A 273,731-nucleotide genomic window follows, 5' to 3' on the forward strand; every position below is an offset into this window, starting at 1 on the left:
TTGATGGCGGTTATGATATCGTTTAGTACCTTGAGCGTGGCTGAGGTGCACCCGTGACCAGCTCTGAAACCAGATTGCATAGCGCAGAAGTTATGGTGGGATTTGAAATGGTCAGTGATCTGTTTATTGACTTGGCTTTCAAAGACTTTAGAGAGGCAGGGCAGGATGGATATAGGTCTGTAACAGTTTGAGTCTAGAGTGTCACCCCCTTTGAAGAGGGGGATGACCGTGGCAGCTTTCCAATCTTTAGGGATCTCTAACAATAAAGAGAGTTTGAACAGGCAAGTAATAGGGGTTGCAACAATGGTGGCGGATGATTTTAGAAGGAGAGGGTCCAGATTGTCTAGCCCAACTGATTTGTAGGGGTCCAGGTTTTGCTGCTCTTTCAGAACATCTGCTATCTGGATTTGGGTGAAGGAGAAGCTGGGGAGGCTTGGGCAAGTTGCTGCAGGGGGTGCGGAGCTGTTGGCCGGGATTGGGGTAGCCGTAGAGAAATGCTTATTTAAATTCTCGAATATCATGGATTTATCGGTGGTGACATTGTTACCTAGCCTCAGTGCAGTGGACAGCTGGGAGGAGGTTCTCTTATTCTCCATGGACTTCAGTGTCCCAAATCATTTTGGAGTTGGAGCTACAGGATGCAAATTTCTATTTGAAAAGCTAGCCTTTGCTTTCCTGACTGCCTGTGTGTATTGGTTCCCGACTTCCCTGAAAAGTTGCATATCGCGGGGACTATTCGATGCTAGTGCAGTCCGCCACAGGATGTTTTTGTGCTGGTCGACGGTGGTCAGGTCTGGAGTGAACCAAGGACTATATCTGTTCTTAGTTCTACATTTTTTTGAAAGGGGCATGCTTATTTAAGATGGTGAGGAAGTTACTTTTAAAGAACGACCAGACACCCTCGACTGACAGGATGAGGTCAATGTCCTCCCAGGATACCTGGGCCAGGTCGATTAGAAAGGCCTGTTCACATAAGTGTTTTAGGGAGCGTTTGACAGTGATGAGGGGTGGTCGTTTGACCGCGGACACATATCGGATGAGGCAGTGATCGCTGAGTTCCTGGTTGAAGACAGTGTAGGTGTATTTGGAGGGCAGGTTGGTTAGGATAACATCTATGAGGGTGCCCATGTTCACAGATTTGGGGTTGTACCTGGTGGGTTCCTTGATCATTTGTGAGATTGAGGGCATCTAGTTTAGATTGTAGCATTGCCGGGGTGTTAAGCATGTCCCAGTTTAGGTCACCTAACAGAACGAACTCTGAAGATAGATGGGGGGAAATCAATTCACATGTGGTGTCCAGGGCACAGCTGGGAGCTGAGTGCAGTGAGATACTTATTTGTGGAGAGATTCATTTGTTTAATTAGAAGCTTGAACTGTTTTGGCATAGACCTGGAAAGTATGACAGAACTTTGCAGGCTGTCTCTGCAGTGGATTATAACTCCTCCCCCTTAGACAGTTCTCTCTTGATGGAATATGTTGTAGTTGGGGAGGGAAATCTCCGAAATGTTGGTGGCCTTCCTAAACCAGGATTCAGTCACGGCAAAAACATCAGGGTTGGCAGAGTGTGCTAAAGCAGTGAGTAAAACAAAATTAGGGAGGAGGCTGCTGATGTTAACATGCGTGAAATCAAGGCTTTTTTGGTTACAGAAGTCAACAAATGAGAGCGCCTGGAGACACGCAGGGCCTGGGTTAACCTCCACATCACCCGAGGAACAGAGGAGGTGTAGAATGAGGGTGCAGGTAAAGGCTATTAAAACTGGTCATCTAGTGCAGTGGGGACATAATAAAAGGAGCAGATTTCTGGGTGTGGTAGAATAGGTTCAGGGCATAATGTACAGACGGGTATGGTAGGGTGCGGGTACATGGGAGGTAAACACAGGCAGTGAGTGACGATAAGAGAGGTTTCATCTCTGGACGCAGTATATGCTGGGTGAGGTCACCGCATGTGTGGGAGGTGTGACAAAGGAGTTATCTGAGGTATGTTGAGTGGGACTAGGGGCTCCGTAGTAAACTAAAACAATGATAACTATCCTAAACAACAGTATACAAGGCATATTGACATTTGAGTTACATAAAGCGAGGCATAAAGCAATCACAGGCATTGATTGGGAGAGCTAGCTAAGACAACAACGGGTAAGACCACAGCTAATCAGCTAAGACAACAACAGGTAAAATGGTGATTAATGGGCAGAGCGGGTCAGTTAACTACACACAGGGCCTGAGTTCCTTTTAACACAAGACTTCAATATTCCAAGGTAAGAGGTTTGAGGTTGTAGTTAATATAGTATTTATAGGACTATTTCTCTCTATACCATTTGTATTTCATATACCTTTGACTATTGGATGTTCTTAGAGGCACTTTAGTATTGCCGGTGTAACAGTATAGCTTCTGTCCCTCTCCTCGCCCCTGCCTGGGCTTGAACCAGGAACACATCAACAACAGCCACCCTCAAAGCATCGTTACCCATTGCTCCACGTGCCGCGGCCCTTGCAGAGCAAGGGGAACAACTACTCCAAGTCTCAGAGCGAGTGACGTTTGAAACGCTGTTAGCGCGCACCCCGCTAACTAGCTAGCCATTTCACATCGGTTTCACCAGCCTAATCTCAGGAGTTGATAGGCTTGAAGTCATAAACAGCCCAATGCTGGAAGCACAGGGAAGACCTGCTGGCAAAACGCAGGAAAGTGCTGTTTGAATTAATGCTTACAAGCCTGCTGCTGCCTACCACTGCTCAGTCAGACTGCTCTATCAAATATCAAATAATAGACTTAATTATAACATAATAACACAGAAATACGAGCCTTTGGTCATTAATATGGTCGAATCCGGAAACTATCATCTCGAAAACAAGACGTTTACTATTTCAGTGAAATACGGAACCGTTCGGTATTTTATCTAACGGGTGGCATCCCTAAGTCTAAATAATGCTATTTCACACATTATGTCATGAGGCTGAGAGAATATGGTGCCGTTTTAAAGCTAATTTCCTGCAAATCTGCAAATTTTGACATGAGAGAACATGTTTCAGTTTTAAAGTACTTGTCCAGTGAAAATCTCACTTTTAAAAGTTAATATTCTGTTAACTCTTACTCAAATAATGTTGTTGACTCATCCTATTTGTGGCCAAAGCATAAATTGAAGAAAAAATATTTTAAAAACCTACCTCAAGCTTGCTGTTTCAAAAATGCCTCATGGAGGATGAGCTGGCTATCTACGTGCATGAATATTTTAATGACTGGTATACGCCCACACCATTCTGTTTTTGGGGTATGCCCACTCCAATCCAACACAGAAAAGCTGCTTTTTTTTACATAATTGCAAACTTTTGAAATTAAAACTTTCATTCATATTGTAATTAATTATAGGTCATATTTCATAGAATTCTCGAAACACTGTAAAATGCATCACACCTAGTCATTCTGATGGATTAGTCCCGTTGGAGCATGCCCTCTGTGGATTTGCCTGGCTTTGACTGGAGACTGCAGAAGAGGGGAAGGATTAGCTCACAAGCAAGCTACACAGGCCTTATGCCCTGTTGATGCCTCACTGAGATGATATATGATTCCAAAACAGATTATCTGTAACAAATTATCTGAAATGATTGTGGGCTCCCGAGTGGCGCAGCGGTCTAAGGCACCTCAGTGCAAGAAGCATCACTCTATCAAATTTTATTGGTCACAAACACATGGTTAGCAGATGTCAATGCGAGTGTAGCGAAATGCTTGTCCTTCTAGTTCCGACCATGCAGTAATATCTAACAAGTAATCTAACAGTTTCACAACAACTACCTTTACACACAAGTGTAAAGGAATGAATATGGATGAGCGATGGCCGAACGACAGGCTAGATGGTGTATAGTATGTACATATGAGATGACTAATGTAGGGTATGTAAACATATAAAGTGCCACTGTTTAAAGTGACTTAGTGATACATTTATTACATACAATTCTTAATTATTTAAGTGGCTAGAGATTTGAGTCAGTATGTTGGCAGCGGCCACTGAATGTTAGTGATGGCTGTTTAACAGTCTGATGGCCTTGAGATAGAAGCTGTTTTTCAGTCTCTCTGTCCCTGCTTTGATGCACCTGTACTGACCTCGCCTTCTGGATGGTAGCAGGGTGAACAGGCAGTAGCTCGGGTGGTTGTTGTCCTTGATGATCTTTTTGGCCTTCCTGTGACATCAGGTGGTATAGGTGTCCTGGAGGGCAGGTAATTTGCCTCCGGTGATGCGGTGTGCAGACCTCACTACTAGAGGTAGACCGATTTATGATTTTTCAACGCTGATACCGATTATTGGAGGACCAAAAAAAGCTGATTACGATAAATCAGCCGATTTTTTTTTTGTAATCATGACAATTACAACAATACTGAATGAACACTTATTTTAACTTAATATAATACATAAAATCAATTTAGCCTCAAATAAAATAAAACATGTTGAATTTGGTTTAAATAATGCAAAAACAAAGTGTTGGAGAAGAAAATAAAAGTGCAATATGTGCCATGTAAAAAAGCTAACGTTTAATTAAGTCCCTTGTTCAGAACATGAGAACATATGAAAGCTGGTGGTTCCTTTTAACAGGAGTCTTCAATATTCCCAGGTAAGAAGTTTTAGGTTGTAGTTATTTTAGGAATTATAGGATTATTTCTCTCAATACCATTTGTATTTCATTAACCTTTGACTATTGGATGTTCTTTATAGGCACTTTAGTATTGCCAGTGTAACAATATAGCTTCCGTCCCTCTCCTCGCCCCTACCTGGGCTCGAACCAGGAACACATCGACAACAGCCGCCCTCGAAGCAGCGTTACCCATCGCTCCACAAAAGCTGCGGGGAACAACCACTCCAAGTCTCAGAGCGAGTAACGTTTGAAACGCTATTAACGCTAAATAGCTAACTAGCTAGCTATTTCACATCGTTTACACCAGCCAAATCCCGGGAGTTGATAGGCTTGAAGTCATAAACAGCTCAATGCTTGAAGCACAGCGACGAGCTGCTGGCAAAATGCACGAAAGTGCTGTTTGAATGAATGCTTACGAGCCTGCTGGTGCCTACCATCGCTCAATCAGACTGCTCTATCAAATCATAGACTTAATTATAACATAATAACACACAGAAATACGAGCCTTTGGTCATTAATATGGTCGAATCCGGAAACTATCATCTCGAAAACAAGACGTTTATTCTTTCAGTGAAATATGGAACCGTTCCGTATTTTATCTAACGGGTGGCATCCATAAGTCTAAATATTCCTGTTACATTGCACAACCTTTAATGTTATGTCATAATTAGTCATAATTAGTATAATTAGGTGGCCCAAACTGTTGCATATACACCGACTCTGCGTGCAAGAGAAAGTACACAATTTCACCTGGGTAATATTATCTGCTAACCTGGATTTCTTGTAGCAAAATATGCAGGTTTAAAAATATATACTTCTGTGAATTAATTTTAAGAAAGGCATGGATGTTTATGGTTAGTACACATTGGAGCAAGACAGTCCTTTTTCGCAAATACACACCACATCGATTATATGCAACGCAGGACTCGCTAGATAAACTAGTAATATCATCAACCATGTGTAGTTAACTAGTGATTATGATTGATTGATTGTTTTTTATAAGATAAGTTTAATGCTAGCTAGCAACTTACCTTGGCTTCTTACTGCATTTGCGTAACAGGCAGTCTCCTCGTGGAGTGGAATGTAATCAGGTGGTTAGAGTGTTGGACTAGTTAACTGTAAGGTTGCAAGATTGAATCCCCGAGCTGACAAGGTAAAAATCTGTCATTCTGCCCCTGAACAAACATTCCTAGGCCGTCATTGAAAATAAGAATGTGTTCTTAACTTACTTGCCTAGTTAAATGAAGGATAAATAAAAAAATCTTCCAAATCGGTGTCCAAAAATACCGATTTCCGATTGTTATGAAAACTTGAAATGGCCCTAATTAATAGGCCATTCCGATTAATCGGTCGACCTCTACCTACTCACTTCCCTCTGGAGAGCCTTACGCTTGTGGGTGGAGCAGTTGCCGTACCAGGCAGTGATACAGCCCGACAGGATGCTCTCGAATGTGCATCTGTAAAAGTTTTGAGTGTTTTTGGTGACAAGCCAAATTTCTTCAGCCTCCTGAGGTTGAAGAGGTGCTGTTGCTCCTCCTTCACCATGCTGTGTGGGTGCACCATTTCAGTTTCAGTGATGTGTACGCCGAGGAACTTCAAACTTTCCACTTTCTCCACTACTGTTCCGTCGATGTGGATAAGGGGGTGCTCCCTACATTCCCTGGTTCGATTCCAGGCTGTATCACATCCGGCCGTGATTGGGAGTCCCATAGGGCGGCACACAATTGGCCCAGTGTTGTCCGGGTTTGGCTGGGGTAGGCTGTCATTGTATATAAGAATTTGTTCTTAACTGACTTGCCTAGTTAAACTAATTTTAAATATTTTTTTTGTATTATATAAACATTAACTAAACACTTTTTTAAATCTCTCTTTTACCTTCTTCTTGGCCTCAACTCACTTTTACACAATATAGAACTTTAAAATGCCATCTTTTGTCTGAAGTTCCATGCTGTGAATTCAGCTTTGGCATTTGGCCACAGGTTGACAACCCTGTCAATCTATAACATTATTTTGTTTTTCTGACTGTAAAGATGACCGAAATTTGAGTAGAGAAGTAGAACTGTGGTAGGGGTAGTTGCTGTCCCTTCGTAATAGTGTAAAAGTGGCTAAAGGTGTGACTTGTGGTGTTTAGAGCAGCTAGGGCCATTTGCTGATGAAGACAGCCTATTGGAGAACAGGGGAGGAGGCTGAGGTTAGATGGTGGTGGGGTTGCACTTTTTGCATGCTATTTTATATTTGTTTAACCCCCCTCCCTTCACCAGCAACCCCCTAAGTCACTAAAACATGAAAGAGATTTTAGTGAATTTCAAACAGGGCCCAACAAACACTTCTCTAAAATCCTTCAGTTTCTCCCGCCCTCCTCCCTGCGAACAGGGCCCTAACATGTCAACAAGAGGTTTTTTAAATGGAACCTGTCCGTGTAGCATTGGCTGGACTGAATGACAGAGATAATTGAATAGAATGTTTCCTCTTCCATTTTTGCATTGGTTTTGGGTGGAATTCAATTGGATAACATTTTCTAATTCATTCCAATCTAGAATTCTAAAGCTATTATTTCTCTCTCCTAATTCACGTTCAGTCAGTAGTTAACACAAACTTCCATTATACAGTAGGGCAAAAAAAGTATTTAGTCAGCCACCAATCGTGCAAGTTCTCCCACTTAAAAAGATGAGAGAGGCCTGTAATATTCATCCTAGGTACACTTCAACAATGACAGACAAAATGAGAAGAAAAAAATCCAGAAAATCACATTGTAGGATTTTTTATGAATTTATTTGCAAATTATGGTGGAGAATAAGTATTTGGGTCACCTACAAACAAGCAAGATTTCTGGCTCTCACAGACCTGTAACTTTTTCTTTAAGAGGCTCCTCTGTCCTCCACTCGTTACCTGTATTAATGGCACCTGTTTGAACTTGTTATCAGTATAAAAGAAACCTGTCCACAACCTCAAACAGTCACACTCCAAACTCAACTATGGCCAAGACCAAAGAGCTGTCAAAGGACACCAGAAACAAAATTGTAGACCTGCACCAGGCTGGGAAGACTGAATCTGCAATAGGTAAGCAGCTTGGTTTGAAGAAATCAACTGTGGGAGCAATTATTAGGAAATGGAAGACATACAAGACCACTGATAATCTCCCTCGATCTGGGGCTCCACGCAAGATCTCACCCCGTGGGGTCAAAATGATCACAAGAACGGTGAGCAAAAATCCCAGAACCACATGGGGGAACCTAGTTAATGACCTGCAGAGAGCTGGGACCAAAATAACAAAGCCTACCATCAGTAACACACTACGCCGCCAGGCACTCAAATCCTGCAGTGCCAGATGTGTCCCCCTGCTTAAGCCAGTACATGTCCAGGCCCGACTGAAGTTTGCTAGAGAGCATTTGGATGATCCAGAAGAAGATTGGAAGAATGTCATATGGTCAGATGAAACCAAAATATAACTTTTTGGTAAAAACTCAACTCGTCGTGTTTGGAGAACAAAGAATGCTGAGTTGCATCCAAAGAACACCATACCTACTGGGAAGCATGGGGGTGGAAACATCATGCTTTGGGGCTGTTTTTCTGTAAAGGGACCAGGACGACTGATCCGTGTAAAGGAAAGAATGAATGGGGACATGTATCGTGAGATTTTGAGTGAAAACCTCCTTCCATCAGCAAGGGCATTGAAGATGATACGTGGCTGGGTCTTTCAGCATGACAATTATCCCAAACACACCGCCCGGGCAACGAAGCAGTGGCTTCGTAAGAAGCATTTCAAGGTCCTGGAGTGGCCTAGCCAGTCTCCAGATCTCAACCCCACAGAAAATCTTTGGAGGGAGTTGAAAGTCCGTGTTGCCCAGCAACAGCCCCAAAACATCACTACTCTAGAGGAGATCTGCACGGAGGAATGGGCCAACATACCAGCAACAGTGTGTGAAAACCTTGTGAAGACTTACAGCAAACGTTTGACCTCTGTCATTGCCAACAAAGGGTATATAACAAAGTATTGAGATAAACTTTTTTTATTGACTAAATACTTATTTTCCACCATAATTTGCAAATAAATTCATTAAAAATCCTACAATGTGATTTTCTGGATTTTTTTTTCATTTTGTCTGTCATAGTTACAGGCCTCTCTCATCTTTTTAAGTGGGAGAACTTGCACAATTTGTGGCTGACTAAATACTTTTTTGCCCCACTGTATGTGGTTGTAGCTATACATCGTATGATTTGTTTGGGCCAAATGTATCATACAGCTGTAGACTATATAGTTGTAATTTCTCCCATGACACACCGTAGCCCGTTGGTGAGCAGGAGACAGTTATTAGTTGTGTACAAGGACAGGTGAGGAGGAGTCAGCTTTGGGGTATATTGTTCTGCACGGAGAGTGTAGAAGCAGGTGTGTGTGCATGCATGTCCACTCCTCTCCTCTTTTGACCTCACCCTCTCACCTTCCCCCCCTACTCACAAGGCAGGCAATACGCTCGACCTCATCTTTACTAGATGCTGTTCCTCCACTAACCTCATTGCAACTCCCCTCCAAGTCTCCGACCACTACCTTGTATCCTTTTCCCTCTCGCTCTCATCCAACACTTCCCACACTGCCCCTACTCGGATGGTATCGCGCCGTCCCAACCTTCGCTCTCTCTCCCCCGCTACTCTCTCCTCTTCCATCCTATCATCTCTTCCCTCTGCTCAAACCTTCTCCAACCTATCTCCTGATTCTGCCTCCTCAACCCTCCTCTCCTCCCTTTCTGCATCCTTTGACTCTCTATGTCCCCTATCCTCCAGGCCGGCTCGGTCCTCCCCTCCCGCTCCGTGGCTCGACGACTCATTGCGAGCTCACAGAACAGGGCTCCGGGCAGCCGAGCGGAAATGGAGGAAAACTCGCCTCCCTGCGGACCTGGCATCCTTTCACTCCCTCCTCTCTACATTTTCCTCCTCTGTCTCTGCTGCTAAAGCCACTTTCTACCACGCTAAATTCCAAGCATCTGCCTCTAACCCTAGGAAGCTCTTTGCCACCTTCTCCTCCCTCTTGAATCCTCCTCCCCCTCCCCCCTCCCTCTCTGCAGATGACTTCGTCAACCATTTTGAAAAGAAGGTCGACGACATCCGATCCTCGTTTGCTAAGTCAAACGACACCGCTGGTTCTGCTCACACTGCCCTACCCTGTGCTCTGACCTCTTTCTCCCCTCTCTCTCCAGATGACATCTCGCGTCTTGTGACGGCCGGCCGCCCAACAACCTGCCCGCTTGACCCTATCCCCTCCTCTCTTCTCCAGACCATCTCCGGTGACCTTCCTCCGTACCTCACCTCGCTCATCAACTCATCCCTGACCGCTGGCTACGTCCCTCCTGTCTTCAAGAGAGCGAGAGTTGCACCCCTTCTGAAAAAACCTACACTCGATCCCTCCGATGTCAACAACTACAGACCAGTATCCCTTCTTTCTTTTCTCTCCAAAACTCTTGAACGTGCCGTCCTTGGCCAGCTCTCCCGCTATCTCTCTCAGAATGACCTTCTTGATCAAAATCAGTCAGGTTTCAAGACTAGTCATTCAACTGAGACTGCTCTTCTCTGTATCACGGAGGCGCTCCGCACTACTAAAGCTAACTCTCTCTCCTCTGCTCTCATCCTTCTAGACCTATCGGCTGCCTTCGATACTGTGAACCATCAGATCCTCCTCTCCACCCTCTCCGAGTTGGGCATCTCCGGCGCGGCCCACGCTGGATTGCGTCCTACCTGACAGGTCGCTCCTACCAGGTGGCGTGGCGAGAATCCGTCTCCTCACCACGTGCTCTCACCACTGGTGTCCCCCAGGGCTCTGTTCTAGGCCCTCTCCTATTCTCGCTATACACCAAGTCACTTGGCTCTGTCATAACCTCACATGGTCTCTCCTATCATTGCTATGCAGACGACACACAATTAATCTTCTCCTTTCCCCCTTCTGACGACCAGGTGGCGAATCGCATCTCTGCATGTCTGGCAGACATATCAGTGTGGATGACGGATCATCACCTCAAGCTGAACCTCGGCAAGACGGAGCTGCTCTTCCTCCCGGGGAAGGACTGCCCGTTCCATGATCTCGCCATCACGGTTGACAACTCCATTGTGTCCTCGTCCCAGAGCGCTAAGAACCTTGGCGTGATCCTGGACAACACCCTGTCGTTCTCAAATAACATCAAGGCGGTGGCCCGTTCCTGTAGGTTCATGCTCTACAACATCCGCAGAGTACGACCCTGCCTCACACAGGAAGCGGCGCAGGTCCTAATCCAGGCACTTGTCACCTCCCGTCTGGATTACTGCAACTCGCTGTTGGCTGGGCTCCCTGCCTGTGCCATTAAACCCCTACAACTCATCCAGAACGCCGCAGCCCGTCTGGTGTTCAACCTTCCCAAGTTCTCTCACGTCACCCCGCTCCTCCGCTCTCTCCACTGGCTTCCAGTTGAAGCTCGCATCCGCTACAAGACCATGGTGCTTGCCTACGGAGCTGTGAGGGGAACGGCACCTCAGTACCTCCAGGCTCTGATCAGGCCCTACACCCAAACAAGGGCACTGCGTTCATCCACCTCTGGCCTGCTCGCCTCCCTACCACTGAGGAAGTACAGTTCCCGCTCAGCCCAGTCAAAACTGTTCGCTGCTCTGGCCCCCCAATGGTGGAACAAACTCCCTCACGACGCCAGGACAGCGGAGTCAATCACCACCTTCCGGAGACACCTGAAACCCCACCTCTTTAAGGAATACCTAGGATAGGATAAAGTAATCCTTCTCACCCCCCCCTTAAAAGACCTAGATGCACTATTGTAAAGTGGCTGTTCCACTGGATGTCATAAGGTGAAAGCACCAATTTGTAAGTCGCTCTGGATAAGAGCGTCTGCTAAATGACTTAAATGTAAATGTAATGTAAATGTAAGACCGTGCTACCGAGTGTATTTCAATATGGTCCTTTTGGGAGCTAGTGTGTGAGTGATTTATGAAGGAGCAATCCACAGAGAGTATCAGAAGACTTGAGGGTGCAAAGGTCCCCATTGAATTCCACATAGAAGTACACTGTTCCATCAGAACATGACTAGAGAACAGTTGGAGATGAGTGGGAGGCTCATCTGACAAGACGAATGATATTAACGGTGATGCTCAAATGCAATGAGCTACAGGGAGACTCACTGCCTAAGAGCACTCCTCAGAACAGTTTAAGGAGGAGGCCCTGGATGGGGGATGGTAGAACTTCGTTTTGGAGCCCTGAACTGCTCCAAATATTCATTGTCGCTAACTTTTTATTTACGACTTGGTTTGAGGAATGTATTGCCTTTATAGAAATCCATAGATCATCTATGGTACTTCTAAGGTATACTGATAGTGGAGAACGCCCCTGTTGACTATGTAATGATGTAATAAGTGCTCTTAATTATGATAATCCATATTGACTGAAAATATAGATTGATGTTTCTTTAACTCTTGTCTCATTTACACATTGATTAGCAGTACTAGAGGCAAAGCCAAATTCCGTAGCTACAGTTTCAAGTTTTATCCACTACTATAATCAGTGTTGATCACAATGAGTAAGTCAATGCATAGTGATTCAAGATAATGGTGATTCAATGACAAAAAACACACATTAACATTCATGAACAGCCATTCACTCTGCTTAACAAATCGTTGTGTCGAAAGGAATGGATGAGTGCCTTCAATGTCCTTTCAAGGAAGTCAAATGCTGGAGCCAGTGCTCTGTGTATGTGTCTCTCACAGACACAGGTCTTTGTCCCCTGATGTCTTTGATACCCCTGGAGGTAAGCTCATTGCCGCTGGGTCAAAGAGCACTAATCCAGGAGAGATCACTCAGGGCCACAGGAGGGAGGCCTGGGGGGTTGGTGGGGGTCATCTTCTAATGAACCCAAATCCTCCACAGGTCAAAGGTCAGTCTGTATCCACTTTCCCAACACAAAAATGACCTTTCTTATGCCAACATGAAATCTCTTTTTCATTCAGATTCTTACCGTCATCACCTAATGGGCACCTAATCAGCACAGGAAATAGTTTTTAGTCCTATGTATTGGATACACATGGTATACATTGTCCACCAAAATGCTTACTTGCAGGTTCCTTCTTGACAATGTATCAACAATAAAAACATATCAAATATAACAATACGAACATAAAGTGACTCAGTAGAAATTTGATTCGAATAACATATTTTTAGCATAAGTATAATACAGGAAGGCAATTTATAGTCCAATACTTACACATATTTTGGGAAAGGGGGGAATGGAGGACAAATGTTTAAATTGTGCAAAATTTAGCAATCATAAGTCTGGTAGCAGCAGTTGTGATGTGTGGGTGTGTGCTTGAGTGAGTGCATGTGTGCTAAGGTACGGAGAATCAGAGCATGTGGTCAGTCCAGTTCAAGTGTTCAGCATTCTGATGGCTTGTGGATATAAACTTTCTGAGACGGTTGGTATCAAACCTCATGTTCCGATAGCGTCTGCCCAACGGTAAGGAAATGAACAGCTCATGGCTGGGGTATGTGGGGTCCTTGATGATGCTGTGGGCCTTCCTCATGCACCGTTTCAAGTCCTGGATGGGTGGGAGCAGGGTACCAGTGATGTACTGGGCCGTCTTCACCACCCCGCTGGAGAGCCTTACGGTCATGGACGGACCAATTCCCATCGAAAGGAGGGATGGGAAGCCAGAGGTGGACTGGTCACTGTTACAGATGCATTTAGGAAGAGTCACTGTTGGTAACACTCTTTACATAGTGCTGGGTTAACACAGAGAAGCTGTGTCATAATGTCAGCTTTTGACCGCTGTACTGTTTCCTTCGCAATTTCTTTTTGGTCAGGTTTAAAATGTTACATGGGGGAAAATGATTTCTAAAGGAACACCATACAAAGAAACAGAATGAAGTGAGATTCAAATTCTGATTCCCGATATCACCTCTTATATCAAATTTTTACTTTCTGTCAAAGTTTTCTTATCACAAAACTCATCCAATAACTTTCACACACCCCAAATAGTGTTGTTCAACCACTTTGCTGAGGAAAAGGTATGTTAAAAGTCAACCTTTTCTGTGATCATTTTATACCAATGATAGGTAATACATTAAAGGGGTCTCATACCAGAGCAACTTTATATATTTTTCATAGGTACATAGATTTATATAGAAGCCTATAACAATTTGATCATTTAATCTGAACAAATTGTCCTGTATTTACATCAAAATAGAATGGATAGTGGTACGCACGGTAAATGAATAAATCATAACTTTGTTATCACTGTTATTTCCCTATAGCTATACTGTAAAGGTGTTCATATTGTTGTTTTACTGTAGTGTTAGGAATTGTTATATTTAGGCATTATCTCCAAATGGTTATGGTAAAGGTTTGGGATAAGCTGAAAACAAAAACAACTTTCTATCGCTGGATTCGAACATGCAACCTTTGGTACCAGAGGCAGATATTTACACCCAGCCAACATCCCCCTTTGGTACCAGATGCAAATCCCTGTCCACAACACCCTTGCAATAGCGAAACCTACTTGAATGTAACAGCGCTCATTATTGCCCCTAGTGCCCGGTTTCCACGCCATCTCCCGACGTCCTCAGACATGGAGGAATGTCGAATACTGACTTGTATCACGGGTGACCTGGCTGGCAGATTTACCACATGCACACAAACACGGTCACATACGAACACACACACACTACACAGTAGCCGCCTAAGAGACATTCCAGTTGTATTTGGGGCTGAGGTACAACTGATGCCTATTCTTCAGTGGAGCGGCAGAGTCTTCCAGGAAGGTCATTTGTGAGGGAGGACTGTGTTGTTGGTAGGGCCCCACTCCTGAAGGAATAAGGAATTTAGAGTGGTCGTCTCCCTCACTGTGGGAAGCTGATCCTCTGGGCACACTGTGTGTGGGTCCCCGCCACTGAGATTTCTCCTCCCCGACACAAATTTATGCAAATGTTTAATCGGAGCTGACATTATTTGATTTGGGAACTTCCAAACGAGTAACTTCCCTTGAGAATATCATACTGTGTAGTTGCGTCCACGAATGTAGCTTCAAACCTAAAATGTAGCTAAGGTTTTATCAAAACGTCATGTGACATTGTCTGTGGCTTTCATGAGCTGCAGGTGAGACCCATTTGAACGGTGTAGAACAAAAGACAAATGGGTTTATGGTCTTTCAAAGTGTTTGTTTCGGTTTTGTTGTTCTTGGTAACCATTAAGGGAGGTTGGGTAGGGAAGCAGAGAGAGCTGCTCAGCGGTACACAGATATGCTGGTTGGACCAGTGCCTAGTTGTTGAAAGGCTGCTCAATGCAATGCTTGTACGGAAGCTCACAACTATATTTGTGAGAGGAATTTCCCAGTCAAGTGAACCTTTCAAGTGCCCTGAGTCAGTGAGCAGGAGAAAGTGAAGGCTTTCCCCCCACTAATGTGTTGTGTCAACAAGCAGTCCAGGTTAAAAATACAGGGCTGAAAGTACATCCATCATGCGTTTCCTGTGATTCACCAGGAGAATTTTGCACAAGACTAACGCCCCTTTTAGGTGTCAGTTTGCCAGTAAAGATAAAGAACAAAAGGCGACAATAGACGATCATATAAAATCATGATGCTCTTTATTGATGTGTAATAAGGTGCGTGGGTTGTTGAATGAGTTTGTGTTTATTGGAGGGTGTGTGATTGTTAGGGAGCATGTGCAAGACTGTTTGGTTAGGTGGATGCCTACATTTGTATCAGAAAGTTTTGTTTGAGGATGCGTGTTGGTGTATGGATTGGTAGATACATATGAATGTGAGTGTGTAAGAAATGAAGGTTCTATACTATGTCCATTCGAGCATGTGAGAGTTGCAGAGCATGTGTAGTTGTGCCTGAGTGTGGGCATGAATGTGTGTCCTGCGTAGGGTCTACCTAGCTAATGGTCTGTGACAGCATCAGTCCGCGGTCTGTCAGCTTTACCTGCAGGGGGGCTGAGCAGGCACCGTGGGCTGAATAAAAGATGTCACTGGAATCTCCCTCCCCTTGGGAAATGGACAGACCCAAAACCCCTCGTCCTTAATCCCTTCCACACATAATGAAAGGGTTAAGGTGTGCAAGCGGGGGAGGGGATGTTCTACCCGGCACCCTTTGTTTAAACTAATACAGTAATTGGATGTCATAGATAATAATCATCTGGATAATAATCATGAAATGACTGAAAAGACAGTAATTCAACCATGCAAGACTTCAGTAGTATCCCTGATTTTCTGGCTGCCAACATATTGTTCAAATGAGAATAGGCTTTTGATCATTTAAAAACCAGCTAACGGTTAGACAAGAAAGCATTAATGACATTGCTACAAAGGACATTTCTGTCTGGCTCCATTCAGAAGCAATGTAAAGGGAAGCGATTTAGAAGCATCAATCATAAAGTCTATATGAATGCTTTTAAGTTTAGGAGTTTAGGAAGCGAGTGTGTGTATACGGGAAGCGTACCCGTATGCTGTTTGAAAATGGCACATTTGGGAACTAATAAGTACCAAAATTGGAACGTAGTGGCTATACATGACGTCAGACAAACGTTCTAAACTTGAGCACCAAGTGTGACAAGAAGTTGCCCCCATCCCTCCTGGTAATTAGGCAACTTTTGTAAATGTTTTGTTGTCTGAGTGAGGGAAATGCTGTAAATTTAAGATGACTCGATGTATTTAGAAAGACGAGACGTTGAGGATCATAATAAATATCGCTTTGATGTCATACAAGCAAGCCAATCACCTGGTAAAGTGCACGTTTGGACTCCATTTCCAAATCATATATATGTACATATACAATGTCGAATTTATGATCACTAGGTTCGATGTACAGTTACAAGATGACATGTCGTACACTAGGTTGTTCCGAACAGATGTTTTTTTATTGTGAAGAAAATTTGTGGTACACACACCTGAATGCACACATGACTCCTTTCTATGCGCACGAAAATTACGATCGCTTTTCTCTGAATTGCTTTTTGAAAGCCTAACACTGTACCAATGTACAGTAGAGCTTGTGGCGCTTGACATTTAGAAAGGTTTCCACTCGTAAACGTACAGCATCAGTAGCCAGCTAGCTCAGCTGCAGTCATAAGTTGTTTGATTTTATAACTTAGCTAGTCATGTTGGCAAGCTTCAAATCATGCCCAAATCATGTAAACGACAACAGTAATTGTGTGATGGCAGGGATGCAGAGCTATGTTCCAAATGAAACAATTAGAAGTGTGATTGCTCTAGTTCCTCAACAGAACAGCTAAGAGAGCAAAAACAAAAGTACCTTATAGTTGAAAACTTGTGTCATAAAAGTGCATTGAAATTGCTTAGAAACTGTGCACACTTTGGAGAGGTGTGCGGCCACTTGGAGACAACAGTTAGTTCTCTCACTCAAACCATTGTATTTTCATATCTAATTGTTAACAATATAGCGAAAAGGAAAGTAAATGTCAAATGCACATCAAATCAACAGTGTAATGTTTGGATTTGTTCTTGTGTTGTGTACTCACATTTGGTCTAATAATTTTCCCATTATCTCCAAACGGTTCCCTTTTAATTGCTACAATTATTATGCATTTTCCAATTTCTTCTGTAAGAAACATTTCAATTTAGCCCTATCCATATAGGCCAATTCCCACGAGTGTAAAGGGTTTAAGCTGAAGCCCATAACTAGTTCAGCATGACATCCCTTTGCCGCCTCTGCGACAAACAGAAGAATTAACACAGGAGAAGAACAACAGAGCCACATACAATTCCAGGGACCTGGTTCCTGACAAACCGATGACTGCAGTCCTACGGGCCCTGGCAAAAAGTAGTGCACTATATAAGGTGCCATTCGGAACTTAGCCTCGCAGTCAGTCAGTAGTGTGTGAGTGAGAGGGAAAGGGGGTGGGCTAACTCTCTGACAGCCAACAGTACCGAGTTGACACGTGGACTTGAGGTCTTGTGTTCACAGCATAGTCCTGCAAAACAGAAAAAACAAAGTAGCACTGCTAAGAACCTCCAACTCTCTTTCCCCTACTCATAGCTAGCAATTTAAGCAAAGAGTAGTCTAGATTGCTGCAGTTGTCAGTGTTGTTTTGTGTTCACACAGAATACAGTTTAAACTGCAAATCGGAACAATATCTGTATGACACAGGTAAGGACTTCAGAACATTGACCAACAGCAAGCAAATGCAGTCACTCTCCTTCTATGGATATTCAGTTCCCCACCTTCCAGATGTGTTTATGCTTTGTGTACACTACACACGAGGAGCTCCATAACCAACTTGTTTATGTACATTGTGATGTACATAAATGCCAGGGAGTTGTAGAAGGTTATAAAATAGTGAAACCGCTTCTGACAAGACATTTTAAATTACCTAGACCATCCCCCGTGCTCCACTCATTTATTATCTGGGCCCAGGGTGCTTGTTAAGGACATTCCTTCGCTAAATTGATGCCTTTGGGTCCATCTGAACCACCATATTTAATTAAGGCAGTAACAAGGACAAAGAAGCAGAGGAGTGTGTGTGTGTGTGTGTGTGTGTGTGTGTGTGTGTGTGTGTGTGTGTGTGTGTGTGTGTGTGTGTGTGTGTGTGTGTGTGTCTAAAACTTAACCACAACAGCCTCAACTTCACATACAGTACTTTCTCAGAAAAAGTAACCACTGGATACTTGGAAAGGAATCTTTTTAAAAGACAGAGCAAGGTCATTTGTCTTTTACCAGTCATATTACTTTATAAGGTTGTTTAAAAAGGCAAGTTATGAAATGCTACCAGACAGTAATGTTTCTTAGGTACATCCCAAATGGCACACTGTGGGCCCTGGCCAAAAGTAGTGCACTATATAGGGAATAGGGTGCCATTTGGGACAGAAATGTTATCAGTACATTGAATTTTGGTTCTGCATTAAATCAAATTGTATTGGTCACATATCAGATGTTATTGCGGGTGTTGTGAAATGCTTGTGTTCCTAGCTCCAACAGTGCAGTAGTATCTAACAATTCACAACAATACACACATCTAAAAGTAAAAGAATAGAATTAAGAAATATATCAATATTAGGACGAGCAATGTCGGAGTGGTATTGACTAAAATACAGTAGGATACAGTATATACAGTACATATGAAATGAGTAAAGCAGTATGTAACAATTATTATAGTGACTAGTGTTCCATTATTAAAGTAACCAATGATTCCATGTTTATGTACAGTTGAAGTCGGAAGTTTACACACACCTTAGCCAAAGACATTTACTGCACATACCGTCTCATTCTGTTAAACTCTGTTGTTTTTCTTAATCCCCAGTGCAGACCACGGGTTGTCCCTAGCTACCATTCTGTTCTGTTATGTGACAGCACATCATGAAAATCTATATGATTAATTACTGTAGTCTCAGAAGAGAACTTGATATTTCCCAGAAAATGTATCAGAACAAGCTTTCACAATCATCAATAATAAATTCAGTTTAGTATGGCGACTGTCAACCTAACACCTTAGCCGTTACATCAAGAGATTCGAACCTATTGACAAGGTCACTAGGTGTTGGGTAAGTCGCTACCTTATAATTGCCCATTCTCTAGAAGTCTATTTTCCAAAGGATCAGACCTGCAATGAAGAGTTTGGCCGGAATTTTATCATTGTGTGACAGACTGGGTTTAAACTGGTCGTCTTCGTGCCACAATACTGTTACTAGATGTTTACGGCGCTATATTGAATGTGTTAAACGTGTTGACAGACCCCAGAAGCTGCGTTATGCAGTCAAATATTGATTGATTTGATGTTTGTTTGCATCCTATCTTTCGTAGATACAGACCAGGGGCTCGATTCAATCCGTAATGTCGAAGTTCAGCACTATGGCCCGATTGAAATTTAAAGGCAATGTTCCCGCGTTCATTTAAATTTCAAGCGCGCTTAATTAAGCTCTGAACTTTGGCGATACTGATTGAATCGAGCCAAAGGAGTATTGTTGAATTTTTATGTGATTTGAAGTGCAATTCACTACAATTGTGTTATGGCATTAGTTGAAAAGATAAGATACGACATAAATCCTCCAAAAAGGGACATTTTATTGCATCAGCCAATACAACAATAAATGGGTCTTTCTATAAATAATGGGGCCAATGTGTAACATTGCGATGAACATTTAAAAATGGTTTTAATTTTATTTGATTTTTTTAATGCGGTTCCACGTGTGAATATATGCATATTGACTCATAACTCCACCTATACAACATGACAACACCTATACAACATTAACAATGTTAATCCTTTAAGCAGCGTTCCTACAGACATTGGAAAGTCAAATTCAAGGACTTTTAGGGACTTTTTCAAGCTCTTAATTGTAATTTTCATGGACCTCAATGTTATACAATTGTATAATTTATATAACTGTACATACAGTGCCTTTGGAAAGTATTCAATGTATCGACTTTTTCCACATTTTGTTATGTTAAAGCCTTATTCTAAAATATACTTAAAAAAAAAAAATCCTCAGCAATCTACACACAGTAACCCATAATGACAAAGCGAAAACAGATTTTTAGAAATGTTCGCAAATGTCTTAATCATAAAAAACAGATGCCTTATTTACTTTAAGTATTCAGACCCTTTGCTATGAGACTTGAAATTGAGCTCAGGTGCATCCTGTTTCCATTGATCATCCTTGAGATGTTTCTACAACTTGATTGGAGTCCACCTGTGTTAAATTCAATTGATTGGACATGATCTGGATAGGCACACAACTGTCTGTATAAGGTCCCACAGTTGACAGTGAATGTCAGAGCAAAAACCAAGCCATGGAGTCGAATGAATTGTCCGTAGAGTGTTTGTCTCAAGGCGCAGATCTGGGGAAGGATACCAAAACATTTCTGCAGCACTTAAGGTCCCCAAGAACACAATGGCCTCCATCATTATTATAAATGGAATCATTTAGGCCTTGGTCAGGGAGGTGACCAAAAACCTGATGGTCACACTGACAGAGCTCTAGAGTTCCTCTTTGAAGATGGGCGATCCTTCCAGAAGGACAACCATCTCTGCAGCACTCCACAAATAAGGCCTTTATGATAGAGTGGCCAGACGGAAGCCACTCCACAGTAAAAGGCACATGACAGTTTGCCTTTTTGGAGTTTGCATAAAGGCACCTAAAGACTCTCAGACCATGAGGAACAAGATTCTCTGGTCTGATGAAACCAAGATTGAACATTTTGGCCGAAATGCCAAGCATCACATCTGGAGGAAACCTGGCATGGTGGTGACAGCATCATGCTGTGGGGATGTTTTTCAGCATACGGAAGTGTTTAAAAAGTACACCATCTGCCCAGCAACAGCCCCAACTCATCACTGCTCTAGAGGAGATCCACATGAAGGAATGGGCCAAAATACCAGCAACAGTGTGTGAAAACCTTGTGAAGACTTACAGAAAACGTTTGACCTCTGTCATTGTCAACAAAGGGTATATAACAAAGTATTGAGATAAACTTTTGTTATTGACTTATTTTCCACCATAATTTGCAAATAAATTAATTAAAAATCCTACAATGTGATTTTCTGGATTTTTCTTCTCATTTTGTCTGTCATAGTTGAAGTGTACCTATGATGAAAATTACAGGCCTCTCTCATCTTTTTTAAGTGGGAGAATTTGCACAATTTGTGGCTGACTAAACACTTTTTTGCCCCACTGTATAAGTAACAAGTGATTAAAGAGCAGCAGTAAAATAGCAATAGCAAGACTATATACATTGGGGTACCGGTACAGAGTCAATGTGCTGGGGCACCTGTTAGTTGATGTAATATTTATATGTAGTTAGAGTTATTAGAGTGGCTATGCATAGATTATGAGACTATATACGGGGGGGCATAGGCGTACAGAGGCCCATTATCAGCAATCATCACTCCTGTGTTCCAATGGCACATTGTGTTAGCTAATCCACAAGTTGATCATTTTAAAAGGCTAATTGATCATTAGAAAACCCTTTTGCAATTGTTAGCACAGCTAAAGACTGTTGTCCTGATTTAAAGAAGCAATAAAACTGGCCTTTAGACTACTTGGGTATCTGGAGCATCAGCATTTGTGGGTTCGATTACAGGCTCAAAATGGCCAGAAACAAATAACTTTCTTCTGAAACTCGTCAGGCTATTCAAGGCTGAGAAATGAAGGCTATTCCATGCGAGAAATTGCCAAGAAACTGAAGATCTCTTACAACGCTGTGTACTACTCCCTTCACAGAACAGTGCAAACTGGCTCTAACCAGAATAGAAAGATGAGCGGGAGGCCCCGGTGCACAACTGAGCAAGAGGACAAGTACCTTTGAGTGTCTAGTTTGAGAAACCGAAGTCTCACAAGTCCTCAACTGGCAGCTTCATTAAATAGTACCTGCAAAACACCATTCTCAACATCAACAGTGAAGAGGCGACTCCGGGATGCTGGCCTTCTAGGCAGAGTTGCAAAGAAAAAGCCATATCTCAGACTAGCCAATGAAAAGAAAATATTAAGATGGGCAAAAGAACACAGACACTGGACAGAGGCCAGCATCCCGGAGTCACCTCTTCACTGTTGACTTTGAGACTGGTGTTTTGCAAGTACTATTTAATGAAGGTGCCATTGGAACACAGGAGTGATGGTTGCTGATAATGGGCTACTGCACGCCTATGTAGATATTTTATTAAAAATCAGCCGTTTCCAGCTACAATAGTCATTTACAACATTAACAATGTCTACACTGGACATTTCTAAGTTACCCCAAACTTTTGAACGGTAGTGTAGGTCATTACCGCTTTAAGAAAAATACTTTTTTTAGGCCTTGCATTGATATTCAACTTTATATTAAATTCTAAAATATGTGAGAATAATGTTGACATAACTTGACTAAATAGATTGGATGCATGCATGGCAATTGTTCTGTAAAGTCATGAATAGCAGTAGAATTAATCTCACCTTTAAAATTATTTATAAGTGAAATGTTTTATGAACTGAAACAACTTATTCTCAGTTCTAGCATTTCTGGTAAATCATACCGGATGTGATTCATACAAGTAGAGGTGTCACTTACACATTGTGGTTTCATTTTACCACCTCTAGTATCTTGTAACTGCACTCAGCTACCCTGAGACCATTCATTCACTATCTATGCAGACAGTATTTATAGACGTCAAGTCATACAGAAACTGGCCTTTGGTTTTACAACTCTTAACGGTGCATTTTCCCTCTTCAGCAACGAACCCATGACAGAGTCATTAGAGTAAGAGGAGATGTTCAATGAGAAATTGATTGATAAGATACTACATTTGAGGGGATAATTCATGACAATTGTTAATTTTACAACACAACCTTGTCCTTGAAAGTCTACATCTAAGAGATATGTAGCTGCAGGGTGAAGTTTCCCCTAGGTACAGATCTAGGATTAGCTTCCCCTCCCCGCAATCCTCCAGCATCACTTCAAATTGTGATTTTTCCTTTTCATACAGTATACTCCACTTCACACTTTTCCGTCAGAGCGAGCTAAAAACAACGTAGGGGTTATCCCTGATACAATGGTTGGGCAAAATATACATCTGGTGGAAATATTGTAAAGGAGAGTGATGTCATGAGATGATGCTGCCTGCTGCTGTGAAGCTAGACAGGAAACAGTCATTCTGATCTAAGCACCGGCATAGATTTCACCTTTTAGAATTTCCTCTCAAGCAATATGCAAAAACAAAAAAAAGAGATTGAGCCCTTGTAAATCTTTTGCTTTTGAAATTGAAGAATGTCTTGGTGCACTGATCCCTGTGTGTCAAAACAATTATGAAACTTTTGATTTGTCTACTTTATATTAATGAATACCCTTTTTTTGTTTTTAGACTGGCCACAAGAGTACACCAACATTTTATCCAGTAATTATTTGTTCTGAAGAACCAACATGATATGATGGGTATTCTTACTCAGATACACTCACAACTACACTGAGCTTGTTATGTTTCATAAATGCTGAAAGAACATTGTAGAGCAATACTGTGCAAGAGCAATACTAAATAAGTGGGATTGCTTTTTTTTGCCCGTTTGGTTGTGACATTGCTAGTCTGCTAGTTTTTCCTTGCCTCTATATTTGATTGATAATCTGCCAGGATTGGTTCAGAGGACACTTTGGGAATATCATTAAAATACTCTAAACTGATTTTGAGCACTATAACAAGAACTTGTCACAATCATGACTTCCAAAATCAAACTTCCAAAAACATCATGAGACCAACATTTCACAGGCAGGTATTATTACTGTATGCAACCACTCATCTCCTCCATAGCATTTGGTGGACCTAAAGGAGCCATGATGTTACATGATGGAAATCCCACAGACACAGCCTCTCCCCCTACCCATGGCTCTGTACAGTACCTCACTGCTCTGAGTGTGGTTGGTTTCTCTATGCGACACAGCCACCACGCTCCACTGATTCTCTCCACTGTGGGGTTAGCTAAGGATTTCTCCTTGATGCACCTTCTTGCACCCAATGTGACTCATTTCTGTTTTCTCAAAATGGTGGCTTTGACCTGGAAAGGCGTCTGTCTCCATCTTCAGACCCCCAGATGGGTGTCACGGTTTCATGTATGTGGAAGGGAGAGGTGTGAGAGGCATAGTGGAAAGGGGAAAGTTTCAGGGAGGTCAATATGAGTAGGATGAAGGCATACTAGCATCTCCACAGGGGAGGCGAGATGCAAAACAGGAAACAAAGATGCACGGCTAACGCCACCTGTGTTATGGTGGGGGATGCAGTGACTAAAGTGTTTATTTGCTTGCTTCTTGACTTTTTGTCTTTTTTTTGTGTGTGTCCTGTAATAAATTAAAAAATAATTAACTTTATGCCCATAAAGCTCTATAACTAGTAAAGACACCTGGGTTCAAGAACCCATAAAGGGTTGGAGAATCCTTTTTTCACTCTTTGTACTAAGTTGGCATACCCACACACCACTGTCAGTAGTAGGCATAGTTACCGTACAACCAAAGTCCCCTTTTCCTCTTTTGCGCTTCCCTAAAAGACTATTGTCTTGGACCCCTTACCATACATGTACATTAGTATGCGGTAAATTGCCGCGTGCTCCTCTGGACGCCCAGAATAGCTAGTTTGTGGGTGTGCTGGCAGCATATAGCAGCACGTTCGATTGTGCGTCAATAATTCAGCATAGTAAGTTTGTATGAAGGTCTGGTTATTAAATGGGTAAATAGTTTAATCCACTCTCCATTCCATGAATTTATTCACAGGTAAATAGTAATACACTCTAAACTGCTCTGGTGACAGACTTTGCTGCCCTGTTTCCAATAGTCCACGTGAGAGGACCTATTCAAGTAAGTAAATACATTTTAAAAATGTTTTTAAAAACAATGTATTATTAGCTAACAACAGAGTGCAGGCTAACTCAAATGAGCTGCTAACGTAACTAGCTAGGTATCTAGCCAACTTTACATACTGTATAGCTAGCTAGCTATCTTCATATTAGCTAGCTAATTTGATATATTTATCATTGTACAAAACAAACTCCAAATGCATTTGAAGGTAGCTAGCTAACATCTATGCAGGAGAGTGAAAGGATAGCAACCCCAACTGTCAAAGTGAAAGAGTAGGCTATCTTCGGGATCGATGTCCCTTCCACGGGAAGGTTGAGCAAACGTAGGCTAATGCGATTAGCATGAGGTTGTAAGTAACAATATAATTTCCCAGGACATAGCCATATCTGATATTGGCAGAAAGCTTAAATTCTTGTTAATCTAACTGCGTTGTCCAATTTACAGTAGCTATTACAGTGAAATAATACTATGCTATTGTTTGAGGAGAGTTCACAGTTTCGAACATGAAAAGTTATTAATAAACAAATTAGGCACATTTGTTTGTATTGATACATTTTGAACAGAAATACAATTGTTCATTGGATCAGTCTAAAACTTTGCACATACACTGTTGCCATCTACTGGCCAAAATCTAAATGGCAGCTGGGCTGGAATAATACATTATGGCCTTTCTCTTGCAGTTCAAAGATGGTACAAAAGAACGATTGGTTTATCTTTGTATTATCTCTTACCAGATCTATTGTGTTATATTCTCCTACATTCCTTTCACATTTCCACAAACTTCAGTGTTTCCTTTCAAATGGTACCAAAAATATGCATATTCTTGCTTCAGGGCCTGAGTTACAGGCAGTTAGATTTGGGTATGTCATTTTAGGCAAATATTGAAAAAAAGATCTTCACCTCCTACTTTTTCGAAGAGGGTGCTGGCAACACCATGGACTACGCTATGTACAACCTAAGGCTCTTTTAAGAGCCATCCACATTTTTTTATTTTTTTATTTAACCTTTATTTAACCAGGTAGGCTAGTTGAGAACAAGTTCTCATTTATAACTGCGGCCTGGCCAGTGTGACACAAACAACAACAGATTTACACATGGAATAAACAAACATAGTCAATAACACAATAGAGAAGTGTGTATACAGTGTGTGCAAGTGAGGTAAGGCAATAAATAGGCCATAGTGGCTAAATAATTACAATTTAGCAAATAAACACTGGAGTGATAGATGTGCAGAAGATGAATGTGCAAGTAGAGATACGGGGGTGCAAATGAGCAAAACAAATGAAATAACAGTATGGGGATGAGGTAGTTGGATGAGCTATTTACAGATGGGCTATGTGCAGTGATCTGTGAGCTGCTCTGACAGCTGGTGCTTAAAGTTGGAGAGGGTGATATGAGTCTCCAGCTTCAGTGATTTTTGCAATTCGTTCCAGTCATTGGCAGCAGAGAACTGGAAGGGAAGGCGGCCAAACAACGAATTGGCTTTGGGGAAATATACCTGCTGGAGCGCTTGCTACGGGTGGGTGCTGCTATGGTGACCAGTAAGCTGAGATAAGGCAGGGCTTTACCTAGCAAAGACTTACCGATGACCTGGAACCAGTGGGTTTGCATATGTCAACTGCACTTATTAAATTCCCAGTTTCTCAGCCATTGATTTTTCCACTTCTTAGGTGAGGGTGATGTTTACATAAGGGTGATGTCTGTACAAAAACAAGACAAGCTCTTTTAAGAGTCACAATTAGACACCCTATAACCCACACTTACACTCATGTATCAATCTGATTGATAGATTGTGTAGTAAGCAGGCTCAGGCTCCTTCCACCTTCAAAATAATTGGCAAGTGGACCAACCATGGAGAATAGTAAGACACTTCATTATTAATATAACTATGCTATATTGTTTGTCCTTATGTGTATGGGCATGTTTTTCTTGTATAAAGTTCTTTGCAGCCACTTAGTGTGGACACCAGGCGAGGCAACAGACACAGATTCCTGTTGAACACTTTTGCTTTAACTACCTCATTTTCTCAATAACAGTCTCTCTCCTTCACTTCATCCCTCTTCTCCCTAAATCTTCTAGGTTATATTAGCTGTGTCCGTGAACCCCTCTCACATCTGAACTGGCTACATAGAAGGCACAGCATGATCAGATGTGAGAGGTCACTTGGTTCGGTCAACAGGAAGTATTATTAAAGACATGCTTTACATTGAAATACAGAGAGATGTAGTAGTCCCAGAGTGAATGATCCAAGGTCAGTTTTGCATTTCACCTGATGATTATGATGACTGACAGTATTTTAATTTTAAAAAGCAAGGCTTAATCATGCTCTCTCTTGTCTGCAGGCATGCTTTGATGTGCGAGAGGATGTCAACCCCTTCGCCACCTCACCCGCTCTTAAGATAACCTTTGGGCCAACTTGGGGCCCAAGGCTGGTTAGGAGACACCGCTAGAGACACTATTATGTAATTGTGATGAATTGAGAGAATATTAAGTTTAGTAGCACTGTAATTCATTAGTCATATGCTGTCTTCCCTGCTCCTCTGTTCTTACCACTTTCCCTTTCTGTCTTTTACACTCTCACACCTCTCTCCCCACCTCTTTCTTCCTCTGTTTTTATCATGTACACCAGATGTGCATTGAAGTACAGATTGAACTTGTATTTGTAATATCATATTAGATTATAATATTTTATAATGCATGTATTATGTATTTATAACACTTGGATAATAAACTTCTTTCAATAAAGCGTGTCACATTCTCTACTGGTTGAAATTAAGTCTCATTTGATGAAATACTACACCTATACTTCTATCAGTACAGATGAAGGAAATTAGATATTGAGATGAACCGGTTTTAGAGTCTTTACATGATGCACGGGAAGTGTTGTGTACTGTTTTTAGATTCTGTTTCTGTATATATTAATTACAAATCAGCCTTTAACTAGTTAGATCATGTTTTTAGTCTATTGCATAGTTACAATGTGTAACCATTGATGTCGAAGGGACCAGGATTGGTAAACACTTGAAGTGTATAATTGTAGTACATACATGTAGAAACAGCATCAATCAAAGACTGGAGTTTGATACTCCTGGTATTGAATATGACTGAAAAATAATGTCTCAGACATTCATACCTGAACTGCACCTTTATTTGCCAAGGTAGAGTGCAGAATCAGTGAGTATATTCAATGTACAGGCTACAATGTGGGGATCTCATGCTTCGTAATAACGACTTGCATCCTTGGCACAATAAAGTTATTTTATTTTATATTCTACTCAATTCATATGCTTCATTAATGCCATTCAGACTGTTTTGAAGTCAACACAACTGGCTTTGATGGCTGAGGTTCATAGCTAGGTTCTGAATTAATATTTATACCAAACGTTTTAGGTTCAAACACAGATCGGCTACATAGCTAGCTATACATCCATAGGCGTACAGATATTTTTATCCTCCATTACACAATAAGCAAGAAAATAGTTAGCTAGATACGTAACTTTAGCTGCATTGCATTGCAAATATCAACAAGGCAAGCTTACAAAATTATACATTCAATTTGCAGTAAATTCTTTAGCTAGCTAGATTATTTACATCCGCTGTTTCACAAGACGACAGACTGGTTTGCTGGTTTTCTCAGGAGTCCCGAAAACATTAAACAACACAAATTACGCGGCACCACATGCTAGCGTACACGAAGGGTTCCTGTCAGCTGGCTGAAATGTCCTGAATCACAAAGACTATTCTTTGAGTATCATTGTGACTAACTGCTGAAATGACAAAGACAACATACAACAATAAATCCTTCAGAATGGCTGGATTAGGATTAGGAAAACAACACTGATAGCCAAAGCAAGGTGGTTTCACAAGGGACAATGGCAGTTGAAGGATCTTTCTTTGGATCTTTCTTAACAGCCAAATATAACGTTGCCTGGGAGCTGTTTGCCTACAGACCTGCACAGTTAGGAAGTCTGTTAGGAACATGCTAGACCAGGGTCTCACACTTAAGTCATCACCTCATGTGAACGTTGGAGTTTATCTCCTGGAAAGATAAGATGTTCCTTTCAAAGAACTGGGAATGCTGCAGGCTATTCACACATGCAAATACATTCAAATATTTTACAACGAGAGTAAACTATTGCACAACCCACAAGAATCACAGTTCCTAGGGGAACAAAAATACATTTTTGGGAGATTAAATATTTTGAAAGATGTTATATTGAAATTCTTATGAAAACATTGAGATGTTCCAATGAAAATACTTTACTTATAGACAACAGCTATAATGCAGTATCATGCACATCATAAGATGTGTCATAAATATGCATGACCCTCTTATGTTCTATTATAATCTTATAATGATCCTGACCAAATAATAACCATCTTATATTATTATTTCAATAATAAGACATCATAAAGGCTCATATACACTTACAAGTAAAGAGCAGTAGACATGTTAGCTTTACAATACATGTAACCATATTGCCCATAACAACTGCCAAAATAAGAGACTAAAATATATCTAAGCAGTCCCTATATTTGTCTTCTTATTCCAGGAAAGCCTGGGTTTTTATTTTTACCAGGAGTAGCGTAGCGTATAGCCATGGTTTGTTTGTCTCTTGTACACTGGCCTGCCGCCTGACATTAACTGTGGACACTGTGACGCTAGCTGACCCTCTGACTGAGGTTTCCAGGGAAGGGAATGAGGAGTGAAGTGTGCAGAGGCAGCATGTGTGTCATTGGAGCTGGACAGTGTCACTCTATCCTACAGTATCAGTCCTGGCAGTGGCAGTGTGTCCACTCAGCCCGAGACGATTCTGAGTAAACAACACTATAAAGGGAATAGGGTGCAATTTGGGAAGTAGCCTTAGTGCCAGGTTTACAGGCCCATACAAAGATGCAGTCGTAGCTGTATGGGCCTGTTGTGAAGGCTGAAAGGGACCGTATCATTTTGGTTTCATGTCTGTATTTAAGCCATGCAGTACTCAGACATATTGCTCAATATCCCAGTGGGCATAAGAATGGTCAAACTATTTATTTTGATCTAACCTTTATTTAAGCAGGGTGGAGTCCCATTGAGACAAAGGTCTCTTTTACAAAGGAGCCCTGAAATACACAAAAAATATAAAATAGAATACAAAACACAATCATAAAAATCCTCAACCAACAATCTGAATTGTCCAAAAGGCACTAATGTATCCAACTGTAAGGGTATTCTGAAGATTGTTACATACTGTAAGTAAGGTGCGAAGAAACTAAAAGCTGTTTTACCTAAATTTGTAGTGACAGAAGGAATTTCACAAGTTAGTGTAGATGATGTCGCCACAGTCTACGACTGGTAAACAAACGAGAATGAAATTGGATCACAAAAAAACTTTGGTTGTGGTAATAAAAGTTTAATCATGAGTTGCTTGATACTCAGTCTTCCTCATTTCTGACTCAGTCCAGCAGCCCATAGCCCTCCAAGCCATTTGGTCCATATAATGTGAGTTTAATTTGTTTCTGGTATGTGGTGACTGGGTTACCACATGTGAGGTAGGGGTGGGGGAAACTTGACATAGGGAACACACTGTGAAATGTGCAGGAGAGTGACAGGGGGCAGCTGAGGAGAAGGGAACATAAAATCAACAAAAAAAAAGGCCAATACAAAAGCCTTTCAAGGCCCTACAATATGTGCGTGTGTGTATGCATGTGTATGTGTGCGTACATGTTTGTGTTTGCACATGAGCGCACATACGTTTCTGTCACCATCCTTTTACATGGATGCATTTTTTTTGTTGATTAAGCTGAAAACTTTGTGTGATTCATAAACAGTTGTATTGCATGGCCAAGTAAATGTGATTTCTCATATGGAAATAGGTTTGGGTAGTTTGCACATGACTAATCGTTTAACAAACGGTTTCCAGAGAAGGCTGGTATTCACATAGGATTAAACTCTGCCAATGGAGAACAGGAGATAGATTGAGGTATTTTATTTTAGATAGCAGGGAAAGTTTTTTGTCATGCAATAAAAGGCATTCAAGTAAACATGTCTGTCTGCTTATCTGTCCATCCATCTGTCTGCTTGCTTGCCTGCCTGCCAGCCTGTCTCTGTCGGTTATCTAGGTTGTAATGAGCGCTGACCCGACCAATAACTGCGATAGTAAAAGTTCCTTTTCCTGAAAAAAGGGGCACCGTTTTTTTTTACTGAGATCCCGCACATGAAGCCTGTAATATACTGACTATGCCATCAACAGTGAAAAACAGGAAATTACTCATTTCAAACCACTGAATTCCAACACCTACAATAAGGAAGGACGAATAACTAACTAAAGAACTCCAGTGGGTCTGTGCCCAGTGGTCATCAATGTTTAGTGTAGCCCATGCAGCCTAAGAAATGATAGGAATTCTAGAAGACACACTGCTAAACTTTGTGATAGGATGAGCACCAATTAACCTCTACAGGATCGGTGTGTCCCCCCACCCACCTGAGGTTTCATGAGGTTGTAAGTAACATGAACATTTCCCAGGACATATACGTATCTGATATGGGCAGAAAGCTTATATTCTTGTTAATCTAACTGAACTGTCCAATTAACGGAAGCTATTACAGTGAAAGAATACAATGCTATTGTTTGAGGAGAGTGCACAATTATGAACTTGAACATTTATTAATAAACCAATTAGGCACATTTGCACAGTCTTGATACAACATTTTGAACATATGCAATGTGCAATGGTTCATTGGATCAGTCTAAAACTTTGCACATACACCAACATCTGAATTGCACCTGGGCTGGAAAAATACATTATGGCCTTTCTCTTGTATTTCAAAGATGATGGTACAAAACAAAAACTGCATGTTTTTTCTTTGTATTATCTTTTACCATATCTAATGCGTTATATTCTCCGACATTCATTTTACATTTCCACAAACTTCAAAGTCTTTCCTTTCAAATGCTGTCAAGAATATGCATATCCTTGCTTCAGGTCTTGAGCTACAGGCAGTTAGGTTTGAGGAAGTCATTATAGACGAAAATGGGATTAAAAAGGGGTGGATCCTTATTAACTCGTAATTCAATATCAACAACAGGGCATTCCTGCCTCTCTGTAAGCCTATAAAGCAAAAACATATTGAATGAAAAAGGTGAAGAGGAGAAGAGACCTCACTTGATTGTGCATGTCGATTAATCATAGTAACAGATTGTCTCTGGGTTGAATGAATGATAGTGAATATACACTACACTGGTCTTATTCTGTATTCTTAATAGTAGGCATACATACCATATACCACATTGTGCAGAAGTCACACCATCTTCGGACTGGCTATAGGTGGAAAGGTGAGCATCAATAGGCACTTGCTCTACAGGAGGCTCGGATTAGGAACACAAAGAGTAGAAAGGAGGAGGAAATCTGCCAATCCTCTTAGAAATAAAATGTATTTTGTATCGACTTAGCCAGCCTACTTTCCCTCTCATCATCAAAATGTTATTTATTCCACAAAGTCTTTTCAAGCTGTAACCTCAGTTGACAATAATTACTAATACCGTGTGAGAGAGGAGGCATTGATAACACGTTCTGTAGTCTGTAGGTATTTAAAGCATTATGATGCAGTTATAATGCATTGTAAGAAGTTAGACAGCATTATACCTGCTGACTTTAAGTGTTATTGAGGCATTTTACAATCTGATATATTTCAGAAAATAAGTAGGGGAGCATCACTCCGTCAAGGGAAATATAGTATTATTTCAAAATATGAAACTTACTCATTTCAGGGTTTTTCTTTATTTTTACTATTTTCTACAATGTAGAATAATAGTGAAGAAATCAAAACTATGTAATAACCAAAAAAAGTGTTAAACAAATCCAAATAAATGTTATATTTGAGATTCTTCAAAGTAGCCACCCTTTGAATTGATAACAGCTTTGCACACTCTTGGCATTCTCTCAACCAGCTTCACCTAGAATGCTTTTCCTAAAGTCTTGAAGGAGTTCCCACATATGCTTAGCACATGTTGGCTGCTTTTCCTTCCAAACCATCTCAATACATTGAAAAATCTCAAATATAAAATATATTTTGATTTGTTTAACACTTTCTTGGTTAGTATATGATTCCATATGTGTTATTTCATAGTTTCTACAATGTAGAAAATGGTCAAAATAAAGAAAAACCCTGGAATGAGTAGGTGTGGCCAACCTTTTGACTGATATTGTATTTCAGGATGGTGTGTAATCCCGTGAAATATAATCCACATTTATTTAAAGATGACAGTTTTGAAAACATAGCTTGCCCCAAAAAAGTGGGTATGGGGTAAGTTGAGCCGTGAGTTAAGCCAATTCTGTACTTTATTAAATATAACTACTACCTTTTTAAAACCATTTCAACCATTTCGCTTTTCAGTCTTTTAATAATTTTAAGCATCTTTTAACACAGGCTTAACACCTAACAAACACTTTGTATTTTTTTTAAAAACAATTTCTAACATAGGCCAGGCCCTGTTGTTACCTCATATCCCAGTGATAATGCCTTGCATTACGCCTGGGAAGAAAACATTACAACTTTCTCAACTTGCCATTGGCTCAATGATTGGCTCATTGGTTCAATTTACACCAAAGGCAAACATTTGGACTATATTAGCCCACACAGCTACAATGATGACTTTCATGCTTGGTTTAGGACCTCATATTGAAGCTTATAAACCCCAACTGATGTGTATCTTAAAATTATCTACTTTGGTTTATACAAGCATCATGAAACCTCTAACACAATAAATTATTTTGACTTGATAAATCAGTTTATTCAACCATGTGTTTTTCTCCCTTCAGACTCCATGAATGATGACCTCTTCCTAAAAATGTGGTTAAATTATGAATTTTGTGTATGGTTTCAGAGAAACAAGGGTGGCTACTTGAGCCCACCTCTCCCTTTTTACTCACTTCAAATCACTTTTTCCCCCACTCACTTGAGAGAGAGAGAGCTCATCAATTGTTATGGGATATGTGCTTTCACTCTCTCAATGGACTGAGTGCATGGCGTTAATCAGTGGATTACATTAAAATTTTAGTCATTTAGCAGACACTCTTATCAAGAGTAACTTATATGCTAACCAGACCGCTCGGGCCTGTGCGTCCCCATGCACCATCGCTCGCATGTTGATTTTGTCCACCCACACCAGACGTGATCAAATCAAACCAAATGTATTTATATAGCCCTTCGTACATCAGCTGATATCTCAAAGTGCTGTATAGAAACCCAGCCTAAAACCCCAAACAGCAAGCAATGCAGGTGTTGAAGCACGTTGGCTAGGAAAAACTCCCTAGAAAGGCCAAAACCTAGGAAGAAACATAGAGAGGAACCAGGCTATGAGGGGTGGCCAGTCCTCTTCTGGCTGTGCTGGGTGGAGATTATAACAGAACATGGCCAAGATGTTCAAATGTTCATAAATGACCAGCATGGTCAAATAATAGGTCTGGGACAGAGTCATCATTGCCAGGTAGTCCTGAGGCATGGTCCTAGGGCTCAGGTCCTCCGAGAGAGAGAAAGAAAGAGAGAAAGAGAATTAGAGAGAGCATACTTAAATCACACAGGACACCGGATAAGACAGGAGAAGTACTCCAGATATAACAAACTGACCCTAGCCCCCCGACACATAAAATACTGGAGGCTGAGACAGGAGGGGTCAGGAGACACTGTGGCCCCATCCGATGATACCCCCGGACAGGGCCAAACAGGAAGGATATAACCCCACCCACTTTGCCAAAGCACATCCCCCACACCACTAGAGGGATATCTTCAACCACCAACTTACCATCCTGAGACAAGGCTGAGTATAGCCCACAAAGATCTCCGCCATGGCACAACCCAAGGGGGGGTAGAGGCAGAGAATCCCAGTGGAAAGAGGGGAACCGGCCAGGCAGAGACAGCAAGGGCGGTTCTTTGCTCCAGAGCCTTTCCGTTCACCTTCACACTCCTGGGCCAGACTACACTCAATCATATGACCCACTGAAGAGATGAGTCTTCAGTAAAGACTTAAAGGTTGAGACCGAGTTTGCGTCTCTCATATGGGTAGGCAGACCATTCCATAAAAATGGAGCTCTATAGGAGAAAACCCTGCCTCCAGCTGTTTGCTTAGAAATTCTAGGGACAATTAGGAGGCCTGCGTCTTGTGAGCGTAGCATACGTGTAGGTACAGTGGGGCAAAAAAAGTATTTAGTCAGCCACCAATTGTGCAAGTTCTCCCACTTAAAAAGATGAGAGAGGTCTGTAATTTTCATCATAGGTTAATATCATTCGTCTTGTCAGATGAGCCTCCCACTCATCTCCAACTGTTCTCTAGTCATGTTCTGATGGAACATTGTACTTCTCTGTGGAATTCAATGGGGACCTTTGCACCCTCAAGTCTTCTGATACTCTCTGTGGATTGCTCCTTCATAAATCACTCACACACTAGCTCCCAAAAGGACCATATTGAAATACACTCGGTAGCACGGTCTTCACACATGCATGCACACACACCTGCTTCTACACTCTCCGTGCAGAACAATATACCCCAAAGCTGACTCCTCCTCACCTGTCCTTGATCACAACTCATAACTGTCTCCTGCTCAGTTAAGTTATCATCCCACCAACGGGCTACGGTGTGTCATGGGAGAAATTACAACTATGTAGTCTACAGCTGTATGATACATTTGCCCCAAACAAATCATACGATGTATAGCTACAACCACATACAGTGGGGCAAAAAAGTATTTAGTCAGCCACCAATTGTGCAAGTTCTCCCACTTAAAAAGATGAGAGAGGCCTGTAATTTTCATCATAGGTACACTTCAACTATGACAGACAAAATGAGAAAAAAATCCAGAAAATCACATTGTAGGATTTTTAATGAATTTATTTGCAAATTGTGGTGGAAAATAAGTATTTGGTCAATAACAAAAGTTTATCTCAATACTTAACCTTTGTTGGCAATGACAGAGGTCAAACGTTTTCTGTAAGTCTTCACAAGGTTTTCACACACTGTTGCTGGTATTTTGGCCCATTCCTCCATGCATATCTCCTCTAGAGCAGTGATGTTTTGGGGCTGTTGCTGGGCAACATGGACTTTCAACTCCCTCCAAAGATTTTCTATGGGGTTGAGATCTGGAGACTGGCTAGGCCACTCCAGGACCTTGAAATGCTTCTTACGAAGCCACTCCTTCGTTTCCTGGGCGGTGTGTTTGGGATCATTGTCATGCTGAAAGACCCAGCCACGTTTCATCTTCAATGCCCTTGCTGATTGATGGAAGGAGGTTTTCACTCAAAATCTCACGATACATGGCCCCATTCATTCTTTCCTTTACACGGATCAGTCGTCCTGGTCCCTTTGCAGAAAAACAGCCCCAAAGCATGATGTTTCCACCCCCATGCTTCACAGTAGGTATGGTGTTCTTTGGATGCAACTCAGCATTCTTTGTCCTCCAAACACGACGAGTTGAGTTTTTACCAAAAAGTTATATTTTGTTTTCATCTGACCATATGACATTCTCCCAATCTTCTTCTGGATCATCCAAATGCTCTCTAGCAAACTTCAGATGGGCCTGGACATGTACTGGCTTAAGAGTTTATTCGGAAGATAACAGCTCTATAAATATTATTTTGTGGTGCCCGACTCTCTAGTTAATTACATTTACATGATTAGCTCAATCAGTTAATGTTAATAAATTATTTTATAGAATAGCATGTCATATCACTTAATCCGGCATAGCCAAAGACACGACACTGGTTATGCTATTGGGTCTGACCAACGCTCCAACTGTGTTCCAGGCCCTGGTTAATTACATTCTCCACAACATGTTGAACCGGTTCGTGTTCATCTACCTCGATGACATCCTCGTCTTCTCCCGCTCAGCCCAAGAACACGTGCTCCCCATTCGACAGGTCCTCCAGCACCTCCTTGAGAACCAGTTTTCTGTGAAAGAGGAAAAGTGTGAATTCCATCGCTCCACCATCTCCTTCCTTGGTTACATCATCGCTATGGGTAATGTGCAGATGGATCCCGGAAAGGTGAAAGCGGTGGTGGATTGGCCCCAACCTATATCCAGAGTGCAGCTGCAACGCTTCCTGGGTTTTGCCAATTTCTAACGCTGCTATATCCGGGGTTACAGCACCCTGGATTCCCCCCTTTCTGCACTTACCTCTCCCAAGGTTCCATTCACGTGATCCCCAGCTGCTGACCGAGCGTTCCTGGACCTCAAGCACCGCTTCATCACAGCTCCCATATTAGTCCATCCCGACCCATCTCGTCAGTTCGGGGTGGAGGCCAACGCTTCGGATGTCGGTGTGGGGGCTGTCCTGTCCCAACGTTCTGCCCTGGACCTTAAACTGCATCCCTGTGTCTACTTCTCCCATCGTCTTAACGCCACGGAGAGGAATTACGACGTGGGGAATCGTGAGCTTCTCACTGTGAAGATGGCGTTGGAGGAGTGGAGGCACTGGTTGGAGGGAGCGGAACATCCTTTCACTGTGTGGAAGGATCACAAGAACCTGGAATATCTCCACCACCAAGCGTCTCAATTCCAGGCAAGCTCGGTAGGCCCTGTATTTCACCCGGTTCAACTTCTCCCTCTCCTATCGCCCGGGATCCAAGAATGTCCATTATTCGAACTGTCTGCATATGGGTCTTTTCCTGAGCTGTGATAGTGTTACCTTAGATTGTAAACTGTCATGGTCAAAACATATAGATTCAATGATTGTAGAGATGGGGAGAGGTCTGTTCATAATAAACAGATGCCATGTTTTTTTGACACCACACTCCAAAAAAGCAAGTACTGCAGGCTCTCCGGGTTGGAGCGAGCGGTCGCATCTGCACTCGGTCCGCAGGTAGTATTACATTTCATTACATTTCATTATAGTACAACGGTTTGATTTGTCTAATCTTAGCAATTTTTCTTCTTAGCTAGCTACATAGCCGTCTTTGTATCATAGATAATTGCGTAATTATCGTATTTCGTCGTCCTAACGCAGTCTACACCGCCCTGCAGCTAGCTAGCTAGCTAACGTCTACCGTTAGCTAGTCCACCGTCTACCGATTAGCAGCACAACTTACACTCAACTGAACGACTTGATTAGTGTAGTGTTAGCTAGCTACATAGTTGTCTTTGCTGTCTTCGTATCCAAGATAATTGTGTAGTTTAGAGTGTGTAGTTTTAGAGTGATTATCTTAATTTACCGAGGTTAGCTAGCCAGCTATTTGTCGTCCTTAACGTAACAGAACTTCCGCACTCAACAATCCGGTCGCATTTCGCTTCGCTCCACAGGTAGTATCACATTTTTCATTTCATTACAGTACAACGGCTTGATTTGTTTGATCGTAGCTAGCTACATAGCTAGCTACATAGCCGTCTTTGTATCAAAGATAATTGTGTAGTCTTGAGCGATTTCATAGGTTAGCTAGCCAGCTATTGTCGTTCTTTTAACGCAACGTAACGTAAATCAACACTGCTAGCTAGCCAGCTAGCCCCGAATAGCAGCACAGTAGCACAGTAGAAACCATTACACTCAACGGAACGACTTGATTAGTGTAGTGTCAACAATGCAGACACTGCCAGCTAGCCTACATAGTCAACAACGCAGCCTCTGCCAGCTAGCCTACTTCAGCAGTACTGTATCATTTTAATCATTTTTGTCAATAAGATTCTTGCTACGTAAGCTTAACTTTCTGAACACTTGAGACGTGTAGTCCACTTGTCATTCCAATCTCCTTTGCATTAGCGTAGCCTCTTGTGTAGCCTGTCAACTATGTGTCTGTCTATCCCTGTTATCTCCTCTCTGCACAGACCATACAAACGCTCCACACCGCGTGGCCGCGGCCACCCTAATCTGGTGGTCCCAGCGCGCACGACCCACGTGGAGTTCCAGGTCTCCGGTAGCCTCTGGAACTGCCGATCTGCGGCCAACAAGGCAGAGTTCATCTCAGCCTATGCCTCCCTCCAGTCCCTCGACTTCTTGGCACTGACGGAAACATGGATCACCACAGACAACACTGCTACTCCTACTGCCCTCTCTTCGTCTGCCCACGTGTTCTCGCACACCCCGAGAGCTTCTGGTCAGCGGGGTGGTGGCACCGGGATCCTCATCTCTCCCAAGTGGTCATTCTCTCTTTCTCCCCTTACCCATCTGTCTATCGCCTCCTTTGAATTCCATGCTGTCACAGTTACCAGCCCTTTCAAGCTTAACATCCTTATCATTTATCGCCCTCCAGGTTCCCTCGGAGAGTTCATCAATGAGCTTGATGCCTTGATAAGCTCCTTTCCTGAGGACGGCTCACCTCTCACAGTTCTGGGCGACTTTAACCTCCCCACGTCTACCTTTGACTCATTCCTCTCTGCCTCCTTCTTTCCACTCCTCTCCTCTTTTGACCTCACCCTCTCACCTTCCCCCTACTCACAAGGCAGGAAATACGCTCGACCTCATCTTTACTAGATGCTGTTCTTCCACTAACCTCATTGCAACTCCCCTCCAAGTCTCCGACCACTACCTTGTATCCTTCTCCCTCTCGCTCTCATCCAACACTTCCCACACTGCCCCTACTCGGATGGTATCGCGCCGTCCCAACCTTCGCTCTCTCTCCCCCGCTACTCTCTCCTCTTCCATCCTATCATCTCTTCCCTCTGCTCAAACCTTCTCCAACCTATCTCCTGATTCTGCCTCCTCAACCCTCCTCTCCTCCCTTTCTGCATCCTTTGACTCTCTATGTCCCCTATCCTCCAGGCCGGCTCGGTCCTCCCCTCCCGCTCCGTGGCTCAACGACTCATTGCGAGCTCACAGAACAGGGCTCCAGGCAGCCGAGCGGAAATGGAGGAAAACTCGCCTCCCTGCGGACCTGACATCCTTTCACTCCCTCCTCTCTACATTTTCCTCTTCTCTCTCTGCTGCTAAAGCCACTTTCTACCACTCTAAATTCCAAGCATCTGCCTCTAACCCTAGGAAGCTCTTTGCAACCTTCTCCTCCCTCCTGAATCCTCCTCCCCCCTCCCTCTCTGCAGATGACTTCGTCAACCATTTTGAAAAGAAGGTCGACGACATCCGATCCTCGTTTGCTAAGTCAAACGACACCGCTGGTTCTGCTCACACTGCCCTACCCTGTGCTCTGACCTCTTTCTCCCCCTCTCTCCAGATGAAATCTCGCGTCTTGTGACGGCCGGCCGCCCAACAACCTGCCCGCTTGACCCTATCCCCTCCTCTCTTCTCCAGACCATTTCCGGAGACCTTCTCCCTTACCTCACCTCGCTCATCAACTCATCCCTGACCGCTGGCTACGTCCCTTCCGTCTTCAAGAGAGCGAGAGTTGCACCCCTTCTGAAAAAACCTACACTCGATCCCTCCGATGTCAACAACTACAGACCAGTATCCCTTCTTTCTTTTCTCTCCAAAACTCTTGAACGTGCCGTCCTTGGCCAGCTCTCCCGCTATCTCTCTCAGAATGACCTTCTTGATCCAAATCAGTCAGGTTTCAAGACTAGTCATTCAACTGAGACTGCTCTTCTCTGTATCACGGAGGCCCTCCGCACTGCTAAAGCTAACTCTCTCTCCTCTGCTCTCATCCTTCTAGACCTATCGGCTGCCTTCGATACTGTGAACCATCAGATCCTCCTCTCCACCCTCTCCGAGTTGGGCATCTCCGGCGCGGCCCACGCTTGGATTGCGTCCTACCTGACAGGTCGCTCCTACCAGGTGGCGTGGCGAGAATCCGTCTCCACACCACGTGCTCTCACCACTGGTGTCCCCCAGGGCTCTGTTATAGGCCCTCTCCTATTCTCGCTATACACCAAGTCACTTGGCTCTGTCATAACCTCACATGGTCTCTCCTATCATTGCTATGCAGACGACACACAATTATTCTTCTCCTTTCCCCCTTCTGATGATCAGGTGGCGAATCGCATCTCTGCATGTCTGGCAGACATATCAGTGTGGATGACGGATCACCACCTCAAGCTGAACCTCGGCAAGACGGAGCTGCTCTTCCTCCCGGGGAAGGACTGCCCGTTCCATGATCTCGCCATCACGGTTGACAACTCCATTGTGTCCTCCTCCCAGAGCGCTAAGAACCTTGGCGTGATCCTGGACAACACCCTGTCGTTCTCAACTAACATCAAGGCGGTGGCCCGTTCCTGTAGGTTCATGCTCTACAACATCCGCAGAGTACGACCCTGCCTCACACAGGAAGCGGCGCAGGTCCTAATCCAGGCACTCGTCATCTCCCGTCTGGATTACTGCAACTCGCTGTTGGCTGGGCTCCCTGCCTGTGCCATTAAACCCCTACAACTCATCCAGAACGCCGCAGCCCGTCTGGTGTTCAACCTTCCCAAGTTCTCTCACGTCACCCCGCTCCTCCGCTCTCTCCACTGGCTTCCAGTTGAAGCTCGCATCCGCTACAAGACCATGGTGCTTGCCACGGAGCTGTGAGGGGGAACGGCACCTCAGTACCTCCAGGCTCTGATCAGGCCCTACACCCAAACAAGGGCACTGCGTTCATCCACCTCTGGCCTGCTCGCCTCCCTACCACTGAGGAAGTACAGTTCCCGCTCAGCCCAGTCAAAACTGTTCGCTGCTCTGGCCCCCCAATGGTGGAACAAACTCCCCCACGACGCCAGGACAGCGGAGTCAATCACCACCTTCCGGAGACACCTGAAACCCCACCTCTTTAAGGAATACCTAGGATAGGATAAAGTAATCCCTCTCACCCCCCTTAAAAGATTTAGATGCACTACTGTTCCACTGGATGTCATAAGGTGAATGCACCAATTTGTAAGTCGCTCTGGATAAGAGCGTCTGCTAAATGACTTAAATGTAAATGTAAATGTAATCTTGATTATTGTCTTGTCATGTGGTCACATGCTGCAAATAAAGACCTAGTTAAGCTGCAGGTGTCCCAGAACAGAGTTTCACATCTTGCTCTTCATTGTAATCAGCCTTTCCTGGCTAAAAGTTAATGAGAGACTGACTGCATCACTTATTTTTATAAGAAACATTACTGTGATAAATTCCAAATTGTTTCCATAGTCAACTTACACACAGCACTGACATACCACCTTTTCTCAGTCCCCAAATCCAGAACAAATTCAAGAAAGCATACAATATTATATAGAGCCATTATTGCACGGAACTAACTTCCATCGCACATTGTTTAAATGAACAGCAGACCTGCTTAAAAAAAAAGATAAAGCAACACCTCATGGCAAAACACCTCACCCCTATTTGACATAGATATTTTGTGTGTATGTATTGATATGTAGGCTGTGTGTGCCATTTTTACATTTATGTAGTTCTGTCCTTGAGCTGTTCTTGTCTATTAATATTCTGTATTATTTAATGTTTCATGTTTTGTATGGACCCCAGGAAGAGTAGCTGCTGCTTTCACAACAGCTAATGGGGATCCTAATAAAATACCAAATACCAAAACAGATATGTATGACAATAACTTAAAATAAAAGGTGACATTCTGTACTGTCGCCTCATATGAAATATTTGATCTTAACTATAGAGCCAAATTTGCAAATTGTATTTTCACTGTCCAAATAAATACGGAGGGGAGTGTAGATTCAAAGTCTTGAATAAGGAATTGCATACAAAGTCTCCACAAGGGTTGGGGTCAATTCCATTTTAGGACATTGAAATTAAATGGAATTGAACCCCTCTTGTCTCCCCTCACAAGACTTATGGGAGTCGCAAAGGCACAGGCACGTAAAAGCACATGCTGGGTTGAGGAGGTGATAGGCCAGCCCGGGGGACAGTCAGTGATGTGCTAAATTGCACTACTGTCACTCTAGTCAATGAAGTGAGAGGCTCCTGTAGTAACAAGCACCAGGAGGGAATCCCACCCCTTCATTCACCATCTAAGACAAATGTTTGGACAGCACTCTCCCCCTTCAGATGTTGGCTTCAGTTTTTTTCAGAGCATGCTGTTATTTGTGAGAGCATATGGTTGTTAATGGGTTAATGTGGAGGAGGGGGGTAAGGGGAAGATGGCAGTTTATGTATCACTCTCTGCACTGATTTGTGAGGCATGTGTGAGCTCATGTTCACAACAATAATTTAAGTTACCAGACTGTTATTGGAAATGAAATCATCTATGATATTGAAATCTGAAATTATTGCAGTAACAGGAAGCCAGCAGAACCATTGTAAAAACCTACTGTAATATTTCCTGGCAGCTCCTTGTTTTGGCCAAACAATACACCACGCCCATGGACGTTAGATTCTTCTCCGCAATGAGTCTGAATCTGAGTATCGCCCCAACGATTTCAAGAACGCAAACACATTCTAACCGTTCTGATTGGTCCCAGAAACCTATGTGTTGCGCTAGAGCCAAAACACTCTTGGGTAAAGCAGCGTTTTGAAAATTCGAAATTGGCTTTGACACTCTGATTGGTTAGAGATGATCAAATCGCTGATGACTTTGTTTTGTACAACACCGCTCATTTTGACATCACCACAAACAACTTAATCGTTGGCAGTCTCAGACTGAAGTATGTAGCAAACAGAGCAGCAGAAGAATTCAGTTTGAGCCATCAGGCAAACTGTAATACATTTGGGAAAAGTGGTTATTCAAGAAAACAAGATCAAAATTTCACAATTTAAAGGTGGACTATACAGAAATCGCTCCGCCATTTCCTAGTTACAACAATTTCAGTTTTTGTGACCAAACAAGCATACATTGTGTGGAGAATCATTGTACCACCTAAACCGCTGTGAAATATATTTTCCATAACCAATTTGTTTTTATTTTCAACTATTTGAAGCTGGTGTTCAAAACTGAAAGTAAAAGACGCAAAAATGAAACGGGAAGCATAGAAGTAGCGCACATAGAACAGATCTACCGCTTCTTGCTTTCAATGGAATGAAAGATTTAACACTCACATTTCTATGTGAATTTGGTTGGGTCGCCCAAAAAGTTACATATTGTAGCTTTAAAGTTTAATATCGGCCATTCTAATATGTTAAGAAAATTATTTCAATATATTTCAATGTACAATATTGCAAACTGTGTACAGACATGATGAAAATGTGACTAAACTACCCTGCAACATCATATTAATAGTTTATGCATCTTCAACACATCTTTTATGTGTTTTGTATACATTTCCAGGGGGTTCAATTGTTCAAAAGTTCATCCAATGTATTTAACTTTAAAAGGTCATGTGGACATTTAATGAGCAACTAAGACCGATAATCTACATTCATTTTTCAATAGTCAGACATTACATTTACATTTAACATTTAAGTAATTTAGCAGACGCTCTTATCCAGAGCGACTTACAAATTGGTGCTTTCACCTTATGACATCCAGTGGAACAGCCACTTTACAATAGTGCATCTAGGTCTTTTAAGGGGGGTGAGAAGGATTACTTTATCCTATCCTAGGTATTCCTTAAAGAGGTGGGGTTTCAGGTGTCTCCGGAAGGTGGTGATTGACTCCGCTGTCCTGGCGTCGTGAGGGAGTTTGTTCCACCATTGGGGGGCCAGAGCAGCGAACAGTTTTGACTGGGCTGAGCGGGAACTGTACTTCCTCAGTGGTAGGGAGGCGAGCAGGCCAGAGGTGGATGAACGCAGTGCCCTTGTTTGGGTGTAGGGCCTGATCAGAGCCTGGAGGTACTGAGGTGCCGTTCCCCTCACAGCTCCGTAGGCAAGCACCATGGTCTTGTAGCGGATGCGAGCTTCAACTGGAAGCCAGTGGAGAGAGCGGAGGAGCGGGGTGACGTGAGAGAACTTGGGAAGGTTGAACACCAGACGGGCTGCGGCGTTCTGGATGAGTTGTAGGGGTTTAATGGCACAGGCAGGGAGCCCAGCCAACAGCGAGTTGCAGTAATCCAGACGGGAGATGACAAGTGCCTGGATTAGGACCTGCGCCGCTTCCTGTGTGAGGCAGGGTCGTACTCTGCGGATGTTGTAGAGCATGAACCTACAGGAACGGGCCACCGCCTTGATGTTATTTGAGAACGACAGGGTGTTGTCCAGGATCACGCCAAGGTTCTTAGCGCTCTGGGACGAGGACACAATGGAGTTGTCAACCGTGATGGCGAGATCATGGAACGGGCAGTCCTTCCCCGGGAGGAAGAGCAGCTCCGTCTTGCCGAGGTTCAGCTTGAGGTGATGATCCGTCAGATATAGCGGTGTTGTGGTTTTCTGAGGTGTGTTGATGATGAACACTGCTTCCTGCTCTACTTCCTGTTATTTATGAGGCATTTGATGTATACTTCACATGAATCTCACCTTCATGACCTTGCTCTCTCTCTCTCTCGATGATGATGATGATGATGAAATACTAGACTCTAGTCGTGATTTACAGCTGAGAGAAGTGCAGAGCAAAAACACCTTTGAAAAATTTCTGCTGCGAATGTTCACGGACGTCCAGTTTCAAAGCAACAACTAAACCTCCTAACTGTTAGCAAGTAGCCTAGCGGTTAGAGTGTTAAGCCAGTAACCAAAAGGTTGCTGGTTCAAATACCCAAGCGGACAAGATGAAAAATCTGTCAATGTACCCTTGAGCAAGGCAATTAACCCTAATTTGCTCCGGGGGGGCGTACTACTATGAGTGACCCTGTTCAACAACCCATTTCACTGCACCTATCCAGTGTAACATTGTTATGATTTTTGCATAGCATGGTGGGTTGGGGTGGAAAATCCTTTCCCCCTTTTGGGCCCCATGGACCTTACAGAGGACGCAGGCCGTGAGGCAGATTTTCTAAGAATCCCTATGGATTTACAGAATAGACTGAATGGAATTCCTCCACCAGCTATTTCTCACACACATTCACAGTCTAATCCTTTCATCTTTAAACCACTTTTCAAAGTTTGGGTGCAGTTCATCTGTCATATTCTGAACTTCCTTGAACTTAGAGTTTAGGTAGAGTTTATTGGAGCATGATAGATGGTAGACAGGGGAAAAGTGCAGACATGCTTGTTGTTTGTTGCCCAAACATATGGAGTGACAGCAGCCATGGAAACCTGACCTCACTGTTGTGGCCTGTGGTCCACCCGGCCCGACCTTACTACTCCCACCCAGAACATGAACGTCACTGTAAGTGTAGTCAAACACACAGAGTAGGCCTGTTTAACCTGTCGGCAGTTTCCAGCATGGTTGTCTCAACAATAGCTGAAAAACTTGTGAAAAACAACTTCAAAGTGTCTTGTCACTTTGGGTCTTCACAGTAAACTGCCCAAAAACAACTGACGACTTCTCCAGTTATTTGCTACAATGCCAGTCAATACCATTTATCCTATTATGTAACAACACTCCTAATTGGGCAAATAAAGCATAGTCGGCGTATTTACATTAGAACATACTGAATCAATGGTATTTACTCTTTTGAGTCATTGCGGATATGCTCTTGTAGGGGAGACCAGGGTTGGTTGTCTCATGCCTCATTCACATTAACCATAAGCATTCCGTTACATTGAGCCAAATGTCATTCGTTTGAATGGGGACCGTTCACAATGGAGAGGAATCGCAATGCCCACTTGTGGTTGAAGGTTCAGTTGCGAGACGGACGCTGCACACTTGACATTTTCCAAATTGTGCTTGTTCGTCAGTCCGGACAGAGTCCGTCGAAGAACAGGAAGTTACCAAACCACACAAAAATATGAAAATATGTGTTTTTGACGATGGGTTTACAGGGATAGCTAGCAACTTATAAACAATTACCCATTCCTATAAGTGAGCATTATTTTAATAGTGTGTTAAAAATAATACACATTGGCTGATAAGCTAATTGTCCTTTATGACTGTTGCCTCCTGTTTTAGTTTATTGTTATGTTAATGACTTTTGTTTTTTTTAATGTTAATTATTAGTGGGAGGTCGCTAGCTACAGTATAGGCATAGCCTAGCTTTTAGCTAGCTAGCTGCTCTGTAAGATAGCTTGACTTGCTACTGTAGAAGGTTATAGAAAAAAGTAACTAAACATGTTTTATTAATGACTGAAACAATGTTTCTCTTGTCTTGAATGAAAAGGTCATATATTTTGCAATCTCCCAAAATAAATGTGATCTCTGACGAGAGACTTGGATCTCTTCCATCTTGTCATGCTTTGTGAAACTCTATCCTATGCTCTCCGTCCAGTAGCAGAACGAGATTGCATGAATTTGCCACAATGTAAAAGGGGCATCAGGGGTTGGTTGTCACGATGCTAATTACTCCCTGCCTAGATCAGATTAGTGTTTTTTGTCATAAATCTTGTTCTGGAGGCTGCTCTGCCCCAAAGGCAGAAATTATGTGATTGTTTGACTCTAGGGTGGAGCTTACATTTCAAACAGGCTGCATGCTCTGAGAGGCCATTTCACTAGACTGCTACTGGAATGAGTGAGCATTTCTTTGTGATTTTTGTTGTTGTTGTAATAACTATATTTCTCATTTGATAGCAGTTTCTATACTGAATCCAAAGCAAAATCATTAGCTTAGCTAGCTAGCAGCACTAGCCTAATCGGGAATCCACATTTAACAAAGCTCTGTTTAGCAAGAAAAGGGTAACTATGTTTTTTTAATTTTTTATCTGTAAATTGTAAATTAAACCAGACTATTGATTGCATTGTATAGCTAGCATAAGCTAATGCTTTTCTGTGATAGTATCTTCCCTGGAGGCAGCACAATTCCTACCTTCTGCCCTCGGGGTAGCAAGAACATTGCTTTCTCACCTCCATCTCATCCCCTCTGAGGCCGCAAAGCCAACAGTATCACTCATTTTGCTATAGCTTTCTACAAGGCAGAAAATCATATTATATTACTCACTGTATCCCTGACCTAGCTCGTCATAATATTTCTACTACTCTACATTGTATTTTTGTTACACTGTTTATACACAACTCATATTTATTTATACACTGGCTTCTTGATATAGCTTACTGTAATAACTACTGCTGTACATATAATTCTTATCATGACTCAGGGTGAGACCCAGATACAGACACGTGAGGCAGATGGTTCAAGTCTCAGAGATTTATTGAGTCCACAGGGGTAGGAAGGCCGACAGCGGCGGACGAACATCTGGGCTGCTCAGGGAAGAGTGAGGGCTGATAACCCACAGAGCACTCAAAGGGGGAGAAGCCAGCGGCCGGGCAGGGAAGGCGTGGGAAGGCATACTCCACCCACATGAGTTGCTGGCTCCAGGTGGTGGGGTTGGCGGAGACAATGCACCGAAGAGTCGTCTCCAGGTCCTGATTGGCACGCTCCGACTGGCCGTTAGATTGAGGATGAAACCCGGAGGACAGGCTGTTCTGAATGCGGAGACATCAGAAACCAAAGTGGGCCACCAAAAATGTTGTCGGAGGAAAGCCAAGGCCCGGTGGGAGCCGGGATGGCAGGTTAGATTAGAAGAGTGAACCCATTCTAGGACTGGGAACGAGGCAGAATCCGCGAAGATCAATCGGTTATACAGCGGGCGCATTGGTCAGTCCGAATGGCATAATCAGATACTTGCAGTGGCCTCTAGCTTTGTTAAAGGCTGTCTTCCATTTGTCTCCTTCCCGTATCTGAACCAGATAGTAGGCGTTCCAAAGGTCCAACTTAGAGAATACAGTCGTCCCTTTGAGAGGCCTGATAGCCGAGGAGAGAAGTGGTAGCGGGTAACGGTTCTTTACCGTGATGTCATTAAGGCCCCGGTAGTTGAAACATGGGTGCAGGGTTTTGTCCTTCTCCATAGAGATCCCTGCGCTGGTAGGGGAGGAAGAAGGCTGGCCCCAGAGAGTCCTCAATGTACCCTTCCATGGTCTGAACCAGACAGGGAATAAAGCCAGACAGGGAATAAAGCTGCCCCTGAGGCTGTGTAGTGCCAGGGAGGAGGTCAATGGCGCAGTCATAGGGTCGATGCGGAGGAAGAGATGTGGCGCTGGCCTCATTGAAAACCTCCCAGAGGACCGGATACTCTGCGGGAATGGCTTTACCCAAGCCTACAGGAAGATTCCAGGGGCAGGCTGCGCTGCCTTGAGGCAATGCGTGTGGCAAAACAGGCTCCAACCCATGATTGAACCCGTAGCTCAGTCGATCAGGTGTTGTGCCTCTGGAGCCATGACAACCCCAAAACCACAGGTGCATGAGGATATTCAATGAGTAGAAACTGCATGAACTCACTGTGATTCCCTGACACTCGCATGTTGATAGGAATCGTACTGTGAGTGACCCTGCCAATAGAGCGTCCGTCCAATGCTCTGGAGTCCATGGGAACGGAGAGGAGCTGTGTGGAGATACCCAGCTCCGACACCAGAGTAGTGTCCATCAGCCCAAGAGTCTAGGAGTACCCGGAAAGATTTACACCGGTCGCCCCACAACAGGATAGCATGGAGAGTAGTACAAATAATGTGAGATGGGATACTCCCTGTATGGCCCACCAGCGTACTCATACCTACTGATGAGCCTAGGCTTTTTACTGGACAGGTGGATATATAATGTCCTGAAGTTCCACAATACAGACCGATTTTAGAGCTCAGTCTGCGTAAACAATCCTAAAGGGACAATCTAGCCCTGCCCAGGTGCATGGGTGCCGGAGGAGGCGAGTCGATAGTCCTCGATGATTTCTAAAGAAACTCAGGTGACATTGGATTCTCTTGGGAGTGCTGGCGTCAGAGATTTTCAGGGATCTTCGGAGGTGAGGGGAAAACAGTGGACAGGCATGTGTGCCCAGGAACAGGCCTCCTCTCCCTACTGTGTTCCTGTAGTCGCCTATCAATCCTTATGTTCAAGGCTATGAGAGAGTTGAGGTCCAATGGCAGATCCCGGGCTGCAAACTCGTCCTTAATTCCCTCTGATAATCCATGATGAAACGTGTCAAACAGGGATTCCGGGTTCCAGGCACTCTCGGCGGCTAAAGTGAGAAAGTCGACCGCGTAGTCTGACACACTACGGAAGTCTTGACACAGTTGAAGTAGCTTCTGAGCCGCCTCTCTCCCAGACAAGAATCGAACACCTTCCTTACGCCACAAAATCCTCCAGACTAAGGCAAACGGTGGATTGTTGCTCCCACACCGCTGTAGCCCAGGTGAGGGCCTTCCTGGACATCAGCGTTATAAGATACTCTATCTTTGAACGGTCTGACGGAATTGAAGAGGGCTGCAGCTTGAAAATGAGTGAGCACTGGGAGAGAAACGCCCGGCAGGTTCCGGGATCCCCAACGTGGTGCTCTGGAGGAGGTAAGTGGGGTTCTCGGGAAGCACCACTGATAGCGGGTTACTAAGAGTCTGGGAGGTTTCAGTTGTGGCTTGCTGCCTAATAGATAGTCTGCAAACTAGTTCCAACAATGCACTGACAGAATGGTCATGGTGTTCCGCCAAGGTATGTAATCATTCCATAAGGTTATGTAGTAACTCCTTGTGTCTTCCAACGGTGGCTCCTTGTGAGGAGACAGTGTTGCACAGCTGGTCTGAGTCTGCTGGGTAAGTCATGGCCAGTTCGTACTATCATGACTTAGGGTGAGACCCAGATGCAGGCACGTGAGGCAGATGGTTCAAGTCTCAGAGATGTATTGAATACACAGGGGCAGGCCAAAAACCCTGGTAAATAGTTGGCAGACGTAGACGGTAGGCAGGCTCAGGGTCAGGATAGGCAAAAGGTTGTAACTGGGAAGACTGGAACAAAAACCAGAAAGAGGAAAAAACACGGGGAAAAACACTGGCAAGACTTGACGGGACAAGACGAACTGGCAATAGACAAACAGAAAACACAGGTATGAATACACAGGGGATAATGGGGAAACTGGCAGACACCTGGTGGGGGGTGGAGACAAGACAGGTAAAACAGATCAGGGTGTGACAATTCTTAGCTGATCTTGTGTAAATTCTCCTGGTGTACATACATATCATCTTTACCCCTTCCATGTTAATTGTTTTACTGCATTTTTAGGAGCTAGAAACATAAGCATTTTGCTGCACCCTCTATAACACCTGCTAAACTGTGTACGCAATCAATAAACTTTGATTTTGTTTAATTTATCCTTCCTGGAGGAAGAACAATAAAAAGGCACAGGATGCCTTTCTTTCATAGTATCTTTCCTGGAGGTGCTACCCTGCCCCATTGATTACTCACTTCAACCTTGTATAACTCCTCAAATAGTTTATTCCATTCTAAAACATTGCCTTCCTCAGAGGCAGCAGTGTTTTAAAGGTAGCTTTTCTGCCCTAGTAACGTCTCCTGAGACAGCAATCATTTTAGAACATAACTTTAACCTTATCTTACCTAGAGGCAGGAGAATGAATACCATGGCATTATTCCATAGTACTTTCCCCAGAGGCAGCAACATCTATTGTATATCGCCTGAGATGGTACACCTCACTTCCGCAGAACAAGGGAGAGAACTGTTTGCTGTTTGGAAAGTTTTGAAAGTCTATTGAAAAATTCTTAGTAGCTAGCTACCTTTTGAGTTTGGATCCTGCGACACGGTTGGCATCAGTTACTGGGACTGCTACTATCTGTCCGGTGATCCTGCTGACCAAGGTCTGATGAGCTGTTTGGAGATAGATAACTTCCTATCAAGCTAGCAGGGTTTTCTTGAGGGCTTGAACGCAGCCTGCGATGCGGTCAGCCATTGTGGATTGTCCCGGACTTGTGTCTGTCTAGATCCCTACTGTTTATTGTTGTTTTCAATCTTTTCTGCGACCTGCCCTGTCTGGAAGTGCGTGGAGTAACAGCGTAATCTACATTGCTACCATGACAAAAAACAAAAACAGTGGTGTCGCTCTATCACAGGTGAAGGATCTTTTAAACTAACAAAAAGTGTTCTTTGTACTCATCCAAATGTATTGATCACAATTTTTTGGTTCTAAAGCTGTATACATACCCATTAGATGCAGTGATCACAGTATAGTGTCTATATTTTTTATTTATTTCACCTTTATTTAACCAGGTAGGCTAGTTGAGAACAAGTTATAACTTACAACTGCTACCTGGCCAAGATAAAGCATAGCAGTGTGAACAGACAACAACACAGAGTTACACATGGAGTAAACAATAAACAAGTCAATAACAGTAGAAAAAAAAGGAAGAGTCTATATACATTGTGTGCAAAAGGCATGAGGAGGTAGGCGAATAATTACAATTTAGCAGAAAAGTAAAAGTTCCAAAAGCTGGGTCTAAAAATATATTTTGCTTAGATGATGTTAAAAATATTTGTTGGTCTGATCAAACTAAAATCAAATCAAATTGTATTGGTCACATACACATATTTAGCAGATGTTATTGCGGGTGTAGCGAAATGCTTGTGTTCCTTGCTCCAACAGTGCAGTAGTATCTAACAGTGCAGTAGTATCTAAAAACAATTCACAACAATACACACAAATCTAAAAGTAAAAGAATGGAATTAAGAAATATATAAATATTAGATTGAGCAATGTCGGAGTGGCATTGACTAAAATACAGTAGTACAGAATACAGTATATACATATTAGATTAATAAAGCAGTATGTAAACATTATTTAAACATTATTAAAGTAACTAGTGTTCCATTATTAAAGTAGTCAGTGATTCCAAGTCTATGTTTATAGGGCAGCAGCCTCTAAGGTGTAGGGTTGCGTAACCGGGGGAAACCGGCTAGTGATGGCTATTTAACTGTCTGATGGCCTTGAGATAGAAGCTGTTTTTCAGTTTCTCAGTTCCAGCTTTGATGCACCTGTACTGACCTCGCCTTCTGGATGACAGAGGGGTGAACAGGCTTTGGCTCGGGTGGGTGATGTCCTTATGATCTTTTTGGCCTTCCTGTGACATTGGGTGCTGTAGGTATCCTGGAGGGCAGGTAGATTGCCCCCAGTGATGCGTTGCCTACACACTTGTTGTTTAATTGGCTCATTGTGTCAAAACTCTACACACAAGCCAAATAAGACACACCACTTGGAGAAAACATCTCACTTCTATGTCAAAATGAAACTCTGCAATCAAAACCTAACAATCCTTTTTCAAAATGGCATCTTGCAACAAAATGATACACACATGCACCATTTGAATTACTCTTTCAAAGCAGCAACACACTGATGTACTTAATACAAAACACTGCTGTCTTTAATACTTTGCATACCTTTTACATTTTCTCATACAGGTTCTGTGAAAGATTGTTCCAGTACAGTACATCTACTCACATTTCAATGAACACAAAAATAGAAAGGCTTCAGAAAAAAATATATTAAGCTTACTTTTTTTTGCCATTGCAGGTTTTTACAACAACAACAAAAAATGAAAAGAAAAGTTGAATTACGGTACAGTAATCAATACACTATGCAACTGTAAATTCACAGAAACAAAAATAATTACAGTAAAATTACAGTGCAATGGTAAAAAAAAAAAGTATTGTAAGGGAGGGGGTGGATGGTTTATGGATCCCACCTTCTGTTAGGATCTGGCCACATCACCTCATCCACAGGCAGCAGGGAAAAAATCTCCTTGCATGCCGTATCCAACCCTGGACTGACCCCACCTCAATGTCTCCGTATGCCTCTTCCATTGCTTGCAGAAGAGGCAGGCGGGTGTGTGATTGGCGGTCATACACTTTCCAACGCCAAGTCGAAAATAATTCCTCAATCAGATTGAGAAATGGGGAGTAAGGGGGCAAGTATACAACTGTAAAGTTATTGTGGTTGGTGAACCAGTCCCTGACCAGAGCAGCCCGGTGGAAACTAACATTATTCCAGATGACAACAAACCTGGGCTGCTCTAGTCCGTCCTCTACAACTGCATTATGTAATGCATTCAGAAATATGATTATGTGTGCAGTATTGTAGGGACCTAGGGTGGCATTGTGATAGAGAACTCCTTGCAGACTAATGGCGCCATACAAGGAGACATTTTCCCCGCGCTGCCCAGGAACATTCACAACGGCTCTTTGTCCTATAACATTTTGGCCCCGATGCCTGGTTTTAGCTAGATTGAATCTAGCTTCATCAATGAAAATGAACTCATGAGGCTGTGCAGCTGCATCAAAGTCCAGGACTCTCTATAACAGAAAATGCGTATGGTGTAACTCAAAACACAGGACTACAATGTCTACATTTTCACACAAGGATGGGGTGGGGGGTGGGTTGGGTCAGAAACAATCAGTCAAAACTACAAGCTACAGGCAAGGCAGGTGCCCCCACAGAAAACCCTCCCCCACCCCCGAATGGGGGCACCTGCTTAGGTCACATACTGCTTTGTTTGAATGTATCTATGTAGTGCCAATAGGACACAATCTACTGCCATTACTGTATTACAGTATAGTACAGTGACACTTACTTGCACGTAGTCATAGCGAAGGTGTAACGCTGTTCTTCTCAAATGGAACCCTGTACAGCTGCTTCGTCGTAAGTTGGTGTTGACGCAAGATGCGGCAGAGTGTCGACATACTGACACGGTTGATATTATGGAATGTTATGTGATTTGCGTTTATTTTCTCTCGTAGTTGATGTAGGCGGCTGGTGTTGTTTGCCAACACTAGATTGACAATGGCCAGTTCCTGTTCATGGGGGAACAGACGTTGCCTTCCACCCTCAGGAGGTCGTCTGGCAGTTCTGTAGAAAATGCAAGAATATGATGTTGTTAGGTAATTTTTTACATACTGTACTGTCATACTACTTCACAGCAGTATATCTATTTATTTTTTTCACTGAGGAGCATAGACCTAATATTGTAGGACTACATTGTATTGTACTGTGATGAAGAATTATGTGCAACAATTACATAGGTACAGTCTAGTGTAGAAAGTTGAAGACATACCTGTTCTCCAGTCTAAAATGTCCGTATTAAGGATGCTACTGTGACTCAGGTTGGATTGGACTCTCTACCAGGCCATGATTTATGACATGGTCCACCAAAGTGGACCTAATGTTGTCGGAAATATGTGTCCGTCTATTGCCTGGTCCCCTTCTTTGTTCTTGTCCTCCTCATCCTCCTCTCTCTCTCTCTCTCTCTTCCTCTTCCTCTACCTCTTTCTCTTCCTATTGCTCTCACTGCCTCCATGTTTGCAAAGTTCTCACAAAAGTGGTGAGCTTACCTGAGGTCTATTTGTAGTGCTAAGGCTCAGATTAATTGGTGTTCAATTACTGTGTAAGTGTTTTCATTTGTGTGTGTGGGTGTTGCCAATTTCAGGTATGCTTTGCATTTTGAATAGAAGAGTTTCCCCAATGATCGCAAGACATTTCATTCTTGAACGAAGTGTCTAATGTAAGAAACAGTGTGTAGTGTTTTGCAAGTGCGTTGCAGAATTGCAAACAAAGTGCAAAGCAGAAAATGTGTTTGTACCTTTGGTGCCTTTGTTTAAGGCATGGTTACAAAAGTTAAGGTTTTGATGCTTTTGTCTAAGCATTCACTTTCAGTGGGTAAGCAATCGGCAAAAACTGCAATAAGGAGCATCCAGATGCTGCACTTGATGAATTTATGAAATGTGCTTCTTCCAATTATTGATAAACATGCACCTAAGAAACTGACTGTTAGAACTATTAAGGCTCCATGGATTGATGAGGAATTCAAAACCTGTATGGTTGAAAGAGATGGGGCAAAAGGAGTGACTAATAAGTCTGGCTGCATATTTGACTGGCTGACTTACAGCACATTGTGTAATTGTATGACTAAATTCAACAAAAATAAAAGGAAACAGTATTTTGAAGCCAAGATCGATTATATAAAAATGATGGAAAAAACTTTCAATTAAATTATGGGCAGAAAGATAAATTTAACTCCATCTTTCATTGAATCAGATGGCAGGAAATGCCAACAATGAACAGTGAGCCATCGTAGTCATGCATAAAAAAATCTAATAATGAATGAAAAGCATTGCAAGTTAGCGTGGGAGAGGAGGAAAAATTATTGTTATCGATCAATAATGACAAACCTCCTGGCATTGACAACTTAGATGGAAAGCTTTGAAGATGGTAGCTGACTCTTTACATTTACATTACATTTAAGTCATTTAGCAGACGCTCTTATCCAGAGCGACTTACAAATTGGTGCGTTCACCTTAAGACATCCAGTGGAACAGCCACTTTACAATAGTGCATCTAAATCTTTTAAGGGGGGTGAGAAGGATTACTTTATCCTATCCTAGGTATTCCTGAAAGAGGTGGGGTTTCAGGTGTCTCCGGAAGGTGGTGATTGACTCCGCTGTCCTGGCGTCGTGAGGGAGTTTGTTCCACCATTGGTGGGCCAGAGCAGCGAACAGTTTTGACTGGGCTGCGCGGGAACTGTACTTCCTCAGTGGTAGGGAGGCGAGCAGGCCAGAGGTGGATGAACGCAGTGCCCTTGTTTGGGTGTAGGGCCTGATCAGAGCCTGGAGGTACTGAGGTGCCGTTCCCCTCACAGCTCCGTAGGCAAGCACCATGGTCTTGTAGCGGATGCGAGCTTCAACTGGAAGCCAGTGGAGAGAGCGGAGGAGCGGGGTGACGTGAGAGAACTTGGGAAGGTTGAACACCAGACGGGCAGCGGCGTTCTGGATGAGACTCTGGATGGACTCTTATAGCCACTCAAATCTATCATATCTTTAATCTGAGCCTAGAGGAAAGTCTTTGTCCTCACGCATGGAGGGAAGCTGAAGTCATTCCGTTACCCAAGAAAGCGGCCTTTCTGGTTCTAACAGCAGACCAACTGTACAGTATCAGCTTGCTGCCGCTCTTTCGGCATGTTTATAGAGAAGGGCACTCAACATGTACTGCACTGATACAAATGACTGATTGGTTGAAAGAAATTGATAATAAGAAGATGGTGGGAGCTGTACTGTTAGAGTTCAGTGCAGCCTTTGACATTATTGACCATAACCTGTTGTTGGGGAAAACGTATGTGCTATGGCTTTTCATCTTCTGCCATATTGTGGATTCAGAGCTATCTAATAGAACTCAGAAAACTCAGAAGGTTTTCTTTGATGGAAGCTTCTCTAATGTCAAACATGTTAAGTGTGGTTTACCACAGGGCAGTTCTCTAGGCCCTCTACTCTTTTATATTTTTTTACCAATGACCTGTCACTGGCATTACACAAAACATGTGTGTCCATGTATGCTGACAATTCAAACATATACGCATCAGCAACCACAGCCAATGAAGTCACTAAAAACCTTAACACAGAGTCAGTCTGTTTTGGAATGGGTGGCCAGTAATAAACTGGTCCTGAACATCTCTAAATTTAAAGCATTGTATTTGGTACAAATCATTCCCTAAGTTCTAGACCACAGCTGAATCTGGTAATGAATGGTGTGGCTGTTGAACAGGTTGAGGAGACTAAATTACTCTGTGTTACCTTAGACTGTAAACTGTCGTGGTCAAAACATATACATTACCAGTCAAAGGTTTGAACACACCTACTCATTTTCTTTATTTCTTTATTTGCACACTCTTGGCTTAACCCCAGAGAGATAGAGAGAGATATACCGGTGGCATGCTATGACACCAACATGCATTTCTTTATACAGATGACTACTGTGTCTGTTATATAGATATAGCAGATCAGATTTGATTTGTTAATTTTCAATCCAAATATTTTGTATAAAGATAAACATTATATTGTTAGATTATAGGAGTAACTCGGTAGGCCTGAAACAGTCTTCCTCATCTCAAGTTCAACTGTCGGAGTCAGTTGGAGTTTACTTCCTTCGTATCACAGGCATGCATGCGGTAGCTAAAGCTTAATAATAGCCACACCATACCAAACCTTCACAACGTTTCTAAACTTTGTGAGGGTAATATCAAGAGGAAGTCAAGACATTGTTTATTGGGAAAATACGAGCAGAAGAGCAAATGTAAACCAGGGAAAAAACATACTACCCTCCCCTGTGCCACCCCAAAAACCACACAACCCTCCCCAAAGCAAAAATATACGTTGGCGGCTCCGGACAGACGGGCGGCTCTGGCGGCTTCGGACAGATGGGCGGCTCTGGCGGCTCCGGACAGATGGGCGGCTCTGGCGGCTCCAGACAGGAGGGTGGCTCTGGCGGATCCGGACTGGAGGGGGACTTGGTTCTGGGAGCATGCACAGGACTCACCAGGCTGGGGAGACATACAGACGACCTCTTCCTTGGTCGAGGCACCGGATACACATTGCCATGGAGGCGCACTGGCGGTCTCGACCGCATAGCTGGTCCCCCCTTTCTGGCTGGATGCCAACTTCCACCCAGCAAATGCGGGATGCTGGCACCGAGCACACTGGCCTGTGAATACTCGGCCGAGACACAGTGTGCATCACCCCATAGCACGGGGCCTGACCTGTCACCTGCTTGCCCCAGTAAGCACGGGGAGCGGGCTCAGGTCTCCAACCTGACTACGCCACACTCCCCGTGTGCCCACTCCCAAAAAATATTTGGGGCTGCCTCTCGTGCCAACTCCTCTTAGTGTTGCCGCTCAGCCTCTGCTGCCTCCAATTCCTCCCGTGGACTGCAATACTCCCCAGCCTGTGCCCAGGGTCCCTTGCCTTCCAGTATCTCCTCCCATATCCATTTCTCCAGATAACGCTGCTGCTCCTAACCACGTTGCTTGGTCCATTTGTGGTGGGTAGTTCTGTCATGGCCGTTGGTGGAAGAAGGTGAGGACCAAGGTTCAGCGTGGTACGTATTCATCTTTTATTAGTTGAACTGAACACTGAATAGCAAAACAATAAAGAGAACAACCGAAACAGTTCTGTCTGGTGCAGACACAAAAACAGAAAGCAACTACCCACAAAACCCATGTGGGCAAGAGCTACCTAAGTATGGTTCTCAATCAGAGACAACGACAGACAGCTGTCCCTGATTGAGAACCATACCCGGCCAAAATCAAAGAAATACAAAAACATAGAAAACAGCACATAGAATGCCCACCCTAGTCACACCCTGGCCTAACCAAAGTAGAGAATAAAAAGCCTCTCTATGGCCAGGGCGTGACATTTGAAGTAATCTAGTAAGGTTACTGCTTCCTCAGGGGAGGTTACTATGGTATTATAGCTACCTTGAAAACGCTGCTGCCTCTGAGGAAGTCAAGGTTATAGAATAGAATATACTTTGGATTTTTGTTGCATCAGAGGAAGATTTATTTGAGTAATTAAAAAAAATCTGCCTCAGAGTAATCTATGGCAGAAAGAATTATACGGTTGGCTTTTCTGCGTCAGACAGGATAAGGTTGAAGTGAGTAAGCAATATTCTTGCTATCCCGAGGGCAGATAAGCAGAGAACTGTGCTGCCTTCCAGGGAACATATTATGACAGAAACAAATCTTGGGCCATTATCTCATGCTAGCTATACAATGCAATTAATAGTCTGATTTAATTTACAATTTACAGATTTAAAAAAACAAATATAGTTACCCTTTTCTTGCTAAACAGAGCTTTGTTAAATGTGGATTCCCGATATGGCCTGTGCTGCTGGCTAATTATTTGGCTATGTTAGCACAACGGTTGCTAAATGCAATGGCTAAAACATTTTAGCTAACACTTATTAGGAGAGTTTATAGATTGATGAATCAGAATACAGCAACAATTATTTTTCGCTAATAGCAGATAACAAGGCTATTGAAAATAATTTAGCTAGCTTCCTTACCACTACAAGGTAGCTTGCTAACAGGTTATTTAGTGAACAAAATATTAAAAACTTTATTTGTGAGATTAGCATAGAAACAACTTTCAAATGAGAAATATAGTTATCTACAAAAACATGCATTAAAGCAACAACAAAAAATGCTTGCTCACTATAGCAGACTGGTCAAATATCCTCTCAGATTATGGAGCCCTTTTAAAATGTTAGCTTTGCCCTCACCATTGAGGCAACCAATCACATGTTTTCATGTTTTAAATGTAAGCTCCACCCTAATCATTGAGTCAATCGATCCAGAATAAGATTCATGAAAAATGCTAACCTGCTAATCTAAATGGCGCTGTGTAATAATTTTAAGGTTAAAATATATTAATTCTTTGAAATAACTTATTCACCTAGTCAATTCATGTCAGCATGACAAAATGTTGAGGTGAGGGGAATTTGTGTTTTTCATAGGTGTAAGTAAAAAAAAAAAATTGAATTTTCTTTGTAAATGATAGAATTTTATGATTATCCATGAACAATTATGTTTGTTGAAAAGAGGAAAGGAAGAGCTACATTTCAAACCTGTTTCTGAATTGTACTGTACTTTACTGTACTAAACTCTCATGTACTGTACTGTATTGTACTGAACTATACGGTTGAATAATGTACACAGAGCCGTCAGAAAGTTCACACCCCTTCGCCTTTTCCACATTTTGTCGAGTCACAGCCTGAATTTAAAATGGATTAAATTGATATTTTGTGTTACTGGCCTACACACAATACCCCATAATGTCAAAGTGGAATTATGTTTTTTTTTTTTTTTTTTACAGACATTGAATATCCATTTGTGCATGGTGAAGTTATTAATGACATTAATTACACTATAAAGATACAGGCGTCCTTCCTAATTCAGTTGCCAGAGAGGAAGGAAACCACTCACCAATGGTGACTTTAAAACAATTAGAGTTGAGGATGGATCAACAACATTGTAGTTACTCCATAATACTAACCTAAATGACAGAGTATAAATAAGGAAGCCTGTACATAATACAAATATTCCAAAACATACATCCTGTTTGCAATAAGGCACTATATACAACGCGTTATGTTTGTGTAACAGGGTTATATTGGTGATTCCCCTTGCCACTTTATTGTTAAGCCAATGGGTTTTTGGTTTTATTTTTGTCTTGCCTTCGCCTACTCAACATGGCATCTTATTGGCGGGTTTGCGTAGCTTGCTTACGAGGGAGGATGTTTCAGTTAGAATCGTCCCAGTGAACAAGCACCAAACCAGCGGTAAGTTGTTGGTTGCAAACCACTGTACGTCAAAAGTGATTTTTATACTGCCAAGTAATGATTTAAATGTACAATTTATATCAATTTGTTTGTAAATGTTATTAGAACACCACACATAAGATGTAGCGTTTTTTGGTGAATATTTGTTGTGCATTTTGTTGTGGAGAATTCCAGCTAATACTAGCTAGCAACATACCGTGTCTGGTGGGGGGTTCTTATATTTTGTACAGTGCGTGAGTGCAGAGTTGGATGGTGAGCCGTACATTGCATGACGTGCAATTTTGTGCTGTTTCTATCAGGAACATTGTTCAAAATATTATATTATAATTGCTGGATTATTTTGGTAATCGTTCCAGTGAACAAGCACCAAACCAGCGTGCGTGAGTACAGTTGGATGGTGAGCCGTGCATTTTGTGCTGTTTCTATCAGAATAAATCTCCATGACTGGTGTTACAAGTTGGAGTTTGTGTCGATGATTGATTGTACACAACACAAAAAGAGTACTGTTACATTTGGGGCAATCGAACAGAACACATCACTGAGTACCACTCTTCATATTTTCAAGCATAATGGTAGCTGCATCATGTTTTGGGTATGCTTGTCATCGGCAAGGACAAGGGAGTTTATTTTTTAAATAAACTGAATAAATCTAAGCACAGGCAAAATCCTAGAGGAAAACCTGGTTCAGTCTAATTTCCAACAGACACTGGGAGACAAATTCACCTTTCAGCAGGACAATAACCTTAAACGCAAGGCCAAATATACTCATGAATTGCTTACCGTGATGACATTGAATGTTCCTGAGTGGCATATCTAGTTTTCACTTAAATCGACCTGAAAATCTATGGCAAGACTTGAAAATGGCTGTCTAGCAATGACTAACAAATAATAATGTGCAAATATTGTACAATCCAGGTGCGCAAAGCTCTTAGAGACTTACCCGGAGAGACTCAGCTGTAATTGCTGCCAAAGGTGATTTAACATGTATTGACTCTGGGGTGTGAATACTTAGGTAAGATTTTTTTGTTTCATTTTAAATAAATTTGCAAAAATGTCTAAAAACATGGTTTCACCATTATGGGGTATTATTGTGTGTAGATGGATGAGGGAAAAAAAACATAAAAAGGCAATTGAATACATTTTGAATTCAGGCTGTAAAACAAAATGTGGAATAATTCAAGAGGTATCAATACTTTCTGAAGGCGTCAGTGTGCCTTAATTTAAAACAAAATATAGAGAAGCACTCAGTTGAAGATTATGCACACTGACGCTGCCTTGTCTGCGAACCTCAAAGTGCATGCACGTGCATCTCAGATGGTATTTTTGTGTCTCAAATGCTATGTGTGCGCACAACCTGTAGACGTTTGTTGGTTGCGTCTATTGCAGCAGCTTTGTTCCAAGGCGTCAGTTTGCAACACACATACCAGTCGGCGCACTAGCTCTGGTATAGGGCGTTATGCTAGCTACTGTTGCTTGTGCAGCTAGCTATTACACACTAGCTAGGCTAGCTAGCGAGTACAGACTAGCTAGCTACTGTAGTACACACTAAAATTTTGCTTTACACAATCCAACCCAATGTAACCATATTGTTCAGGGACATTGGAACTGAACAATATTACATTCCAAGTTCCCTTCATTGCCTCCCTCTCACACACATATTTGTTCTGTCACGCACCCACATGTCATATGTTATTATCAAGGCATAAAATGCTGAATTTAGTTAGGAATATTGTTTGATCAAAGAAAGGCTTGGCTATTTCTAAGACTCTGTATTTTATGTATATTGCTTCATTTCCTGTTAATAAGTAATAAGCTACTAGCAAACATTGTGACAACCAACCCCATATTGTGTGTCAACCCACCCCACAATGAGGCTGGATGTCACAAGTGAACAGATTATGTTAAAAGCCATCAAACACAATGTTGGAAAAAGGACAATATGAGGATAAAAAGGGCCCCCATTTCAACCCAAGACCTTGGTATTTCTCCTAAGATTGAAAAGAGTCTTGTAAGATATACTGGTGTTGAGAAACACACACAAGTAAAACGTGGGACAATTCACTTGTTGTTAAGCAGAGCTCCAGCAAATGACCTGATTAAGGAGAGAAGAAACATCCCATGGGAAATGGAGGTTAGCTTTTGACTTGCTTGATTGTATTGTACACAAGACAGGCTGTTATCAGACGAAAACATATATTTTTGGTTCTGAATCTAGATTAGATCCTTGACAGGTGACGTGCAGTTCACTGAGGAGATTCTGAAAAGACAGATGAGGAATGTTGTTGAGGATGTTGGTTCAACTAAAAGGTGGTCCCATTTCCTTTCTAATGCCATTACTCGTCTTCAAAGCCCCTCTCTGCATTCTGGGAATTGAGTTTCAGTTGAGCATGTTGGCAGTGGAGGAGGATAAGCTTCCTGTCCCAGAGCCGAGTGAGGAGGATATCTAATCCAACCCTTATGCAGGGCGATTACCATCCCCAGAAAGTGTCTGTGTTTTGATTCACGTGTCGATTTCACCCCTTCTCTCTGGTAGCGCCACTTGGCCAGATGGCACTGTGACTGTAGGCAGCCGAGCCTAAACTAATGATAGTCTCTTGGAAATTCCCATAGGGATCTCTTCCTCTCTTCCCCATTCACTCATATTCTGTAGGTCAGTGTCCTCCAAACACCTTGCAGGCTTGTAAATGACTGTAAGGTGATACAAAGGACACATGAGTGTGCTTGGCCCACTTTTTTATGACTCTTTGTGACTGTAAACAACACAGAGGAGTTGCACTGAAAAAGGGGGCCATGTTGCCACCTCTCCTGGTGCAATGTGTGATAAGTTACCGATTTGACATTTCATTGCCAGGACACAGGTGTAAGATGGCACACATTTGGAAAGGTGTGTGTGTAACAGGGGGTGTTGTGTGTATATATTGACTTCTGGAGAGAATGCAGAACAGATCAGTATCAACAGTTTATACATTGTAAATTATTACTCCTACACTATTATGGGATTTCCCAAGCTTTATCTCTGAGGCATAAAATCGGTGGTGATGTCAGTTACAGAGCAAGTCCGTACCATGTACTTTCTAACAGCCTCAGATTTCTGAAAACTGGGGGACCCCAGCCAAGTCTATGAGTCTCTACATGTTGCCAAATCTCTCAACCTTTTCTCTCACTGCTCTTTTCTTTCTTTGTCCCTCATGTGAAAAATGTTTTGGCATGAATCACGGTTTCGACTCCCCGGGTCTGAGCAGTGGTTCTGTCCGTGTTCGTGTGTGTGTGTGTGGGGTGTGATTTGGAGGGAGTATGACACGGATCTGGATTGTGTTAACTCCACAGGGAGAGAGGTATCACTTTAAAGGCTTTGGCGTGGGAGGGAGCTGCCCGCCAGTGTCAACACGTCCCACAACCCACTTGGGAACGCCATTTCCATCCCGTACCCACACTGCCACAGTCATGTTCCTCCTGTTACTCAGTGAGTAACCCTGCGATCGCATTTCACCGCTAAAGCTGCCTGTGCTTTCACATACATGCAAACAAACACACGCGTGCACACACACACACACACACACACACACACACACACACACACACACACACACACACACACACACACACACACACACACACACACACACACACACACACACACACACACACACACACACACACACGCAAAATCGCACACACACACAATAAATGCACACATACTGTACACTCACACATACAGTACATTCAGACAGTACAGAGAGAATGCATTTTCTCATGACAGTAAATGTCACGTCCTGACCTTAGGTCATTTTTTATGTCTCTGTTTTAGCTTGGTCAGGGCATGAGTTGGGGTGGGCATTCAATGTTTTTGTTCTATGTTTTGTATTTCTGCTTTTGGCCTGGTATGGTTCCCAATCAGAGGCAGCTGTCAATCGTCTCTGATTGAGAACCATACTTAGGTAGCCTGTGTTCCCACTATGATTTGTGGGTAGTTGTTTTCTGTTTAGTGTATGTCACCTTACAGAACTGTTTCGTTTCTTCCATTCACTTTGTTATTTTGTTTCGTGTGTTCAGTGCTAATAAAGTAACATGGACACTTACCACTCTGCGTATTGGTCCGATCCTTCATACTCGTCGTCAGACGACGAAGAGATCCGTTACAGTAAAATAATATGTACTTGTTATCTGCATCATTTGTTCTTTTGGCAGGATTTCTTGATTATCGGCATGGTTTTGTGCTAAAAATAAAAACACTCCAATATGCATATTTGACGTAAAAGTTTCGGGAAATATTGCATTTACATTTTTATAATCTTCACAACAAAATATTTCTGCAACAGTGTGGCAGCAGTGGTGCTTTATATGATTATTACTGTGTGAGAGTAAGTTAACATGTGAGCGTAATTTATCCTGAACAAAAATATAAACGCAACAATTTCAAAGATTTTACAGTTCATATAAATAAGGAAATCAGTCAATTGAAATAAATCCATTAGGCCCTAATCTATGGATTTCACATGAGTGGGCATAGGCCCACCCACTGGGGAGCCAAGCCCAGCCAATCAGACTGAGTTTTTACTCCAAAAAAAGAGCTTTATTACAGACAGATATACCCCTCAGCTTCATCAGCTGTCCGGGTGGCTGGTCTCAGACGATCCCGCAATTGAAGAAGTTGGACGTGGAAGTCCTGGGCTGGTGTGGTTACACGTGGTCTGTGTTTGTTAGACCGGTTAGACATACTGCCAAATTCTCTAAAACGACATTACGGCTTATGGTAGAGAAATTAACATTCAATTATCTGGAACAACTCTGGTGGACATTCCTGCAGTTAGCATGCCAATTTCACGCTCACTCAAAACTTGAGAAATCTTTGTTGTGTGACAAAACTGCACATTTTAGAGTGCCATTTTACTGTCCCCAGCACAAGGTGTAATGATCATGCTGTTTAATCAGCTTCTTGATATGCCACACCTGTCAGGTGGATGGATTATATTGGCAAAGTAGAAATGCTCAGTAACAGGGATGTAAGCAAATTTGTGGCCAAAATTTGAGATAAATAAAAAATGTATGCGTATGGAAAATGTATGGGATTTTTTATTTCAGCACATGAAACATGGGACCAACACTTTACATGTTGCACATAATTTGCAAATAAATTCATTAAAAATCCTACAATGTGATTTTCTGGATTTTTTTTCCTAATTTTGCCTGTCATAGTTGAAGTGTACCTATGATGAAAATTACAGGCCTCTCTCATCTTTTTAGGTGGGAGAACTTGCACAATTGGTGGCTGACTAAATACTTTTTTTGCCCCACTGTAAGCCTTGGCTGAACTGTATAGGATCCACGCATCCGTCCCATGCTTCTGTGCACTTTGTGACAGACCCCTTCCTAGCAGGCTCTCTCATGTGCCAACATTAATTTCTCCCTGGAGTTGTTTGACTGACACAGTTATTTCCCAACACAGCATGATACATTTTTCCCACTGTAATTCGGTAGGATGAGAAGGCTTGCAGACAATATCTCGGGGTGACTTTTTGTTCTCGTAGAGAGCAGATTTTTTGCCGCTACAGAAGACATGTTGTTGAAGGGCAAGTTGTGATTTAAAGGGTTTTAATTAAATATTAACTAACACTACCAGTTTGTCCTTGTATTGACATACTTATATGCAAATTAATGTGAATTTTATGCATTCATGTTCCTGCAAAAAAAAAAGCCAAGGATACAACAGCTTAACTCAATTCCTTACAGGTTCTGGAACCAAGGCCAGCACCGCATATCCAAACAGATACGTTTTTGTGAGTCAGTCCCCTTGAAATACTTTCACAGTGAGTGACTCAGTCCTGTAGCTTTATGACATTTAGCACTAAAAACACTACAGCCCTCTCTTTGCCCTCAGGTATGATGCCATGAGTCAAGCTGTATGGGAGAACAATGCCCATAAGTCACTATGCTCAATTTAAGACTTTCAGCTCAATACCATTAATCTTCTACACTTAGAGTGTTTGGAGAGAAATATGCTCAGCTAAAGGGGGTTCTTTTTCAGAGGAGTATAAAATCTGATATATTGGCATTGCTCATCATGGTGATTCAAGAGAAAATGTTCTGTCACACGTTTGTCTGTTTTATGTTGAAGTAGAGATCGCCAAGACAGCTGGCTTCTTCGACACAAGACACAAGTCTCCGAAATAGTTGTGACCACATCCTGCAAGAGGAACACAAGCACCTCTTTCATCGTCCTTTGTTCTTTCAAGGAGAATTTCATTTTGTTTCACGTAAACTGCTATTTGAAGTGCATTGAGTGCAACTTTGCTCGACATACTTGTTGACTTTTGATCTGCCAAACTAGAAATATGATTTTGGAGCAACATAGTAATGTTTTAATAAACCAAATTATAATTAAGTGCTTCCTTATCTGCAGACTTGAATCACTTGTTTATCTTTCACATCAGAGGAAACAGAACAAGGTTGCCAAATTGCAGTAAACACACTGCAACTCTAACCTGACCCCATCCAAAGCCATAGAAAGCCATTCACTAGTAGATGGTTGGCTGTGTGTATTTAGCAAGGCTGTAAAAGTTGTGAATTACTGCCAGTAAATCAATCAATCAATCAATCAATCAATCAATCAATCAAATATATTTATAAAGCCCTTTTTACATCAGCAGATGTCAGTGCTATACAGAAACCCAGCCTAAAACCCCAAACAGCAAGCAATGCAGATGTAGAAGCATGGTCCTAGGAAAAATTCCCTAGAAAGGCAGGAACCTAGAAAGAAACCTAAAGAGGAACCGGGCTCTGAGGGGTGGCCAGTCCTCGTCTGGCTGTGACGGGTGGAGATTATAACTTCAAGATGTTCAAACTTTCATAGATGACCAGCAGGGTCAAATAATAATCACAGTGGTTGTAGAGGGTGCAACAGGTCAGTACCTCAGGAGTAAATGTCAGTTGGCTTTTAAATTGCCGAGCATTCAGAGGTCGAGACAGCCGGAACGGTAGAAAGAGAGAGAGAGAGAGTAAAAATAGCAGGTCCAGGACAAGGTAGCACGTCTAGTGAACAGATCAGGGTTCCTTAGCCACAGACAGAATAGTTGAAACTAGGTCAGCCACTGAATAACTCATTGAGGAAATTATTTTATTTTATTTTCACATTATCTAATGGATGCAGTGTCGGGTTTAAGTAGAGAGCACCCTTTTGAGCCTTTTGAAATCCTTATATATTTTCCCACAGGAGTGGGAGAAAGAGGAATTGTGCAACGCCGTTGGAGCCGCCACTTTCTCAACACTGAGTGAGAAAATCCTGCAGGATAGGCTACTGCTGTGTAAACTGTGACTCAGAAATTTTAGGGCGCGGCTTTTTAGAAGTCCTTACATCTCTATTCAAACCTGCCAGAGCTGTCACGCTTGAACTCCCCTGTGCTCAATAGTTCTACATGTCAGGCTGTTCCCTCTCATTGTGGGCACACTCAATACTCGTTACCATCTGTGTCGGGCAGTGCCAGGGTTAATGCGGGCACTCTGTTGAGGGGAGAACAGCTTATAATAATGTCCGGAATGGAGCAACCATGTGTTTCATGTATTTTATACCGTTCCACTGAACCCGCTCCAGTATTTACCACGAGCCCGTTCTCCCCAATTAAGGTGCCACCAACCTCCTGTGTAAGCACGCTCATCTAAATTATATAGTTAGCTGACAGACTCGATTGAGAGAGCCACAGGCCAGAGTGTGGTTAGCAGTAATTGGTGAGATCCCGTGGGAGCAGGCAGCTAGTGGGCTGGGTGCCTGAAGACCTACGCAGTTAGCAGGCTGATTCATGCCTTCAGCATCAGAGAAAGGAACAGCCCTTCAGTCAGTACCACCAGCACAATGCAGACGCAAGTCTCTCACCACCAACATCACTGACCTCCTCCTTAAGGCTGGAATAAACTTACGCAAATACATTACACCTAGTCAACTGCAGAGAAGGTTAGGGGTTAAGTGCTACAGAAGTTGTGCCATTTATTGGCACCTTTTCACTTTTCTTAAATAATTCCCCATTTCTTCTCAAATAAGTACAAAATTAAATCAAGTAATCATTTTGTAAAAGCCATAGCTCTATGGCAAGACGCATCATTCATGAAGTTTAGTCAAAATCTGGCGAGTGGTGTCTGAGATATTGAATGTGACTAATGTACATACTAACGTTCGTATGTATGGAGACAGATCCATAGTCGTCGTCCCCAGATTTCATTGTGGAGGACAATAACAACATCTCATAATGAATGAGATTGCATGGACAGAGGGGACCTGATCATAGATCAAAATTACTCTGAGAAGCTTGATACATATGGGGCCTAGATCATGATCAGAAACATAAGTCAATATGCTATTAATCAGCTAATTATCCTGAAACAATATGTAATTCATAATCATCAGGTTGGTTAGTCATAAGTTATGACTAACTGTAACTTATGACTAACCATATAACATGTAGCCCAAAGACATCTATTAAAAACACCAGCATTATACACTACTGTTCAAAAGTTTGGGGGCACTCAGAAATGTCCTTGTTTTTTGTCCATTAAAACAACATCAAATTGATCAGAAATTCAGTGTAGACATTGTTAATGTTGTAAATGACTATTGTAGCTGGAAACTGCTTGCAGCTTCATTTAATAGTACCCGCAAACACCAGTCTCAACATCAACAGTGAAGAGGCAACTTCGGGATGCTGGCCTTCTAGGCAGAGTTGAAAAGAAAAAGCCATATCTCAGACTGGCCAATAAAAATAAAAGATTAAGATGGGCAAAAGACCAGCATCCCGGAGTCCCCTCTTCACTGTTGAGGTTGAGACTGGTGTTTTGCGGGTACTATTTAATGAAGCTGCCAGTTTAGGACTTGTGAGGCGTCTGTTTCTCAAACTAGACACTCAGATGTACTTGTCCTCTTGCTCACTGGGGCCTCCCGCTCATCTTTCTATTCTGGTTAGAGCCAGTTTGCGCTGTTCTGTGAATGGAGTAGTACACAGCGTTGTACGAGATCTTCAGTTTCCTGGCAATTTCTCGCATGGAATAGCCTTTATTTCTCAGAACAAGAATAGACTGATGGGTTTCAGAAGAAAGTTATTTGTTTCTGGCCATTTTGAGCCTGTAATCAAACCCACAAATGCTGATGCTCCAGATACTCAACTCATCTAAAGAAGGCCAGTTGTATTGCTTCTTTAATCAGAACAACAGTTTTCAGCTGTGCTAACATAATTGCAAAAGGGTTTTCTAATGATAAATTAGCCTTTTAAAATTATAAACTTGGATTAGCTGACACAACGTGCCATTGGAACACAGGAGTGATGGTTGCTGATAATGGGCCTCTGTACTCCTATTTACATATTCCATAAAAAAAATCAGCCGTTTCCAGCAACAATAGTCATTTACAACATTAACAATGTCAACACTGTATTTCCGATCAATTTGATGTTATTTAAATGGACAAAAAATATCCTTTTCTTTCAAAAACAAAGACATTTCTAAGTGACCCCAAACTTTTGAACGGTAGTGTATTACATATGGTCCTATTCCCATAAGAGGCTGGTCAAGTGTTTACCCAAAGTTTTACTGCGTGATATTATGTGGCCTAGGAGCAACATAGTGCTATCTTTTGTAGGTATATGTGTGATAACGTTCTGTTTGATAGGGTGAGTCACTCAACGGCTTAAGGGTTTTCCATTTGCAAGTAGTCTGGTAAACTCTCAGCTGCCAGTGTTTGCATAAGGAGATAAGAGGTACTTATACACCTGCACAGGACAGGTATACAGAAAGCCCTCTGGTCAATGGATATATGGATACACCGGAGGAGAAATACACTTCATCATCTGACCTGGGAAGTGTTGGAATAGTTTAAAAATGCATCCTTCCTTCCTTTCTTCCTTAAAGTAATCACAGATCTGACATGTCCCCGCATTGGTTAAATAAAACCGAGAGACCCTTGCTTTCACATATCCAATCATGTTTGATCTGTGATTGCTCCAATTAGTGGAAAAAGGGAAGGAGGCATTCTAACCGTATTCAAACACAGCCAAGGGTTCAAATACTATTTGTGTTCTTTCAAATATTTGAGTGTTTGATTGAACATTTACATTTACATTTAAGTCATTTAGCAGACGCTCTTATCCAGAGCGACTTACAAATTGGTGCATTCACCTTATGACATCCAGTGGAACAGTAGAACCTGCCAGGTCGAGCCTGATCTAGATTTCCAGATGGGCAAGGGTTGTACTTGTAGAACTATTTAATTGGTTCCATTGTGTAAACAATGCAGACAAGGTGGTTGAAAAATTCTAATCGACACTGCCCTGCCCTATTTCAGAACCAGCCTCTGTCGGGGTTCCCATCCCCCCCTTTTTTACCTCCCTTTTCTCCCAATTTCGTGGTATCCAATTGTTAGTCGTTATTGTCTTATCTCATGGCTACAACTCCCGCACGGACTCGGGAGAGGCGAAGGTCGAGAGCCATGCGTCCTTCGAAACACAACCCAACCAAGCCGCACTGCTTCTTAACACAGCGCGCATCCAACCCGGAAGCCATCTCCCTTTCTGACCCACATAAGGTGATGGTGACCTACGGAAGTCACAACCCATTGAACTGTGATGGATCAGTACTGTTAAGGTGTAGAGCCACGCCTTTGAACTGTGATATAGTACTGTAGAGGCCCCCTCAACCATGTTGATACCTAATCTGGACCAACAGACATGCACCTTATCTCACTGACCTGGCCCAGAGGAGTCAGTCCATTCATGGTGAAAAAACATGAACGCACACAAGTGTTGGATGTGTTAGCCCAGTGTGGACCTGCCGACTTAAGACTCAAACACCATATCACACGTGCAGTTAGTTACACGTCATCATTCATTCATTATTTATGTTACCTGGCTATAGGTTATGTATCATGAGTAGGCTTATACCAGTGGCGGTCAGTGCCGTTTAAGATGTGGGAGGACACTTTTTAATGAGCATGGCCTTATTTCTATTACAGCATATTGGATGAGTGTCATTCATATTCCATTCACCCAGTTCAATGTAACAGTGATAGGTTTAGGCTACTACATGATACTCAAATTGTCCCTATACCCATCATGAGGTGTGCTAGAAGTTTACAACATAGGTGCACACAGGTAAAGAGAAACATTTGAGGTGACAGACAGTGACACAGGGACAGACAGTGACACATTCAATACTGCATTGCACACTCTTGCCTGCATCTGGCTGATGTAGGGTGTAATCATTAGTCCAACAGTTGCAAATTAGACTTTCTATTGGACAAATTCAGGTACGTTTATCCCTGTTTTGTTTGTTTCTGTTTAAGAAATGTTTTTCAACAGAATCAGCGGAATGAATACACCCCTGATCACGTGTTAACACAGTTGACTTTCATAGCAGCCTTCTCGCATTGTATTCCATCTCACATCTACGCACTCTCCTCCTCTCGAAAAAACCTTTCCAAGCCAAAACATATCATAACCTCTACACGGCCTACATCGTTGTCACCATATTAGCTAAAGTAACATCCTAGTCAACGTAGCTAACAGAACTAACGCCTTAGTAAACCGCTACAATCATGCAGTAATGTTACAGTGTAGAGTCAGTAAGCAGTTTTGCACTTACACCGGCAGGCCCTGGTGGCAATAAATTATTACAACCAAAAGCCTTACCTTGACTTAGAAGAGTTCCAGTGTTTTGTTGGATAGACATAGCCAGCTAACTAACACAGCATCTCTCTGTTTGAACAGGATGTTGAGTAGGCTAAACTAGCTAGCTGCATTTGCTAGCTAAGTAAGTGAAACTAAAAAAAAATGACACTCTTGCTTCTCCTTCATTTGTTCAACTACTCACTGCATTTTATGCACCGCAGTGCTAGCTAGCTGTAGTTTATGCTTTCGGTACTAGATTCATTCATTTACCCTTTGATTGGGTGGACAACATGTCAGTTCATGCTGTAAGAGCTCTGATAGCTTGGAGGATGTCCTCCGGAAGTTGTCATAATTACTGTGTAAGTCTATGGAAGGGGATGAGAACCATAAGCCTCCTAGGTCTTTGTATTGAAGTCAATGTACCCAGAGGAGGACAGAAGCTAGCTGTCCTTCAGCTATACCATGGTGCTACCCTACAAAGTGCTGTTGAGGCTACGGTTGACCTTCATTGCAAAATAGTGTGTTTTAATCAATTGTTTGGTCATGTGATTATTTTTAGCATAGTTTTATCCCCAAAAATATAAATGTTCCTGTTAATTTTTATGAATTTCACTGAGTAGGATGGTCCTCCCCTTCATCCTCTGAGGAGCCTCCACTGGCCTATACTATACATCTTCATTCCAGTTTCATCCCTACAGTGAGAAAATCTGCACATACACACATGTGCAAGGGCAAGTTAGATGTGTTATCAATGTATACCCAGCAATGTCTATGTAGTTACACATTATACAACCTACAGTCACTACAAGACATTAACTGCACATAATTACGAGTGCATTATAAACATTGTTAATTTGTGACACTTCTATGATCAAAGGTCTCACCAGATCTGTTTGCTCTGTATCCATAGGAGTTGGTTATACAGCACAAACTGATCTGAGACCAGGACCTCGATGCAGCCAGTATAAGTGTTGCACAATGACACTCTAGTGTATTCAATGGAAAATGATTATGCAACAAGCATGTCATGTCAGCGGAGACACGAGGTGTGGTGAGCCTGCCTGGAGTGACTGTTGTCAGGGAGCCTGATAGGAGTGGAGTTGTGTTTCATCATCCATTGATGGCTGTCCTCTTGACATCTGATATCAGTTGGCTGCCTGCTGACAGGGAACAGTGCCATGGACCCTCGTACTCTCTTGGTGCCCTTCGGACACACATAACAACACGGCAGGGTGACCAGGCAGCAGTGGAACAAACATGAAATGATTGAACTCCCTGACCCTGCGAGCTTTATAGCTCTTGTGTACTAGACTACAGCACAACATCATACCCCCTGACACTTTATTAGCCTTCTTTGTTAGGCACATGCTAATTAGCGTCTGTGGAGGTCGCCTTTTAGGACATCTGGCGTACAGAACATTTCCAGAACTCGCACAGACACGAGTTTGAAAATGTAGTAATGGCTATCTGGTAGTTTGTCATGGGTCTGAGTGATTATTATGGTCGCTCAGACTTATTTATATGGCAGATATTCATCAGAATCCGTTTGATATCATAATTACAGAACATTCAGGGGCAGAAATGACACTTCTATTTGGAACCAAGCCATCTCGCTACTACATTATTGCATTTAGTGTTGCAATGCAATGGGTTGTGCCATAAACGTGCTGTTAAAACGTAACTGTTTGAACTACATAATAAAAAATGGATCTGCTAAGTGCCAGAGAACTTTGTGATTTTATATTTCAAATCCCCCATTCCAAATGTTCAATTTTATTCCACACCTTGCTCACCAACTGGCCCCTGCACACCTAACCGAGATCCGGTGTTGATAAGAGGAGCAGATAATTGTTTTTAAAATCATTTTAAAAAGCTGATGAAAACCCGTAAAAGCTTGTGAACCAGACTAACAATTTAAGACTTGAAGTGATATAAATGGTGAGCACAGCGGTCAGTCTGGTTGGCCAGTTTAGTAAAAACATACAGGCACAACTCGGATTCACCAACGGACAAAATGTGCAGTAGGATCAAGAAGCTACTCCAAGGCTAAGCGGAATGAGGGGGGGGGGGGGTCGAGTGGGTCCACCAACCGCAGTGGTTTGGACCCGTTGGACATGCGCTCTTCTGAAGAAGCGTTAATGATTAACCCCTTGTTTAACTCTGCCGTATCCCACTTCAAACACGCTCGGCTTCTTTGGTTCTACGGAAACGGGAGAATGCCAGTGGTTGGAAATAGAGATTAGAGTGCCCCGTTAGCTGGCATCATGGGGGTGAACAAACACCGTCTGTTCACTTTCCCTGGGGTTCCCAGGTCCAGAGCAAGCAGACCAGGCGCCAAGCGGCCAGAGACACACGGGCGACATCAGAGAGAAAACAGTCAGTAAGCCAGTCATTCTGTTTGCTCTCTCTGATCCATTGCGAGGTCATGTTTGACATAGCCATAATGTGACTCTGCACTGGATTGGGGTTTGAGCTCAGTGAAGAGGATCAAATGAGTTCTGAGGAATTAGATTAGACATCAAAATGACCTGCCCAAACAAACATGGCTAGATATGACTCTTTCTCTCCAATAATACAATTAATGTATGTTATGACTCCTAATGACATGTGTAATGTTAATCTCTTATGTTCAAATACAGTGCCAGTCTGAGTTGAAAGAAAAGCACTGGTACTCCCAATTTAGGAGTACCAGAAAATAGAAGCAAGCCGTTTTCCATGTAGTAATGGAGTAACCATGATGCTAACGAATCACTCGCTGGTTTCTCTAGGGCACTTGGAAACAACGATACAGCAAAACCTTATCATTACAACAATTATTATATGGGAGATTTTTTCATTGTCCCACAGTGCTCTCAAAGTAAAGCTCCTGGTCACACAGCAAAATATTTAGTCTCACTTTAGAGCCCTGCTTTTGCCTGCACTGCACCACTTCTCTTTATACTCCTGTGTGTGTGGGTGTGTGTGTACATACTGCATGTACAGTATGTGTGAGTGTCTCTTCATATGTAAATATGTTCTGTAATGACAGGGCAGTTCTGCCAGGCTCCCTCCTCCTCCTCCTCCTCCTCCTCCACTCGGAAGACCGCCAGCTCAGTCCTGGAGGGCGTCTGAGGTTTCTGACTAAGCTCAGTTTCTGGTAAAGGGCCGCCCTGCTCACAGCATCCCGCGCCCTGGCTGCTGCTGCTTTGGATGTAGCAACCTAGCCGTGCAGCTGTAGTGTCTTCTTAACCCTACACATAAACAAGAACATTAAAGAAGCCATGTAGCAATGGGGAGACAGAGCAGGAGGGAAGGGGAGCGGCCATATGGAGTCTACTGTGTCTCTGTAGTACAGTTAAAGGGACATTACATACCACAAACAAACTATCGTCAGATTTTTTCAGATATATCCAAAGTAGTATTAAGTCAAGATGAGTCCAAAGACCTTGGGAGCTGTTATGCTATTCGGGCGCAGCAGGTATCCTAGTGGTTAGAGCATTGGACCAGTTACCGAAAGGTTGCTAGTTCAAATATCTGAGCCGACAATGTGAACATTCCAGGGGTGCCATAGTACTCTGTAAAACAATACATTTCACTGCACATATCTGGTATATGTGACAATAAAACCTTTTTTTATATATTTTTTTTTACTTCAACCCTAAATGAATGGAGAAGATAAACACAGAAAATCTGGAAAGGACATGGTACTTATCTTTACCATTCATTTTGGATTGTGGCATATAGCTAGATCCAGGGGCATTGCAAGGATTTGAGGATATTTGGGTCTTAGCACAAAGCCTATATTGGGTGCACGCACTTGCACGCAAAAACTTTATGGACCTAATAGTAGACATGTCATTTAACAGTAAAAATGTATTACATTTTAATGTGGCATGAACACAACCAGTCATGATGATTTCATCTTATTGTTAAAAAAATCACTTCAAAAGTAGGCTGCCTGTGCACCTTCAACCACTCCATAATTCCAGCATCAAAACAGTGCACCCACCATTTGATGAATGGAAAGAGACATCTGTTACAAACACCATAAAATGATATTCGGCAATTGTCATTAGGCCTACACAGTGGAATGTATTCATGGATGAGCCAATCTTCCCCCAAAATGTTAACAATAAAGAAAGAAAAACACTCATGAAATAATGTAAATTTCGTGTCTCTCCATGTTTCATAATTTCCCTTCAACTCTCACACTCTTATTCTCTCTCTCTCACACACACACACACACCCTTTTGAATCTGACCTTAAAAATCACACAAAGATATGTCAAATTTCCCTTCAACCCTCACACTCTTATTCTCTCACACACACACACACACACACTTTTGAATCTGACCTTAAAAATCACACAAAGATATGTCAAATTTCCCTTCAACCCTCACACTCTTATTCTCTCTCTCTCTCTCTCTCACACACACACACACACTTTTGAATCTGACCTTAAAAATCACACAAAGATATGTCAAATCAGGTAATGCCAAATCTAAGTATGAATTAAGTATGCTTTCAAGTGATTGAAATGCATTATAGAGGTATTGGAAAATTCAGGAAAGCAGAAGGAAGATCATCAGGCAATTATTGTGTATTTAATCTTTCTTAGAACAGAAAATCACATACAGTGTCTTCAGAAAGTATTCACACCCCTTGACTTTTTCCATTTTTTTGTTGTCTTACAGCCTGAATTTAAATTTGATGAAAGGGGTGTGAATACTTGCTAGAGGCACAGTATATCAGTGGAGCCACTCCAGCTTCACCTATGACTGTCATTCAAAATGACCCATTAGCACTGTCATTTGACCACATTCTGTCTTAGATATGGCTGTGTAGGGAGGTGGAAGGGAAGAGTGGTTTTAGCATTTTTAAATCCGTGAATTTCACTGAAAAGGCCCTTGGGGTTAGAGGGGTGGGGGGTGGTTTATGTTAAGCACTGTCTCTCTTGTTGAGCCCTGAAGGCAACAGCATGAGTGAAGAGAGAGGGGCCTCTGAGGGGCCCACCTTATCCGTGTGTGTGGAGGCCACACCTGGGAGCGCTCACGTGCTGCTCAACTGGTGGGAAAGTGGTGGGAGTGTTGACAGACAGCCCAATGATAAGGAGGAGGGAACGAGAAAGAGAGAATGAGGAGGGGGTGGGAGGAGCGGGAGGGAGGGAAAGACAGTACAACTTGCAGAGTAGGACAGATAGTGATCATGTTGTCATTCGGGGAGGTGTGACTTGGGCTACACATGTGCTTTACACAACAAACTACAACGGACTCTCTTGGGGCTGGTTGAGTTTTGTTTTCTTCATGTCATAGAGTCAGTGCTTCTTTGTTTTTGGGCACATTCTGTTTGAATGTAGAAAACGGAGGGAAACAGTAGCTAAATGACAAAAAGCAAGTAAACTCTCCATTTCGATATCTAGGCGGTTTCTATTTAATTTCACTTTTATTTAACTAGGCAAGTCAGTTAAGAACAAATTCTTATTTTCAATGAGGGTCTAGGAACAGCGGGGTAACTGCCTTGTTCAGGGGCAGAACGACAGATTTGTGGAGAAGGGTCTAAGCATGCAACCATAAACTATAATAGCCGTGTTAATTCAGCAATGATACAGAACAATGTGGAAAACCGTTAATATAACGTCAGTGATTACAATCCACTATAATACAAGTCTGATTAATGACTAAAATGTAACAGTGAATAATAAGTCCATTATCAAATGCCCTGCACAGTAATTTGGCCATTCATAAAATTTAAACAGACCAAATAACGCCAGGAAACCGGAAACGTCTGAGGAGGCAGGAGTTAAAAAATTGCTCTACTCCCGGCTTTGGGGTTCCTGATCTGTTTCTTTCCTTCCCCCACCCGGATCAGAGGAAGAGGGCGCGCTCGGAAGAATGTGTCCCTGGCAGAACTCCATGGATTTGCATAGAGCTGGCGGGAAACAGTTCCTCCCTTTGTCAGAACTGTACAGCAGCCAGGAATTCTCGCCCAGCTGCTAGTTCCCCCAGCGCTGGCCTCCTATTGGCTACAGCTTCGCGGGCTTTCTCCTACCATAAACCGGCACATTAAAGTACAAAAGGTCATTGAGGCCAAGGGGCGTGACCGAACACAACCCTCCTCAATCTTACATTTGAAAACCCTCGCAAGATAACATGAGCACTGGGACAGAAACAAAGAGATACCGGGTCTGGAATTGAACCAAAAAGGCTGGCAGAATAACATCAAAGATTTTTTACAACTAAACCAAGATAGACCACAGCCTGTTGTTTCCAATGGGAAGAAATGAGTCATAGCGGGCAGAACAAGCAAGGAGGTGGGCATTCTAGCATACATCTCCATATTTCTGTGAGGGAACTTCTGCTCTGTGTAGTGCGCTTGTGCAATAACTCAATTCGCCTTTGCACTTCTTCTAAACAACATATTTAAAGGTTTTGCAAAGGGTAAAGTCTGCAAAACGTAGTCCACTCTGTTCATAACATATTTTAGTTATGGGAACAAAAAACTGTATTGAAATCCAATGTTTCATCAATGAGAAAATTGTCAAAATGCATCTCTTTCCATCTTCTCCCACTGCCGGCCAGTGGGCTTTCTCTCACTACCGTATTTGGTAGTGAGTGGAAACGGCAAGTGGATGCTTCACATTTGTGCATCCGGTGAAATATCTGTCTCATTGTTCTATCTGTGATAATATGGTCCTTTCAATGGCCGATTGTTTGCTTTTAACGAATCCTGTCTGACGTGTCTCATTGCTTTTTGGTCCACATTAATAAACGTCATAGGGCTATATGTGTCACGGCCAGGTCATTGACAGTGCTAAGCTGACAGTTACAAAACACCTCCAGACTAACATTATGAGGGCATCTAGCGGCTAAACCAAGACATGACACCAAAACCACAATAATTTATAAACAGACTTTTACTGTGCTTTGTCCACTCTTGTTAGAGTCTCCCTAAAGTCAAAGAAAACAGCCATTTCAAATGGGCACACAATGGAGCCCTCTATGCGGGGGACATGCCAGAATCAATTGCCTCAGGATAAGTAGCGAGTTTTCAGCTTCGTTTCAAAAGGAAGGCACCTCACGTGGCTCGGCGCAACACAAGGTGGCCGGTTACCATGGTGAGGGTGGACAGAAAAGCACAGGGCAGGCAGAGATTTGGCGGGAAGTGCTGCCACAAAGTGCTGCTTTTGTTGACTTTGTTTCTGGACTGGAGGAAGTCAGAACGGTTTCCGTTATATCTGGTTGAGGAGACGTGGCCACGTCAATGATTAGATACCGTAAATCACGTTTATTAAGCCTCAAGTGTTATCCTAGTGCTCATGAAAATGTTTCATCTTGCGTGCCTACGCAATCTTACAGAGAAATAAATTGACAGAGAAAATTTCATGACCTTCTCATTTGTCACACTGGATAAAGTCCAAGACAGAGTATGTATCTCGTTTTTCAAACTGATAGTAAACTCCCTATTAGTCAAACATATCCAACCTGACTCACATATTATATCAGAACAACAAAACATTTGAATATATCAGAACAACAAAACATTTTAAGTTAGAAAACCCCCCAGCAGGGAACAACTTACAGAGAGCCCTCCGTAAATATCGGGACAGTGAATAATCTTTTCTTATTTTGGCTCTGTACACCAGCACTTGGCTATGAAATGATACAATGACTATGAGGTTAAAGTGCAGACTGTCAACTTTAATTTGAGGGTATTTTCATCCATATCGTATGGATAGGGATCAAAAGTATTGAGACAAATTCATAATGTGTATTAAAGTAGTCAAAGGTTTAGCATTTAGCCCCATATTACTAACACTCAATAATTACATCAAGCTTGTGACTCTATAAACTTCTTGGATGCATTTGCTGTTTGTTTCGGTTGTGTTTCAGATAATTTTGTGTCCAATAGAAATGAATGGTAAATAATGTATTGTGTCATTTTGGAGTCCGTTTGAAATAAGAATAGCATATGTCTCTAAACACTCCTACATTAATGTTGATGCTACCATTATTACGTATAGTCCTCAATGAATTGTCAATAACGACGAGTGAGATTACAGATGCACAAATATCATACTGATTAAAATAATAATTTTATTGCCTTAGTACCTAGCTCGAAATGATAAATCATCCCATCAGTGTCATATCACGTACAATATATGGAAACAGCTAGGCAATGGGGACTGTCTAATTGTTGTGATTTTTTTAACAGTATTTCAGACATGCAGAGAATGAAGTTGGGTTACTTTTACATAGCTTTGGGTTACTCCTAAGTCATCTCCAACATTGTGACTTTCTATTACAGTTTTTCTCAATCGTGTACAAGCATTCTTTGGAACTGTGGTTGAACATATCTACAGCACAACGACAATGATCAAATGCTTAAATACATTTGCAGAATGTCTGATCATGTTCTTGCCTTTGTACCTCGATTGCATATCTTAAACACACTTTTGCAAAACGTTAAAGGCAATTGTCAATGAAAACAAATTTCGTTGTAAAGTGTTTTGTTCGCGGAATATTAACACGTGGTTTTCACCAGAAGAGAAAGGGTTGCAAATGTGTTCACCGTTTACAGAAATCAGTAAATAATACTGCACAAAATTGAAAATGGCTTTATTAGTTATAATATAAGGAAAGAGCTAGGCAATGGGGACTGTGTCATTTTAATGTTTTTTTTATATCATTGTGGATATGCAGAGATGCAGAGAAGGAAGTTGAATGACTTCCATTACAGAGCTTTGCTTTAGTGTGGATTGAGGTCTACATTCCATTCATATGAGTTCTGTTCCTCCACTTTTGAACCTGTTTCCTCCAGCATCTTCACAAGGTCCTTTGCTGTTGTTCTGGGATTGAGTTGCACTTTTCACACCAAAGTACGTTCATCTCTAGGAGACAGAACGCATCTCCTTCCTGAGCAGTGTGATGGCTGCATATACTTATACTGCTTATGATGGTGTTTATACTTGCGTACTATTGTTTGTACAGATGAACGTGGTACCTTCAAGCATTTGGAAATTGCTCCCAAGGACGAACCAGACTTGTGGAGGTCTTTATTCTGAGGTCTTGGCTGATTTCTTTTGATTTTCCCATGAGGTCAAGCAAAGAGGCATACAAGTTTGAAGGCAGGCCTTGAAATACATCCACATGTACACCTCTAATTGATTCAAACTATGTAAATTAGCCTATCAGAAGCTTCTAAAGTCATGACATAATTTTCTGGAATTTTACAAGCTGTAAAGGCACAACTTAGCGTATGTAAACTTCTGACCCACTGGAATTGTGATACAGTGAATTATAAGTGAAATAATGTCTGTAAACAATTGTTGTAAAAATCACTTGTGGCAGGCACAAAGTAGATGTCCTAACTGACTTGCCAAAACTATAGTTTGTTAACAAGAAATTTGTGGGGTGGTTGAAAAGCGAGTTTTAATGAATCCAACCTAAGTGTATGTAAACATCCGACTTCAAATGTATGTATTCAGACCCTTTGCTATGAGACTCAAAATGAGCTCAGGTGCATCCTGTTTCCATTGATCATCCTTGAGATGTTTCTACAACTTGATTGGAGTCCACCTGTGATAAAGTCAATTGATTGGACATGATTTAGAAATGCACACACCTGTCTATTTAAGGTCCCACAGTGCATGTCAGAGCAAAAACCAAGCCATGAGGTCGAAGGAATTGACCGTAGAGCTCCGAGACAGGATTGTGGCGAGGCACAGATCTGGGGAAGGGAACCAATAACATTTCTGCAGCATCGAAGGTCCCCAAGAACACAGTGGCCTTAAATGGATGATGTTTGGAACACCAAGACTCTTCCTAGAGCTGACTGCCCGGCAAAAACTGAGCAATCGGGGGAGAAGGGCCTTGGTCAGGGAGGTGACCAAGAACATGATGGTCACTCTGACAGAGCTCTAGAGTTCCTCTGTGGAGATGGGAGAACCATCTAGAAGTATAACCATCTCAGCAGCACTCCACCAATCAGGTCTTTATGGTAGTGGCCAGAAGGAAGACACACTGTAAATGCCACCTGACAGCCCACTTGGAGTTTGCCAAAAGGCACCCAAAAGACTCTCAGACCATGAGAAACAAGATTCTCTGGTCTGATGAAACCAAGATTTAACTCTTTGGCCTGAATGCCAAGTGTCATGTCTGGAGGAAACCTGTCACCATCTCTACTGTGAAGAATGGTGGTGGCAGCATCATGCTGTGGGGATGTTTTTCAATGGCAGGGACTGCAAGACTAGTCAGGATCGAGGGAAAAAATGAACATAGCAAAGTACAGAGATATTTGATGAAAATCTGCTCCAGAGTGCTCAGGAGTTCAGACTGGGTCGAAGGTTATCCTTCCAACAGGACAACGACCCTAAGCACACAGCCAAGACAACGCAGCAGTGGCTTCGGGACAAGTCTCTGAATGTCTTTGAATGGCCCAGCCAGAGCCTGGACTTGAACCCGATCAATGTACACACAATATGGGGTATTTTGTGTAGATTGTCGAGAAAAAAATAAATAATAATCAACTTTAGAATAAGGCTGTAACGTAACAAAATGTGGAAAAAGTCAAGGTGTCGGAATACTTTCCAAAGGCACTGTATGTGTGTAACACTGGAGAAGGGACACTTCATTGAACCCACTTGTGGGAGACGCAATTTTGACACCAGTGAACACTGTGGAACTTTGGCTTAACACCACCATGTTTATGCACCCCTTGGGGGTACTTCTGTCACAATGAGACTCACTCAGTTTAGGCAGTAATATGCATTGCGGTAACCGGCTGGCACCCAGAGCTGAAGCTGATTAAACATCATGATCATTACACAAGTGCACCTTGTGCTGGGGACAATAAAAGGCCACTCTAAAATTGTGCAGTTTTGTCACAACACAATGCCAGAGATGATTCAAGTTTTGAGGGATCGTGCAATTGGTATGCTGACTGCAGGAATGTCCACCAGAGCTGTTGCTAGATAATTTAATGTTAATTTCTCTACCATAAGCCACCTCCAATGTCGTTTTAGAGAATTTGGCAGTACGTCCAACCGGTCTCACAACCACAGACCATGTGTAACCACGCCAGCCCAGGACCTCAGCATTGGTATCTTCACCTGCGGGATCGTCTGAGACCAGCCACCTGGACAGCTGATGAAACTGAGTATTTTTGTATGTAATATAGCCCTTTTGTGGGAAGTTTAGTTTCAATTAATATATTTGTTTTGAGAAGGCAACTACATTTTCAAAATGCATTTATTGTTTCACAAAAGGCTACAGATGTCTGTGTCTTGAACACTGTTGTAAAAACATTGCTCCAAGAAATGTTTGTATGCGATTGAGAAAAACTGTAAAGAGCTTTGCTTTGGTGTGGATTTAGGCCTATACATTAATATCAGTTGTGTTCCTCCACTGTATTCACCTTTCCTTATTTATTTTCTGGAATGTGTTCCTGTGCACCAATGGAAAGTCCCCAAAATTCTGAGCAAACCATCCTTTGTATTCAATACATGGAATTCGATTGTGATACTGATGAATGAATCCTGCTTATTTGTATTTTTATTAACAGGGATATTGCATTTGATGTGTATTACATTGGCGAAATATGCATAAAAAGAGGGTAATAGCACATAACTCTGCACCTTTGGATAGTTGTACTTCCAATTTCGATCATCATGAGTAAATTATGTCAAAGAAAATGTATCAATCTACTGGGATTTTCTTTTGTCTGCATGGACAAAAAAAAACATGGTTGTGTTCATCTTTTTGCAGGCAGTCGTGTTCTTTTATTGAATGTATTTGCAATTTTGACAGTATAATATGAATGTATTTATGTTTTGACAGTATAATATGAATGTATTTATGTTTTGACAGTATAATATGAATGTATTTATGTTTTGAGGAACAACTACATTTTGAAATTACATTTACTGTTTTGGATGTCCACAGATTTCGGTGTCTTGTGGAGTCGGTATTGAAAATGTTGAACTACATTACAATAGACTGTCCCATAAAAAAATCTACCATTAGTGTACTATAGTATATACTGTGGCCTACAAATGAATGCATGTGTACCATGACAATGCAAACAATGGCAATTATTTATCCATATTACTCTACTGTGCAATGACAATCACAAACACAATTTATGTGTTGTACTGTAAATATTTAGCCATTAAAAAATCTGACATATCATGGTGGAAAGCTGGAAATCATACCATGAATAAGATCATTTTATTTATGAAAATAAATCCTGGTTAACACCCTCATACCTACATGAAAACAATACCTACATTTACTTAAGAATACTACAGTACTTACTTTATAGTTATGTAGTGCACTGTATTAAACTGTAGTATACTTTAGAATATTATACAACATACTATATTGATATGCTAATATTTAACTTGCATATTGTATACCCTGCCCATTCCCCGTATCCCAAGAGAAACCTACATGCCAAGTATAGACCAAGGTTTCCTCAAGGAGAAAGCCCCCACTGCTATGTCAAAGTCAATAAAAGAAAAACAATATAGTAAACACTACAGTAATGGCCACAAAGACAGAAACAGTATATTACAGTAAATAATATAGTATATAAATATAGTAATACTACAGTATTTATACAATATAATACTATAGTATTTTTTCATGTGGACTGGGCTCTCTCCGACACCTCTTGCCCTTCCTTTCCCAAAATCTTAACTGATCCAATCTGGGACACAGTCACTCTGTCATCAATTATGTGTTTCACAGTGCGTACCACTGCCAAGGCTTCTTCCAGTAAGAGGGTCAGCTTGCTCATCGGTTCCATCCGATCGGAGGTTGCTAGTGACCGAGCCATGACAAAGACAATGATAACAACAGAAGCAAAAATACTCTCCTTTGCTGCCCCGTCCCAATTAAATTCAGATGAGTTCATTCAAAAGTAAACATTGACTTTACAATCTAACTCGCAATAACATGTGTGTACAGCACATATCACAAACAGGTCTACACAGAGTGATAAGCATGGGTGTGTTCATATTGGACAATAAACAGTCAAAATAGAAGCATTTGACCACTGTAGTTTTCAGGCAGGTAGGGAAAAGGAGTAGTTTAGCCTTTCTGTCTGACTCAATATCATCATAGAAAGCGAGAAAGAGTACACACATACAGCAATATAGACAGAGACAAAGAGAGACAGCGAGAGTGAGTGAGAGTGGCGTTTCACCTCCAGAGGACTTGTTGTGATAAAGACTAACAGGTCAGATGATTCATACAGCAACAATAAAGCAGGAAATGAAGGATTAACGGTCACATCATATATGGTCCTTTGAAAGTCTTGCTGTCAAGATCAAATTGCCATTTTGAAAACAGTGTCAAGGTTTTTAATTGACATCCAAAGCGCTAAAAGAAAGATCACATTTCATGACACTATATTGTTTCCTTTACAAAGGCTGTTAGGTGGGAATACCCCAGTTGAGACAGATGCCTCCATTCATAACTTCATTATGTTCATCTGTGACAGAAATTATGATATTCAATCGTTGACCTAAGATTACACGCTCATATTGTCATTCGGTAATCAGGTTTATCACTCTGATCGTAATCTAAACATGTTCTCATTGTGCTGCACCCCTTCAAAATGTCAAAATGTCAAAAGCTCAAAATACAGCTTGGGTAACTGAAGAAAAAGTATTTATACAGTGGGGCAAAAAAGTATTTAGTCAGCCACCAATTGTGCAAGTTCTCCCACTTAAAAAGATGAGAGGTACACTTCATCTATGACAGACAAAATGAGAGAAAAGAAATCCAGAAAATCACATTGTAGGATTTTTTATGAATTTATTTACAAATTATGGTGGAAAATAAGTATTCTCGATCTGTAGACGTTTGTGAGTGCTTTTGGTGACAAGCCGAATTTCTTCAGCCTCCTGAGGTTGAAGAGGCGCTGCTGCGCCTTCTTCACAACGCTGTCTGTGTGGGTGGACCAATTCAGTTTGTCCGTGATGTGTACGCCTAGGAACTTAAAACTTACTACCCTCTCCACTACTGTCCCATCGATGTGGATAGGGGGGAGGCTCCCTCTGCTGTTTCCTAAAGTCCACAATCATCTCCTTTGTTTTGTTGATGTTGAGTGTGAGGTTATTTTCCTGCCACCACACTCCGAGGGCCCTCACCTCCTCCCTGTAGGCTGTCTCGTCGTTGTTAGTAATCAAGCCTACCACTGTAGTGTCGTCCGCAAACTTGATGATTGAGTTGGAGGCGTGCGTGGCCACGCAGTCATGGGTGAACAGGGAGTACAGGAGAGGGCTCAGAACGCACCCTTGTGGGGCCCCAGTGTTGAGGATCAGCGGGGTGGAGATGTTGTTACCTACCCTCACCACCTGGGTGCGGCCCGTCAGGAAGTCCAGTACCCAGTTGCACAGGACGGGGTCGAGACCCAGGGTCTTGAGCTTGATGACGAGCTTGGAGGGCACTATGGTGTTAAATGCTGAGCTGTAGTCGATGAACAGCATTCTCACATAGGTATTCCTCTTGTCCAGATGGGTTAGGGCAGTGTGCAGTGTGGTTGAGATTGCAGTGGGTCTAGGGTGTCAGGTAAGGCGGAGGTGATATGGTCCTTGACTAGTCTCTCAAAGCACTTCATGATGACGGAAGTGAGTGCTACGGGGCGGTAGTCATTTAGCTCAGTTACCTTAGCTTTCTTGGGAACAGGGACAATGGTGGCCCTCTTGAAGCATGTGGGAACAGCAGAATGGGATAAGGATTGATTGAATATGTCCGTAAACACACCAGCCAGCTGGTCTGTGCATGCTCTGAGGACGTGGCTGGGGAGGCCGTCTGAGCCTGCAGTCTTGCGAGGGTTAACACGTTTAAATGTTTTCCTCATGTCGGCTGCAGTTAAGGAGAGTCCGCAGGTTTTGGTTGCGGGCCGTGTCAGTGGCACTGTATTGACCTCAAAGCGGGCAAAAAAGTTATTTAGTCTGCCTGGGAGCAAGACATCCTGGTCCGTGACAGGGCTGGTTTTTCTTTTTGTAATCCGGGTTTGACTGTAGACCCTGCCACATACCTTTTGTGTCTGAGCCGTTGAATTGTGACTCTACTTTGTCTTTATACTGACGCTTAGCTTGTTTGATTGCCTTGCAGAGGGAATAGCTACACTGTTTGTATTCGGTCATGTTTCCGGTCACCTTTCCCTGGTTAAAAGCAGTGGTTCGCACTTTCAGTTTCACGCGAATGCTGCCATCAATCCACGGTTTCTCGTTTGGGAATGTTTTAATCGTTGCTATGGGAACGACATCATCAATGCACTTTCTAATGAACTCACTCACCGAATCAGCGTATTGGTCAATGTTATTGTTGGACGCAATGCGGAACATATCCCAATCCATGTGATTGAAGCAGTCTTGAAGCGTGGAATCCGATTGGTCGGACCAGCGTTGAACAGACCTGAGCGCGGGAGCTTCTTGTTTTAGTTTCTGTCTGTAGGCAGGAAGCAACAAAATGGAGTCGTGGTCAGCTTTTCCGAAAGGAGGGCTGGGGAGGGCCTTATATGCGTCGCGGAAGTTAGAATAGCAATGATCCAAGGTTTTTCCCGCCCTGGTTGCGCAATCGATATGCTGATACAATTTAGGGAGTCTTGTTTTCAGATTAGCCTTGTTAAAATCCAATGAATGCAACCTCAGGATATGTGGTTTCCAGTTCACATAGAGTCAAATAAAGTTTGTTCAGGGCCATCGATGTGTCTGCTTGGGGGGGAATATATACGGCTGTGATTATAATCGAAGAGAAATCCCTTGGTAGATAATGCGGTCGACATTTGATTGTGAGGAATTCTAAGTCAGGTGAACAGAAGGACTTGAGTTCCTGTATGTTGTTATGATCACACCACGTCTCGTTAATCATAAGGCATACCCCCCGCCCCTCTTCTAACCAGAAAGATGTTTGTTTCTGTCGGCGCGATGCGTGAAGAAACCAGCTGGCTGCACCGATTCCGTTAGCGTCTCTCGAGTGAGCCATGTTTCCGTGAAGCAAAGAACGTTACAGTCTCTGATGTCCCTCTGGAATGCTACCCTTGCTCGGATTTCATCAACCTTGTTGTCAAGAGACTGGACATTGGCGAGTAGTATGCTAGGGAGCGATGCGCGATGTGCCCGTCTCCGGAGCCTGACCAGAAGACCGCTACGTTTCCCTCTTTTATGACGTCTTTATTTTGGGTCGCAGGCTGGGATCCATTCCGTTGTCCTGGGTGGAAGGCAGAACACAGGATCCGCTTCGGGAAAGTCATATTCCTGGTCGTACTGGTGGTGAGTTGACGTTGCTCTTATATTCAGTAGTTCTTCCCGACTGTATGTAATGAAATCTAAGATTACCAGGTAACCTAAGATTACCTGGGGTACCAATATAAGAAATAACACGTAAAAAAACAAAAAACTGCATAGTTTCCTAGGAACGGGAAGTGAGGCGGCCATCTCTGTCGGCCCCGGAAGTATGTTGTAACATACTAGTGTTAAAAACTAATCAAAATATATGAGAGCTTCGCATACTCTTGGCATTCTCAACCAGCTTCACCTGGAATGCTTTTCCAACAGTCTTGAAGGGGATCGCACATATGATGAGCACTTGTTGGCTGCTTTTCCTTCACTCTGCAGTCCAACTCATTCCAAACCGTCTTAATTGGGTTGAGGTCGGGTGATTGTGGAGGCCAGGTCATCTGATGCAGCACTCCATCACTCTCCTTCTTGGTAAAATAGCCCTTACACAGCCTGGGGGTGTTGGTCATTGTCCTGTTGAAAAACAAATGATAGTCCCTCTAAGTGTAAACCAGATGGGATGGCGTATCACTGCAGAATTCTGTGGTAACCATGAGGGTTAAGTGTACCTGGAATTGTAAATAAATCACTGACAGTGTCACCAGCAAAGCACCCCCACACCATCACACCTCCTCATCCATGCTTCATGGTGGGAACCACACATGCAGAGAACATCCGTTCACCCACTCATCTCACAAAGACACGGCGGTTGGAACCAAAAATCTAAAAGGACAGACCAAAGGACAGATTTCCACCGGTCTAATGTCATTTGCTTGTGTTTCTTGGCCCAAGCAAGTCTCTTCTTCTTATTGGTGTCCTTTAGTAGTAGTGCTTTCTTCGCAGCAATTCGAGCATCAAGGCCCAATTCACGCAGTTTCCTCTGAACAGTTGATGTTGAAATGAGTCTGTTACTTGAACTCTGAAGCCTTTATTTGGGCTGCAATTTCTGAGACTGGTAGCTCTAATAAATTTATCCTCTGCAGCAGAGGTAACTCTGGGTCTTCCTTTCCTGTGGCGGTCCTCATGAGACTTGAAGAAACTTCAAAGTTCTTGAAATTTTCCAGATTGACTGAACTTCATGTCTTAAAGTAATGATGGACTGTCATTTCTCTTTGCTTACAGTATTTGAGCTTTTCTTGGCATAATATGGATTTGGTCTTTTACCAAATAGAGCTATATTCTGTATACCACCCTTGTCACAACACAACTGATGCTCAAACGCATTAAGGAAAGAAATTCCACAATTTCTTCTAACTTTTAACAAGGCACACCTGCTAATTGAAATGCATTCCAGATGACTACCTCATGAAGCTGGTTGAGAGAATGCCAAGAGTGTGCAAAGCTGTCATCAAGGCAAAGGGTGGCTACTTTGAAGAATCTCAAATATAAAACATTTTGATTTGTTTAACACTTTTTTGGTTACTACGTCATTCCATGTGTTATTTCCTAGTTTTGATGTCTTCACTATTATTCTACAATGTAGAAAAAAGAAAACCCTTGAATGAGTAGGTGTGTCTCAACATTTGACTGGTACTGTATATTTCGTGATATCCAATTGTAGTTACAGTCTTGTCCCATCGCTGCGGACTTGGGAGAAGAGAAGGTCTGCCGCACTGCTTCTTGACACACTGCTCTCTTAACCCGGAATTCAGCAACACCAATGTGTCAGAGGAAACACTGTCCAACTGGCGACCATGTCAGGGTGCATGCGCCCGGCCCATGAGTCGCTAGAGCGCAATGGGACACGGACATCCCGGCCTGCTAAACCCTCCCTTAACCCAGACGACGCTGGGTCAGTTGTGCGCCGCCTCATGGGTCTCCAGGTTGCGGCCGGCTGTGACACAGCCCGGGATTGTACCCGGACTGTAGCGACGCCTCTAGCACTGCAATGCAGAGCCTTTGACAGCTGCACCACTCTGGAGGCCCCCACTGAGGAAAAGGTTAAGGATTTTAACTCCTTAGGTACAGTACCTTCGGAAAGTATTCAGCCCCTTTAACTTTTTCCACATTTTGTTACGTTACAGCCTTCTTCTAAAATGAAAAAATATATTCAGAAATCTACACACAATACCAAATAATGACAAAGTGAAAAGAGGTTCTTAGAAATGTTTGCAAATGTAATAAAAATGAAAAAATAGGAATACTTTATTTACATAAGTATTCAGACCTTTTGCTATGAGACTCGAAATTGAGCTCAGGTGCATCCTGTTTCCATTGATCATCCTTGAGATGTTTCTACAACTTGATTGGAGTCCACCTGTGATAAATGCAATTGATTAGACATGGTTTGGAAAGGCACACACCTGTCTATATAAGGTCCCACAGTTGACAGTGTATGTCAGAGCAAAAACCAGGCCATGAGGTCGAAGGAATTGTCCGTAGAGCTCCAAGACAGGATTGTGTCAAAGCACAGATCTGGGGAAGGGTTCCAAAAAATTGCTGCAGAATTGAAGGTGCCCAAGAACACAGTGGCCTCCATAATTCTTAAATAGAAAAGGGTTGGAACCATCAAGACTCTTCCTAGTGTTGGCCACCTGGAAAAACTGAGCAATCAGGGGAGAAGGGCCTTGGTCTGGGAGGTGAACAAGAACACGATGGTCACCCTGACAGAGCTCCAGATTTCCTCTGTGGAGATGGGAGAACCTTCATCTCAGCAACACTCCACCAATCAGGCCTTTATGGTAGTGGCCAAACGGAAGCCACTCTTCAGTAAAAGGCACATGGCAGCCCACTTGTAGTTTGCCAAAGGCACCCAAAAGACTCTCAGACAATGAGAAACAAGATTCTCTGGTCTAATGAAACCAAGATCGAACTCTTTGGCCTGAATGCCAAGCGTCACGTCTGTAGGAAACCTGGCACCATCCATACGGTGAAGCATGGTGGTGGCAGCATCATGCTGTGAGGATGTGACAACGCAGGAGTGGCTTCGGGACAAGTCTCTGAATTTCCTTGAGTGGCCCAGCCAGAGCCTGGACTTAAACCCGATCGAATATCTCTGGAGAGACCTGAAAATAGCTGTGCAGCAATGTTCCCCATCCAATCTGACAGAGTTTGAGAGGATCTGCAGAGAAGAATGGAATTAACTCCTCAAATAAGCTTGTAGTCATACCCAAGAATCGCTGCCAAAGGTGCTTCAAGAAAGTACTGAGTCAAGGGTTTGAATACTTATGTAAATGTGATATCAGTTTATTGATTTTTTTAATAAATGAGCTAACATTTCTAAAATCCTGTTTTTGCTTTGTCATTGTGGGGTATTGTGTTCAGATTGATGAGAAAAAATGTGGAAAAAGGCCAAGGGACTGAATATTTTCCTAAGGAACTGTACTTCTCACAGTAGCAAGAGGACTCCGTATGGTGGTGTTGTTCTTCGTAGGGTATTGACGATTAAATGATACTGCCTCGGAGTACGGTTGTCCCCTGCTGAGCGAAGATGGTTGTCCTATTCAAGCCGTGTCGATAAGTGAATCTGTGCCATTTTTAATGAATGCATCTCCATTGAATGAACAAAGGAAGAATAGCCAGTTTCATATATCATCATTTCCACTGATGCTATAAAAAAATACTTGATCGGATGATGGGAAATGTACAATAACGTTGGATAAGTAAGTTAGCTACTGTGAGGATATCCGAGACATCAGCCACAATAGACGAACAGATGCACTGGCCACAAGAAACTCAATATGATGCCAACACAAGGCACGAGCAATGACACGCACACCCACTTATTTAATCATAGCATAATACTGGTGAAGGAATCACAATAGGTTCCATTGACAGGTGCTCCGAGAGTGCTGAATCACGAGTCGAGCTAAATAAAAATTCCCAAAGGATTAGTGCTGTTGGAGTTACACAAATAGGGCTGGGAGGGTGAGAGAGACAGTTCTAGGTTCTGCTGGGGATCTGGAGGAAAGTTCAAGCTTGTATCTTTCTCTGTGTGCTTGTGGTTAGAACAGCAGAGGGACTGGGGAGAGCGTACAGAGCCGAAAGCAGAATTGAGTTGACTCACTCGTTGTTGACATAAACAGGCCCACATCAAGGGAATGACCACACACTGAGTCACCTCCGTTATACAGCAGCTCCAGGAGTAGCAGGCAGCGAGAGAGCACTTAACCCCCACTTATGCTGCAAGGAAAGGGGAATGTGCCTGGTGAGCTATCAGTTATCATCAAACAGAAATGGACTTCTGATTGGAGTTGAGAGGAAGGGAAAGATCTGCAGTAATTTCACTCAGATTTGACAAATTTACACAAAACCATCATTGAGAAAAAATTGTCAGAATGACCAGTCCAGATTTGTTTGAATCAGACATCAGGGAATGGCTGGTATGCATCTTGTTGTTGGTCGACAGGACAAGGTAGAAGTTGTCAGTAACCACTGACAGAGGGATTCAAAAATTCTGTAACGGATTAAAGACATGCTCCAGTACTTTGTCGACTAAGAAAAACTTTTTTTTAAACCTCCCGCTTTGGCATGGATGTGTCAATGTGTACAGTGCCTTCTGAAAGTATTCAGACCCCTTGACTTTTTCCACATTTTGTTATGTTACAGCCTTATTCTAAAATTGAAATCAATCAATCGACACACAATACCTCATAATGGCAAAGCAAAAACCCAGAAATATCCCATTTTCATAAGTATTCAGACCCATACTTTGTTGAAGCACCTTTGGCAGTACCTACAGCCTTGAGTCTACTTGGGTATGACGCTACAAGCTTGGCACACCTGTATTTGGGGAGTTTCTTCCATTCTTCTCTGCAGATCCTCTCAAGCTCTGTCAGGTGGGATGGGGAGTATTGCTCTCCCATCTCCACAGAGGAACTCTGGAGTGCTTTCAGAGTGACCATCCAGTTCTTGGTCACCTCCCTGACCAGAGCTCTTCTCCCCCGATTGTTCAGTTTGGCCAGGCGGCCAACTAAGAAGTTTTGGTGGTTCCAAACTTTTTCCATTTAAGAACGATGGAGGCCAGTGTGTTCTTGGGGACCTACAACGCTGCATATTTTTTTTGGTACCCTTCCTCAGATCTGTGCCTTGACTTAAACCTGTCTCGGAGCTCTACGGACAATTCCTTGTACCTCATGGCTTGGTTTACTTTTTTTGTAGTCAACTGGTGGGACCTTTTATAGACAGATGTGACACTTTCCATGTCCAATAAATTGCATTTACCACAGGTGGACTCCAAACAAGTTGTAGAAAAATCAAGGATGATCAATGGAAACAGGATGCACCGAGCTCAATTTCAAGTCTCATAGAAAAGAATCTGAATACATATGTAAATAAGGTATTTCTATTTGTAATACATTTGGTAAAATTCCCCAAAAACATTTCACTTCCGTATTGTGTGTAGATTGCTGAAGATATATATATATATATATTTTTTTTTAATAAGGCTGTTACATAACATTTGGAAAAAGTGAAGGGATGTAAATATTTTCCAAAGGCACTGCACATGAGGAGATTTACTGTTTAATTAACCTCAATTAGCCACAAAATCCAGTTTGAAAGTGACTTTTCTTGAAGCTGTGCCGTGTCATTTTCCCTACATTTCCCCCCACGTGGGCCAGCCCCCTAACAATTCGAGTTCTAGACAATGAGCTCCAGCCCCTCGCATTTGAGTGACAGCTAGCAAGAGGCCTACCAAGCATTATCCAATGTGGTTGCCCCAAAGGCTCAGTGGAGACAGCAATTTTCAGGGACCCACTTTTGTCTTGTGAGTGCTACTTTCAGAAGTACTGGCTAAAAAGTATACAAAAGTACTGGAACATTTCTTTACGATTAGTATTTGGGGGTAGGGTAATCTGATGCTACATCTGAAGTAGGATGGGTGCAATTTCTACCTGGAGACTCGATTTGTAATGAGTACCGTGCTACTGTACATGCAACAAACACTCAAACTGGACAGTTTAATCTCATCTCTTCATTCAAAGACTCAATCATGGACACTTAGACAGTTGGGGCTGCTTTGCGCAATGAATTGTCTATACCTTCTTTCTCTTTGTCCCGTTGTCTGTGCCCAATAATGTTTGTACCATGTTTTGTGCTGTTACCATGTTGTGTTGTGCTGCTGCCATGTTGGGTTGCTACCATGCTGTGTTGTCACATGTTGCTACGTGCTTCTACACCTGCATTGCTTGCTCTTTGGGGTTTTAGTCTGGGTTTCTGTACAGCACTTTGAGATATCAGCTGATGTACAAAGGGTTATATAAATACATTTGATTTGTCATGTGTTGCTGCCTTGCTAGGTTGTCGTCTCAGGTCTCTCTTTATCTAGTGTTGTGTTGTCTCTAGTCGTGATGTTTGTCATAATTTTTTTAATTCATCCTAGCCCGTCCCCGCATATTTGCCTTTTGGTAGGCCGTCATTGTAAATAAGAATTTGTTCTTAACCGACTTGCCTAGTTAAATAAAGGTTAAATAAATAAAATATGCCAATGGTGGTGTGTGATGCCTTCCAGTGGCCCAGAGTGAGAACACATGTCACATGGTCACGCAGCAGAGCAATAGCTGTGCAATCCCGCCCAACATGAGATCATCCCCCTCTTATAACCTGCCAGTTACCGTGCAGTGCTGTCTGCTTAGTCATGATGCATCTGCTATTATTTGGCACGTTCCTAAGTTTAGAAGTTGCCGACGCCTGACAGCTCTTACAACACATGGATAGGAATTTGAAGTATCAGCTAACCACATGTTATAGCAATTTATCAGTCAATGAAGTGGCACGCACCCATTATCTAGTGTGTGTCAGTGTGTGATTTCTTTTGTCTGTGTACAGTATGAATGAAGTTAGAGGTAGTTTTTGCGAGCCAATGCTAATTAGTGTTATCCCAATAACTGGACGTCTATGGGTATCTCTGTACACAGACATTAAAAATGGTATCCACGAGTTCATCTGACTCTTGGGACGTAGATAAATAGCCTTATTGCCAAAATCCCAGAGTAGCCCTTCAAACATATACAGATTAAGAAAGTCCTCACATAGCTTTGTTTACTAGACTAGATGTAAACAAAACAGGTTACATCACAAAAATGCGTGTTCGACCTTTGTGACAAAAAACAAGACAAGGAGTAACTTTTTGAACGCATTTATATTTTAAAACCCACATTCCTTTTCAGTTAAGGCTTCAGCTTCACTACACAGGTGCATTTGTGACACATAGCAATGGAACGCTTTTACAACGAGAGAAACTATTTACAGAACTGGATCAACACGAGGAGGGCTGGTCAGTTGGAGCTCTATGGGGCAGCTTTGGGGTCAAAATTGTCAGGAAAAGTCCATTTGATATTTTCTAAATGTATTGTCAAAACTCAAAGTCTCAGCTTCTCACACACTGCCGGTGAGTGGCATTGGTAACAGACTAGAGAGCCCGGGTCCCAAATGGCACCCTATTCCCTATATACTGCACTACTTTTGACCAGAACCCATGGGCCAAGGTCAATAACTGGAACATGGCTTTTAGAACAGGGTTTGGCTCTTCAGTTAAGCTGATTAGTGGGGTGGGAGTGGGACTGTAGGCTGGCTGGGCCTGAAAAGGATCATTCAAAAAAATTTTTTTTTTTACATTCATACAAAACTTGTTATCATTTCATCTCCTTAGTCTATACAACTGAATTTGGATTTCCTTCACTCAAACTGAGAGACTTCTCAGTAAAACACAAATCTTATCAGATAACATACAATTAACCCAACAGAGAGAGAGAATGTCCCAGCTCAGCTGCCCCATAATTTGACTATCCACGACCCCTGCTCATTCCGCTAGGGCATTGCCGCTTCATAATTTGGCGTTAGGGAGATATGCGCACTCTAATTACCATTTGCCGTCTAGAACTTAAACTTAAAGCTGTGGATCAAATGCAGCCCGATATTGCTTTAAAGCTGCTTGAGTCAGGAGGTGCGTTGTTGTATAATCCTGTCACAAAGGCCTCTACTACAGAGGCCATTGTAGTTCCTCTGGGAAACAGGCCTTTCTCCCGGGCAACATGAAGAGGCCAGAGGCAAGATGGGAGGGCGCACAATCGCTAAACCGGCCAATGGGGTCATTCCATGCACCCGGCAACAGGTGTGAGGCAGCAACTGGTGTCAGGTAATTGGGCCTCCTACACAAACCGGGAGGTTCAAAAGAAGAAAGAAAAAAGGAGGGATGGGGGGGAATGTGAGACAGAGAAAAGAATAACCCAGCCGGGTGCTAGTCTCCTTTAATGTTGGGGGAGAGGGATATGCACTTAGCGGAGTCGGTATTGTATTATACCTCCCCCCACTCAGGATTTTTGAGGGAGGAGTATCTATGTGTAAAGGCTAGAAGGCCCAAACCCCCACACATTTAAAGTAGTTTGGTTAAGAAGAACACAATGGTAAACAAATTCTAAATGCAATGCCACATCACTTAAGTGCCTTTAATCAAATGATTTCACAACATCCTCCCCCACGCTGTGATTAACAGTTGGGTGGGGCTCACATTCTAGGAACAGCCCAAAACCACTAACCCACAGCAGGACAAACTGTTGTCACCCCACAAACAGCTAGTCTCCTCACATGACTTCTATGGTCTGTAAGTAGTTCCGACAGCTTGATTGGTCCGCAACATCGGTTTTCATATCATTATAAAAATGTATATTATTTCCTAAAATCTTAATTTGGCCAGTGAGTGCATCATGTGTCAGGGGGAAGAGGAGTCAGGGGAGTTCATCTAGGCTGGGATTGGTATGTCACAATGGCACCATACGTTCCTCATAAAAGAGACTGATTACTTTTCAGCCCAACGATCTTACGGTACACATTAAGTCCTGACCCCTGCTATCAAAAGTCCCACAAAGCCCTTTGTTGAACCCGTGACCCCTCTCTGCCCTGCAGTGCAAGCCTCTGATTGGCTTAAACAGTCAAACTCCATCACAAGGGGCCCATTGCCTCCGCCACACAGAAGGTGAAGTGTGTGTGTGTGTGTTGAGAAAAAAAAGTCAACTGAATAAATAGAAAAGCCAGCTCAAAGCATTTCACTGTGGACCTAACAGTACACGAGAGTGATTGAGCTAACTTGATCATCTTGAACGAGATACAGACGAGAAAGCTATATAGGTCTAGTCCTGTGTCCTTGAATCCAGTTCCACTGCTTTTTTTATTTGTTCCCCTCTAATGAACTGATTTAGAGCTGGGACACCAGATGGGTGTAATTCATTATCAGGTACAACAGAAAACCAGCAGGTTCCGGACATCGTAGTGTAAGAGTTTGAATACCCCTGATCCATGACCTCAAATGCTTTTATATAGCCAACACGCAACCTCGTATGTATAAACATCTTAATTACAGAGTGATAAAGAGGGCATATTCACCTACGAGTCCATCTGAGGAAGATTATAATAATCATTTTAAAACACAGTGCTGCTGGACATTTGATTAGAGAGATGGAAGCCTTTTACACCAGACGAAATGTCCAAAAAGGCAACATCCACCCCCACCAAAAAAAAAAGCAAGAAAAACTAAAAGACAAGCAAGAACCGAAAAACAAAACGATGACAACCTACACTGGTAGGGAGGGATTCATTTGAAATGGCTGGGCGGGGGGATGAAGGGGGCAGATCGGTCGTTGGTCAGGGTCCGACGCAGTTTCACTCCCCGGATCATAGTGACCATGTGACCTCCGGCCTCCGAGGGCTCCTCCGCATCCTGCTCCTGGGCGGCAGGGGGCTGCTGGGGGGGCAGGCAGTGCCCGCTCTCCACCAGCTGGTTGGCAGTGCCAGAAGTATTGTGCTGTTGTTGGAGATGAGACTGCTGCTGAATCGGTTGCTGCTGTTGTTGTATGAGCTGCTGTTGCTGAAGCTGCTTCTGATGTTGGAGCTTCTGTTGCTGCTGCTGCTGGAGCTGCTGTTGGTACAGTTGTTGCTGCTGTAGCTGTTGTTGCTGGAAACGTTGCTGTAATTGAAACGTTTGCTGCGGTTGTTGTGTCTGGGCTGTTGGTTGCACCTGATGTGGCTGGGGCTGCTGTTGATACTGCAGGTGCTGCTGCTGGTACTGCTTTTGCTGCTGCTGGTGCAGGGCGTACTGCTGCTGCTTGCTCAGCTGGTACAGCTGCTCCGAGCTACCCATGGGAACTGGCGCCTGGCCCGGGATCAGCGAGTAGTACGGTGATGTGGACGAAGAATGGTGCAAGGGCATGGCGCTCAGGCTCTGGGTCGATGTGCACAGGCTGTGCTTGGTGTGGACCAGCCCGTGGTCCACCTTCCAGCTCATGCCCATCCCGCCCTCTGGTGGCCCCATGTTCTCATTGCTCCCGCTGTTCACCCCTCCGCCGCAGTTGCCTCCCCCTCCTTCTACGCCCAGGGCTTTGAGGGGCACTTGGGGGGTGCAGATGGGGATAGGCACGCCGCCGCTGATGGTGCCGCGGCGGTAGGCAGGCTTGGAGGAGGGCTTGCGGCGGATGGTGGCAGTGTGCGATTGGCACAGGCCCAGCAGCTCGGGCTCGGCCAGCAAGCTGACTGTGGAGGCGGGTCGCTTGCTCTGGAACATCTTGCGGTACTGCAGGCTGAGGTCACTGTTGCGCGGGATGGTGGAGGACTTGTCAAAGTCAGGTGGGCCGTGATGCTCCTCCTCACCCCGGCGCAGGCAGATGTAGTCGTAGTCTGGTAGGTGGAGAAGGAGGGAGAGAGGGATGAGGGAGAGATGGATAAATGAAGGGGTGAGGAGGAGGAACGAGAGTAAACCTGTGGTTACTTAGAGTGGAGGAACACACAATGCATTTATTTCCTAACTGGAAAATAACATGGAAAGAAAGCAGACGCTTTGGACTGGGGTGGAAAATCTGACCTGATGCATTCCGTTATAAACCAAAGACTTTCTTGCACAAAGCTCTTCTACACTAAAGTACGTGAGACTCCATTGAAGACCAGAAATATTCGGTGGAGTCAGACATGTAAAATGTATTAGAGAACCACAGAAACTCAATGAGGCTAGATTTGCCCCAAACATTATAACCGAATGATGTCTGCATCCCAAATTGCACACAGTTCTCTATTTAGTGATCACCTTCTGACATAGGGCTTTGAATCACTGGCCAGTTTGTGACCGGAAGTTTAAAAAAAGAAGAGAAAAAAAAAGAAGAAAAAAAGCCGTATCTGAAGAGGAAGAAATTAGGGGGCGGAGGGGGTGTATATATGATAAAGGGTGAGTCACCACAAAGCGATGACCTGTTACCAGGCGATGATGGTAAACACACTAACACAATTTCCGGACAGTACCACATACGCAAACACGTGCATACGCCCAATCACTCACATAAGAACTCCGCTCATCCTCTTAAGCAAAGGTTTTGTCTCTCCTTCACGTCACACACACCAAATGTTCTACGCTAATGCTCTTCTTTCACTAGCAAAAGGTCATTTGATGTGATGACAACTCACACTAAATCACTGTGGATGATCTTGCCATTTCACTTGTAAGGAACAGAGAGGGACAAATCTAAACAGTAATGGACAAGAAACCTACCATAAAGAGGCAGCTCTTTACAGCTGAAAAATAATATAGAATTGCGTTGAACCACATTTTGTTACGTTACAGCCTCATTTGAAAATTGATTAAATAAATCTACACACAATACCCCATAATGACAACAAAAAAATATTTTTTTGTGTGCAAATGTATTAAAAATAAAAAACAGAAAAAGTACCAAGTATTCAGACCCTTTGCTATGAGACTCAAAATTGAGCTCAGGTGCATCCTGTTTCCATTCACCATCCTTGCAAGGACCTATGTAAGGTCCAACAGTTGACAGTGCATGAGTGCATGTCAGAGAAAAAAAACAAGCCATGAGGTTGAATGAATTCTCCGTAGAGCTTCGAGACAGGATTGTGTCGAAGCACAGATCTGGGGAAGGGTACTAAAAAAAATTCTGCAGCATTGAAGGTCTTCTATACTCCTCAGTAGAAGGCACATGACAGCCGGCTTGGTGTTAGCCAAAAGGCACTAACCTGGCACCATCCCTACAGTGAAGCACAGTGGTGGCATCATCATGCTGTGGGGATGTTTTTCAGCGGCAGGGACTGGGAGACTAGTCAGGATCGAGGAAAAGATGAATGGAGCAAAGTACAGAGAGATCCTTGATAAAAACCTGCTCCAGCGTGCTCAGGACATCAAACTAGGGCGAAGGTTCACCTTCCAACAGGGCAACAACCCTGAGCACACATCCAAGACAACGCAGGAGTGGCTTCGGGACAAGACTCTCAATGTCCTTGTGTGGCCCAGCCAGAACCCGGAATTGAACCCGATCTAACATCTATGGATTGACCTGAAAATAGCTGTGCAGCAACCCTCCCCATCCAACCTGACAGAGCTTCAGGGGATCTGCAGAGAAGAATGGGAGAAACTCCCCAAATTCAGGTGTGTCAACCTTGTAGCGTCATACCCAAGAAGACTCGAGGATGTAATCGCTGCCAAAAGGTGCTTCAACAAAGTACTGAGTAAAAAACATTTCTAAAAACCTGTTTTTGTTTTGTCATTGTGGGGTAGTGTGTGTAGATTGATGAGCAAAATACATTTAAATTTAATCTATAACGTAACAAAAAGTCAAAAGTCAAGGGATCGGAATTACGTTCTGAATGCACTGTTGGTGCCGTTACAATATGTATTACTATTCTCAAAATTCTATATCTATTGCGATTCAATACTGCACTGTTATGTTCCAAAGATATTGCACAATGTCTGCTGCAGAGAGACAAGAGAGAGCATGAGACAATTCGTTTTGATCAGTCATGAAAATAAAAGGGCTGAAAGCACATTGGCTGAGGCCAAGCTACAGGATGAAAAATACCAGTTTTGGTGCAGGTCTAGCCGACTAGCGCTAGCTAACGCTACCTAGCAAACAAATATAGAACATGTAATATCATCCAAAAATAATATTGCGATATATAACTATCAATATTTTCTCCCATCACTAGGTAGCACTGCAGACAAAAGTGCATAATACTACCAGAGGCTACTTGCACAGGCTGATGCTGTAATAATGCTGTTGAAACAGGCACATTGATTAGACAACAGTGAAGACACGCTTCTGTTTTGGTTGTGAAATGACAGAAGTGACAGTCTTGCATGCGACAGACTGCAAAACGATCACAGACATGTGCAGACAGACACACAGATAAGGCAGATAGGCACAAACAGATCGAAGAGTACAAATAGAGACAATACTTCAATCATGACACGTACACAGACAGACAAACAATACGACACAAATGCATTATAAGATCCCAGACAGAAACCGACTGAAAAACAGATCTGGCTGAGCCAGAGAGAGACAGACAGACATACAATACCAGTCAAAAGTTTGGACACACCTAATCATTCAAGGGTTTTTACTTTGTAGAATAAAGACATCAAAACTATAAAATGACACATATGGAATCATGTAGTAATCCAAAAAGTGTTAAACAAATCAACATCTATTTGAGGAATTCCCTTAACCGGCTTCATGAGGAATGCTTTTCCAGCAGTCTTGAAGAAGTTCCCACATATGCTGAGCACTTGTTGACTGCTTTTCCATCACTCTGCAGTCCAACTCATCCCAAACCATCTCAATTGGGTTGAGATCGGGTGATTGTGGAGGCCAGGTCATCTGATGCAGCACTCCATCCTTCTTGGTAAAATAGCCCTTACACAGCCTGGAGGTGTGTTTTGGGTAACTGTCCTGTAGAAAAACAAATGATAGTGGGACTAAGCACAAACCAGGTAGGATGGCGTATCGCTGCAGAATTCTGTGGTGGCCATGCTGGTTAAGTGTGCCTTGAATTCTAAATAAATCACACAGTAGCTGTGTTCGAATACCCATACTAACATACTGTATACTACATACTATTAGTTAATTTTAGTATACTGTAAACGATCGGTATCCTTTCAGTTGAGCATACTCTACCGGAAGTTGATTATGTTGCTATGCAACCTCTTGCAAGCACAACAAATTACTAGCTAAACATTTTTGTGTTTGTAAATACAATCTGAGTGCCAGAGTGTGCTCTGGGAGTTCTTAAATTGAGCATTGTCAGATTGTCTATTTGTAAATTCTGAACGTTTCCCCTCTCAGAGCGCACACTGGCCGAGGTGTAGGGTTGATCCGAGAGTTCTGACCATCACAACGGAAATGCAGTCAAGCACACACGCTAACTGGCTAGCTACTTCCAGACACTAATGAGAAAACACCTCACTGACCATTTTACTCGCCATAGCAGAGCTGATTAGGCTGTTTTCATGACACCGACCAAATTAGCGAATTTATGTCCATTGAGAACGCACAACAACTATACCACTTAGATATGAATGACGTGAATAATCAAGTCAATAAACATTGAGTAGTTAGATAGTGTATCGTTAATATACTGCCAAGTTCAATGTATTAGTAGCCAACTAACGAGGTAGCTAGCTAACATACCGGTAGTACCTATGTTGTAATGATATTCTATGCGGTTCATAAGGATAGCGTAGCCAACACATTGTCAGCCAACATAACGTGTAGCGTAAATCATTTGAAAAGTCATTACAATGCTCAACATTTGTCATATTTAATTCTTGGAGCTAGGGGGTAGACTTTCACTTTCACTTTTGGATAAATAGCGTGCCCAATTTCAACTTCCTGCTACTCATGCCAAGAATATAAGATATGCATATTATTAATGAATTTGAATAGAAAACACTGAAGTTTCTAAAACTGTTTGAATCATGTCTGACTATAACAAAACTTATGTAGCAGGCAAAACCACGAGGACAAACTGTTCAGATTTGTTTTCCCCCTGTCTCTGTTCCCGGAGTTGTCATTGCCCAGGGATATTTCTTAGGAACCTGTTTTCAGTTCCTACCGCTTCCACTGGATGTCACCAGTCTTTGGAATTTGGTTGAGGTTATTCCTTTGTGCAATGAAGAACTAGGCCAACTAGGAACTGGGTACACTGTTGAGTTGCGCAAGACGTAAAAAGTATCGCTGGTTTGTTCATTCCTGTATTTGTATGCTCTCTCTAATTCTCTCTTTCTTTCTCTCTCTCGGAGGACCTGAGCCCTAGGACCATGCCTCATGATGACTCCTTGCTGTCCCCAGTCCACCTGGCCATGCTACTGCTCCAGTTTCAACTGTTCTGCCTGTGATTATTATTATTTGACCATCCTGGTCATCTATGAACATCTTGGCCATGTTCTGTTATAATCTCCACCCGGCACAGCCACCCCACATAACTAGAGAGGAACCAGGCTTTCGGCCTTTCTAGGGAGTTTTTCCTAGCCACCGTGCTTCTACACCTGCATTGCTTGCTGTTTGGGGTTTTAGGCTGGGTTTCTGTACAGCACTTTGAGATATCAGCTGATGTACGAAGGGCTATATAAATAAATTTGAACACAGAAAGACCCGTCTACAATTTGATCGATAATTAACGTTTAAAAATACCCAATGTTGTATTACAAAAGTAGTTTGAAATATTTTGGCAAAGAAATATTTTGTAGTTTTTGTAAGCTGTTTTTTCTGGATCAAACGCGCTTTATAAATGGACATTTTGGATATATATGGACGGAATTAATCGAACAAAAGGACCAATTGTGATGTTTATGGGACATATTGGAGTGCCAACAGAAGAAGGCATAGGTAATGCATGTTTTATATTTTATTTCACCGTTTTGTGTTGCGCCTGCAGGGTTGAAATATGCTAACCCCTTTGTTTACTGCTGGTGCAGATGGTGCAGGCTATCAGATAATAGCTTCTTATGCTTTCACGGGAAAAGCATTTTTAAAATCTGACATGTTGGCTGGATTCACAACGAGTGTAGCTTGGAATTGAGTATTTTACATGTGTGATTTAATGAAAGTTTGAATTTTACAGTATTTTATTTGAATCTGGCACTCTGCATTTTCCCTGGCAATTGGCCAGTTGAGACATTTGCGTCCCGCCTATCCCTAACTAGTTTTAAAGCAATTAATTTGTATCCGCTCTTGGACTTCGGCTGCATATTTTCTGCAAATCTGAAAATGTTGTGAAGCCACGCCCATTTCCCCGAAGAATTGCATTATGGGCCCTAAAAGTACGGCAATAGAATCCACTGCGTGCATACTTCGTATTTTGGTGAATGTAGTACGACATCCGGGAACTTTTGGCATATTAACTTTATCCTGTTAGTATGGGTATTCGAACACAGCCAGTGTCACCACCACCTCCTCCATCCTCCATGCTTCAACGGTGGGAATTTGTTCACAGACTCTGCTTCTCACAAAGATACAGCAGTTAGAACCAAAAATCTAATTTGGTTAATCAGACGAAAGATTTCCACCGTTCTAACGTCCATTGCTCGTGTTTCTTGGACCAAGCAAGTCTCTTCTTCATATTGGTGTCCTTTAGTAGTGGTTTCTTTGCAGTAATTCGACCATGAAGTCTTGATTTACGCAGTCCCCTCTGAACAGTTGATGTTGAGATGTGTCTGTTACTTGAACTCTGAAGCATTTATTTGGGCTCCAATTTCCGAGGTGCAGTTAACTCTAAACCTCTGGGTCTTCCTTTCCTGTGGCGGTCCTCATGAGAACCAGTTTCATCATAGCGCTTGATGGTTTTTGCGACTGCACATGAAGACATTTTTTGAAATGTCCCGCATTGACTGACCTTCATGTCCTAAAGTAATGATGGACTGTCGTTTCTCTTTGCTTATTTGAGCTTTTCTTGCCAAATAAGGCTACCTTCTGTGTACCACCCCTACCTTGTCACAACACAACTGATTGGCTCAAATGCATTAAGGAAAGAAATTCCCAAAATAAGGTACACCTGTTAATTGAAATGCATTCCAGGTGAGACTGTGCAAAGCTGTCATCAAGACAAAGGGTGGCTACTTTGAAGAATCTCAAATAAAATACATTTAGACTTGTTTAACACTTTTTTGGTTACTACATGATTTCATATGTGTTATTTAATAGTTTTGATGTCATAAATATTATTCTACAATGTAGAACATAGTAAAAATAAAGAAAAACCCTTGAATGAGTAGGTGTGTACAAACTTTTGACTGGTACTGTACACAGGCAGACAAGCAGACAGAGGGACATGCAGACAGAGAACCCACCATTCCCATGTGACCACAGGGGGATAAGTAGTGTCTTGTCAAAAGTAGCGCACTAGGTAGACCATAGGGTGCCAGGGGTTTGGTGGTGATGGTGAGCAGTGGTCACTACTAACCGTGGGAGGGGATGGTGTCCTCAGAGCAGGAGGGCGTGGTGGTCTGCGTGCTGTAGCCGCTGGAGCAGTGGAGGGAGTCGTGGCTGGTGCGGGGGGCCTCCGAGTTGAGCCCTCCGCCGAGGGCCAGGGCCAGCTGCTCCCGGGCACTCTGGGGCTATGAGAGGGAGGAAGATCATTGTTTCGAAGAAAAAAAAGGGAATGTGTACAATGGAAGAGAATCCCTCCCCAACCTCTTAGTGTTCAGCTGACGGTGGCAGCAGAGGCCAAGAATTACACCCTAGTAAATACTGGTACATGCAATCATGCATGGGGCTGGGCTGCCCAACCCTCTTCCTGGAGATCTACCATTCTGTGGGTTTTCAGTCAAACCCTAATTTAACACACCTGATTCTACTAATTAGACTCTCAACAAGACTGAATCAGATATGCTAAATTAGGGTTGGACTGAAAACCTACAGGACAGTAGATCTCCAGGAAGAGGGTTGGGCAGCCCTGACTTAAGCTCTCACCTGTGTTTTTTTGAAAAACAAAATTAACAAAGGTAATAACTGTTACTGACAACGCTTACATGCTTGTTAGACGACAATTAGTTACAGCTATTATTTACCTAGGTAATGCAAGGTGTTGCCATCACTTCCGTGTGGAAATATGTCTTAAGTTATCCTACAATCAATTAAGTATAAATGGATTACCAAAAGTCAGGTTGGTTTGTCAATGATACACAAATGGAGGAAAGCACTGCACCGGTGCTTATTTGCTTTAATCATTGACCACATATCAAAGTACAAACTGATAAGCATTCTATGGAGGTGCGAGTGTGTCTCAGCTTGTGTGTGTGCAATTCTCTATGTGGGTGTGTGAGCGTGCGCATGTGTCAGCTTGTGTGTGTGCGTGCGAGTCTCTCTCTGTGTGTGTGTTTGCTACCTTTCCGGATGTGGACAAGGCGCGGGCCCTCTCTCCGTGCTGTGTGTAGGAGTTGTGAGGAGGAGGCATGGCCGTGCCGTTCTCTGTGCCCGACCCGGTATGTCCCGACCACGACCCGCTCACCTCCTGAAATGAACACCAACAACATCAGATTGTGCCACTGCCAACTCAATGTACCAATAGTAGAGGTTGACCGATTATCATTTTTCAAAAGCGATACCGATTATTGGAGGACAATTACAACAATACTGAATGAACACATATTTTAACTTAAATATAATACATCAATAAAATCAATTTAGCCTCAAATAAATAATGAAACATGTTCAATTTGGTTTAAATAATGCAAAAACAAAAGTGTTGGAGAAGAAAGTAAAAGTGCAATATGTGCCATGTAAGAAAGCTTACGTTTAAGTTCCTTGCTCAGAACATGAGAACATATGAAAGCTGGTGGTTCCTTTTAACAAGAGTCTTCAATATTCCCAGGTAAGAAGTTTTAGGTTGTTGTTATAGGACTATTTCTCTCTATACCATTTGTATTACATTAACCTTTGACTTTTTTTGACTTTAGTATTGCCAGTGTAACAGTATACCTTCCGTCCCTCTCCTCGCTCCTACCTGGGCTCGAACCAGGAACACATCGACAACAGCCACCCTCGAAGCAGCGTTACCCATGCAGAGCAAGGGGAACAACCACTCCAAGTCTCAGTGAGTGACGTTTGAAACTCTATTAGCGCGCACCCCTCTAACTAGCTAGCCATTTCACATCGGTTACAACCGCCTAATCTCGGGAGTTGATAGGCTTGAAGTCAAACAGCGCAATGCTTGAAGCACAGCAACGAGCTGCTGGCAAAACACACAAAAGTGCTGTTTGAATGAATGCTTACGAGCCTGCTGCTGCCTACCACCGCTCAGTCAGACTGCTCTATCAAATCATAACTTAATTATAACATAATAACACACAGAAATACGAGCCTTCGGTCATTAATATAGTCGAATCTGGAAACCATCATCTCGAAAACAAGACGTTTATTCTTTCAGTGAAATACGGAACCATTCCGTATTTTATCTAACGGGTGGCATCCATAAGTCTAAATAATTCCTTTTACATTGCACAACCTTCAATGTTATGTCATAATTACGTAAAATTCTGGCAAATTAGGCACCTGGCAACCTTGTGCACTGCGCCCGGCCCGCCACAGGAGTCGCTGGTGCGCGATGAGACAAGGATATCCCTACCGGCCAAACCCTCCCTAACCCGGACGACGCTAGGCCAATTGTGCGTCACCCCACGGACCTCCCGGTCGCGGCCGGTTATGACAGAGCTTGGGCGTGAACCCAGAGTCTCTGGTGGCACAGCTGGCGCTGCAGTACAGCGCCCTTAACCACTGCGCCACCCGGGAGGCAATCCAGAGATGTTCGATCTGGTCCGGCCTCTCGCTGGGCCACACAAGGACATTTAGAGACTTGTCCCGAAGCCACTCCTGCGTTGTCTTGGCTGTGTGCTTAGGGCCGTTGTTCTGTTGGAAGGTGAACCTTCGCCCCAGTCGGAGGTCCTGACCGCTCTGGAACAAGTTTTCATCAAGGATCTCTGTACTTTGCTCAGTTCATCTTTCCCTCGATCCTGACTAGTCCCCCAGTCCCTGCCGCTGAAAAACATCCCCACAGCATGATGCTGCCACCACCATGCTTCACCGTAGAGATGGTGACAGGTTTCCTCCAGACATGACACTTGGCATTCAGGCCAAAGAGTTACATCTTGGTTTCATCAGACCAGAGAATCTTGTTTAGTCCTTTGACTAAGGAGTGGCTTCCACCTGGCTACTACCATAAAGGACTGATTGGTGGAGTGCTGCAGAGATGGTTGTCCTTCTGGAAGATTCTCCCATCACATTTACATAAGGTGCCTTATGTAAAGGTGAGAGGAACTCTGGAGCTCTGTCAGAGTGACCGTTGGGTTCTTGGTCACCTCCCTGACCAAGGCCATTCTCCCCCAATTGCTCAGTTTTGCCGGGCAGCCAGCTCTAGGAAGAGTCTTCGTGGTTCCAAACTTCTTCCATTTAAGAATGATGGAGGTCACTCTTTAAGAATGATGGAGGTCACTCTTTAAGAATGATGGAGGTCACTCTTTAAGAATGATGGAGGTCACTCTTTAAGAATGATGGAGGTCACTCTTTAAGAATGATGGAGGTCACTCTTTAAGAATGATGGAGGTCACTCTTTAAGAATGATGGAGGTCACTCTTTAAGAATGATGGAGGTCACTCTTTAAGAATGATGGAGGTCACTCTTTAAGAATGATGGAGGTCACTCTTTAAGAATGATGGAGGTCACTCTTTAAGAATGATGGAGGTCACTCTTTAAGAATGATGGAGGTCACTCTTTAAGAATGATGGAGGTCACTCTTTAAGAATGATGGAGGTCACTCTGTTCTTGGGGACCTTCAATGATGCAGACATGTTTCAGTACCCTTCCCCAGATCTGTGCATCGACAATCCCGTCTCGGAGCTCTTGCACAAAGGTGGAGGTAGCAGTCCTGCTGCTGGGTTGTTGCCCTCCTACGGCCTCCTCCACGTCTCCTGATGTACTGGCCGTCTCCTGGTAGCGCCTCCATGCTCTGGACACTACGCTGACAGACACAGCAAACCTTCTTGCCACAGCTCGCATTGATGTACCATCCTGGATGAGCTGCACTACCTGAGCCACTTGTGTGGGTTGTAGACTCCGTCTCATGCTACCACTAGAGTGAAAGCACCACCAGCATTCAAAAGTGACCAAAACATCAACCAGGAAGCATAGGAACTGAGAAGTGGTCTGTGGTCCCCACCTGCAGAACTACTCCTTTATTGGGAGTGTCTTGCTAATTGCCTATAATTTCCACCTGTTGTCTATTTCATTTGCACAACAGCATGTGAAATTTATTGTCAATCAGTGTTGCTTCCTAAGTGGACAGTTTGATTTCACAGAAGTGTGATTGACTTGGAGTTACTTTTTATTGTTTAAGTGTTCCCTTTATTTTTTTCAGCAGTGTATATAACTTCAAGTTGCACATTTTACATTTCCAGTGGGAAGCAGGTCAAGTTATGGGCTGAAAGTAAATTAGCGAAAGCTGTTTTTCTCGCTCACACTTACACTGGATGCATTCATTAAACACAACAAAAGACGTCTCACACACACCCCACCATTACAGAGACATTGGGTACTTAATAACACTAGAAAGGCAGAGAACATCAGTGATTCAAAACTAATAAACAATGTAATGCCATTTTCTTTAACAAATCTCTAAAACAGAGTCATTGTGAGAATCTCAATATCACTAACAGAACTGGTGTTACAACCACTTTTAGGATGGCATGTCATTTTCTGAATGGTTTTCCACCACTGTCCCTCCGACAGTAGGGCCTGCTCCCCTCCTCCTCCAGACAGTTGAAAGTGCCACGCCCAGTTGATAATCACCCAGATTATTGCCTCAAAACTGAACCTAAACTAAATTTAGCACATATAACAATAGATTAAATAAATAAAGCATAGTATGATGGGGGAGAATGGGTGAGTTGATGAGCGAGGGGAAGCGAATAATGCATGGCTATTCTATTGTATTAATCAATTCTAATTCTAATCTCAAAACAGTACCCTATATCAGTCCAAATTTTGGTTAGCCGCTGACGTTGACAACAAGTAAATGCTGAACAGCTTTTCATATTTGGGAAAGTATTCATATCGGGCATGATGGTTGTGGAACCTTACGTCGGCAAGGAGAGAAATGTCACCATTGGGAAAATAAACCTTTTCTACTCTATAGGTCGGTGTGGATGTTTAACCTCAGATGGAACAGCTGTACTCGGTGAAAGGAGGAACTCCCTGCTGGCCTGTTGCAGGGGTCTACAACATGTTTAACTTGGCTGCTATCAACACACACATGTTGTTCAAGCAGTGCATGAACAAAACAATGAGCAGGAGAGAAGATTTCATCTGGCACACAGGCTACGTACGTTAGAGATATGACGTCCAAGGCAGCAGAAAGAACCCCCAATACCCGTTTCAGCTGCAAGCAACTTGTTTGTGGGAAGTGTTGCAAGCAACTGAAATTGACAAAAATGTGTGTCAACTGTTAGGACAAGGAATAACAACTAAATGAGATTAAACTGATGACATTGCGTGAAGACGGACAACATACTGTAAGCACGAGCAAGACGACAAATAATGTATCCAATAACTGACAATTGGAGACACCTGAAACCCCACCTCTTTAAGGAATACCTAGGATAGGATAAAGTAATCCCTCTCACCCCCCCTTAAAAGATTTAGATGCACTACTGTTCCACTGGATGTCATAAGGTGTATGCACCAATTTGTAAGTCGCTCTGGATAAGAGCGTCTGCTAAATGACTTAAATGTAAATGACTGCCGTCATCGACACAATTATAATGCCACTATTGCTTTTGTGCCGATTCCCACTATTCACAAGCACACTTGGCGCTTATACTGATGTTAACCCTACTAATATTTTCTTAATTTGACTGCACGTCTTGGGTGGTTTGGGTATTTAAATTTGTTTTGTTGTTATAAAAAAAAGTGGTTACTGTGTTCCAACGTACATGCTTTTTGTTTCATTATACACCACAAACATTTATTTTACACTTGAAATTCTGTGTCTTTAGTGGTTTTCCATTTTTACATATAGCCTACAGTAACATAAATGAATGAAAATGTTATCCCCAAAAATGTGTATTCTAATGTCACATAAGACCTGAAAAATTATAATTGATTTAATATATTCTATTGGAACAACTTAGAACATTGACGTCCAAAAGACGTGTCAGTGGCACGAAGGGGTCCAACGAGGTCAGGTCTTTCTAGTGTTCAAACATACACATATATGCACCAAACGACAAAACACAAACACACAAGGTAAAGACTACACACTTATGTGGGGGCCATACTTGGGGGGTTTACGCCATGGGGGGGGGGGGGGGGGTATTACAGGGGGTCATTAAGGCTTCAGTTTTCCCACGGTGGTGTCCGCGGCTGGCAGAATGGGCATGGGTGCAGTGGGCACCAGAGTGGATGGAGGAGGTGAGCAAGCTGCCCTCGCTGAGAGAGCGTGCGGTGCCCCTTCCCAGCCCTCAAAGCAGGCCAACGGACTGGGTGAGCAGCACTACCCACGGAAGGGGGACGGGAAGGGATAGAGAGAATGATTTGTGTTTGAAGAAACGGGAGTGTAGAGAGTACTGTCTAACATGAGTAACTCAGGAAGGGGGCCAGACAGAGCAAGGTCTTTCTTTTAAACGGTTCACTGGGGTTTTCAAATAAGTTTAAAGTTTATATTCAACAGTAGTCAAGTTAGGAAAGGGCAACAGACTGAACCTATGATGCCGTGGACTGAACATTTTATTTTTAAACACAAAACATTCACATACAGAAGACAACATCACACAAACATCAACTACATCACACCTGCCCAGACGCACATGCTCACATCTTCCAGCGCCCGCATCACTCTCTGCCATAATATTTCAAATTACTTCCAATTGAGCCCCCTGGGCAAAAGTGCAGCAATGGGCCGATGATCGATGCATTTGGTTAAATTCAGCAGCCAAAGTAATATTGGGTCTGTCACGCTTCTGCATTGAGATGACATGGAGCACTTCAGAAGGGAGCTGTGAAAGTGTAGACAGCTGTGTGGGTTACCTGTGCTGATTCCATGGAGGGTGGGCGGAGGTGAATGCCATCCAAAGAGGTGATGGAGTCCAGAGAGGGGACGTGCCTCACAGAGTTGTAGTTACTGAGAGAGCAAGAGAGAGCAAGAGAGAGCGAGCGGGGGAAAAGTTTGTGTGTGGGAGAGAGCGCAAATGAATGAAAAAGAGCAGGAAAAAAGAGGGAGAGACAACCAGACATGAAAAACCTGCGCCATTTCTTCTGAAACTGAGCCAAACGACAGTGGGTGAGGCAAACTTCTGATCATTTGAATCTGTTTTGGTGCACTATGTCCTGCCCTATTCAAGCTCAGACATAACATAGCCTAGAACACAAAATCCACAAAGAAAATCACAGCAGACATAAGTCACTTAACCAACTCAACTGGGGGTGTGCCCCAAGCCACTAAAACTATCTTGAACGGGTACTATAGTAAGGCTACATCCCAAATGGCACCCTATTCCCTATATCAGGGCTCTCCAACCCTGTTGCTGGAGAGCTACCGTCCTGTAGGTTTCGGTTCCATCCCTCTAGCACACCCAATTCTAATAATTAGCTAATTGATTAGCCGAAACAGGTTAGTTACATTTGAGGTTGGATCGAAATCTGAAAGGACAGTAGCTTTCCATGAACAGGTTTTGAGAGACCTGCCCTATTTAGTGTACTACTTTTGCCCACTGGTCAAAAGTAGTGCACTATGTAGGAAATAGGGTGCCACCTGGGACACTAAATGTGTGAATACACTCATGGATGTTGGTATCCATGCTAATCGTTAAAATAGAAAGCCTGTCCTCTTTCATGGTCTGAATGCATAAATGCTCTGCTACATCAACACCACAGGTTTTGACCGGCAGTAGTAGGTGCTTAAGTGGAAACTGAGCTTGGTCCAGAGAACACACTGTACTGGAAATGACCGTTCTATATGACTATACCATACGGCTCGCTCGCTACTGTTGCTCGGTGGCAAATGTTTAAACCGTTGTTTGGTGTACATTATAGAAGTCGTGTCACCTTCGGCCCAGCAAATAATGTAACGAATGTCATAAGCTACATCAATTACAATAGAGCACATATCAACACATTCAAATACACCGATAGACAGTTGTGTGCTTTTAAAGGGGGGTTCGGCTATGGTGCACTTGGGGATTTGATCCGTTTTGGCTGTGGCCTGGACAACCAGTAGACTCAACACACACACAACAAACACACATAGGCAATGGGATACAGACGCTTATTCCCGTCGCACATATTCCCCTCACACATACAGTGAGATGCAGCTAAGAACGTGTGTGCATGTGTACCTTTGCGAGAGTGCACGTGTTCTGTGCATGCCTGTACATGCTCTGTGTGTGTGTGTGCCAGGATGGTAAAAGAGACAAGACACCACGCATGTTTTTCTTCAGTTCCCTTGGCTCAACTTCCCTTGTCAACATTTTACTTTACTCAGTCGTCTGCGCTCTTCATCACCCCTCCCTCCATCCCTCTCCAAGGCTGCATCCCAAATGGCACCCCATTGAACCCTGTTACGAGAGCACACTTCCTAAGCTGGCTCCAGTCTGTGCGATAGCACAGACACACCGAACTTCACTTAGCTGCTGCTACTATCCATTTGATACAGTTTTGCTTCCTGCACACTTCACCCTTCTTCCCCTCCTCCCACTTTGCCTATTTGGTGAGCTCTCTAAAATGTCAAGATGGCCCCAATGCAGTGTCAAAGGCAGCACATTTGGTGTGAAGCAGTGTGTGTGTGTGCCAATATGTCTACCTGAGTACATTGTGTAGAGTGTGTGTGTGTGTGCGCATGTTTATGCATGCATGTGTGTGGGTTTAGCTACCCGCTGATGCTGCTCGTGCGGGACAGTGTGTTGCTGGGGGAGGCAGGGGGCGTCTGGTAACTGTAGCTGTAGTCTGATCCCTTCAGATCCAGGATCACCTGTTCAGAAGTAGGGAGAAAAAGAGTTTCAATGTGGGAGAATGAGAATATGGATAAGTGGGAGTTTCTAACACTGCGTGCAAGTACGTGATTAAGTGCATTTGTAAAGGTATATTGATGTCAGTGTGTGTGTGGCATGAACAAGTGTGTGTGTGTCCGTCTTTTTTGGTGAAAATATAGATGTCTGTGTCAAGTGTTTGGCTGTGTGTAAGAATCATCCATCGAACCTGTTCACTGGCCGGGGGTAGTTTGCTGGGCTCGGCCGTCAGGGTGCTCAGGTCTTCCAGGATGGTCTGCAGGTGGGTCACCTCTCCGAGCATGCTGATCTCATGATCCTGCACACAAACAACCACAGAACCCAGATCAGACACACAACCAATAACCAAAAATCAGTCATCCCTATCCACAGATCCCAAATCAGTTCACAGACACACAACTAACAGGTAGAAATCACCCCTAATCATATGGAAATACAATTATGTGTATGTTAATTAAAAGTATGTGGACACCTGCTCATCGAACATCTCATTCCAAAATCATGGGCATTTACAGTTGAAGTCGTACGTTTACATACACCAGCCAAACACATTTAAACTCAGGTTTTCACAATTCCTGACATTTAATCCTAGTAAACATTCCCTGTCTTAGGTCAGTTAGGATCACCACTTTATTTTAAGAATGAGAAATGTCAGAATAATAGTACAGAGAATGATTTATTTCAGCTTTTATTTCTTTCATCACATTCGCAGAGGGTCATAAATATACATACAGTCAATTAGTATTTGGTAGCATTGCCTTTAAATTGTTTAACTTGGGTCAAACGTTTCAGGTAGCCTTCCACAAGCTTCCCACAATAAGTTGCGTGAATTTTGGCCCATTCTTCCTGACAGAGCTGGTGTAACAGTCAGGTTTGTAGGCCTCCTTGCTCACACACGCTTTAACAGATCTGCCCACAAATTTTCTATAGGATTGAGGTCAGGGCTTTGTGATGGCCACTCCAATACCTTGACTTTGTTGTCCTTAAGCCATTTTGCCACAACTTTGGAAGTATGCTTGGGGTCATTGTCCATTTGGAAGACCCATTTGCGACCAAGCTTTAACTCCTTGATGTTGCGTCAATATATCCACATCATTTCCTTCCTCATGACGCCATCTATTTTGTGAAATGCATCCCTCCTGCAACATGATGCTTCCACCCACGTGCTTCACGGTTGGGATGGTGTTCTTCGGCTTGCAAGCCCCCCCCCCCCTTTCCTCCAAACATAACGATGGTCATTATCGCCAAACAGTTCATTTTTTTGATTCATCAAACAAGAAGACATTTCTCCAAAAAGTATGATCTTTGTCCCAATGTGCAGTTGCAAACCGTAGTCTGGATTTGTTATGACGGTTTTGGAGCAGTGACTTCTTCCTTGCTGAGCGGCCATTCAGGTTATGTCAATATAGGACTTATTTTACTGTGGATATAGGAACTCTGCCAAGAAGGCCAGCATCCCGGAGTCACCTCTTCACTGTTGATGTTGAGACTGGTGTTTTGCAGGTACTATTTAATGAAGCTGCCAGTTTAGGACTTGTGAGCTAACTGTTTCTCAAACTAGACAGTCAAATGTACTTGTACTCTTGCCCAGTTGTGCACCGGGGCCTCCCACTCCTCTTTCTATTCTGGTTAGAGCCAGTTTGCCCTATTCTGTGAAGGAACACAGCGCTGTACGAGATCTTCAGTTTCTTGGCAATTTCTTGCATGGAATAGCCTTCATTTCTCAGACCAAGAATAGACTGACGAGTTTCAGAGGAAAGTCTTTGCTTCTGGCCATTTTGAGCCTGTAATCGAACCCTCAAATTCTGATGCTCCAGATACTCAACTAGTCTAAAGAAGGCCAGTTTTATTGCTTCTTTAAACATAACAGTTTTCAGCTGTGCTAACATAATTGCGAAAGGGTTTTCTAATGATCAATTAGCCCTTTAAAATGAAACTTGGATTAGCTATCACAACGTGCCATTGGAACACAGGAGTGATGGTTGCTGATAATGGGCCTCTGTAGATATTTTAAAAATCAGCCATTTCCAGCTACAATAGTCATTAACAACATTAACCATGTCTACACTGTATTTCTGATCAATTTGATGTTATTCTAATGGACAAAAAAAATGCTTTTCTTTCAAAAACAAGGAACATTCTAAGTGACGCCACATTTTTTAACAGTAGTGTATGGTTTCTCCATTTAAATGTTTTCCTGGTTTTCATATGGTTGTTTTTCATAATATAAAATTATAATTCATAATATAAAATTATAGTTAGAGTAACAACGAAAACTGATGTTTTCAGTCCATGTTAATGCATCTGAAGACAATCTTTTTTAGGTCTAGAGGAAAAATAACATCAAGATTTGTGTAATTCTCCTTTAATTGTGCATATGGCAATTTAAAGACGGCCCATGCAGAAATCGGTCCGCCATTTCCTGGTTGCTAAGATTTTAATAGTCCGCCTATTTTCAGTTTGTGTGACAAAACAAGTATAGTGTAGAGAATCATTGTCCAATTTAAACCACTGAAATATATTTTCCATAACAAAACATAGTATTTATCTGTTTGAAGCCGGTGTACAAAACTGAAAGTTATTAACTCGGCAAAAAAAATTAAGTCCACTGTCAACTGCGTTTATTTTCAGCAAACTTAACATGTATAACTATTTGTATGAACATAAGGTGCAGCAACAGACAAACTGAACAAGTTCCACAGACATTATTACATTTCTGTTCGTCACATGTGTCCCTGAACAAAGGGGGGGGGGTCAAAATCAAGAGTAACAGTCAGTATCTGGTGTGGCCACCAGATGCATTAAGTACTTCAGTGCGCCGCCTTCTCATGGACTGCACCAGATTTACCAGATCTTGCTATGAGATGTTACCCCACTCTTCCACCAAGGCACCTGCAAGTTCCCGGACATTTCTGGGGGGAATAGTCCTAGCCCTCACCCTCCGATCCAACAGGTCCCAGACGTGCTCAATGGGATTGAGATCAGAGCTCTTCTCTGGCCATGGAAGAACACTGGCATTCCTGTCTTGCAGGAAATCACGCACAGAACGAGCAGTATGGCTGGTGGCATTGTCATGCTGGAGGGTCATGTCAGGATGAGCCTGCAGGAAGGGTACCACATGAGGGAGGAGGATGTCTTCCCTGTAATGTACAGCGTTGCGATTGCCTGCAATGACAAAAAGCTCTGTCTGATGATGCTGTGACACACCACCCCAGACCATGACGGACCTTCCACCTCCAAATCAATCAAGCTCCAGAGTACAGGCCTCGGTGTAATGTTCATTCCTTCGACGATAAACACGAATCCAACCATCACCCCTGGTGAGACAAAACCGCAACTCAGCACCTTTTGCCAGTCCTGTCTGGTCCAGTGACGGTGGGTTTGTGCCCATAGGCAACGATGTTGACGGTGATGTCTGGTGAGGACCTGCTTTCCACAGGCCTACAAGCCCTCAGTCCAGTCTTTCTCAACCTATTGCGGACAGTCTGAGCACTGATGGAGGGATTGTGCATTCCTTGTGTAACTTGGGCAGTTGTTGTTGCCATCCTGTACCTGTCCCGCAGGTGTGATGTTCAGATGTCCCGATCCTGTGCAGGTGTTGTTACAAGTGGTCTGCCACAGCGAGGACGATCAGCTGTCCATCCTGTCGTCTTAGGCGTTGCACAGTACGGACATTGCAATGTATTGCCCTGGCCACATCTGCAGTCCTCATGCCTCCTTGCAGCATGCCTAAGGCACATTCACATAGATGAGCAGGGACCCGTGGCATCTTTCTTTTGGTGTTTTTCAGAGTCAGTAGAAATGTCTCTTTAGTGTCCTAAGTTTTCATAACTGTGACCTTAATTGCCTACTGTCTGTAAAGCTGTTAGTGTCTTAACAACTGTTTCACATGTGCATGTTCATGAATTGTTTATAGGTCATTGAACAAGCATGGGAAACTATGTTAAAACCCTTTGCTTTTACACCTGCATTGTTTGCTGTTTGGGGTTTTAGGCTGGGTTTCTGTACAGCACTTTGAGATATCAGCTGATGTACGAAGGGCTATATAAATAAATTTGATTTGATTTGACTTTACAGTGAAGAACTGTGAAGTTGTATTTTTACAAAGTATCATCGAAAGACAGGGTTCTGAAAGAGGGAGTCTAAACTTAAAAATTGGAAGCATAGAAATAGAGTTTACATAACAGATCTACTGCTTCTTAAACTTGCTTTCAATGAGAATGATAGATCTTTAATAACTCATGTGTATGTGAATGTTGTGGGGTTGCCCAAAAAGTTACATATTGCAGCTTTAAATATGCATCTAGTGAGTAACTGGGCCGGTCTAGTGATGGTTTTGTACTGCTGCTGCTCATTTCATGGCAAAGTTTGCCAATTAGTTATGAATGATATACTTCTGCCAGGTAAGCCATCTTTGCAGTTAACATTTAAATTAGGTTTTGGGGAAAGTATCTCTGTCAAGCCAAAACACTTATCAAATCAACTGGCTACACACGGAGTAATGAAAAAACGTGCACACCACACAGACAGGAGCAATATTGCAGATAATTGGCAGATAGTGTTAGCCACTATTGGCTTAAAAAGCCAAACTTAACAGGGTTGTGATAATGTCAATGTTGCGTTGATTAGATAGTAGCTGGGAGCTTGTGGTGTCTGATACTTATGAGATTTATCCATGACAGTTTTGTGGTGGAAAACATGAAAATTGCTTGTACTTTTAGAATTGTTTGGCGAGCTACTCATAGGTGGGCTGCGAGCTACTGGTAGGTCGCGATTGACCTGTTGGGAGAACCTGGCCTAGGCTAACCAATTCTAAATGGCGCTAGCCGTTCACAAAGTAGGGTCATCACAAGTTACCACAGCCACAGTCATAAACCATGCCTATTTCTAAAATGTTTCTAAAAATGAAACTTTGAAACTAACCCTTAACCACACTGCTAACCTTAAAAAAAATCAATTTTGACTTTATGGCGGTGGTAACTAGTGACAACCGCAAAGTAGCCTAAGCAGAATATAGATGGCACAATTATTCCAAAACTGCAGCTCGTTGTTGGATTTCCCTACTTCAGTCAACCAGTCAACTTTGAATTGTGATAAAACTGTCATCTTTTGGCAAGGAATTTAGCTCGTCTATCCCATCACCATTTTATAGGCATTTATTTCTGTAGGCCTAACGGGAGCTTGTGTGCGCACTCAGCACGCGTGTGCAGAGGGAGCGGTCCGAACACAATTGAGTGAGCGAAACACAGAGGGGAAAGGGGATTTAGGGAGAAGAACAGTGTGATGCTACTCACCAGCACGGGTTTGAGCATGCTGACAAAGGAGCAGTAGCGGCCCCTCTCCTCGATGAGCGCACGGCATGCGGCCCTCTTCTCAGTCTCCTCCAGCACAGCATAGCGTACGTTCACATCCTGCAGGGCGCTGTCCAACTGCCCGCGCACTTCATCCTTCCCTGGGGAAGCATAGGAGGGGAACCAAAGATGTCAGACAAAGCAGAAGGCTACAAGACAGGCACACAAAGCCAGTGGGCTGCTATAGCAAGTCAACAAACCCAGGATAGAAAACAATGCCCCATGCCCGAAACACATTTGTTGGGAGGGGGGCCAATCTGTCCTCACAACTTATTGAATAATATACAAATATTTTAAGACCAACTTTCCTTCCCTTTCTAATTGCAGTCTTATTTTCCCCCAAGCCTTTAAAGTAAAATTCAGACCACAATTGAGGAACTGTAAAAAGAAGCTGGCCATATAGTAGTGGCTGCCATAACATACTTTAACCACTAGATGGAAGTATAACATTGATATTTCCCAGCGGGTGTAGAGCGTCTAAATAAAGAGGTTACCACATCAGCGTCGTTACAGCCTCCTCTCCTCCTCAGCTGTTATGTCAGCGTGCTCTTTGGGGAGACGCATGCTGCAAGCCTGTCAAGAGGTGGTGGACACTGGTATTTGGGTTCACTGGGCCAGAGTGAAGGCCAACAGCGTGCAGCATGAAGGCTGTGTGTGTGTTGAAGAATGCTGTGTGTGGTATGCAGGGGTCTTTAAAGAGACAACAGGGGGTGTGTGCCTGCCTACTCATCTCAGTTCAGCTGCCATGGAAAGAGTTCCACATATAGTTGGCTGACACGCACACCTTAATACCTCAAACACACACCTGTAATGCCTAACAAACACACATACATACACTTACCAATTACATAACACATCTACACAGTATAACACACACTCACACACAATATGCTAACTGAATCCACTACTAGAGTACCTTATGATAAGCTATAGACCACACTATCTACCAAGAGAGCTCTCATCTATATTATTCGTACCATCGAGAGTATTCTGACAGGTTGCATCACCGCCGGTATTGCAACTGCTCGGCGCAACAGAGGGTAAGTGCGTACGGCCCAGTACATCACTGGGGCCAAGCTTCCTGCAATCCAGGACCTATATAATAGGCGGTGTCAGAGGAAAGCCCATACAATTGTCAGAGACTCCAGTCACGGCACCAGAGCATCAAGTCTAACACCAAAGTCTCCTTAACAACTTCTACCCCCAAGCCATAAGACTGCTGAACAATTAATGAAATGACCACCGGACTATTACATTGACGACCCCCCCCCCCCCCCCCATTTGTTTTGTACGCTGCTGCTTTTTTCTAAGTGGCTCCCATTTTGGCTGTAGTGTTTTCATGTGCGTGGATGAGAGCACATTCTTTGTTGTTCATCTCCGGTAAAGACAACAAAGATTCTCCGTCTTAAATTTGATTGTTTATTTACGCATTAGGGTACCTGAGGTTTGATTCTAAACAGTTTTTGGGGATATAAAGAAGGACGTTATCAAACAAAAGGACCATTTATGATGTAGCTGGGACCTTTTGGAGTGCCAACAGAAGATGATCTTCAAAAGGTAAGGAATTTATTATATCGCTATTTCTGAATTTCGTGGCGCACCTGCCTGGTTGAAAAATGTTTTTCATGCTTTTGTATGCGGGGCGCTGTCCTCAGATAATCGCAATGGTGTGCTTTCGCCGTAAAGCCTTTTTGAAAGCTGACACAGCGGCTAGATTAACAAGAAGTTAAGCTTTATTTTGATGTATGACACTTGTATTTCCATGAATGTTAAATATTTCTATTTATGTATTTTGAATTTCGGGATCCGCAATTTCACCGGTTGTTGTCGAGGTGGGTCGCTAGCAGAACGCCTGCGCCAGAAAGGTTAAGGTCTACACTTGTTGCATTCACCCCCCACAATGCAGCAGCACACACAGAAATATAATGAATAGATCAGGTTTGGTACCTTGGCAATTTGACTGGTAAACTCATGGGTACACTTGCAATGGATTCCTGGTATTGTGATGCAATCATTTCCATGATAATGTAGAATGTTCATTCAAATTATGTTAACCGATGTGGCTCACGCGATGGAAAGCATTTTTTGTAATGTCAGTTGAGGTGAATCCTCAAATCACAGCACATATTGATGGGTATACTTCCTGCTTTTACCTTCTGCTTTGTTCCTGTGGTTACACTCACAATGGCCACCAGTTCAACCATTATGCCACCATTGATTTGAATGGGGATGCACCTTCTATTCAATCTATTTCTACGGCAGCAACTTATTATAGAGACCGCCGTCATTTGGGCTGGCCATCATCCAAAATTCCATGACTGTCACAGCCCTATTCACTTAGCAAGAAAACGCCGACAAAGGGGGTCGCCTCACTACTAGTCCTTAGGAAACTATATTCTATTGTTTTATGCATAATTTCTTACATTGTTTGCCCAGAAAACCTTGTGTTATTACATACAGCCGGGAAGAACTATTCAATATCAGAGACGTCAACTTACCAGCACAACCAGCACTACGACCAGGAATACGACTTTCTCAAAAGCGGATCCTTTGTTCAAACCACCCAAGGCATTCAAACAGTTGAGATGCTGCCCCAAAACAACGTCGCCGCAGGAGAGGCAGACTGCTGTCCCCACATGCTTCAAGATGGCCACCATTGTTCCTGTACCCAAGGAGGCAAAGGTAACTGAACAACTATCGCCCGAAGCACTCACTTCTGTCATCATTAAGTGCTTTGAGAGAATAGTCAAGGATCATATCACCTCCACCTTACCGGTCACCCTAGAGCCACTGCAATTTGCATATACCACCCCAATAGGTCCACAGACGATGCAATCACCATCACACTGCCCTATCCCACCTGGACAAGAGGAATACCTACATAAGAATTCCTTTGCATTGGGTCTTGGGTCCTGGACTTCCTGACGGGCCGCCCCCAGGTTGTGAAGGTATGAAACTTCTCCACTTCGTTGATCCTCACATTGGGGCCCCACGAGGGTGCGTTCTCAGCCCACTTCTGTACTCCCTGTTTACCCATGACTGCGTGGCCATGCATGCCTCCAACTCTATCATCAAGTTTGCAGATGACAATACAGTGGTAGGCTTGATTATCAACAACGACGAGATGGCCTACAGGGAGGAGGTGAGGGCACTCGGAGTGTGGTGTCAGGAAAAAAACTCAACGTCAACAAAACGAGATGATCGTGGACTTCAGGAAACAGCAAAGGGAGCACCCCCCTATCCACATCGACGGGGACAGCAGTGGAGAAGGTGGAAAGTTAGTGTACATATCAAACAAACAAACTGAAATGGTCCACACACACAGACAGTGTGGTGAAGAAGGCGCAACAGCGCCTCTTCAACCTCAGGAGGCTGAAAAAAAATGTGGCTTGTCACTGAAAACCCTCACTAACTTTTACAGGTCCACAAGTGGAGAGCATCTGTTGGGCTGTATCACCGCCTGGCACGGCAACTGCACCGCCCACAACCGCAGGGCTCTCCAGAGGGTGGTGTGGTCTGCACAACGTATCACTGGGGGAAAACTACCTGCCCCCCAGGACACCTACAGCACCCGATGTTACAGAAGGTCAAAAAAGATCAAGGACAATAACCACCCCGAGTCACTGCCTGTTCACCCCGCTTCCATCCAGATGGTGAGGTCTGTACAGGTGCATCAAAGCTGGGAAAGAGGTAGAAGCTGTTTTTCAATCTCAAGGCCATCAGATTGTTAAACAACCAGCAATAGCGCAGAGGTGGCTGCCTACCTACAGACTTGATATCATTGGCCACTAATGTTTACGTATCTCACATTGCTCATCTCATATGTATATACTGTATACTTCACTATCTATTCTTTACAATCTTAAGACACTCACTGCTCATCCATATATTTTATACTTATACATAATATAGCCAGCTTTTTGGGTCGGCTTCTGGAATCAGTTCAAATGCGTTAAGTAGCCTAGTAGTTAGAACGTTGGGCCAGTAACCGAAAGGTTACTAGATCAAATCTCCGAGCGGACAAGGTAAAAATCTGTCGTTCTTCCCCTGAACAAGGCAGTTAACCCACTGTTCCTAAGCAGTCATTGTAAATAAGAACTTGTTCTTAACTTCTTATCGCTGGGGGGCAGTATTGAGTAGCTTGGATGAATAAGGTGCCCAGAGTAAACTGCCTGCTACTCAGCCCAGAAGATAAGACATGCATATTATTAGTAGATTTGGATGGAAAACACAAGTTTCTAAAACAGTTTGAATGATGTCTGTGAGTATAACAGAACTCATATGGCAAGCAAAAACCTGAGAAAAGAATATAATCTACAGTGTGAAATTTGGTCCGATTGCACTTCCTACGTCTTCCACTAGATGTCAACAGTCTTTAGAACCTTGTTTCAGGCTTCGACAGCTGACATTTATTCCCTTCACACACACATAACTCCCGTCTTTCTAGAGGACATGATCCTGAGCAGAAGTATGAAGGGCTTGAGATACCATGCATAGCCAAAAACACCGCAACATCAACTCCTCTGGGAGATGGAACTCTGGAGAACCTTGAAATTTTGGTGAAGTAACCAAAATTTGGCAAAGATGAGCAAACTTCTCCATTATAATTGTGCACGGCTTTTGACCAGGGCCCATAGGACTCTCGTCAAAAGTAGTGCATCAAGTAGGGAATAGGGTGCCATTTGGGACATAGATGCAGCACGCCCTAAATCCAAACATCAGTCACAAAGATAAATGTTAACTGTTGTCAGCTGATGAATGAGATTGCACCCATTCTCTTGTCATTCAGAAGGATAAAAAACAACAACTAGAAAACCATTCTCTTGCCAGTAGTCAACAGGGATATCCCATTGCGAAGAGCCTTTTGCTTTGCCATGCTGACTGGAAGAATGTATAGCCTATACAGAAAACTGTACTGGAAGTAAATCCATGATGTGCTGCTACACAATCATAATGGAATAGGGTGTCATTTGGGGGGGACACTTTATCTGAGAGCCATGAAGGTAAATCAGGGTTAAGGCGCTGGGATGGATTGCACTCTCCAGAGAAGAGATACAGTCAGCTGCCCGTGTTTATTTATGGCTGGGTCTTGTGTTGGGGATGTGAGGGATTTTAAACAGGGAGAGAAAAAGAGAGAGAGAGCAAATGGTGGAAATGGAGAGATGAAAAAGAGAGAGTATTTAAGTCCCGGAGAGTGGTGCTCAGACAGTGTACCTTGGATAATTACCGTCCTGATCAGAAACCTATATCCCGGTTGTTCCCAAAAATGCTTGGTCTTTGTGAAAACTTGGGTGTGTACTCAGATTTTCGATCCAGATCTTCAGCCGTGATGGAAGTTGACAATATTTACTCTTGCATGATGTTTCAGTGAATAATGTCCAATGAAAACATAGGCTTTTTTCAATAAATAGTAGAGTGCCATATTGACAGCTGGAGTGTGATTGTATTCACATGGGGACTTTCAAGAGTACGTTTGTGATGATCCTGCAAAGTTAACTGGAACAAATGTTTCATAAACACACTTCTATTAAACCAATACATTTCCATTAACCCTTTACACTCGTACCGTATACTGTTTGATAATAGCAGATTTGAACACAGGTAAGTGCCTAAATTGGAACACAGTGGCTATATAAATAACGGCAGAGCTCATCTTCTCTTCACAGAGCTGTATGGGTTTTGACTGACAGCCATTCCGAACTTGAGCACTGCGCGCAACAAGAAGTTGCCTCCATCCCTCCAGCTAATTGGGGAACTTTTGCAAATGTTTTGTTGTCTGATTGAGGGAAATGCTGTAAATTAAGGAGGACTCAACTTAGACATTGAGGAATTTAATGAATACAGCTTTGATCTCATACAACCAAGCCAAACACCCCAAATGTATCTAAATGTGCACTTCACATTTGAAAACTATTGCCATATACAGTGTCAATGTTTATGATCACAAGATGGCATGTCATACCCTGGGCAATTATCAAGAAAATTTGCCGCAGAACTCCCACGCGAATCCACTCACAACTCCATTCTATGCGCATCAAAATAATGATCCGTTTCTCTGAATTGCCACATGAAAGTCTAACAATGCTGACCAAACCGGAACCTCGCGTTATTTTACCTGAAATGCACAAGGTCCTCTATTCCGACAATTAATTCACAGATAAAAGGGAAAACAGAGTTAGTTTCTAGTAATCTCTCCTCCTTCAGTCTTCTGCGTCGGACTTTATATGACGGTTGGCAACCAACTTTAAGGTGCATTACCACCACCACCAACTGGACTGGAGTGTGGACTTAAGTTAATCTTTCAAATAACCCACTTGGGTATATCCTCCTAAAAACCAATGAGGATATGGAAGAGGCGGGACTTGCAGCACATCAAAAATAGAACCAAGTTCTATTTTAGCACCTGGCTACGTAGACGCTCGCGAGCAGTTTAGGTGAAATTACTGAATAACATGCATGTGTACATTTTATTTTGCAACGCTTGCGCATGAATCCCTGCCCCAGAACCAGTTCCCGCCACAGGGCACCATCTGCTTCTCCAAACTTGAAACGTTCGCAAAGCCTGTGTACGCCAAGTTGTAAAACGGATTGGTGTGCTTAATTTCACATAGTATCTCCCAGTTTTAAACCTTGTTATTCTGTTTCGTGCCTACTGAACACAACCCAGGTTTATATGGCTGTGACTCACTCACTCAACATGGGGAAGTTGTCATGAATGGCCCAGGATTAGCTTATCAGATTTAAAATGGCGAAACAGGTTCAACCATCAAGGGCAGGCAGGACCTGTACTGTAAAACCACAGCAGTGTGCCTCTACTCGTGTAAAAGGATTGTCCCCATGATGTCATTCTTCCACCCTCTCACGCATCGCCAGAGACGTTGTTTTAGAGAATTTGTCAGTAAACTATGTGTGTGGCGTCATGTGGGTTTACTGATGTCAATGTTGTTAAGAGTGCCCCATAGTGGCGGTGGGGTTATGGTATGGGCAGGCATAAACTACAGACAACGAACACAATTGCATTTTATCGATGGCAATTTGAATTCTCAGAGATACCGGGATGAGATCCTGAGGCCCACTTGTTGTGCCATTCATTCACCGCCATCACCTCATGTTTCAGCATGATAATGCACGGCCCCATGTCGTACACAATTCTTGAAAGAAGAAAATGTCCCAGTTCTTCCATTGCCTACATACTCACCAGACATGTCACCCATTGAGCATGTATGGGATGCTTTGGATCGGCGTGTTCCTGTTCCCGCCAATATCCAGCCACTTCGCACAGACATTGAGTGGGACAACATTCCACAGGCCAAAATCATCACGAGGCAAATGGTAACACCAGATACTGACTGGTTTTCTGATCCACACCCCTATTTTCTTTTTAAGGTACACATATATATCTCACACTGTATACAAATTTGTGGATGCCGCTATTTCAGCCACACCCGTTGCTGACAGGTGAACAAAATCTAGCACACAGCCATGCAATCTCCATAGACAAACATTGACAGTAGAGCTCAGATATTTTCAACATGGCACCGTCATAGGATGACACCTTTCCAACAAGTCAGTTTGTAAAATTTCTGCCTTGCTAGAGCTGTCCGGTCAACTAAGTACTGTTATTGTGAAGTGTAAACATCATGGCGCAACAGCAGCTCAGCTGCGAAGTGGTAGACCACACAAGCTCACAGAACAGGACCGCCAAGTGCTGTAGCGTGTAAAATCCATATGTCCTCAGTTGCAACACTCTCTACCGAGTTCCAAACTGAGTCGGCAAGCAACGTCAGCACAATAACTGTCATGTGCAACGCCAAGCGTCAACTGGAGTGGTGTAAAGCTCGCTGCCATTGGACTCTGGAGCAGTGGAAACGCATTCTCTGGAGTGATGAATCACGCTTCACCATCTGGCAGTCTGACGGACAAATCTGGGTTTGGTGGATGCCAGGATAAAGCTACCTGCCCGAAATGCATAGTGCCAACTGTAAGGTTTGGTGGAGGAGCTATAACGTTCTGGGGCTGTTTTTCATGATTTAGGCCCCTTAGTTCCAGTGAAGGGAAATCTTAAGACAATCGCATACAATGACATTCTAGACAATTCTGTGATTCCAACGTTGTGACAAAAGGGGAAGGCCCTTACCCGTTTCAGCATGACAATGCCCCCGTGCATAAAGCGAGGTCCATACAGAAATGGTTTATCGAATTTGGTGTGGAAGAACTTGACTGGCCTGCACAGAGCCCTGACCTCAAGCCCATCGAACACCTTTGGAATGAAAAGGAACGCCGACAGCGAGCCAGGCCTAAACACCCAACATCATTGCCCAGCCTCACTAATTCTCTCGTGGCTGCATGGAAGCAAGTCCCTGCAGCAATTTTCCAACATATAGTGGAAATCCTTCCCAGAAGAGTGGAGGCTGTTATAGCAGCAAAGGTGGGACCAACTCCATATTAATGCCCATGATTTTGGATATGGTCAAGTGTCCACATACTTTTGGTCATGTAGTGTATATGTGACCAACAGATGCATATCTGTATTCCTGGTCATGTGAAATCCGTAGATTATGACCTAATGAATTTATTCAATCAACTGATTTCCTTATATGAGCTGCAACTCAGTAGAATCAGACATTTTTGCATGTTGCATTTTTGTTCAGTATAGTTACAAAAGCATGTCAAAATGCTTATATGCTTTAACCCTTTACACTTGTGGGAATTGGCCTATATGGATAGGGCTAAATTGAAACGTTTCTTAAAGAAGAAATATGAAATGCATATGCATAAGCATGGCAGCAATTGAAAGGGAACAGTTTAGAGACCGTGTCCTCAACTTTGGTCTAATCATTTCCCCATAACATTTCACCTGACTCAAGACTAAATCCAGACATTACACTTAAGATTGTTTGTGCATTTTACATTTACTGTACTTGTCGCCGTATTTGTTGATAACGAAATCTGAAAAACCTTGGGACACATTCAGTAATAAGAAAATGTTGGGTAGGTGCAACATAATACAAAACAATGACAAGGGTTTGAGTGAAGACTAATTAGTGTCTCCAAGTTGCCACACACCTCTCCAAAGTCCGCAGTTCCTAAAGTCATTTCAATGCACTTTTATAATTCAAAGTAGTCTTCAACAATAAGGTGCTACTTTGAGCACTCCTCGCTGTGTCGTTAAGGAACTAGAGCAAGTACACTTGTAGTTGTTTTTTGTTTGGAACATAACACTGCAGGGTTAGGGAGGGTTTGGCCGGAAGGGATGTTCTTGTATCATCGCGCACTAGCGACTCCTGTGGCAGGCCGGGCGCAGTGCCCGCTAACCAGGTCGCCAGGTGCATGGTGTTTCCTCCAACACATTGGTGTGGCTGGCTTCCGGGTTGGATGCGAGCTGTGTTAAGAAGCAGTGCGGCTTGGTTGGGTTGTGTTTCGGAGGACGCATGGCTTTTGACCTTCGTCTCTCCCGAGCCCGTACGGGAGTTGTAGCGATGAGACAAGATAGTAACTACTAACAATTGGATACCATGAAATTGGGGAGAAAAGGGGGTAAAATTCAACAACAATACAAATCCGCGTGACCGCATATTCACAGTAACTAAGCTTCTCCAAAACTGCACTCTGATACCGCTGAGTAGCCTACCAAACTTGCCAGTCGCCAATGGCATGGTACTCAGCGATCTATTGTCCCTCTAATCACTCTGACATCAATGCAATCGGAAATTAAATCCGTCACTTCATGAGAGCCCATGAGCTCATGTTGCGCAACAATTTTATAGGCCATGCGCAATTGTGTGAGAAAACAGTTGATGGCCTCTATTAAAAAGAGGACCCCATCAGCTTTCTATAGGCAGACAGATACTTCTTTGTAGCCTATTCCTGCTTCTGACAAACCTTTCAGCAGGGTTCTGGTGGACTGTGTTGGTCATTTCCCCAAAACCACCATGTGTGCTGCAACTCATTTCCCTGAGGCCATTCCACTCAGGAAGATCACGTCTCCCAGCATTGTTAAGGCCCTGGTGAAAATCTGTTCAACGTTTTAACCTTCCATGGGTAGTGCAATCGAACCAGGGTTCGAATTTCATGTCAAAAGTCTTCCTGTAAGTGCTACAAAAGATGGCTGCAACCCATTGCCCCTCTAGTGACGACCAAAGTGTCAAGGTGATCTTGAGAGATTTCATTAGACTTTGAAGTCCATGTTGAGAGCTTACTGCTATAAATTTGAGAAAGACTGGGATGAAGGGGTCCCTCGTGCTGCACAGGAGATTCAGGAATCTCTCGGTTTTAGTCCGAATGAGCTCGTGTTGTTTGGACATCACGTCAGAGGTCCTTTGAGCTTGCTGAGAGAGAGGTTGGTGAAGGGCGACACCTTAAACACAAAATCAAATCTGTTGGAGCACGTTAGCGCTTTTCGATACAGATTGCACCGCACCTGAGCTTGCCAGTGAGGATCTGGAGAAGGCGCAGACAAAAAGTTTTGTACGATGGAAAGGCCCGAAACTGCACTTTCGATGTGGGTGACCAAGTCCTGGTTTTGTTGCCCGTTCTGGAGTTACTGTTGCAAGCTCACTTTCAGGCCCTTGCCCAAATGTGCAAAAAAGAGAAGCCACACCAGAATGCAGGGAAAAATAAAAAACTGTCTGTCATGTCAAAATGTTTAAATCATACTTCATCCTCTACGATCCGGCGGAAAAGTGGTGGATGAAAAGGGAAAAGTGGTGGAAATCAGTAGTGATTTCTGCCCGTAGCCACTGCTGTCACCGTGGACTATGGTCTTCCTCAAGAGCACCAGGAAAGCCCAATATACCCTGTGAGACAGCTGAGTAACTTGAGTAGAGATCGACCGATAATGATTTTTCAATGCCGATACAGATTATTGGAGGACCAAAAAAAAGCTGATACCGATTACGTCGGCCAATTTTTTATTTATTTATTTGTAATAATGACAATTACAACAATACTGAATGAACACTTATTTGAACTTAATATAATACATCAATAAAATCAATTTAGCCTCAAATAAATAATGAAACATGTTCAACTTGGTTTAAATAATGCAAAAACAAGTGTTGGAGAAATAAAAGTGCAATATGTGCTATGTGAGAAAGCTAACGTTTAAGTTCCTTGCTCAGAACATGAGAACAAGTTTGAAACGCAATTAGCGCGCGCTAACTAGCTAGCCATTTCACTTCGGTTACACCAGCCTCATCTCAGGAGTTGATAGGCTTGAAGTCATAAACAGCGCAATGCTTGACGCACAACGAAGAGCTGCTGGCAAAACGCACAAAAGCGCTGTTTGAACGAATGTTTACGCGCCTCCTTCTGCCTACCACCGCTCACAGTCAGATACTTAGATACTTGTATGCTCAGTCACATTATATGCAACGTATAGGACATGCTAGATAATATCTAGTAATATCATCAACCATGTGTAGTTAACTAGTGATTATGATTGATTGTTTTTATAAGGTAAGTTTAATGCTAGCTAGAAACTTACCTTGGCTTACTGCATTCGCGTAACAGGCAGTCTCCTTGTGGAGTGCAACAAGAGAGAGGCAGGTCGTTATTGCGTTGGACTAGTTAACTGTAAGGTTGCAAGATTGGATCGACCGAGCTGACAAGGTGAAAATCTGTTGTTCTGCCCCTGAACAAGGCAGTTAACCCACTGTTCCTAGGCCGTCATTGAAAATAAGAATGTGTTCTTAACTGACTTGCCTAGTTAAATAAAGGTATTTAAAAAATATATATATACATATATTTTTTTTTTATCGGCGCCCAAAAATACAGATTTCCGATTGTTATGAAACCATGAAATCGGCCCTAATTAATCTGCCATTCCGATTGATCGGTCGACCTCTACTCAATAGATTCTAGAAAACCTTTTGGCACACTTGTCTCCGGAGGAAAAAGGTGACATTGTTGAACTGCATTTTGAATATCAGGGTTTATTCTCAGATGTGCCAACTCCACAAATGTACTAGAGCATGACACTGATGTTGTGGACTCTGCCCCAATCAAACATGCTTATCGACTGAACCCTGAAAAGACTGAAGCTTTGCAGTGAGGTGGAGTTCATGCTTGAGCACCGCATTGTGCAACATGGCAGTCTGTGGAGTTCGCCCTGTATTTTAATACTTAAGGCAGATGGCTCTCTGGGGTTTTGTTCTGAATTTCAGAAACTCAGTGCCTCTACTAAGTTGGACTCCTACCCTTTCCCGAGGTCGACCATTGTGTGAACCGTGTTTGCGCTGCTAAGTACATTAGCAAGTTCAACCTGCTGAAGGGATATTGGCAGGTCCCTCTAACTGAGCACGCCAAAGAATTGTGTGCTTTTGTAATGCTTGATAGTTTGTTTTCCTATCTTTGTCTTCCATTCAGGTTACAAAATGCTAAGAACCTTTTGGTCTCTGCAGTGGTGCTAGCTGCTCCGTATTTCTGTCGTCCATAGGTTTTGTACACCAATGCCAGCGATGTAGGAGCAGGGGCTGTGCTCCTACAGAAAGACAATAACAATTGAGCACCCTATGTGGTACTTTTCAAAGCAAGTTTTGTTTTGGGTCCTTCCAAGGGGATGAGAGTTATAGAAATGTACGTGATTTTACCTATGTTTTTCAAACTTCAGAATTTTAAGAAAGAAAATAAATATATATATTATGCACAGTAAATCAAATAAGGTGGCTTTTTTGTCTTGTATTTAATTGTTGACAGTTAGTAGACACCATGTTTATATTGGAGAAAGTAAAGCATTTAAGTTGATGTTGTGAGATGGAAATTATTTTCTGTTTGATGTGAGCAAACTTGTCCAACAAAAATATAGGATATAGTTGTTGTCTTATGGGGAAGGTGTTACTGGCTCTGGTTTTCACATTTATATTTTGAGGTTGGAAGTTAGCACATGGGGTGCACCGATTGGTGTCACCTCGTTATGTGTTACACCTGTGCTGGTTTGTCATCTCATTAGTGGGAAGGGGTTTCACCTGTGCTGGCCCAGGTGATATTTAAGAGTGGCTGGCCTAGTGCCCCAGTTGCCTTGAGAGATGTGGAGGGTTAACAACTTTAGTTGGCTCTCTATTTGATTTCTAGACAAACAGTTTTATCTGATCTTCCCTGTTTTAATTTTGTTTGCCTGTTCTTGGGCAAATAGTGTGGCCGCTCATGGTGGGCGTCTTATGGTATATTTCCGATTTCAAGTTTCATAACAATCAGTTATCGGCATTTTTGGACACCGATCATGGCCGATTACATTGCACTCCACGAGGGGACTGCGTGGCAGGCTGACTACCTGTTATGCGAGAGCAGCAAGGAGCAAAGGTAAGGTGCTAGCTAGCATTAAACGTATCTTATAAAAAACAATCAATCAATCATAATCACTAGTTAACTCCACATGGTTGATGATATTACTAGTTTATCTAGCGTGTCCTGCGTTGCATATAATCGATGCGGTGCATGTTAATTTATCATTGAACCACAGCCCACTTCGCCAAACGGGTGATTTAACAAGCGCATTAGCGAAAAAAGAACTTGTTGCACCAATGTGTACCTAACCATAAACACCAATGCCTTTCTTAAAATCAATACACAGATGTATATATTTTTAAACCTGCATATTTAGTTAAGAAATTCATGTTAGCAGGCAATATTAAACTAGGGAAATTGTGTCACTTCTCTTGCGTCTATTACACGCAGAGTCAGGTTATATGCAATAGTTGGGCCGCCTGGCTCATTGCGAACTAATTTGCCAGAATTTTAAGTAATTATGACATAACATTGAAGGCTGCGCAATGTAACAGCAATATTTAGACTTATGGATGCCACCCGTTAGATAAAATACAGAACGGTTCTGTATTTTACTGAAAGAATAAACATTTTGTTTTGAAAATGATAGTTTCTGGATTTGACCATATTAATGACCTAAGGCTCGTATTTCTGTGAGTTATTATGCTATAATTAAGTCTGATTTGATAGAGCAGTCTGACTGAGCGGTGGTAGGCAGCAGCAGGCTCGTAAGCATTCATTCAAACCGCACTTTCGTGCGTTTGCCAGCAGCTCTTCGCAATGCTTCAAGCATTGCGCTGTTTATGACTTCAAGCCTATCAACTCCCGAGATTAGGCTGGTGTAACCGATGTGAAATGGAAATGGCTAGCTAGTTAGCGGGGTGCGCGCTAACAGCGTTTCAAACGTCACTCATTCTGAGACTTGGAGAAGTTGTTCCCCTTGCTCTGCAAGGGTGGCAGCTTTTGTGGAGCGATGGGTAACTATGCTTCGAGGGTGGCTGTTGTCTGTGTTCCTGGTTCGAGCCCAGGTAGGGGTGAGGAGAGGGACGGAAGCTATACTGTTACACTGGCAATACTAAAGTGCCTATAAGAACATCCAATAGTCAAAGGTATATGAAATGCAAATGGTATAGAGAGAAATAGTCCTATAATACCTAACTAACATCAAGGCGGTGGCCCGTTCTTGTAGGTTCATGCTCTACAACATCCGCAGAGTACGACCCTGCCTCACACAGGAAGCAGCGCAGGTCCTAATCCAGGCACTTGTCATCTCCCGTCTGGATTACTGCAACTCGCTGTTGGCTGGGCTCCCTGCCTGTGCCATTAAACCCCTACAACTCATCCAGAACGCCGCAGCCCGTCTGGTGTTCAACCTTCCCAAGTTCTCTCACGTCACCCCGCTCCTCCGCTCTCTCCACTGGCTTCCAGTTGAAGCTCGCATCCGCTACAAGACCATGGTGCTTGCCTACGGAGCTGTGAGGGGAACGGCACCTCAGTACCTCCAGGCTCTGATCAGGCCCTACACCCAAACAAGGGCACTGCGTTCATCCACCTCTGGCCTGCTCGCCTCCCTACCACTGAGTAAGTACAGTTCCCGCGCAGCCCAGTCAAAACTGTTCGCTGCTCTGGCCCCCCAATGGTGGAACAAACTCCCTCACGACGCCAGGACAGCGGAGTCAATCACCACCTTCCGGAGACACCTGAAACCCCACCTCTTTCAGGAATACCTAGGATAGGATAAAGTAATCCTTCTCACCCCCTCCCCCCTTAAAAGATTTAGATGCACTATTGTAAAGTGGCTGTTCCACTGGATGTCTTAAGGTGAACGCACCAATTTGTAAGTCGCTCTGGATAAGAGCGTCTGCTAAATGACTTAAATGTAAATGTAAATACCTATAATAACATCAACCTAAAACATCTTACCTGGGAATATTGGAGACTCATGTTAAAAGAAACCACCAGCTTTCATATGTTCTCATGTTCTGAGCAAGGAACTTAAACGTTAGCTTTTTTACATGGCACATATTGCACTCACTTTCTTTTCCATCACTTAGTTTTTGCATTATTTAAAACAAATTGTACATGCTTCATTATTTATTTGAGGCTAAATTGATTTGATTAATGTATTATATTAAATTAAAATAAGTGTCCATTCAGTATTGTTGTAATTGTCATTATTACAATAAATAAATAAGTTTTTATATTTTTTTATATTTAAATCAGCCGATTAAATCGGTATCGGCTTTTTTTGGTCCTCCAATAATCGGTATCTGTTTTAAAACCATAATCGGTCAACCTCTAGTCCTAGGTACCAGTTGTTGCTAGTCAACTTTCAGCGTACACCCCCATGAGTGTTTTTCAGAACCCCTCCTAACACCCCACCTGGTGCATTTTGGTTGCGGTCGGATTTTTGTTGTTTGTTCCCCTTCTGTTTGAGCGACATTCGTTTTTCTTGCTGGGGAACATAACGGATTGGTTAGGGGTATTTCATATCTAGAGCTGTTAAATGCTCCAGGTGGGATCAGTTCAGCGTTAGCCCCCATGCTGCCTAGCACCACTAAGACAGAGATATCCCAGGAATCTGTACTTCCCTCCTCTGATTGCTGCTCTACAGGGAGGCCTGAGGACAGCTTCCCACAGTGGTTCAGAAGGGTGAGTTAGCACTGAGGGCACTGCACCACCCTCTCTGGTAACAAACAGGGCCCACTTGATGTGAAACACACGTAGACACACACGCCAATCTCAAATAAGAGGACACTCCCCAGCACCGAACATTCCCATGAGGCATGATGTTACAGCCACATTCACTTTAGTATAAAGCTACAGATTAGTTTAATTACCGCCATACAAGACCACCCATATTAACTGCACCGAGAACTCAAACAGAAACTGTTTGAGTTCTCGGTGCAGTTACACCACATTTCTACTTCACTTTCACAGGTAGTTAACTTGTTTCAAAGTTCTAGTGTATCACGTGTTTTTCTCAGAGTTTATACTCAATTCAATTAATCTTTCTCTGATTGATTAGGAACTAGGGTAGCATTCGTTCCATGTTTCCTAGGGATAAGAGGGTTTTGTCAGACTCCCAACTCACTTACTCCCCATCTGACCTCCCTGACCTCGTCTTTGGAGCCAAGAGGTCAAAAGTAATCTCTAAAACGCAGAGATACAGCTGCCCACATTCTTTCAGCGGTTTATTTCGCTAACAAAGCCCGACTCTATTCCACCTGTGCCTTTAACTAACATTCATGCACTACATGCATTGGAAATGTGTAGGCCATTCAAGTCTCAGGGTGTGGCACGTGCATTAGAAACTTAAAAGGGCATTGTTCAATTTATTAAACCGGGTCACTAGGTGATATGGAAAAAAAAATCCAGTGATAATCTAAACAATCACAATAACGATATATCAAAGTGTACCATGTAAATTTAGCATGTGATATGATTATGACATGGCTATGTAAAACATCCTACTGAACGTGACCAAGAAAAGCAGCGTGCTCCTGTTCTGCTAAACAGCATTCGGTCTTGTGCATTTAGGTAGAAAATCGTGTGAATATCATGGAATGCTAACCTCTGACAATATATATATATATTGCGATAACAACAAAATGTTATCACCCAAGACAGAGTTCACCTTTTAACCATGACCTGATTGCAATCACCTCTCCCAGATGAACCCCATGGCAGAGGTCCTTGTTAACCTGGGGTTTCAAACTCACGGCCTGCGGGCCAAGTGCGGCCCTCAAGCCAATTCAATGTGTCCTGTGGTTGGCCCCTGTTATAAACCAAGGCCACGGCTAAGGAGGTGGGTTTGGTTAAGGGAGAGGGGTCAAAGGGCACCCTAACCCAGATGATGTACACCTTCCCCCCGGGACTTTGCAGCCACATGGCCCATTTACACAAGAGGAACGACTGCCTGAATTCGATTCAGGGCTGCACAATACTGGATTTTATTGCACTTCCCTTTTTGAACTTCAAAAGGACAGTAGCTAACTAGTCAGTGTCTCTCTAAGCATTACAGGCGACAGGGACTCATCCTAGAAAGACAAATACAGCCTTGAACTACGAAGTGGCCTTCCTAAATGTACACTTATTTATTTCGCTCTGAGCTGCATTGAGCCAAGTTACAATGAGTCTTGGCTGTTGCTGCTACTACACTATTCTGGTGGAATTATTTGCTGAACCTCGCCCGGCGGTTTGCCTCTTTTTCCAGATACGCTCTCTGTTTCAACATTGTCCAATGGGTCCTTTGTAGGGCAAGGCAGGGAGGGAGGGCAATGCGCTGCCAAAAATAATCATGGGACCAACAGACTGACCATACTACAGAGAGGACAACAAACGTGAGAAACAGTGGAAAGGAGCAGGGAAGTCAAAGTATTCATTCAGTTCAGGCGTGGTGGTGATCATATCGGCCTGTCTTGTGTTACAAAGCACCTTTGGACTGTGGAAGAGTTAGAATCCAGCATTTTAATAGGTGGAGGTGTGGCATACTAAGAAAGCAGGGGCCTAGTCTTGACTTTACACGTGCTGGATTGGTGTAACGGATAATGACGATATCCTACTGACACCACTATCCGTCAGCCCCCCACCCCACCCTCGACCAGGTGTGTTGCTGCCTGATACCTTCCAACTGCACATTACCACACAATGGGGTTACACTACCCAACAATGAAGACTCAGCACTCTTAAATCAACAATGTTGAAAAACTCCATCAAATGTATGTATCGTCATATCAAAACTGCCACCAGACAGTCACCACATTTAAGGTCTAGGCTACATCATGGGAAATGTACCACTAAATAAATTCTTTAGGGCATCACACGCTGTGCTCAAGCTTTCCCTGCCCCCATCACTGCCTCGATGTTTACAGTGTTACAAGGGGCAAAACTGAACTATTGAGACGAGATCCCATGTCAACCCTGTTGACAAAAACAATTCCTCTAACCCAGGCAGCTATCCACAAATGTTTCTGATTGAGTGGGACCAACTCTCAACAGGGGGTGTTTCCTACACTTGTGTGCGGAGGCGCCTCCCTTAGACTCTAAGGCCTTGTTTATGGGGAACAATCAGGTCACAGCAACAGGCCTGTACAGTACGAGCCTACTACTGCCCTACATTCAGCATAGCTGAGAGGGAAATGGCATAGCTTCAGCTCAAAACCCTCATGCTTCTGCTCATCTCCCTGCCATCAAAATGCGCAGTGATACCATTAGCATACTAATCTCTTTTCTCTCAGCTCAGCTTAACAATTCAACATCTTCTGCGCCTCACATACTGCTGGGCTCCCTCTCATCATCCGGATTGGCAGATCAAATCCCTCTCCAGAAAGAGAGCTGCTATGACGGGCTCTTCACATAGCGGGTGCTAGAAATTGCTAGTGTAGTCAAGTATCTACAAGTCTTAAATTGGGTAAAAGGAGCAGGAATGGCAAGGTTTACAGATCATGTTCACCTGTGGAATGACAACCTCAGACCATCAGAGGACAATTATATTAATTCATCTTAGAACGCAAACCTCGTCTTTGCCTTTGGGTGACGGAAATATTGTGTTTGCCTTTAGGTGCCTTGGACTAGTTCAAACGGTAAGCCTTATTGCGCCTTTAGAAAGACTGCAGTCGAAGGAATAAAAGCCTCCCTGCCCACTTCATGTAGTTTGACTGTTCTATCCAGTAATGTCAGTTTATGGTTGCTTGGCTACCCATACTCCTTGCTCCGGCCAAACGCTATGCCATGTCCACGGACGTTTGTTTCTTTTCCAGAATGAGTCTGGATCGGAATACCTCGGACTATTTTGAGGATAGACCATGTGATTGGTCCCAGAAACCGATAGTCTGGGCCAGAGACAGAACACACGGTGTAAAGCGGTGTTTTGAAAATTCGTCATGGACTTTGATACTCTGATTGGTTAGGGATGATCCAATCACTGCTGACATTGTTTTGTACAACACCCCTCATTTTGATGTCACCACAAACAACTTCAATTATGGCAGTCTCAGACTGAAGCATGTAGCGAACGATAGACCAGCGGAAGAATTCAGTTTGAATTGTCAGGCAAGGTTTATGGATCTCAAACAAAGAGCCTGTGAAGCCTTGAGATGGTAATATATTATAATAATGCATGCCATTTAGCTGACACTTATCTAAAGTGACTTAGTCATGCATATATACATTTTTCGTATGGGTGACCCCAGCGGGAATCAAACCCACTACCCTGGTGTTGCAAGCACCATGCTCTACCAACTGAGCGACTGAGGACCACACTCTGTTACTGAGGACCAGATGGTGAGTGGTGAATAAGCAATAGAGAGGGCGTTCTGTCAGATAAGAGAGCAGTCCGCGCAGTCAAGCTCTGAGGAGTGTTTCCAGTCTACAGTTGACATCAACTCAGCCATAACAGGGCAAACTGGAGGCGTTTCTGCACTGAAGCGCTGAAGTGGGTTGACGCCACATAATAATGACAGACCTTTCATCGGTGATTGAATGTGCAAAGTCACAAAGACACATGTTCGTCATGCCTCTCCTACTTTCGGTACCCATATTTTCATATGATAGTTCTGCTGTTGCGATACCAAGAACTTGAGGAATAAACACTTAAATTCTCAGAAGACTGAAGCTCATAGTTCAGAGCCATAGGTCCGCGATAGTCAAGACATCATTACCAGCCTAGCATTTAAATGTCATAATGGGCATGTGTACTATCGCGTTTAATCTTTAGGCTAAATAATGATGTAAGACTGTTGTTATTGTCATATAATTTCACATTGGGAATAATGTCTACACCTTTACATCCTCGTAGGGAGACTAAGAAAAAAGTCCTGAGCTAGAGCTAAACACAAACCCAACCTGGCTGAAAAAATACCATTTATGGAAGAGGAAAATGGTAGGTGTGGTGAGATGGTTTGGCGAAGGAGGGGCCCCGTAACAACCGCAGGCATGGAGAAACCACATCATTGTCTCCTTTCACAATACCAGCTGTGATGAGGTAACCTGACCCTCTGTAATAAATGCTGCGCTGCTCGTTGCTATGCATCACACTCTCCATTCAGGTGTCGTCCAAGCCTTCCCCCAAACCTACACACTGGCCTAGATAAGAAAATACCCTTGGCAGAGTGTCACATCACACAGAACTTAGAAAGTTAAAAACAGATGCCCTTACCTTTCTTAACTTTCTTCTGTAGCTTGATTGTGTCTGAGGATTTTTTCTTGATGTCTGCTCGGGCCTTCTTATATTCTGCATTGGGTTGACATGAGAAGATGCATCAAGTGCCAGTTAAATAATTTAGACATCTCAGAATGTACACTACATGACTAAAAGTATGTGGACATTTGCTCCTCGAACATCTCATTCCAAAATGCTGGGCCTAAACATGGAGTTGGTCCCTCCTTTGCGGTTATAACAACATCCACTCTTCTGGGATTCCACTAGATGCTGGAACATTGCTGCAGGGACCTGCTTTCATTCAGCCACACAATATCATAACCGCCATCGATAAAAGACAGTACTGTGTAGCTGTCTTCATCGACCTGGCCAAGGCTTTCGACTCTGTCAATCACCATATTCTTATCAGCAGACTCAGTAGCCTCGGTTTTTCTAATGACTGCCTTGCCTGTTTCACCAACTACTTTGCAGACAGAGTTCAGTGTGTCAAATCGGAGGGCATGTTTTCCGGTCCTCTGGCAGTCTATGGGGATACCATAGGGTTCTCGGGCCGACTCTTTTCTCTGTATATATCAATGATGTTGCTCTTGCTGCGGGCGATTCCCTGATACACCTCTACGCAGATGATATCATTCTGTACACTTCAGGCCCTTCCTTGGACACGGTGCTGTCTAACCTCCAAAAGAGTTTCAATGCCATACAACACTCCTTCCGTGGCCTCCAACTGCTCTTAAACGCTAGTAAAAACCAAATGCATGCTTTTCAACCGTTCGCTACCTGCACCCGCACGGCCGACTAGCATCACCACCCTGGATGGTTCCGACCTAGAATATGTGGACATCTATAAGTACCTAGGTGTCTTGCTAGACTGTAAACTCTCCTTCCAGACTCATATCAAACATCTCCAATCCAAAATCAAATCTAGAATCGGCTTTCTATTTCGCAACAAAGCCTCCTTCATTCACGCCGCCAAACTTACCCTAGTAAAACTGACTATCCTACCGATCCTAGACTTCGGCGATGTCATCTACAAAATAGCTTCCAATACTCTACTCAGCAAACTACATGCAGTTTATCACAGTGCCATCCGTTTTGTTACTAAAGCACCTTATACCACCCACCACTGCGACCTGTATGCTCTAGTCGGCTGGCCCTCGCTACATATTCGTCGCCAGACCCACTGGCTCCAAGTCATCTACAAGTCTATGCTAGGTAAAGCTCCACCCTATCTCAGTTCTGGTCACGATGGCAACACCCACCCGTAGCACGCGCTCCAGCAGGTGTATCTCACTGATCATCCCTAAAGCCAACACCTCATTTGGTCGCCTTTCCTTCCAGTTCTCTGCTGCCTGTGACTGAAACGAATTGCAAAAATCGCCGAAGTTGGGGACTTTTATTTCCCTCACCAACTTTAAACATCTGCTATCTGAGCAACTAACCGATCGCTGCAGCTGTACATAGTCTATCTGTAAATAGCCCACCCAATTGACCTACCTCATCCCCATAGTTTTTATTTATTTACTTTTCCGCTCTTTTGCACACCAGTATCTCTACTTGCACATGATCATCTGATCATTTCACTCCAGTGTTAATCTGCTAAATTGTAATTATTCATTCCTATGGCCTATTTATTGCCTACCTCCTCATGTCTTTTGCACACAATGTATATAGACTTTTTTTCCTACTGTGTTATTGACTTGTTTATTGTTTACTCCATGTGTAACTCTGTGTTGTCTGTTCACACTGCTATGCTTTGTTCTTGGCCAGGTCGCAGTTGTAAATGAGAACTTGCTCTCATCTAGCCTACCTGGTTAAATAAAGGTGAAACAAAAAAAATGTGTGTATGTATGTTCCGTCTCCTACCTTTGGCATGGTCCTTGTCCAACTGACTGGCAACCTTCTTCCACTCCTCAATCTTCAGCTCCAGGGGATTGATCAGGGTATCTGTTATTGCCCTGCAGTGGAACCCAATAAACCAGCTGTTAAATTACAATCACACACCCAGTGGTTCACCTGGAGGTTTCACCAGAATGGTTGATAAGATTCAACTTCACCAAATTCAGAATTATCAATGGAAACAAATAGGGGAGGATTTTTTTTTAGGGCTATGACTGATCCATGTAGCTATTTAATTGTAATTGATAGGCGGTCCTACAATAGATAAATCAAGTCATCACATCTACACACTATAGCTTGGGAAGCAAAGCAATTAAACTGAGCATACTCTCAGGTATGCTGTAAACTCCTCTCGTCACATACCCGGCATAGCCAGAGCTGTTCAGCCGTGACAGGTTAGCACACAATGAGTGTCTATGAATTGATGACATGATAGCACTTTGAACCAATTTCACCTAACCTCTCCACACACACACGGTGTCTGGGAGAAAAACTAGACCAAAGTGATAAAGTTAAGAGATCTTATTAATGAAGCTGATAGGTTCAGCGGGTCTGTTAGTTCACCTTCCCTCTACTTTGTCTAATGGCCTATTCAGAGTTGAGCCCTTCTCTGGGATAGGCCTATGTACAGTAGGGTCAGTGGGATCTTGGTGTCGGTCAGTGTTAATTCCAACTGAAGCTGGGCAGTCAATGACTTGACATTGCATAATGCAATTGAAGAAAGACACTACAGCAATGTCAGAGGCCAGGAATGATGGAAATAATGGAGGGAGAAATAAGAAATGAGACTACTGGGATTTCCACTGAAGAGAGGCAAAGTACAGCCTGGGCTATATCCTTTTCCCACTATCATGTCGACCCGAACAGTACTGGCTCTGATATTTTCTTTTCACATGGTTCTAGCAACTATGGTTAATGTGTAACCAGGACAGTGAAGTACAGCTTGGCCTGGCTTGGTTTAGTAGTGTGCAAATGGTACCAGAGAGCAACAATCCAATCTCCTACTCATCCATCCACAACCGGAGTCCCATTACAGCCGTGTCCCTAGGCTTAGAGAGCACTGGCTGTAGTACAACCGGTCCACAGTGCTGTTTTACAGCTGGACAAAATGTTAATTTGTCTGTCTCATTAGCACACAGAGCAACAGAAGACCCTAAGCAGGGCCCAATTGGATTTGCTGGGGCTGAAGTAGGCAGGAATTGTGTTCAGGGTTGGAGAGCAGCATGAGGCGAGCCAGCCGTCATCCACTTGCCAAGTCAGCCAGGGTCATCATCCGAGGAGGTGAGAGCTCTCTGTGGTTTTTGGAGGAATGTCCGATACTGACTGAGTTCAGCACACAGGAAAACACATACAGCTGGAAATATTGAACACTAAGGCCATGCCAGAAACCAATCACTTGGATGAAAATGCAGGTGATTCAATATCGCTCACTTTTCAGTGTGTGACAAATACATTGAGTGTCAGAACAGCAACCATCTGATATATTAATGTCAAGGAATGCTTCATGTCACATTTTCAAATAGTCTGAAATGTTAAAGACGGACGGCAGTAATAATATAACCTAACCAAAAAAAGGAAACAATGGGGGTTTTGCCTTAAGACTAATACTACATTAATGTCTTCCAGAAACCATGATTTATAGTTCCATCACTTACGTGGTGAAGAGCTTTAGTTTTGACTCGATGCTTCTGTGCCTCATGCACATTCTCGTCAAGGCCGAGCCAATCTCTTTTGTCGCCCCTGGAAAACAATGGAACAAAACAGAACAAACCTGTCAATTTCCAAACCTTGAAAATGCCATATTACAAGCCTGATGAAGCCAAAAAAGTTGGACGTCCTCCAGCTTTCCCCCCCTTTCCTGGTAAAGTAATATTGCAAGTATAAATACAGTAATGTACATAGACAGAAGTGTAAAAAAAAAAAAACTTTGAGCAAAAGTGTTTAGACAATATTGTTCTAGAGAATTCTGCAGTACGTCCAACCAGCATCACAACTTCTCAAGCGCAGGACCTCCACATCCGGCTTTACCTGCGGGATCGTCTGAGACCAGCCATCAGGACAGCTGATGAAGCTGAGGAGTATGTGTGTTTGTAATAAAGTCCTTTTGTGGGGGGAAAACTCATTCAGATTGGCTGGGCCTGGCTCCCAAGCAGGTGGGTGGCGTCCCTGCCCAGTATATTTTAATGGGGTTGTTTTCGTTCATTCAGAAAGATTTGCACAAACTGCCAGTGAGTTCGTTGCACCACGTCGATAGGGATTCCACAGCAGGTCTGTCACACAGCAGACTTACTTATTGCTGTATTGAATTCAGATTTGACAGCAGACCAGCGCAGCTAACTCTTCCACCCCGACCCCTTCCCGAAGGCTTTCAAGGTTGGTATGAAGCCTACGACTGGTTTTGAACACACACTCCTGCTGTTGCCATGGGCTCCAGCGTCCGCCGGGGGGTGATGACTTTGTCGAGACACCAACATCTGCTTTTGATTGCACTCATTTATCCACTTAATATTCCCAGCCCAATCCCAGTGAGGCCGTGATGTCTACACTGTACAAATCCAGTCAGCCAGACATATGAGGGGAAAAGACACAGAGAGCCCAGACAGATGGAGGTCTTTCCATTCTACAACATTAACACCACAATGACTATTCCCCAAATGGCATCCTATTCACTACACTGTAGGGAAAGGGGTGCCATTTGGGATGCACATAGTGACTCACTGCCCTCTGGGACAGAAAATGATCTCTTTAAACCACTGCAGAGATATAAATTGTCACACTGCACATTTTTCAGACGTCATATGTTTTCCCAAGTTCATTAGGATGTGTCCAGTTGTATGATGGAAGCAAGCAACACTTGGTCCTGTTGCCTGTTTACATCACAGCAGGAACAGCATCAGGTCTCCATCTGGACTACTCATTAGGAGGTTAAAGACCTCAGATATTAGCTCTATCAGCCATATGAGCTTATTAGGACAACCACAGTACTATGGTTACGGCTTGCCAAAACTACAACAGAAAAAACAAGAGGCATTACTGAGTGCGGGACTTCCACTACTATTGCTTGTGTCATATCAAGCTTAACAGACTTTCTGGACATTATCGACTAACATTTCCATTGAAGAAAACAGACAAATGGAACCTGCAACTAACATTGGTCCTGCTAACCCAACTGTTGCAGGCTAGATAAGTCTGGAAGCCAGCCAGGATGTGAAAACCTCCCTAGTCGATTTCACCCTCGAATAGAAGCAAGGACAATTGGTGCCACCGATGGGGCGACTGACATACTTGAAAATGCATTGGGTAATATGGCATATCAAACATGTCAACAACGCAGCACTGGATACATTTCTGCTCTGGCTGCAAGAGGCTGTTCTGAGTGCTCTGGATCAGGTATTCATTAATGATCTCTGTACTTTACTCCATTCATCTTTCCCTTGATCCTGACTAGTCTCCCAGTCCCTGAAAAACTTCCCCACAGCATGAAGCTGCCACCACGCTTCACCGTAGGGATGATATTGGACAGGTAATGAGCGGTGACTGGTTTCTTCCAGACGTGCCGCTTGGCATCTAGGCCAAAGAGTTTCATCATAGTTTCATCAGAACAGAGAAACGTGTTTCTCATGATCTGAGTGACCTTTATGTGCCTTTTACTCTGACATGCACTGTCAACTGTGGGACCTTATATAGACAGGTGTGTGCCTTTCAAAATCATGTCAAATCAATTGAATTTACCACAGATGGACTCCAATCAAGTTGAAGAAACATCAAGGATGATCAATGGAAACAGGATGCACTAGAGTTAAATTTAATCTCATAGCAAAGGGTCTAAATACTTATGTAAATAAGGTTAAATAATGTCAAAAACTGTTTTGCCTTGTCATTATGGGGTATTTTGTGTAGAATGAGGAAAAAATGTCATTTAATCCATTTTAGAATAAGGTTGTAACGCAACAAAATGTGAAAAAGTGAAGGTGTCTGAATACAATCCGAATGCACACTATAGGGTGAGAGAGAAACTGAGTCACTCCCATCACACAGGGCCCAGTGTGGATTCTCCAGCCCAGCCCTAAACTGCAAAGCCCTCGTCCTGTCGGCCCAGAGCCTCAATAATAAATAGGCCATTGTAGCATTCTGTCACTGAATACAGAGCACTTCGTATGAGATGGCCCAGTTTGCTGTGCTGAAAGGGAAGATAATACTCCTTTCAGTGATCGAGGAAACCAAGAGGGAAAGAAGGACCCAGCAAAGGTTCCTCCACAATCCCTAGTGATATTCCTCTCTCTTCTCCACACCCTAACCCCTGGGCTAGACCGTGCGTCTCCTGCTGAGAACAGTGTTGAGATTATCAGCTGTATGAATGTGTCCCAGTTATCCCAATCCCTGCTAATGCTGGATCACCTGGGCCTCTCGCTGGCTCAGTAAGCCAACCTAGTAGCCCTATACACAGCCTCAACTGGCCACCAGTATCAGAGGGGTACAGATTATTATGACCACACAGACCCTCAGTTTCCCCATGGCAACTTTCACAAGGGAGATGGGAGAGCGTTGCTAAGGTTACAATGGGTGCACATGAACTATAATCTTGTGAGATATTTGTTACATCAGACAGTATGATCGAGTAGCGCTAATGCAAAAGGTGCGCTCTGTTCCTTGCCTCAGGGTGCACAAGCTGTTCTCTCAATCAAGTAATCATATTTTCACCCATCAAACTATTCTTAATTTAATGTGTTTTGATTTAGAATAGCTCATTATCAAATTGGCAGGAACAGAGGCAGGGGAAAAATATGTAATCCGTATGCACTCGAATAGTGAACTGAGGCCGCTTTCCCGCTGGTTCGTTTTCCATCATGCCCAGTACAGTAGGCTACTGTGGTTATTTCACTCCACCCATCAACCACTGTTTGAGGAGCATGCATCCTCCCACTGAGCATTCCACCCAAACTCTGTTTGCCATGGGCTCTCCAATCCTGTTCCTGCTGCTACCCAGTGCTTCATTTGGTAAACCAAGTGAAATCTGTTCGGGAACATCAATAGTAACATGTTTTCAAAACAAAATATATTTCATTAAACTGTTCACAGCCCCTCTCCCTGCTTGCTTGAGAAAGGAATGAATGCGAGCGAGGCGATGGAAACACAGTGGTAGCTAAAGGTAACGTGTTAGCCTATTAATTATGAAACTACAAAAAATGACATTACTAGGCTATTCAAAATCAAAAATCACTATGATTGTTGCCAAACTCTGTAAGCCGCCCTGCAAAATTAATGAACCAACAGCATCGCCTATGGATGTTTTTTAACCATGAGTAATAGGCGGTAGGCTATTTACGGTAATATATATTTTACCTCTTGGGGAAGTAATTCGAAAACATAATGTTAACTTTCACTGCTATGCGGATGACACACAGCTGTACATTTAAATTAAACACGGTAAAGCCCAAAATTGCCCTCGCTAGAAGCCTGTGTTTCAGACATAAGGTTAAACTCGGACAAAACAGAGATGCTTGTTCTAGGTCCCAAGAAACAAAGAGATCTTCTGTTGAATCTGACAATTAATCTTGATGGTTGTACAGTAGTCTCAAATAAAACTGAAGGACCGTGGCATTACTCTGGACCCTAATCTCTCTTTTGACAAACATATCAAGACTGTTTCAAGGTCAGCTTTTTTCCATCTACATAACATTGCTAAAATTAGAAACGTTGTCCAAAAATGATGCAGAAAAATTAATCCATGCTTTTGTTACTTCTAGGTTAGACTACTGCAATGCTTTACTTTCTGGCTACCAGGATAAAGCACTAAATAAACTTCAGTTAGTGCTAAATACGGCTGCTAGAATCCTGACTAGAAACTAAAAATATGATCATATTACTCCAGTGCTAGCCTCTATACAATGGCTTCCTGTTAAGGCAAGGGCTGATTAAGGTTTTACTGCTAACCTACAAAGCAATACATGGGCTTGCTCCTACCTCTCTCTCGGATTTGGTCCTGCCGTACATACCTACACGTACGCTACGGTCACAAGACGCATGCCTCCTAATTGTCCCTAGAATTTCTAAGCAAACAGCTGGAGGCAGGGCTTTCTTCTATAGAGCTCCATTTTTATGGAATGGTCTGCCTACCCATGTGAGAGACGCAAACTCGGTCTCAACCTTCAAGTCTTTACTGAAGACTCATCTCTTCAGTGGGTCATATGATTGAGTGTAGTCTGGCTCAGGAGTGTGAAGGTGAACGGAAAGACTCTGGAGCAACGAACCGCCCTTGCTGTCTCTGCCTGGCCGGTTCCCCTTTCTCCACTGGGATTCTCTGCCTCTAACCTTATTACAGGGGCTGAGTCACTGGCTTACTGGTGCTCTTTCATGCCGTCCCTAGGAGGGGTGCGTCACTTGAGTGGGTTGAGTCACTGACGTGATCTTCCTGTCTGGGTTGGCACCCCCCCTTGTGTTGTGCCGTGGCGGAGATCTTTGTGGGCTATATTTGGCCTCGTCTCAGGATGGTAAGTTGGTGGTTGAAGATATCCCTCTAGTGGTGTGGGGGCTGTGCTTGGGCAAAGTGGGTGGGGTTATATCCTTCCGGTTAGGCCCTGTCCGGGAGTATCATCGGATGGGGCAACAGTGTCTCCTGATCCCTCCTGTCTCAGCCTCCAAACCACTGCAGCATAAATACTGCAGTGGTTTGAGTGTCGGGGGCTAGGGTCAGTTTGTTTTATCTGGAGTACTTATCCGGTGTCCTGTGTGAATGTAAGTATGCTCTCTAATTCTTTCTTTCTCTCGGAGGACCTGAGCCCTAGGACCATGCCTCAGGACTACCTGGCATGATGACTCCTTGCTGTCCCCAGTCCACCTGGCTGTGCTGCTGCTCCAGTTTCAACTGTTCTGCCTGCGGCTATGGAACCCTGACCAGTTCACCGGACGTGCTACCTGTCCCAGAACTGCTGTTTTCAACTCTAGAGACAGCAGGAGCGGTAGAGATACTCCTAATAATCGGCTATGAAAAGCCAACTGCCATTTACTCCCGAGGTGCTGACTTGCTGCACCATCGACAACGACTGTGATTATTATTATTTGACCATGCTGGTCATTCATGAACATTCAAAAATCTTGGCCATGTTCTGTTATAACCTCCACCTGGCACAGCCAGAAGAGGAACTGGCCACCCCTCATAACCTGGTTACGCTTCTGGTTTCTTCCTAAGTTTTGGCCTTTCTAGGGAGTTTTTCCTAGCCACCGTGCTTCTACACCTGCATTGCTTGCTGTTTGGGGTTTTAGGCTGGGTTTCTGTACAGCACTTTGAGATATCAGCTGATGTAAGAAGGGCTATATAAATACATTTGATACACAGTTTACATACACTTAGGTTGGAGTCATTGAAACTAGCTTTTCAAACACTCCACAAATGTCTTGTTAACAAACTATAGTTTTGGCAAGTCGGTTATGACATCTACTTTGTGTATGACAAGTACTTTTTCCAACAATTGTTTACAGAATGATTATTTCACTGTATCACAATTCCAGTGGGTCAGATGTTTACATAAGCTAAATTGACTGTGCCTTTAAAAAGATTGGAAAATTCCAGAACATTATGTAATGGCTTAAGAAGCTTCTGATAGGCCTTGAAATACAGCCACAGGTACACTTCCAATTGACTCAAATGATATAAATTAGCCTATCTTCAAACTCAGTTCCTCTTTGTTTGACATCATGGGAAAAATCAAAAAGAAATCAGCCAAGACCTCAGAAGAAAATGGTGGATCTCCACAAGTCTGGTTCATGCTTGGGATAAATTTCCAAACGCCTGAAGGTACCATGTTCATCTGTACAAACAATCGTACGCAAGAATAAACACCGTGGGTCCACCCACCTCTTGAGGATTGACAAGTTCTCAATAGGATTAAAACCCCAACGATAAGCCTGAGTTTCTATTCCAGAGACGCAACATTGCGAGACTTCCGGGAACATTTGTGAAACAGACCAGGTCAGAGTTTGAGAAGTCAATGAGAGAAGAGAAATTCCTTAGGTGTACATTTTCTCGAAATCTAAAGGCAAAAACTAGAATCGAGCCAATGTATTAAGTATTGAACATGTTATTACTCAAAACTTGTGAAAGTGAAACGTTTCTATTTTTGTCAAAAACTTTATATCCAAGAGTGCCTTTGATTTGACGGCCTGCACATGTGCAGATCGGCGTGAGACGACGGTTAGACCCGATGACAAACGTTCCCTCACGTTTGAGGCCACTAAGCAAATGTCAGGTCTGCTGAGCGCAAACTTGAACGTTGTGGAAATTCGGTTGTACCTGCTTTTTTGTTTGTTTTAACAGTGGCCATATGTAGGCTACTGTGGCTATTTCATCATAATGTAGGCCTACCATCAAAAACAACAGAGAAGATGCATCCAATAATATTTTAACATGGAAATGGCTGTTATGTGTGGTGTTCAATGTAGGCGTACATTCCATGATACTTTTGAAAGACAAAAAAACAAAAAAAAGCATGCAGGGCTTGACACCAACCTGTTAATCCAATTGTCCTTCTGACATGGTGACTGAAAATATGGTTGTTTGACGCAAGAGTCCACTTTACAAAATAAAATGCATTATTATTCCTATACCATTTTTACAGAGAACCAGACAAATGATACTACCCTCTGCCTACTATTCAAGCCTGTCTCAAAATACAACACTGCCCATTTAAGACCAAAAAAAATAACTTTACCTGACTCGCTTTTCATGTCTAAAAATGTTTTGTGATCTTGTAGGAAGCAATCACTCCCTTATTGCTTACTACAAATGATCTATAACTGGGATAATATCTCACTAACTAGCAAAGGATATGAACAAAATGTGCACACGTGGCTACATGCAGCTCTCACTTTGATCTCAAAACAAGTGCATTTACATGACTGCTAATGCTGTAAACATAGTCCAGTTCAAAGTAAATGGCATAGATCCATATATGGCAATGATCTACACTGCTCAAAAAAATAAAGGGAACACTTAAACAACACAATGTAACTCCAAGTCAATCACACTTCTGTGGAAGCAACACTGATTGACAAATGTCACATGTTGTTGTGCAAATGGAATAGACAACAGGTGGAAATTATAGGCAATTAGCAAGACACCCCCAATAAAGGAGTGGTTCTGCAGGTGGTGACTACAGACCACTTCTCAGTTCCTATGCTTCCTGGCTGATGTTTTGGTCACTTTTGAATGCTGGCGTTGCTTTCTCTCTAGTGGTAGCATGAGACGGAGTCTACAACCCACACAAGTGGCTCTAGTAGTGCAGCTCATCCAGGATGGCACATCAATGTGAGCTGTGGAAAGAAGGTTTGCTGTGTCTGTCAGCATAGTGTCCAGAGCATGGAGGCGCTACCAGGAGACAGGCCAGTACATCAGGAGACGTAGAGGAGGCCGTAGGAGGGCAACAACGCAGCAGCAGGACCACTACCTCCGCCTTTGTGCAAGGAGGAGCACCGCCAGAGCCCTGAAAAATGACCTCCAGCAGGCCACAAATGTGCATGTGTCTGCTCAAACGGTCAGAAACAGACTCCATGAGGGTGGTATGAGGGCCCGACGTCCACAGGTGGGGGTTGGCATTTGTCAGAGAACACCAAGATTGGCAAATTCGCCACTGGCTCCCTGTGCTCTTTACAGATGAAAGCAGGTTCACACTGAGCACGTGACAGACGTGACAGTCTGGAGACGCAGTGGAGAACTTTCTGCTGCCTGCAACATCCTCCAGCATGACCGGTTTGGCGGTGGGTCAGTCATGGTGTGGCATTTCTTTGGGGGGCCGCACAGCCCTCCATGTGCTCGCCAGAGGTAACCTGACTGCCATTAGGTACCGAGATGAGATCCTCAGACCCCTTGTGAGACCATATGCTGGTGCGGTTGGCCCTGGGTTCCTCCTAATGCAAGACAATGCTAGACCTCATGTGGCTGGAGAGTGTCAGCAGTTCCTGCAAGAGGAAGGCATTGATGCTATGGACTGGCCCGCCCGTTCCGCAGACCTGAATCCAATTGAGCAGATCCGGGACGTCAATCATGTATCGCTCCATCCACCAACGCCACGTTGCACCACAGACTGTCCAGGACTTGGCAGATGCTTTAGTCCAGGTCTGGGAGGAGATCCCTCAGGAGACCATCCGTCACCTCATCAGGAGCATGCCCAGGCGTTGTAGGGAGGTCATACAGGCACGTGGAGGCCACACACACTACTGAGCCTCATTTTGACTTGTTTTAAGGACATTACATCAAAGTTGGATCAGCCTGTAGTGTGGTTTTCCACTTTCATTTTGAGTGCGACTCCAAATCCAGACCTCCATGGGTTGATAAATTTGATTTCCATTGATAATTTGTGTGATTTTGTTGTCCGCACATTCAACTATGTAAAGAAAAAAGTATTTAATAAAAACATTTCATTCATTCAGATCTAGGATGTGTTATTTTAGTGTTCCCTTAATTTTTTGAGCAGTGTATTTGCATATAGGCCTACTGAAGCTCTGATTGTTCATGCCGCACTGATCTGTGTAGAGTACAGAATGACTAGTGAGTGTCAATGCAATAGAATCCTACTCCGATGCGTTCTGCATACAACCAAATCTGTTAAAGTTTGTTTTCTTAGGTTGCATTGAAAGTGGCTAATATTGCCAGTTACAATTGCCACAGGAACACGAGACGTTAACAGGGAAAACTCTAGAACAGTGGTCACCAGTTGTTTTAGCCTATCTTCATACTGAACAGTCTTTGATAAAGCCTTGCATTCCTATTATTTTAGTCCTAGCGCCTGGAAGGCAAAGCATTCTCATTTTGAACTATTTCATGAGTCTGAAGGTAAAACTCCACCTACCCGGCAGGCCAAGAGAGAAAACCAAGTGCACTTATAGGCCTACTGCTGGCCATTCAGATGGCTCAGATAACCGTGTCTGCACAGTTGAGCCATAGACTTAAATGAAGCCACGACCGCACAGGAAAAACCATGACTAGAGAGACGATCACAGCAAAGAGCTGCTGTTTTGAGTAAGTTCATGCTGAAGTTGTCAACACTTTGTTCAAACCCTTTATAAGCCATTTAAGCTTCTGTTTTCTTAAATTGAGGAATATTTCACTTTCTCTGGTCATAGGGCGTAACACTAATTGGTGCATTAGGCGGAAATAATGCATTGCGACTTAAGTTTCACCATCAGCTGGAAGACTGTCCCGCTTTCTCAGATATATATATATATATACATATATATATAAAATAAAGATAATTGTATATGTATAGAGATGAGGTAATAATTTAAATATAATGTTAACGCTATTTTTGCACAGAGTCCATGCAACTTAAGCAATTTTTTTTTACTCTTGAACTTATTTAGACTTGCCATAACAAAGAGGTTGAATACTTACTTAAAACGTTTCAGCGTTTCATTTTTTTAAATTAATTGGTCAAATAAAAAAATAACACCAACATTATGGGGTATTGTGTGTAGTGAAACTCAATTTAATACAATTTCAATTCAGTCGTGGTTAAAGTCAAGGGGTGTGAACTCTGAAAAGCGAATTGCACAGTAGTAACGTTCTTATCTTTGTCCACTACAATATTAAACATGGTCCCTCTAGACTACCACAGTATGAATCATAATAACCATAAAACCTAGCAGTCAAACAGTGAAATGGTTCCAATCACAAGTGAGGGGGAAGAAGATACCCTCAATGGCCCAACAGGGGTCAGCAGCAATGTGGACGTTGAAGTGTCTGAGGGGCAAGAAGAACAGAAGAGCAAGGCCGCTATTGGACAAACAGTCAGAATGCCTGAGTGCGATTAACCTTTCTTCACCACATCATGTGAGTTGGCCTTGAGTAAGGGTTTATCTTTCGTCCCTACTGCATCATGTAATGACTTTGACACCACAATAGAGTTTCAAAAATGTTTTCGTACATTCAGATTTAGGGAGTTAATTTGTCCCATAAATGATAAGACTCCAAATGTGGATGTGTCAACTATGAGTAAGAAGTGTGTTCAGACTATGGGTGACAATAGAGAATGACATTGCCCATCGAATGAAAACCCCTTTGAGCTAAATGCACTTTTTGTCCACACAGACACAGAAATACCTCCCTAGAAACATATTACAGATTAGTGGAAAAGGATGTCACAGATTTTGAGTAATCAACAATAAATCTCCCTAAACAGAGGCAAGCATTGGACATTTAAAAAAAAATATTCCAATTTATAATGCTGACAAGGGCGGAGCTGTGGTGTTGTTAAACCGTGATGACTATGTGAATGAGATCCGGGGACAATTGTGAATGAGATCCTGGGACCACTTTCTATCAGAAATTGTCACGTGACCCTACTCCACTGTGCAAAGATGAGATTTGCTGCAAGCTGAAGTCTCTTACGGAAAGTGGAGACATGACGCAAAAAAAATGAGTTCATGAAAGTGGACAATCCAATCAGGAGCGTCATTCATGCCTTACCAAAAATCCACAAATGACTGGATAAGCCTATTTTGGCCTCCATTGACTGAAAATATTTCTGCTTTTGTAGATTTTTTTTGTAAAACACAGTCTGGTGTCACTCCTTGCATATATACGTGATGCTTTGGACATGATTAACATCCTCAAGACAATGCATAATACCAAATGGGGAGATGCTTATGGCTTGTTTTGATGTTGAATCACTGTATAGTAATATCCCCCACCAGGGAGGCCTAGAAGCCATGGCACACTACCTCAGTCAACGACCCACTGGCACTCCCTAGCACTGACTGTATTGTTGAACTTGCTGAGATTGTTAATTTTTCAAAATGACATGTTCATTCAAAAGAAAGGAACTGCTATGGGTAGTAAAATGGCACCGAATTATGCCAATCTGTATGTTAAAAAGAAAATAATGATTGTCAGCCCTAATAATCCATTCTTGCGCCATATTAGACTCTGGAAATGCTTGATTGAAGACGTATTTGTTCTATTCCAGGGCACAGCAGAGGAACTTCATCTATTCCACTCCAATACAAGCAGTGAACATTTGAAATTCACCCTCACATTTGATGTGCATGAAATAAGTTCTTAACATTTTAATTCAGAGGGATGTTTTTTTTTGGTACGGATCTATACATGAAGCAGACGTACAGGAATTCCCTGTTACGCGACGACAGCTTCCACCCTACACCAATAAAAAAAAAATATTTTTATTTTTTTAAATGTAAGAACCTAAAGAACCTTAGTCAATAGTCATATAGGGGGGATTTGTAGTACACAGAGTGGCTATGTCAAACAAACCAACCACCCGGATGAGCGTTTCAGACAGCGGGGTAACCCAGAGTAATGGCTGCATGACACAAGGGAATGTTATAAAAATATGACCCAGGATGACAGCCTCACACCCAAACCTCTCCACCCTCCTGACCAACGCATTCAATGCTTCCTTCAGTATTCCCCACTAGGTAAACAGTTAGACCACATCATAAAAAATAAATAAAAAAATGGTACATTTTTAAAGGTATAATTTTTGTAAATTATATCATAAATAGGACTGGTGGAGTTGTCACACATGCAGCTCACAGACATATGGAAATGTCTGCTCTACCCACAATTACAACCAACTAATTACCACAAAAAAGGAAGAGGCAGTAGAACGGGGAAAAGGGTAAGGAACTTGTCTGTCGGCCATGCATTAAAGACCATACATGGTTAAATAAAATTGTCAGAAATAAAAACATCTACCAATTTCATTTAAGAAACAAAAAATTGATAGCACCTTCATCGTTATAGGAATTTTTGTCCTCATCCCCCAGCTCAACCAAAATCTGGGACCACTCAAACCGCAGAACCGAAAAGGCAAAATTACCCACTAAGAAACAAACATTTGAATTTGACTCCTAAAAATACCCTAATGGCTGAATAGACCAGGTTTGGGTTTGAAGTTTGAGGATGAGCAGAGGCTAGACTGGTGGGTTGGGAGTAAGGTGTGAACTGAACACTGACTACGCTAGGTAGCGGACTCATTGAATGTTATATCAAAACACATTGTAAAATAGGAGTGAGGTACTACAGTGCCAGTAATATCAGTATCTCATAGCACACAGCTTATGCTATCAGATATTTCCACCATTTAATGTTCAGCGTTCTTCCTATAGTTAAATTCTGGTGTAGTGGTGCATGGGCCTGTAGAGTGTGAAGATCGATGGTACCATACAATACAATCTGTTCTCCTTCTGGCAACAAAACACTCAAACTTGACAGTTCTCAATCATGGACACACTTACTGACAGTTGTGGCTTGCTTTGTGTGATGCATGGTCTCTACCTTTGTGCTGTTGACTGTGCCCAATAATGTTTGTACCATGTTTTGTGCTGCTAACATGTGTTGCTACCATGCTGTGTTATGTGTTGCTGCCTTGCTATGTTGTCTTAGGTCTCTTTATGTAGTGTTGTCTCTTCTTCTGATGTGTGTTTTGTCCTATATTTATATATAATTTTTTTACATCCCAGGACCCTGTCCCTGCAGGATGCCTTTTGGTAGGACGTCATTGTAAATAAGAATTTGTTCTTAATTGACTTGCCTAGTTAAAAAAAAAAAAATACCATCAGCATTCTTTAATTCAACATTGAACACCGAAATGTTCATTTTAATAATGCAGAGATTCTCAATGCATGACTCATGTCAAATGTGGACCTTGGAATTCTTAATCATCAGGTTTACATGGATGATTCACATCCTTACACGCCAACACATTTTTCCCCCGTTACTTTGTTTGTTCCCTTCCTCCCTAAAGCCTCGTTTGAAACACCTCTCAAACATTCCTGTCTCTGATGACCTCCAGGAGGAGAATGCTATCAATCCATTCGGCTGGGCATGTGGCATACTTACTCGTGTAGTGCAAGTTGGCCGACAAAGACAATACAGCACACTTCTTTGGGGCTGTGCTGGGAAAGGAATGAGCACATTTTCAAGTAAAGCCCCCCAGAATGTACATGAAAGCATTTGAAGTAACTAAACTAATTAGCAATGTTTATTACCGATCTCTAAGTAATACGACTGTGTCTGCACAACAGATGGAAAGCCAAAGTATGGGATACAGAGCTTGCCAACGGGTGGTTTCTCTGACAAATAGCCCCACAACACAACAGGGTGAGTAAAATGGGAGCCTGTCGGTCCCCTGTTCCAAGAGGGGGAGGAGTTGAGTGGAGACCATAAAGGTTTGGTGCTGGAAAAGGGGAGGCCATAGTTTGGGTGTGTCAAACTGTTGGGGTAGAAGAACAGCGCAGGACAGAACAGGTTGGTAAAGTAATGTTTTTCTGAAACATGGCCACAGGTGATGAAGAGTGTGAAGTCAATGAGAGAAGGAAAAAACACCCATCCCTTCTTTAAGGTTGCACATGTCCTAGCACAAGACCTAGACTTTGAGGTGGATGGCCACGCCTTGTTATTAGGGAGAAGCTAGGCACTTCATCCAACCGACATCTGTCAATTTCTGTGAGATGAGCCCTGAGACAGGATGTGTGTAGCCCCGTGCCCCAGTTTGGGATTCACTGGGCTACACGACTCACACACCTTAGTCACAATAAGCAACACGGAAATGGCTCCTGCAGCACAGCCGAGACATGTCAGGTCCTGCGTCTACTTTTAGAGTGTTGGTGGAGGATAAGTAGTGCAAGTATTAAGACCATTTAAAGACCATTTTCCACTGTGTTATGTTACAGCCTTATTCTAAAATGTATTAAATTATTTCTCATCAAATCTACACACAACACCCCATGACAAAGCAAAAACATGTTTTTAGAAAAGTTCAACAATTTTAAGGCAATGCTACCAAATACTAATTGAGTGTATGTAAACTTCTGACCCACTAGGAATGTGATGAAAGAAATAAAAGCTAAAAAAAAAAATAATAATTCTCTGTTAATCTGACATTCCACATTCTTAAAATAAAATGGTAATCCTAATTTACCTAAAACAAGGATTTTTTTTTTTTACTAGGATTAAATGTCAGGAATTGTGAAAAACTGAGTTTAAGTGTATTTGGCTACGGTGTATTAAACATTTGACTTCAACTGAATATATATAATTTTTTAAATGCATTATCACATTTACATACGTGTTCAGACCCTTTACTCAAATCTTTGTTGAAGCACCTTTGGCAGCGATTACAGCCTCGAGACTCCTTGGGTATGACGCTACAAGCTTGGTACACCTGTATTTGGAGAGTTTCTCCCATTCTTCTCTGCAGAGCCTTTCTCAGATTGGATGGGGGTTCAAGTCCGGGCTCTGGCTGGGCCATTCAAGGACATTGAGATTGTCACGAAGCCACTCCTGCGTTGTCTTAGCTGTGTGCTTAGGGTAGTTATCCTGTTGGAAGGTGAACCTTCGCCCCAGTCGGAAGTTCTGAGCACTCTGGAGCAGGTTCCAGTCAGTGTGAACTGTGATCAAATAGGAAGGCATGGGCCAGGTTCTACATCATTAAATTTCACTCCCAGCTGCATATTCTATGAGTCGAAACAAATAGTGCTAACATTTATATAGCGCGGCGCACAATTGGCCTAACGTCATCCGGATTAGGGTTTAGCCGGGGTAGGCCGTCATTGTAAATAAGAATTTGTTCTTAACTGACCTGCCTAGTTAAATAAAGGTTAAACAATATCTCTACACACTGAAATTCTTAAAGGGATACTTAAGGATGTTGGCAATGAAGCCCTTTATTTACTTCTCCAGTCAGATGAACTTGTGGATACCCTTTTTAAGTCTGCGTGCAGTTTGAAGGAAGTTGCTAACTAGTATTAGTGCAATGTCTAACGAGCATGCTAGTAGATACAATAGACTTCCAGTCATTCCGATAACGCTAATTAGCATTGGCTAACAAAACGAACTTCCCTCATACTGGATGCAAAGACAAACATTGTATACATGAGACCATCTGACTCTCAGGAAGTAGATAATTGCAAAAATCCCAAAGTATCCCTTTAAGCCTCTCTATATGGCATTTATTTACTTTCAGGACATGACTCTAGTTTTCTGACAAATGTAGCCAACATAGTGACTAGGGATTAAATGCAAAGGTTTAACAGCCGTTAAAAACATCCCCATATAGCCTAACCCTGTGTTTCCCAACTCCAGTCCTCGACTACCCCCAACAGCACACCTTTTTGTTGTAGCCCCGGAAAAATTCGCAGAAGGCATGGTTAACGTAAATTGAATCGGGTGTGTTTGTCCTAGGCTACAATAAAAGTGTATACTGTTGGGGAACTCGAGGACTGGGATTGGGGAAACACTGGCCTAAAAAAACTGGAAAGTAACATTGTTAAATAAAGTAAATGCAAATATGTTACAACAAGTACTTTTGCCTAAGTGAAAGAAAATAACCCCCAGGTCATTTATGTTGAATCTTCTTTTGGGAAGCTCTCAATGCTGGTACTTTAGAGTAGTTACATAAAAACAGCCATTTATGTTGGCTTAAACAATTACGTAAATCAGTTTTGGAACCATTAGCACGTGAGCCATACAGACAAAAATGAACAGTGGATGTTATCCACTTTTGTGCTTGACATGTTACATCAAGTAATCCATTTATAATTTCGCTCAATCGTTCCCTGCGGTATTAACTGTGGCAGGGATGGAGGACTGGGCTGATATGGACGGGTACAACTGACATTGAAAAAAGTCATATTTGTAGAACTTTTCATAGGAATAATACTCTAGAACTGCAAAGATTATTTTCCCTTGTATTACTTCATGTTGTTCACTCATTTGTTATCACTTACACACTGCCACATTTCTTTTGTCTTTGTATGCCTCTATTTCGTCAAGTCACCTTTCCTTTATCCAAATAATTATTCTCCTCTGTAGCAACGAATTTTCAATGGATTCAATGGGTAGTGTTCAGATTTCTAGGGGCATTTCCCCTGCTTCCAAATCTGTGCCAAAGTGTCTTTGGCTGTGTTAGCAAGTTCAGCTGTTATCAGTCTCGTACTGGTGCTAAAAACAGACAATTGCCATAATGTTTGGCGTTTCATTACTCAATTAGGGTATATAACAAACCAAAACATTTAAATAATGTTATAGAAGGTAAAGTCTAAATCCAAACTGGTCTGTGGATGAATATCAGTATACAGTAAAAAACTATACACCACCCTGCCCCAGTGGCACACTGGTCTAGTGGCGCCATTTGAAACGCTGCCAGAGCATCCATGTTCTACCTCATGTCAAACTTGTGAGAGAACCGCAGGATGCTAGCTGACTGCAGATTACCTGATATCACGGTGCACACCTTAGAAAGAGGAGAGAAGAGAGGGAGATGGATGGACCGGGAAGTGAGATGAGCGAGACGAGAACTAAAAACGGGTTTTAAAAAAAACAAAGCCTTTTCCACAGAGAGATAAGATGTAAAAGTATGCATTCGTTCTTGTCTAGGCCAAAAGTTGCCATTTGAAATCACTTAAATCATTTTATGTAGAGAGTTTAAAGAGGGAAACAAAAAAAAGGAGATGGTCACTTGATCAAGTGCATGTGGCCTATTTCTTCAGGACATGACTCAGAAGAACAACATTTCCTGGCTGTAATGCACCAACTCAACCACTTAGGTATGAATTGTGAAAGGGGCCAAATGAACAGTCTATGTCCTCATGTAATAATATATTTGAGGAAAGAAAACATTAAGCTATTTAATTTCCTTCCAGTTTCCTTCGTCATGTTGCCGAAGACAGAGAGAGCATTTGAGGCAGTGTTCAATGTGGCATTTCATTCGCCCGGCCCTGGCCTAACCAATGCTTCACGACCACAGGGCACATTTTCCAAGTCCAAGCCCATTCATAATGTGGTCATTGACAGCAGTGAACTACAAGATTGGGCTGCGGCAGAAGGGGGAGGCAGGCAAGCCTGTAGATCCAACCGCCGTTTTTCCTAAGACTGTTGCATTCTTTTTCATACTCTTCAGTAATAAAAAAAAATGTATATAACAATACTATCATGAGCGGGGCAGTATGATCTCTCCTGGTGAACACTTGAGCGCTTGTCTGTGTCGATAATTTCATGGATCCATGTCAGCTCAGCAGAGTGAGCTTTTATGCATGATTTTTCTGGTTCCATTTTCAGTCATCCCCCGGGGATAAATGGTGTCTGACTAGGACAGCGTTACAGATGTGAGACACTGCCTCAAGGGTAAGAGGGAGAGAACCTCAGACCTCGTTTTCATGCAGATGTACGTGTACATATGTCTGCTTCATTTGGCTAATGAGAGCAGTCTAATCATGTCTATCATGTAGAAAATACAATATAAAAGCAGAACGCTGCTGGGTATGATGACTTCAGATATGAAGCAGTAAGCATAACTGAAGATACAGAATACATGGCCAGGGGATGAGGACAAGTGTGATATTTGAAGGCATTAAAGGAAGAGATGACTGTGGCAATGTAATTGTGCCTCAACAGAACATATACAATGAGCAATGACTAGAACTTATCCAGTGACCTCCTGACTGGTTGACTTCGTTGAAAGGACACAAGTTAAATGGAAACAGAACTACGAGACTGCAAGTGGCCACTGAGTCACTTTAAAGCAGAAGCTTTGATGGGTGGATCCCGAGTCAAGTGGTAGGGAAGAGGAACATGGATGTTTCCTGTATCTCTGAGCGACTGTTGTGAAACTCCTTGCCCCTCTGCCTATTCTGGGCATAGCCATTGTCAAACCAAGCACACTACCGCTACACGAATGACTGACTGACACACTACAGCTGGGTGGGTGTAATTTCAAACCGGTTTCCATTGATAATTGCGCTTACATTTCAATTAGAGATTATACAGTGGGGTACCAACAAAGTCATATTTTCAACTTTGCGCAAGAAAACACCGGGCAAGTGGATATCTGCAACACCTGGCTCTCTGCACAGCTGGTTAAAACCAGTCAAATCCCTTTTTAAAAAGAAAAACAATCCACCACCAGCTTTCTCCCACGTGGACATGTCACCTATTAAGTCCACTTCCTATCACTAATCTATTTTTTTGCGATGCATGTGGGTGTGGCACCCGGATTATCAATCTGGCTCGATTGTTTTTTTGGTAAATATGCACCGCACAGCTTGGACGGAGGAAAAGGCACCATGCAACCACAGCTATGCTGGCAGATTAGAGGGGCTGTGGAGGCTCCTGCTTTGTGCAAATCTAGATCATGCTGAATATAGGCCTCTGGCAACACCCTGATGCAACTTCACCACTAGTCACTCCTAGTTCTCCTGCTAGGAACAACTTACTCCTTCCACATTGCACGGACTAAATCCTGCAACTCGCCTGTGTTTGCAGTGTTTTATGAAGCAGTTATAATCAAACTGAATAAATGGAATCTTCTGGGGTTTGAGAAATGTTTATTTTTAATATGACACCAATAGTGAAATAAGAGCCTTCAATGAAACGGTGGTATACAGCAACCTTTCATTTAATTTCCTAATGAAAAGACAGGGCACTCCACCAACGGCTTTCAATTTGACCTGAGATATTCAGCCCACAGAAGGATTCGTCAGCATAAAACCAGTCCCATGTCCAGGTGACGCCATCCCATCTGTCCAAAATCAATCTGTAGGAGTGTAATGAACCATCAACCTGGATTGTGCAGACCCATGATTGTATAATATCATAGCTGAAAAAGGATCCTGGAAGAACATCCAAGGCTCTTGGCTAAGCGATTCCTCTGAAGAGGCTGCTAACATACAGATGCTGTGACATTGAGAGGCTTGTCAGTAGAGTAGGGCAGGATGGTAATGTGGTCTAGCTGATCAGCAGAGTGTGCAGCAATAGATGGGGGTCACTCAGTGGAAAGAGGAAGGGGCAGAAGGGATGTCCACTGTCCTACTGCGGTCAGGAAATGCTCTCCAATTCCGCTTGGGGACAAACGTCCTATCCTGCTGGCTTTTTATGGCCCTTGGTTAAACTAGACTGTCTTGTAAGCTCCAGCCCGAGGCACCATCAAAAAGGCCTTTCCTACACACACCCTCACAAAGCTGTTATATACACACAGTCCCACACGACAACTTCTTTCTCACACACACTTCACATGGGGAGAACTCAGAATGGACTTCCAGTCTGGTTTCCTAAAAGGCCTGCCTGTTTGTCTCTTTTCAAAGGAGAGTGCGTCACCTTTCCTTCCCAACCCCCACAGCTTTCCTCTACAACAAACGCAGAGTGGAACCATCCTCAGTAAACTCACTCCAGATTGGCCACTCTCCAAGGAACGCCAAAGAGAGAAAACCCCATTGCCCTGACTAGTCTGTGCCTCGTGAAAAAAGGCACGGAACTTATGAAATCCTCCTCGGATAGCGGACGGTCGTGTAGTTTTTGTATCAAACGGAACCCTCACGTGCGTCACACAGTGCTGTTTAGCCACAGGCCACAATAGGAGATAAAAGTTGTGAGCTCATGCTCCAGATGGAGATAATGCCTTCGAAAACATGACCCAGCTTTTCCTGGACCGCTCAGTCACAAAGTGGTTTCAAATGGATCAAATTAAAAAGAGTTTTACCACAGACGCAAACCCTGACAGGTCCCACCTCATTCATTCAAAACCTCCCCTCCATGAGCCCTCTTCAGTTTGATAAATCTCTGGAGGTGTTACATGTGAATCACTTTTGCTCTGTTCATATGTAGCTGCCTTGCTAGACACCTTTGATTCTGGATATAAACTGGCACAGCCAACGTGGGAGGACATTTTCACAAAATGTACTGCGAAACTAATCCCAATACGTTGACAACAGTCTTCCTGCCAGAATCTAGCCATGTTGTTCACCAGTAGCATCATCCTACTAATGTCCAATTCTCACCAGCACACCAAACCATGTTCCATCTTGCTCTTATACAAACACCAGAATAACTGGTGCCCACATCTCCCCACAGCACAAGGCACTCAGTGTCTCGCAGCACGAGAACTGGGCTCTGCTCGTACCTACTCAGTTTACCCAGACACCCCCTCTCAGTGGTCTGCTGTGGCAGTGTTCCAGACAGTTATCCAGGGTAAGGCCCGAGTGCTTCGACTTTGACTAGTTTTGATTCCGCCCAAGATAAAAATAGAATACATGAATATATCCTGGGGGACAGCACTCCAAAAATATATTAACTCTATTCACACAGTTCTAAATAGGGTCAGAACAATCAGTTCATGCTTTTCGTGTTTTCGTTTTCTTTCAGTAACCTCAATCATATCATGCTCCTTCAAGTGTTGTCTCTAAAATGGTAGATCACTAAATTCTTCCACTAATTCTATATGATATTGGTAACTAGGACAGACCTTCCCTTGGCTTCTGGATCCCTGTTGCGAGTCTTGTGATGTTTTCTTTGATGCATTGGATAAAAAGGAGTCTGCCTTGTATAAGACCAATTATGCAAAAAAAAAAAATCCCCAGGGTAACCAGTCATGAGGATCAACAGAAAAACAATCAGATCATGCTGTTGACAACGGCCAGATAAAGCGTCTTACATCCACCGATTTCACAAATGATTCTAAATGTCCAGGTAAACTACTAAAAAAAAACTATATATTGATTGAGACCTCAAACCCTTTCGTACATCCAGAGTGTAATACTGTTATACTGTTAGTGTGTCACTAGTCAACTGATCACACAATGGTAAGACTCACTGTCGAGACCAGGGATGTTAAACGGCTAACCATTAAATTGGTTAGCTGACAAAAATACATTTGACCAGTCATGCTTATCGGTCTACAGGTTAATTCACATAATCTTGTGGAATTAAATTGCAGCGTGTATATTTTCATTAGTCGTCATTTATCTTTTTAATCACACGTGCACAGCATACAGAGGACCTAGGTTGAAGAGCAGAATGGCCTATCTCCTGTCAGACAGCGAGAGCAGCTCCTCAAAAAACTGGTACAGGAGTGAAAGGTGCTTTTCTAAACCCAGTCATTACGAAACTAATTCTAATTCTAAATGCAATCGCATGTTAACTTGATGACCACTATTAAAAAAGAGCTATTTATTTCTCAATCTCAATAAGTAATTCAAGCGTACCTCCCATTCGAGTGCATAGGTTAGTCAACATTAGGCAGGCTATCAGAGCACCACCCACCACTTTACAATGTGAGCTCGTAGCAGTATAAATAGTTTTTACTTTAATTCAACTAATGAGGAATGACTTACCTTGCTTCAAAGTAGCCTAGCCAAACCATAGAAATATGGAGCCAATTATTTTATAAATACCTCTTGCCATTAACTTCTTGGATAATTTTTGGATGAAAAACGTTCCCGTTTTAAACAAGATATTTTGTCACGAAAAGATGCTCGACTATGCATATAATTGACAGCTTTGGAAAGAAAACACTGACGTTTCCAAAACTGCAAAGATATTGTCTGTGAGTGCCACAGAACTGATGTTACAGGCGAAACCCAGATAAAAATCCAACCAGGAAGTGCCGCATTTTTTGAAACCGCCTCACGCCAATGACTCCTTATATGGCTGAAGGAGCTAGGAGTCAGCTTACGTTTTTCACGTTTTCCCCAGGGTGTCTGCAGCATTGTGACGTATGTAGGCATATCATTGGAAGATTGACCATAAGAGACTACATCTACCAGGTGGTCGCTTGGTGTCCTCAGTCTCAATTATTGCGTAATCTCCAGCTGCAGTATTTTTCCGTTTGCTTCTGATGAGAAGCCAACTGCCACCACTGATAGATTATTGAATAGATATGTGAAAAACACCTTGAGGATTGATTCTAAACAACGTTTGTCATGTTTCTGTCGATACTATGGAGCTAATTTGGAAAAAAGGTCGGCGTTGTAAGTGACTGCATTTTCCGGTCTTTTTCTTAGCCAAGCGTGATGAACAAAACGGAGCTATTTCTTACACATAATATTTTTGGACAAAAATGAACATTTGCTAACTAACTAAGAGTCTCGTCATTGAAATCATCCGAAGTTCTTCAAAGGTAAATTATTTTATTTGAATGCTTTTCTTGTTTTTGTGAAAATGTTGCCTGCTGAATGCTAGGCTTAATGCTATGATAGGCTATCAATACTCTTACACAAATGCTTGTGTTGCTTTGGTTGAAAAGCATATTTTGAAAATCTGAGATGACAGTGTTGTTAACAAAAGGCTAAGCTTGTGTTTGAATATATTTATTTCATTTCATTTGCGATTTTCATGAATAGGAAATGTTGTGTTATGGTAATGAGCCTTAGGCTATGATTACGCTCCTGGATACGGGATTGCTCGACGCTAGAGGTTAACCAGCACTTCTTTCCTGTTCTATTGGTTTTCATATCAACTATCTTTCATTGTCCAGAAGCCAAAAGGCACTATTCAAATCATATTAGCAACCCATCCTAGCTATTAGTTTCCCCTCTAAGTTCATAAGAGATTAATCTTTGTCACATATGGAACCGCTCACATAAGGTGAGCTGTTTAGAACCATATTTTTCACATTTTTGCAAATGTTTGAAAATGACATTTTAGCTACTTCATTTCAGAACTGGGGGGTTGGGAAGTGCTAATAACCCAACAAATTTCCCAGTAGATCTCAAGAGAGCCCAAAAGGGGGGAAATGAAGGGAGAACAATTGACTATTTGGACGTGTGCTGTCATCGCCACTCAAAGAAGATGGATAACACTAGAGGGGGACTGAAAGCTGGAGCGCTGCGCTCCCTCCACACTTCATCAAATACACAGACAACTTTTTCTCCCATTCTCCCCTTCCCTTTGTTTAGATTGTTTAGAAAAGGGGAAATGTATACAGATATGTGCAGTGCAAGTTTGCTTACAGAGAGCATGTGTCACACAGGAACATTAACAGACACAGGAACTCTAAACACTTTGTCAAATTGTCCCCAGTGATAAATATTGCTTAGTCCTCAAGTCATGTTGCAAATACTAGGTCAATCATGTAATGTCTTTGTCAAAACTATTTCAAACGTGAAAACATTTCAGACAAAAAACAGCCTTGCAAGGCCATAATACAGTGTGTGTGTGTGGGGGGGGGGGGATATGGCCTTGTTATTATAGCAGAAAGGTTGTCGCTCCAGGGACAGCTGTTTGGGATCATGCTCCGGCGCATTTGGTCAGTCTAGTGGGGGACGGAGAGGAGGGTAGTGAGTCAAAGCTTAAGGTGAGGCTCTGTGGGTAAAAAAAAAACACATCCCTCAAGCTCAGTTTGGAATGTGGCCGCTGTTCAGGGATCCCTGCTGACCGGTGGGGTGTGGGACATGGAGGGGTGGCAGAGGGGACAGCTGGCACTCAGAGGCGAATCTGTGGTGCGCCACCCCACTTCATCATTGGACAGCTGAGTTAATGAAGGAAACAAAAGAGGGGGATGCGAGTTCAAAGAGTTACATCTTGGTTTAATCAGACCAGAGAATCTTGTTTCTCATGGTCTGAGAGTCATTTAGGTGCCTTTTGGCAAACTCCAAGCGGGCTGTCATTTTCATATTGCTGAGGAGTGTCTTCCGTCTGGCCACTCTACCATAAAGGCCTGATTGGTGGTGCTGCAGAGATGGGAGAAACTTCCAAAAGGACAACCATATCCAAAGAGGAACTCTGGAGTTCTGAGACCATAGGGTTCTTGGTCACCTCCCTCAGGTGGCCAGCTCTAGGAAGAGTCTTGGTGGTTCCAAACAGCTTCCATTTTAGAATGGATGAAAGCCACTTTGTTCTTGGGGACCTTCAATGTTGCAGAAATATTTTGCTACCCTTATTCCAGATCTGTGCCTCAACACAATCCTGTCTTGGAGCTCTACGGACAATTCCTTCGATCTCATGGCTTGGTTTTTCCTCTGACATGCACTGTCAAGAGTGGGACCTTATATAGACAGCTGTACCTTTCCAACTCATGTCCAATCAATTGAATTTACCACAGGTAGACTCCAATGAAGTTGTAGCAACATCTCAAGGATGATCAATGGAAACAGGAAGCACCTGTTAAATTTTGAGTCTCATGGCAAAGGGTCTGAATACTTGTTTATTTTGAATACATTTGCAAAAACATTTATTTGTTTTCGCTTTGTCATTATGGGGTATTGTGTAGATTGCTGAGGATTTTTTTTAATATACATTTTAGAATGAGGCTGTAACGTAATAAAATTTGGATAAAGTCAAGAGGTCTAAATATTTTCTGAAGGTACTGTACAAACTGTAAATACCAAACTAAATTAAACCATGCTATCCCTGAATCATTTGACATCCATTACGCATGAAAGCGATAGGAGCAGCATAGAACGGTGTTATAAAGGTATTTCCATGGCAAATCAAAGCATTGACACACGGCTTGAAATATTCTGTAGCAGACAGGAGTAATGGCACTCTGCCCACAGGGAGGGCCTTTAAAAAACACTGAACTGGGTCACGTAAATTTACAACGAAAACGATGTAAAATCAGAGATTGCTAAGCGAGAAATTCAATTCATTCGAGGCAACAAATTACAACACACAGGCATTGTTTGTGTTGTATAACTTGTGATTAACTTTGGAAAGCTTATTCAATCAAAATGCTGATGAGCGAGACCACAGTGATTCAGTTGTCCTCTCAAGAAGATGAATGTGGCACCAAGGTTTAATCACATGAGAGCTATTGCTATCTGAGGGAAATTGTGCAACGTGTCTCTTGACTGGGGTTTTGGTCAGTCAAGGATTCAGACCATCACTGCACTGGATGAAGCAAATAAAATAATATATTTGCTGACTTGTCACTGAATCATGTGAGTGTTGAGGAACCGAAAAAATAAGGGAGTGGTTGAGAAATGGAGGGAAGGGGCCAGGCCACTTCAGTGAAAAGGGAGTTAGGGGGAGGTTATGGCTAGGGGCAGTAATTGAGTAGCTTGGATGAATAAGGTGCCCAGAGTAAACTGCCCGCTACTCAGGCCCAGAAGCTACGATATGCATATTATTAGTAGATTTGGATAGAAAACACTGAAGTTTCTAAAACTGTTTGAATGATGTCTGTGAGTATAACAGAACTCATACGGCAGGCAAAAACCTGAGTAAAAATCCAACCAGGAAGTGGGAAATCTGAGGTTTGTAAGTCATTCAACTCTTGGCCTATCGAATACAGTGTCTATGGTGTCATATTGCACTTCCGAAGGCTTCCACTAGATGTCAACAGTCGTTAGATCCTTGTTTGATGCTTCTACTGTGAAGTGGGGGCGAATGAGAGGGGAATGAGTCAGAGGTCTGCCAGAGACGCATGCGCTGACCACGGGCGTCCACGTGACAGTTAGCTTGCGTTCCATTGTAATTCTACAGACAAAGGAATTCTCCGGTTGGAACATTATTGAAGATTTATGATAAAAACATCCTAAAGATTGATTTTATACATCGTTTGAAATGTTTCTACAGTCTATAATGAAACTTTTTGTCTGCACCTAGTGATCACGTGTCATGAATTTGGATTACTGGGCTAAACGCAGACAAAAAGGAGGTATTTGGACATAAATGAACTTTATCGAACAAATCAAACATTTATTGTGGAACTGGGATTCCTGGGAATGCATTCTGATGAAGATCAAAGGTAAGTGAATATTTATAATGCTATTTCTGACTTCTGTTGACTACACAACATGGCGGATATCTATCTGTTTGGGTTGTTTTGGTCTCTGAGCGCTGTACTCAGATTATTGCATCGTGTGCTTTTTCGGTAAAGCTTTTTTGAAATCTGAGACAGTGGTTGCATTAAGGAGAAGTTTATCTAACACCTGTATATTTTATCAATGTTTATTATGAGTATTTCTGTAAATTGATGCGGCTCTGCAAAATTACCGGATGTTTTGTAACTACTGAACGTAATCCGGCCAATGTATATAAATATGAACTTTATCAAACAAAAACATACATGTATTGTGTAACGAAGTCCTATGAGTGTCATCTGATGAAGATCAAAGGTTAATAATTAATTGCCCTCTATTTCTGCTTTTTGTGACTCCTCTCGTTGGCTGGAAAAGTGGCTGTTTCTCTGACTAGGCACTCCCCTAACATAATAGTTTGGTGTGCTTTCGTCGTAAAGCCTTTTTGAAATCGGACACTGGTGGGATTAACCAGAAGTCTCTTTAAAATTGTGTAAAACAACTTGTATGTTTGAGGAATTTTAAGATTTCTGTTTGAATTTGGTGCCCTGCACTTTCACTGGTTTTTGTCATATCGATCCCGTTAGCGGGATCTCAGCCCAACGAGGTTAAGGTATTCTTAACCTGTTTGCACTTAGGCGGAAATGGACCATGTCTGAAGGAAGGGAGACCACAGGCTGATTATTAGGGAGTAAGAGAACGGCAGATACCCAAAAATCTATGTCCACAATGTCAGCTGTGTGGATCTATTTTGAAGTTTCAAAGGAAGATAACAAAAAAGGCCATATGCAACATTTGTGCTGCTATTATTTCCCGATGTGAGAAAGTGAAATTGTTCAATACCACAAACCTAAATTACAAATTTGAAAGTGAATCACCCCCAGACATTCAGCGACTACTTAGTGTAGTAGAAAAAAAAACTAAACGCACACTTCCAACAACTAAACAAGTTCAAGTCGAGCAGTCATTTGAAAGAGTAAGAAGATTTCAGCGAGACAACTCAAAGGCAAAATCCATTTACGCCAAGATAACGGAATTCATTGTCCTTGACAATCAACCGTTCTCGGTCGTGGATGATGTTGGCTTTCGCCAACTGGTTGAGCACCTTGAGCCCCGGTACACACTACCAAGTAGGTGCTATTTTTCAGATGTTGCCCTACCGGAGTTGTACAGTATTGTTGAAACGCACATGCACTTGCTATAGGCGTCACTACTATCAGCTTCACGACTGACAGTTGGACCAGAGATGTCAGTCCCATGAGCATGCTGAGTGACAGCACAGTGGGTCAACGAGGATTTCGTACTGAGGAAAGCCGTATTGCATCCTTAAGAACGTGCTGGTTCACATACCACAGCTGCCATTTCAGAAAATGAACACTCGCCTAGCTCCATTCGAACAACTGACTCAAGAAACAAGCTCATCAACTGCGTCTGTAGCAGACGTGATACCCTCGGTCATGGCATTGAAACACCTGCTCAACAACACTGTCGGCAGCTGGGTTAGAACTTGCAAAAGTACTCTACTAGAGACTGTGAACAAGCAATTCGGTGGCATTCTATCTAAGCCTCTTTACTGTATCGACACCATGCTCGATGCCAGGTACAAGGACCGCTACTTCGATGCAGACAAGGGTTTACTTGAAACTTTACAGACACAGCTGGACAAGATGGAAACGGACACAGTGACAAGTACGCACCGAGGAAGCGGCGCCACGGACAGGCAGAGCTGAAACTTCACTGCTTGACAGATGAAATTCTGGTTTGAAACGACTGAACAACGAAACAGCACAGCAAGTAAGTGAAATAAATGGGTTTTGATTATGTTTTACTGGTAATGGGGACATAAGTAACTGCCAGCAAAATAACTTTTTGTTGTTTCAACTATTTAACTGTACTAGAATGCTTAAGGCCACAAATATTAAATATCGGCATCTGGTTCTTTGGCAAGAAAGATATTGGATATCGGTATCGGACAAAAATGTCATATCAGTGCATCCCTAATTGAATGCCCTTTGAGCATGGTGTAGTCATTAATTACACTTTGGATGGTGTATCAATACAGCCAGTCACTACAAAGATACAGGCGTCTTTGCTAACTCAGTTGCCGGAAAGGAAGGAAACCGCTCAGGGATTTCACCATGAGGTCAATGGAGACTTTAAAAACAGAGAGTTTATTGGCTGAGATAGGAGAAAACTGAGGATGGATCAACATTGTAGTTACTTCACAATACTAACCTAATTGACAGATTGAGAAGGAAGATTGTAAAGAAATAAAATATTCTGCAACAAGGCAGTAAAAGAGTACTGCAAAAAAGTGTATAAACGTCTTGTCCTGAATACAAAGTGTTATGTTAGGGGCAAATCCTATACATTACTGAGTACCACTCTCCATGTTTTCAAGCATACTGGTGGCTGCATCATTTTATGAGTATGCTTGTAATCGTTAAGGACTGGGGAGTTTTTCAGGATGAAAGAAATCAACTGAATGGAGCTAAATCCTAAAGCAAGACCTGGTTCAGTCTGCTTTCTACCAGACACTGGGAGATTAATTCCCCTTTCAGCAGGGCAATAACCTAAAACAAGGCCAAATATACACTGGAGTTGCTTACCAAGACTGTAGTGAATGTTCCTGAGGCAGTTACATTTTTTACTTAAATCTGCTTGAAATTCTATGGGCAAATATTGTACAACCCAGACGTGCAAAGCACTTACCCAGAAACACTCCAAAAATGTATTGACTCAGAGGTGTGAAAATTAAGAAAATGAGATATTTCTATTTCTTTTTTCAATACATTTGCTAAAATGTATAAAAACATGTTTTCACTTTATCGTGGGTTATTGTGAGTAGATAGTTGAGAAGAAGAAAACAATTATCCAAGGGGAATTCACACTTTCTGAAGGCATTGTATATCAAGTCCAGCCAGGTTTTAGAAAGGCTTGAATAAAAGCAATGTAACAATATGAAAAAGCGCCTCCGACAATTCCCTATGAAATTACCCTCAGTAAACAAGCAAAACAGAGCAGGGAATTTAAAGGGATACTTCAGGATTTTGGCAATAGGCCCTTTATTCTACAACCGCAGAGTCAGATGAACTCGTGGATACCATTTTTAAATGTCTCTGCATGCTGTTTGAAAGGTGTTCCTAATGTTTTGTACAGTGTATCTGACTCATGTTTTAACACTGTTTTGAAGCTATACAGACAGTGTACATTGACTTTGTTTACAAACATTGAAGTAAAACAAGCTTATATTTTGTGTTCTGATGGTGTACAACAGTTGAACTAACCTTCAAGTATCAATGGATATATATAATTAATTTAACACCCCAGAACTGGTGGAACAACTCCAGATTGCACCTTTATGAGGTTCTGGAAAGGAAAGGAGCATAGCAGGACACCTGTGGGGCACTCTAAGTGGAGAGAGAATGATGACTGGTCAATGCAGTGTTCTCCACAAGTACATAGAGTAGCCAGCCAAACAGAAAAAGTCGCCAGCCAGGCGTCCCCGGCCCTGGGTTTGAAATGTTTTGCCAAAGGAGCTCTATTTTGGTGGCCTCTGCTACATTCTAGCACCTTGATTCCATCTGAAAGAAAATTATTGAATACTTTAAAATCGCATTTACCTCCTAGATTGGAAACATTTGCTGTGTTATTGTGTAGAAAGACATGACTACCATTTTTTTATTACTGAAAACATATGAATTCAGTGCGAACTGTTCACTAACAGGGATGTAAACAAATGTGTGCACATAATTGAATTATTCAGACACCTCTTGAGATACCCAGAACATCTGGGTAATGCACCTAGACATCCAGAAAGTACAGTTTAGACATTTAAAATATAAGAGTCCAAGCACTCCGCATGAAACAAAATGAAATAATCCACATAATCTTAAATAATTGTAAAGGTTTAGTTTCTCAGGTTTTCGCTCTCAAAATATATATATATATTATTGAAAAACAAAGTTGGGATATTCTAAGTCCACAACAATAATTAAATCACACCAGGAGACCAATTTTGAGGTCTGGGAAAAATCTTAATTTATTTATGGGTGTAGCTATTTATTATTTAAAGTGTGCACCTAGCAAGAGGCTGTTTAGCAGTGTTTTTGTAGTGCACGTGATGGTAGTTTGTAAAACAAATACCCACTGGATTTAGGAAAATAATCATGATATCATTCTGCTACTTTGTAGGTAACATTTAAATATATATATTTTAAAAGGCATTTGTGAAAGCCTTTACATCTACCAGAAGACTGTTTTCATTAGCATTATCGCTAATGGCTAGACAGTGTAGACTCGTGCACCACACACCCCCACAGAAAGGGGCATTCTCGTTGCCTTTTCAGAAAGTTGTAGGAAATACAAATCACTGATGCATTCTGTTCATGTCTTATGATAAACTTGGGCAAATTAATTGAATACATTTAATTGATTACCTACTAAGGTCAATACATTTTAGAATATTGTAGAAGTAAGTTAATGCCTGGATTCCATGAGGGCCCTAAGCATCATATTTGGACCAGAATGAGGTTCTCCGCTACACATTGTTTTCATAATTTATCTGCAGATAATCTCCAAAAAGCATAGGCCTACCAGTAGCCTATGCATCCATGGAAAGGAAACCTAGGAAATCCTTTGATTTACTTCTCCCGATGCGATACCATGAACACAACTGCTGCATGATTTATTTACGGCAAATGGATATAGGAGATCGACTTTATTCAATCTGTTCGACACATTTTAGAAACTAGTCAACGCTTGCTGTTCAGTTGGCAAATAAAAAAATAAAATCGCAAAAATGTTAACGATTTTACTGAGTCACAGTTCATATAAGGAAAACAGTCAATTTATATTCATTGGGCCCTAATCTATGGATTTCACATGACTGGGCAGGTGTGCATTCATTTTTCTTTTTTTTTATCCACTGGGGAGCCAGGCCCAGCAAATCAGAATTAGTTTTCCCCACAAAAAGGGCTTTATTACAGACAGAAATACTCCTCAGCACCCCACCCCCACTCCCCCTCAGACAATCCCGCAGGTGAAGATGGTGGTCCTGAGCTGGAGTGGTTACACGTTGTTTTTGGTTGTGAGGCCAGTTGAATGTCCTGACAAATTTTCTAAAACGACATTGGAGGCAGCTTATGGTAGAGAAATGCCAATTGCAAGCTCTCTCAAAACATGCGGCAATGTGTTGTGACAAAACTGCACATTTTAAAGCGGCCTTTTATTGTCCCCAGCACAATGTGCACCTCTGTAATGATCATGCTGTTTAATCAACTTCTTGATATGCCACACCTGTCAGGTGGATGGCTTATCTTGGCAAAAGAGAAATGCTCACTAACATGGATGTAAAAAAAAATGTGCCAAAACATAAAAAACAAAGTTGAGAAACACTTTGTGTAAAAAAATGTATAACGTACAGCGTAATGAATTACATCACGATGTAAACAGGGCATCACAACAAAACCTACACAACCACTGAGTTGCTTTGCAGAGTAGGTAGACATTGCTTAAACAGTTGCCCAATGGAACTTATGGGTCAAAAGCATTGGCTTCTCTAAACGATGATAGGGCTGTGTGTGCATGGCTACACGCAAGGCTTGCCAAAGCACCTTTATACTTTGTGTTATTACAGCAAGAAATGCATGTGCAGGGTCTGCCTTACTGTGTAAAGTCTAACTTCAACATATTGGCCAGGAACATAAGCAGATCATGTAGTAAACTATTTTATAATATTTTTAATTTACGAGGCGCTATAACAAAAGAGCCAAATACATGGGAAAGTGCCAAGTACTACCACTCTGAAAAATAAAAAACATCAGCAGCTCCATCCAAGTCAGGGCTAGTGACACTGATAGTAGCTTAAGGTCTGGTTTATAGAGAGCAATGGGAAAACTGATAGTCTTTTATTCATGTCCCATCAAACTGGAAGCAGGGGGGGGGGGGGGGGGGGGGATTATCTAACACTGTCTCAGGTATAATGATCTAGCATTACCAGCTCTCATTGTTCAAGTGGTGGATAATAGAAGGCCTGGCTGACGGAACACCCACTGTTATTACTGCAGTTTTCCACTTGAGTGCAAAGAGCAGGTCGTAAATTGTAGGTGCGGGTTTTAGGCTGAGAATCTGACAAGGTGATAATACATTGACCCAGTACCCAAACAACTGATGGAATGATTCCCCTCCAAGACCAGCACACTTAAAAACTATGCTGATTTTCATGGGTAAGCGTAGACTGTAATCCTTAGCAGAAAGTAAGCATTGAAAGGAACTGGCAGTTTAACATTTCAATCTGTTACAAAATATGAATATTTCAAAACAATTAAAAGATTCAAAGGCCACTTTACTGTTGTATAACAGCAATGTTAATGGTTCAGTGTGATCATTTCAAAACTGGATTGTGTCACTTGATCTCTAGGGATAGGGGGGGGGGTTTAATAACAATATCACAGTGGAAACTGACACTTTGTACTGTGCTTCAGTGCCGTGTTAACTGAAAGCATGCGCCTGCGCGCACGCACAACGCACATGGAAAAACTGTCCTGCGAATTCTCAGATCTTCTGCCCTTTGGGAGTTCTGTTTTTAAATGTATTTGTGAGACCCTCACCCTATCCGCTGCTTCTTAGAAATACACAGAACCTCAGATGGAAATACACCGTTTCAGTGGTAGCTTATTAATAACCAGTTACACTTGTACCCTTATAAAGGGTTGAAAATGGCAGATTTGGGGACTAATAAGCACCTAAATTGGAACGTAGTGGCTGTACATTAGCATATTATATATGACATCATAGCTCTGGCTTTGCCTCTCCCAGCTCTGTACAGGTTTAGACGAACATAAGTTGCGTGACAAGACATTCCCCCATCCCTTCTGATAATTGGGCAACTTTTTTTAATAGTCTGAGGCAAATACTATAAATTAATATGAATTTGTTTTTTGAAAGATTAGACGCGGAGGACAATAAATAACACTGATGGCATACAAGCAAGCCAAACACCCGTGAGTCCAAACGTGTACTTCACATTTCCATTTACAGTGTCAACATTTATGATCACTATGTTTGATGTAGAGTACCAGTCAAGTTTGGACACACCTACTCATTCAAGGGTTTAATTTATTTTTTACTATTTTCTACATTGTATAATAATAGTGAAGACATCAAAACTATGAAATAACACATGGAATCATGTAGTAACCAAAAAGGTGTTAAATCAAAATATATTTGAGGTTCTTCAAAGTAGCCACCCTTTGCCTTGATGACAGCTTTGCACCCTAGGCATTCAACCAGCAGCACCTGGAATGCTTCTCCAACAGTTGAAGGAGTTACCACATATGCTGAGAATATAAAGAAAAATCCTTGAGTGAGTCCAACCTTTGACTGGGACTATATAGTTAAAAGTTGTCATTGCGTCATACACTGGGTTGTTCTGAACAGAATGAGCCTGTTTGTTTACTGTGAAGTTCCCGCTGCACAGGCATCCGAATGCACTCATGACTCCTTTCTACTCGCACAAATATTACGATCTGTTTCTCTGAATTGCCCTGTGAAAGCCTATCACTGTAAGAGTATATTCTATAACTTAGCTAGTCGTGTTGGCAAAAGAACAAGTCATTCAAATCATTCACACCTGACCCAGATTTATAATGGACCGTTTTGGACAGCGTAAACTGTAATTGTGTGATGGAGGAGACACAGGGATGTGTTCCAAACAAAACTACCAGTGTGCTCTCTAGTTCCTCAACGGCACAGCTAGGAGTGCTCAAAAAGTACTGTATAGTTAAATCTTCTTTGAGTCACAAAAGAGCATTTAAATTGCTTAGGACCTATGCACACTTGGAGGTGCGTGGCCACTTGGAAACACCAGTTAGTCCCCTCACTCAAGCCCATGTACTGTTTTTGACTTGTGTTGCACCTACCCCACATTCTCCAGGAATAGTCTTAACATGTTACTGAATGTATCCCAGAGTATTTTCAGATTTCGTCACTAACAAATGCGGCGAAAAGTACAGTAAATGTCACATGCACAAAATCAACAGTGTAATGTTCGGTCTTGTGTCTGGTGAACTGTTGTGTACACACCTTTGGTCTAATAATTTCTCCCATTATCTACAAACTGATATTTTTCTATTGCTAACATGATTATGCATATGCATTTCAAATTTGTTCTGTAAGAAACATTTCAATTTAGCCGTATAGATATAGGCCAATTCCCAAAAGTCTAAAGGCAATTATCCTGGAAGGATATTGACCACCATCCGTCAGAAGAGGAAGCCTGGTTATTCTATAGAAGTGCCTTCCTCGCCATCTTAAATAAGCATGCCCCGTTCAAAAAATGTTGAACTAGGAACAGATATACAAAAACATCCTGTGGCATTCTGCATTAGCATCGAATAGCCCCCGTGATATGTACATTTTCAGGGAAGTTAGGAACCAATGTACACAGGCAGTTAGGAAAGCTAAGGCTAGCCTTTTCAAGCAGAAATTTGCATCTGTAGCACAAACTCAAAAAGGTTCTGGGACACTGTAAAGTCCATGAAGAAAAATAGCACCTCCTCCCAGCTGCCCACTGCACTAAGGCTAGGATACATTTACCACTGATAAATCCACTATAATTGAGAATTTCAAAAAGCATTTTTCTACGGCATTGTCATGTCTTCCAGCTGGCTACCCCTACCCCGATCAACAGCCCTCCACCCCCCACAGCAACTCGCCCAAGCCTCCCCATTTCTCCTTCACCCAAATCCAGATCGCTCATGTTCTGAAAGAGCTGCTAAATCTGGACCCCTACAAATCAGCCGGGCTAGACAATCTGGACCCTCTCTTTCTAAAATAATCTGTCGAAATGGTTGCTACCCCTATTACTAGCCTGTTCAAACCCTTTCGAATCGTCTGAGATTCCAATAGACTGGAAAGCTGACGCAGTCATCGGTCCCTTCAAAAGGGGGAGACCCAAACTGCTACAGACCAATATCTATCCTACCCTGCGCCTTTCTAAGGTCATCGAAAGCCAAGTTAACAAACAGATCACCGACCATCTCGAATCACACCGTACCTTCTACGCTATGCAATCTGGTTTCAGAGCTGGTCACGGGTGCACCTCAGCCACGCTCAAGGTCCTAAACGATATCATAACCACCATCGATGAGACATTACTGTGCAGCCATATTCATCGACTTGGCCAAGGCTTTCAACTCTGTCAATCATCACATTCTTATCGACAGACTCAACAGCCTTGGTTTCTCAAATGACTGCCTCGCCTGGTTCACCAACTTCTTCTCTGATAGATTTCAGTGTGTCAAATTGGAGGGCCTGTTGTCCGGACCTCTGGCAGTCTATGGGGGTGCCACAGGGTTCAATTCTCGGGCCGACTATTTCCTCTGTATACATCAATGATGTCGCTCTTGCTGCTGGTGATTCTCTGATCCACTTCGAAACAGACGACACCATGCTGTATACCTCTGGCCCTTCTTTGGACACTTAACTAACCTCCAGATGAGCTTCAACGCCATACAACTCCCCTTCTGTGGCCTCCAACTGATCTTAAATGCAAGTAAAACTAAATGCATGCTTGTCAACCGATCGCTGCCCGCAACGGCCTGCCCAGCACCACTACTCTGGACTAGAGGTCGACCGATTAATCGGAATGGCCGATTAATTAGGGCCGATTTCAAGTTTTCATAACAATCGGAAATTGGTATTTTTGGACACCGGTTTGGCCGTTTTTTTAACACTTATTTAATATTTATTTATCTAGGCAAGTCAGTTAAGAACACATTCTTATTTTCAATGACAGCCTAGGACCGGTGGATTAACTGCCGTGTTCATATTTTTACCTTTTCAGCTCGGGGGAATCAATCTTGCAACCGTACAGTTAACTAGTCCAACACTTTAACCACCTGATTACATAGCACTCCACGAGGAGACTGCCTGTTACGCGAATGCAGTAAGCTAAAACTTAAACTTATCTTATAAAAAACAATCAATCATAATCACTAGTTATCTACACATGGTTGATGATATTACTAGTTTATCTAGCGTTGCATATAATCGATGCGGTGCGTATCGTTGCTCCAATGTGTACCTAACCATAAACATCAATGCCCTTCTTAAAATCAATACAGAGAAGTATATACTTTTAAACCTGCCTATTTAGCTAAAAGAAATCCAGGTTAGCAGGCAATATTAACCAGGTGAAATTGTGTCACTTCTCTTGCGTTCATTGCACCCAGAGTCAGTGTATATGCAACAATTTGGGCAGCCTGGCTTTTTGCAAACTAATTTGCCAGAATTTTACGTAATCATGACATCACATTGAAAGTTGTACAATGTAACAGGAATATTTAGACTTAGGGATGCCACCCTTAGATAAAATACGGAACAGTTCTGTATTTCACTGAAATAATAAACGTCTTGTTTTCGAGATGATGGTTTCCAGATTCTACCATATTAATGACCAAAGGCTCGTATGTGTGTTATTATGTTATAATTAAGTATGATTTGATCGAGCAGTCTGACAGTGGTGGTAGGCAGCAGCAGGCTAGTAAGCATTCATTCAAACAGCACTTTCGAGCATTTTGCCAGCAGCTCATCGCTGTGCTTCAAGCATTGCGCTGTTTATGACTTCAAGCCTATCAACTCCCGAGATTAGGCTGGTGTAACAGATGTGAAATGGCTAGCTAGTTAGAGGGGTGCGCGCTAATAGCGTTTCACACGTTACTCGCTCTGAGACTTGGAGTGGTTGATACCCATGCAGAGCAAGGGTAACGCTGCTTCGAGGGTGGCTGTTGTCGATGTGTTCCTGGTTCGAGCCCAGGAAGGAGCGAGGAGAGGGACGGAAGCTATACTGTTGCACTGGCAATACTAAAGTGCCTATAAGAACATCCAATAGTCAAAGGTTAATGAAATACAAATGGTAGAGAGAAATAGTCCTATAATAACTACAACCTAAAAATTCTTACCTGGGAATATTGAAGACTCGTGTTAAAAGGAACCAACATCGTTCATATGTTCTCAAGTTCTGAGCAAGGAACTTAAACGTTAGCTTTCTTACATGGCACATATTGCACTTTTACTTTCTTCTCCAACACTTTGTTTTTGCATTATTTAAACCAACTTGAACATGTTTCATTATTTATTTGAGGCTAAATTGATTTTATTGATTTATTAGGTTAAAATAAGTTCATTCAGTATTGTTGTAATTGTCATGATTACAAAAAAAAAAAAATTAAATGTGCTTTTTTTTGGTCCTCCAATAAATCGGTATCGGTGTTGAAAAATCATAATCGGTCGACCTCGACTCTGGACGGTTCTAACTTACAATATTTGGACAACTATAAATACCTAGGTGTCTGGTTCGACTGTAAACTCTCCTTCAAGACTCACATTAAGCATCTCCAATCCAAAATTAAATATAGAAATGGCTTCCTATTTCGCATCAAAGCATCCTTCACTCATGCTGCCAAACATACCCTCGTAAAACTGACCATCCTACCGATCCTCGACTTCGGCGATGTCATTTACAATAAAAGCCTCCAACACTCTACTCAACAAATTGGATGCAGTCTATCACAGTGTCATCAGTTTTGTAACCAAAGCCCCATATACTACCCACCACTGCGACATGTACGCTCTCGTTGGCTGGCTCTTGCTTCATACTCGTCGCCAAACCCACTGGTTCCAGGTCATCTGTAAGTCTCTTTTAGGTAAACCCCCGCCTTATCTCAGCTCACTGGTCACCATAGCAGCACCCACCCGTAGCACGCGCTCCAGCGGGTATATCTCACCGGTCACCCCCAAAGCCAATTCCTCTTTTGGCCGCCTTTCCTTCCAGTTCTCTGCTGCCAATGACTGGAAGGAACTGCAAAAATCACTAAAGCTGGAGACCCATATCTCCCTCAATAGCGTTAAGCATCAATTGTCAGAGCAGCTCACAGATCACTGCACACAGCCCATCTGTAAATAGCCCATGCAACTACCTCATCCCCATATTGTATTTTTTTATTTTGCTCTTTTGCCCCCGAGTAGCTCTACTTGCACATTCATCTTCTGCACATCTACCATTCCAGTGTTTAATTGCTATATTGTAATTACTTTGCCACCATGGCCTATATATTGCCTTACTCACCTTATCCAACCTCATTTGCACACACTGTATATAGACTTTTTCTACTGTATTATTGACTGTGTGTTTGTTTATTCCATGTGTAACTCTGCGTTGTTGTATGTGTCAAACTGCTTTGCTTTATCTTAGCCAGGTCGCAGTTGCAAATGAGAACTTGTTCTCAACTAGCCTACCTGGTTAAATAAAGGTGGGGGGAAAAATGTATATATTTTTATTTTTAAGCACCACAGTAAAAAGTCAAAATCATTGACTGACCTACATGCACCATATTTGCAAAGTGTAAGTGCAATTCAGGACACATGCAGCCAGCAGTTGACTTCCACTCAAAAAACTACAATTGTCTACGTTATCTATTGTGGCATCAATAAGGGATGGAGACAGGTGCATATCTTTGGCTTTACCTCTTGTTCCAGTCGCCATATCTGCCACCTTCTGAAAGGCTTCCAGGAAAGAGCCTGTGACGACGATAGTTGTCCTAAAAAATAAAAACAAATACAATGACACATTACAATTAAACCACTTTAAAAAAGGCATATTGCAGTGAAACATTTGATTTTCCTGTGTTTTAAATACAATCAGTGGCCAGTTTATTAGGTACATCCATCCAGTACCGGGTCGTACCGGCCTTTGCTTCCAGAACAGCCTGAATTCTTAGGGACATGGAAACATATCTCAATTGGTATCAAGGGACCTAATGTGTGCCAGGTAAACATTCCCACACCATTACACCACCAAGCCTGTACCGCTGAGACCAGGCTGGATGGGGCCATGGACTAGAGGTCAACCGATCAATCGGAATGGCCGATGAATTAGGGCCGATTTTACGTTTTCATAACAATCGGAAATCTGTATTTTTTGGGCGCCGATTTGCCATTTTTATTTTATTTTTTTGAATACCTTTATTTAACTAGGCAAGTCAGTTCAGAACACTTTCTTATTTTCAATGACGTTAGCAAATATTTTGAAAAACCTGTTTTGGCCTTGTCATTATGGGGTATTGTGTATGGATTTCTGAGGAAATGTTTATTTAATCCATTTTAGAAAAAGGCTGTAATGTAACAAAATGTGGATAAAGTCAAAGGGTCTGAATACTTTCGAAGGCTATGTGCAGCACTTCATTTTAAAAGCCTTGAATGGTCAAATCAGTTCGGTTTCCTGCTCAACCTGCGAGCAACACCTGTCAAACTCAGACATATACTAAAAGGAATGTCGATTTGCAAGGGACTAGTATTATCAGAGGTTCTTGTAGTTTGTCGAAAAAGTCATATTTCTTCCCCCGTCTGGAATTATTACTCTCCTACGTAAAAATGACCGACATCGCAGATTCAGACAGGACTTAAAATTACAGATGTAGTGCTCTTGCACATAATAGCATAACCTTAACATCACAGTAAAAGGAACAGTGCGTGTATCCCTTGCCAACTTAGCAAACTTGCAGGATATTTGTTAGCTAGCCAACCTTCCTACAGTAATTTAGTAAGTGTTACATTTTTACCATTCCCTTCAGGCTGGGTGCCATGTCACAACATGGTGATAAATAAACATTTTAAATAACGGTCATCCAACTCAGAATTACAAGTCAGAAACTGAGGCAACATCCTAGAGCTCCAACCAGACATTTTTCATTCTGAGCTTGTTTTGTTTGAGTTCACAGTTGTCTTGAACGCACCAAAAGTAATACGTTAGGGCGTGGCATACGGCATAGCTTTTTTACTAAGCAGTATGTGCTAAAGAGTATGTAGTACGATTAGCACACAGTATGCCATTTAAATAAGTAGTAGGCAAGTCAGATTTCAGACACGGCTTGTGACTGTTTTGATGGCAGGAAGGTCAGTCCTAAATCACGGTTAGGAAAACCCCTACATAACTACGTCTTAGACCTATTTTCTTATTGCCCTTTAGATGGAAGTTTCTGGGATTTTAAATCACTATTAAATGTAGACATTGTTCCCCTAGTGAGTATGCCATTGCTTTATATATTGGATTGTTTAACTGATCTGTTAAAAATAGACTAATCTGTAATTTGTATAGATTCTTTTGCAAATGTTCCAAAGTGGGAATCAATTTGTTTTCAATATTTTCAACCTAGTGAGTTTAAGTTAGGTAGAGTATTGTGCATTTCCAAACAGAGGTGAAACAGCTTCACCCACTCGTGTCTGGACTAGACTTTTCCCCAAAACAGCACTCTTGTACTGGCCTGAGGGGTATCCTATGAAGCAGGTTTGAAGAGTTATTAGCGAGGTAACTTTGGTAAATTCTGGATAAACTGTCATACGAAAGCGGCTCACCTTTCAGCCTGGTACATTTCAATGGCAACGAATCCTTCAGAACTAAAAAGGTTTTAAGGCATAGGCAGACCTGCTCCAGACAGCGTATCGAGTCATGGAGGACACAGCAACACTGTTCCTTGTGACGCTCCTTCCTTCAATCACTATTAAACGACGGACCCAAAATAAATCCAGAGAGACACACGACTGCTGAATCCCAAGTCAACCTTTACTCCTTACTCTAAGCAAATGGACATGTAGAGATATGGGGGGGGGTGTAAGCAAGCAATATGGTGAAAAATTAAACCAAGCTCATCGGAAGGCAATGTGGAACAAGTTCCATATTGCTAAAAACCTATGTCAGTAACCTCCTTGGGTATACAGGAGTAATTGTTTCGGGTCTAGGACAGGGCTCTCCAACCATGTTTCTGTAGAGCTACCATCCAGTAGATTTTCGCTCCAACCCTAATCTAGCGCCCCTTGATTCTAATAATTAGCTGGTTGATGAACTGAATCAGTTTAGTTACAACTGGAGTTGTAGCGAAAACCTACAGGAGGATAGCTCTCCAGGAACAGGGTTGGAGAGTCCTGGTCTAGGAGTTCATTTTAACATTCAGGAGTAAAGTGGGTGGCTAGCCTAAAGTACCAAAGAGACGGTGGCTTCAGAAAGTATTCACACCCCTCAACTTTTTCCACATTTTGTTGTGCTACAACCTGCATTTAAAATGGAGGCCCTTTTAGCAGGTGGAATGGCAGAGAACAATTCATTATTGTAAGTTTACAAACATATACTATGATAAATAGAATTGAAACTTGTATCTCACTACTGTAAATGGTGAAATACAGTACCAGTAAAATGTTTGGACACCTACTTGTTCAAGGGTTTTTCTTTATTTTTACTATTTTCTACATTGTAGAACAATAGTGAAGACATCAAAACTATGAAATAACATATGGAATAAACCTGGCGACCATGTCGGCGCATGCACGCTGACACGTTTCCTCCGACACATTGGTGTGGCTGGCTTCTGGGTTAAGGGGGCATTGTGTCAAGAAGCAGCGCGACTTGGTTGGTTTCGGAGGACGCACGGCGCTCGACCTTCGCCTCTCTATTCCTGTTTTATGACTGACCATTGTTCAATTCTGACACCAATTTAAATGTACCATTAACATCCCTAATACTAACCTAATTGACAGAATGAAAAGGAAGCCTGTACAAACAAATATTCCAACAAGGAACTAAAGTCATACTGCAAAAAATGTGGCAAAGCAATTAACTTTTTGTCCTAAATACAAAGTGTTATGTTTGGGGCAAATCCAATACAACAAATTACTGAGTACCACTCTTCATATTTTCAAGCACAGTGGTGGCTGCATCATGTTATGGGTATGCTTGTAATGGTTAAGGACTGGGGAGGTTTTCAGGATAAAAATAAATAAATGGAATGGAGCTTAGCACAGGCAAAATCCAGGAGGAAGACCTGGTTCAGTCTGCTTTCCACCAGACACAGATTAATTCACCTAACAGCAGGGCAATAACATAAGGCACAATCTATAATCTATCCATGGTTGCTTAGCAAGGAGACAGTGAATGTTCCTGAGTGGCCGAGTTACAGTTTTGACCTTCTTGAACATCTACGGCAAGACCTGAAAATGGTTGTCTAGCAATGATCAAGGACCGATTTGACAGAGCTGTTAGAACTATGAAAGTCATAAATTTGCAAATGTTGCACAATCCAGGTGTGGAAAGCTCTTAGAGACGTACCCAGAAAGACTCACAGCTTTAAAATCACTGCCAAAAGGTGCTTCTACAAAGTATTTACTCTGGGGTGTGAATTTCTTTGTAAATGAGATATCTGTATTTCATTTTCAATACATTTGAAAACATGTTTTCAATATCCTTATGTAGTGTTGTGTAGATTGGTGAACAAATATTAAATCAATTTTGAATTCAAGCTGTAACATTTTGAAAAAGTCAACAGGTATGAATACTTCCTGAAGGCACTTGTTAGTCGGTCTGCTTACTCCTAGAGTGGTTGAGCAATGCAGTGCCCTGCCCTCCAGTTGCCTTGACAGTATGCTAGATTAGCGCCAGTGCTAATTGGGCATGAGTGAAGCGGACACGGTGATGTTTTTATCAACTCAAGTGGACCGCAGGGAGTCATTATCCTCATTTTCAATTTTCTCCCGAGGGCAGTGAGGCAGTGCTGTGGCCAGAATATATGCTGACCCTGCAAACATGACCTTCCATTTCATATGAGATCTCTATACAGAGTCGTATCTGGCCATGATATCTGCAGGAAACTGGCTGTTATTTTATGTCATTTGGGGATGGGTTTTCAGTCATTACTTCACTGTTCATCTTTGGCACATGCAAACACAGATCCTTTTTGCAAATGAATGGATATTGATTGAGAGGGGTTGCAGAAGCAAGGGTTAGTTCTTACCTTAGCTGGGATTGCAGCTTCACTCCTTTTGTTACAAAGTCCTCCCAGGCTGGATAACTAGCCTGTAAAGAAAACGCATGGGGATTAGATGTTAAAAACAGTAGTAAATCATTAAATATATAGGACATAAACATTTCATGTCAGCAGCTACTAGACCATTCTATGATACTGCAATTGCTTAGATGATTTAACTCAATCAAGTTTGCCGTCACTTTTAATTGGATGTTTAGGATATTGCCTGTTACTGGGAAAAGGAGTGGGTCAGGGAGGCTTGAACAGTCAATAGGGCTGCTGCATTGAACCAGTTGGAGTTCAAATCAAATTGTATTGGTCACACACATTTAGCAGCATTTATTTCGCATGTAGCGAAATGCTTGTGTTCCTAGCTCTAATAGTGCAGTTATAATGCTAGTTTACTAAGGGGTTCTTCTGTATGTGAAATTAAATATAAGGCTGCGGCTGTCTGTCAAGTCCAAATATTTCAGAGGCAAAAACATAGCACTGGCTACAGAACATGAGTAGAAATGAAAGCCTAAACATCACAGAGCCAACTAAAGGACCACTGCATGGTGCACAAAAATAAGTAAAATTCTATAGAGATGATTCAATGTAAAAATAGAAACAGAGGTAGGCCTAGCCAAAACTTGGTCACCTGGTAATGGCTGACCCAAGCCGCTGTTGATAAAATGTGGGGTGGATAATGCCGCTTAGACAATAAGTCTCAAACGTTTAGCCTCTTATCGGCCGAGCCAAGCTGTTCGCTCCCACTGCAAGCACGCACCTCAGCTGAATTAAATATATTACACCACAGGAGATGAACCACCACTGAGGCCAGTCAGTCACTTTTCCCTTTGTCACATTTTAACCTAAATTTGCTTACATTTATTTAACAAGGCTAGTCAGTTAAGAGAAAATTATTATTTACAATGACGGCCTACCCCGGCCAAATTGTGTGCCGCCCTATGGGACTCCCAATCATGGCCGGTTGTGATACAGCATGGAAACAAACCAGGGTCTGTAGTGATGCCTCTAGGACAGATGCAGTGCCTTAGACCGCTGTGCCACTCAGGAGCCCCACTACATTTCATAGAACTTGCTTTATATGAACATGGAGCTTCCATTACTAAACTCAACTTCTCCATTGGAAAAAAGCTAAAAATAGAATGACTACACTCTTGTTGCTCAGACAACGCCATGACTGTAGTCACCTGCTATTCCTACAAATCTGACAACCCTAATCCTGCACTGTTCAAGTGACCATTGGAAAAGGGGCCAGCGAAGGCAGAGTGGGCAGTCACTGATGCAAACTGGCTCTGGATGAAGAGAAGTCCACTGTGCCACTTGGATCATGAACCAATGCACACATGGATGTAACAGGTGGTGCTTGTTTTGTACCTTCCGTCTCCAAAAGGGGCTATTTGGTGTGTGACTGTCCACTAACAATTAAGAATCAAATCAACCTTTGTCCTTGGCCGAGGGAGCGATTGATCCAGAAAGCTACTGGAAGTAGTCACTACGAAACAAGGACATTAACTACAGAACAAGCAATGTATGCAATGTACAAATTAAAGAATTAATTTCTCCTTGAATTGTGACAGTAAATGCATTCACTGCATGCCATTTGCTTTCCGTTGACCTGCTTCAACAAACCAATCCTTATGTAAGTTCACAAACATGGCCCAGTGAGTAAACTGAGATAAGTCACATAATAAGCCTTTTGCTGCCCCAAGGCCAGTGAGAAAAAAAATATGCTTTTTCCCCCTGTTGGCAACAGAGCAATACAGCTGTTATGCGCTACAGTTTTAGGAGATGTGCTGACTCGTAGAGGTAATGTATTCTAGAGGAGGAAAATAAACTGATAGTGATCTCTATGGTGCGATTTCTGAGGAAACAAATAACATAACTCTAAACCGGTTTCTCAGCACAAACATTCTAGGGAATCCTTGTTTGCCTTTTAGGCTACATAGAATTGGGTAAGGTTGGGAAGTACTCAAAGTTTTATTGGGGCCGTTCCAACAAGATATGACACCAACCATCTCAGATTGTTCTGAAATCATTTATGTAGTTAGAAACATAAGATTATCATTCCTGCAACATTATTTGGAGAAATTAAGCTAATTGATTGGATCCAAATTGGTCATTTTAATTTCTAAGTTTAAAATAAATTCCAATAAATATACACTACCGTTCAAAAGATTGGGGTCACTTAGAAATGTCCTTGAAAGAAGGGCGGTTTTTGGTTTATTTAAAATGTCAAAATTGATCCGAAAACAGTGTAGACATTGTTAACTTGACGCACCCCATCCCATTAGCGGGATCATTTTCATCAACACGCGCTGAATTGCAGCGCACCATATTCAAATAAAATTACTAAACATATTTCATTTTCATGAAATCACAATATAGCAAAAAACAGCTTAGCTTGTTGTTAATCCACCTGTCGTGTCAGATTTTGAGAATATACTTTACAGCAAAAGCAATCCAAGCGTTTGTGTAGACAAAACATTATGAACACCTAGCATCAAAGTAGCGTGGGATCTTTGATCATATTGATGATCTTCGGACGTTTTCACTCACGAGACTCCCAGTTACACAATAAATGTTCCTTTTGTTCCATAAAGATTACTTTTATATCCAAAATACCTCCATTTGTTTGGCGCGTTATGTTCAGAAATCCACAGGCTTGAGCGGTCACGACATCGCAGACAAATTCCAAATAGTAGCCGTAATTTCCACAGAAATATGTCAAACGTTTTTTATAATCCATCCTCAGGTTGCTTTTAAAATATATAATATATCAACCGGGACAGTCGCTTTTTCAATAGGAGAGGGAGAGAATGGCTGTCCCACTCTGTTGCACAAGCAAAACTCATGCGAACACCCAGCTATCCACTGACGCATGTTATCTTTCTCGCTCATTTTTCTAAATAAAAGCCTGAAACTATGTCTAAAGACTGTTGACACCTTGAGGAAGCGATAGGAAAAGGAATCTGGTTGATATCCCTTTTAAAATGGAGCGAAGGCCGGCTATGGAACATGGAGCTTTCAAAATAGCCACTTCCTGGTTCGATTTTCCTCAGGTTTTCGCCTGCAATATCAGTTCTGTTATACTCAGACGATATTGACAGTTTTGGAAACTTTAGTGTTTTCTATCCTAATCTGACAATTCTATGCATATTCTAGTTTCTGGGCCTGAGAAATAGGTAGTTTCAAATGGGTACATTTTTTCATTAAAAAAATCAATACACTGCACCCTACACTCAACAAGTTAATGCTTTAAATGACTATCGTACCCGCAAAAACATCAGTCTCAACGTCAACAGTGAAGAGGCGACTCCGGGATGCTGGCCTTCTAGGTAGGGTTGCAAAGAAAAACCCATATCTCAGACTAGCCAATAAAAACAACACACACTGGACAGAGGAACTCTGCCAGAAAGCCAACATCCCAGAGTCGCCTCTTCACTGTTGACATTGAGACTGGTGTTTTGCAGGTACTATTTAATGAAGCTGCCAGTTAAGGACTTGTGAGGAGTCTGTTTCTCAAACTAGACAGTAATGTACTTGTCCTCTTGCCCAGTTGTGCACTCATCTCGTACATCTCGTACAACGCTGTGCTAACATAATTGCAAAAGGGTTTTCTAATGATCAATTAGCCTTTTAAAATTATAAACTTGGATTAGCTAACCAATGGGACGTTGTGAGCACAGGAGTGATGGTTGCTGATAATGGGCTTCTGTACGCCTATGTAGATAATCCATTTAAAAAATAAATTAGCTAGTCATTTACAACATTAACAATGTCTACACTGTTTTTTCAAAATTAAAAAGTGCTTTTCTTTCAAAAACAAGGACATTTCTAAGTGACCCCAAAGTTTTGAATGGTAGTGTAGTACGTAACATCTGATTTGGACCAAACCTTGAGAGTGATCCAAAAAAAATTGTCAAAATCCACCCACAGTGCCCCACACAAACCCACCCCAACAACGATTATACAGTATCAGTTCTCTATGTCTGACTAGTATGGCGCTGCAGCTCAGAGTAGGACTATCCCTGACACATGAGTGGGTGGCTTTTGACCATTTCTTTGGATTCCTCATGCCTCATTGTTAGAAAAACTTGGTCCAAATCAGATGTTAAATATAGTACCTATGGGATATCATATGAATCCTATAGATAAAAACTTGCCAGTTTGGGTGCAATCAATTAGTTTAATTTCTCAGAGATCAAATTATATTTCAACAAAATCATTTTACAGGAATGCTAATCTTATGTTTCTAACTACATAAATGAACAGAAAAAGGTGAGTGTCAAAATCCTCATGCTTTTGAGGTGTGGGTGTGGGATGGGGAGTATAGCCTATAGCCTGCAGTTTTGTGCTTGTCTCTCACCTTTCAAACTGGTTTCAGTAGCAGAATTCAATAAAATAAATAATTTTACAACTTCATGAAATTATGAAGGGGAAAATAGCTGTAGACTACTTGCAGGCTAGAGAACTGTGTGCATAGCGTCTAAGCACCACTTGTAGCCTACCAGTGCAAATGGTTTGTACCAAAGAGGCTGCTTTCCTGTGTCTGAAAAAAGCTTGAAGTGATCCACCCAGGAGAGCCCTCCCTGTTTCTTTCATGGTTTCACTTCCTTGATTCTTTTTTCTCCCTAGTGAGTAGAGCTCTTCTGAAGTCCCTCGAGTTACTCTTTAAACTGCATGAAAGCCTTTGTATCGGAGTTGACTCCCGGAGAGAATCTATTACATTTTGCCGTTGCTATGGAAAGACGAAATGACGAACACACACCTTCTACACTCCTACTGGCTAATTATTGCGCCATTTCTCTGCCTCCAAAAACAGCATCAGGGTATGCCACTAGAACCTAACTGATCATTGATCCTGTTGAACAGTAAAGTAGCGGACTTTGCTCCATTCAAGCTGAAGCTCAGCTGTCCTTCATTCATGCCTAGAGCTGTACCAACAGCGGAGCCAGCCTGCTCCACTTATTGGATTAATAATTTATACAAAAAAGATGACGGTCCAGCTCCTCTCGACACTTAAACTGCTACTAACAAGGGCCCTTAGGAGGCTAGGGGAGCCCGATAGCCCAGTAACAAATCATACACCGACGCTGAGCATACTTTTCGCACTTCTCAAATACATTTTCACACTGGACGGAGAATGATGCACTGTCCTTATAAAGATAGATGGAACCTAAAAGGGCACTTGTTAATTGAGAATACCTGTGGATCACACAGTTAAGGTGGGTGCGTTTGGATACTACAATACCACAGTTTCCCACAGGGCTGTTCAGAGGTTGATGGGCTGTTAAATTCCAGTGATCCGTAGTACTGCATGGGTCCTGAGCAAACACCGGAGACCTGAAAGCCACCCTCACCATCCTCCAAATGCAAATTCTCTATCACCAGGGCTCGGCCCCTAGCATGGCCGCTCCCCGATTCCAAGCATAGATAAGGACACACTCAACAATTGTCAAAGTGAAAGCACGGTGTTACCTCTGCCCACAAATGACATGGAACCACTTCAATTCCGGGATCTCCTCCATAGGGAAAGTCTGAGGATGGGTGTGGATGGATAACAGTTGAGTAGCATGTCAACACGCCGACTTAAATTTCTTTCATCATATGCCAACAGCCCTGCGAGAGGGCGCATCAGATAGCAACAAGATTTGACAGTGGTGGCACAAACCCTATTACCAGGAAACTATGACTCAAGCTTTAGTCATCCTCCTGAAGTTCTCACTGTTCAGTATAGCATTTCGCTTGATGTTGAGAAGACCAGCTTTGAGTGCAGATTGCACAAGTAGGCTGCTGTAACATACAAAATGAGGGGTTCAACAAGGTTTCTTCTAAGCTCCTTAAAGTTCTTTGAAGAACCTTAAGGTTATTGGCACTGAAATGGTTCTTCCAAGAACCCGAAAGGTGGTGGGGGTTCTTGCAGGAACTGCCAAACTGAAACATTTGGATTTGAAAGGACAGCAGGTGCAGGCACTTACCTTAAAAATTGAGATCTTCAAATTTTTCAGTTAAGATTTGTCCCTCGAATGAACTAAATGTATGTTTTTTGATAATGATGCCATCTATATTATCATATTTGCGCAAATCTTTCTAAAACAGACACAATTTGATAGATATCTATCAACAAAAAGGTACAAATATGTAGGCTATAATAACTATGTTGAAGGCTAGCTGTATTGGGTGCAGATTACTGAACTGATCACTTTTATGTCTGCAGGTATACAGACGAGGCATACACAAGGTATGTACATTTGTATTGGTATGTTACGCAGATCACATTTACCACCTCTTCAAAACAGTTTCTCATTAACATTTACCACAAAATATTAATATTTGTGTGTGCATGTTGTTTAATCTGTATAATTTAAAAAAAAATCCAGACTCGACCCTCCCTACACCTCCGATCAATATAAGAGGAAACCTGTACAATCACAAAGCACTGCAAAATCATTCAGGCTATGGATACGGAGAATATCAACACGCCAGAGGATATACCCATTGGACTTGGGACTCCGCTGGGAGTTAAAATCCAAATTAGGTTTTTAATTCTGCTTTGCCACTAAAATCAAAATAAACAAACAATGACAACTAAAATGGTGTTATTGTTATGCATATCATTATCAACAATAATAAATAGGGGGAAGGGGGGTAGTTAACACCAAAAAGTTATTGATAAAGGTTTGAGGGTCCATTAAAAGGGGTTATTTGAAGAACCCTTTTTAAAAAGTTATTCCAAGGACTTAGGGTTTCCTCCAGTTTCAATTTGAAGAACCCCTAAAGGATACTCCAGGAACACTTTCATTTTTGAGTGTATAACGTCTTGATGTCTTAACCATTAGAATAGTACTGGCATGTTTACAGGTTGGGACCCAACAACTAGATTAAAATCAGCCAGCAACATCTTCCTCAATATATAGTCAGCATAGGATCATGTTAAATGATCGAAGAAAATGCACATTTAATGTCCAAATGTTAATTTATTGTGCTACAGTTAAACCAGCAAATCAGTGTGGCGCTCAAGACAAAACAATTGGCTTGTTAAAGTAAATTAATTTCCCCCACTCAGTTGCACCTGCAAAGAAAGCATCTTGCTCGGTTACAACCACAATACATAGACCAGGTCGGTGTTCTAGACTGGAGATTTCAGGAGCTGTTATGGCCAGAACAGCGAATTGGAGGACAGGGTAACCCGACAGGCTTTGCCCCAAGGCACTGTTCTCAGTGGCCCTTTGCCCAGTGTACAAGGCTACTGAGGCCCAGTGAACCAGCAGAGGTTGCTTCTTAATTTAAGGATTCGCCCCATTTATTTTTAAATTTTTGTCTAAAATGACATACCCTAATCTAACTGCCTGTAGCTCAGGACCTCAACCAAGTATATCCATATTCCTTATACCATTTTAACTAGTTGCTCCTACCCTCTACTTTTTTGAACATTTTGTTAAAAATCGCGCAACATTTCAGCGCCCTGCTACTCATGCCAGGAATATAGTACGTTCATATGGTTAGAATGTGTGTATAGGAAACCCTCGGACGTTTTTAAAACTGGTTAAATCACGACTGTGGCTATTACATAACGTGCGTTACATCGGAAAGCGCAGGAAAACCTGATCACAGAAAATGGAAATAAATATCCTTGCGCCACTTCCAGCAATTGTTAACAGTGAGCCGAATTAGATAAGACCGAGCATTCAACTCCCACAGCATCCCCATGCAGTCGAGTATCTTGTGAATTTAATCCTCTTTGATTCTTGGTTGAACCGAAAGAGGGGCACGACGTACCTCCGGTCTCCGCCCAGATCATTCCGGAAGAGCTCTCTCCTGAAATTTTTTCCAAGACGACAGCTAATGAATGTACATCGCCTACGGATTATTTTTATCGCTTATTAACGTTTACTAATACCTAAAGTAGCATTACAAACGTATTTCGAAGTGTTTTGTGAAAGTTTATCGTCTACTTTTTGAATTTTAAAAAATGTTACGTTGTGAAATCGCTGTTTTTTTCGTTTATCACACAGTCTACATATAACGATATCTTGGCTTTATATGGCCCGATTTAATCGAAATAAAGACCCAATAGTGTTTATGGGACATCTAGGAGTGCCAACAAAGAAGATGGTGAAAGGTAATGACTGTTTTCTATTTTATTGTGCGGTTTGTGTAACGCCGAAATGCTAATTATTTTGTTTACGTCCCCTGCTGTGCTTTTCTGTTGTAGTGTATTGGTGCATGCTATCAGATAATAGCTTCTCATGCTGTCGCCGAAAAGCATTTTAAAAATCTGACTTGTTGCCTGGATTCACAACGAGTGTAGCTTTAATTTGATACCCTGCATGTGTATTTTAATGAACTTTTGAGTTTTAACTAATACTATTAGCATTTAGCGTAGCGCATTTGCATTTCCAGAGCTCTAGTTGGGACGCAAGCGTCCCAGGTAGAGGTAAGAGGTTAAAGGAAACACTGAAGTTTGTGGAAATGTGAAATTAAATGCAGGAAAATAACCCATATCTAGTTAAAGATAATACAAAGAGAAAAAAACATGCGTATGTGTGTTCCATCTTTGAAATGCAAGAGAAAGGCCAAAATGTAATATTCCAGGTTAGGAGCTATTTAAATTTTGGCCACTACAGCAATGTGCAAAGTTTTAGACTGATTCAATAAACCATTGCATTTCTGTTCAAAATGTTGTATCAAGACTGCCCAAATGTACCCAATTGGTTTATTAATATATTTAAGTTCATAAATGTGCACTCTCCTCAAACAATAGCATGGCATTCTTTCACTGTAATAGCTACTGTAAATTGGACAGTGCAGTTAAATTAACATTTTATAACTAGGGGGCGCTATTTTAATTTTTGGATAAAAAAACATTCCCGTCTTAAACAAGATATTTTGTCACGAAAAGATGCTCGACTATGCATATAATTGACAGCTTTGGAAAGAAAACACTCTGACCTTTCCAAAACTGCAAATATATTGTCTGTGAGTGCCACAGAACTGAGGTTACAGAAAAAACCCAGATAAAAATACAATCAGGAAGTGCCGCATGGCAATGACTCCTTATATGGCTGTGGAGGAGCTAGGAGTCAGCTTACGTTTTACACGTTTTCCCCAAGGTGTCTGCAGCATTGTGACGTATTTGTAGGCATATCATTGGATGATGGTGGTCGCTTGGTGTCCTCCGTCGCAATCATTGCGTAATCTCCAGCTGCAGTATTTTTCCGTTTGCCTCTGATGAGAAACCGACTGCCACAAATGATTTTTCATCGAATAGAATTGTGAAAAACACCTTGAAGATTGATTCTAAACAACGTTTGCCATGTTTCTGTCATTATTATGGAGCTAATTTGGAAAAATGTTCTGCGTTGTGTTGACTGCATTTTCGTTTTTTTTTCTTAGCCAAACGTGATGAACAAAACAGAGCTATTTCTCTTACACAAATAATATTTTTGGACAAAATGAACATTTGCTATCAAACAGAGTCTCGTCATTGAAAACATACGAAGTTCTTCAAAGGTAAATTATTTTATTTGAATGCTTTTCTTGTTTTTGTGAAAATGTTGCCTGCTGAATGCTAGGCTTAATGCTATGCTAGGCTATCAATACTCTTACACAAATGCTTGTGTAGCTTTGGTTGAAAAGCATATTTTGAAAATCTGAGATGACAGTGTTAACAAAAGGCTAAGCTTGTGTTTCAATATATTTATTTCATTTGCGATTTTCATGAATAGGAAACGTTGCGTTATGGTAATGAGCTTGAGGCTATGATTACGCTCCCGGATACGGGTTTGGAGTCGCAAGAAGTTAACCTGTCGTTCTGCCCCTGAACAGGCAGTTAACCCGCTGTTCCTAGGCCGTCATTGAAAATAAGAATTTGTTCTTAACTGACTTGCCTGGTTAAATAAAAGGTAAAATAAAAAATAAAAAATAAAAAAAAAATGGGGCCGAGGTTGCAATACCTACAGCTTCCACACGATGTCAACAGTCTTGTCATTTGCCTAGGATTTGTTTCTTGGTCAAACGGACAAGAGACAGCCCATATCTTCCGGTCTCCGACCAGATATTTTGGTTGAGATTTACCCGGACATTATTTCAAGACGTACAGGCTATATAATATACATCGCCTCGTGATCAATTTGATCGATTATTAACGTTTACTAATACCTAAAGTTGCATTACAAAAGTATTTTATCGTCAACTTTTTTAATTTAAAAAAATGACGTTGCGTTATAAAACGCTGTTTTTTTCCTTGATCACACAGTCTTCATAGATCGATATCTAGGCTATATATGGACCGATTTAATCGAAAAAAAGACCCAATAGTGATGTTTATGGGACATCTAAGAGTGCCAACAAAGAAGATTGTCAAAGGTAATGAATATTTTATATTTTATTTGTGCGTTTTGTGTAGCGCCGACTATGCTAATTATTTTGTTTACGTCCCCTGCGGGTCTTTTTGTGTGTTGCATGCTATCAGATAATAGCTTCTCATGCTTTCGCCGAAAAGCATTTTAAAAATCTGACTCGTTGGCTGGATTCACAACGAGTGTAGCTTTAATTCAGTACCCTGCATGTGTGTTTTAATGAACGTTTGAGTTTTAACGAGTGCTATTAGCATTTAGCGTAGTACATTTGCATTTCCAGATGTCTAGATGGGACGCCTGCGTGTCGGGGGGACGCAAGAGGTTAACAAACTATAGTTCGCCAAGTCGGTTAGGACATCTACTTTGTGCGTTTCCAACAATTGTTTACAGACAGATTTCACTTATAATTCACTGTATCACAATTCAAGTGGGTCAGAAGTTTACATACACTAAGTTGACTGCGCCTTTATACAGCCTGGAAAATTAGAAAATGATGTCATGGCTTTAGAAGCTTCTGATAGGCTAATTGACATAATTTGAGTCAATTGGAGGTGTACCTGTGGATGTATTTCAAGGCCTACCTTCAAACTCAGTGCCTCGTTGCTTGACATCATGGGAAAATCAAAAGAATCGGAATGGCCGATTCATTAGGGCCGATTTCAAGTTTTCGGTGGCAGAACGACAGATTTTCACCTCTTCAGCTCGGGGGATCCAATCTCGCAAACTTACAGTTAACTAGTCAAACACAATAACGACCTGCCTCTCGTTGCACTCCACAAAGAGACTGCCTATTACACTAATGCAGTAAGCCAAGGTAAGTTGCTAGCTAGCATTAAACTTATCTTATAAAAAACAATCAATCATAATCACTAGTTAACTACACATGGTTGATGATATTACTAGATATTATCTAGCATGTCTAGATATGTTTGATCCAAGATGGCGTAGCAGTCGGACGTGTGTTTTGTCTTGTCCCGTCCTGTATAGTGTAAATATAGTTTTTCCTCTTTTTTTTTTTTTTCTGTATACATTTCGTACATATTTTAATCTCACTTTCCAACTACAGGCTGAATATACTCTCCTGCAACCCGCATCATCCAATGTGGTACGGACCTGCTTTTTCTATACTTTAGAATCGGAACCCTCATCAGAAGCTAGCCGCTAACTAGCTACTAGCTAGCCACTGCTAGCGGTCTTCAACGCTAACTAGGACACCAGCGCGACATCTACCCAAAGCATATCATACTGCTTTTTCTCTACCACATCTCCGGATTCCTACCGCAAGCTCTGAACCTTTATACCGGATCATCGTAAATAGCTAGCTGCAATCCAAGTGGCTACTCCTGGCTAACGTCTCTGTCCCAGAGCAAGCACCAGTTAGCCTGGAGCTAGCCTCGAGCTAAGCCCATCTCCCGACTAGCCGAAGAGGTCCAAAAATACCTAATTTGCCAATTGGCCTGGACCCTCTACTGACCCTCTACTGCCGACACGGAGCCCCGCCGATCCATCACGACTGGTCCGCCGACATAATCGTCCGAGGGGGTTTCAACAGGCTTTTCCGCTGCGACATCGCCAAAGATCCATCTGCTGGCCAAGGCCCGCGAGCTTTCTGAATCGCTGTATCTCCAGCTCACCGCATGAAGAGGAATAAACAGACTCACCCCATCGCGACGTCCCCCAAAGGTTAACTCTCTAGCCCTCGCTATCTCCCTGCTTGCTAATTCGGCCTGCTAACGGCTAGCTTGTCAAGCTCCGGTCCGCTAACTGCTACCTTGTCTAGCTCGGGCCTACGAACTGTTAGCTTGTTAGTACAGGCCTGCTAACCGTCTGAACCACCGCGTCCCAATCACTCTCTGAACCCATTTACTTTCTATCTCTTTTTGATTTTTAATTTGTTTATACCTTCCGGAAACCTGCCTCACCCAATGTGATACGGAATCGCTATTACTTTTACTCTTATTTTTATTTTTATGACACACTCAAGAACCTCCAGACGCTAACCAGCTACAAGCTAGTTAGTCATTGTTAGTTTAAAAAAAAAACTGGATAACACTCGCCAGCCCAGCCCCCCTGCCCATCCACCGCTGCCCCCTGGACACTGATCTCTTGGCTACATAGCTGACGCACGCTGGACTGTCCATTAATCACGGTACTCCTTTCTGCTTGTTTGTCTTACCTGTCGGCCCCGTTGCCTAGTCAACGCCATTTTACCTGCCGTTTGTTGTGCTAGCGGATTAGCCTCGCCTACTGTTTTTAGCTAGCTTTCCAAATTCAACACCTGTGATTACTGTATGCCTCGCTGTATGTCTCTCTCAGATGTCAATATGCCTTGTATACTGTTGTTCAGGTTAGTTATAATTGTTTTAGTTCACAATGGAGCCCCTAGACCCACTCTGCATACCCCTGTTACCTCCTTTGTCCCACCTCCCACACATGCGGTGACCTCACCCATTACAACCAGCATGTCCAGAGATACAACCTGTCTCATCATCACCCAGTGCCTGGGCTTACCTCCGCTGTACCCGCACCCCACCATACCCCTGTCTGCGCATTATGCCCTGAATATATTCTACCATGCCCAGAAACCTGCTCCTCTTATCCTCTGCCCCCAACGCTCTAGGTGACCAGTTTTGATAGCCTTTAGCCGCACCCTCATACTACTCCTTCTCTGTTCCGCGGGTGATGTGGAGGTAAACCCAGGCCCTGCATGTCCCCAGGTACCCTCATTTGTTGACTTCTGTGATCGAAAAAGCCTTGGTTTTATGCATGTCAACATCAGAAGCCTCCTCCCTAAGTTTGTTTTACTCACTGCTTTAGCACACTCTGCTAACCCTGATGTCCTTGCCGTGTCTGAATCCTGGCTCAGGAAGGCCACCAAAAATTCAGAGATTTCCATACCCAACTATAACATCTTCCGTCAAGATAGAACTACCAAAGGGGGCGGAGTTGCAGTCTACTGCAGAGATAGCCTGCAAAGTAATGTCATACTTTCCAGGTCCATATCCAAACAGTTCGAACTACTAATTTTGAAAATTACCCTCTCCAGAAATAAGTCTCTCACTGTTGCCGCCTGCTACCGGCCACCCTCAGCTCCCAGCTGTGCCCTGGACACCATTTGTGAATTGATCGCCCCCCATCTAGCTTCAGAGTTTGTTCTGTTAGGTGACCTAAACTGGGATATGCTTAACACCCCGGCAGTCCTACAATGTAAGCTAGATGCCCTCAATCTCACTCAAATCATCAAGGAACCCACCAGGTACAACCCTAACTCTGTAAACAAGGGCAGCCTCATAGACGTCATCCTGACCAACTGGCCCTCCAAATACACCTCCGCTGTCTTCAACCAGGATCTCAGCGATCACTGCCTCATTGCCTGTATCCGCCACGGAGCCGCAGTCAAACGACCACCCCTCATCACTGTCAAACACTCCCTAAAACACTTCTGTGAGCAGGCCTTTCTAATCGACCTGGCCCGGGTATCCTGGAAGGACATTGACCTCATCCCGTCAGTTGAGGATGCCTGGTCATTCTTTAAAAGTAACTTCCTCACCATTTTAGATAAGCATGCTCCGTTCAAAAATGCAGAACCAAGAACAGATACAGCCCTTGGTTCACTCCAGACCTGACTGCCCTCGACCAGCACAAAAACATCCTGTGGCGGACTGCAATAGCATCGAATAGCCCCGTGATATGCAACTGTTCAGGAAGTCAGGAACCAATACACGCAGTCAGTCAGGAAAGCTAAGGCCAGCTTCTTCAGGCAGAAGTTTGCATCCTGTAGCTCCAACTCCAAAAGTTCTGGGACACTGAAGTCCATGGAGAACAAGAGCACCTCCTCCCAGCTGCCCACTGCACTGAGGCTAGGTAACACGGTCTCCACCGATAAATCCACGATTATCGAAAGCTTCAATAAGCACTTCTCAACGGCTGGCCATGCCTTCCGCCTGGCTACTCCAACCTCGGCCAACAGCTCCGCCCCCCGCAGCTCCTCGCCCAAGCCTCTCCAGGTTCTCCTTTACCCAAATCCAGATAGCAGATGTTCTGAAAGAGCTGCAAAACCTAGACCCGTACAAATCAGCTGGGCTTGACAATCTGGACCCTCTATTTCTGAAACTATCTGCCGCCATTGTCGCAACCCCTATTACCAGCCTGTTCAACCTCTCTTTCATATCGTCTGAGATCCCCAAGGATTGGAAAGCTGCCGCAGTCATCCCCCTCTTCAAAGGGGGAGACACCCTGGACCCAAACTGCCATAGACCTATATCCATCCTGCCCTGCCTATCTAAGGTCTTGAAAGCCAAGTCAACAAACAGGTCACTGACCATCTCGAATCCCACCGTACCTTCTCCGCTGTGCAATCTGGTTTCCGAGCCGGTCACGGGTGCACCTCAGCCACGCTCAAGGTACTAAACGATATCATAACCGCCATCGATAAAAGACAGTACTGTGCAGCCGTCTTCATCGACCTCGCCAAGGCTTTCGACTCTGTCAATCACCATATTCTTATCGGCAGACTCAATAGCCTCGGTTTCTCGGATGACTGCCTTGCCTGGTTCACCAATTACTTTGCAGACAGAGTTCAGTGTGTCAAATCGGAGGGCATGCTGTCCGGTCCTCTGGCAATCTCTATGGGGTGCCACAGGGTTCAATTCTCGGGCCGACTCTTTTCTCTGTATATATCAATGATGTTGCTCTTGCTGCGGGCGATTCCCTGATCCACCTCTACGCAGACGACACCATTCTATATACTTTCGGCCCGTCATTGGACATTGTGCTATCTAACCTCCAAACGAGCTTCAATGCCATACAGCACTCCTTCCGTGGCCTCCAACTGCTCTTAAACGCGAGTAAAACCAAATGCATGCTTTTCAACCGATCGCTGCCTGCACCCGCATGCCCGACTAGCATCACCACCCTGGATGGTTCCGACCTTGAATATGTGGACATCTATAAGTACCTAGGTGTCTGGCTAGACTGCAAACTCTCCTTCCAGACTCACATCAAACATCTCCAATCGAAAATCAAATCAAGAGTCGGCTTTCTATTCCGCAACAAAGCCTCCTTCACTCACGCCGCCAAGCTTACCCTAGTAAAACTGACTATCCTACCGATCCTCGATTTCGGCGATGTCATCTACAAAATGGCTTCCAACACTCTACTCAGCAAACTGGATGCAGTCTATCACAGTGCCATCCGTTTTGTCACCAAAGCACCTTATACCACCCACCACTGCGACTTGTATGCTCTAGTCGGCTGGCCCTCGCTACATATTCGTCGCCAGACCCACTGGCTACAGGTCATCTACAAGTCCATGCTAGGTAAAGCTCCGCCTTATCTCAGTTCACTGGTCACGATGGCAACACCCATCCGTAGCACACGCTCCAGCAGGTGTATCTCACTGATCATCCCTAAAGCCAACACCTCATTTGGCCGCCTTTCGTTCCAGTACTCTGCTGCCTGTGACTGGAACGAACTGCAAAAATCGCTGAAGTTGGAGACTTTTATCTCCCTCACCAACTTCAAACATCAGCTATCCGAGCAGCTAACCGATCGCTGCAGCTGTACATAGTCTATTGGTAAATAGCCCACCCATTTTCACCTACCTCATTCCCATACTGTTTTTATACTGTTTTTTTTATTTATTTATTTACTTTTCTGCTCTTTTGCACACCAATATCTCTACCTGTACATGACCATCTGATCATTTATCACCCTAGTGTTAATCTGCAAAATTGTATTATTCGCCTACCTCCTCATGCCTTTTGCACACAATGTATATAGACTGCCCATTTTTTTTTCTACTGTGTTATTGACTTGTGTAACTCTGTGTTGTCTGTTCACACTGCTATGCTTTATCTTGGCCAGGTCGCAGTTGCAAATGAGAACTTGTTCTCAACTAGCCTACCTGGTTAAATAAAGGTGAAATAAAAAATAAAAAATTTAAAATTAAAAAAATGTAAATGTCCTGCATTGCATATAATCTGACTGAGCATACAAGCGTACAAGTATCTGACTGAGCGGTGGTAGGCAGAAGCAGGCGCGTAAACATTCATTCAAACAGCACTTGAGAGTTCTGCAAGCAGCTCTTCGTTGTGCGTCAAACATTGAGCTGTTTATGACTTCAAGCCTATCAACCCCCGAGATGAGGCTGGTGTAACCAAAGTCAAATGGCTAGCTAGTTAGCGCGCGCTAACTAGAGGGACAGAAGCTATACTGTTACACTGGCAATACTAAAGTGCCTATAAGAACATCCAATAGTCAAAGGTTAATGAAATACAAATGGTATAGAGGGAAATAGTCCTATAATAACTACAAGCTAAAACATCTTACCTGGGAATATTTAAGACTCATGTTAAAAGGAACCACCAGCATTCATAGGTTATCATGTTCTCAGCAAGGAACTGAAACATTAGCTTTCTTACATAGCACATATTGCACTTTTACTTTCTTCTCCAACACTTTGTTTTTGCATTATTTAAACCAAATTGAACATGTTTCATTATTTATTTGAGGCTAAATTGATTTTATTGATGTATTATATTTAAGTTAAAATAGGTGTTCATTCAGTATTGTTGTAATTGTTATTATTACAAATAAATAAATATATATTAAATTTTTTAATTGACTGATATCGGCTTTTTTGGTCCTCCAATAAACCGGTATCGGCGTTGAAAAATCCTAATCGGAGGTGAAAATAGTGCCCCCTACCCTAATGAAGTCAAACAATTTAAAGGCAATGCTACCAAATGCTAATTGAGTGCATGTAAACTTCTGACCCACTGGGAATGTGTTTAAATAAATACAAGCTGAAATTAATCACTCACTATTATTCTGACATTTCACATTCTTAAATAAGTGATGATCCTAACTGACCTAAGACAGGGAATTGTTACTAGGGTTAAATGTCAGGAATTGTGAAAAACTGAGTTGAAATATATTTGTCTGAGGTGTATGTAAACTTCCAACTTCAACTGGCCAAACTGTTGACGCTGCAGACTTTGATTTTTTTTTTTTTCAAATATATTTGACATCTGTATCTATGTGAACAATCCTTCCTCAAGTCCCATTCTATATGGATTCAATTTCATGACAGGCCAAAAATATTGGTCCTTTGTTGTAATTTTGTGAGGAATTACGCATCATTCCTTCGTACCCTGGCTTGAAGTTCATCAGATATAGCCTAGGCCTACAAAAGTGTATGTGGAATGTCCAGGGAAGGGCAGCTTGAGGATCAATCAGGAAACTGCTATAAGGCTATTTCTCACAACCATTGATTTAGTCTATGGTCTCTGTTGGGGCCTTGTAGAAATGCTGTATCCCTTACAATGCCTAACCCCTCCATTGCCTACACTGATTGGGAATAACCTCGGGGCGTGAATGCTTATTGATATCTGGCTTCTCGATATTGGAAATGACGTGAGGCTGCAACAATACTTTTACCAAGGTAGGCACATTCCTTGAGTGTTTCACACCCCCCCCAAAAGAATATTACATTTACATTTAAGTCATTTAGCAGACGCTCTTATCCAGAGCGACTTACAAATTGGTGCTTTCACCTTATGACATCCAGTGGAACAACCATTGTGTACACATTTTTAAAATGTATTAAACCTTTATTTAACTTGGCAAGTCAGTTAAGAACAAATTCTTATTTTCAATGACGACCAAGGAACAGTGGGTTAACGGCCTTGTTCAGGGGCAGAACGTCAGATTTGTACCGTGCCAGCTCGGGGATTCTAACTTGTTTGCTCATGTATTGCATGCTGAAGGTGCTCCTGCTTAAGTCGTGAAGTTGAGATTTCTTTAGTCGTTCAGTCGCAAATTGACTTTCATGTTGCACAAGACACCGGTATGAAATTGTATATGGTTATTTTATTTAAGAATAATGGTGAGGGGCCTCCCGGGTGGCGCAGTGGTTAAGGGCGCTGTACTGCAGCGCCAGCTGTGCCATCAGAGTCCCTGGGTTCGCGCCCAGGCTCTGTCGTAACTGGCCGCGACCGGGAGGTCCGTGGGGCGACGCACAATTGGCCTAGCGTCGCCCGGGTTAGGGAGGGCTTGGTCGGTAGGGGTGTCCTTGTCTCATCGCGCACCAGCGACTCCTGTGGCGGGCTGGGCGCAGTGAGCGCTAGCCAAGGTGGCCAGGTGCACGGTGTTTCCTCCGGCGCATTGGTGCAGCTGGCTTCCGGGTTGGATGCGCACTGTGTTAAGAAGCAGTGCGGCTTGGTTGGGTTGTGTATCGGAGGACGCATGACTTTCAACCTTCGCCTCTCCCGAGCCCGTACGGGAGTTGTAGCGATGAGACAAGATAGTAGCTACTACAACAATTGGATACCACAAAATTGGGGGGAAAAAGGGGGAAAATTCAACAACAAAAAATGGTGGAACACTGATAAATGTCATTTTATAACATGCGCTAATCAAGTGGCTACCTGGACTATTTGGAACCCCCCCCTCCTATTTTTACGCTACTGCTACTCTGTTTATCTATGCATTACCTCTACCTACATGTACATTTTGCCTCGATTAACCTGTGCCACCCCCACACATAGACTCTATACTCTCTGTATATTGCCTTGCTACTGTTGTAGCAGGCTTAAGTTATTTTACTTCAGTTTGAGTAAATACAGTTGAAGTTGGAAGTTTATACACCTTAGCCAAATACATTTAAACTCAGTCGTTCAGAATTCCTGACATTTAATCCCAGTAAAAAAAATCCCTGTTTTAGGTCAGTTAGGATCACCACTTATTTTAAGAATGTGAAATGTCAGAATAATAGTGAGTGATTTATTTCAGCTTTTATTTCTTTCCTCACATTCCCAATGGGTCAGAAGTTCACATACACTCAATTAGTATTTGGTAGCATTGCCTTTAAATTATTTAACTTGGGTCAAGCGTTTCAGGTAGCCTTCCACAAGCTTCCCACATAAAGTTGTGTATTTTGGCCCATTCCTCCTGACAGAGCTGGTGTAACTGAGTCAGGTTTGTAGGCTTCCTTGCTCGCAAACGCTTTTTCAGTTCTGCCCACACATTTTCTATATGATTGAGGTCAGGGCTTTGTAATGGCCACTCCAATACCTTGACTTTGTTGTCCTTAAGCCATTTTGCCACAACTTTGGAAGTATGCTTGGAATCATTGTCCATTTGAAAGACACATTTGCGACCAAGCTTTAACTTCCTGACTGATGTCTTGACATGTTGCTTCAATATATCCACATAATTGTCCTGCCTCATGATGCCATCTATTTTGTGAAGTGCATCAGTCCCTCCTGCAGCAAACACCCCCACAACATGAATCTGCCACCCCTGTGCTTCACGGTTAGGATGGTGTTCTTTAGCTTGCAAGCATCCCCCTTTCTCCTCCAAACATAACGTTGGTCATTATGGCCAAACTGTTCTATTTTTGTTTCATCAGACCAGAGGACATTTCTCCAAAAAGTATGATCTTTGTCCCCATGTGCAGTTGCAAACCGTAGTCTGGCTTTTTTTAATGGAGGTTTTGGAGCAGTGGCTCTTCTTTGCTGAGCGGCCTTTCAGGTTGTTGATATAGGAGTCGTTTTACTGTGGATATAGATACCTTTGAACCGGTTTGCCCCAACATCTTCACTAGGTCCTTTGCTGTTGTTCTGGGATTGATTTGCACTTTTCACACCAAAGTACGTTCATCTCCAGAAGACAGAACGCATCTGGTATGGCAGCTGCGTGGCCCCATGGTGTTTATACTTGCGTACTTTTGTTTGTACAGATGAACGTGGTACCTACAGGAGTTTGGAAATTGCTCCTAAGGATGAACCAGACTTGGGGAGGTCTACAATTTTTTTCTGAAGTCTTGGCTGATTTCTTTAGATTTTTTCCATGATGTCAAGCAAAGAGGCAACGAGTTTGAAGGCAAGCCTTGAAATACATCCACCGGTACACCTCCAATTGACTCAAATTATGTCAATTAGCCTATCAGAAGCTTCTAAAGCCATGACATCGTTTCCTGGAACTTTCCAATTTGTTTAAAGGCACAGTCAACTTAGTATATGTCCACTTCTGACCCACTGGAATTGTGATACAGTAAATAATTAGTGAAATAATCTGTCTGTAAACAATCTACATTGTAGAATAATAGTTCAAAATAAAGAAAACCCTGGAATGAGTAGGTGTCCAAACTTTTGCCTGGTACTGTATGTGGGGTGGGAGTACGTTGAACAGTACAAAACAGCACAGCAGAGGTTGACAGTGAAAATGTATTCCTGACCAGTCTTAAAAAGTTTTCCCGTACTGTCCTGATCCCGCAGTTTTCTATAATCCCTTTCCCCCCCCCCCCCAAAAAAAATCATTCCAGTTCCGTGCTCATTTTTACACACCAAAAATCAGAAACAACTTTATCCGTTAGTTGCTCGTAAGTATTGCTGTACTGCTTGTTCCTTTGGACAGTCGATCCTGTCGTCTCGAATTCGCCTCTAGAACTTCACTCCTATTCCTGCACGAATCGCACAGGAGTCCTGGTCCCATGTCAACCTCAAGAGTTGAGTACAGTAAATTATACTGTACTATAGTGTGCCTACTTTACTGGCCTATACTCTACTGAACTCTGCTGCACTGTTCTGGTCCTAGTTTCCCAAAGCCTCTTTAGTGTTAAGATCATCGTTACAACCTTCTCACGATGCATCTTTAGTAGCCGAGCCGTTTCCCAGAGCTTTCGTTAATAATGTGGCTCTTAAACACTTCTAGCAGCCAAAGAACATCATAAGTTTATTTTGCCCTTCCGCGTCACTTAGGGGTTATGGTGGGGGGGCAGCCAAGTTAATCCATTCAGTTGTCACATAAACGCCACAGACGTCTCAAGTTTTGAATGAACGTGCAATTGGCATGTCGAATGCAGGAATGTCCCCCAGAGCTATTAGCCGGAGAATGTAATGTTCATTTATCTACCAGAAGCCGCTTGCCAATGCCATTTTAGAGAATTTGGCAGTACATCCAACCAGCCCCACAACCACAGACCATGTGTATGTCAGTTTGGTCATGTCAACGTTATCACAGAGCACCCCATGATGGCGGTGGGGATTGGGTATAGGCAGGCATAAGTTAAAGGCAATGAACAAAAGCATTTATTCAATGGCAATTTGAAGGCACAGAGAAATCGTGACGAGATCCTGAGGCCCATTGTCGTGCCATTCATCCGCTACCATCAATTCATATTTCAGCATGATAATGCACAGCCAAGTCGCCAAGAAGAATGGCCTGCATACTCACTACACAGGTCACCCATTGAGCATGTTTGGTAGGCTCTGGATTGACGTGTAGGACAGAGTGTACTTGCCAATGTCCAGCAACTTCGCATAGCCATTGAAGAGTGGGACAACATTCCACTAGCCAATCAACCCTATGCGAAGGAGATGTGTCGCACTGCATGAGGCAATTGGTGGTCACACCAGACAATGACTGGTTTTCTGATCCACGGCCCTACCATAAGGTAGTCATGTGAAACACTTTTTTTTTAACCAGGTAGGCCAGTTGAGAACAAGTTCTCATTTACAACTGCAACCTGGCCAAGATAAAGCAAAGCAGTGCGACAAACACAGAGTTACACAAGGGATAAACAAACGTAGTCAATAACAATAGAAAAAAATCTATACAGTGTGTGCAAATGTGGTAAGATTAGGGAGGTAAGGCTATAAATAGGCCATAGTGGCAAAATAATTACAATTTAGCAATTGAACACCGGATTGATAGATGTGCAGAAGATGAATGTGCAAGTATAGATACTGGGATGCAAAAATAAATAACAATATGGGGATGAGGTAGTTGGGCGGGCTATTTACAAATGGGCTAAGTGCAGGTGCAATGATCGGTAAGCTGCTCTGACAGCTGATGCTTAAAGTTAGTTAGGGAGATTGGCTTTCGAAGACTTTAGAAAGGCAAGGCAGGATAGATATAGGTCTGTAACAGTTTGGGTCTAGAGTGTCTCCCCGTTGAAGAGGGGGATGACCGCGGCAGCTTTCCAATCTTTAGGGATCTCAGACGATACGAAAGAGGTTGAACAGGCAAGTAATAGGGGTTGCAACAATTGCGATGGATCATCTTACAAAGAAAGGGTCCAGATTGTCTAGCCTAGCTGATTTGTAGTGGTCCAGATTTTGCAGCTCTTTCAGAAGATTAGGATTTGGGTGAAGGAGAAGCATGGGGGGGTGCTTCGGCAATTGCTGTGGGGGGTGCAGAGCTGTTGGCCGGGGTAGAGGTAGCCAGGTGGAAAGCATGTCCAGCCGTAGAAAAATGCTTATTGAAATTCTCAATTATCATGGATTTATCGGTGGTGACAGTGTTTCCTAGCCTCAGTGCAGTGGGCAGCTGGGAGGAGGTGCTCTTATTCTCCATGGACTTTAAGTGTTGGCATTGAGCAAACTGATTTTTTATTTATTTTTTTACCTTTATTTAACTAGGCAAGTCAGTTAAGAACAAATTCTTATTTTCAATGACGGCCTAGGAACAGTGGGTTTAACTGCCTGTTCAGATGGGGAAGCTGTGGGGCAAAAAGGCCTAGGCCCAACCTGAAATAGCATACTCAATTTACCTCTAATTTAACCCTTTAATTTAAAAAAAAAAGGACATTGGTTGCAATCACAGTATCATGCCCAAGGGTAGATCTATACATTTCATCCAAGGATATAGGCCTAGGTGCTTGTAAGTGAATTAAATATGAATATGAGGGGAATATATGGCCATATGGTGGGGATGCCATGCTGGTAATTTGCTGGGTGCTGCTGCCACATGCAACTCACACCCTGCCAATGTCAGCTGCCAATCAGGATAACAGTCACTGACATTGGGTGACTTCATGGCCTTAATGACCTTAATTTATGACCAAAGAAAGACAGCATTTGGGCTCTTTTTATCTAAGACAGTCTCCCCTTTATACACTCTACTGCTATTCTTGAGTAGATATTTCAGGAAAAGTTAGGTCTACTGTAACCCCCTCCCCAATAGTATTGTTCACAGACAAGAGTGGCCTTATGCATTTTACAATGACCAATTTCCTGCTCACCTGTGCACAATCGAATGGAAACCATTCAGAAGTGAGTGAGTGCTATTGGTGTTCAGTCACACGTGCAAATAATTGCGATAGATTCAACAAATACATGGGGAGATTTATAATTCAGCTTGCTAACGTTCAATAGTTAGTAGAACATCTGACCAGGGGCTACAGGTAAAATGGATGGCCCTGTTTGATCTACTCCAGCTTGGGTTAGCTAGCCAGCTAACATCAAAGCAAGTAGAGTTGGTCTACCAGCAAGTTGGCTAACATTAGTTAGCCTGTTGCATTTGTTTTAGCTTGGTAAAATTTGTTTTATATTGGATATTCAATTATCCCATCAATAACCACTGAACCAAGAATGCCATGACTATGAAAACGGTATATTCAGAATCAGGGGTGGATGGAGAAAAATCCACGCCTTCTAACGTTCTATTATTGTGCCCCCCCCCCCCCAACAAAACAAAAACATTGTACATACTGCAGCTTAAACCAATGCGTGACATGACTATGAAAATTAGATATTCTGAACCAGGGGAGGATAGAAGAGGGGGTTCTCCATTCACCCCAAAATCAGAAAATACCATGTTCATAGTCATGCCATGCTGAGTAAATAGCTATTGACGCGTTTAAACCAAATGTCCACCGAAATTCTAATACAAACCAATTTTACCTCAGTCACACTTTGGGTTGGCAAAATGAAAACTGAGGCAAGCCGTAAAAACGTGGCAAACTGCAAATAACTTAGCTCGACAGCTACTACTTGAAGTGTCTCACCAGATAACCTTTAAACATCCATTTGAGTTATATCTACTGTACTAAGAATGTTATTTAACCAATGTGAACTTCTCTTACCTTCATGTCGTTCATGATGATCTGGAAGAGCCCTCCCAGAGCGCTGCATTCCTTTTCAATACCCGAATCCATTTTCCAAGTCGAAAAACTACTAACAGTAGTAGCTAAAGTTCAAAGTAATGCGTGTATAAATATGTTGAGGGAAACCCCGACGTGCAAAGTGTAATTGGGCCAAAAACAGAGCCCGATCGAGACAAATATATTTCAAAGTAACTACCTAACGTTAGTTATTTAGAGAGTAAAACAAAAATCGGGGGGGGGACAATACATAGCTAGCTATATGGAATAGTAATACCACATACTGTCTGTTAACTGCCGTTGCAATACTGTTCCAGTCAGACTCAGTGTGGTAGGCTAGCTAGCTAACTAGCCAGCCAACTTGTTACACCTCCAAGAAAACATGGCATGGTTGAGTACCGCCCGGTAGGTCGAATGGAAAGTCCGTCGAATTGACCTGATATTACTGTATCCAAACCTATAACTACCACACAGCCAAATAGGCAATGCGGATGGCTAGCAATACCTTACTAGCGACCTGATCGCTAACGCGCGGGCAGGTAACTGGCAGATTCTTGATAAATTACTTACTAGTCAGCGAATAATATTTATTTTAAAATCTTATTTCAGTTTCCCATGGTCCGGTGAAAATGACTCCTCTTATTCCTATGCGTTTTTAGCTTGTTTGCACATGTGTGTCATGGCCTTTCACCCAACTAACTATTCGATGAGAATCCACGTATCGTTTTGCGTTTGCTTGCCTTGTGTGTGTTGCTACCACCGTACGCTCAATATTCCCTCTTCTTCGTCTTCTTCTTCTTCTTCAGTTGGGGTTTGTCCGCGGTTGGCATCGAACGTTATGATGCATTATCGCCACCTACTGTACTGGAGCGTGGGCCAGAGACGGAGAAACGAAAATCTACCTGCCAGCCACGTTGCTCTTAAAAAAGATAACACAAATTTGAGACTACATCTAATGACGTTCTACTCTAAATACTCTTTAAACTATGCTAGATCTCAGCCTCTCTCTTTCAAGGCTCCCGAGTGGCACAGCAGTCTAAGGCACTGCATCTCAGCATGTGAGGCGTCACTACAGACACCCTGGTTTGAATTCAGGCTGTATCACAACTGGCCGTGAGTGGGAGTCCCATAGGGCAGTGCACAATTGGCCCAGCGTCGCCTGGGCTTGGCCGGTGTAGGCCGTCATTGTAAATAAGAATTTGTTCTTTAACTGACTTGTCTAGTTAAATAAAGGTTCAATTAAATGTTTAAAAAGCAACTTTGACACTGCCCATACTGTAGCAATACATGCTCCACTGTCTCTGTTTCCTGCCAATAATCACACTTTCCTGTCGGATGCATTCCTATCACATTTAAGACCTTATTCAATTGGCTGTGTCCCACCGTTAATCTTGTAAAAATAGCCTCCTCTCTTCTGTCCCTTCCTGCTGTCCTCCCTGACTTTTGTCTGTACTTTAAATAAATGCCTTCCCTTATTTTCTCTATTCCACTTCTCCTGCCATCTCTGCACCATCACTGTCCATATCAGGCTTTTTGCCTCTGCCTTGCTCATTAACACTACAAAATCAACATCCCCACGGCTAAGTGCTTGTTTAGCCAGTACATCAACTGCCTCGTTCCCCTCCACCCCCACATGGGCTAGTACCCAAGTAAATCTTAACTGTATACCCATATGTCTAATCCTGCCATGGGTTTGTAGCCCGTCATAAAGCAGGTTCTGTCTACTACAGTTGAAGTCGGAAGTTTACATACACATAGGAGTCACTAAAACTAGTTTTTCAACCCGTGGATATATTTCAAGGCCTACCTTCAAACTCAGTGCCTCTTTGCTTGACATCATGGGATTTTTTTTTAAATCAGTCAAAACCACAAGTCTGGTTCATCAATGGGAGCAATATCCAAACGCCTGAAGGTACCACGTTCATCTGTACAAACAATAGTACGCAAGTATAAGCACCGTAGGACTACGCAGCCGACATACCACTCAGGAAGGAGATGCGTTCTGTCTCCTAGAGATGAACGTACTTTGGTGCGAAAAGTGCAAATCAATCCCAGAACAACAGCAAAGGATCTTGTGAAGATGCTGGAGGAAACAGGTAAACAAACAAAAAAGTATCTATATCCACAGTAAAACGAGTCCTATATCGATATAACTTGAAAGGCCGCTCAGCAAGGAAGAAGCTACTGCTCCAAAAACTCCATCAAAAAAAGCCAGACTACGGTTTGCAACTGCACATGGGGACTGATCATACTTTTTGGAGAAATGTCCTCTGGTCTGATGAAACAAAAATATAACTGTTTGTCCATAATGACCAACGTTATGTTAGGAGGGAAAAGGGGAGGCTTGCAAGCCGAAGAACACCATCCCAAATGTGAAGCACAGGGGTGGCAGCATCATGTTGTGGGGGTGCTTTGCTGCAGAAGGGACTGTTGCACGTCACAAAATAGATGGTATCATAAGGATGAAAAGTATGTGGATATATTAAAGCAACATCTCAAGACATCAGTCAGGAAGTTAAAGCTTGGTCGCAAATGGGTCTTCCAAATGGACATTGACCACAAGCATACTTCCAAAGTTGTGGCAAAATGGCTTAAGGACAACAAAGTAAATGCATTGGAGTGGCCATCATAAAGCCCTGACCTCAATCCCATAGAAGATTTGTGGGCAGAACTGAAAAACCATATGCGAGCAAGGAGGCCTACAAACCTGGCTACCTCTACCCCACTTTTGTTGCCAGCGGTTTAGACATTAATGGCTGTGTGTTGAGTTATTTTGAGGGGACAGCGAATTTACACTGTTATACAAGCTGTACACTCACTACTTTACATTGTAGCAAAGTGTAATTTCTTCAGTGTTGTCACATGATATACTCAAATATTTACAAAAATATGAGGGGTGTACTCACTTTTGTGATATACTGTATACTCGAGACACAAACCAACCACATGTAATGACGAGTTTAATGTACAATGGCCTAAGTGCAATCGAACAAACACCACCTCTTCCTTCCTAATCTTATCTTTGAATCTTGGTCCACCGACCTTTCTTTGAAGGGTATATACAGTAAATGCCGACCCTTGGGCTCAGAGTCCCATCTCTTCTCCCACACATCTATCAAAATGGCTCTGATCTTACATTTGGCCTCACTTCTACCCAGTGGAACATTAATATCAATTATATCTCTTTTCAAAGCTCTTTTGGCTAACTGGTCTACGATTTAATTCCCTTCCACACCCAAATGTGCTGGGACCCTGCAAAATCTCACTACTACACCCATTCTCTCAATTCTCCATTCTAACATTAATTGAGTTGCAGTCTACTGCAGAGATAGCCTGCAAAGTAATGTCATACTTTCCAGGTCCATACCCAAACAGTTCGAACTACTAATTTTGAAAATTACCCTCTCCAGAAATAAGTCTCTCACTGTTGCCGCCTGCTACCGGCCACCCTCAGCTCCCAGCTGTGCCCTGGACACCATTTGTGAATTGATCGCCCCCCATCTAGCTTCAGAGTTTGTTCTGTTAGGTGACCTAAACTGGGATATGCTTAACACCCCGGCAGTCCTACAATGTAAGCTAGATGCCCTCAATCTCACTCAAATCATCAAGGAACCCACCAGGTACAACCCTAACTCTGTAAACAAGGGCACCCTCATAGACGTCATCCTGACCAACTGGCCCTCCAAATACACCTCCGCTGTCTTCAACCAGGATCTCAGCGATCATTGCCTCATTGCCTGTATCCGCCACGGAGCCGCAGTCAAACGACCACCCCTCATCACTGTCAAACGCTCCCTAAAACACTTCTGTGAGCAGGCCTTTCTAATCGACCTGGCCCGGGTATCCTGGAAGGACATTGACCTCATCCCGTCAGTTGAGGATGCCTGGTCATTCTTTAAAAGTAACTTCCTCACCATTTTAGATAAGCATGCTCCGTTCAAAAATGCAGAACCAAGAACAGATACAGCCCTTGGTTCACTCCAGACCTGACTGCCCTCGACCAGCACAAAAACATCCTGTGGCGGACTGCAATAGCATCGAATAGCCCCGTGATATGCAACTGTTCAGGGAAGTCAGGAACCAATACACGCAGTCAGTCAGGAAAGCTAAGGCCAGCTTCTTCAGGCAGAAGTTTGCATCCTGTAGCTCCAACTCCAAAAAGTTCTGGGACACTGTGAAGTCCATGGAGAACAAGAGTACCTCCTCCCAGCTGCCCACTGCACTGAGGCTAGGTAACACGGTCTCCACCGATAAATCCACGATTATCGAAAGCTTCAATAAGCACTTCTCAACGGCTGGCCATGCCTTCCGCCTGGCTACTCCAACCTCGGCCAACAGCTCCGCCCCCCCCGCAGCTCCTCGCCCAAGCCTCTCCAGGTTCTCCTTTACCCAAATCCAGATAGCAGATGTTCTGAAAGAGCTGCAAAACCTAGACCCGTACAAATCAGCTGGGCTTGACAATCTGGACCCTCTATTTCTGAAACTATCTGCCGCCATTGTCGCAACCCCTATTACCAGCCTGTTCAACCTCTCTTTCATATCGTCTGAGATCCCCAAGGATTGAAAGCTGCCGCAGTCATCCCCCTCTTCAAAGGGGAGACACCCTGGACCCAAACTGCTATAGACCTATATCCATCCTGCCCTGCCTATCTAAGGTCTTCGAAAGCCAAGTCAACAAACAGGTCACTGACCATCTCGAATCCCACCGTACCTTCTCCGCTGTGCAATCTGGTTTCCGAGCCGGTCACGGGTGCACCTCAGCCACGCTCAAGGTACTAAACGATATCATAACCGCCATCGATAAAAGACAGTACTGTGCAGCCGTCTTCATCGACCTCGCCAAGGCTTTCGACTCTGTCAATCACCATATTCTTATCGGCAGACTCAATAGCCTCGGTTTCTCGGATGACTGCCTTGCCTGGTTCACCAATTACTTTGCAGACAGAGTTCAGTGTGTCAAATCGGAGGGCATGCTGTCCGGTCCTCTGGCAGTCTCTATGGGGGTGCCACAGGGCTCAATTCTCGGGCCGACTCTTTTCTCTGTATATATCAATGATGTTGCTCTTGCTGCGGGCGATTCCCTGATCCACCTCTACGCAGACGACACCATTCTATATACTTTCGGCCCGTCATTGGACACTGTGCTATCTAACCTCCAAACGAGCTTCAATGCCATACAGCACTCCTTCCGTGGCCTCCAACTGCTCTTAAACGCGAGTAAAACCAAATGCATGCTTTTCAACCGATCGCTGCCTGCACCCGCATGCCCGACTAGCATCACCACCCTGGATGGTTCCGACCTTGAATATGTGGACATCTATAAGTACCTAGGTGTCTGGCTAGACTGCAAACTCTCCTTCCAGACTCACATCAAACATCTCCAATCGAAAATCAAATCAAGAGTCGGCTTTCTATTCCGCAACAAAGCCTCCTTCACTCACGCCGCCAAGCTTACCCTAGTAAAACTGACTATCCTACCGATCCTCGATTTCGGCGATGTCATCTACAAAATGGCTTCCAACACTCTACTCAGCAAACTGGATGCAGTCTATCATAGTGCCATCCGTTTTGTCACCAAAGCACCTTATACCACCCACCACTGCGACTTGTATGCTCTAGTCGGCTGGCCCTCGCTACATATTCGTCGCCAGACCCACTGGCTCCAGGTCATCTACAAGTCCATGCTAGGTAAAGCTCCGCCTTATCTCAGTTCACTGGTCACGATGGCAACACCCATCCGTAGCACACGCTCCAGCAGGTGTATCTCACTGATCATCCCTAAAGCCAACACCTCATTTGGCCGCCTCTCGTTCCAGTACTCTGCTGCCTGTGACTGGAATGAACTGCAAAAATCGCTGAAGTTGGAGACTTTTATCTCCCTCACCAACTTCAAACATCAGCTATCCGAGCAGCTAACCGATCGCTGCAGCTGTACATAGTCTATTGGTAAATAGCCCACCCATTTTCACCTACCTCATCCCCATACTGTTTTTATACTGTTTTTTTATTTTATTTATTTATTTACCTTTCTGCTCTTTTGCACACCAATATCTCTACCTGTACATGACCATCTGATCATTTATCACCCCAGTGTTAATCTGCAAAATTGTATTATTCGCCTACCTCATGCCTTTTGCACACATTGTATATAGACTGCCCATTTTTTTTTTTTCTACTGTGTTATTGACTTGTTAATTGCTTACTCCATGTGTAACTCTGTGTTGTCTGTTCACACTGCTATGCTTTATCTTGGCCAGGTCGCAGTTGCAAATGAGAACTTGTTCTCAACTAGCCTACCTGGTTAAATAAAGGTGAAATAAAAAAATAAAATAAAAAAATAATACCTCCAATAGTAGGTCACTCCTATTAGATTTACCAGATGATAAGCTATTCAATACAGACAGAGAATCTCCCCATACTATAATTCGAACAGGTTGTACGTCCTCCACCCACTGGAAGGCAACTACCATAGCCAACAATTCATCTGTTTGGTATTTGGTATTTTATTAGGATCCCCATTAGCTGTTGCAAAAGCAGCAGCTACTCTTCCTGGGGTCATATCTGGACATCAAATTCAGGAACGTAAATGCTTGCTCCTGTCCGCCCACTATCTTGGTCCTTGGATCCATCTGTGAAAAGCAGTAGTAAAGCATAAAAACTTCTACCAATGTAATTGTCAACCAGTTTCCCTATATCACTGACTTCTGACCTATCTTTCACTTTCTCTACCAAGGTTAGTTCAACAACAGAATCTGGGAGTAACCATGGAGGAACATCCCCTATCACCACAGAAGGGCCAACCTCCAACTCCCTCAAACCCCTCTCGTCGGCAAGCTTTCCAACTGTCCAACCAAAAACACTGCCTTGTCTACTGGTATATTCCCAACAGTCATCTAGAACAGTAGCAGTGGATGCTCAACCTCACAGCCTTTCAACCTAAACCAATAAGCTAATGCCAATTTTTTTATACTGTGTATCCAAAGGCATCTCACCTGCCTCCACTAGTAAGGCACATACAGATGTTGACTTAAATGCACCAATACATATCCTTAAAGCTATATACTGGATTATGTCCAGCCTCTGAAGCCTAGTCTTCACCTCTGTTCCATAAACTACACACCTGTAATCAATTGTCGTTCAGAGCTCTATAAATATCCATCAACGATTGTCTGTCAGCACCCCATTCATAACCAGAGGCCGAGCACATAAGATTCAGCACCTTCTTACATATTTATGACATGATCTTTCCATGTATATCGCTCATTGAACCATAGACCCAAATATTTGTACTTAGAAACCCTCCCCATAGGCTGTTGTCCATACAGAAACAACTGTATATTATCAGCAACTTTCTTCTTACATACAACAAGACTTCGCCACTGACAATTTAAAACCCAAGTCAATCTACCATCGTTCAACATCTACTATAGCTTGTTGAATAGATTTGATTACATGAGACACATTCCTTCCCCTCTTCCAAATATAGTGCATTCAGAAAGTATTCAGACCCCTTGACTTTTTCCACATTTTGTTACGTTACGGCCTTATTCTAAAATGGATTCAATTGTTTTTTTCTTTCATCAATCTAAACACAATACCCCATAACAACAATGCAAGAACAGGTTTTTAGATTTATTTTTGCAAATTGACCAAATATAAGAAACTGAAAAATAAAAACGACATAAGTATTCAGACCCTTTATCCAGTACTTTGTTAATGCACCTTTGGCAGCGATTACAGCCTCAAGTCTCCTTAGGTATGACGCTACAAGCTTGGAACACCTGTATTTGGGGAGTTTCTCCCATTCTTCCCTGCAGATCCTCTCAAGCTCTGTCAGGTTGAATGGGGAGCGTCGCTGCACAGCTATTTTCAGGTCTCACCAGAGATGTTAGATTGGGATAAAGTCTGGGCTCTGGCTGGCCACACAAGGACATTCAGAAACTTGTCTCGAAGCCACTCCTGCGTTGTCTTGGCTATGTGCTTAGGGTCGTTGTCCTGTTAAAAGGCGAACCTTCGCCCCAGTCTGAGGTCCTGAGCACTCTGGAGCAGGTTTTCATCAAGGATCTCTCTGTACTTTGTTCCATTCATCTTTCCCTCGATCCTGACTAATCCCTCAGTCCCTGCTGCTGAAAAACATCCCCACAGCATGATGCTGCCACATCCATGCTTCACCGTAGAGATGGTGCCAGGTTTCCTCCAGACGTGAGTGACACTTGGCATTTAGGCCAAAGAGTTCAATCTTGGTTTCATCCGACCAGAGAATCTTGTTTCTCATGGTCTAACAGTCCATTAGGTGCCTTTTGGCAAACTCCAAGCAGGTTGTCATGTGCCTTTCACTGAATAGTGGCTTCCGTCTGGCCACTCTACCATAAAGGCCCGATTGGTGAAGTGCTGCAGAGATGGTTGTATTTCAGGAAGGTTCTCTCATCTCCACAGAGGAACTTTGGAGCTCTGTCAGAGTGACCATCGGGTTCTTGGTCACCTCCCTGACCAAAGCCCTTCTCCCCCAATTGCTCAGTTTGGCCAGACGACCAGCTCTAGGAAGAGTCTTGGTGGTTCCAAACTTCTTCCATTTAAGAATAACAGATGCCACTGTGTTCTTGGGGACCTTCAATGCTGCAGAACTTTTTTGGTAGCCTTTCCCAGATGTTGAACAAAATAGGACAGATAGATACTGCCTTGAGGAATACCATTGTCAACTCCATAGTTATCAGATAAAATGGATCCTATTTCAACTCGAAAAGAGCGATTAAATAAGGCCAAAACCCAGTTAGTGTCATAAAGGGTCCTTACCGGGATTTACAAAAGGTAATATAACTGCACGTTTTCAACCAGAAGGTATAACCCCCCTCAATCCAAATCTTGTAAAATAATCCCAGGAGAACATGTATGACATCATCAGGTAGATGCTTAAACATTACATAGCACAACTGATCATGACCTGGGGCTGTATAACCACAGCCTATTAAGGCTGAACACATCTCGTATGGTAAAAACTGCATCCAAAGAAGAATCAACAGTATCCCTTTTGTTATACACATTAATATGATCATTTAAAATTTCACACCTGCGTTGCTTATATACTTCATCCAAAGTAACCCCACTATGTACCCTAGCAAATGTCTTTCCCAACAAGTCAGCTTTTTCTTTATCAGTTACGTCCATTTTTTTGACTCACAACCAAAACTGGAATTCGAGTGGACTTGCCTCTTCCAGCCATCTTCTTCAACATAGACCATACATCCCCCAGCTCAGGAACCTTGCCTATTGTAGAGCAGAATTGTCTCCATGCATTTCTCTTAACAGATTTCTGAACAGGTCTCGTATCGATGTCTGGACCAACATAAGCAACATTTCCAACAGTTTGTCCACTTATTCCAGGAGTAATCCTATTATCTCCATCATTCTGCCTAATGCCTCGATCACATCGACAGCGTCATTGCATTTTGGTACACCAGAAGTACATTCATTTCCAATGGAACGCTGCGTTTGCCTTGCAGCATTACGTTGCAGAGGCAATTGCAGGGAATTCTGTGTGGTGCATGTGTCAAACTGTATGCATAGATGGCTTGACAGAAATGGTAGCAGAAGGTGAATATTGAACTTTTATTGCATACATATCCAGATGATGCTGCGTACCACTTTGCGCAATGATGCAGTCGGTGTGATCAAGGCATAATGGTTCCACCAATCTGCCCTGCAGCCTCTGCATTAGAGACATGATTTTATATCTTAGATATCTTAGATTTTACATCTATATCTCGAGCCTATTTTAGCACCTGGCATCCACCAAATGCTGCACTGTGTTCCCCCCCACAATTACAACCGTTAACCTTGACATTGTTCCCACGTTCACCATAATCATGTTCCCCTTCACATTTGGCACATCTTTTCTTTCCTTTGCACAGAGCCACTACATGTCTGATTCTTTGGCATTTAAAAAACCTTAATGGAGGTGGGACAAACTCTCTAACAGTGAAAGACAGGAAGTCCATCTGTACTTTCTTAGGTAAAACCTTCTCAAACATGAGTGATATTGACAGGCTTTCACTTCTCTGCCCCTCTTTCTTACTGAACAGCCTTTCGACTTCAACTACTTTGCCCCCCTCTACATTTTATTTGATATAATCTATGGACATAGATAATGGAACTGCAGAAATTACACCCCTCAGCTTAGCCAAAACTCCAGGGACATGACTTGTGATTTTCTTCCAATTGAGAAATTTCATTTTCAGAATCTTCCCTTGCTGAACATGGTCAGCACAGAATATTAAGTCTACCATTACCAATGAACCAGGCTAATGTGACTTCACCTATCTCTTTCTTAAAGGCATTGGTTAATTGAATAGGGTGTAGATGAGACCCTGTAGTTGCAACAAACATGACTACAACTTTCCACTCACCTGTTTTTCTCCACCGTCTTCACGTTCTCAACACTGGAAGTGACACTACTGCCAACAGCGCTTATAGCAAGGCCATTCTTTTTACTTTCATCAGTGGCGCAACTTTCACAAGGGCCGGGGGGGACATGTCTGAAATTTCATTTTTGTCCCCCCCAGTTTTATCATTGGAATGTGATACAAAATTAGGCAATAGTGTGCTTTAGGACCATGCAGATGCCTCCGAGAAGTCGGGTAGGCTGTTTGGAGTGTTAATCTGACTGGATAAAATGTAAAATAATACTTTGTCCCCCCACTTCTAAAACCAAAGTTGCACCCCTGCTTTTCACCATCCAGGTCCATGACTTTCATCATCCCCACCCATACCATCAGAACTATCATCCATGTCGACCTCAGTCCAGCACAGATGTTGCTTAAACCACCTACCACAATATAGAACAATGGATTCTATTTTGCTTCCTAGTTTGAACAAAGTTTGCCTTTCGACCGTCCATCCCCCTAGATCGGCCTCGTCCTTGAACAGAAAGACGGAGAGAGTTCCATTCGGATTCTTTCGTTTTCCCCAATGATGTATATAAACCCTGGATTGCTGATGCTATGTTTTGGCTGTTTAGAGGCTTTGAAGCCACCGGTCGGCCATATTGACACTCCCCAGTAGACGCAGTCCTCCAAAGGAATTAATGGAGTTCCATGGTATTTCTATTATTATATTTCAAGGACAAAATATAATTTACTTAAGTATTTTGTTGTTGTAGTGGGGACAGTAACATTAGTAGTCTGTAAAAAAAAAAAAACTTTAAGAAAATGAGAGCATTTTTGAAATGTTTATCTCACACAATATAATTTTAATTAATGCATTACGGTGTCTGTAATAGAATAAAGGTGTCAAAAACAAATGTCGACACTCATAAATGCATTTCTATAGCTTCCAAAAACTATTTTTACGATGGAGGATTACCAAGATAGCTGCACATTCGTTCCAATACAGTGCCACCTGTCTGTCTTACAGGGTTTAAACATATCTCTGGGGTTCCCCAGTCACAAGTATGGAGATATTTTTATTTTTATTTTGATAGAAGTAGTGAGTCACAAATAAAATATGTGTTGTGCAAATCTAGAATTCAATTTTTAAATAAAAATCTGTCTGTAAATTTGGCCATATAGTTTCACAAACATATGTCATAATCTAAAAGCATAGGAGTAATCATTGACAAAAACAAATGATGATTAGCAAACATAGCACTAACATAGCACTTTAAAAAAACACAAAAACACAAGTGGTCAAATATGTTTTTCTGAATGTGACAACATTTGTGACTCCGCATATTACTTTTGTGACCTGCATTTGATGCATTTGTGACTTGCATTACATTTGTGACTGCCATTCCATATTTGTGAGTTGGTTCACATATTTGTGAGTTGCGTTTTACGTATCTGTTTGTGCAGATCACAAACACACTGCATCCATATTAGGACTTCCTCAGATCTCATGTTCTCATTTAGGCAAAAAAAATGTGTAACTACTATATCACATAATTTATTTTTAGGAATGCATGTGTTTGATCACCAGTATAAGATGTGTTCTAATTTTCATGATTTTTACCTGTATTATTCATTTACACAATTACTTTTATTTTGAAGGATTCATGACTTCCTGATCTGGCTGGCTTCTTACATTTTTAGACTAGTAGCCCATTCTTGCTGCATGGGATTGATGATGGAGGAGTAAAACAATCTTGGATGATTGTCTAGTTTCAATAACTCAAGTAAATTGAATACCATAAGGTTTGAATTGACTGAACAGTTAATCTTATTATTTTTCTCAGCCAGGGAGAATATCCTACCGATATTGAGGCACGTTAGCTAGCTAGCTAACATTAGGTAAATAGCTAAAAAGCCAAAACACCTAGCTAGCTAACTTCATGTAACTCACTAGCTGCTGCATTGCTTGCTATGGAGTATCAGAAAAAAACATATTTGAGAAGCCTATTCATCTTCTAGCTGGTCATCCATTACCTCGTGGTAATGACTGAAGCGGAATCGGGGGAATGGAATCAAACTGTTGGTTTCCATATGTTTGAAGCCATTCCATTTGCGCCATTCCAGCTATTACTATGAGCCATCCTCCCCTCAGTAGCCTCCACTGACATAGTCAGTAAAATGTTACCTACACTAGAAATTCAGATTTACAGCAGTACAATTGGGCTCTGGTTTTTCCTGTTACACTGCCTCACTGTCTCTTGTGTTGTGGCCTCTATGGTGCTGACCGAGCTGGTGTCTAAGATTAATGACATTTGTATTTATTTGTATTTATTTAACGAGGCAAGTCAGTTAAGAACAAATTCTTATTTACAATGACGGCCTACCGAAGAACAGTTCGTTAACTGCCTTGTTCAGGGGCAGAATGACAGATTTTTACCTTGTCAGCTCGGGGATTCGATCCAGTAACCTTTCCGTTACTGGCCCAACGCTCTAACCACTAGGCCCCCTGCCGCCCTAGATAGACAAGACGGAGCTGAGCTGCCTCCGAGCCATCATCCTCTTCAACCCAGGTTAACACTTATGTATTCAAATATTTGTTCTTCTTCATTAAGCTCTATTTACATCAGCAGTTGTCACAATGTTCTTGACAAAGATACCCAGCCTAAAACCCCAAAGAGCAAGCAATGCAGAGTCAGAAGCGCAGTAGTTAGGAAAAACTCCCTAGAAGGCAGAAACCTAGAGAGGAACCTCACTCCAAGGGGTGGCCAGCTCTCTTCTGGTTACACCAGGTAGAGATTTAAAAGTGCATGTGGCCATTAAGGTCAGAACGTTTTTCAAAACGTTCAAACTTTCATAGATGACCAGCACGGTCAGTTCACAAGTTCAGCATCACGCCATCTGATAAACATGTTGGAAGGGGTAGTAGATTATGGAGTTTGGTATGAGGGTTTTGACGTGGATGCTGGTCAGGGAAGCCAGCCTCCGGTCATGGATCAGGGTTGGTAGCTGGACTGTGGTTGTGCTGAGCATGCTGGCAGGGTCAACCCCTGGCCGTAGGCCAAGGTTGTGCTGGCCCTCCTGTAGTGCAGCTGCAGCCCCCGGCAGTGGCCCGGGTTTGAGCTGCCCCCCCCCCAATGGAACATCCAGGAGTTTTAGCCTGCTGCTTGTTGAATGAGCACGAAAGCGGGCATGAGGCCCTTTTGGGCCGGGAAGATGTCTGGGGGCTGGATTGCTGGTGCGTCTGTCTGCCGGTGATGGATGTTAGTCTTGTCAGGTGTGAAAGTGTTGGAATCCCGGTGTTATTATGCCTGGGGCCCTACGAGGGTTTGTTAGGTGTATCAGACGTGCATGGGTTTGAGCGGATAATTGTTGTAGGTGTCGGATGACCAGTGGCCAAGGTGCTTGAAGATGGCAGCGGGGTTGTTATGTGCTGCCAGCTCAGATCCAAAAGGAGAGGGAGAAGTAGAGGTGAGCAGGGAAACCGGCGTGGGAGATCTTCAGGTGGTCTTCAGGTATGGCTGGAACCCTCTGGTGACAGGGTGGCCTCTGTCTGTTATAAACAAATGCTCGTAAGGGGAGGAGTGAAGGGCGCGGTAGTGGATGTTGGAGGAGAGGGAGTCAATTGGCTGATGAGAGAGGGGATGTTGAATATGAAGATGTTTGCTGATGACACAATGTTGGTAGTCTTGATCACCGACATGAGAGCCTACAGGGAGGAGTTCAGTGATCTGGCAGTATGGTGTCGGGACAACAACCTCTCCCTCAACGTCAGTAAGACCAAGGAGCTGATTGTGAACTAAAGAAGACAGAGTGGGGAGGAGGCGAGCAAGCCCCCATCCACATCGACAGGGCTGCAGTGGCGCAAGTCGAGAGCTTAAAGTTCCCCGGAGTCCAAATCATTCAAGACATAAAATGGTCGGCACAGTCGTGAAGAAAGCGGAGGTTGAAAATGTTTGGCAGGCATGAGCCCTCAAATCTTCAACGTTCTAAAGCTGCAACATTGAGAGCATCTTGATTGGCTGCATCACTGCTAGATATGGCAACAGCACCGCCCTTGATCACGTGGCGCTACAGTGGGTGGTGCGGACAGCTCAGTACACCACTGGGGCCGAGCTACCTGCCATCCAGGACCTCTATATCAGGCAGTGTGAAGGAAGGCCCAGAAAATCGTTGGACTCCAGCCACCCAAGCCATAAACGGTTCTCTCTGCTTCTGCACGGCAAGGGGTCCGGTGCATTAAGTCTGACCAACAGGCTCCTGAAAAGCTTCTATCCCCAAGCCATAACACTGCTAAATAGCTAACATATTAACCCTTGTATTTTTTCTTTTTACTTTATGCACACTCACAGGACTCTTTATGCACACTCACAGGACTCTACACACTGACACTCCCACACTCGCTGCTGCTACTCTGTCATACTTGACTAAAAGTAAAGATACCTTCATAGAAAATTAGTAAAGTAAAAGTAAAAGTCACCCAGTAAAATACTACTTGAGTATAAGTCTAAAAGTATTTGGTTTAAAATGTACTTAAGTATCAAAAGAAATGTAATTGCTAAAATATACTTAATTACCAAAAGTACAAGTATAAATCATTTAACATTCCTTATATTAAGCAAACCAGACAGCACGGGTTTCTTGCTTTTTCAATTTATGGATAGCCAGAGGCACACTTCAAAACTCAGACATAATTTACAAATGAAGCATTTGCGTTTTGTGAGTCTGCCAAATCAAAGGCAGTAGGGATGACCAGGGATGTTCTCTTTATAAGTGTGTGAATTAGACAATTTTCCTGTTCAGAATTTAAAATATAACTAGTACTTTTTGGAGTCGGGGAAAATGTAGTAAAATGTAGTAAAATGTACATTATTTTCATTAGGAATGTAGTGAAGTAAAAGTAAAAGTTGTCAAAAATAAGTAGTAATGTACAGATACCCCAAAAAACTTCTTAAGTAGTACTTTAAAGTACTTTTTACTTAAGTACTTTACACCCATGCTCTGTACCCCACATATACAGATAATTGTAAGGTCTCTCAGTTGAGCAGTGAATTTCAAACAGATTCATCCACACAGACCAGGGAGGTTTTCCCTGGTCTGTGTGGATGAACAATGACACCTATTGGTAGCAGACATTGAATATCCCTTTGAGCATAGTGGAGTTACTAATTACATGTCGGATGGTGTAACCTTTACACCCAGTCACTACAAAGATATAGGCGTCGTTCCTAATTCAGTTGCCGGAGAGGAAGAAAACTGCCCAGGGATTTCACCATGAGAGCAATGGTGACTTTAAAACAGAGTTTAATGGCTGAGATTGAAAACTGAGGATGGATCAACAACAATGTAGTTAACCTATAAAAAAGAAGGAAGCCTGTACAGAATAAAAATATTCCAAAACATGCATCATGTTTGCAATAAGGCACTAAAGTAAAACTGCAAGAAATGAAGCAAAGAAATGAACTTTGTCCTGAATACAAAGCGCAATGTTTGGGATAAATCCAACACATCACTGAGTACCACTCTTCATATTTTTAAGCATGGTGGTGGCTCCTACCCATGTTATGGGTATACTTGTCATCGGCAAGAACTTGTCTTTTTTAAATGATAAAAATAAAACGAAAGAGCTAAGCACATGCAAAATCCTTGTGGAAAACCTGTTTTTTCTGCTTTCCACCAGACACTGGGAGACAAATGCACCTTTCAGCTGGATAATAGCCAAAACAAAAAAAAGACCAACTATACACAAATGTTCCTGAGTGGCCTAGTTCCAATTTTGACTTAAATCTACTTATATCTATGGCCAGTGGCGACCCATTATTCAGAATAGGTAGGGCATTAATACGTGTCACATATCAGTTTGCAAACAATGTAAAACTGTCATTGAGTTAATAAAGCCGCACACAAATATGGTATCTTTTTTAAATGCAGGTGTTTCAGCCTAGCTCAGTGCTTTCTGTGGTGGGGCAAGCCAGTAGAAAATACGGAGCTTTTTGCCTTGATTGGCTTAGTGTTCTGTCACTCATGGGGACTTTACGTCACTGTCAAGTATAAGAGGAGACCTTGACATTTTTAGCCCTTCGGCTGCTGCCATAGAAGTGCCCATCCAAGAAGGCTCAAGGTCATTGGCCACAGATAAAATTACGTCAAATCACATATCTACAGTTGCTTTGACTGGACTGATCATGTCAACATCATACTTTCACAATCTTAGCTAGTAGTCATCATCATCATCATGAATCAAGTTGACAATCTACTGGCTAATCCTTTTTATTCCGTGTCATATGAAGAAAAATGAGAAATTCGAAATAAAACGTATCGGTGTTCATCGGCCATTGGACATATACATTACACAAGTTGGAAATCGCAAATTCAAAGAGTGGTTTGGAATTAATTAGTGACAGTGGCTGTGTGGTGCCAAATATGGGATTAAGGGACTCTTTTCCAAGTTTCAAATGATAAACATTCAACATTGGCCCTGCTGTCAACAATGCATGATATGATATGTATATGTATATATATATATGTATATGTATATATATATATATATGATGATATGATATGATACGCTCAAAAATGTTAACTCGGAGGACCGCCGCGCTACCTTCCTGTTCAAGTGGGCACAGCATGAGTCCAACAAAGTATTGTATGCTGCTTCATAAATGTAATATGCCAGGGAGATATGTATACTGTAGCTAAGAAAGTAATACTAAATGTATGTTGTGTAGTAAGTTGTTAGTAGCCTATGTGCTCTAATAATTTGGTCTATTTACCCCTCTTAATTTCACCTACTGTTCTGACTATTCTACTGTAGCCTATAACCGGTTATAGATTAATGTAATCATCAAATATTGTAAGAGCTTTCATTGTCTGCTTATATGACCCCTTTTTTATCCTACGGTTCTGATGTGGTGTACAGGGAGAACATTGTAAGAACGGCCCATGTTCTGAATTCTGTTGTTGTACATTTCAAAAGATGTAAACAAATAGTTATTGACTAACGTTACATCTGTTACACCACATTTGTTTCAGCAAGTCAACCATATCAGCCATTGTTTTTTTAAAGGGCAGTAAATGAGGCTGAATGAACTTTTTCACTGCCAGACAAGGCTCCGCTGATAGCCAGGTGTAACAGTGGTAAGATGTTGGGACAGCTTTATGTAGGCCCTAACAGTTTGTAGGCAGCCTTATAGCGCAATTAATGTGTTGTGGCTTTGCTGGCATGCATTCCACTTTTCTTTTTTTTTGCCCTACCAAGATCTACATGCTAAAACCGCCACTGTCTATGACAAGACTTGAAAATGGCTATCTAGCAATGATCAACCAGAGCTAGAATAATTTTTGAAATAAAGTGTTAATATTGTACAATCCAAGTTTGCAAAGCTCTTAGAGACTTACCCAGAAAGACTCAGACTCACTACCAAAGGTGATTCTAACATGGATTTACACTTTCTTTTTAAAGTGTTCAACCCACTATCTTCATTACATAAAATGTTTTACAAATGTTAAAAATGTTCTACTTTTACATTAGTGTTGTGTAGATCATTGAATAAAAAAAAATGGTATCCCACTTTGTAACACAAAATGTGGAAAAAGTCAAGGCGTGTGAATACCTTCTGAAGATGCTACTGCTATCACGCCAGTATCCCTGCACATTGTAAATATAGTATTGGAACTGACCCTGACTATAGCTTGCCTACTTCTCGTGTTATTTATTTTCATTAGTGTGTTTTTGGTCTACCTTATGTTATTTTTACAATTACTTCGTTGTTGGGTTTAGAACGCGCAAGAAAGGCATTTCACTGTACTTGTGCACATGACATTGACATTAAACTTTCAAGTTTATAGAGGCTGCTTAAGGGTATGTCCTGATAGGGAACTAGTGGGAATGGAGGTGTTTGTGGGCATACGTGACATAGGATGGTCGCAGTTAGGGAGGTAGACCCCCCCCCAAAAAGGATCAAGCTACAAAGGCTTGATCACCAGCAACAGAGGGTGCAGGGTCAGGGCTCGATGTGGGAAGGTCGCAGGGAATGCTGGAGGGGCGCTGTGGAAGTGGGAGGTACACCGTGCAGTCAGGGGTCACTGTGGAGGTGGGAGCTTAATTGGGGCTGCAGGAGAGAATGTGAGTGAGGGCAGGAGGCCCAGTCCGGGCTCAGCAAGGGCGCAGCTCAGACAGCGAGGTGGGTGGGTTTGAGGTGGAAGCGGGTGCGGGTGCGGGAGCTTGGGCCGGCTGCTAGAGAGAAGGTGTGTGCAGCAGCCTCAGTACTCAGACAGTGGCTGACTTGCAGTCTGCAGGGGAGTGGCAGACTCCCCTTCTGGTCAGGACTTCACACATTTGGGCCTCAATCTTGATACCAGATTGAGGCACCAACTTGGAATGGCATGGCGGGAAGTGGGCTCAGGCATTCCCATTGGCGTGGCAACCTAGAGCAGCCTGAGGATGGATGGCAGGCTGAGATCAGCCCCAAGTAGGTGTGGGGGTTAAGGCAGGGGCCCCAGCAAAGGCAGCTTCTCTAGTAGGCAGGGACCTGATCTTTTCTGGGACAGACAGACATGACAGAAACCGCATCCCCCTGAGGCAAAAAGTGCTCCCCAAACCTGCAGTACAAATTGCATGTTTAGCAGAAGTACAAAGACATGAAGGTATATGCTGTTAACATACTATGAGGGTTGTTGATTTGGCAGAGGGCATTGGGGGTGGGCTTGTGGCTAATGAAGATTGGATGCAAGTTGGCATGATCACAGCTCTATGTCTATTTATGGAGTTCCTTACTAATAGGCTTAGTTCCAAAATGGGTGTTTGGGACCATATATGGAGATCCTGCTCCAGGGCTGTGTTACAATATGAATGCCGGTGCCCATGTATGGAGTTCCTGCTCCGGGCGACATCCCAATATGAAAAGGCTGTGCCCATATAAGGAGTTCCTGATCTGGCTGCTTTCCAATACTTACAACAAGGCCAAACATGGAAGTTCCTGCTGTGGATTAGATGTGTTGCCTGAAGCTTTCGTCTCCAAAACTGAGTAATAATTGACACATAATAACCCTGATGGCTATAGAGGGTGTAACACTTCAATATTCAATATTTTAATGTCAGATGGCTTGGATTTGACAGGTGCTGGACTACATTAGTGGGACTTGGAGAAAACCACAATAATTTCAGACATGGCACAATCACACAATCTTTGCATTTTCGCATGATCATTTGCAGATTTGATTTATTTTAGTCTGTATAAAACACGCAGAGGTGCATCAGGTCAAGTCTTTGGTTGGTAAAACTCAATCAGGGATCGAACCCCCACCCTTCCAATTTCAGGGTGGACACTACCACAGGGCAACTGATTTGCTGCTACTGTTATATTGACTGTAATAGTAGCAGTAGTAGTAGTGTAGAATGCCCAAAGCCACTACTATAGTAGGAGGAAAGGAAGCTGGGAAAGGAGGAAAGAAAACTAGGGATCAAAAGGGAGTAAGGAAAGGAAGCTGGGAAAGGAGGAAATTGATATAGGAAAGGAAGCTAGGGAAGGAAAGTAGGAAAGAAAGATAGGAATGTGCTGAGCATTCAGCATTCAAAGGTGCTGAGCATTCAGCAGTTCAAAGCAATGATTAAGTAGGCTACTAGGTAGGGGCAGCACTTACTTTGAATTGCCCTAGCCAGACTATACCAACAACAACACTTATTGAAAGACAGAAATATACTTAGGCTACTCTTGCAGAGATTGTCTTCCCAGGCTATAGAAGAGCAGGGGGCTCTGTAAATACTCAAAGAAGACAGATAATCAAAGAGTGATCCCTCAAATCTGCTGTCTCATAGCAACTGTAAAAAACAACAACAACAATAACCACAACAAATTCAGATGCAATTCATGGGCAGCATATGAATTGACCCTAGTGGTTGTCTGTGGGGGAAATGTGTGAGTATTTGATGCGTCGCCTTCCTGAATCACAGGGAAACATTAGCATTGTGTTGAATAAAGATGAACTGAACTGCACTACCCAGAAACGTTAAAGATGCACTCTCAAGCTTTTGTATAATTTTAGTCAGTAGTTTTGAAAGTGGTGCTCACGAGCACAACATTTTCCTTGTTTCTTGTGTACTAGGTCATCAAATTGTGTACTACTTCATCCATATTCGTATATTAGTGAAGACATCAAAACTATGAAATAACACATATGGAATCATGTAGTAACCAAGAAAGTATATATATTTTATATTTGAGATTCTTCAAAGTATCCACCCTTTGCCTTGACAGCTTTGCACACTATTGGCATTCTCTCAACCAGCTTCATGAGGTAGTCACCTGGAATGCTGTGTGCGTTATTAAAAGTTAATTTGTGTAATTTCTTTCCTTCTTAATGCGTTTGAGCCAATCACTTGTGTTGTGCCAAGGTTGGGGTGGTATACAGAAGATAGCCCTATTTGATAAAAGACCAAGTCCCTATTATGGCAAGAACAGCTCAAATAAGCAAAGAGAAACGACAGTCCATCGTTACTTCAAGACATGAAGGTCAGTCAAAGCGGAAAACTTAAGAACTTTGAATGTTTCTTCAAGTGCAGTGGCAAAAACCATCAAACGCTATGATGAAAATGGCTCTCATGAGGACTGCCACAGGAAAGGAAGACCCAGAGTTACCTCTGCTGCAGAGGATAAATTCACTGGAGTTACCAGCCTAAGAAATTGCAGCCCAAATAAATGCTTCACAGAGTTCAAGTAACAGACACATCTCAACATCAACTGTTCAGAGACTGTGTGAATCAGGCCTTGATGGTCGAATTGCTGCAAAGAAAGCACTACTACTAAAGGACACCAATAATAAGAAGAGACTTGCTTGGGCCAAGAAACACGAGTAATGAACATTAGACTGGTGGAAATCTGTCCAAATTTGAGATTTTTGGTTCCAACCACTGATCTCCATATGTGTGGTTCCCACCGTGAAGCATGGAGGATGAGGTGTGATGGTGCTTAAATGGTGACACTGTCTGTGATTTATTTAGAATTCAAAGTACACTTAACCAGCATGGCTACCACAGTATTCTGCAGCGATACACCATTCCATCTGGTTTGCCCTTAGTGGGACTATCATTTGTTTTTCAAGAGGACAATGACCCAAAACACACCTCCAGGCTGTGTAAGGAATGAGTAGGTGTGTCCAAACATTTAACTGGTACTGTATATATAAATATTTTCTGATGCAATTTGTATGATAGGTTAACAATCCAATTCATTGTGCTTAAGATTGTTGTGGTTAAGATCCTGTAGTGCATCTTTTAAAGGTAGCCTCAGCTAAATTAAGTTGCAACAAGCAGCACCGCAGATGGAGATGACCGAGATGCACAACTTTGATTCACGCTGGTAGCCAGGGAACCAAAACAGCAGAAAAGTTGAGCGTTGCACTTCAACGTTCTTAGTTGTTGTCTACCCACTATACCGTTTACTTTCTGCATCTATGTCATATCGCAGAGTCTACCTTCAACAGCTGAGTTTCTGGGGTATGAAAAGGAAAATAGCCACTGAGAAGTTCACATTATAATACATAAGTATCATCAGTAGGACTGCATTCCACATGGTATGCAAACCGGTTGCTAACTGAATGGCAAAGTATAAATGGAATCCTTGGGACATCCCCCCATTGAAGTAGACATTTAAAAAGGTTGTGGTAAGAGTTATGGTTAGAATATGGACTTCCCATGAACCCAGATAGGGTTAGTGCAAACTGAATGGTTAGAATAGCCTGCCATCTGGTGGATCAAGTGAGGGAAATAGACATTTCTTACACTGAGTGTAATGTGAAGTGCAAAATACAAAGCCAATCTTGCCCAAGCTGTCCATTCTCACTACACACATGATAGGACATGGAAATAAGTCAATACTTTGTGCTCTTATCATCAATGTATGTATGCATTGTCGTACTCAATGAATGAGGCAACTTTATGTATTTAATATCTGCCCAATAAAAATAATGCATTAATTCATTCAGTGCTAGTGGCATAGTAACCAGGGAAAAAAAAGTTTGTTGAAAATAGTATATTTAATACAAAGGATCCATAGAAAATCCTGCATTTGTAGTGCATGTATATCAACATGGAAAACACTCAAGTGAAATCATGATAGCCACCTATCAACATTTTTGAATGAACATTTTCCCAAAAATAAACAACCAATGATCCACAACTCTCAGAATTTGGTTACAGTGGTGAAGAACAATTTATAGCAAATGTGAACAAAAACAATATTAGATTCTCTGAAAATATTGCATCGGGTCTCTTTTCTATTGATCGGTCAGGGTTCTGCGGATTTCAAAATGATTGTCTGAGACCATGAATGAATGAAGAAAAAAAAGTGTATTTTACATTTATTTTTAAGAAGTACTTAACATTGTGTAACGGTTTAAAATGTAAGATCGGACAAACATCTGGCATGGAAAAGACCAGTGGGTCATTGGTCTTACTGCCTTGTGTAGCAAGTGCTAAGGAGCCATATGAAACCAACTATGTTGTATTTTTTCATGACACTCATAGAGCTGCCTTTAAAGAGACTGTCAATAGTGCACTGCTTTGAATGTATTTGTAACTAGTTTCTCAACTAGATTCAATTAGACATGTTTAAACTGTTTCTGGTTGACATATGAATATTGTCTCTTAAAGGATGTCTTAATACATGGCCCCACAACTTTACAAGAGCATTATAGGCCTTCAATACACTTTTTGTACACCTGTGGAATAATATAATATTTGATGTGGCCACCTAGTGGTTGTATGATAAGTTTATACATTTCCAGTTTGGTAATGGCAATGTGTCTTAAGGCACTGGCTCGAGATCAAATGCTGCTGGGGCAGTAACAGAAGCTTTTGGCCAAGGCACCATCTGGACAAACATGTACAAGAGAAAACCGATAGCACAAAATGACAATTCTCTCTGGATGATAAAAATAAGTGTTTCCCTGAAGCTTAATAGCTGACAGTACAGTCTCAACCACCCAGACCCATATCAGTGAGAAAGTAGCAACATTTAGTAGTCAATCTGTATGTGAACGAATTAAGAGCGGTGTCTGGGCTGTCAAGATAATTAAAATACAACATTGGCTACAAAGCTTTCAGGAAAGTCACCCCAGATTGGTGAGAATGCACATGGGCCTTAAACATAGATTTCCTAATTAGCCTAGTCTCAAATTGAGCATGATCATGGTGATAAACTGACACTAATTCTTAATTCAAACATTACCTTTAAGTGTTTACTGCAAATAAATCAAGAGAATAGCCCCTTAAACGTATCTTCTGGTTAAAAAAAATAGAATAAAACAGAAGATTGAAAAACTACCAGGAATGAAACAAAAAACCCCGCTTGGCAAGCCCGAGTTATCTTGTTTGTGAAAGATGCTAATATAGACAGTTGCTGACATAGGGATCATTATCGTACAAAGATACTTCATTTTTCATTGGATATTGAAGAAAGGCAAACATACAGGTCCGTAAAAATTAAATTAATACGATACCATTCTCATTTCAGAGAATCCATCAAACGTCATGGCATGGTAAATGTAATGTGTTTCTACACTTTCAAAATGGATTTACAATGGAAAACCAATGCAACAAAAGAGCTCACCTCAAAGATTTAGCTGAGAAGTTACGTTGGCGTTTGAGTTTTCAAACATTAACAAGAGGGTATACAACAAAGCAACCTATAGCTACACAGGGTTTTCCCATTTCAGCTCAGGCTTCATCCGTACTACGACGTTGGATATTGCTGTTCCGCCTGCCGCGAACTCTAGCAGGCTTATAACTGCATGTTGCTCGTGGCTAGTTGAACCATGAACTCTTCATTGAGACAATGCAGAAACATCAATCCATGGGCAAGTCAGTGCCATTTTAATTTGTGCCAAAACGTTAAGTAAATTCAGCAGGCTGTTGTGTGAAATAGACTTTTAGGAGTGCCATCTTTATTTTATTACTTTGCTGTGGATATCAATGCACGAGCACCTTTATTCCACACTCCCACCAATAAAATAATTGAATTAAGTCAAAAAAGGTTTTACTGTGCATGAAGTTTCAAATGCATTTGTCATTACTTAATGTGTAATGTGATAGGTATTTTAAAATTACTATTTTAACAAAAACAATTGATGAATAAATATTTAAAATCAGTCATCTTCCTCAAATTAAGTGGATGATGACGCAATCTTGGGGAGAGTGAGGGAATCTGACTTTATTGGTCCTCAACTCGTGGCTAAGACACTTAATTCAGGATAAATGTAGTTAGACCCGAGTTAACCTGCCCTGGAGCAGGTTAGTTCTGAAGGATTCGTGGCCATAGAACATTTACCTGGCTAAAAGGTGAGCCACTTTCATGGTACTGGTTATCCCAAGTTGAACTCAGAGTTACCTTGCTAACTCAAACTACATATGTAGTATAGGGCTAGCATACTTGATGAGGAACCAAATAGCGCCCCACAGTGGAGGTGTCATAATACCCATAAAATCTAGTGGTCAAACAGGGAAATGGCTCCAACTGTTTTTCCACCATACATTCTTCCCATGGGGGATTTTAGAAACACTTAAAATAAGTGCCGTGTTTCGTGTAGGCTTACCCTGGCATGACGCTTGGATAACCATGTAAATCTCTCTAGGACAAGGTGACTTTTATCAATATATTAGGTCCTATTTACTGATTTGAAAATGCTAATTCACATCAAAGCAGACATCATGCAAAACTACAAATCCCTGCAAAACTACAAATCTCTGACACCTTTGCTAAGAGGTATTGTGTCAATTTAAAATTACACAAGCCAGATCACAGAATTGTCCATTTAAATACATTTAGCTAACATAGTTCATACAGATATTCTTACCTTTGCCTCGAGTCAGCAGTCTCATCCAGATAATAATGGCATTTATAGTTCATCCCCTATGGGAAAAATGGTGTAAAAACTATTGGAACCATTCGCCTGTTTGACCGCTATGTTCTATGGGTATTATGACTCATACTGTGGTACTCTATACTCATTGGATTCTACCCTTGCACCATATGATTAGCTACACATCAACCCGGCCTAATCTCCTGCCCTGGTAAAAATATTAAATTAATCTCTCAGCGGAGCCAGAGAGAGTGGCAATGTCCTTTGAGGAATATTGGGACTGGTGCAGGTCGTATTGTCACAGATTGCGCTTCAGTCTTTTAGCCTGAGCTGACCAGCCCAGCCTACATAATAATAATAATACAGGCCTTAGGAGCAGTTTACTCCTGTCGCAACCCTTAACCCCTAGGAGTCTAGGACACACGCAGGGTGGTGAGATTCTCCTCCTTGGCCCGCTGCTTCTTGGCGAGGTCGCTAGCGATGGCTAAAGCTCCCCCCTTGAGGAAGCGGACAAAGTTCTCCCCAACTAGAGGCCCCATGGCGTACAGCCCCCCCTCTGACACAGACTCGTACGTGTATGGGTCAACTTCCAGGGGGTTCCGCCGGCACGTGATTGGCTCCTGGGGGTTGAGGCCGAGGGGCCGTCCGTTCTCAGGGAGGAAGGACAGGTTGGGGTGGGCGCCAATCAGCACCAGGGCCATGGAGACCTGCAGCACGGTGCGACATCCGTCCTCCCCCTCCAGCACGCACTTCCTGTCAGGCTTGAAGGCCACCACCCGGTGTTTGGGCAGACTGACGTAGCCTGGGTAGGAGCCAGTGGACATGGAGGCGGTGTTGTTTTCCTGTTGGTCCACCAGGGTGCCCATTCCCCCAGAGCTGGGGATGTCTTGGCCATGCTGCTGCTGCTGTGTCATCATCTGGTGCACCTTGTGGTACTCAGGGTAGAGGAGCTTGGGAAGCTGGTTGAAGATGAGGCCTGGGTCGGTGACCGAGCGCCGGAAGGCGTGGTACACAGGCGTGTTGAGGTGGTGAGCTGCCAGGACAGCGTCGGCCGCTGTCAGCCCGGCTCCCACCACCAGTACCGGGTCTGAGGTGTGGTCCAGCTGGCCTCTGGAGATTGCTGCCTCCAGCTCCCAGAAGCTGTGGCACACGAAGGGGAGACCCTCACCTTCCACACCCAGACGGGCCGGGATGTCATGGGTGCCCGTGGCCAGAACCACGGAGTCTGCGCATACTATAAAGGGGACCTCTGACAGACTTCCTTCCCCCAGCTCGTCAGCCTCCCTCTTCTGGGTCCCCTGGACTTTCCAAAAGGAACGGCTGCTGGCCCCCTCGCAGTTCACCCTCTGTATGGAGGTGACGGTGGTGCCGCAGGCGAAGCTGTCCTCCAAGCCCATCTGGTTGACATAGTGCTGGTAGTAGGAGGCAATTTCGGCGGGGGTGGCCCTGTCGTTACGGACGTTCCTGAAACAAAGATTTAAGTATGAGGGTCAGACACCAGTGTTTAAAATACACACAAAAAAAAAAGGTCCTTGGGGACAAAACCTGAATGAAAACAAAAAAACAGCCTCACTCACCAGCCACTTGTCTTTGACACAAAACCACATTTGTTTTGCCTCTATTTTCACTAAACCTAAGGCATTAATACTGGTAGCTAATCCTAGTTCCTAAGCGGCTCAACACAGAAAAAAATACATGCAAACAAGAATATTTCCCTTAAGTGAACACTCCGATTCAGTAACAGTGATAAGGTCAATCTGGAATGGCTGATTCGACTGTGGCCACTTAAAGGAAAAATTCACACCAAAAACTGTATTTAGTTATTTTTTATTAGTCCACTGTTACTCTGAACAACAATATAAAACGCAACATGTAAAGTGTTGGTCCCATGTTTCATGAGCTAAAATAAAAGATCCCAGAAATTTTTCAAATGCACAAAAAGCTCATTTCTCTCAAATTTTGTGCAAAAATTTGTTCACATCCCTGTTAGTGAGCATTTCTCCTTTGCTAAAATAATCCATCCATCTGACAGGTGTGGCATATCAAGAAGCTGATAAACATGCTCATTACATAGGTTCACCTTGTGCTGGGGACAATAAAAGGTCACTCTAAAATGTGCAGTTGTGTCACAGATGTCTTAAATTGAGGGAGCGTGCAATTGGAATGCTGACTGGAGTAATGTCCACCGGAGGCGTTGACAGATAATTTCTATCATAAGATGCCTTCAACTTCGTTGTAGAAAATTTGGCAGTTCATCCAACTGGCCTCACAACTGCAGACCATGTGTAACCATGCCAGACCAGGACCTCCACATCCGGTTTCTTCACACTGCGGGATCGTCTGAGACCAGCCATCCGGATAACTGATGAAACTGTGGATTTGCATAACCTAAGAATTTTTGCACAAACTGTCAGTAACAGTCTCAGGAAAGCTCATCTGGGTGCTCATTGTCCTCACCAGGGTCTTGACCTGACTGCAGTTCTGCGCTGTAACCGACTTCAGTGGGCAAATGCTCACCTTCAATGGCCACTGGCACGCTGGAGATGAGTGCCCTTCACGGATGAATCCCGGTTTGAACTGTACCAGGCAGATGGCAGACAGCGTGTATGCCGTTGTGTGGACGAGTGGTTTGCTGTTGTGAACAGAGTGCTCCATGGTGGCGGTGCAGTTATGATATGGGCAGGCATAAGCTACGGACAACGAACAAAACTGCATTCTATTGATGACAATTTAAATGCACATAGATAACGTGACAAGATCCTGAGGCCCATTGTTGTGCTATTCATCCGCTGCCATCAACTAATGTTTCAGCATGAGCACGGCCCCATGGCAAAAGGATCGGTACAGGATTCCGTCGCACAGCCATTGAAGAAGAGTGGGACAAAATTTCACAGGCTACAATCAACAGCCTGATCAACTCTATGGAAAGGAGATGTCACGCTGTACGAGGCTGACTGGTTCTGATCCACGCCCCTACCTCAAGGTATCTGTGACCAACAGATATATCTGTATCCGTCATGTGAAATTCATAGAGTAGGGGCAAATTAATTAATTTCAATAAAATTATTTCCTTATTTGAATTGTAACACTTTGAAATGGTTTGATTTTTGTTCAGTGTAATACAGTCCCAAAATATTTAGCATGTCAGGATTCAAGATATTGGACTTAAAAAAAGGAAAGTGTCACCTGCCGCAAAACACATCATCACCATGATGTGGCAAGTGAATCTTTACTTCTGTGGATGAATGAACAAAATACCAAAAGAAAAGTTAATTTTGTCAATGTTTTCCTTAATGGTGCTGTAGCTTGTCAGGAGGACCCACCTGCGCTTTTCTCTCATCCACTCCTTAAGCTTCAGGCCGGGCAGTTCCATCCAGTTAGCCAGGCTGAGAGTGAGCATGGAGCCTTCCATCGCCTAAGGAGACAAACACACAAAACACCAGCACCATTAACCACAAGGCTGAAAGCCACATATGCAAACCTTTGTGTCCCAAATGGCATCCTATTTCCTATAAATGGTGTTACTTTTGTCCAGGGCCCAAAGTGTTCTGGTCAATGGTCATCAGATGCATATTTCACCCACCCACCTTTATCCCAGAAAGCAATGGTCAGCATTTGTCCCTTGCTGTTTTACATGTCAATGTATTTGCAGGTATGCAAACTACAGGTGGTTTTACGAGCTACATGCCATTAGTTAGCCATGACATATAAAACAACAATTTTCACTAAGTATACTATGTAAGGAATTTACCAAGAGATTGACTATAACTATCCATCTCAAACAAAAAAACAATTACAAAAATAGTAAAGCTGTCAATCAAAATCAGTGGAGTTCATGTCAAGAACATGGAAGTGCTGTTCTTGAGAGAGTGTCAAGGGTAGAGGTCGACCGATTATGATTTTTCAACGCCGATACCGATTATTGGAGGACCAAAAAAGATGATACCAATTAAATCGGCCGATTTTTTATTTATTTATTTGTAATAATGACAATTACAACAATACTTATTTTAACTTAATATAATACATCAATAAAATCAATTTATCCTCAAGTAAATAATGAAACATGTTCAATTTGGTTTAAATAATGCAAAAACAAAGTGTTGGAGATGAAAGTAAAAGTGCAATATGTGCTATGTAAGAAAGCTAACGTTTCAGTTCCTTGCTCAGAACATGAGAACATATGAAAGCTGGTGGTTCGTTTTAACATGAGTCTTCAATATTCCCAGGTAAGAAGTTTTAGGTTGTAGTTATTATAGGAATTATAGGAGCATTTCTCTCTATACCATTTGGATTTCATTAACTGACTATTAGATGTTCTTATAGGCACTTTAGTATTGCCAGTGTAACAGTATAGCTTCCGTCCCTCTCCTCGCTCCTCTCTGGGCTCGAACCAGCAACACAACAACAGCCACCCTCGAAGCAGCATTAACCATGCAGAGCAAGGGAAACAACCACCCCAAGGCTCAGAGCGAGTGACGTTTGAAACGCTATTACAGCCCGCTGACTAGCTAGCCAGTTCACTTCGGTTACACCAGCCTCATCTCGGGAGTTGATAGGCTTGAAGTCATAAACAGCGCAATGTTTGACGCACAACGAAGAGCTGCTGGCAAAACGCAGGAAAGTGCTGTTTGAATGAATGTTTACACGCCTGCTTCTGCCTACCACCGCTCAGTCAGATACTTGTATGCTTAGTCAGATTACATGCAACGCAGGACACGCTAAATAATATCTAGTAATATCATCAACCATGTGTAGTTAACTAATGATTATGATTGATTGTTTTTTATAAGATAAGTTTAATGCCAGCTGGCAACTTACCTTGGCTTACTGCATTCGCGTAACAGGCAGTCTCTTTGTGGAGTGCAACGAGAGAGAGGCAGGTCGTTATTGCGTTGGACTAGTTAACTGTAAGGTTGCAAGATTGTCAGCTCGGGGTATCCAAGGTAAAAATCTGTCGTTCTGCCCCTGAACGAGGCAGTTAACCCACCGTTCCTAGGCCGTCATTGAAAATAACAATCTGTTCTTAACTGACTTGCCTAGTTAAATAAAAAAGGTATAAAAAAATATAATAAAAAACGGCAAATCGGCGCCCAAAAATACAGATTTCCGATTGTTATGAAAACTTGAAATTGGCCCTAATTAAATCGGCCATTACGATTAATCGGTCGACCTCTAGTCAAGGGCAGAAGCGAGAATTGCCACCGACCTGACACACCCACTCAACCAGGAGTACCGCCGATACAGAGTCCACCTTAACAACAAATCATTCATCTCTACCAGTATAAGTCAATTGAATAAATACAGTAACTGCCCCCCCCCCAGAACTTACAAACTGAGTTGCAAACTATATCCATCTGTAAACCGTGTTGTCAGCTGTATTATTTATGCACTTGTGGTGATGCTTATTCCATTTCTGTTAGTCACATGTCTGTTGAACTTGTTCAGTTCATGTATCAGTTGTTGAATCTTGTTAAGTTCATACAAATATTTACACGTGTTAAGTTTGCTGAAAATAAACACAGTTGACAGTGAGAGGACGTTTCTTTTTTTGCTGAGTTTATGTATGCGTGCGAGTTTATGTATGCATGCAACTGTCCGTAGGACCTTTTTTGGTTCTATTGTTCTTATTTTAAATTTGTGTAGTTCAGTCCTTTTGCTGTTCTTGTCTATTGATGTTCTGTTTTATGTTTTGTATAGACCCCAGGAAGAGTAGCTGCTGCTTCAGCAACAGCTAATGGGGATCCTAATAAAATACCAAATACCTAAGGCCTTCAGAGATTTAGACAGACTTCAGAGATTTAAGGCTGTGACAGACCAATCCTGAATGTTAGCAAAGAATGTGTTTATGAACCATTTTTTTTACCCAATTGCAAATCACCACCTGGCCCCTTCCAAAAAGAACCTTGTGTGTATCTGAAAATGATTAGATTGTTGTGAGCAACATCACAAGGACAAGTTGGAATTCTTGTAATAACCAATCCTTTTTAGATCTGCACAAAGTGGGGACCAGGGGCTCAACATTGTATTGGGCAATTATTATGGACTGGGCACTTACATGCCAGGCTCCTCCTGGAGGTCCTTTGCCAAGCACCAGGTGTGGGGTGGCCCGCTCCGGTTCGTAGCGCCAAAGCAGGGGGAGGCATGGTCCAGCCCAAAGTCACTGTCGGGCAGGAGCAGGGAGTCAAACAGCACAGCCACAGGGTTGGAGGAGCGGCCCTCTAGTCCCTCACACAGGTACTCCAGGTCCTGCACACAGAAACAAACACGTAAACAACTTAGTACAAAGACTGTGGTATGTAGCCCTACCTACCTATTATATAATTTGTTTTAGGGTCTAGCTCATTGAAAAACAAAATGCCACCCTTTATCAAGGACACAAATAAAGCTTTTTACTAAGCTTGTAACATGGACACAACTTTATTTACAAAACCTCCTGTAGCCTACATACAGACCTTACTTAGGGCCACAGAAAGATTTCTACTGAGCATACATACAGGTAGTAATAGTTGCATAACTACCAACAAACAATAAATCTTAATGGTAAACACAAACAGACAGCATTTTACAGAACATTTTAACTAGCACCTACAACCACCCCGGGCAACTGTAAACCAACACCCACCACGCTAGGTGTAAAATGCGAGTTGTCACAGAGACATTGTGAAGACAGACGAGGTGTCATTCTTACCAGCTCCAACAATGACAAATGAGGCTGTTGATCCAGCTTGCCTTGCAGTAGGGGGTTAGGGTGAGTGCCCTCTGGAGACAGGTAGGGGGTGTAACCTGACAACAGATATGACAGGCAGATGCCCGAGGGGCCGTTACCTAGGAGAGAAAGGGAAAGAGGTGCAAGTTCAGTTGAATAAATTTAACCACTACAGTTTTTGTTTGTTTGTGTAGGCTAGGCTACTAGGCTACCTGGGGCGGCAGGTAGCCTAGTGGTTGGAGCGTTGGACTTGCAACCAAAAGGTTGCAAGATCAAATCCCCTAGCTGACAAGGTAAAAATCTGTCGTTCTGCCCCTGAACAAGGCAGTTAACCCACTGTTCCTAGGCCGTCATTGAAAATAAGAATTTGTTTTGCCTAGCTAAATAAAGGTAAAAAATATATAATAATGTAGTGCCTTAATATTATGTAAGGCAATATATTAACATTAATTGGGGGCTGATACAGACTTTGGCTGTCATTAAATTTTGTCAGCCGGTTATTGCCAGGCAAAAGACTGCTTGTCTCACGATAATAGACAGTCAATTAACATAAACACGTTTAGTATCTCCAGGCCTTCACACATACAAGCCACTGATGCACGCCTTTGGAACGTCTACATTTAAGATTGTCGAAATCAATTTAATATCCATCACAATAAATCCATTATTTATTTTAAGCAAAAAAGTTTGCGCTCTGTTCCTTGCCTCAGGCTGCACAGGCTATTCTAACATCAAGTGATTATATTTTCCCCATCAGACTAGTTTCAATTATGTCTTTACTAATAGGTCAAATTAGTTTTGGTTAAGAACGGCCCATTATAAAATGGCCAGGGGAAAAAAGGAGTCATCCATATGCACTCAAATAGTGAATGGAGGCCGCGTTCCTGCTGGTTCAATTTTCAATTCAGCCTGGGTAGGCTACTCTGGTTATTTCAATCCATGAATCAACCACTGTTTGAAGAGCATGCAGCCTCTCGCTGCACGACAGGTGATATTCCACCCAAACTCTGTGTGCCATGGGCCCTCCAACCCTGTTCCTGCAGCTAGCCAGTGCTTAAATTGGGAAAACAAGTGAAAGTTGTTTGGGAGCATCAACAGTAACATGTTATCACAACTAAAAATATTGCATTAAACTGTTGACAGCCCCTCTCTGCACAATCAAGAAAGGAATGAAGGAGAGAGGGGAGGAGATTGAAATACGGTGGTGAGATTCTGTAACTATAAGGTAATGTGTCAGTCTATAAATGATGAACATGTTGTTATGCCTGTTAGACAACCTGAACAATCAATGAACAAACAGTATCACCTAGGCGTTCTCGCCCAGACTAATGAATAGAAAGTTTGGCACGTTGCATAAGGTAACCAGTCCATCCGGTATGCATAATAACAGTCCACACCCAAAAGATGATTACAATAATTTGTTTAATTTTAGAGTATAGGCTATACGTATTATTTACCAAAGACAACTGATAAATACATACAAATATTTAACGTATGTATTGTACAACATTTTATAACAGCACAATCATTATTTTAATTGTTTTTTCCCTTCATTTTTGGGCTCATTTATAGGCCTACGTATTCTCGCTCATATGCATATGGATGTTTTGAATTATTCACAACCTTAGAAAGCACTGTCCATTTTGTTATGTTAGGCTTTGAAACCTGTTGTTGAACTTTTTCTTCAAATTGATCAATCACAGTGAGGTGAGTTTTAAAAGCATGATACTGTTTTGATGATTAGTGTTTGATGAGACTTTTGATTGCATTTGCACTGATGTCAGTGTGGTTAGGGACAACAGGTCCATGAGTACCAGGCCATTAGCGACCTGATGGTCATTGTTGGGTACCACCAAGCATGTCCGGAGTGCATAAGAGATTACCGTGATGTCAAATTTTACTGCAGTAATGGCTCGTGACTGGTGGTAATATGTTCACCGCAAAAGCCCTACATACAGAATGTTTGAGGGCTCATCAGGAATGTAAAAATCTGATATGACAATCAATCATGAATAGCAGTCAAAAAAGTATTTGTATAAAAATATACTTGGCTTTTAAGAATGCCTCGCTTAAGAATAGGCTAAAAAAGTCGAGTCATTTGAGATAGGTGTTCTTCTTATAAGGGGAGCACACAAGGGCCTTCATTCTAAGAGACTAGGTACTTATGGGGTCGTTCCACCTCAAAAAGCACAAGAAAGGGGATTGACACCCACCATCTCAGACTGTTCCGACATTGTTTGTTGTAAGAAACATAACATTAGCATTCCTGCGACATTATTGTGTTGAAATATAATCTTGTCTCTGACATATTAAGGTAATTGACTGCAAACAAATTGACCATTTTAATTTACATGATTCATACATATCATTTTCAATACATATAGTAGTTAACATCCAAACATCTCTTTCTAACTATGAGTAAGAATCCAAAGAAATGTTAAGCCACACCTCATACCCAACAATGAGTATACAGTATCAGTTATCTATGAATAGTATGGAGCTGTATTGTTTTTCATCCTATGCAATGTATTTTCAGTGAATTTGATGGTGTTTCCCCCCCTCACTGTTCATAGAAAAGATCAAATTGAAGTTGTTAGGTTTATGTCCCATCCTACATCCTGAAAATACCATGTTCTGCAATAAATTATTTTAATTTCTCAGAGATCCAATTATCTTTTAACAAAAATAATGTTGTAGAAATTATCATCATAACGGTTTCTAACTACAGAAACAATTTTAGAACAATCTGAGATGGTGGGTGTCATATCTTGGAACGACCCGATAGCCTTGTAAGTCTACTAGGATCTAGGGCACTTGACATTTTGGTGACAATGCATCCTTTCACCCACCGTATGCAATTTGGAAATTGCCTCAGAAGAGAAACACTGTTGTGCAAAGTGTTACTTCCTTCCCTATAATACCGGTAGCAGTTTCATAGTCTAGTCCCTGAGAAGATCTTTGACCAAATTCCCTACTGTGTGTAGAAATAACTTGTAACCAAATCTGGTTTTATAGTCAAGTCTTTCAGAGCTGAATGTGTACAGTTACCCCAGTCTTACCGATGACAACAACTGGCAGAATCTCTCTGGGAAGGATATCTTTATTTTGCAGGTCCATGGCTACTGTATGCTTTTATCTGCAAGGAGAGAAAAAAAAGGGACGTTAACCATTAGCCTTTAAATTCCTGCTCTGGTCTTCTACTTCAGTACATTTCCACAGTCCACCAATGACACATCCCTGTCCGACAGCATTGCCAAGCTGGTTTCCATAACTGCACATGAAAAGAAACAAAACAATTCCATCTGGGCGAGACCAGCCTCCGTGTCCTCAAGTCAAGGTGAACGTGTACAGATAAGATAAGTTAAATATGGAACGGAAACTGCAGCTAAAACACAACTCAAATAGTTGAGGGAGAACACTTAAAATGGCTGGGAAGGGTCCAATAGTGATCTAATTTAACCAGGAAGGGGGTGAGGACAGCTTTAAGCATGTAAGGGGAGAAGTAGTACAGTAGTGAAGTGAGTAATGGGGGGGAAGAGACAGGTCATACCAGAAAGCTCTGGGACCCCTACTGGATCCTTGCAGAGGCTTACAGCAAGCAGCGTGGTTATACAACTCACTTTGCATGTAAGCGTGACTCGGCAGAAAGTTTAAAGTGATAGCGCAGCAAGCAGCTTTTATATCATCTCAATCCGGCTGAGCCGGACTCACAATGCAAAGGAAACTATGTGGACTGACTAAGATTTGACTGTTACAAGCCTTACCTTTTCTAGTGACAGTCAGTGCAATATTACTTAAATACTTTAACCCATATTATTTATAGGCTTATATAGAATATATATAGAATATATATATAGGATTAAAGTGAGATATTAGCCTACCCAAGATATAGGTTAAGATGTCCATGTTAAAAACACATTTTGTCAGACCACAACATAAATATTGACATTTCAAATGTTTTTTTCTTGTATTCATCCCAAAGAATTACATTGTGCTCAGTTGTCACATTACTTCAACAACAAGACCATGGTGCTTGCCTACGGAGCTGTGAGGGGAACGGCACCTCAGTACCTAATGGCTCTGATCAGGCCCTACACCCAAACAAGGGCACTGCGTTCATCCACCTCTGGCCTGCTCACCTCCCTACCACTGAGGAAGTACAGTTCCCGCGCAGCCCAGTCAAAACTGTTCGCTGCTCTGGCCCCCCAATGGTGGAACAAACTCCCTCACGACGCCAGGACAGCGGAGTCAATCACCACCTTCCGGAGACACCTGAAACCCCACCTCTTTCAGGAATACCTAGGATAGGATAAAGTAATCCTTCTCACCCCCCCCCCCCTTAAAAGATTTAGATGCACTATTGTAAAGTGGCTGTTCCACTGGATGTCTTAAGGTGAACGCACCAATTTGTAAGTCGCTCTGGATAAGAGCGTCTGCTAAATGACTTAAATGTTAAATGTTACTTACTGTCGTCTCTGTCTGCCTGCCTTTCTGTACGTGTCAGTCTGTACTTGTCCGTGAATGACATGTCAGTGATCAAAGCGTGCATACATTTGCAGTCGTTACAGCTACATATTTTGTCTAGATAGGTCATGCTGGGGGCGAAGGCTAACTTGTCTGAAATGGGACAACTAATAGGTCAATTTGTCAAACTGCACCTCTCCTGTAAACGTTTCAACTAAAGAGTCTTTTCGTGGTTAAATTAAAAATTCACTTGGCAGACAATTGTCTATAAAATATTGTTCAAGAAAGCAGTCATAACCAAACAAGTCAACTTTACAGTCAACTTTTTCTCAGCCCACAGCCTTTTTTCTACGCCTAGTATGATAGGCCTGGGGTAGCCCAAAGGCCGGCAGATGCCGATGTTGGGTCGTTTCATCTTAACGTCTAAAGGGACTGTACGAAGCCCGCTATACACTCGTATCCCCCATGGACCGGTTCGAAACATAAAATATTCAGGCTGGAAAGGCAACGTTTTCCTCCTTAACTCGATTTAATGGAGAGAAGGCGAGAAAAAAAAAAGCAGGTGAAATATGCATTCTTTATGAAACACCATTTTCCATCACCATCCTAGAGTGGCTAATGCTAGTTCCGGATGTTGCGTATCACGTTCAGCCAATCAGGTTGCAGTAGCCTGTTCACCCTTTGTCTGAATGCTGTACTCAATGTCAGGAATTAGCATTAGCCACCATAGCATGGCAGTGGAAAATGGTGTTTCATAAAGAAGGTAACAAAATGTTTAAACTAGAGAGAAAATGTGATTATTGAAAAAATCTTGGGAGTTTGCTTCATTTACTATCATCCTAAATTAAGATTTATTTTGCCATATCTAATTCATGATTATTATGCTACTTTCCATAATGTGGACAATATGTGTTACTACATCACACATGCAGAAGTTTTGGACCACATACAATTGAGGGGAATTACACTTTCTTTCTTTTTTACCTCAGACTGGTGATGTTAGTTTAAAAGTTCATAGTCATGATGACAAGATCAATTGCCTAAAACATATATTTGTTTTTTTTCTTCAGTTGATTTCATCATACACGCTCATTGGTTTTGTACTGTTGATTTCGTCTTAGAACACATCTAGGAACGGGTTTGCCTTGCATAAACAGCGTCCCTTTGGACGGTAAAATGAAACGACTCAATCACGCCATCTGCCGGTCTTTGTTTCACTGTACCAATGATGTAATCCTGCCAGAGCACCACATGAGGTTATGATATAACTGCGAACGAGTCAATGCGCTATGGTTATAAATAATGTGCCATGTTAAACATACATTTAATACATGTCAATATTCGCCATGCTAGCTGAAAATGCTTGTCAAATTAGCTCGCTAGGTTCGAATGAATCATGGGTCCTATATTATAGCCAATAATTTCCGTCCATGCGCTACGCGAGACGTGCACAGTACCCGCAACCAAGCCCGATTATAGTCTCGTAGTGGACCATCTGACTGCAGCCGACGCAGCCTTCGAACCGGACTGTAGCCTTCTAGCTGGACTGTAGCCTCCTAGCTGGACTGTAGCCTAATTGTCGATAGATTAAAGTTACACACACAACCTGAATCTAACGCAAAACGTCTAGACTGATAGCCTCGTTTAAATGATTTAGATTTCTACTTCAATGCTGGGTTCCAGTCTACGGTTTCCATCGGCAACCGGCACATTGAAACCACGTCAAATTCTCTATTTACCAACAGACACATTAGCAAGCCTTAGAAGACGTCGGAGAAAAGTTAAATGGGCCCAATAAGGAGAACGAAAATGTTGAAATATTGACTACAATGTTTCCACTTACCGATAGCTATGAAGACAAGGCTACCGCTGATATCCCTTAAACGTTGCTAGTTATCAAACGCCTACCCTTGTTGAAAACCTTCGATTCCTTCCCCAGGCAGGTTCAACCGACTGCAATCTCTAAAGATATGCCTCAAATTCTCGCTATGTGACTCTTTCACCGACATGTGTAAAATGCTGCAATGTTACGGTAACCCGCGATGGAGGAAGAGCATGAACTAATTTTATAATTCCTATTTGCGTTGTGTTCACCAGCCACTCATGGTCACCTTCTTCTTCGTCTTTGGGATTGGGTTGGTGGATCGCATCCAACTTTAAAGTGCATACACCGCCACCTACTGTACTGAAGTGTGAGACCAGTCACGGCCTACCTATATTAAATTATCTTAATTATTCCGGTTCCTAAATAATAATAATAATTCCACCAATTAACCCTACACCTATATATCACTGTTTCATAAAAAATGTAAATCACCACCCCATTAACTCTTTTGCATTCAAATATTGTATACCCAGGTACTTCTCTTCAACTGCCACCAATACTCATTAAAAACCCACTCCCCCATTCCACTACTTTGACCCTATCTGCTCCTGCACCATGTCAACATACTGGGATGACGGGACACCATCCCTCAACGCACCCTGTAGTTCTTCTGAATTAAAATCTTGTATACCCAAATACTTCTATGCAGCTTCCACCACAGCATATATTTCCTGCGAGTTTACATTCCATTTCTGCAGTACAGTTGATAACCATTGCTACGAAGCCAACCTTACTCAAACATAAATCACTCATTGTCCTATCCCTCTGTGCTGGTAAAACTCTACTCACTGGGATCCTCTCAGGGTCCCTCACCCTTGACCCATCATCCTCTACTTTTTTCACTGCCTCAACATACAACACTTCCTGCACAACTCTGACTCTGGCCACTTCAACCTGCCTCTCTCGTCATGGTCATCTGAAGATAATGCTTGAAATTACTATAGGCTTCCTCCTTAATGATGCAATCCGCGCTATCTGGGATCCTTGGGACGTCCCTACCCCATTGAAATTTACATCTTGAATGCTAGGGGTTAGGGTTTAGGGTATGGACGTCCCAAGGATCACAGATAGCACTGAACATCATGCAAGCAACTGGGCAAGTTTGTTTTGAATGGTCTGGTGCCGAGGGTGGATGGAGATTTCCCTCAAGGACAAATGGAATGGTCTCAAATGGAGAACGGTGTGATTTCTACCCACAATTCGGGGCCCGCAATTCGCATGCCTTCCTGCATGCGTTCACACACTTGCAGAGGCCACTTGCCGCGTTCACATCCTAGTTGGAACTAGAAAACTCTACAACCAGTTAGCATGTCGGAAATGTTTGAGTTTACTAGTTCAGTCTAGCACGTGAACGCGGCAACTCTCACTATTGAAGGTAGCTGAACCCATGGCTGTGTTCGAGAGCATCAAAACCGGGATGAGTCATGGGTAAATTGTGACTGACTGATCTACGAATAATATTGAGTAGTTTTTAGGATGCAAGGTGATTTGTAGATCAGTTAGTTTCGACTTGCCTTTAAACTCAACTGCAATGTCGAACGAGCCCTGTGTGTCTTGTGTACTTTGTTTGTTTGCGAGTGTTTCTTGTTATAATCATTCCAAATACTTTTATATAGTCAACACGTTTCTAAAAACGCTTTTGTTTCTGTAATTGTAATGTATGCGTGTTTACGTTTAAATGTTGTTTATGGTGTGTCTATGACTGAAACATTGTTTCCCCTGCTGCTTTCTTGGTTGAACCAGGTCTCTCTTTAAAAATATAATTTATGTCAACGAGCCTAACCTGGATAAATAAAGGATAAAAAAATAACATAAATGTAGGCATTCTTGCACATGCAGGAACCCCTCTATATACTTCTATTGGTAGATTTTTAAGCTAGGTCTCCGGTACACAGGCAGGAGCACTCCAGCACAGTAGGTGGCGGTAATGCACCAATAACACAGGTGGGAGGCGAGGGCCGCGATCTAGGACACTGGTAGACACGACTAGACAGTGTCCTATGGGGGGTGATAAGAGACATATATAAGCCAAGGCAACCGTACCACCGTGTGGCTGTTGCCTAGCATTGCACGTCTGACTGACATGACATGATACAAACACCTTACTAACGTCTGCGTGACGCCTGTGTCACGTGTTAATGAAAGTCATATTGTGCATAGTTTATAATAATTATAAAAATCTCAACCATATATGTTAGAAACGTACAATTTTTCCCGTGCAAGCAGACATTCCGACATAGCCACCTTGAACTACAGTGTAGCCTACGACTTGTGTATTTCCTGTTATCGCTAATGGCCTAGAAAGGATGATGTCCAATCTATACGTAATCTGTCTTTCCCTCAACACCTCCTGGCATGGTATGTTATCTTTTCTCGCTGTATACAGATCTAAATGTTGTTAGCCAATCACAGACTGTGATGTTACCAGTTCCCAGTAACCTACATCAGAGAACCAATAAGGGTTGTGTCCACGGCTTTCAGTCGAACCAATAAGAGTTGTGTCCACGGCTTTCAGTCGAATATAGAGGAGTTAATTAGGTGCTATTCGGGATCCTTGGGATGTCCCTACCTCAATCAAGTATAAATGTAAAATGGTTAAGTTTAGGGTAAGAACGACCCAAGGAATACGGATAGCAGTGACCGTTCACAGAGTGAGAGCCAGTATTTGAGAGCTCGGCGGCTTCACAGACATTAATTCGTTGTTTTTTTTTTTACAAGCAGCAGAAGCGATTTGCGAGTGTCTGCCCTAGATAGTTTCCTTAGAGACGATGAAAATAATTACCAAAATGTACTTGATCCAATTGAGGAGTAAGTAGGCTATATTTAAGTAGTGATATCGTTAGGAAATATTTAGGCCTACTGTGTTAAGGCAAATTTGGTTTATTTGAAAATAATATTTTTTCTGTTGATAACGTATTGTCGAAAGCATGTAGGCAATATTATTTACTGAGTAGTTCATATGCTTTCCCATAGGGTCCTTGCTATTAGGGATCCTTGGGATGTCCCTACTGCTATCAAGTATAAATGTAAAATGGTTAAGTTTAGTGTTAGTTTAGGGTAAGGACGTCCCAAGGAATACAGACAGCAGTGACCATTAATAAAGTGAGAGACAGTAGAGACAGTATTTGAGAGCTAGGAGGCAACACAGAAATACATTTTATTTACAAGTGGCAGAAGCGATTTTCGAGCGTCTACCCCAGATAGTTTCCTTAGAGATAATGAGGCCTACTGTGTTAAGGCAAATTTGGTTTATTTGAAAATAATTACTAAACACATGAATAAAGGAAAAATACCCAATTGGCTGCTTATTACAGAAGGGAGGATATCAAAAACTTCACACTTATTATTCCTGGCATGAATTTACGCTTCAGCCTTAATTATGATAACGTCACCATCCTAACATATACACTTTAACCTTTACAAACAACATACAAAGACATGAAAACTTAGCTAACACAGATTGCCTTCACTCCAAAGGTGTGTTGCTACGATAATAATCCCCATTACAACAGTTCTTAGCCACATAGTTCCGCTTGTCTTATCATTTCCCCCGCATAGTGAACACGTAAACAATTCAAACAAAAAACAACGACATAAACTTACAGGTTAATTGTCAATTATAGGTTTCTTGATGATTTGTGTGAGATTGACGCCTTAGAAACAAACTTGTCTCCATTGACAGTCCAAGTTAAAATTCATGGCGGTATTTTATGGCTCTAGGAAGACGTTAGATGACTTGGTGAGAAGTATCAGCAGCTTCACAAGGCTTAATTCTGGCATGAATCACCCCCCATAGCGTCCCTCGCTCCCTTCTGCCAAGCACTGCTTTCCCGCAACTCTGTTAATGTTTACGGCAAGGGCAGGCAATTGGCAAGCGGGGGTAAAGTACTAGCAGTGCTGCCAACTTAGAGTCTAAGTCGCTATATTTAGCGAGTATTCAGACCCCTCTAGCAACACATTTTCAAAACATCGACTAGGGACAAATCTAGCGACTTTTTCTGGTGCTATTGGAGGCGTTTGGAGACTGACGTGAAAGCACATATCGTTCTTGCTCTTCTCAACGAGCAGCGGGTGCTGCCGTGGGCCCCACCCCAGTCCCAAAGCACTCACAGGCGGCCCAGTCCTCGCGCAGCAGTCCCTCCCAGCTGCAGTCAGAGCAGGAGATGTTCACCCCTCCACGTCCAGACTGCAAATGAATCATGCATGCGGGAAGCCGGGATGTAAATGTAAAATGTTCTTTGTCTAAAATAAATCACTACACAAAAATAAATCACTGCATTTGACACACACAGCCTCAGTCACTTACTCACCTTGTCCACTGTGTGTGTGTGCCTCTCTGTGACATAAGCTAAACATCTAGCTGGCTAGCTCATGTCTGTCTAACTGTACACTCAAAAATAAGGAAAGGAGTGGGAATCAAACCTTGAATTCAAAGGCTGGGTGAAGCCGTTCATTGGAGATGATACACGGGCATGCTGCCTGTATTGTAAGGCTGATTTCTACGCCAAACTTAGGGATGTAAAAAAACACATGAGAACTCAAAAACATACTCAAAAGGCAAAGCCTTATAACAGTTCCACCCAAAACAAGCTGCCATTCATGGTAAAAAAAAAAAAACTCTGCAAAAAAGACTGAGGCCACCATGGCATTAGCTATCGCTGAACAACACTGTTCCTTCCATGCTAGCATGTGATCACATTGGAGAAGCATGTAGAGCTGCTTTCTCAAACTCCACTGCTGCTACCCACTTCAAAATGCACAGGACAAAGTGCACAGAAATTATTAATGGTGTCCTAGCACCATACTTTCTGAAAAAGTTGGTCGCAGATGTGGGTGACCAGCGTTTCAGCCTCCTCGATGAGTCCACGGATGTAAGTGTTTCTATGTACCTGGGGGTTGTGATAAGGTACTTTAGTGACACCAAGCAGACAATTGTATCAACATTTCTGGGGCTTGTTGAGTTGGAGGGAGGCGATACCAAATCTATAGCCCGTGCTGTTGTGGCTTTCCTCGAGAAGTTTTGTCTTAAAAAAGAGAAACTCCTGGGGTTAGGGACTGACAATGCCTCTGTTATGACGGGGATTAACAATGGTGTCCATAAAGTGCTGAAGGAGGAGTATGGGCCCAAATATCTGGTTTTTATTCCCTGTGTGTGCCACTCTCTGCAGCTTGCTCATTTGTAGTTCAAAACATATTTAGGGTGTTTTTTACTCACTTTTTGTCTCTCCCACGACATTATTCCTCTCTTCTACAGCGTCCATCACAATTACATGGACATGGTCAATTATGCAAATTAGGTGATGATTAGGTGATCATTTAGCGACTTCTAGCAACTTTTAGGATAGCCAATAGCTACTTTCCTTACTGAGGAGTTGGTAACACTGAGTACTAGCTAGCTAGTACTCCGGTAATGTTATGGAGGTGGGGGCGACACCGGTAGCTACAGTAGTACACCGGTAGACAGTGTACTTCGTCCCCGCCTCCCGAACACTGCTTTCCTGCAGTTATGTTAATGTTATGGTGAGGGCAGGTTCTAGGCAGGTGGGACCAATGACATTTACATTTAAGTCATTTAGCAGACGCTCTTATCCAGAGCGACTTACAAATTGGTGCGTTCACCTTGACAAGAGTGTGCAAAGCTGTCATCAAGACAAAGTGTGGCTACTTTGAAGAATCTCAAATATAAAATTTATTTTTAATTCTTCAACACTTTTTTGGTAACTACATGATTCCATATGTGCTATTTCATAGCTTTGATGTCTTCACTAATATTCTACAATGTAGAAAATAGCAAAAATAAAAAACCTTGAATGAGTAGGTGTGTCCAAACTTTTGACTGGTACTGTAGTGACAGCCTAGGAACAGTGGGTGAACTGCCTTGTTCAGGGGAAGAATGACAGATGTTTTCCTTGTCAGCTCAGGGATTCCGGTTACTGGCCCAACGCTATAACCACTAGGTTACCTGCCGCCGAAAATAGAGTTAAGAATTATTGTTATTGTTTTTAAATAACACAATAAAATAACAATAACAAGGCTATATACAGGGGTTACCGAGTCTATGTCAGGGTACAGGTTAGTCAAGGTAATTGGTACATGTAGTACGGGTAAAGTGACAATGCATAGATAATAAACAGCGATTAGCAGCGATCATGCACCGCAACTGCTGTTAGAGACTGAACATTGTATATGAAAGTATCAGAATGTATATTTATGTAGCTATTTTTCTATTGAAAATGAGAACTGTGAATGTATTTTTCTACAAAGCAATTGTAATGAACCAGATAGCCCTTTGCCGTTTGGAAACATCTTTTAAAAGAAATTAGGATTCAGGAAGGGAATGAGAATGGACCGGAAGAAGCAGAGGCTTGCAGATGAAGGATCCAGGGGTTGGACTCTAGAGTTTGGCTTAGAGTCTCAGGTAGACATCATCGTCAGGCCGTGGTAGTGTAAGGGACATTTTAATGTTTGTGCTATTCTTATAACTCATTTCTGTGTTCTATTCATGTGTTGTTCTATAAACCAATTTCTGTGTTCATGCAAGTGGTTGACTGTACAAATCACACCTATCAGTAGCTGCAATTTGGCAGTACGCCCAGACGTTGTTTTGAGAACAAATGAAAGATATCTCAGTTTCAAGGTCTCAGCTTAGAAAGAAGCCTTGTGAGGTGTTGGTCCGTCACATGTTATGAAACAGTATCGGTCACATGAATAGACCAAACCGGTAATGATGAATTAATTGTGCTGAATCATGCAAATATAACGTGTCTGTGTATAGCCGTATATAAAACAACTGTTGGGACTGCCCCAGAGTTTTCTGACAGACATGTGTGCTATGGTGCAATGAGTTGGTTGGAACCTCTCCAGCGTGCTGACAAATAAACTATGATTAATTTAAGATAGACTTTGAGTGTCCCTGTGTAAGAAGTTAGGCTGCTGTGGTGACAGCGATCCATAGAAGAACCTAAGAGATACTATACTGAACAAAAATATAAATGCAACATGCAGTAATTTTTGTTGAGTTAAAGTTCATATAAGGAAATCAGTCAATTTAAATGAATTCATTAGGCCCTAATCTATGAATTTCACATGACTGGGCAGCGGTGCAGCCATGGGTGGGCCTGGGAGGGCATAGGCCCACCCACTTGGGAGCCAGGTCCACCTACTGTAGAGCCAGGCCCAGCCAATCAGAATGAGTTTTTCTACCACAAAAGGACTTTATTACAGACAGACACATTCCTCAGCAACCCTCCCCCTTTGACGATCCCGCAGGTGAAGAAGCCGGATGTGGAGGTCCTGGGCTGGCATGGTTACACATGAGCTGTGTTCTAATATCCATACTAACATACTGTATACTACATACAGTTGAAGTTGGAAGTTTACATTCACTTAGGTTGGAGTCATTAAAACTTGTTTTTCAACCATCTGTACAAACAATAGTACGCAAGGATACCATGGGACCACGCAGCCGTCATACCGCTCAGGAAGGAGACGCATTCTGTCTCCTAGAGATTAACATACTTTGGTGCGAAAAGTGCAGATCAATCCCAGAACAACAGCAAAGGACCCTGTGAAGATGCTAGAGGAAACAGGTACAAAAGTATCTATATCCACAGTAAAACAAGTCCTATATCGACATAACCTGAAAGGCCGCTCAGCAACGAAAAAGCCACTGCTCCAAAACCGCCATAAAAAAAGCCAGACTACGGGTTGCAACTGCACATGGGGACAAAGATCGTACTTTTTGGAGAAATGTCCTCTGGTCTGATGAAACAAAAATAGAACTGTTTGGCCATAATGACCATCGTTATGATTGGAGGATAAAGGGGGAGGCTTGCAAGCCGAAGAACACCATCCCAACCGTGAAGCACGGGGCTGGCAGCATCATGTTGTGGGGGTGCTTACAAGATGTTACGGTCTTGGTCAGATTTTTGAAGACTCTCTGATTGAGGCAGACCTTCCAGCAGCAGTATATCTTCCACAGAATCCAAAGGTGGAATATCCTGAGCATCCAAGGATCGCACATCACCCTCTAGGCTTGTGTCACCTGTTCCTTCAGAAGGCAACTATGACACCCACGTTCTTGTTCTGTACTCAGCATCATCATCCACTGCAGTGTCCATGGCAGCTGAGACCACAAGGCCGTCATTTATGTCCTCAGACTCTGTTAAACCAGACATGTCTGTTCCATCATCAACGGCAGCATGGGGAAGAGGAAGAAAGTTGACTGGCATTATCAGGTTGCGATGTACCGTCTTCTCCTGTCCAGTGGAGCTGTTCTGAATCTTAAAAGTGTGACTGTCAGCATTCAATCCATTGACAAGGTAGACAGTATCCTCCCAATGCTCAGCGAGCTTCCGCCCTCCGCGCTCCCCCTTGTTAGCCAGCAACACTCTATCACCAATCTCCACTGGTGCTCCTCTGACTCTTCTGTCATACAGGTCAGCATGCCTCTTCAACTGCTTCGCTGCAGATGCCTGTGCTGTATTCATGGCTTCTTTCAGATCTCTCCTCAAAGACTGAACAAACTAGTCATAGTCAACAACTTCTGGGTTCTCTCGGACAGAGCCAAAGACTATGTCAACAGGCAGTCTTGGCGTTCTCCCAAACATTAGCAGGAAAGGGGCAAAGCCTGTGGTCTCTGTGCTTTGCTCTCGTCGGCAGGGCCCGGATCATGTTTCTCAACGTCCTATTCATCCTTTCGCCGGACCTGTTCCCCATCGGATGGTACAGCGTGGTGTGAGAATTCTGAACACCTGCAACACTCAACAGTTCGGGCAACTCTACAGCCGTACACCTCCATCTCCAGCTCACATACTCCCAAAGGCCTCGTCTTCAACCCACCACAACCAACCAAGACTACCTCTGTAGGACTCAATGATGGACATTTCAACACTCTTGCATGCAACAGTTCAGGTAAGACCCTAGAGCTCAAGGTACAAGCCATTGACCCACTGTCAAGCATAGTTCTCACTTCCACTTCTCCTCCTATTAACACCTTGGCATAGAATAAATCATTATATGGGGAAAGTCTCTGTGTGTTCTGCATTATGATACTCTTCTCAGGCTCCATTTCGTCACAAACACTTTTATATACAGACTCCAAATCAACAGCTCTCACTGATGGGGACTCTACAAAAGGCCCATCACTCTCCCCTTCTACATGCAGGCCTACTAGTTTTCCGGGAGCTGAGCAGTGATTACTGTAGGGACTCCACCAGCTGTGCTCAGAGCTACGGCCTTGGGGCACTGAGAGCGTGCGTGGCCAGCTACATGACAAAGAAAGCAGAGTTGATTGGCCCTGCAGTGAAAGTAAGTATCATGTCCAGCCTTCCCGCACACTCCACATGGCCCATTAGACTTCAATTAGCCCTGAATTCCCTTTATAGAACTGACGGTCAGACTGTTGTGGCCTCTGCTCCAGCACACGCTCCAGCATTGCAAGGATACATTCCATCGGCTCAGCTGAGCCCTGAATAGTCTGGGCTGGGGAAGGCAACGCATTAGGTACTTCCATGTGGGGCCTCACATTAGGCATGTGAGTGGCATGACAGCACCAACTTCCTGCTTCATTGTTGCGATGGCTGGGGATCACTTTAGATAAGTGAGAGTACCTCCGCTCCCTCACGTATTCATCCAACCTCTCATGAACATCTGCAGCGGTCCACTGCTGTAATGGCTTGCACTTAAAGATAAGCGACAGTTCAGCGTTAGGGCAAAGTCTGATGAACATGACTGTGAGCTCACGAGAGAGAGAGAGAGAGAGAGAGAGAGAGAGAGAGAGAGAGGACTTCAACACTTTTTTTCTGTCTCTTTAGACAACCTTCAGCAACCTCCATAGCCCTGTTTAGTCTGAGCCAATAGTCAAATGGTTGTTCATCAGTCAGAGGTAATGTGGCATAAAAGTCAGCGAGGGGCATGCTTGAAAAAGCAGTGTCAAAGATGGGACTTGGGCCTTTAGATACGTATATCAACAGAGGGATTCCTGCATATGCCCACTTTAACAACATCGCGGGCCCTTCCCATGAGCCTACCCATAACCTCATCTCCTTGGTCCATTACAGATACGCCCCTCTTACGCATGTAAACCATGACCATGTCCTCCCACTCATGCATGTGCACTTTTCAGAGCCATCCCCACGAAAGTACACCGGCTCCCTGATATCAGACTTCAATACCAGGTTCAGGCCTGACACATCCATACCCCTAGAGCTGCATGCATTCCCGATAACATTGTCTCCAACATGTCCAACAATAGCCTTTGACTCCAAACAGGAGTCAATGTTCTCCCAATGGAATGGCCAATCTGCTGTACTATGTCTGCTATGAAATCCATGGAGACCTCCCCACTCCCTGTATTTGGCAAACCTCTTTCATTCACATCCTTGGGCGTTTCCATGGGTAAACTATCATCAAAACTCCCCAAACCCTCCAGTTTAGGTATAGGTGTAGAAACAACTTGAATTTTGGCTGAACCCCTAGCAACAGATGGTGACAGATTAAATGTCAGGAAACCCCTACCTCTCCCAAGACCTTCCATCTTAATAATGGGAAATCAACACACTAAAATCAAAATGAAAATAGCAATATATATATATATATATATATATATACACTGCTCAAAAAAATAAAGGGAACACTAAAATAACACATCCTAGATCTGAATGAATGAAATATTCTTATTAAATACTTTTTTCTTTACATATTTGAATGTGCTGACAACAAAATCACACAAAAATTATCAATGGAAATCAAATTTATGGAGGTCTGGATTTGGACTCAAAATGAAAGTGGAAAGCCACACTACAGGCTGATCCAACTTTGATGTAATGTCCTTAAAACAAGTCAAAATGAGGCTCAGTAGTGTGTGTGGCCTCCACGTGCCTGTATGACCTCCCTACATCGCCTGGGCATGCTCCTGATGAGGTAGCGGATGGTCTCCTGAGGGATCTCCTCCCAGACCTGGACTAAAGCATCCACCAACTCCTGGACAGTCTGTGGTGCAACGTGGCGTTGGTGGATGGAGCGAGACATGATGTCCCAGATGTGCTCAATTGGATTCAGGTCTGGGGAACGGGCGGGCCAGTCCATAGCATCAATGCCTTCCTCTTGCAGAAACTGCTGACACACTCCAGCCACATGAGGTCTAGCATTGTCTTGCATTAGGAGGAACCCAGGGCCAACCGCACCAGCATATTGTCTCACAAGGGGTCTGAGGATCTCATCTCGGTACCTAATGGTAGTCAGGCTACCTCTGGCGAGCACATGGAGGGCTGTGTGGCCCCACAAAGAAATGCCACCCCACACCATGACTGACCCACCGCCAAACCGGTCATGCTGGAGGATGTTGCAGGCAGCAGAACGTTCTCCACGGCGTCTCCAGACTCAGTCATGTCTGTCACATGTGCTTAGTGTGAACCTGCTTTCATCTGTGAAGAGCACAGGGCGCCAGTGGCGAATTTGCCAATCTTGGTGTTCTCTGGCAAATGCCAAACGTCCTGCACAGTGTTGGGCTGTAAGCACAACCCCCACCTGTGGACGTCGGGCCCTCATACCACCCTCATGGTGTCTGTTTCTGACCGTTTGAGCAGACACATGCACATTTGTGGCCTGCTGGAGGTAATTTTGCAGGGCTCTGGCAGTGTTCCTCCTGCTCCTCTTTGCACAAAGGCGGAGGTAGCGGTCCTGCTACTGGGTTGTTGCCCTCCTACGGCCTCCTCCACGTCTCCTGATGTACTGGCCTGTCTCCTGGTAGCACCTCCATGCTCTGGACACTACGCTGACAGACACAGCAAACCTTCTTGCCACAGCTCGCATTGATGTGCCATCCTGGATGAGCTGCACTACCTGAGCCACTTGTGTGGGTTGTAGACTCCGTCTCATGCTACCACTAGAGTGAAAGCATCGCCAGCATTCAAAAGTGACCAAAACATCAGCCAGGAAGCATAGGAACTGAGAAGTGGTCTTCTGGTCACCACCTGCAGAACCACTCCTTTATTGGGGGTGTCTTGCTAATTGCCTATAATTTCCACCTGTTGTCTATTCCATTTGCACAACAGCATGTGACATTTATAGTCAATCAGTGTTGATTCCTAAGTGGACAGTTTGATTTCACAGAAGTGTGATTGACTTGGAGTTACATTGTGTTGTTTAAGTGTTCCCTTTATTTTTTTGAGCAGTGTATATATATTTTTTAACCTCACGTCAAAATCTAACATATATCTCGTATACTGGTAAAACTCACCCTAGTTACATCAGATATACATTAAATTTGCAAATAAACAAGTAACACAAAAGTTATCGTTTAACAGTGAAGAGAAAGTCCTAATCAATATAGAAAGTCTCAATCAGAGAAATCATAAATTTCGATAATAAAACGTTGCAGTAGCGCCCTCCTGTGGCGAAATGCGATATCGCCATAAACTGCACCAGCAACGTCTAATCTGATTCTCCAACGGCAACCACTGCGAAGTTCTGAGATGGAAATTCAGCGATGCACGATCCGATCCAAAAGAACGGTCACGGCACCACTGTAACAGTACTCTTCTTGCGTTGTGTACAGTCAATCATCGACACAAACTCCAACTTGTAGCACCAGTCATGGAGATTTATTCTGATAGAAACAGCACAAAATTGCACGTCATGCAATGCACGGCTCACCATCCAACTCTGCACTCACGCACTGTACAAAATATACGAACCCCCTCACCAGACACAGTAAGTGTCACGTTCTGACTTTAGTTCCTTTATTTTGTCTTTGTGTTAATTTGGTCAGGGCATTAGTTGGGGTGGGTAGTCTATGTTCTTTTTTCTATGTTGTATTTCTGTGTTTGGCCTGGTATGATTCTCAATCAGAGGCAGCTGTCGATCTTTGTCTCTGATTGAGAATCATACTTAGGTAGCCTGTTTTCCCCATTTTATTTGTGGGTGATTATTTTCTGTTTAGTGTTTTTTTGTCACCTTACAGGACGGTTCGTTTGTCGTTTTCTTTTCAGTGTTCAGTTGTTTTATTAAAATAATGGACACTTACCACGCTGCGCATTGGTCCTCCTCTCTTTCTCCAGACGACAACCGTTACAGTAAGTTGCTAGCTAGTATTAGCTGGAATTCTCTACAAAAAATGCACAACAAATATGCACAAAACACACTACATCTTATGATATAAATTGTACATTTAAATCATCAATTGGGAGTATAAAAATCACTTTTGACGTACAGTGCTTTGCAACCAACAACTTGCTGCTGGTTTGGTGCTTGTTCACTGGGACGATTCTGAGACATCCTCCCTGGTAAGCAAGTTATGCAAACCAGCCAATAAGATGCCATGTTGAGTAGATGAAGGCAAGACAAAAATAAAACAAAAAACCCATTGGCTTAACAATAAAGTGGCAAGGGGAATCACCAATATAACCCTGTAACAAACGCACAACAACTATACCACTTAGCTAAGTTAAGGACGTGAATAATCAAGTCAATAGACGTTGATTAGATTGCATATAGTTAAAATACTGGCTAGTTCAATGTATTAGTAGCCAACTAACGTTAGGTAGCAAGCTAAAATACCGGTAAAATGCAAGCAACTGCAGTAATTATATTCTATGCGGTTCATAAGGCGAGCATAGCTAGCAAATTGTCAGCCAACATAACGTGTAACTTAACTAACTTAAAGTCATTACTTTATTACATTGCTCAACATTTTCTTAATATTTGCCATAATTAGTTAAAGCAATGCATTTGTATCCGCTCTCATCGGACTTTGACTGCATATTTTCCGCCATCTTCTTCAAATCTGAAAACGTTGTGAAGCCCATTTTTCTGAAGAATTGCATTATGGGCCCTAAAAGCACAGAAAGTGGCCACTGCTTGTATACCTCATATTTTGGCAAATACTGTATGTACTGTATGTAGTACAGCATCCGGGAGCTTTTGGCATACTATATCCATAATATGACCAATAAGCATACTACATTCTCAATTTACATCACAAATAGTATGGTTAGTATGAGTATTCGAACACAGCTATGGTCTGCGGTTGTGAGGCCGGTTGGATGTACTGCCAAATTCTCTAAAACGAGGTTGAAGGCAGCTTATGGTAGAGAAATTGACATACAATTGTATAAAAACAGTTCTGGTATGCCAATTGCACGCTCCCTCAAAACTTAAAACATCTGTGGCATTGTGTTGCGTGACAAAACGGCACATTTTAGAGTGGCCTTTTATTGTCCCCAGCACAAGGTGCACCTGTGTACTGTTCATGATGTTTAATCAGCTTATTGATATGCCACACCTGTCACGTGGATGGATTACATTGACAAAGGATCAAATGCTCACTAACAGGGATGTAAACAAATTTGCGCACAAAATTTGAGGGAAATCATTTTTGGGTGCATATGGAACATTTCTGTGATAATTTATTTCAGCTCATGAAACATGGGACCGGGAACTTAACATGCTGCGTTTATATTTTTGTTCAGTATAGAAAGAAGGTGGAGGAAGGATGTAAACTATGATAAGGCTAGTAATTGCACAGTGTCGTGACACTGCAGAACAAAACATTAGGGATGTTAGTTAGGTTTAAGTACGGTGGCAGTGGTGATTAAGGAGAGTGAGGACAGGTGAGGAGGCTGATTAGCAATGAGTGGCAGCTGATGCTTGTTGAGGAGTTGTGTTCAAGGAAACTATTTAAAGTGTTGCAAACAGGAGTGGAGGCTGATTGGCAGTTAGTAGCAGCTGGTGCTTGTTAAGTAGCTAGAAAGCTGTGTTCAAGGCAACTAGTTAAAACCTCTTACGGATTCCCTAACGCTCGAATTTAACAACATCTGGTGAAATTGCAGAGGGCCAAATTTAAACTACAGAAATATTTAGCATTCATATAAATACAAGTGTAACCCATCAAAATAAAGGTTAACTTCTTGTTAATCCAGCTGCTGTGTCAGATTTAAAAAAGGCTTTACGGCGAAAGCACACCATGCGATTATCTGAGGACAGCCCCCCACATACAAAAACATGATTTTTTTTTAACTAGGTAGGTGCGACACGAAAGTCAGAAATAGCGATGTAATAAATGCCTTACCTTTGAAGATCTTCATCTTTTTCCAATCCCAAATGTCTCAGTGACACAATGAATGGTCGTTTTGTTCGATAAATTCCTTCTTTATATCCCCAAAATGTCAATTTATTTGGTGTGTTTGATTCAGAAATACACAGGTTCCAACTCGCCCAACAAGACTACAAGTATCTAATAAGTTACCTGTAAACTTGGTCCAAATATTTCAAGCAAGGTTTCTAATCCAACCTCAGGTACCCTAAAATGTAAATAATCGATTAAATTTAACTTGTTATGGAAGTGCTTCCCCTGTGGGAATCGAATTTTCGGAAATTTCAAGTGCACCACGCATAGTTTATGATAAAAATCAAAAATTCATAAAAATTGACATCCAATATACCAAATTAAAGCTACACTCGTTGTGAATCTATCCACCAAGTCAGATTTGTAAAATGCTTTTCGGGGAAAGCATGAGACGCTATTATCTGTACCATGCAGCCTCACATACTGCAACGTCACAAAAACGACAGATTTTTCGTTAGCGCTCGCAAACGAAAAGGCTGAAATAATATATAAAACATTCCTTACCTTTGACGAGCTTCATTCTTGGCACTCCTAGATGTCCCATAAACATCATTTAGGGTCTTTTTTCGATTAAATCGGTCCATATATAGCCTAGATATCGAGCTAGGAATACCTTGGAATTAGAGGAAAAAAATAGCATTTCATAACGTAACGTCATTTTTTAAAATGCCAAAAGTCGACGATAAACTTTCACAAAACACTTCGAAATACTTTTGTAATGCAACTTTAGGTATTAGTACACGTTAATAAGCGATAAAATACCTCAGGAGGCGGTGTGAAATCGTTAGCTTGTCCGTGGAGAAAAATATGTTTGGAAATGGTCGTCCCAAAATCTGGGCGGTGCCAGTAGGAAAGTAGTTCCCTTGTTTGGGTTAGACCAAGAATCAATTGCGAAACTAATGACGTAACTCTAGACAGCATGGGGAAGCTGTAGCCAATGAGAACTCGGCTCTATTTAATTCCATTCGCTGTTAACAATTGTCTGTAGTCGCGGAATGATATATGTTTCCATTTTCAGCGAACAGATTTTCATGCACTTTTCGATGGAACGCTAGTTCTGTAAATGCCACAGGCGTGATTTAAACAGTTTTGGAAAGGTCTGAGTGTTTTCTATCCATACACACTAATCACATGCATATGCTATATTCCTGGCATGAATAGCAGGGCGCTGAAATGTTGCGCGATTTTTACAAAAAAGCTGCGAAAAGTAGCGACTCCTTATTAAGACAGAATAAACTGTTTCCAATATCAGAGAAAAATAACGAGGAGCGAACTCCTGTTCACGCGCACCAAAGGACTTGAGTCCATCTGAGTGACACATTTTTCAAAAGAAAAACATTGAACAATTTCTAAAGACTGTTGACATCTAGTGGAAGCCATAGGAACTGCAATCTGGGCCCTAATAAATCAGGTTTCCCATAGAAAAGCATTGGAAAACACAATGACCTCAAAAAATAATTTCCCTGGATGGATTGTGCTCAGGGTTTTGCCTGCCAAATCAATTCTGTTATACTCACAGACATTATGTTAACAGTTTTAGAAACTTTAGATTGCTTTCTATCCAATACTACCATGCATATGCATATCCTAGCTTCTGGGCCTGAGTAACAGGCAGTTTACTTTGGGCATGCTTTTCATCCGGACATGAAAATACTGCCCCCTAGCCCAAAGAGGCTTTAGTGGTTGCATTCAAGTCTGGTCCTCTCACCTGAATGATTGTTTATTCTTAATACCATAAATCACAGGTGTCAGTCTCATTCCATGTTGGACCGTGTCTTCTGGTTTTTGTAATTTCCTTTCAATTTGTGTCCAATTAAGACCTAGACAACCAGGTGAGGGGATTTCCTAACTAATTAGTGACCTTAATTGATCATGTACAGGGGAGAAGAGAAACAGCAGACACTCTTCCCGCCATGTAATGAGTTTGACACTGGTTGGCCAGTTTAGCATTCTAAAACCATATCAGATCTATTAATTTCTACTCAATTTGTTGGATTTTCCCCATGCAATGTTAGGAATGAATGTGAATTTGATAGTATTGATGTTCCCGAACAGTTTTCACTTGGGCAGGAAGAGGGGGCAGGGGAAAAAATGTCATCCATATGCACTTGAATAACTAATGTAGGCTGTGCTTTTCACGGTTCGTTTTTCAATCATGCTGGGTAGGTTACTCCGGTTTTACAGTGGAGCAATGTGCTTAATTGTAGCAGCTGAGAAATAAATATAGTAGTGGCAACCATCAAAACGCTGCTTTCATACGGGATTATATATAGAAATGTCTGGGCTCATAAGAACACTTATTTCACTCCGCAAGCTGTTTGAGGAGCAGCCTCTCGCTGGGCGACAGGTGATATTCCACCCAAACTCTGCATGCCATGGGCTCTCCAACCCTGTTCCTGCAGCTACCCAGTGCTTCATTTGGAAAGCCATTTGATAATGGTCCATTCTAAATCTAAACTAATTTCACATATTAGTAAAGGCAAGACTAAATTGAGAAGTCTGATGGGTAAGAATATTATCAACTTGAGAGAACAGCATGTGCAGCCTGTGGCAAGGATCAAAGCATACGCTTTTTTTGAAACTTTTTCAAATCATCAGTATAGTTGCATCATGCAACCCATTTAAGTTTTGATTTCGAAGACATTATCTAAGGTTTGTATCATTCACAACTGAAGTTGCCAAATACAATTCCCCCTGTAATTATTGGGACAGTGAAGCATTTTTTCTTCTTTTGGCTTAAAATCAAACAATGACTATGAGGTTTAAGTGCAGACCGTCAGCTTTAATTTGAGGGTATTTTAATCTATATCGAACCATTTAGAAATGACAGCACTTTTTGTATATAGTCCTCCTGTAACGGCGTTCGTCTGAAAGAGGAGCGGACCAAAATGCGGCGTGGTGGTTACTTATGTTCTTTAATGAAAAATGAACGATACATGAAATAACAATAATATACAAAACAACAAACGAAACGCGAAAACCTATACAGCCTATCTAGCGACTAGTGACAACTAACACAAAAACAGGAACAATCACCCACAAACACACAGTGAAACCCAGGCTACCTAAATATGGTTCCCAATCAGAGACAACGAGAATCACCTGACTCTGATTGAGAACCGCCTCAGGCAGACAAGCCTATGCTAGACACCCCTACTCAGACACAATCCCAATGCCTACTAAAACCCCAATACGACAACACAATAAACCCATGTCACTCCCTGGCCTGACCAAATAACTAAAGAAAACACAAAATATTAAGACCAAGGCGTGACACCTCCCATTTTAGGGGACCGAAAGTATTGGGATAAATTCACTTATATATTTATTCAAGTAGTAAAAAGTTAAGTATTTGATCCCATATTCATAGCACACAAGGACTACATTAAGCTTGTGAGTACAGTTTTGTTGGATGCATTTGCTGTTTGCTTTGGTTGAGTTTCAGATGATTTTGTGCCCAATAGAAATTAATGGTAACAAATGTATTGTGTCATTTTGGAGTCACTTTAATTGTAAATAAGAATATAATATGTTTCTAAACACTTTAATGTGAATGATACCATGATTACGGATAATCCTGAATGAATTGCGAATAATGATGAGTGAGAAAGTTACAGAAGCACAAATGTCATACCCCCCCAAGACATGCTAACCTCTCACAATTACAATAAAAAGAAATGTGGGGGTATAACTTTCTCAGTCATTTGCATGACGGTTACTGGCTGACAAAATGTCATGATTGCCAAAGCCCTACCTAGGCCTACATACAACCTTGTGTGCATCATCATGGCATTCTACTTGGCCACAGGATTTGGCCACAGAATTTGTCAACCAGAGGGATATCCTGTAAAGCAAGCTAGATCTACTTTTTTTCTCAAGATAACCAGCTTTAGTTAGCTTCGCATTCCAGCTCAGGCTTCATCCATACTACGGTGAATATTGGTTGGTCAATAAGACAGAGCTAGCGAACCAGCTGAGCTGTCAAACAATGTAACAAAAGTAGAATTGTGGATTCAAAAAATACTCCAACAGGCTTAGCATTTCAGGAATCGCAGAAGCAAGTACCACTGGTGCACTGTTTATTTCTTTAGCCATTGAAACAATTTGTTTTTGGATGAACAACTAAGAGTATGCATGTCACAGTGGCTTCATGACCTTAGGGGGCACAAAGGCACATGCCCACTCAGATTTATCCAGTTTTTTACTTCTGCAATAATTTCATTAATTATTCAACTTCATTTAAGCTATGTAGCCTATTGATTCCTTCTTGATGAATAAATAAAACAATGTTTTGTTATTTCTCTGTAATACTAGCCACCTAGCAATTTTATGAAGTTGGCTTGAGCTAGCCAGCTAGATAGGTTACCCAATCTCCCAACCCAATAACTAGGTATCAATTACTAAATATACTGAATAAGACTCACATTACTTCCAATCTTTTACTCAGATTTGAGTAGATGAGCATTTTTGGTTTCATAAAAATAGAAAAACACCAGTCAGGGGATACAGGCAGCTCAATAGGTATATTTATTCCACATTTACTTAGATATGCATAAATATGATTGGTTTAAATTACAATTGACCAGGTATGCCATATTTCTGACATTGAATTAGGCATAATGATTATTGCTTTAGATTACAGGAAAAAGCTGTTTCAGGTGTTTGAAAAACGCAAAATTATTCAACTACCAGTCAGACTATGAGTTATATTGTAGCATGACCTTTACTGTCAAAGTAAAAAAGAACAAATTGTCACCCACATTGCCTTCCCACATTGTCAACACATTGTGTTGTAAACATTTATAACCATCTATAATGGCTTATTCATGAGTTATAAAGTTTAAGCAATGCACCCTATCCATCTGTTACTATGACAGAACATTCCAGTTATGTTTTCCTGCTATACTTAGCAGTGGTGATCATTGGATACATTGTAAACCTGTCATTCCTGTGTCCGAAAGCCCATAAACAGTTACATTGACTCAATTGAGGTTTTGAATTGGGGACCTGCTGACACACATTTGGGTTATACCACCAGTGGTGTTCCAGTAAGGAATCCAGTCTGGGTCACAAATAGCCTTGAGATTATGATTTAACTGGCATTGACTCCAGCAAATGCTGACCCCAAGAGAAGAGTCTATTCACATTCCTTCCACATTTACTTTTATCAAAGCTGGCAGAGGAAATTGGAACAGTGCTACGTGTTATCTAGGCCTCAGCATAGTCTATGTGCAATAAATGCTTTGATAAACATTTGCCATTTAGTAGCCTACATTTCTTTTTTTTTGTCAGTCTGATTTTAATGTCTGAGTGAGGCTCCAACGTTTTGAAGTACGATACAAAAGCATTCCATTCTACCCTTTCCAGGAACTAATGAGCTCTAGGACAAAAAAAATTAAGACAGCACTATATCCAAACAATAGAGCGCTTCACAAGCCCAAAAGAAAACAACGCAAAGAAAAAGTCTCTTTGAAATGGGCAGGGGAGTCTGGTTGTCATGGGGGAAACTACGATTACATAACGTAAGACCTGTTGCGTCCATTGAAATAGCTATAATGTCAAACTTTTAGCAGCAGACCACTGGATTTGATTGAGACAGCCACACAAAATAACTTAAACTAGAACTTGTATGAAATATAACTTGAACGAAAATAAAGTTAGTTGGAGCAAGGGATGTCTGTTCTTTCTTTGGCAATTGGTCTATCGCTCTATGGAAACCTACTACAATACAACATATCGCTCAGACTTACATGAAGAAATAAGTCTATCTTTGATTCATTGTACTTTAGTTGCTTGAACTAATTATATTAGTACACGTTCCTTGATCTGAAATCAAGATTCAAAAAGACCAAGGAGTACTAAAAGTTTATAATTGACCACACATGCTCATGCTGTAAAAATAATATAATTACAGTACCAGTGGACTTTGGACATTTAAAGAGCAGCAACTGCTCCTAAAAAACTACTTTTCATTTAGAAAACTGCCTATGTGCCATCGATATGAATCGGAAACATTTATTCTACTGTCAAAATGTACTACAAAATGTAAATAGGATATTTTGTCATAACGTCAGTCTTTTCCAAAACAGAGTTTTGTTAATGTCCAAAGTCCACTGGTACTGTAATTATATTATTTTTACAGCATGAGCATGTGTGGTCAATTATAAACTTTTAGTACTCCTTGGTCTTTTTGAATCTATTACTTACTATTTACCAACGTAATTAGAACAGTAAAATTACGTGTTTGTGAGCCAATCAGCATTCAGGGCTCGAACTACCAGTTTATAATTAGTATATGATTATAAAAATAAAAAAATACTTGGTGGAAAATAAGGTTCATCTGGCCATAGCCTACAGGAAAGAAGGCCTTAACATTTGAGTACATCATTGATTTATTTCTCTCCAGAGAATGATTGAAGCTCACATTAACCTAAAACCTACGGTATAATGTACTGTATCAAAATGGCGATGTTAATTTAATTGTTAAATTGAAGAAGGAAACTTGCAGTCCCCCATAACTCTGTGTGAGACTAGTGAAAAAATACATTTTCCATTTGAAAATGAGTTACCAACTGTCATGCCCTGACCTGATTATTTTTTGTTTTCTTTATATATTTTTGTTAGGTCAGGGTGTGACATGGGTGATGTATGTGTTTTTGTACTGTCTAGGGTTTTTTGTAGGTTTATGTGGTTGTTTACCATCTAGGTGTTTATGTATGTCTATGGTTGCCTAGATTGGTCCTCAATTAGAGGCAGTTGTTTATCGTTGTCTCTGATTGGGAACCATATTTAGGCAGCCATCTTTGGGTATTTCGTGGGTTATTGTCTATGTGATGTTGCATGTTTGCACTCAGTTTTGATAGCGTCACGGTCGTCTTGTTATTTTGTTTGTTTAGTGTACTTCGTGTTTTTTTTCGTCTTTCATTAAAAAGATGTATTCACATCTCGCTGCGCTTTGGTCTCCTCAATACGACGATCGTGACACCAACACAAGTTACAAACCCACTAACTTTTGTCAGTTACTACCAACCGTATAAAACGGTTTGGGAAGCATAGGTGTGTGTATATATGGCTTTAATCTATGAACCAAAGTCTAGGTGTAAAAAAAGTGGGTCAAAGGCTTTTTCATGCTAGTGTCGTAAAACTTGTTCAGCAAAGAGATACAGAAAATAACCCCCTAACTGTATCAATCATTAGGCGTTACATAATCAGTGTTTTACGAAGACTTCAATTAAGTGCAAACCAAGCCCCTGAAAGTGGGTTGATCTTCACAACAGTGTGGCAGTCTCACTGCAGAATAGACTTCAGATGAGTGACCCAGCTTGTAAAATCATGTGATGACCCAAAGGCAGACATAGATGTACAAACAGATTTTAAACTAAATACAATTCCAGAAGGGAGGTTCTACAGGGGCCAATGATTGGCCACAAGGTCTGCTCTTAGTTGATCAGCTGAAGTGACAAGGTTAAAATAAATTGTCCACACCACCTGCTTCTATGGATTAAAATGGGTGATCTAATAGGCTATTCCAGGACCGGAATAGGCTTCCAGTGTGCTGCACATATAGTGCCTTCAGAAGATATTCATACCCCTTGACTTATTCCACATTTTGTTGCGTTACAGCCTGAATTCAAAATGGAAAATTCTCACCCATTTACACACAATATCCCATAAAGACAAAGTGAAAACGTGTTTTTAGAAATGTTAGCAAATTTATTGAAAACGAAATACAGAAATAACTCATTTACAGAAGTATTCACACCTGAGTGAATACTTTGTAGAAACACCTTTGGTAGTGATTACAGATGTGAGTATTTCTGGGTAAATCTCTAAAGGCTTTCCACACCTGGATTGTGCAACATTTGTCCATTAATCAAAATTCTTCCAAGCTCTATCAAAGTGGTTGTTGATCATTGCTAGACAACCATTTTTAAGTACTTGCTATATATTTTCAAGTAGATTAAAATGAAAGCTGTAGCTTGGCCACTCAGGAACATTCACGTCTTCTTGGTAAGCAACTCCAGTGTAGATTTGGCCTTGTGTTTTAGGTTATTGCCCTGCTGAAAGGTGAATTAATCTCCCAGTATCTAGTGGAAAGCAGACTGAACTAGGATTTACTCTAGGATTTTGCCTGTGCTTAGCTCCATTCCGTTTCTTTTTTTTATCTTGAAAAACTCCCCAGTCCTTAATGATTACAAGCATACCCATAACATGATGCAGCCTCTACTATGCTTGAAAATATGAAGAGTGGTACTCAGTAATGTATTGTATTTGCCCCAAACATTACACTTTGTATTCAGAACAGAAAGTTAATTGCTTTGCCACATTGTTTGCAGTTTCATTTTAGTGCCTTGTTGCAAACAGGATGCATGTTTTGGTATATTTTGTATTCTGTACAGGCATCCTTTTTCACTCTGTCAATTAGGTTAGCATTGTGGAGTGACTACAATGTTGTTAATCCATCCTCAGTTCTCCCATCATAGCCATTAAACTCTGTAACTCTTTTAAAGTCACCATTGGGCTCATGGTGAAAACCCTGAGCGGTTTCCTTCTTCTCCGGCAACTGAGTTCCTAAGGATGCCTGTATCTTTGTAGTGACTGGGTGTATTTATATATCATCCAAAGTGTAATTAATAACTTTGCCATGCTACAAAAGATATCCAATGTCTGCATTTTTATTTATTTACCCATCTACCAATAGGTGCCCTCCTTTGCAAGGCATTGGAAAATCTCCCTGGTCTTTGTGGTGGAATCGGTGTTTAAAATTCACTGCTCAACTGAGAGACCTAACAGATAATTGTATGTGTGGGGTGCAGAGATGAGGTAGTCATTCAAAAATCAAGTTAAACACTATTGCACACAGAGTCCATGCAACTTATGTGACTTGTAAAGCACATTTTTACTCCTGAACTTATTTAGGTTTGTCATAACCAAGGGTTGAATATTTATTGATTCAATACATTACAGCTTTCCATTTAAAATTTGTAAAAATGTCAAAAAACATTAATTCCACTGACATTATGGGGTATTATGTCTAAGCCGGTGACAAAACAAATCTACAATTAATTACTCTTAAATTCAGGCTGTAACACAACACAATTTGGAAAAAGTCAAGGGATGTGAATACTTTCTGAAGGCACTGTATCTGCATCCCCCCAAAAACTACAACCGGTACTATAGCCATCATTCATAGCCACTCATTCAGCAAATAAAACATTATCCGTTTCAAAATCACCCTGGTCTTATGTAAAAAATATGAAAAAAAATACAAAAACATACCAAACAACTCTGGATAAGAGCGTCTGCTAAATGACTTAAATGTAAATGTAAATGTAAGTACTCATCCATTTACCAAATGATTGACGCAAAAAAAATAGAACAAAAATCAGGGCTGGCAATAAATAAATACCATAAATACAAATAAATACACATAAATCCCTAATTTGTATAAAAAAATGTCATACATGAACATTCGAGTTGACACGGAACACATTCACCAAGCAGAGTGCATCACGAGAGATCAGAGGATTCCAGATCATATCTCATTGTCACTAAGTACAGAGTACCATTCAGATTCCATTTTTTCTCAGAGAAGACACAGTCCAGTAAATGGGTGTCTTATCCCCAATATCTTTTGCCTATGCTCTTGCAAATAGTGACAATGCAGGAGTCATCAGATACTCATTGAGAGAAGAGTAGC

The 273,731-nt window shown here is 42.4% G+C and overlaps 2 protein-coding genes and 1 long non-coding RNA gene across 4 annotated transcripts; 1 reads left to right on the forward strand and 2 right to left on the reverse strand.

Moving 5' to 3' along the window:
* Positions 1 to 95,603: 95,603 nt before the first annotated feature.
* LOC115142873 (protein MTSS 1-like) lies at positions 95,604 to 211,379 on the reverse strand. Of its 2 annotated transcripts, XM_029682675.2 has the most exons (15): positions 210,896 to 211,379; positions 210,594 to 210,697; positions 186,342 to 186,403; positions 182,029 to 182,102; positions 143,631 to 143,715; positions 141,943 to 142,034; positions 140,077 to 140,151; positions 119,598 to 119,755; positions 114,494 to 114,601; positions 114,169 to 114,266; positions 112,328 to 112,421; positions 110,629 to 110,718; positions 106,638 to 106,763; positions 105,714 to 105,867; positions 95,604 to 99,149 (listed from the first exon to the last, which is right to left on the reverse strand). In XM_029682675.2, the coding sequence occupies exons 2-15, from the start codon at positions 210,663 to 210,665 to the stop codon at positions 98,071 to 98,073; spliced, it is 2,367 nt and encodes a 788-aa protein (XP_029538535.1). In that variant the 5' UTR covers positions 210,666 to 210,697; positions 210,896 to 211,379; the 3' UTR covers positions 95,604 to 98,070. The 2 variants fall into 2 exon arrangements, with proteins under 2 accessions (XP_029538535.1, XP_029538536.1); XM_029682676.2 differs by lacking the exon at positions 110,629 to 110,718 and having other exon boundaries at positions 210,594 to 211,378.
* A 21,625-nt stretch (positions 211,380 to 233,004) lies between these two features.
* Positions 233,005 to 249,140, reverse strand: osgn1 (oxidative stress induced growth inhibitor 1). Its single transcript, XM_029682677.2, is given in 7 exon segments — positions 233,005 to 237,310; positions 239,170 to 239,261; positions 241,905 to 241,984; positions 241,987 to 242,095; positions 242,538 to 242,674; positions 245,615 to 245,691; positions 248,863 to 249,140. Coding segments are annotated over 6 exon segments (1,527 nt in total). The 5' UTR covers positions 245,673 to 245,691; positions 248,863 to 249,140; the 3' UTR covers positions 233,005 to 236,259.
* Positions 245,687 to 247,280, forward strand: LOC135560205 (uncharacterized). The gene is made up of 2 exons (XR_010458781.1): positions 245,687 to 245,892; positions 246,538 to 247,280. It is a non-coding gene; the product is annotated as an uncharacterized LOC135560205 (long non-coding RNA).
* Positions 249,141 to 273,731: the final 24,591 nt, after the last annotated feature.

The sequence above is a fragment of the Oncorhynchus nerka genome, linkage group LG15 (assembly GCF_034236695.1).
Source record: "Oncorhynchus nerka isolate Pitt River linkage group LG15, Oner_Uvic_2.0, whole genome shotgun sequence".
In the NCBI taxonomy this organism is placed as follows: Eukaryota; Metazoa; Chordata; class Actinopteri; order Salmoniformes; family Salmonidae; genus Oncorhynchus; species Oncorhynchus nerka.

What these genes read in the sequence shown, in the direction of transcription:
- LOC115142873 (XM_029682675.2), bottom strand. Translation starts at nt 210,665, where the DNA reads ATGGATTCGGGTATTGAAAAGGAATGCAGCGCTCTGGGAGGGCTCTTC. An exon ending in TCATCATGAACGACATGAAG is followed by an intron (nt 186,404 to 210,593) that starts GTAAGAGAAGTT and finishes TTTTCTTTACAG; the next exon opens with GCTAGTTATCCAGCCTGGGA. An exon ending in CCTTGTCCACATCCGGAAAG is followed by an intron (nt 105,868 to 106,637) that starts GTAGCAAACACA and finishes TCCCTCTCATAG; the next exon opens with CCCCAGAGTGCCCGGGAGCA.